Below are 246,479 nucleotides of genomic sequence, written 5' to 3' on the forward strand. Positions count from 1 at the left end.
GGACATAGGTGTTGCTTTTTTTTTTTTAAACCATTGATTTATGGGTATGTTTTCTGCTGGCAGCCAATCTTTCCTCTCCTCTTGTTTTTTGAATCCACTTTCCTTTCTGTGACAGTTAGCCCACTAGCAGTGAGCACCTCCCCTTATGTGGTTGCTATAGAAGCAGATCCTAATCTTCTTGTCTCCTAAATGGGCTCAACTTCTCCCCTAGGAAGGGGAAGACAATGAAATTTTGGGGTGACAGTGAGATTTTGGTGGATTCAATCCCAATTAAATTTTAGCCTAACCCATCCAGAAACTAAGGCCTTGTCTACACTGCTATACAGTGCTGAAACTTTCTCACTCAGGGGTGTGACCCCCTCCCAAGTGATGCAAGTTTCAGCACTGTAAAATGGCAGTGTAGACAGTGCCACAGCCCTGGAAGCCATACTCCCAGCCCTGGTGGGTACTCCCCTTGTGGGTGTGGGTTTTTTAACAGCACTGGAAGAGCTCTCTTCCCACTGCTGGAGCTGTGACTACACAGCCACATTACAGTGTGGCAGCGCTTTAACAGTGGTAGTGAAGACATACCCAGACAGTGAGAAACTGGCCTGCAAGGAGCTGACTATCTTCCTATTGCCAACACCTTCCCCTCAGGGCCCAGCACCTCCTTACAGACAACTTCTCAAAGCCTGTGCCAAAAGATGATTTATACAGGCATAACTACTATTCTGAGTTGTGCTTTGACAACCCCCCATTGCTTCTCCAGCTGTGACTAACCTGTGGGATGATACATTTGAACCACATTCAGGGGCAGGATCACATTTGACTTCATTAACAAAAGAAACATGAAATACTAAGTGCAAGTGGTAAATGTTTATTTTTCATAACTGAATAAACAAATAAATGTGGTTAGAAATTTTTCTCTATACTTAATCCTGAGCTTTTTAATAATAGAAACAACCACAAAGCATCCCAGCATAGAACAAAGAACACAATTTATGATCCAAGTAGGCATTTTTTAAATAATCTTATGAAACATTGATCTGTAATTCTTATATTCTGCCACCTTTGTTCCCTCATGACTTCTCCTATGCAGATTAAAGCTAATGCACTGTTACCACATGAAGGAATGCCCCTCACAGGCAATAATTTCAAATATGTTTACACTTTCTGACTCGAGCTACTTTTAGAAATTAACATTGACTCTCTAACATGTTGGTGGGTTTAGGTAATAGAACCTGTATGCTGAAAAACACCATTATGAACATATTTGTTACCGCAACAGCTGCAATGTACTACAGCGTTCTTTCTGCTGCTTTAGTGTGATCATGGCTTTAAACATCAAAGTAGCTGCTACGCAGAATATATCACCACATAACCTGGAGGTTTCTTCAAACTAACCAGAAACTGAAGCTTCCTGGATATATAACAATTTAAAAAGTTCAAATTAATATTCATAGCCAACGTTTTCCAAGCTGGGTGCCAAACATAGGCTCCCACCTCCATATCTAGGCATCTAAATGAAAGTGGCCTGATTTTCAGATGTGCTGAGCATCTGCAAATCCCCAAAAAAGCCAAAGGAAGTAGGAGGTACTCCGCACCTTTAACAAGTAGGTCACTTTTCTTTCCATGTGTAAATAGAGGTAGGCAACAAAAATGTGTGTATTTGTGCACTGGCATTCAGATTTCTTGACAAATGATTGATAAGGAAGTCTAAATGCTGTGTATTGCTGCATTCACCATTAATTTTTTCAGGAGTGGTATAAGGTGTGGTTAAAGGTGACTGTCTACAAGTAATACAATTTACAGAATTTGCTTTTTAACTAAATATAGGCCCAGTCCTGTAAACATTTATGCAGATAAGTAACTTTTACTCATGTGCCTAATCCCCTGAATTCAGTAGGTCCTACGTGAGTAAAATTACTAAAATGATTGTGTTTGCAGCATCAGGCCCATTAAGGTGTATCCCAAAGGAATGTTGTGAATAATCAAAATGGTCACAGAGGTTACATTTGATCCACCCAACCACATCACATGAGGTCAGTGACCAACACATCAGCGCAGTCTAAGCTAAGGGATCTCTTTGTTACATACATCACACTGTAAATCTAGCCCAGAAATAATGCAAGACTTCATGAAACTTTCTAAGCAAGAACAAAATAAAGTGAGCTGTCTCCTCTCTGAAGTCTCTTGGTTCTCCCAGGTGTAGGCCCTGTGAAAACACACATGCCAAGGTATTAAACAACATGCTGGGAATGCAAATGTGAGAATTATCAAACCTTCTGCCTGTAAACAGAAAACATCAGGGGCCTAATCCTGCAACCTCTTGGCTTCAGTAGGAGCCAATCCCAGGAGGGAGGACTGCCGAGCTGGGCCTCAAGAAACACCGGGTCAAGGTGTTTTTAAGGAAAATGGCAGATTCCTCTCCCTGCTGCTGCTGGGGTGTGTCCATGGAGGTGACGCTGTATCTATAGAGCGCTGTTCAATGAACATATGTGGTGCTTCACAAGCATGACCAAGAACAGACAGTCCTTGCTCAAAGGAGTTTGCCATTTAATTCAGACAATACTTGCATACAGAGCACAAAGGCCTGTCCCCTCATCTCTCTCTACCTGTTCAACATCCTCGTCTCGCTCAGCATGCTGCCTAAACTCTCTGACAATCCTGTGAGCAAGGGCATCCCCAATGCGAGCCAGCTGAAGGGCCAGCTTCTGGCACAGTTCCTCTTGGCTGCTGCTCCTGGAGAGAAGAGCTGGCTGAGGAAGAAGGGTAAGGTGACCTGGACGGGGGTGAGCACAGGTTAAACAATAGAATTGTGAACACAGTCGGCTCGCATTGCCTGCATGGAACGTAATCCTGCCAGAGGCACCTGCAAAGGTATAATTAACGGGCACCACACCTTCCCCTCAGGGCCAGGAACATTTCCTGGTCCCAAGGAATAAACCCTCCTCTGTTTAGACAAGGCCACTCCACCCCCTCCCCCAATCCGCTTGTGTGCCAGAGATATCACCCCTCCCCGCGGAGTTCCTTCTAGGGAAATTCTCCAATAATCACTCCCCATTCTTTGGGTATCAGGGGCATCCCCCCATCACTCCCCCCAGTGGAGTATCAGGGACAATCCTTCCTTGGGATACCAGGGATGTCCCTCCCCATACTTTGGGTATCAGGGACATCCCCCCATCACTCCCCTCTTGGGGCACCGGGGACCACCCCCGACCCCCGTCACTTTCCACGCCCCTCCGGAGAGCCAGGCTGCGGCCCTCTTCTTTCTTGGATCTGATTGGCTAGCGGTGTCAAGCCAATGGGCCAATCAGGTTGAGGAGGGGGCGCGGTTTGGGGCGGTGACCCCGCCCGCTGGACGCCGAACTGGAGCGGCCTGCGGCGGGGAGGAGGTAAGAGAGGGAGGGGGCGCTGGGGGCTGTCTGTCCCCCACCCACCCCCGAGTGACTAGGGGCTGGGGTTGCGCCACACACTTTGGGGGGTGTGTGTGTCTGGGGGTGCGAGGGGCTGGGGCTGCCCCCCCGCTCTGAGGGGGGTGTGAGGGGCTGGGGGTGCCCCCCACTCTGAGGGGGATCTCTGGGGGGAGCTAGGACTGCCCCCCACACACACTCTGAGGAGAGTCTCTGGGGGGGCTGGGGCTGCCCCCCCACACACACACTCTGAGGAGAGTCTCTGGGGGGGGCTGGGGCTGGCCCCCCCCACACACTCTGAGGGGGGGGCTGGGGCTGCCCCCACACACACACACTCTGAGGGGGGGGTCTCTGGGGGGGCTGGGGCTGCCCCCCACACACACTCCGAGGGGAGTCTCTTTAGGAGCTGGGGCTGCCTCCTCACACAATGTGACACCCCCTCGCTTTCATAGTATCATTTACTCTTTTGTAACGGGTGCAGACTGTTACCGAATCACAATTCTGTACTTGCACTGGTGGTGTTTTATGCTCACTTGGCACAGATGTAAATAACTACACAAGGTGCAAGGCGGTCAGTTATTTACTGTCTATGCACAGAGTTGCAATGGTTTAACTAGAGGTGTGATTTTTAAACCCACTGAGGCCAGGTTTACGGGCAGTTTCTGTATGGGTATAACTATTTTGGTTAGGGATGTTATCCTTTACAATAGGAATAATTATTCAGTGCAACCTAGTGTGGATGCAGTTTTATCAGTATAAAGGCACTTTAAACTAGTATAGCTTATTTTGTGTTAAATCACTCAGGTCTGTTTCAATATATCTTAAATCAGTTAGGAACGGGTTTAAACTAAACTGAAATAAAATGTGCTTAAACAAAAATAAGAATCCATGCAGGGGTGTGCACTAGCTTTGCTTATCTGGTGTAGATTTATGGACAGACAACCCCTTGTTTTGGGTATTAAAATTATCTTTGGAAAATATGTTTTAATTTTCTTCCAACCCTGCCCCATGCTAATAGTTCTGAAATATTTTTGCTTGGGTTGAGGTATAAAATACTGTTATATTTATATGTGGGAAATATAGCATAGATCAGGCCTGCACAACATGCGGTCCGCGTGGGCTCACTGTGTGGCCCATGGGCAAGCAGCGGGGTGGGGCTGCTGGGTTTGCCCCCTGCCCGGGTGGGCCCCACCTCACAGCCCCACGTGCGCTGCGCTCCAACTGCCCTAATGGCCAGAACCACACATGTCTCCATCTCCCGCTCCCCCTGCCTGGCGTAGAGCGGGTATGTCACTTCCGGGGCCCGCTGAGGCGGGAAGCACTGGGCACGAGGCAGAGCCGGTAAGTGCTGAGTGAGGGGAGGGGCGCCCGGCCTGGGCTCAAGCCGCAGCTCAGGGAAGGAGGACTGGGCCGAGACCACCCTCCTCCCCAAACCCCCCTTTGGTTGGGGGCAGGGCGGCTACTGCGCTGGTTGGTCCCAGGGCGGCCTCCGTAGTGATCGGGGGTGGGGTGGGGTTTGAACTGTCTGTGGGCAGCCAGGAAGTCCCCAGGGGAGATGCGTACATGTGTGTGTGTGTTTTACACTTGCCCTACCCTGACTGCTGCCCCCTTCCCTGGTCCAGGGACCTTCCCCCTCCCCAGCCCCTATCACACTGCTCTCCCCCCCGCCCCCGCTCCCTGGGGCCCCTGTGTTTGTGTGTTGGACAGTCACATCCAATCCCTTCACACTGCCTCCCTTTCCCCTCCCCTTAGTTCATAGCCTCAGAAACTCTCTTCAAACTGGCCCCCTTTTCCCCTCCCCTTATTTCAGTGGGGGGATGACAAGCCGGGCGTGCAGGCAGCGGTGGCGAGACTTTATACTTGGGAGGGGAGATGAGGAGGCAAATGGCGAGTCGGTGGCTGGAGGGGGTATCCATTTTCAGTATTTTAATTTTTGGTACTGCTGTGTGCAGTAATATAGTGACCCCTGGGGGGTTGAAGAGGGGTGTGATGGTGGGGCTGAGCGGGGAGGGGGAGGGTCCTATTTTACTGCTGTGACCTGGTCACCCTATGCACGCTGTTTTTCCTCCCGCCACCTAAAAAACCCTTCCTTTTCGGCCCACAGCTGTTTTGGTGGGGCGGCACTGGGGAAGGAGGGTTTGTTTCCCTGGGGCGGGCAGCATGGGGAGAGGGTGTTTCCGAGGGGCCGGGCAGCGCTGGGGGGGTTGTGCTTCGGGGGGGCTGGGTGGTGCTGGGGGGGGGGTGTTTTGGCAGGGCCGGGGGGGTTTCAGCCCTCAGCTGTTTTCTTTGGAGTAATATGGCCCTTGCCGCTTTACGAGTTGTGCAGGCCTGGCATAGATATTTCTAAGGCCTCTTATCTTGTGAGTGTTCTGTGCAGGCAGATGCCTGGCACCTGAGTGGAGCCCCATTGACTTCATTGGCTCCATGAGAGCACAGGGATTTGTCCACGTGGGACTCCAAAGGGCCCAACTCCCTGTCTGTGCTACAAGTTCAGCCATGTTCGGAAACTGATTTTAGCAAACACAGTTGTGTTGGACAGTGTGGTTGGTATATAATTGTGGATTTTTTTTTTAATCCGTTGAAACTGGTCTCTGAGGAGGGGAGCAAGGAATACTGGTCTCAAACTGTTTAAATGTATGCCTAATCCACCATGTTAGTGGGAACCACTTTCAAAATAATTCTCAAAATGGCTACATTTGTAGTGGTAGATGAAGCCGAAGAGAATGGAGATAACTGTTTACTTTGTTTCACACTCCAAAGACTGTGGTCCTAACTTCATACCCTTTTACTGATTTATGCATTGTGCTACCCCCTCCTACATGGCCTGCAAGTATATTTAGGGGAAAGGATTGAGAAGCAGTTTTATCTCATCTGATCTGTTTGTAAATAAATTCTTACCTGGGTTTCTTGCCATATCTGATGCCTCTTCTTTTTGGCGTGTTCAGTCTTGCCTGGCTGGTAGGCATCTGAGAAAAGGACTTCACTGCCATCAGCTTTTATTTCTGTTGCCACTTTATGATTGATACAACGTAACATTTTTGTTGGGTAGATGCAGTCTGCCATAGCTCATCAAAAGCAACAATTGTATGTTTCTTTTATTGGGGTGATGGTTTATAGTCTACTAGCATAGAGAGTTCGGGGGCATGCTAGGACTTGTTTATCATTTGACCTCTCCTTGAGCCACCCAGAAGTGTCTGTTACATTTTTATTAGTATTTCCCTACTACTACCCCTTTTTTCACACTGGCCTTATATCAGAGGGTGGGATTTTTCCAAAGGGTGCTAGGGATATAGATGCCCAATACCAATTTAAAGTCAGTGGGAGTTGAACACATTTAAAAATTCCTCCCAGTGAGCCTGAAGACCCTTGTGCAGAAAAAAATAACAAATAGAAGTTTAAATAATACTTTGCATTTCACAGTAAATTTGATGCCAGGATCTTACAGTGCTCTGTGAAAATTAACTAAGCCTCAACACCACTGTTGCACAAACTGTAAACATCGTAATGTAACTGCAGTGTCAAAGTCCAAGGAGGTAGCAGTATCTTATTATTTGCATTACACTGATGACTAGAGGCCTCAGCCAAGATTAGGGTCCCATTGTGCTAGGTGCTGCACGTACACATAAGATTATGATAGTTTGAGGGGTTATGTTAGTATGCCCAGGCTGATTTTGTGAAAAAGCATATTGTATGTCAATCTCCATTTTGAGTCACCTTGATCGCATGCTGCACTGTATATTGCTAATGTTAGATTGCATCATCCCTCTGGTGCTGGGGAGAGGCGCTGATATCTAGGTGTCTGATCGTGAATAACGGACATTAAGAACCACCAGAAATAGAATAGCTTTGGGCTACCGTCAAAGACTTATGACAAGGGCCCTACCAAAGTCATGGCCATGAAGAACGCATCACAGATTGTGAAATCTGGTCTTTTGTGTGCTTTTACCCTATACTATACAGATTTCATGGGGGAGACAAGTTTTTCTCAAATTGGGGGTCCTGACCCAAAAGGGAGTTGCAGGCAAGTCACAAGGTTATTTTAGGGGGGTCGCAGTATTGCCACCCTTTATTCTGCACTGCCTTCAGAGCTGGGCAGCCAGAGAGCAGCGGCTGCTTACTGAGGGCCCAGCTCTGCAGGCAGCAGCACAGAAGTAAGGGTGGCAATACTGTATCCCACCATCCTTACTTCTGTGCTGCTGCTGGCAGTGGCTCTGCCTTCATAGCTGGGCTTCCGGCCAGGAACTGCCACTCTCCAGCTGCCCAGCTCTGAAGGCACATCCTGAAAAGGGGTATTAGACAGGGGTTCAGTACCCTGGGATTATAGAGGCCCGATTTAGATGCAGTGTCTAGATGCTGATCAGACCCAGTAGGCTTGAAAATATGTGGGATCCAAAGATTGGGTGTATCTGACCACAATGATGGAACTCGGCCAGTGCCAAAACATGTAACATCCCCATCCTGAAGATCTAAATAGACCACACAGGTGGGTGATGCTCTGTGGCCTGCAGTGTGGAGGAAGTCCGACTAGATGATCATGATGGTCCCATCTGACCTTAAGCTCTATGAGATAAAGGGTAGGAGAAAGAGAGATTAAGTAACTCGCCCAAGCATGCGCAAATGGTCTGTGTTAGAGCCAGGAACAAGATCTAGATCTCATGTCCCATTCCAGTGCCTTATCCACGAGACCATCTTTCCTCAGTGTGTTGCACTGTTGAGTAATTCAAGCAATTGGATTAATATCTCTGGTGCTGAAGTTGAGGCTAGCTTAGCAATGGTATGAAACTATGAATTGTTTGGTCTCAAACCCATTGTTGGTAGGAGGTGACATGGACTTGGTATAAGTTATTCCCTCCTGCGATGGAGGGTCTGGGGACTTGTGCATATTTCTTGAAGAAAGCCAAATTGTTTGGAGGATTTTAAAAAGAGGCCTGACTAAAACTTGATACAACTAGACAACTCTCTCTCTGAAATGCAGTCTCGGAGATAGGTAGTTAAGCATTTTTAAGACCACTGTTAACATGTTTTTGTACCTGAGTGTGCAACCACTCTAGGGCTGTGTCTATACTACTGTGCTGACATAGCTACAGTGGCCTAGCTATGCTGGCTTAGCCTCCTAGTGTATACACAATGTGCACCAATAGAAGGAGGAGTTCTGCTGGGATAGAAACACCACCACTTCGAACTTCCGTATATCTGCGTCTACACTGGGGGTTTTATCAGCATAGCTGTGTTTCTAGGATGTGTGGGGTTTTTTACACCCTTGACTGATATTGATATACTGATAAAAATTTCAAGTGTAGACCAGGCCCAGGAATAAGGTGTTTTCCTTTTCTGTGTAAGCTATCACATGGTAAAATGTTAGTGAAGACACAGCAAAGAGTCCTGTGGCACCTTATAGACTAACAGACGTATTGGAGCATGAGCTTTCGTGGGTGAATACCCACTTAATTGGATGTATGTGAAGACACAGCTGTTTGTAGTTTTCATACATGTTAGCAAGGACACTGGGAACGTACATTGGCATGGCTATACCTATACCTCCAACATAGTTGCCGCTCGCAGGAGCTGGAGTAATTAAGTAGCTGAGAGAGAGAGCTCTCTCCCATCAGTTTAGAGCATCTCAATAGCAGCATACGCTCTGTGGTGTAGACATAGCTGTAGTCTCGGTCAAATGACTTGGACAGATGTGTCCCCTCTCAGTTGAATTGCCATGAAGCTGCTGTGGGAAAACACAAGGAGAGAAGCTGTAGGACCAACTAGGAGACAAGACTTGGACAAGAGACAAGGGGTCCAGGTCTACACCTCCCATAATGAAAAATGTTGCAAGGGAACTTTGTAGATATGTGAAATAGAATAGAGAGTCAACTTTGGACTGATTTAGACTCATTGAAATTAATGGTTTTACAGGGGTGTAAATCAGCACAGAATTAGGCACAGAGGGAATAAGTGGATTGAATGGGACCAAATTAATCTCTGGTATAAAGTGCCTGGGGTGTCTCTGCAGTTTACCCCATGTGAATATCACTTTTCAGTGTACATCTTAAAGTACCAGAGTGTTGTTTAGTTCTTGGCTGTGGGGATTAAGAGAGCTAAATTTATCCAAAATAAATCCAACTAACACTTTATACTACCCAGATTAATTTGACAGTGGAATAACCTGCCAAGGGACTATGTGGAAGTAATAGAAACAAGTGTAGACATGTTTCAATTGAATCCTTGTTAGTTCTCTGTGAATACTTTTCTACAGTGGCACATAAGGGGTTGGAATAAATGATCCAACAGCAGCTTTTTACTCTAGCTGGGAGTGCCAACATCATTCTCTTCATATCTTGGTGGGGAGTAGCATTATAATGTCTCATTTTAACAGAACTTTCTCAAAACAGACTTCTGTGATTTTTTTTTAAAGTAAATAGCTTATATATTGGACATGTTCTGGAACGTCCTCTTTCTGCATAATGCTTTATTTCGCAATTGCAAAACAGTTTATTGCAAAGCAAAACCTAATAAATAAAACTTAACTGTTCCTATAATGAACACAAGGTGGCAGATAAAACCAACTCCAGAACAGGCTGACTTGGATCTTGGTATTCCTCTGCTACCAATCATTTACTTCATTTGGAAATCTGTTCCCAATTTGTTGCTCTCTTCCAAATAAAACTTGTAAAAATATGCTTGTAAAATCGGCTGCCATCTGTCTAATCTGATCAAATTTGTAATGTGCCCGTTACTGTGGTCTCTGAGCTCCTTTTTGCCCGATTGGAGTGACATGCTTCAGTTTAAATGGACTATCCTAATTTACAAGTAAAAGCTCAAAATTAATGGATATTATGCCATTTTGACATTTAATGTCCAATTATACCTTCACACCTCTCTCTGTGTTTGTTTTGTTTTAGGACGGTTTGTGGCTTGGATGATTTAGTTGGGGTTGGTCCTGTTGTGAGCATGGGGTTGGACTAAATGACCTTCTGAGGTCTCTTTCAACCCTGATCTTCGATGACTTGGGAATGAATTGGGGCAAAACCAAGATCTGTAACTTGGGTCAAAGTGAGCTACCTTTTGTGTTGGTTTGAAAGAGATTGGACAAAGGAGAGGTAAAAAGGGAAAGATGGGTAGAGGAAGAGGCAAGATTAAAAAAAAGAGAGAAGAGTATACAACAGGAGATTAATGATTATTTATAAGTAGGCTTGGCAGAATTCAATTTTTTTATCATTTTGACATTTTAAAGCTTTTCTAACTGTTAAAACACAAAGTGTTAACAACACAAGTCAAAATGTTGTCCTTGCATCAAAATCTAATATGTTCTCAAGCAACAGGTTTTTATTTTACTTTGCTTATCAGTAAATTTAGATTATTATTGGTGAAAATATTTTTTCATTGGTTTGTGGATACAGTGAAATTGATGTTTATCGACATTTATGATAAATCGAATCCTTCCAAGCCTATTTATGTGTGTTAATTTTTCAGGAAAGCAAAGATAGAGTAAACATCAGAAGAGAAGGAAACAAAATCATGGAAAAGAAATAAAGGTGTGACAGAAACAGCAATTAGGTTAGTGAAATTTGTTTTATTTATACATCTTGCTTTTAACATTATTGTTGTGTTTTTTCTGGAAAGTGTCCCAAAGTTCTCTTCTTTAGGGGAGGGAGGTGAAGGCTAAATGTTTTTGGATGAGTCTGCAGTCATAGATCTAAGTAACATTTCCACACTTAATACTACACAGACTTAATAATTTGATATGTACATATCCCACTCTAACTGAGGGTGCTTTGTAAAGGTTTTTTGGCTGTTTGTTGCAAGAGAATAAAGTTAAATTGAACAAGGTACAAAGTCAGATACACTGATAAAGGAGAGTATCAGAGGGGTAGCCGTGTTAGTCTGGTTCTGTAGAAGCAGCAAAGAATCCTGTGGCACCTTATAGACTAACAGACGTTTTGCAGCATGAGCTTTCGTGGGTGAATACCCACTTCTTCAGATGCAAGACTTGCATCTGAAGAAGTGGGTATTCACCCACGAAAGCTCATGCTGCAAAACGTCTGTTAGTCTATAAGGTGCCACAGGATTCTTTGCTGATAAAGGAGACTGTCACAGAGCTAGTTGAGCGCCCCCTGCTGAATGCTCACCAGGTGGCTGCATTTGAGTCCCACCATACAGGACCCATGTGCCTGTGAGCTTTCTTTGGAGTGGGTAGGCTCCAGCATTGTCTCTTTCTTTGGCTTCTCTGGCATGCTCGCTGGGCGCACACTGTTACCCCCTCACAGAACTGGGACCTCATGGACCAGCTGCCCTGGTCCCCAGAACCAGTGTGATCACCACCCCTCCCAGACACCCGCGTTGCTTAAATACATCCTTTCCTGAGCTTCCAACCTTGTGGACATTCTGGATTACAGTGTACCACTTAAGGAACACACAATAGTTGAAACACACAACACAGAAACTTTGCAAAAGGTTCCAAAACGAATCACGCTTTAGTTTAGATGGCACAAGCAATATAGCTATCTAGATGAAATGATAAAACACCTCCGTTTCTCCCCTTGAGTTTTCTCACTGCTCTTGGGTGTTCTTTGGCATTTGGTCGTTGTTCTTGTGAATCCCTGTCCTGCACATGGTTTCTCTGAATCATGCAGCCAGCTTCCTTCTTCCTTGGCTGGTTTAGCCGTTAAAAAAGGTTGCCTCTGCTATGAAAGCATGCCCCTTTGTTCCTCTCTTGCCCCAAGTTTCCTTATAGTCTTTTTAAACCAATGCTCTGTCACCTCTGTCTCTTTGTTCTGTTGTTTGGGGATTTTTCCACTCTCCATTTCCCTGTCCCTGCCAATAAAGTTAATTAAAATTGTTTTCCAGCTGAGGCATGCTCCCTACAATTTCTTTTGTTTGTTCAGTAGCTCCTTCCAGACAGAGTACATAATACTGTGTCAGGGACCTCATCAACCCATGGCTGAGTCATTAGACAGTAAGGCATTCAATGACACAGCAATTACATAAAATTAACTAAAATTCCTAAGTCATACGTAGATTCCCCAAATCGTCACAAAGACTGGGGAGAGAAGCACCGTTTAAGGACAGGGAGAAGTGGAAAAGCAATTATGTGTCTTGCACCTGGATTGTAACTGTTCTGTAGCTAAACAATGGTATGGAGTCAGATTTATTCAGCATAACATGAATTTGCCATTAATAGTTTAACGGAACAATAATGCAGTTTCTAATTATCTTTCAGAAAATGAGAGACTACAATTTCAAGGCCAGATTCTGCCATTTTAATGTTGAGTGTGGTATCCTACTCCATGAATAGCCTCACTGAAAATCAGTGGGGCTACTTGCAGAGTCAAGTACTGCTCAGCATGTGTAAAAGTAGCAGAATGGGCCCTTATGCTTAATTCCCATGATAGATTAGGAAAGAGCATGAAATGGTACAGTGGAAATCTGTTCTTGTGGCCATTGTCATGGGAAATGGTATATGAGCAGTACGTTCTCACTGCAGTATTGTCATCTTTCTCGTATGCAGTGATCTGGCAACATTATGCGACTGACAGATTGGATGGATATATTTGCATTTCTCATTCATAGAACTCAAAGCCCTTTAGAAAAATAGGTAAGCAATATTAACCCCATTTTACAAACAAGATAACTGAGGCGTAAGAGTTAAATGATTTGCCCCAGCGCACACAGCAAATAAAACAGTGGCGTTAGAAGGAGAATCCAGATCTCTCAACTCCTGGCCCAATCCATCAGCTGCCATCATCAATTGCCCATCACATTTCCTAAACTTCAGCTACAGAAGAGCTGTGAGACCAGGACAAATTTCAAAATGGCCTATCAACACTGCCCATATTTGAAAAACTTGGTCTTTCTTGTGTTGGTGAAAGGCTCCCTTTAACTATTGCAAAAATTTTATAGTAATAATCATTGACAGTAGTCATCCATCTGGGATGGTTTAGACACAATGACTCCTGCGTCTTGGCAAAGGGTTAGACTAGATGACCCTTGTGGTTCCTTCTTACCCTGTGTTTCTGTGAATGTATTTTTAAAAGTGGTATTTGTAAGAAAATGTTTATTCCATATACAACATGTTTGACTGTGACTGCTATTCATGTGCTGTATATTTAGATACCATTGTGCAACTGGAGTAAGAGATCAAATAAAAGGGGAGAGGATAGTGACAGGAAGAGAGAGACCTTGTTTCAGCTGTGAATATAAAGGTTGCAGCTTTTTTGTAGAAGTGACTAGTAGAAGAGGAAGATACAGTTTATCTGAGCAAATTTTACAACCGTCTCCCAGGTTACGCATAAGTAATTCCATCCACGGGAACAGCTCAGCTTATGTAGGGTAAATGGGGGAAGGAAAATAGAGAATGAAGAACCTTAAACCTTTATAAAAGCAGGAGGATTTGTTCTTCCACGCTGTTCTGCCTGAGAGTGGATTAAAAGCATGTTGTTATATAACACCCTGTCACAGGAAAGGTTACTACAGTCTAGTGTTATCTACAGTAGTAGTTAATAATTATGAATGAGTCCCCCTAATCCACTGATATTAACAGTTTGGCACACATTTGAAAACTTTCTGTAGTCTAATGCTCACTGGGATGATTGGTCTTCATCAGGCGAGTGACTGTGATTGCAATAGAGACCCAGGAGACAGAAGCTCACAGTATCAAAGGCATTTTAGACAGACAAGGTAAAAACGCATCATATTTTGTTACATATGTTTTGAACCACACTTTACTTTTGAAAGAGCTTGTGTCGTTGATTTAATTCAGTGTATGCCTAGGTTTTATAATCCCATATGGTAGCTTTGTTTGTTTTGTAGTGGAAACTGGATAAACTGATCATGATTTAAATGATACTACATGTTCGTCTAATGTGCTGTTGTAGATGCAGAATGTTAATGTCTCAGTTCATCTGTAGTTTGTGTTATCAGTATATGTTTACAGTATTTGTCCCCCAAAGGGCATTTTCTAATTGCTATTCGTTGCATTTTTTTTTTGTCACTGCACTCTTCCCCTTCCCTTCAGACAGACCTAGTGACCAGTGTCGAGAATCATTAGCTGATTCAATGGTCTTCAGATCACAAATGGTTCAATATAAATTTGTTGAAAGTTTTTAGTTTTATAGTAGACGAACTGTTCAAAATTTCTCTGACAGTCAAGTGGAACAGTTTCCTTACACAAGGTCAGTTTCACTAATCCACCAAATTTCTAATAGATCCATTCGTACGGTCTGTTAATTAGTGCAGTGTTTTGGTGGATTTGAGCTAGACAGGTTTTAGTTTTTTTCCTCCTGGTACTGCATATCTGTGGTATAAGCAGGTAGTACAAAAGTGCTTAAAATCTTTGTATATTGTCAGTGTGATTCAAGGCCATTCATTCTCACACTTTACTAGTGGAGCAAAATATTGACCATACATGTATTTATGTAGGCTACCAGGCACTATATTGGGCAGGTGGGGAACATATTTAAATGGTATCCCAAACTGTCTCTCACTGCTATTATGAAATGTTGTTTGGAGAGATCAGACATGTTAAAAACCATTTTAAAAAGCTGTGTTTGAGCCTATCGCTACCCAATCTTGACCATGGTTTCTAAAACTTATTTTAATATGGCTTAGCATTTGTATAGTCTTTTAAAGCATTTTATCCCAGAATTGTTTTAAACCACTTCAGGAAGCACTGTATTAATTTATATATATATATATATATATATATAAAGGTCATCAAGTCCAGCCCCCTGCCTTCACTAGCAGTGACCAAGTACTGATTTTTGCCCCAAATCCCTAAGTGGCCCCCTCAAGGATTGAACTCACAACCCTTGGTTTAGCAGGCCAATGCTCAAACCACTGAGTTAACCCTCCCCCAAGGCATAGGGTGTGGTTTTTTTTTTCCTACTGAGGTTAAACCATTATTAACGCAGGATATATATTATTCCCCAGTCTTACAATGAGTTCCCGTGCCACTTGATGTTACTTTTCATTAGGATGTCTGCCACCTCTAGTAGGATGAGAAATAACTTTAAAAAAAAATGTTCTTGTGAATTTAGTGCTGCTGCAAAACACCAGATTGACAGCTGTTGGATTGAAATCCTCCATTTATCCACAGAACAAGTGGAGCTTTGACAATTACCATGCCAACTCCGTCATGCTTCTCTACCAATGCACCTCAACTCTAAACGGGAGGGACCATCCACCACTAACAGTGAGAGAGTGTTTAGGCTTCTTGCCAATTTAGGCCTCAGTCTCCCTGTCGAGGCTGCCAACAAGAAGGCCAGTTAGTGGTGGTGACAAATGTGGACGTTTGTCTAGTTAGTAACTGGCCTGAGAACATGAAACTGATTTCACACAAGCCACAAAACAGCCATTAGATGGCAACAATTTTTGGCATTACTAGCCTAGCCTGGATTAAAATCTGTAATTGAGGAGTAAAGAGAGATTATGTACATTACTAATCTCCTGAGCTGTCCAGGCCCCTCAGTAAAACCTATTTTAAATTAAATCTTTTACATAGGTGTCCCGGCTTATACACCAGATGTGCTTCTCAACATGTGAACCCATCAGACTGCTGCGCAGAATGGTGCAGCTTTCCTTATAAGGCAAGAGGTTTTAAAGATCCTTTCATCCTTCCTCTGTGAGGTAAGAACTCACAAAACAGGCCTTAATTTGGACCCAAAAATTGGCATAAAATGAACGTTGTTAGATCAGATATTTAAACTTAGCTTAAATGGATTGTGGTGTGTTCCGGAGTACACTAGAGTTTAGCAACTTTTAGTTTCAAGAGCAACAGTATTGAGAAACCACTGTGGGCACCCACTTTGTTGTCACTTTATATAGGCACCTATTTATACGTATTGGAGTAGGTCTCATCTTGGATTTCTCAGGTTTGGTTTTTGCACAATTCTCAGTCTTTGTGGATTTCCAACAACAGATTTCCCAACAGATTTTGCTAAAAACACTTATGCTAACTAAATATTTTTACGTGAGAGGATATTTATTAGTCCTATAAATAAGGATATTATGGAAATATTCCTGGAAAGTATATATTATTTATAAGTGCTCTATGTCAAATGTTCATTCAGTCACGTAAACAAAGCAAGAGGTCTGTTGCCAGTGCACTGTAGGAAAGCTTAGCTATTATGAAACAGGGAGCAAAAAACTTCCAGCTATTAAAAACAAAGGGCCAAATCCTTGGCTATTGCAAATGGGCTTAACACCATTGGTTGGAGCTCTGCAGATTTACCCCCGCGGAGGCTGTGGCCCCAGAAAAATAAATCAGCAAAACATGTGATGTTTCCCTGTGACAGCTGAAATTGTGCTAAATAAAACGGTTGTGGTCATCTTGTACCAGAATAAACAAAATATTACTTACATGGTTTGTCAACACTGCCCATACTTTTGTAAGTAGACTCTACGTTCTTTTTGCTTTTTATAACTGTCACTTTGCCATTCACTTGATTCAGCTGGTTATTCCTAGAGTGCCCACTCTAGTGACTGCTTTATCTTTTTACACTCAGTACTTTTCCTCTACTCATTCAGAAGCCCTTGTTTTTCAAGTTATGAAGCCTTTGATTTCAGAGACATTTCACTTACACAATATGGTATTTCCCTGGCTTGCTTTCAAGAAATCTAACTATGCTCCAGGGTCACAAGGGGTTTCTACAATTAATAGCCACATTAACTTTGACATAGCTTTCTAGAATCTGCCTTTTTATTTTTGTTTTTCTCACGTAGTTGGTTAAAAAACAGTGGCAGTTAGACAGTAGCAGATGAGACAGGAATGAGTTAGCAGTTACTTATTGGGATTCCTTCCAAGGAGAGAAGGTGAAGTTTTAAACCAATCACAATCGTTTTAAAATAAGAGTCTAGGCGAGTAACTGTTGTATGCTGAATCTGTGGGGGAACCATTGAAAGACACTTCATAGGAAACCAAAAATCTCAGTGAGTGATGAGAAGAAATTAGGATTTTTTTAAGGTTGTCTTTAGAGATTTTTCTCATATGACAGATACATAAAAATAATGTGGATATTAAAAATATGTTAATACATTGGTTCTGATCTGCCTTTATTTACACTGTTTCATACAGGGGTAACTCATTGACTTCAATGGAATTACTTCTGGTTATCCCTGGTGTGAGAGGAAGAGTCCTGTTTTAGTTGTACTGCGCAAATATGTGTGCATGTTACAGTTTGCGCTAAATATAGACATGTAAAAACTCTGAGAGCAGCTGTACATTAATAGTACTGTAATAGCAATGACCTGATATCAAATAGTCATAATTATAGTCCTTGTTTCTTCAAGGTGAATGTGATAATAGACATCATAAAACTTGAATTACCTAAAATAAAGTTATAGTCCTTGACTTGTACCTTTCACATTTTAAAAACTTCCCCCGATTGATTAGTCCTTTGTAGGGACAGCACAATTTGTTCCCAGAACAAAAATACTACTTAATATTTACAATGCAATTCAAAGCACATTACAAAAATGGGGTTAGTAAGTTAATGACAAGCAGCTAGATTTTACATCAGATATTTTGATTCTTTAGATAAGATTTGTTTTTTTAATTACATTGAATAATGTATCTAGTGTGTGTTTAATAGTGCATCAGATTTAAAATTTACCTGACGAATAGCCATGTGCTTTACCACTGATATGAGTCAGAGCAAAAATTTTAACTTCTTCACATCTTATAATATTGTATTGAAATACAAATAATTTACCATTAGTTTTAGCAGTAAAAGACCAGTCCTGTAGTTCTTGTCAATGATGCTTGCATTTGATTCTTTCTGAGAAATCCAGTAATGTGTCTTATATGAAAGTATCTAGGAACAACGGACGTTTTTGATTTAGGGCCTGATCTTCTAAAGGGTAGAATTTCAGAACCACGTGCAGTAATGCCTATGCAATTCTGTGTGCAGGTACCACTGGGGGGTGTGGGGGTGTGTGTGTGAGAATCGGGTATTTGTAGCTCTCTTGCTGATTGTCTAAATTGTCATTTGCACATGCAACTGTCTGATTTATCCAAAGTAATTGTGCATGCATATTGGAACCATGATCCAAATCCAGTGGAGTCAATGAAAAGGCCCAGGATGCATCATTGCATGTGTATTTATGTGTGCAACTGCATAATTCTGCCCTCTTCAAAATGTGACCCTTAATTCCTTAATATCTGGATTTAGCATTTGTAGTGGGAGTGGTCTAGGGTATGCTGTAAAGTGAAATTGAAAACCTAACCCTAGGGGATCAGGAGCTGTATCTTTCCTACCCGGCTACTAGTGGAAAACCAGCACAAAACAAGTGTCCAAAAGAATGTTTTAAAACATCAGGCTTGGAAGAATGTTATTTCTTAGCTATCTGGCCATATTTAAACTAAATGTACATATTCTTGTATATGCAAACATTCTCTCTCTCTCTCTCTCTCTCTCTCTGGGGAGTGTGTGTGTGTGTGTGTGTGTGTGTGTGTGTGTCTCTCTCTCTCTCATATATATGCTGGGCAAGGACTTTTAATTTGAAATAGTAACATGAATCAGACATCTGGGTTTTAGGGGAGGAGCATTTGTCGCTTCAGCATAAACAGTTTAAACTCTGGAGCTTCTTTATGACTTAGCTTTTTCCTTTTATTAAAGGTGGATTTCAGACTGCATAGCGCTACCAGGAACATATGAACTGACAGTAAGTAATTGGGTATATTTCATTTGTCTGTCATAATGAGTGTTTGTATGAGAGCTTTACTCCAAGGTTAGAATTAGAATCATGCATATTTCTTTCTGTTGTTTTACAATTTTAAATGTTGCAGTTAGAGGCTAGAATACACGACTTTTCAAAAATAGGCTGCTGCTGTTCTGGAGTTTTTCATAGAGATCATATAAAGAAGGGGTTTCCCAGAATGTTAATTTAAAATCTCAGTCTGAATACTTAGGATATTTTTATGAACTGAAACAAAGTGAGGTGCCAATGGTTACTAAGGAAGAGAATGTAAAAGAGGAAATACCATTTTAAAATATAAAGGGATTTTAAAAAATCCTGCTTTATGCTATGTTTAACTTGAGTTTTTCTGTAGGCCTTGTAAATAGTTCTGTTATAAAATAGGTGGATCACAGAACTCAGGATAAAACACCATGTTATTGATCCTCTCATGATCCTTTAGTAAAAAGCTTTTATGTTAGGGTTTTTAGGTTTATCCAGTAATATAAAGGTATAGGATTGTTAATTAAAGTCCCTGGTTGTAATTCTGACCTCACTTAGGTCCATGACTTTATATGTGAAAACAAAAATTGTTTTCTTGTAGCAAAATGTGGACAAAACTCTTATATTTGGAGCAGCTCCATTTTCACTGGTCCTTTCTCCTAATGTAGTAATAACCCAGGTACCTTTTCTGTCTGGTTGGGAAAGAGGCATCACTTTCTGAAGTGATGAGGCTAACTTTAAGTGCTAATTTATTTCAAAGATAATTCTTTCACGTAGTGATTGTTACAAGCATTTATGAAACTCCCATTCCTGTGGTATGTAGATGCTCTTTACAAGGGTTAGGTTTAAGAGCAAATATTTCTCAAAGGATTAATCCCCAAGTAATTTAAACAATGGAAACAGCATTCATATGGTGTTGCCCCTGCACCTGTCCATGCATCATTGGTAGCACTGTCAGTTCTTGGGCAGAGGTAAATGTGTGTAGCAGGATATTGACCAGGTGTGTTACCGAGGCATTTTGGCTTTTTGGGGGGCATCCGGTATAGATCACTGTCAGATGTCTAAGTAGATCTTAGTCTGTTCTAGTTTGGCAATATCTGTGATCCTGTGGTCTGCTTGTTTTGGAAAAGTTAATAGTAATCACAGAAATGCAGGGCTGGAAGGGATCTTGAGAGGTCATCTAGTCCATCCCCAGCACTGAGGCAGGACCAAGAAAACCTAGACCAGCCCTGACCAGTTTGTCCGTCCAACCTTTTTCTTAAAAACCTCCAGTGATGGAGATTCTACAGCCTCTGGTGGAAGCCTGTTCCAGAGCTTAACTATGTTCATAGTTAGAAAGTTTTTCCTAATATCTAAACTAAATCTCCCTTGCTGTAGATTAAGACACTACTCCTTGTCCCGCCTTCAGTGAACATGGAGAACAATTGATCAGTGTCCTCTTTCTAACAGCCCTTAACGTATTTGAAGACTGTGATCACCCCCACCTTCAGTCTTCTTTTCTTAAGACTAAACACGCCAATTTCTTTCATCCTTTCCTCCATAGGTCATGTTTGAGGATAATGAGAGAGCTTTGTGGTTGTTTACTGCTTCAGCAGCATTCTGAATAGATAGCGAGCAGGGCACTGCATTTGCCAAGGCCAGAGAAAACAAGATTGCAGTAATTGAGACAGGAGAGTTTAGCTGCATGGATGGCTAGGAAAGGCTGTTCTTTAGCCATATTATACAGAAAGAAAATGCAAGATGTAATCATAGCCTGGATGTGAGGACCTAGAGAGAAGTCGATGTTCAGGATGATGCTCAGTTTATGGGCCTGAGAAACAGGCAGGATTGTGGTGCTGTCCACAGTGATGGAAAAAGGAGGTAGGGGTGGAAGGCTTGGGGGAAATATCTACTAGGAAATGGCAGAGAGACAGGCTGAGATTTTAATCTGGACATTAGGAAACAAGTCTGGAGAGGCGTGGTAGAGCTGTGAGTCATCAGCATAGGGAGGTAGTCGAATTGGTTTGTGGATGACATTGTCCAGAGATAAGGGGCCAAGGAAACAGTCCTATGGAACCCCCATAGAAAGTTGGAGTGGGGGTTGAGGAGGATCCTCCTAGGGACATGCTGAAGGAGTAATTAGAGAGCTAGGAAGAGAACCAGGAGAGGACAAGGGAAGATGAGATTTCAAAAACAACACAGTCAGTGGCGTCAAGGAGGAAGAGGATGGAGTACTGGTTCTGAACTTTGGCTAGGGAGAGATCACTGGAGACTTTGGCAAAAGCAATCTCAGTGGTGTGCCCCAAATCTCTGCCTTCCTGAAACCTTCCCTTCCCATTCTTATTGGACCCTCCCTGCACTCTCCAGCCTTTTCCCTCTCAGTATCCCCACTCCCAGGTAACCTGGATCGCCTCCCCAACCTACAGCACCAATGCTGGGCCCTCCACCCACTTTTCCCCATTCCCAGTCTCCCACTCCCCCAGCCCACCCCACTACCAGTTCCCAGGCTCCCTCCCTCTTCTTCCTTCCACTGTACCGACCTTCCCTGATTCCCTCTAATACTAATCTTCCATGCACCTTCCCCTTCCTCCCACTGCTTTCAGCCCTCCCTGCTTTGTGACATGCCAGGAGTACCAGCTCCCCATCATTTTCTCCCTTCACACTGCTCTCTGCTCACTCTTTTCCCAAGCACTCCTGAAAGCATAATTAGTTATATACAATTAGATAAGTCCCAGTTAATTTTCATTGTGTGTTAAGTCCTCCTGCTGATCATGTGTTGCCAAGAAAATGCTGAAGAGTCTGTTCCCTCTGTTTCTATAGAGAATTGATATAACTGCCATTAATAATAATAATAGTTTTGTGTGTAAATTATCCAACCATCAGTGGGAGAACGGGGTATTTCAGTGTTAAAGGTAAAACTGGCAAAGCATGGCCCTTAAATCATGGTGTGGCTGTGCTGTGTTAAACCACTAAAGCCATATTCCAGACCATAGTTTCAGATTACATTTGTAGAAACAGTGAATTTCTATTAGGACTCAAATAAATTAGAAATGCAATCAACTTTGCTAACAGTAAAGTACTATACGCAGAATAGAGGGAAACAATCAGGCATTTCATCAGATTTTAAAATGTAAAGTCTGTTGCCGGAATTTTTGAGATTTACTGAATTGCATCAATCCTGGTGGACATTCTTTCCTTCTATAATTCGAACACTGTTGGCAAAATGAATCCACTGTGTATTAATAGAGCTCTTTCATAAAAAAGGAAAGTCATTTTGTATTATGTGTGCGTGCTGCTTCATACTGTAGAAGTGCCCTTTTATTACCTGGTTGTGATTGTGACTGTAGTAAAAGAGAAATTTCAATGTGCCATCTAGCATGTATCCGAAAAAATCTATAAAAAGAGCCATTGTAGTATCAAGATATATTTGAGATGTATCTTTTTTGGTTGCTTTGGATCTGATTGCATGAATTATGAGAGAAGAGGAGGATGTGCAATGTTTTGTATGTAAAAATGTGCTCCAGATAATTTTTGGCTGTCACGATCAGGGTCATAACTAATAATTTGCAGTTTGTACATATGTTGGATCTACTGTATATATGTAATCTCCTAAAGTTCACACCCAAGATGCTCATTACCCTACTGTACTTATTGAAACTAAGCAACCTGTCAGTCACCATAAAAGATTCCACAGAGAATTAGGCATACACTACAATGTGCAATGTTTATCTACACGACACCTGGGGTAACTTCTGTCTTTAGTTCAAAAGAGAAGGAATTAAGAAGCAAGGGCTATGTCACTGCTGTTCTGCTTGTTTGTAGAGATCTGCACATGATGGAGAGAGTCACTTAATGTGAAGTACTGTACCATCACAGCGTTCCACAAAAATGTGAAAAATCCTCTATTTAAAGAAAAAAATCCACCAGCCCCAACAATCCTGGCAGTATTCCTGAATCTGAATCCTTCTCATGCTGTCAGATATTGCTTATGGCACAAACAGGGCTCTGCCATCACTGTCTATCCTGGCTGCTCATTGCATGTTCTCTATTAAGTCACATAAGTTTTCCCTCTCTCTGTAGCATTTGACAGAGGGATTCTTTTCATAGAATCATAGAATATCAGAATTGGAAGGGACCTCAGGAGGTCATCTAGTCCAACCCCCTGCTCAAAGCAGGACTAATCCCCAGACAGATTTTTGCCCCAGATCCCTAAATGGCCCCCTCAAGGATTGAACTCACAAGCCTGGGTTTAGCAGACCAATGCTCAAACTTTTGACTGGCCCCTTTTGGGTGTTCCTCCAACTGCCCAATGGCACACCTGCAGATGCTTTGGCCTTATTCTTAACACATGTCCCAAATATTTCTATCATTTTTTTTGTTAATTTTAATTTTGAATCGTCATACTGTTAAAGTAGGTAGTATAAACAAAGCTTTTTGTCTGAGAATTTCCTAAACGTTTATAAACATTTTAACAATTGTTTAGTGACAGGAGACCCTGTGGATCTGAGAAACTGTTCAGACTGTGGAACTTAGCTGAAAATAAGGAATATGGTTTGAAAGCAGAAGTCAAAGGCGTTATAGGTCACAAAGCAAAATAAAATCCCTTCACATAGCTCACATGTGTAAGAATTTGTTGTCCAGAATTACGAAGCATCCTAGAGAGGGTATTGTGCAATTTATGATTGTGTAATGTTCATAACAAGGCTAAAAATGGAAAAGCGCAGCATTACAGGGTGGACATATTGAAGACAAAAGTTATGTAGTGGCTCTGCAATTTTTTGTAATTATTGAAAGAAGTTACTTGCTTTTAAATAATGAATATTTGAAGTAATTACATATTAAATATTGGGAATAACAGTTGGCAATAAAAATATGGGACTGAAAATATAAAAGATCAAATATCAATGTTGTGTGCACGAATTATGTAGAAATTTCAGTAGCAGTAGCTTCAGATTTGTAACAAGTCACTTTTTTGCTGTATGTATTTGAGAGGCAATTAGTTTTTTCTGTTTAATGATAGCTCCACTTACTGACTGCAGGCAGAGAATCAGTGTGATTTACACACTGCATAATATGGTATTACTGCAAGACAAAAACCTCCCTCCTCTATTTAAAAACCATATATTATTGGCACTGAACATGAAACCATGGACTCACTTTTACTCTTGAGTGGATAAAGAATGCTAGGTTCATGTTTATTCTGACTAGCCTTTATGTATAACAAATAGAAAAGCAGCCATTTCTCCCTCTTTATTAGTTTGATACAATTTACTGTGAAGATTTGTTTTGCTGATGTAGTTTTAATACCTATCATGTATATATTATTATTATTATTTTTAGAAAGGCCCTCCATCATGGAACACAGAAAGGAGCAAAGCAGACCAAAAAGAGGGAAGTTCAGAAAAGGCAAGGAGCAGAAACAATATAGCAGGTTTCGATTTCTCCCGAGCCCACTGAAACCCCTCTGCACCAACTCTGTTTTGTTTGTTATGACTCCAGGGGCACCCAAGGTGCAGCCTGAGAACCAGTGCAGTCTGGTGGTACCTCCAGTTTCCTATATTTTAGCTACTAGATATGATATGAGATATGATATGATTTGGGGAGCCTAATAACTTTAACCAGCCAAAACTCCAGAAGTTTGATTCTGATCTAATTTACATCAGTTGAACTCCATTGGTTTCAGTGGAGTTCTGTCTTTCTGACATTGGTGTGAAATCAGAACCGGGCCCCTGATCTGCTATTCCCCTCTAATGGAGCTGTGTGTGTGTGTAAATTTTTTTTTTTTTAAGATCATATTATGATTTTATTCTGTACAACGATCTGGAATTATTTCCCTATAACTGCAGGCTCAGAAGACAAAGTTAATGAACTCAGCTGACAAGCAATTTTTATCTCCCTCTCAAGGAAGATATGAGCATATATTATGGTTGTGATGTGCTCATTTTTTGACTAACAATTTTGTGAAAATGAGTGCAGAGATTGGGCTGCTGACAGGTTGCCAAGATGGCCTTTTAAATAGCAAAATTTAGGTCCCCCTGTTTTAATTCCACGTTCCTGGTTTTTCATCACACTTTTCTGAATCCTATCATTCTCCAAGAAAAATCTGTTTCTGCAGTACAGCCAAATAATCCGTATCAAAAAGGCATTGTCGGGCTAGCAGTTTATTGAAGCACAGATCAGCACAACTGGGGGCAGGGCTGATGTGGGTGGTGACCTATTCACCACTGTCAAATGGGGGAGGAACGTGAAACCTCAGGCTGCACCGCACCACACCTCTCTGTAACCCACTGAAATCAGAGGTAGGGCACTTACAATCAGCCAGCAGGGCTTGTTCCCCCATTCTTGGCCCTCTCTGGAGTGGTTCATAAACTTCACCATTCCTCACTGAGACTCCTCGCCATTCATGAGGTTCTGCTATACATAGTGGAATTGTCTACTTTGTCCTGCTGTCAGACCCTGGGTTTGGAGTTCCATTTTATCCTCTCCTTCCGAGCCAGGTCTTTCTCAGGCCTGTTGTTTTGTCGCTTGAGGATATATTCCTCCTTGTTCTCTTGCCTTTCTCTCTCATGAGTTACAGAAATCATTTATCTGCTACATCCCCTCACTCTTAAGTGATGCTAAATGTTATCACCCTCTTCTCTTTGGTCCCAATTGTGCTATATATAGGCATAGCCTTGTGCTGAAGCCACACTGACCCCTGGAGACCTCAGGGAAGAATTTCTTGCCATAGTTCTCCAACACACAGGGGGAGCACTGCTATACCCCTTCAGGGGGTGCACTATACACCAAATCTCCACCCACCTCTCACTGTGTAGTCAGTCAGCTGTGCTCACCACTGCTTCACGGACTGCAGTTGTGCCTGGCTGCTGAGCAGAGGCCCAAGGGGTACGGGCTTTCCCCAGTGTCACATCAGAAACCAATTCCGTCGTGTTTACTGTTTCCTCCCTAGGTATAGATACAAAATACACAAAAGTGGCCCCAGTACCAATTCTTGCAACATGCTATTCCTTCTATATTTTTTTCTCATTCATCTTAACCTCTTGTGCAATCTCCCTTTTACTCTCCAAACTAGGAATTGTAAAGGCATAGCCAAATGTGCAGCTTCCTTTCATTTTGGCATTTTCTCAGGATGTGTCTTAGAAAATTACAGCAAGGATAAACCTTTAGAAAGACATGCAATTAGAGTACACATATATTCCTGTTCTAAATTGTTATGTAGCATAGAATTAGGTCAGGCACACCCATTCTAAGTGTGTATTTCCTGCTTAACTCATGTTTCTCAGCCTACTTCCATATGGAAATTTCTTTGCGAATTTAAAGGGACATTGTCACCTTAAAACTAAGATTTTGTTTTATTCATCTTGGTTACACTTTAAATTATTAAGGTTAGAAGAATTTTAAATATAAGATTGTTTGTTTCTTTTTGCCTCTAGCATCTTGAATGGTGAATTAAACTAGTCACTTTTGCTGTTTTTAGTCAGGTTTACTTTTCCTGCTGTCATGCAAAAAGCACAGTGCCAGGGCGGGGTTGCCAACATCCGCAAACATGATGCAAATATCCATGGATATAAAGCAGATATCTTCAGAGTTGCCGGGCTCTAAATACAGATGAACTTTTGTTGCTGGATATTTATTTTTGTGAACATACTTTAACGATTTTCCATTGCCACATTCTGTTTACAATTATTTTTTATTTTGCTCTGTAATAGGTGGCCCAGTCAATCCCTCTAATATCTGTGTGAGGGGACTGTGTGCTGTGGGGGGTGATCCCTAATATCACACAGAGCAGGGAAGAATAGTGTAGTAGAGGCAGCTAGCCACCTTTTCTCCTCCCTCCCCCCCCTCCCAAATGCACAACAGGGAAGATCCAAATGGAGGGTGTGACGGGTTCGGCCACAGAGACCCCCTTAGGACTGTCAGCTTACGTGCTGGAATTACCTCTGAGCCCATTTTCCCTGCCAGCTTGGGACTCCAGAACCCTGTCTTGTTGAGCCAGACACGCTAGCCTGCTGCAACACAGACCCAGGTCTGGTCCACGCCCCCAAAGCTGCAGACTTTAACCAAAAACTGCTCAGCAGGTCACCTATCTCCAGCACCCAGACACCCAGCTTCCAATGGGATCCAAACCCCAAATAAATCTGTTTTACTCTGTATAAAGCTTATACAGGGTAAACTCATAAATTGTTTGCCCTCTATATCAGTGATAGAGAGATTTGCACAGCTGTTTGCTCCCCCAGGTATTAATCACTTACTCTGGGTTCAAAAATGATTTTATTAAGAACAAAAAGTAGGATTTAAGTGGTTTCAAGTAATAACAGAACAAAGTAAGTCATCAAGCAAAATAAAGCAAAAAAATTGCCTAATACGTTAAAAAACTGTTTACAGGTAAAATCTCACCCTCAGAGATGTTCCAATAAGCTTCTTTCACAGACTAGACTCCTTCCTAGTCTGGGCTCAATCCTTTCCCCTGGTACATTCCTTGTTAGTTCCAGCAGACATCTTAGGTGGAAACTAGGGCTGTTCTCATGACTGGCAGCCCCCTTTGTTCTGTTCCACCCCCTTTTATAGCTTTGGCACAAGGAGTGAATCTTTTGTCCCCACCCCTCCTTCTGAATGGAAAAGTACCAGATTTAAGATGGATTCCAGTATCATGTGACATGGTCACATGTCACTGTAAGACCTTATTCTTCATTACCCACGGCTGGCCCATACCTCCACAGGAAGGCTTGCAGGTAAATAAATTATCTACAACCAATTGTCCTAGTCAATGGGAGCCATCAAGATTCTAAACCATCATTAATGGCCCACACTTTACGTAGTTACACTAGGACCTCAGAGTTGTACTTCATACTTCTAGCTTCAGATACAAGAATGATACATGCATACAAATAGGCTGAACACACTCAGCAGATAATAAGTTTTGTAATGATACGAGAGACCTTTTGCATAAAGTATATTCCACTTTCATCATATTCACACACACAAGCATATTTCCATAAAACATTATGGAGTGCAGCGTCACAGAGGGTTCTATCTTATTGAGAATCATGTGGAACAAGCATCAGTCTGATTGTTATTTAATTCTGCAGAGTGTTTTGCAGGCTGTCTGAAAGACGCTGTACCAAATGAAGCTGTGTCAGTTTTCACTTTAAAATGTAAAAACTGTACTTCCTTATTGCCTGCCAGACTGCCTTTGTAGTTTCTTACAACCACATTCCTCAATGAATCACGACAGATAACCCTGCACCTTCCAGTTTTGTAACCAACGCAGTTTTTCTCTCAATCGCTTGACTATTGAGAAATGTTTTAATTTTCTAAGTTATTTTAAAATGGAGATTTCCTTTTCCAGGAAATGGGCAAATGTCCCAAGGCAAGTGTATCAGCCCTGTAAATCTCCCCTTGCAGGATACTCAGTAGGCTGCTGTGTGTGGGCCCCACTACACAGGACCCATGTGCTCTTAAACTTCCCTTGATCTGAGTAGGCTCCAGCACTGTCTTTGACTGCTGACACACTTCCTGGGCACAGACTCTGTTACCCCTTCCCAGAAGTAGAACCTCATGGTTCAGCAGCCCGAGGCCCCCAGGAGCAGTGCTGACCTGTTTTCTCCCTCTCCGTGAAGAAACCCCAGTGGTTTAAGCACACTCTTTCCCAGAGCTCCAGCCTTGCGGGCCCTCTGGTTTACAGTTTATCTCTTCAGTAACACATGATAATTGAAGCACATAATGCACAGGCTTTGTAAAGGTTTCTAACGTAATTACTGTTTACTTTGGATGGCACGAGATACACAGATCTAGACAAAATCATAAACCACTTATATGCCCTTCCCTGCCTCAGTTTCCTCACCACTCTTGAGCATTCTTTGGGATTTGGACAGAGTCCAGGACCCCACTCCTGTATATAGCTTCTAGAAATAATAGAGTGAGTTTGTCTACTGCAGCCAGCTTCTTTAATTCTCAGCTGATACCTCAATCAAAAATGGTCCCCTCTGCTCTGAAAACATGCCCCTCTGTACCTCTCTCTTGCCCCACATTTCCTTTAGTCTTTTTTAGCCCCTGCTCTATCATCTCTGTCCCTTTGTTCTCCTGTTTGGGGATTTTCCATTCTGCACTCCCTGCAGATAAACCTGATCAAAGTGGTTTTCCAGCCCTGACACCCTTCTTTGCATATTGTTTGGCCAGAACCTAATGGTTAAGTTTAACAAGTTTTCTTTTTTCTGAAGCTTCTTCCAAACAGAATGGCTGACACCAGGGACCTCACCAGCCCATGACTAACTCTCTGTGCATTGAGACATTCACTGATACAACAATTTAATATAACTAAACAGATTTCATAACATGCTCATAGGCAGGTTCCCCAAATTGTCACACCAAGTAAAATCAAATGCTAGGTACCAGACCTGAGTTTTAATTTTGGCTCTGGCATTAACTCCCTTGCAAGGTCACAGCCTAGATGTTAAAAAACTTGTTTTGGGTGCTGAGCTTGAGACATGGTGGGCCTGATTTTTAGAGGTGCTCAGTACTCAAAAGTCCAGTTGAAGGCAGTGGGAGCTGAGGCCCCTCAACACCTCTGAAAATCAGGCCCAAGCTGTTTCAGGTTGGGCACTCAGAATCCATGGCCACTTTTGGAAAAGTCCTTGTCTTCCCTGTGCCTCTGTTTTCTGTAATTAAAACACGTTCTGACAGTACCTCACATGCATGTTCAAAGGATTAATTAGTTAATGTTTGTAAAGAGCTTTGAAGATGAAAAGTGCTAATTATTATGTACAATATATATGCTTGTTCCTGCCATGGCAAGGATTAAGGTAATGTACCTTTACCCCAGTCATGACATTTAATGAACTGGGAGGACTTCAATATAGCCTTGTTATATGGGCTTAAGAACCATACACGTGTGGTCATGGTGTAAAATGCTGACTCGATAACACCCATTTTGTTAATCCACCAAAACTGGGGTTCAGTCACGTCTATAAGGCACAGACTCTTGTTGGGGGAGGAGCAGAGCCATGCTGCCGCAGTGGAAACACAACTGGCATTATTCACATTTTGCCAGATTTTCAGAAGGGCCAAGTACTCACAATTTCAGTTGAAATCAATGGGGAACACCAACCACGTTGCGCCTAAGAACTCGCGGGATTGATAGTGGTGTGCACCCGCTGCTACATCTTGAGGGCCGTTGGTCTGGTACCTTTCACCAGGACTAAATTCACTTACTTGTGTGGGAGGAAGAGGAGGAGAAATAAGGTGTCTGAAAGCCAACTTCTTATAAAAAGCACATTCGTCAGGATAACTAGAAAGTAAAAAAGCTATCAGAGTCATATTAAATTTATTGCAACTTATAGGTGTCGGGTACATCTAGCTTTCCATAACACTGGTTTATAAGAAATTATGAGAAAGGATTGGGTCATTTCAGTGCAGGCTCCTACAGAGTGATGGAGATCATGGAATCTCTGACGTATACGTGTATTTAATCTGGAGCAAAACTGACGGCAAGATTTGTTGGTTGACTGATGACAAAAATTCAGTTGAGATTTGATCACAGCAGCTATTTGATAGTTAAATAATTATGATCAATAAGTACCAGTATTTCCTTGTCACCTATCATTGCTTAAATGTAGCGTATTTGGAAGGCTTGATGTAGATTTATAGAGTGTGAGGTCTTGTCTACACTAGAAATGTTTTGCTGTGGTATAGCTATACCGGCAAACCCTCCTAGTGTAAACACATCTTATATCAGCAAAAAAGTGGTTCTGCTGTCACAGCTCACACCGATTCCCCAAGAGACGTACGCTATGCTGGCAAAGTCATTTTTATGCCAGTCTGTGTGTGTCTACAGTCGGGCTTATACTGCCATAGGTATGTTGGTGTAAATAAACAAACAAACTGCACTCCTAACCAGCTGCTATGCCAGTATAGGTTTTACATGTGGAACAGGCCTAAAAAATATCTGATAAAGCTTTGTAATCTTCATTGATTTATTTTTAAACATATGCTATAGATTTGTATCAAAACGAGTTACAAGAATTGCTGTGAATTTTTATGTAGATTGAAATTAAATGAAAGTCAGTTTTGCAATGGCGTTGGCAGGTTTATAGTGTGCTTTGCTGCACTTTGTGGAGGTACATATTCCGTCTTATTCCAGGCAGTAAGTTGCTAGAAACAGAGTTGTGTTCATTTAAATGTGTTCATTACTTGGAGATTAATTTTGTCGTGCAGCAGTATGAGTCTAGACAAATTCTAGTCATTGGTGATAGGAGTTCTGTATTGTGATCTGTTAAATTTCCTCAAACTAAAATGTCCTTGTGATGGGTTGGATCACAGAAACCGCTCTGGGAGCTGCCAACTGATGTGCCAAGACTACCTCTGCTCCTGTTTTCCCTGCCAGCTCAGGACTCCAGCACCCTGTCTTGCTGAGCCAGACGCTCCCGTCTGCTCCAACAAAGACCCAGGGTCTGAATTACTTGCCCCAAAGCTGCAGGTTTACCTGAAAACAGCTCACAGAAGTATGCTTGTCTTTAGCATTCAGATGCCCAACTCCCAATGGGGTCTAAACCCAAACAAATCCGTTTTACCCTGTATAAAGCTTATGCAGGGTAAACTCATAAATTGTTCGCCCTCTATAACACTGATAGAGAGAGATGCACAGTTCTTTGCTCCCCCAGGTATTAATACATACTCTGGGTTAATTAATAAGTAAAAAGTGATTTTATTAAATACAGAAAGTAGGGTATAAGTGGTTCCAAGTAGTAACAGACAGAACAAAGTAAGTCACCAAGCAAAATAAAATAAAATAAAATGCGCAAATCTATGTCTAATCAAACTTAATGCAGATAAGATCCTCACCAGTTCCAGAATGCTCCCTTTTACAGACTAATCTCCTTTTAGCCTGGGTCCAGCAAATCACTCACACCCCTTTGTTTCAGTTTCTTCCAAGTATCCTGGGGGGGTGGAAGCTGAAGACCACATGGAGGGGTCTTCCAAGGGTTTAAATAGACTTTCTCTTCTGCCTAGACACCCTTCCCTCCCCCTGTGTAGAATCCAGTCACAAAATGGAGATTCGGAATCACATGGGCAAGTCACATGCCCATGCATGACTCAGGACTTGCAGCTAGCAGCCATTACCCACATGCTACCTTGAACATCCTCAGGTAGACTTCTTATGTGGATTGGAGTTTTATAAGCTCTTTTGTCTGTAAGTGCTTCCTGACTGAGCACTTAACTTGCACATTCCTTTCCCAAGAAGTGACCAAATGTTCTAACTAAGGCTACTTAGGGTATGGCTACACTTACAAATCTGCAGCGCTGGTAGTTGCAGCGCTGGTCGTCCAGCTGTGCAGGGCCAGCGCTGGTGTGTGGCCACACTCACAGCTACCAGCGCTGGTGTGTGGCCACATTTGCAGCATTTGCAGCGCTGTTGGGAGTGATGCATTATGGGCTGCTATCCCAGCATTCAAGTGGCAGCAACGGTGCTTTTCAAAAGAGGGGGGTGGGGTGGGGCGTAGTGTGACAGGGAGCGGGGGGAGAGAGAGAAAGTGGATTTTTGGAGCCAACACTGTGTGTTAGCTTCCTGACTTGAAAAATCAGAACATGTTCCCGATCCCTTACCCTTAACTCTTAACTGCAAACAGCCTGCAGCCAACACGACTCCCTTTCTCCCCTCTGCCCCCGCTGTTTCTGTCAAGCAAACACTCACTCCCTGCCTGCCTCATTATCTCATTTGATTGTTCACAGATTGATCACAGCAAACAGGAGCTGTGTTTGGAGATAAACAGCTCCGGGATCAACGGAGCTACTACGGAGCTCGGAGTTCACAACAAAACAAAGAGAGGCTGCATAACAAAACAAAGAGAGTAATTTATAAAAGCATTCTGGGATACATCCTTATACCCTGGAGGCCAATCACAGCGCTGGTGTGTGGCCACACTTGATGACCAGCGCTGCAGCACCAGCGCTGGAATCCTTATTCCCCATGCTGAGTGAGGTGTACGGCCAGCGCTGCAGCCAGGGAGTTGCAGCGTTGGAAGTGCCCTGCAGGTGTGGCCACTTACTAATTGATGCGCTGGTGGAGGCTTTCCAGCGCTGCAACTCGCCAGTGTAGCCATACCCTTAGAAATCAAGCAAGTATACAGCCAATGTTCATAACAGTCATAACTTTGAATACAAAAATGATACATGCATACAAATAGGATTAATACATTCAGTAAATCATAACCTTTACGGAGATATGTTACATGGCATATGTAGCATAAAACACATTCTAAGCTTATTTCCATAAAACACATTCTAAGCATATTTCCATAAAGCCTTATGGGAGGTACCGTCACAGTCCTTACTGGGTCTCTCACGTTGCTGTGTATCCATTGGAGCCAGTCGTACCTATCTAAAATAGAATTGCTATTCAGAAGAAGGTGCTGTGGTTGCCAAAGAGCTATTTTTTCTCATGAATACTACATGAAGCACAAGCAGCGTCTTTTCTAAAAATATGCAGAAATAAATATGTTGCTAAATTAGTGTTTACATTTAGAAAAAATAATTAGTTCCTGCTTTTGTTAATTTCTAATTAGGAATGAAACACTTCCATTGAGCTGCGCTAATGACAGCCCTGAAACCCTTATTTCAGTTCCGCTGTACTGCTCATTAAGACCATCCCTCTTGGTGCATTATGACTGAAAAGCTCCCTTGCTGTTATTTATTAGTAGCTCGTTGTTTCATTATCTAATATATTTTATTCACTAATTCTGTAGCTTGGTACATGTTATATCCTGTTTTACAGAACACTCTTGAAAATATTAGATTCTGAGACAAAAGCAATACAACTAAATCATGGTTGAAGCTCAGGAAGTGGTAGACACCTCATTAGTGAAATCAGTGTAGGAAAGTTTTTGAAAAAATAAGAGGGATTTGAAGGATCAAAGGGAGGGGAAAGTTGTCTTGTATCAGGCATAGCATGAAAGAAAGTGTCAAATTGAGAGTGAGAGAAAGAGGCAAAGGGGAGCAGCTGGGAGAGAGAATACAGTGGGATTGGGTGAAATGCTCACAGATATATGGGTAGAGCTTTAAAGATCATGACAAACAAAGTGAACCTAATATGGAATGAGAAGAAACCAATGACTAGATACAAGGAGTAGGGGTGATGGGCTCAGAATGGTAAAAGTGGAAGAGGGTGGTTTTGCGTGTACACGGGAGGGGGGTTGCATTAGTTAAAGCAGGGGCTGATGAAGGCCCAGATGAGGGTTTGGCAAATGTGGGACCGCTCGGTAATAATGCAGGAACACTGTATGCGATACGATTATTGGGATAGTTACTGTCTGATTGTATTGGGTTAAATATTGGGAGGTTTAATATGCAGCAGCACTGGGTTAAATGAACAGGGTTGGGAAACCAATAGGAAGGCAACACAGTGGCTTGAGATAAGACCTCTCCTGGCAAACATTTCCGAGGGGTTAGGGGACAATGCCTAAGCTATTAACTGTGAAGATCGTACCTTCTGGGCTCCAGCCTTACAAAGCTTGTTTTGCCATTGCTGGGAACCAACAGATGAAAAAGACTATAAACAGTTAAAAGGACTCTGTCCAGCAGTCAGTCAGTTGTTTGAGGGCTCTTTGGGGGACAGACTGATACACTAGGGGGGCTGTCTGAGGAAGTTAGGCCTTTTAGGTTCCCTTCGGGGGGGTGGTAACCCTATAGATAAGATAGATATGTAGCGACCATTTGTTTTAAAAACCTATTTTTCTCTTGTTTTATGCTTTGTTTGTATAATTAAGATTAAACAATACGTTGGTTTAAGAAGACACTCTGATTACTATTTATCACTGGTCATAGACTCCCAAAGGGAAGAACTGCAGGTGTCAAACCCAGTTGGACCTGCTGGCTTAGCATGGTTGATAGCCTGGGCCACAGTACCCCGTGTAAAAGTGAGAATTGCATGACTCCACCCCAGGAGAAGAATGGCATGAGGCTGGTACCCGACGGGTGCACTCAGACCAGAGAGAGCACCAAAACACACTTAGCCCTGTGACTATGAGACGGGACTTTAGTAGGAAGGATGGAGAGGAAAGGCTGGATTACTAAGATGTTTTAGATGAAGAAGCGACAGGTTTAGGTATTGCGTCTGAGGGTTGGAAGACCTCATGTGCAAGAAGGTTCAAGGGGAAAGCAGGGATAAGATGGCGCTGCACAAATATTGAGAGGAAATTGTGTGACAGGGGGCGGGGAGAACCTATTCAACACTGAACAAAAATGTAATGGCACTAACTCTTTAGAGAGTCAAGCTACTGAAGGAACCTCTAGGGGATACTGTGCTCAGAGGAGGGAGGGTTTGTTTGAGACTTGCCATTAGTGAATCCCCAATGGTCCTCCCTTTTCTCTCCTTGGAACCCCATTGTTGTACCCGGTGGCTGCGGTCAGGTGCGCAGAAAGCTCTCTACCTTCTGGTGCTTGGCATGGATGGGATATGAAAAGACTGCGGAGGAGAGAGGGAGCAGGCGTGAGGTGGAAGTTGGAACCCTTGTTGAGGGTAAAAAAGGTTAATCTAAAAATGGCAAGTTTAGTTTAAATGTAGGACAAGCTTCCTGATAAGTGTAGTTCTACAACAGAACATCTGCTAGGGAAAGTCACTGAGACGTCGGTGAGACGTTCAAAATGAGATTAGATAAAACTCTCCACGGACTTGAGTAGGTCTGAAGTCAGTGGAAAGACACCCATTGACTTGAATGGGCTATGGATCCAGCCCTAGGTAGAGGGAGTTGAACTCGATGACCTGTGAGGTCTCTTCCAACCCTACTAGCCTGTGATCCTCTCTTATAGGACCTCTCTAAGGACCGGCAGTCAGTTTGCATTACAGAGGCCCAGCATGAATATTAACTGTGCCAGTGGGACTGACCAGTCAAGAAATCAAGAGTCCAATCACCCTGCAGAAAATATAACTCCTCCAATCCATGATCCAGAAGAAGATAGCCTGGCCCTAGACAGCCAAACCCCTAGCATTTCTGCAGTGCCCAGGAATGATGGTAAGGATGATGGACACATTTATTTTGTAAGAACATGTAACTAAGGGAGACATGGTTTCAAAGGTTCTTTGATTCCTGGGGAAGTGTTTCCCAGGATCCAGAAGGCAATTCAGGATACTGAAGGACACATTTTCAGCTGGGCCTTGAAATGGCCTGCACTTGTGAGTGTACAGAATTGAACGTGCACATACATGTGCCCTTACTTAGTTATTTGCACTTGCAAAATCTGTGTTAATCATGTCAGTATGAAGGTTCACAATGGGATCTGGGATAGTGTTTTCTTGGAAAGATGATCATGTCTCTTTCCCAAGCAGCTGGGAGGGAATCCACTGGACTCCACTGAAGCAGGCCCCAGTCTTTATCAGCCTATTCCTGGTCATATGTACTTGCCCACTACCTATATAATTCATATTAAAAGCTGTTTCTCAGTTAATATTTATCAAGTAATGGACATGATCCAGTGAGATGTTGTGTCCTCATCACCAAACTTGACTTCAGTGGGAAAGGAGGGCACTCAGCATCTCACAAAATCAGGCCCATTCTTTACGTTTGTACCCCAATTATTTGTTACTAATGGTACATGACAGTTAGGCCCTATATATTTATACCCAAATGTCTGAGCTCTAATGATTTATTGCTTCAGTAAAACCCTTATTAAATGACGGGTGTGTCTCAGAAAGGAAACAACATATGTGTATTTAATATCTCAGCTTAGAAGCAGCTCTCAGTTAAAACCAGATCTTTTCTATACCGTTCTTAAAGAAGCCACCCTCGTTTCAAACCTGCCCTTGCAGGACTGGGCCAGGGTCATGGAGGATTACTTGGAAGCAACAGTACGACGGCCCTTTTACATGCCACAAAATTATAACATTTATATCCAGTTTAAACCCCACATCCATTGAGAGGGCCCCTGGAATTGCAGAGTGGCAATTGTTTAGTTCACTGGACCTTTACCACACATACCACAGGGGAAGGTAATTAAATGAAACCAGCACAAGAGGCTGCCTTTATTATTGTGCATCCTATCTCAAGTGACATCTCCAAAGTATCCTCAAACATCCAGAAATAAGAGTGTGATTCTGCTCCATCTTCAGTCCTTTGAGCGGTTGCTTAAGACAGGTATCAGTGTATTTTCTCTCAGCCTCATTTTAATCTTCATGCTCCCATTTTATCCACTTAAACATCCACGTTAAGTGGAGTTCCCTAGAACTGTAGGGAAGTTTGCATCTGAATCTAGATCAGATGTCAGGCCCATGTGTAGCATGAAGATGTAGTATGGTGTTACATAATATAATGTCCTGTAAAATGCTATTCCATATATTGACAGCCCTTTTCAACTCCGAGTGTTGATGTCGGTCAGCAGCTCTTCCTTCTTGCATAACCCAAAGCTTTTCTATTTAATTGTTGGGTTTTAATATTAACTGTGCTTATCCAGCAAATAGTGTTTCATTCTCACACTATTTGTTTGTGTTGTGTTTAGATACCGAATTCAGATACGCTTCTCGGCCAGCAACTCCCCAATTCAGTAACATGCCACCCACCCCTGAAGATACAACTGGCACTAATCACAAAGCTGGGAGTAAAAGACATCTAGACCATTTTACTGCTCAAGAACGAAATGGAAGCAGCGCCATGGGCTCTACCAGTAGTTCACAATCCTCCCAGGCCCCAGAGAAAGTGACTCTTGTTGTAGATGGCACTCGATTTGTGGTAAATCCGCAGATTTTCACTGCTCATCCTGACACCATGCTGGGAAGGTAGGTGATTTCAATAACTTTAAAGATGTTTAAAATGGGACAAACGCTTTCCAAAAGCGACTAGAACGTGAGATCTCAGCTCTCATAAGCTAAGTGGGATCAGACTGGTTCAGCACTTGGCTGGGAGACCTTGTAGATTTGAGTCAGCAAGAGGGAAATTGATGATTCGGTAGGTAGTGCTCCCCCCTCTGAGTCAGTACTGAATCAGCAGTGAGTATGGCATTAGGAGACACTCCAGTGGCTCACTGCAACCCCTACCTTTCTGCTATTTGTCATGTCTTTCACTTCTCCCCAGTCCTGCTGTGAGTAATTCAGAGGCTTAGTCCCCCAACTGTCCCAGGAGCCTCCTGGAGATCCTTTCCAAACCCGTATAACATATTTTATTATGCAGATAAGTGACCTGATCGTAAACTCACTAGCTTGATTACTACTAGCCAAAGTATATATACTCATTGCCACTTCACCATCCTTTTTCCCCCCTCAAGCTGGACCTCAGTGGAAGGGCCTTGGTAGCCAAGAAGCATTTATCTGACCCAAGGTTGAATGCCAGCCTTCACAGAACCGTGACTGCTACTTCTTCCATACAGTGGAATGGTTCAGTTATGGACACAACTCTGCTACAGCAGGGCCTGTTTGAGATCAAATCTCTTAAAGTCACACTAAAATAAAGCATTGAATTTGGGCCTCCAACTGTAATAGAACTGTTTTGGATTGTTTTTGATGTCGGTGCACCATCTGGTCCACATTATGAATGTATTAAATATATTTGTATATGTGTTTTTATCTTTCAGAATGTTTGGAGCAGGTAGAGAATATAATTTCACTCGGCCAAATGAAAAGGGAGAATATGAAATTGCAGAAGGAATTAGCTCCACTGTATTTCACACAGTGCTGGTGAGGGCACATTTTTAGCTATGAAAACCGTTGTTCATCATGTCTGCAAAGCTGTGCTCCCTTCAAAGCAGCTGCATGCTCTTTCGAATTTATGTTCCAGAACTATTTTACGTTCGGATTATAAATCTTAATCTCTTCTTTCTTACGTGGCTCAATCTGCCATTGCGGAACTTGTGTTGCCACTTCTTTTCCCTCCCTTTGTACCATTTCAATTTCTGAGCTGTGCGCTCAGTCACCCCATTTCTGCATACATTAATTGCATGAATAATTCCTCTGTTGCACGGCAAAGCTGCTTTGTCTCTTTTTTTTGCTAGCTAACAAAGTTGTTCATGACTGTCTGCCAGCAGAACAATAAACTAATTAACAACAATATTTCCAGGTTAGCCTGAGATTTTTAAAAAAAAAAAACATCATTTTCCTCCTTAATTTATTTACAGGATTATTACAAAACTGGAATCATTAACTGCCCCGATGGAATTTCTATCCCTGATCTCAGAGATACGTGCGATTACCTCTGTATCAACTTTGATTTCAACACAATCAAATGTCAAGACCTAAGTAAGTACGGGGAGAAGAAATTAGCTAGAAGTTAGGGCTTGATCCTACAAGGTGCTGAGCACTTTGGCCCCAGTCCAGCAAAGCATTTAATCGTGTGATTTACTTCAAGCAGTTTTGTTCCATTGACTCCAGTGGCACTACTCATGTGCTTAAAACTAAGCATGTGCTTAAGTGCTTTGCTGGACCAGAGCCAGAGTGCTCCACATCTTGCAAGATCCAAATTTTTGCTCTTCGCTTTGTGTGTGATTGCAAATAATTGCAAGAATTTAAATACCGGGGGGCTTTGCTGGAAATGATGCTGTGATGAGGTAATATTTTTGTGACCCTGGTGTGGGCCTCAGTTTCCCTTATGTATTGCATCGTTAGTGGGAGGAGGACAGTTTGCTCTCAGAGCAGGCTGAGACATCGATATGAGTGACGCCGAGCTGTCTGACCCTGAATGAGTCATTCAAATGGACTGGCTGATACTGACCCCGTATCTATGGTGAATCTGAGAAGACAATAGCAAATCCAATCACCAGGACATTGACCCCTACGCCACGACTACACAAGCGAATTTACAGTGGCACAGCTGTGCCACTGTAAGGTCGCTCGCGTAGCCGCTTTAAGCCGATAGGAGAGAGCTCTATAAACTTTGAGCAACATAAATTTTGCTGGCATATGTAGCCATGACTCTAGCAACCAAGGGCTCAGGGGCAGATGGATTTCCCTACCTCCCAGCAGGGAAGCTGGGCAAACTTCCTCGGCTTGGGAACAAAGGACTGGGAAGATGGGAGGTGGGGGGTAAGAGTGGGCTGCTGGAAGGAGTCTGGGCTCTTGCCTGAGACATCACAAAGGCGGTCAAACTAAGGGCTTGTCTACAGCAGCGCTTTAGTGTAGACGCTACCTACGCCGAGGGGTGGGGTTTTCTTATGGGCGTTGGTAAGCCACCTTCCCAGGAGGTGGTAGTTAGGTCAATGGAAGAATCCTTGTGTCGACCTAGCATTGTCTACACCGGGCGTTAGATCGGCTTGTGCTGCTTCGGGGGGTGGATTTTTCACACCTCTCACCGATGTAGCTGGGTCAACCTAATGTTTAGTGTATACCAGGCCTCAGAGCTTGAATAATGGGGTTCACTACAGCGTGGCTGAGCTCTGGGCTAACCAGAATGGGCGATGCTTTAACCTTCAGCTCTCTGAGGTAACCTAAAGACTTCCTGTGCTGTGTTCCAATTAACTAACAAAGCCGACTGTTGAGTGTCACTGCAAATGCTTGGTGAGATGCATTAATCCCTGAAGAGAGTACAAGTCTCTGCCAGGCATCTGTCTCTGCTGGGCTTGCTGTGAAACAGGAGTGCTGGTGCCCCAGAGGTTCAGTCTAAGGAGGCAGTTGAGATAGCATGACCTATCCTGTGCAGGAAGAGTGAGACCCCTCGGGGTCTGGCAGGCACACCGAAGGGCTTCCTCCTACAGACGGTTTGAAACCTGGGGTGCCTACCACTGAGCCTGTGGCTCTGCCACAGATGCATACATTTAAATTCATGATAATCTATTATTCATTCTCTATTATGATTTTACTATATTGATTGGGTCTGGGCTCTTTTTTTTTTTTTAAATCATTCCTTGTAATGGCCCTAAAATTTAAATCAACTTTGTATTCTATTTTTGCTGTTGCCAGCATTGTGATCTGGGAAGTGGATTAGAGATACTGTTCGTATGAATGTATGTTTTTAAGGTGGTTGTCAAAGGTGTCCAGGGCCTTGGGATGGGTACTCGTTTATTGTAGATATAACTATCAATAAAGCATAGGGTTGGGATGTATGCTACGTAAAATGGTGAGATGGTGCCAGGGTTAAAGGGATTGAGATTTATGGGCTCTCCCAGTGACTGTGTGTGGACAAGCCATTGAGTCCACGCTTGGGTGCCTAAATCTATCTACAAGTACATAAATACGTGGCCTGAGTGTCAACAACTGCCATTGACGTTAAGAGATCTGTGCATGCTCAGCACCTCTGAAGATCAGGCCACCTTTATTTAGGGGCCTAATTATAAATTTACAGTAGGAGCCTTGTTTTTGAACCATTTGGCCTTGATTTTTTTTTCCTACCCTCCATTTCCCATCTGTAAAATGGGAACACCACTTTCCTTACTTGGAGGTTATGGGGCTTTATTCATTAATGTTTATAAAGTGCTTTGAGATCATCAGATTGAGTGCTACAGAGAGGCAAATGGTGTTGGTTTTAAAACCATCTTACAGAATCATACCCCCAGAAACGTGTGTCCTAGTTCAGTTTGGTATAAAACACAGTGGCAGATCAGTAATGCTTACTTATTTGTACTGGATTTGTCTCCTTTAGGTGCTTTGTTGCACGAACTCTCTAATGATGGAGCTCACAAGCAGTTTGATAACTACCTGGAAGAGCTTATTCTGCCTATAATGGTGGGCAGCGCCAGGAAAGGAGAACGCGAATGCCACATTGTAGTATTAACAGATGAAGACACAGTGGACTGGGACGAAGACCATCCACCTCCAATGGGAGAGGAATACTCACAAAGTAAGAAGTGGGAATTGTTTTTTTTAAAAACCATTTGTTAAATGAGGTGACAGCTTCCAGTGACTGGCTTTCTCAGGAGCTCTATTTGATCCTGGGCAAGGACATTTCCTTCTATTGAAAAGGCGATAATGGCTTGATTTTCAGAGGTCCTGAGCACCTGTATCTCCCACTGGCGTTGTGTGTCTGATCAACACTTGGGAAGATCAGACCCTAGCTGTTTACTTCAGAATGCTTGATTCACATCAACATCAGATTTAACACAATAAAATAACTGTGATTAAATTGTTAAATAACACATCAGATTTAACAAATTATTCTGTTGAGATTTCATTAGTGGGGGAACGGTTTACCATGGAGTGAGAGATTTCATCAAAAACTTGTAAAAATATTTATTTTAAAGCACAATTGTCTCATTAATATTGGCCTAGCTAAGTGTTTAGTGATGAGCCATATGGCAGATCTTGATTCCAACCTTTTGCTGTCAGCGTCTGTAGGAGTTCTGTGAACATATAGAAAGCAGTATACCCCAATGAAGATTGGTTGTTTGGCTCTGCCATTAGATTTCTGGCTTCAAACAGAGACTTTCATATTGGAGCAAACCTTAAATGTTCTCTTTTTTTTTATAGAAAATAGTATATTTCCTCTGCTTTTGTCAGTGGACCCAATCACATATCTCTCCTTCACTTAAGATTCGTATTGATATTAATGAGAGCTTTGACTGCAGGATTGCTCTCAAATATTGGCATGGGAATAAGTGTGTCCTTTCTTACTAGCTTGTCTTCTCCTTGTAGGTGCTAAGGGCCCTCCCACCTCCTAGGATCAGGCCTCTTCTGCTTAATCCCACAGAAAACAACCTTGTTTCTGTGACATTATAGCCTGATAGAAGGGAGCTGGCTGTGTGGTCTCAGCAGATGAGCTGTAATGTAGAAAAGGGAAATAATCTGCTTGATAATAACATTCTAGTCAGCAATACTAAGGAAGGGTAATTATAGGGTAAATGAATCTAAGTTTAAAGGAAGCTATTGTGTATCTGACCATTTTCCCTAGTGTGGGGACAAAATCCCTCTTTAGTAATGGAAGTTGCATCATCCTTGCTTGAGATAACATTTTAATCAAACAAAGGCACAAAACATGCATATTTCCCATTTGCAGTTTCCTGGATAGAGCAGACAGACAAGATTTGTTCTGTTTACCAACATTAAAAACTGGCAAATGATCAGTGATATCCAACACCCTATAGTTACAGAGAGAGAGCAGCCCCCAACCACCCATGTTTGAAGATGTGATGGATGGTTGTTATTGCTTGAGACGCACTGCTGCACCCTGATGCAAGAAGATGCTACTTACATAAAAGTCTTGGGGACAGATTCATTAGAGAAGATGCAATATTCACTGGGTTTGCAAAATGAATGTAACACAATAAGAGGGTAGAACTAGTGAAAAGATAAGAACACAAACCTCACACACATTAACTTGCATCCTTTTCTTAATTTGCATTTCCTGTAAAAACTCCTGTACCTTCCCCCCCAAAGAGTGAGTTGTATTCATTTTACCCAGCCACTGAATGGTAACTTGCACCAATTTACATGAATTTACCACTTAACTGTTTCCAGACCCATTTTTACCCATCTTGTATCACCACCCACGTCACAAAGGAATTTGGACCCTTCTGTTGCCTGATGATAGGTATTTAAAAGTAGTTCTGAAACCCCAAGGCTGACTTTTCCAGCACCCAGACTGTGAAGGGCTGCCCACAGGCATCACAAGATAACTATCCCAGCCCCTACCAATTACGCCAAATGCTAGATGGATGCATGTCTTGTAGTGACTAATGAATCACTTTGTTTCTCAAGTTCTTTACAGTTCCAAGCTGTACAGATTCTTCAAGTACATCGAGAATCGTGATGTTGCAAAAACTGTCTTAAAGGAGCGTGGGCTGAAAAATATTCGAATTGGCATTGAAGGTACATTTTATTTCCTAAACAACAGAAACCTTAAATAAAAAGGGAGAACAATTGGTTTGGACATCAATACCACTACTGCCAGTTTAAATACACCGTCTCTGGGGGAGCTGGCAGAATCTGAAGCTCTGTACTATAGTCCTAGTTCATTTTTACAGGGTCTAAATGTGGAATGAGAGCACTTTTCCACCTAGTGCTTGAGGTGTTGTCCCAGCTCTACCCAGTATTCTTGCTGGGCCATAACTTGTCCTTTAGGGTTCCTTTTGTTTGAGCAGTGCTGTGATGCATGCAAGGGGTGGATTGAGACTGACAGGCTGATTGTGCTTCAGGTTATCCCACATGTAAAGAGAAAGTCAAGAGGAGACCCGGAGGCCGATCAGAAGTTATATACAACTATGTGCAACGGCCGTTCATCCAGATGTCTTGGGAAAAGGAAGAAGGAAAGAGCCGTCACGTCGACTTCCAGTGTGTTAGAAGCAAATCTCTAACAAACCTGGTGGTAGTAGGCGAGGATGTTTCAGAAGACCAGGAACTTCTGATGCATCATCCACCCCAGGTAGATGAACTCGATAGGTTAAATGCACCATTCTCACAAATGGCTCCTAACGATCTGCCGGATTAGTACAGACTAAGGGGTCTGCGGCTTCCCAGTAGCTCTCCTGTGTTGGGAAATTTCTCAGCATCGTTTCATCCCAGGACATGGGACACACTCTCTTGCAAGGTGTGTTATCCTTGTAGTCTCTCTTATTATAGTGGAATATTTCAAGCATGTTAATAATGAGCTCTGGTCCCTACATCTAACGGTGCAATTGCAAGGACAATTGAGAAGGAAGGGATGGAAGCTCTTTGAAGTCAGAGGCTTTGAGATTTCCCCAGGTGCCTGTGCCCACGTGGATTGGTGGTGGTTGAGCTTTACCTAAACCTGTGAAAGAAGAGAAGTGTTTAAAAAAAAAACAAAAACAAAAAAACCTGTTCAGCATGAGAAGGGGAATGCTATGAATATTAGCATCAAAAGAATTCTACTGTAGACGCTTGCCTTTGTTTTAACGATAATCACTCAGTTACAAAGGGACCAACCAGCACTGCAAGACAGATTCCACTTTTCCATCCACGCACAGATGGGACACTGTTGTGTCAGTAAAACGCCAGGGGTGAAGGAATCTGTTTGCACCACCAGTAGGCTTTGCATCCAGCATGTATACTACTGTAGTCTAGAAAGGTGGAGATGCTTTGCCAATGCTCATTTTCAGTTCTGTGCAAGTCAGAATCACCTCTTTTTACTAAGGACACGGTTGTGCTGTTGAGCTTAACCAGAGTAGACGGTGGTGTTGAATGAAAACAAATCTAGATAATATTTTGCCAAATAAAGCAATCTGACTTAGCCTGTGAAATGTGTGAAGCTCCTTTAGTGATGGCTCTGTAGCTGAAGAACCACCATTTCTTGCTGCACATGCATGATAAGCCAGAGTCTCTCAGCACAGCCATGCAAACTGAATTTACCCTGGCAGAACCTGTAGGTAGTTTTGTCTTCCTCTTTTACAATTGCTGCAGCTATTTGTTGAAAATTCCCATTGGCTTCAATGGGGGCACCCCACACACATCCAATTGCAGAATTTGGGCTGCTGTGCAGATTAAGACAAACTCCTTCCTTCCAGTTTGTAACTGATTTGCCTGTTTGACAGAATAGAGTTACCCAAAAGACTGGGTTGGAATTTTAGCAGCATTTTGTATATACACAGTAAGAACAGCTTTGTAAGGAAGTAAATCTACAGCTGAGAAAAAATGTTTCCTGCTTTTCCTGACTTTTGGGAGGTGGCATGTGTGCTAAGGGCCCAGTTCAGACTGGATACAGGAACATACGAGCCATGACCATGTTCAAACATGGTTGCAGCCAGTCCAGTCTGAAGTCCTAATTTTTTTTTAAAGGGGTGCAAATGTTCAGTTCTCCCCCTCCAAATAACTACACCTGCAGTTAATTGTGGTTGAAACTCATACCTCTTACACATCTGCCTGCCTACAAAAACAGAGCCCAGTTTCTTAAAATCAGCCCCTAAAATACTAAACTAAGCAGCCACTTTCAGCATTGCTTCTTTCCTCTTCTCCCCCCACCCCCAAACCACTGTTTGGTGAAAGCATTTTTCCCCTCCGTCTGTTTGCAGATTGTAAACTAGGCTCTCTTGCTGCTAAAGGTACACAGTTGTGTATTTTTTTCCTCGCTATACTTAACTTGATAATATTAAGCACAAATTGTCTTACGCATTTACGAATGCTGCTTTAGTTTAAAAAGAGAAATACTTGCCGATGTGTATCTAGTTCCCATTTGTATCTGTGCTTGCCTATCTCGGAGCCCAGGTTCCCATATTTGCAGTGGCTCTTTCTTGGCCTCGAACAGCAAATAGATTTCCTCTCCTTGCAAGTGCCTAAGAGAAGGAGATTTTCAAAACTGCCTACTGAAAGTCACTAGGCTGTGTGCTCCTAAATCCCTTTAGGTGCTTTTGAAAAGCTCCTCCTAACTCTTTAGGGCAGGACAGAAAAAAAAGTGTCCTTAACCATTTGCTGGCAGGTCAATAGACATTTTATGCAATCGCTTTCTACTGTTAGTTTTAATTTTTTTCTGTTAAATGCTGGAAGACTTACATGGCATGTGAAAAAAATCTGCCTGCTGGAAGGCCCAATTGAGCCCTTTCCTCAGGTTGGAGGGAGGTGCTCACATAAGACGATTTCATTTGGAGTATCACCAGTGAGATTCCAGGGCTTGCAGTTTAGCCTTATGGGTTGTCTACTTCTGCACCACCTTCAGTTTTAAGTAAATTAGATATACGGGATAGTTGGTCTGGAATTTGAGTTCACATTTCTGTACACACACAGTGCCCTCAACTCCCCTTGTCCACATTGAAGTATCAGGGGCTGAGCACTGGGCACCTGAACACCTTTCACGGGGTCAGACCCTTTCAGATTCAGTGGGTGCTGAGGGCACTCAGCACTTCGTGTGTTAGGGGTATGGAATATAGCTAATTAAGAAAGTTTACATAAACTAGTCTGTTCACCCACAATTGTGTCATTTACCAGATCCGGTTTTGGAGCGTTCTAAAGCAAATTCCACTGGAACATAGTTTAAAACTAAGTAAATGGTGACATTGAATGTCATCGAGCATTCAGGTACAAGATCAACTTGTTTCTTATGTTTTATATTTGGTTCAATGTTACTCATGGTGTTTACAGGATCCTGCAGTTGTGAGGTTTCTTTTCTGTAATAAAATAAAGTGTTATAATTTACATGCAGTCTCTGTTTTCTCTAATAAGCAGAAAGGGAATGTTGAATGACCGAGATGGCCATCAAGCCTGCAGCTTTCCCGAGTCCCTGGAGCTGCTTTCTACTGACAGTTCTGTTCCTTTCGCTCCTCAAGATCCCACTCACCCTTTATACAACCCTGAAGAGACCCCTCATTTTCCTCTGCTTTACCCTCAGAGACCACTGTTGTCCTAGCCAAGGAAGATTGAATGCACTTCTGGAGCCTGTCAGTGGAAGGCCTTAGCCCAGGGATAGGCAACCAGTGGCACGTGAGCTGATTTTCAGTGGCACTCACACTTCCTGGGTCCTGGCCACCGGTCCAGGGGGCTCTGCATTTTAATTTAATTTTAAATGAAGCTTCTTTAAATAAGGTTTTTAAAATGTTTCTTTCTATAAGTCTATATTTATAACTATTGTATGTAAAGAGACCTTCAAAAAAATGTTAAAATGTATTACTGGCACATGAAACCTTAAATTAGAGTGAAGACTCGGCACACCACTTCTGAAAGGTTGCCAACCCCTGTCTTAGCCTGTGTGGGTAACAAGAGGGGACCTTCCTTTGCTCCAGGGGCTAAGCTGCCCTTGCACTTCTCAAGAGCTGGGACCCAGGAACTGAACTTTGTCTGCCATGCAGCACTTACCCTTAGCAGCCAACCATTACTGTTAGCTCACATCTGTTTAAAGAGTGTCGCAGAGTTGGAGAGTCTTTTCAAAGAAAGGCCAGGGCTGTCACTGACCAATGATGAAATCTCATCCTTCCCTGGCAGACTGAAGGGCTCGGACTGCTATTGAAATTCAACTTCTGATTTTGGGATTAATGCCGTTGGTTCATCTAGCCCAAACGTTTGTAGGTGTCAGGCCTGTTTAAATCCCTCATGCAATTGTAGGCTCAGTTGGCTATAACAAGTTACACAGTAAGATTCTAACGTGCCAGCTTTAAACATCAGCTCATTTAATGCTGGTATAAGCGATGGCCAAGATTTTCAGACAGGGCTAGTGATATTGGGGCTCTCAGTTCTTGGGGGCCTAACATGACAACTTAAAGGGACCTGATTTTCAGAGTGTAGGTCTTTGGGTGAGAATACCCCGAGTCTTGCCTAAATTTGAATGCCCACTCAAATTGCACAGCAGGCATGCTCGTTCCATAAAGAACTGTACCTAACACCCCACACGCTGCAGCTCAGTTCCCACTGTACATACAACAGGGAGTGAAATAAAGGAATGGCGCTCAGATAGTCTGACCCACTAAAAGAAAAAAACTGAACTCCTGCATGCTCTCTCTCTCCCATTTGAACGCTGTACACCCTTTTTTCTAGCCCTAAGTGCCTTCCTGGGGATGTGGCAAAGTCTAATAAACAAGAGCTGCAGTCCTGATTGCCCTTGACCCTCCAGCTCGGTGGGAATAGAACCGAAGACCCAGCCCTTGCATCCTACAACAGGGGCAGCTCCTTCCCTATGCATACAGCAAGGATTAAGTTCACATGCAAAAGGTCATCTCCACGCACATTTCAGGGGTTACTTAGGAAAGACCCTATAGGCTCCATACTGGGATCAACACCCCATTGTGCTGGACACTGGACACAAAGCGCTTGGAGAGTACGAGAGCAGGGAGTTGTCTAACCACTGTCAAGTGTTTTGTAGGTGTCGTGCCAGCCTGTGGTTACCACTAAAAAGTTTTAAAATACTACTAGATCTAGACAGGTAGCAACACTCGATATGGCTACAGCTGTTCTATTGCTGTAAGTGTAGCCTGGGGGAAAAAATAAGGTTACTGCAGAATCTAGAAAGGGAGTTATTACAATGGATTGACAGAGTTTACTCACCCTTCAGCAGTGTCATTCCTGGTTTTGGTCAGGCTGGTACTCTGGCTGGGTACGGTGGAGGCCAGCCCTAAAGGCTGTTGGCTGCCTGGGGAAGCTTGAACAATGCTTGGAAGGCTCGAGGTTCTTCATCTTCATGAGCAGTAACTTCTGTCAGTGTAAAACAAAAGCCCCATGAGTTTCATAAATACAGCCCGCACGAATCCGATTCATTGAACTTTCTTTTTAATTTGGGATGGGTGGGGGGAGGGAATGTATGTTCATTCATTCCTAAGAGTGCCTTAGAACTTAAGATGAAACCAGGACCACCTTCTGACTCAAACCTTGAGCTACAAATGGCTATCTGAACAGTCCTTGTTTCTATGGTATTTTCTAGCTGAGGATCTCAAAGTACATTGGGTGAGTTCTCAGCCCTGGATAGGGGAAGGTATCAGCCCACTGGAAGAGACACGGGATTGGGAGGCAGATGACTTGAATTCCATCCATGCTCTGATATGGTGGGTGATCTTAGGGAGGCAAAGACAGGCCCATTTATAGGTTCCTAGGCTGAACAACTAGCAACTGCTTATCAAGTTGATGGCAATTATGGAAGCTTCCACAAAGAAGCAAGAGTCACAGCAAGTCTGCCTCAAGGGAACTTTAAAAAAAAAAAAAGGGCTAGAGTTTAATTTTACCACTCGGTAATTTTAGTAAGTGGCAAAGTGGCCTGGGTAAGAGAGACACATTACTGCTACCCCCTGATAAATGCCACCAGATTTCTGGGACTAGGAGTGATTTGTACAATCAAACTGGCAAATGTGGCCCCGAAGTCATCTTTAATTAGATCCAGTAAGAGCAGAGAATACCTGTCATCATTTAGTAACCACTCTGCATCTAAGCTGGCCCTCATGGTCTAAGAAGGTATTTTAAGTCCTAGATCATTTGTAAAAAAAAAAAACAAAAAAAAAAAACGTCAAGCACAATTGTAAGTTAAATCCAGTAACCATTCACCCATCTACTGCATTCTAGCTTATTGCAACTTGAGCTGGGGTTACGGCATTTGTAAACAAACAGCGCTTTAGGAATCCCAAACCCTATTAAGTGGAATTATAGATGTAAGTGATGATCAGATATTGGCCCAGGGCTGTGTGCGCTGGCAAGTCTGAGCCTGTGCTCAAAAGCAGACTGGACAAAAACATTGTGTGTTGGGGTCTGAACTACCAGCTGGCTGTGGCATGCCACAGTGTCATAGGAAATGAGTCTAATCTTCACTCACACCACTAAAGCCTCCATCATGTCATCCCTCACCCCTTGTAAAATAGTAACCCGTTTATTCTCCTATTCTTGTCTCCACACAGCACTCCCGCCTCCCCAAATGTAACCCTCTTTTCACCAAACCACTTCTCTCCTTGAGCCCCAGCCCCACCCTACAGCAGCTATAAACCCTACACTTTCCCCTTATAGAAATAACGGGCCACATCCTCAGCTGGTGTGAACTGATGTAGCTCCATTGACATCAGCAGTAGTATTCTGATTTACCCCAGCTGAAGATCTGGCCCAGAACCTTAACAAATCAAGAACATCACATGTTCCTCACCAAAGCAGCTTGTAACAATTCTCACTCAGGGTCTGGTTGGGGAGCATGGCCTAGTGCTCAAGGCCACAACTCCTGACTGCCAAGGGGGTTGTGGGGAGAGCCCAAGCCTTCCCACTCCACTGGGCTCCGACCCAGGGCCCTTCGGGCTACCAGTGGTCTGGCAACCAAGGCTGCTTAAGGGGGTCCTCCCTGGGCTTCTTACTTTCATTCCCTCCTCACCCCCACATTATCTTAGTCCGAGACTTTCCCCTCAGGGAGAAACCCAAATCACAGTAAGAGGGGGTTACCAATGTCCAAGGTCCACAGGATACTTCCCTCGCTGGTTGTCTCTGGGGTGAGTCCTCTCTTCCCTCAGGGAGGGCCCCTTGGGCAGTTGTGTCAGAGCCTTAGGCTTCCTCTGCTCTGCACTGCTGGAGCTGTGGGCTGCAGCTCTGCTCACCTCCAGCTCTGCCACCAAATGAGCTAATTCCCTGTCTCAATTCCTCCAGCAGATGGAGTATTTGCTGCAGGTGGGGGGCAGGGAGGGAAGGGAGTGGCTAAAACCCAAATAATCCCTTAACCCCGTGTTGCCCAGTGTGGGGTTTGTACACCCCATCATACAGATACATGATCTCATAGTCATGACCTTTGTCTTCCCATCAGCCTAGTACCAGGTTTTATTATAATCTCTTGTGCTGTATGTCTCTTACATATGGCCAGCTGTTGCAAACGGCCAAGATGAAGTTAGTAAACTGAGCTCAGTGATGTATCACACGATTGCAGCCTTTAGCGACAGAGCAGATGCTGCCGTCTGTCTATCCAGGGCAATTCACATTTATGGCACTCTCTAAAGACACAGGGATGTTCTTTTTCAGAACATTTGACTATGAGAAGAGACCATATTTCTTTCACCTGCAACATCTTATTCATTTGGACAAAAGTAGAATGCACTTAAGGAACAATCCTCAGTCTATTTAAAAAAAAAAAAAAAAAAACCCAAGACACTTCCATCCAAAGTTGTTCTAGTCCACGGGGCAAAATGCCAAAGTCAATATCTAAGCCAATGTGCCTAGGTGAAGAACCCTACTCTCAAAAGTAATTGCTATTTTACATATAAAAAAGTGTAAATATCAGCAAGAGACGTTCCCCTTTGTAAAAAACAAAACACAGGAGCAAAACTACATTGATGGAAGAGGATTTATTTACACAGCTCAGCAGAAAATAAAGATCATTCCATAAAAATAAGTTGGGTTTCCCTGTGCTGAGACCCCAGCATCAGACAGAACAAGTCTGCCAAATTGGACAATGCAATTTAGTAATAGCATCATGTATTTACAGAACGCTTTTTCAACTGACAGTTTAAGGCAGAGTCAGGGCACAGTGATAGTAAGTGACACCTAAGTGCGGTTTTGTGCTAGGCATAAGAAGAAGAAGAGAGGAACTGGCAGCATAACTTACAGTCACATCCATTAGGAAGTTTAAGATTGGAATTAGTTTCTCCTGCAGGTCTAGCTGGAAAAGAACCAGACCCACTCCTTGCAACCTTCATCTGTTTGCAGCTTTACACAAAAAAGCACAAGGCATTCCTAATTACCTCCATTTATCAGCTAATGAGAACATACACAAGGCTGGTAACTTGTTAACTTAATAAAAATGTTTGGCTAGCATATCTAGAAAAAAAGTACAAAAAACTTATTCTGACAGCAGTGAAGTGTGGATCCTGGAAATATTACACAGTACTGTTTTTCTAGTGTTGATAAAAATACCTGTAGGAAAAGGCAGACTTATGACGCATCTGTTGTAAAGGAAAAATTGCCACTTAGAAGGGAGGACTGACAGGTTTCACATTTAGGGGGAGATTTTCAAAGGCACTTAATTCCCATTGAAAGTTGACAGAAGTTAGGTTCTTAAGAGCCACTTGCGCCTTTGAAGATCTTCACTTTTTAACTCAAGGACGATAATATACAACACCCAACTGGACAATCTGAGTGTGGGGTCAGAAGTCATTCAGAAATCACATGTGCACTAGAAATTTCCGTAACAAGGTATTGCTCATAGACTTTCACAGCGAACCCCTACAAGCTATAATTGTATAGTTCTCTCCCTTGTGCTTTGGTATTTGTAAAAACACCAGTCCCTTTTATTAAACGGTTAACAATGCAGCTGCTGTTTCAAAACCTTTTACTCCGAAACTGTAAAAGCTTCAAAAGGGTTTTGATCTTCACATTTTAAGAAAGCAAGAATTGCAAAACAATTTAATAGTTAAAAATGCCCAAGAGCTCTAAACTTTCCAATGACTTATAAAGCAACATTTTCAAATGTGGGTGACAGAGCAATTTTACCACATCTAAAATGTAGTAATCAGTCCTTGATTTAAAAAACTATAAGTAGTATAAAAGGATGCTTTGCTGGCTAGCAAATAAAGACCCTGATCTTCCATTTTACTTTGCTTAAGTAGTCCTATGAATAATCCCATGGGCCAAAAGATCACTATCATCAGAGTAAAAACTATCCTTGAATTTAGGATTGGCAGAATTTAGCATTTAAACTGTTATAGCAATGCACTGAACCAATTCCTACTCCGCGGAAATACACCACCACAGATTCAGGGTTTCTGGACAGTCTCATAGCTACGGCATTTAGGGAGAGGACATTAACAAGTTGTCACCCACAATGTTAATCAGCCTCGTGCTGATTAATTGCACTCAGATTAATCCTTCATTCAACATTTCTTCTGTGACACTTTAATCCAAAAGACATTTAGTGGAATATTCCCTAATGCAGCCATTAAAAAAATTATTACATTACAATCACAGATTCTTCCCTTTGTTAGTCTAGAAAGCTAGGGCTAAATACAAACCATAGCCACCAGGTCAACTTGACACACTGATCTAGCTTTAAAAAAAAACAGTCGTTTTTAGATGCTAGGTATTTTTAGTGTTCAGCACCAAAAATGTAATGTAGCAGGAATTTAAACTGTTCAAACTGATATGCACTTGTTAAAAATCTCGTTAATTTAAAATCTAGTGACACACTAAAGACCAGCACCACAAGGGGGAGTGGATCTGTTTGTTTCACATGCCACTAGGAATGCACTGATTGCACCTATTTTGTAGCTAAGGTGTTCCTGCACATGGAAAGGAATTATCAAGAGCTCAGCTGAGAAAGAATCCTCCAAATTAGTTTGATCCAGCTCTGAGAGGTGCTCAGGCAAGGGAAGGCACTTTGGGGCTCTCATGGAGAGCATCCTGATTATAAAGGAATACACTTTCATAAACTACATTAGGCAATAATTAGTCAAAGAGAGACATGGCAGGACCCATGTACCAGAATTTTCAGACCCCCTTGGAAGACTCTGGGTACAGATGTCTTAGCCATGGGACTGAGAGGAACTTTGAAATACTAAGTAGAGGATGAGAAGGCCACTGTGAATAAGGGTTTGTAGAGGAGCCCTAGGCAGAATTTCACACTTTTTGCCATATCTTCCTGCTTGACACTACCCCATGCCACTAGCAAGTTAGCATCATCATCTTGGAAACCGATCAAGGCTGGCAGATTTTACAAGCGGCCAAGAGATGGCAGCAACGAGAACAGAAAACCCCATGTCCTGTCGTCCTATTATACATAGGAGGCCCATCAGCAATCAGGATAAATGGATTTCCCTCCCTCCCCTTCCTATGCCCCCACCCCTACCCACTCCTTTTCTAGGTCAACTCCTGTTCTTAGCTAGTTTACTAATAATCTACAATAGCCATTTGTTTGCATGGAGGTTCTTCAATACAACAGTTGGAAACTGTTAGCTTCCATGGAGTAAGTTCTACCAGGATGAGTGGCCTGTTTTCGCCTGTCACTGTTCAGAAAAAGCAAAGTGTTACACAATTTTTTAATTTAGAAAAATATTTAATGGCTTAAGGGTCATTGTCTTAGTACCAAAAGTAAAGTGCACCACAACTTGAGGCTACTGATTGAGCTGAAAAATGCTATTAAAGAGGCTTCTGAGTTATAAAAAAATAGCACTACAAACTACAGTTAAGGCAATACAAGTTTTGTTCATCTACTAGATAATTTACTGGACAGTTTTGTCTATCTCAAGCTTTAATTATTGCTTTATTTCCTGTGCGCTACAGTTCTTAGCCATTAGGAAAACAGTGCTGGCAGAACTGGCAGACTGAGTAGATCACTCATTGCAGGACTGGTGAAATATTTTGTAAATACCATATGCTTTGTGATGTTAGAAAGTAAAGACGCTCTTCTCTCTCCTCCTCCTCTACTGGACTGAACAGTCTAGCAAGGAATTTAATGCGAAAACAGAGAGAGGCTTGCTCCTGAAGCAGCAAAAAATATCTGCCTGCATCAGAGGTGATAGAGTTTCGTGGAAGTTTTCAATGGAGCGGAAGAAACAAATCCAAGTGAATAACAATGGTGTGTAATATATTGTGTCCTGAAAAACTTTTCAAAGAGTTCATAGCCCTCAGGTAAGTTGTTTTAAGGGCATAAACCCAGTACAGAGAAACAAGATCCAAGGCTCAGAAATAGTCTTAGGTCACAGTTCACTACTTTCCTGCTTTCATATAGGATGGGATTGCCCCTCGGGCTGTCAGCCCCTCAAATCGTTTGTAGGTGTAATTGATGAAGACCCAGTCTTTGTTCTTGTAGTCAGTCTCTGGATGGTTACTTGTGGCTACTGGAAGACAAAGTGACACAAGTGTTAGCGTCTTCAGATATTAAACTGTACTCATTATACAGGACACTGGACACAGTCTTTTAGTTTTAAAGAAATTATACAACTTCTGGTTGGGAAAATTCTGTTTCCCAGTTTTATTCTTCAGTTCTAGAAAAAAGGGAGTCGTTACAGTCTATGGTGTGTTAAAAAATCCACATGCTATCGAATGCTCAAAACAGGCTTTGACATAAAAGCTGTCACTATAAAACACATGGTGGAATAGCCATTTGTTGATTAAAGCAGACCCATTTTTGCCATGATACTGGAGAACGTTATAAAATTACACATATTAAGTCTCACAAATGTGCCTTGAGAAGCACTGTCACATCCAACTATACATTTCCATGGCAGTCATGCGTAACACCGGAGGAACCATCGTGGTCTTATTTGTACAATAAAAGACGAACATTTTCTTTATAAACACATTTATATGAAAAACTCAGGTAAGGCTATCAATGGGACTTCCATGAGGGATTTTTGGCTTTAATGCTACCACCGAACGTATTACACTAGTCGAGTGAGGACGACAAGGAGGGAGCTTTAGTTTGTGGGTTTACATCTGAAACTGCCCTCAAATCTCCTTACATCTAGATATTGCAGCAAAATACAGAGTCCCTTGCTGCCCTGCGATGTCAACAGAAGTTCCGTGCATGAAGGACTTGCAGAATTGGAATCACAGTTTGTAAAATTTACCATTCAGAATTCCCCCTAAGTATTAGATGATTAAGGATTCTTATCCCGAACTTGCTATCCAGACAGACTTGTAGGATTCCTGGTAAAGTAAACTCTGCATTATCATTATATGTAAAATAGTGACAAGAAGGGGAGATATTTACCTGTTGGTTTAAGGATATCCGATTCTGGAAATTCGTCAAAGTTTGAGGTGTCATCAATGCTTTTAATTTCTATTGATATTGCAGCAGGTCTCTCTCTGCCAAGAGCAACATTCTCAATATTAGGTTTTAAGGCAAGCAATGAATACATTCCATTTCTATAGGGACTCAAAACAAAAGCCTTGACCTGGATATGCTTGAACCTCAGAGAAGTTCGAATCAGGATCTGCACTTCATCACAGCCATGCAGGCCTGGTTATAGCACAGGCCTGGTTCCCTGAATATTCAAGTCAGAGCTGCTCATTTTACCATCACAGGCAAGTTTTTAGTGTAGCAGCACTTCCGACAAACCTAACAGTCTAGTGTAATTAGACCACTGGACTGGAAAATTAAACAAGGACTAGCTTTCTGGAAGGATGCTGAAGTGTCTGGCAATGTCCTACCTGATATGCTCCCAGTCAACCCCTTCAAAGAAGGGGTTACCCTTGATTTCTTCGACACCAGGTGCACCAATTCTGTGCTCCCATTCACAGCAAAATCTGTGAAAGGAAGCATGAAAATAGTGAAGCGTTATATTTAGAGACAGTGAGTCATTTTAAACTGAAGCTAGTATTTACATATAAGAAATTGTAACTGAAGGATAATGATAAGAGCTCTTACTTTAAAAGTAAAGCCTGGTCTACACTAGGCGTTTAAACTGGTTTTAGGAGCGTAAAACCGATTTAACGCCACAACCGTCCACACTAGGAGCCACCTTATATCGATTTTAATGGCTCTTTAAACCGGCTTCTGTACTCCTCCCTAACGAGAGGAGTAACGCTAATATCGGTATTAACATATCGGATTAGGGTTAGTGTGGACGCTGATCGACGGTATTGGCCTCCGGGAGCTATCCCACAGTGCACCAGTGACCGCTCTGGACCGCAATCTGAACTCGGATGCAGTGGTCAGGTAGACAGGAAAAGCCCCGCGAACTTTTGAATATTTCCTGTTTGCCCAGCGTGGAGCTCCGATCAGCACGGGTGGCGATGCAGTCCGAAATCAAAATAAAAAAAGAGCTCCAGCACGGACCATGCGGATGTGATCGCTGTAAGGGCAGGCAAATCCGTTCTATCAGCGCTCCGTTACAGAAGATGAAATTCAGAATCCTTTTTTAAAAATCTCCAGACAGACGCCATAGCAGGGACTCGGCGCACTGCAGCGTGACAAGCGTAACGGAAAGCCAAAGAATCAAATGGACGCTCATGGACTGGAGGACTGAAGCTATCCCACAGTTCCTGCAGCCTCCGAAAAGTATTTGCATTCTTGGCTGAGCTCCAAATGCTTCTAGGGTCAAACACAGTGTCCGCGGTGGGTCAGGGCATAGCTTGGCAATCTACTCACCCCCCCACCCACCCCCAGAAGCGAAAGGGAAAACAATCCTCTGACTCTTTTACATGTCACCCTATCTTTACTGAATGCTGCAGATAGACACGATGCTGCAGCCGTCAACACCAACATCCTCACTCCCCCCCTGCCATGGGTGGCTGATGGTACAAAAGGACTGGTAACCGTCCTCGTCATCAGCCTATTGGCACATGGGGCAGTAACCATGCTGACTAGCATCCGTCAGGTCGATCAAGGGCGCCTGGCCCTAATTTTTTCTGGTGGATGGTGCAATATGGCTGGTAACCATCGTCATCATAGCAACAGGGGGCTGAGCTCCATCAGCCCCCACCCTTCATGTGTAAAGAAAAGATTCAGTTGCCCCTGGACTAGCAGAGGGATGCTGGGCTTCTCTCCTACACACTGCTTAATGTCCTGTCTGGACTATCATAGCAGCTGGAGGCTGCCTTCCACTCATTTCTCACTAACAAGTCACCATGTCTTATTCCTGCATTCTTTATTACTTCATCACACAAGTGGGGGGACAATGCTACGGTAGCCCAGAAAGGCTAGGGGAAGAACGGAATCAACAGGTGGGGTTGTTACAGGAGCACCCCTTGTGAATAGCATACAGATCATAATTTCTGCAGGATCTGACACAGAGCAGCTGTGCTCTCTGGTTCTATGATACAGTGGTTATCTAGTACACTTGCCTATATTCTAGGCAGGACTGATTCTATTTTTAGATACCAAAAAGGAGGGATTGACTCAGGGAGTCATTCCCAATTTTGGCTTTTGCGCCCCTGGCTAAGAGCAGCCAGGGGCACTTATGACAGCAGCAAATGGTACAAAAGGACTGGTAGTCATGATCATCTTAGTTCCAATTTATGGAAGGGTTGGATGGTGCAATATGGCTAGTAACCATCTCTGCTGTCATGCAAAAGCAAAAGCATGCTTCTGTGTAGCGCCGCTGAATCGCCTCTGTGAGCGGCATCTAGTACACATACGGTGAGAGTCACAAAAGGCAAAACAAGCTCCATGATTGCCATGCTATGGCATCTGCCAGGGCAATCCAGGGGGAAAAGGCGCGAAATGCTTGTCTGCCGTTGCTTTCCCAGAGGAAGGAGTGACTAACGACATTTACCCAGAACCACCCGCGACAATGATTTTTGCCCCATCAGGCACTGGGATCTCAACCCGGAAGTTCCAAGGGGCGGGGGAGGCTGCGGGAACTATGGGATAGCTAGGGAATAGCTACCCACAGTGCAACGCTCCAGAAGCCAACGCTAGCCTCGGACCGCGGACGCACACCACCGAATTAATGTGCTTAGTGTGGCCGCGCGCAATCGATTTTATAAAATCTGTTTTACAAAACCGGTTTATGCAAATTCGGAATAGTCCCGTAGTGTAGACGTACCCTAACACACACACTATGCTAAGGAATACTAAGGCTGTGATAGAATATAGGGAATTTACATTCAAGAATAATATGCCCTTTCATCTGCGACCAGCAGAGGGCAACAGTACACACAAAGCATGTATATTTCACTAGGAAATACATACTTCTGTATTGAGACCAGATTGTACATAATGTTTCTGATAGGTTTTTATAGTTAAGACTAAAGAGCAAAATGATTGCATATTCTCTTTCCCAAGCCCAGCACGGAATGTGTTTATAAATCAAACTCTACACACAAACGGTGTCAGACACACTTACTTGCCTGCTGTGTTACAACGGTGAGTCTGGAAAACATTTTGAGCCACTTCCAAGGAGGTTTGTAGGGAATTTATTCCCTGAACTCAGTCTGAGTTTTAGTGTGTATGTTTGCCTTGGTTGAGACAGATGAAATGTTTCTGGGTTGGTGATTGCTTCTTGTGGAAAGCATAAAGGCTGATGGGGAGTTAATACATATCTGCCTTAAGGCTGTTATGTGGAAGCGAAGTGGGTAAACCTTATTTCAGATAGGAGTTTGTTTGGATAAACTATTCAATTCCAAAAGGAATTTAGACCACTCATGAGATGCGTTTCAAATCCATCAGATGGAAAGCCAGCAATTCCAACCTGCTGTCCTGACAAGCGTAAGCCTATTTCAAGGACATCCTTTGCCAATATAAACAGAAAGGGTCCACACAGCCAGTTAACACAACTCAACATTCTCATTCTGTGTTTCCTTTAAGTGGAGATTCAATTTCTGAAGAATTCAGAGGCACAGGAAATGGGGGACAAAGACATGTAGGAGGCAAAAATGCTATGAAATGAGGTGTTCCCAAACATAAGATTTTACAAGAACCCCCATTAACGCAGCTCTTTAAGGGCTCCCAATTTAAATGACAGTGAACCACCATGAATTTGATGGGAAGATATTTGATTAGCGATCTTCCTAGTCAATACATAAGTGTGACAAATGTATCACCTTAAACTTTGAAGCACCACCTGTCTCATTAGGCAAGTTGTAAGAGAGGTGTTTCATACAGTTCGTAGGATGAGAAAATTCATGACATGAAACAAGTAGCCCCACACGACAAGCTTGGTCAGCTGCAGCAATTGACTGACTGGTACCTTAGAATAAGATCCTTTGCTTTCTCAGAGATTGGAACTTCCGGGGGGAAGGTCAGAGTCTCTTTCCAGTTCATCACTTTCTTATAGGTTTCTTGAGGGGTCTCAGAACAGAAAGGGGGATAACCTGAAAGAGTAAATACACGCCGGTAGTCACAAATTACTCTCTACTTCATTGCAGAAGCTTAAATTGAACTAATTTGAAGCCACTCGGGAACAAAACAGCAATAACTCCATTTGGGTTACAAGACAGAAGTTTAAAAAAAAAAATGCAGGTGAACAGCAAACTGGAGAAAATTGCTTAACGTGAAAATGGGCACTAAGTGTGAAGGTGCCAACAAAGGTAAACAAAGCCATGAAAAAGTGAACCTTGACTCTGCTATTATGTAATACGAATTTAACATACATTCTAGGTTTGTGCATTGCTCGTTTCTTACCAATTAACATCTCATACATGATGACCCCAAGTGACCACCAATCACAAAGCTTGTTGTAACCCGTCTGCATGAAGACTTCAGGAGCGATGTAATCTGGAGTTCCCACAGTGGAAAAGGCCTGAAATTGAATGGCTTCAGTTACACATTTTGAGAGAGATCCCGTCTGACTGACAAGTGACTGAGAAATCTTCGCAGGACCAGAGGGCTTGAACAGAACCCTCACAGACAACTTATTCAAACCAAAAGATAATTTTGTTTTCTTTAAAATAAGATCCCACATGCTATCAAGATACCATTAAAGTGACAGCAGTGAAAAAACACCATTGTAGGGGAAGGGAATAAAACCTATTTAAGCTGCAGCTCTATTTTTAGAGAAGATAGACTTTTAGAAACATTTGAAGTGAGATTAAGAAAGAGATAAATAATACTGTTTAGAAGTCTTTGTAGGAAGATGTTCCTCCATCCCCTAAGGACACAACAAGGCTAGACAGCGACCAACAACTGCAATACAAATTGTAGCATAGCCCTGATTCACACTGGAGACTTGGCTCACGTTCATCTCTAGCATTAACACTGCCAAGTAAAATGCGATCGATGCAAATCTAATCATTGAGTTTCTCTGCCAGATCCAGATAGACTTTGGCAGATGTTATTGTTTATGAAATCTGCCCAGTAAAATCACCACTATGCACCTGCATCTGCTTTGTCCATTTCTCTTAAGGCATCACAGTCTGGTTATGGGCTAGAAGTCTCCCCAGAGGCAATGTTACATTGGAAGTAGCTAAGAACTTGGCTAGTTTTAGCCATAATTGCACCAGAAAAAGCATCAAGCCATGCTGGTTCTCTAGCTTCAGCGTAAAAGTCACCAGAATTTTAGAGATGGACAAATGGGTTATTTCTCTTTTAAAGCTCAACTGCACAAATCTTTCACAGTACTTCAAAGAAGTATTCTAAGAGTTCTGAAAAGTGCCACAGCGTAAATGCTGGTCATTTTAAATATCAAACAGCCAACCCACTTGCATCTCAGAGCTCACCCATGAGCATCTACAGACACAGGGACTGCACTTACCAACTGACGTCTGTTTCTCTTCCACGTTTCTGCTTTCCTTTTGGAATTCATGTTCTGGAAAGCTAAAGAGGACCAGAACACACAGGCATCAGGATTGCTCATTTCTCTTTTCTTTTCCACTTTCTATCCAAGATAAATAGCCCCACTTGAAGTTATACGTAGAGGGGCAGAGTTACTCCTGGCTCATCAGCAGCTTCCAGACCCTGCCACCTGACAGTCTGCAAGCACTAGACACTGCAGCATTCTGAGCACTAGTTACAATTCTGTTAGCACTTCCATTAGACGTTCATGTTTTCAGAAGTTTATAACTCCAGGAACAAAATATTCACTTCAAGATGGCTACATTTAAAGGATTAGATTCTGATCTCAGTTACATCCATCTAAATCTGGAATGAATCCAATAGAATTAGCTCATCTTTAAAATGATGTAAAAGAGATCACAATCCAACCTCTACTCTCTGTAAAGTTCCAAACAAATCTATTCGCACATGGTATATGCTTTTGTTTGCTGAAGGTAAAATAAAAACATTGACATTTGAGAGTCTTTTAGTCAGTCAAATAGCATAGGCACAACTAGTAAAAAGCCTAGATTGGGAACTTGGGCCTTAAATGCTTAGTAAAACCTTATCTCCGATGACAGACATGTCAGGTATGGTCACGTTTATGGTATTTTACAGTGCAAGCGCTCAAGCTACAGTGCAATACAGGAACAGGAGGGATAATATAGATCAGCATTTATTTTGTATCCATCTCTTCTCTGCAAATTCAGTTCAGTGGAGAAGTTCTCAGATTTAGAGCCCTGGAAACTGATGTCCTCTCTATCCACGGAGCAGGTAAAGTAGAAGCAGCAGTAGTGCCAGCTTCCCCACACTGACCTCCTATCATGCCTCAAACTTGATTTGAAGAGACCATCTGTAAAGGCTAGAGGGGTGTTCTGTCTCTACAGCTCAGAGAGGCCAAAGACAGACTGCCAATAAAGGGTCAGTTAGCACTAACAGTGTTGGTGGTTTTTGTAATGTGTACTCCTTTTCACCAGGAACTGGACTCATGGTGGTGTCAATCATTTGAATGAAACTATTTGGAGATGGCCAAGACACTGACTACTAATCATAAAAGTTAGTTAATTGGGATCTCAAAGCCTCTGATCAGGAGGAACTGTTTCTTTTAAAAGCACTGGGGTGAATATATCAAAAGCCTCTTTACCAATCACACATCCTCACCACAGAGAAATAGCCAAGAGAAAGTGACTGGCCTCCTCTTTTTCAAGTAACATATGAACGAAGAGCACAGAGTCATACCAAGATCTAGCACAGAAGCATTTACACTGGTGTTGCTGCAGAGGGAAACTGACTAGAAACTGAAGAGTACAAAGTTTTCTGTTTCTTGCTAAGAACCTAGCTTCAGGAGAGTCTGCAATTTCCTATTGTTCTGGTGCCATATTCCCACTCGTCCTGTGAAAATTTTAAAGATTTAGATTCTGGGGATGTGCATTCCCAAGAGTTAAACTATATCCATGCCTCCACATGTGCTATGGCAGGGTTTGCCATGTTAGTCATGTGCGCTGCTAGCATGTGATCTGCAAGCAGTCCTTGCTAAAGTACAAGCAATGAGCCTATAGTGTAGTACAGCAAGGAAAGGATAATATGAGACTTGAAGAAAGGAGCAAGCTTATTGGAAAGGGAAACGCTTATATTTACATAAAGATCTTGGTAAGCAGCAAAAATAAGAAAGGAAGTGCACAGTGCAGAAAGTGCAGGAGGGAACCTGCAGTTTAATAGGGACTAATGTGCCACATATATCATTCATTAGATCCCTAACAGCAGCTTTCCACCATTGTGTTGAAATCAGTCACCTTTGGAATTTCTAACACAGTTCCCATAAGAGAGAATATACGCGCTAGTACTGATGACAGAGAACTTACTGAAATCACTCGGAAGACTGTGGTTCAAGTTTCTGTAGAACTCCGTTCGGTGAGCCTTCTTCAGCCCAGTGCAGAGACCGAAATCTGAGAGTTTCACATGGCCCTAGAGATGTAGAGACCCAAAACGCAGAAGAAATTCAAGAATCCACCAAAGAACAGTTATTTACCCATTTATTTCATATGACAAAACACTAAGCATATTTATTATCTTGCTCTAGCCTACAATTGGAATGAGATATTGAACAAACCTAGGGATAATTTTCTGCACTGCCACAAAGTGGATGTGATTCAATTTCCAGTAATGTTCCCAATACCTGTTTACTTCAATGGGGGCTGAAGACACTTCCCCTTGCAGGATCAGCCCCATAGTCCCTTGAGGGAGAATATTGAATGGGATGAGGCAATGACCACCCCAGGTAAGAACAAATAGCTTCCAGAAGGAGTGCTGTCTAATCCTCTGTCAGAAAGTGGATGGACACGATAAGATACAGGATATTCCACAAATTAAAAAGTGTTACTCTGCCCAGTGCTTGAATTTGTCTTATCCACAGTGCAAGGCAGCAACAACTTTCAATTTGAAGTTCTTTTTTGAGCCTAAAAATGGCATATTATATCCTAAACTTGCATGAATCTGTAGAGGTCTTCTCCAATCAGAGCACTTAATTATATTTTGGAATTAACAGAAGTAGGTAAATTCTTCTTGTCAGCAAATTTCTCCCACACAAGGCAAGTAGAAAATTTTACTTAGCAATAGTAAGGTATTGAAACACACCAACTTCCTGGATACTACCTACTATAAATACATACAAGTAAACTTGACCAGTCTGGAGAAAGATTTTGAGAAGAGATAAGAGCTAATGAGACTGTAAGCCTAATGGATCAGCTACATCTCCACATTTGGTGTAAACACACTACTCAGTATTTCGTGAGCACACGCAAAGCAGATGTCAGGCCCAAAGGAAACGTTTTAGACTAAGGAGGAAGAAATGAAACCAAAAGATGGTTTTAAACAGCACTGAAAACCACCAAAAACAGCTCAAACAACTGCCACAAGAGAGCACTCTGTAAATAAGGTACAGTCAGCTGAAGGTTAGATTGATGTAGCTTTACTTCTATCAGGCCCATGGAAAATAACCTTCAATTTCTTACCCTTACAGAGGATAACTAAATGATAGTGCCATCTATCATAGAATTCAGAATGCTAAGTTACCCAATGAATTTGCTGCTAACCCAAATGTCACCCAGTTGTTATGGTAGTATCTTTTGTTGGACCAATTTCTGTTGGTGAGAGATGTTTCTCTCATATCCTGGGACCGTCATGGCTACAACAACACTGCATACAGCGGTTAATATATTTGTACCTTACTATCCAAGAGGAGGTTATCTGGCTTGATATCCCGATGGATAAAACCAAGCTGATGAATGGAGTCAATGGCTAACACAGTCTCCGCAATATAAAACTGAGTCTCTTCTTCTGTTAGAGTGTCTTTTTTCATCAACAGTGTCATCATATCACCTAGAAAAAGTCAGCCACCACAAACAGCAGAAGTAAATATAAACTGATAATTAAGCCCTAGCCTCTTAGTAACATGTCACCAAAGCTATTAAATAAGACATCCATTTTACATATCAGTGAATTTAGACACCGTTTTAATGAAACAATTACATTTTATACATTGTGGATTCACAAACATCTAAGAAATGCATACAGAAGTGTAATTAGTTCTTCACTCAGCTACAGTCAAGCCTGCTGGTGCTCATTAGTTTGTTCAGTTGAAAGAATTTAGCAATTAGATTATGAAAATAAAGCTTCAATAGAATGCCAGTTCTTTGGGGCCGGGACCATGGCTACCGGTTTGTTTGTACCCTGATTGAGGCCTCAGGTTACTAGCACAATACAGATATGTAAATTTAAGATATATGCTATCTTAGATTTTTAAATTAACCTAGATTCCAGACAATATCTTCTCTCGGTGACATCACAAATAGAATGATCACAGGCCATCGGTTGGCGCTAACAGAATGTCAGCTTAACGTTGTTTAGTGATGTAAAGCCACATTCAGTACCTGCCACCAACAAATTCCTGTGACATCCAATTTTATAGAAATCCAGTAGACCCAAACTAGTTTGTACTAATCACCAAGAGACCCACTGAAATACCATATTCTGTGAACTAGTGAGTAGATGAAATTTAAAAGGATATGCCAAATGCGCTTTGGTTCATTATAATTGTAGTTTAATTTTCATTAAAGACTTGATAACATACCAAATAATGTTATAAAGTAATGGATATAAAAAAGCCTCACTACAACAGTCAGTTATATAGTTGTCACTGAGAAGTGAAGAGAGATTGTCTTGTGAGCGTGTAAACTATTGTGTGTTATTTAGCAAGCCTCTACTACATTTGATTTTGTGCCAGTCTATCTGAGCGTTTCTGTCTCAGTTATAAAACATCTAATTAGCAAAAAAAAAAAAAAAGGGTGAATTGTCTGCTAGAAGTGTCTCTCAAACCAAAGTTAGTTATGGACAACCACACAAGATCTGGACCTCAGATAACAATTCTGCAGCCAGAAACACATTTAACAAGAACAGACTGCATTATTGCACATCAGGTCTGAAGTCAATCATTTGGTTTCAATAGTCACATCATGTTTTCAGTATAACCCAGCAAGATTTCAGTATAATATTCTTCTTGTTAGTATACTATAGTAGTTTCAGCACTAAAGAGTTAATCTTTAAAGCTCTTCTTTGCAGACAATAAAGAGGTTATTTCTGGTGCAAACCAACTACAAGAAAAGAGTTAGAAAACTGAAAGCTGGTTATGGTTCTAAGAAGACAGGTGTCAGACTGTGAAGATAAGGCTTGACAGAACATCTAGGTCAAGTTTGCAAACATTTGTACCTAAGCATGATGACACAGACAGGTAACTATGGGCCTGACCCTGCAAGGTGCCAAGCACCCTCATTCCCCAATGAAGTCACCAGGCATTAAGAATGGCTCAGTTCCCTGCAGGATCAGACCCAACACGACACTGTAAAGCAATTACACATGTACAAATACCAGTAACAAAGACAGACAAGATTTGTTATGAAGCCAGAAGACGGCCACAGAACAAAATGAAAGTGACCTTTTTATCTCAGGTAATTACCTCCAGGCAGGAACTCCATGATAAGGTACAGATTTAACTTATCTTGAAAACTATAGAACATTTTCACAACCCACAAACTGTCTGCCTCCACTAGAATGTCCCGCTCTGCACGAATATGGCCAACCTAGGGTATATATATGCATATGATTAATTATTAAGCTTATGATGTTTTATTAGATGCATTTATCTTCACACACAATTCAAACACTGTTTTGAGGGGATTCAAAGACTGAATATGCAACTGTCAAGTCTCTACATTAGGAATGGAAATGCCATCACGTTTCAATACTTTCATCACTGGATATTTTCACGTATTAAAATAGTGCGACAGGTTTTTAGGCAATTATAACCTTTGAAGACTGCAACAGCTTTATAACATATGCTTCTGAGAATGAACAGGCAGAAAACTTTACTAAAGATCACTGCCATTCTTTCATATGTTTTGTTTGGAATGTACCCACTGAATAAATTCCTTGGGATTCTGACTCCATCTGACCCTTCAGTGCATAGATCTGAAGATCCTTTCTGTTCAAAGGTTTCAACTGTAAACCGTATGACACGTTTTTGTTTTGAGGATCTTTGAAAAAATTACAGTTACATCAGTAGATCTACTAACTGCAAAGGGAATGTTTGCGTAGGTAACTGTTCACCAATGTAAGCAAAGGGTTCACAATATGACCTTAGTTTTAATGGCAATTGAAGGGCTTGAACCTAGAAACACCACCATAAGTAGTGTTTGCTACAACGATTAGTCCAATTAAATGCACTCAGCAGGACTATTGACAGTAGTGAGCACTATGGCTGGTAGTGAATGGTTGCAAGATCAGGTCCTAGAGATGTCTTTGTCCTCATCCATTTGAGCAAAAGACCAGTCTAACACCGTAGCATGTAACTCAACCCACTGCATAAAACTATTCAGCAAGTTTTCATGGAGAAAAATAATCCCATTTTAGCCTAGATGACCGTTTATATATACACCTACTATACCTATAAAAAATGGATCCCTTCCAAGTCAGAAGTGCAGCTGTGGCTAGGGTAGTATGGAGAAGCTTGTCTTACAGCTACCTGCTTTATATCTGGACTGTAGACAAACAGAGCACTTCAACGTCTAATATTGTTACTTCCTTAACCTTCACATGGAAAAGAGAACATTGATTGAATTATAGATATGATGAAAATACACATTTGATTTGAGGCGCTTATCATACAAAGATAAACTACTTACTATTTGGGTTATAATATCTACTATATTACAGCACTAACTAAAACATGCAAAGGGTACAAACTACAGTTCAGAACAGTTAACATCTAGCAGATGAGATATGGATATTTCATGACCGAGATTGGGAGTCAAACCCAGGTCTCAAAACACATCAGTGCAGGCCCACACACCAAGCACTGACTTTCAAAATTGCTATGTAAAGACAGAAAGGTCAAGAGTGCAATGCTATTTTTTAAACTAATACCTTTAAAAGACAATTCAGGAATTACTGCCTACAAAAACATTGCTTCCTAGATGAACTCCAGTGCCAAAGAAGGATTGGTTGGTTCAGACTGTAATATTCCCAGGAGGGCTATCAAAGATGTAATACAGTGATTCAGAGATTGGCATTAATATGAAAAGTGCCACTACTTTGGAGGTCCTGCGAATGTGTCTGAAGGATTCATGCAGCTCCAGCAACTGATATTTACAATTAAATCCATTAGACATGCTAAATCAGGATGAAATCAGACTTGCAGGAAGCCAGCGCTCTGAAGATTGTATTGAAAGTTTACATACCTATCTTTGGTATCAAGTGGTAACATAGTATCACAAAATGCAGAAAGAGGAACATAATCAGTTGTAATACAAGTGTTCCTCTATTGCCATTTAGAGGAAAACTGCCGTTTTCCTACACCTCGCTTCTCCATGTTTTCAGATGGAAACAGAATGTTCAGTCACACTCTGTATCTGACCATACTGCAAAAAGCCATTGCAACTGAAACCTTCATCAAGAAATTGACCAAGGTTGCAGAGACAATTACATTTTTTAAAATGTGGTTTTGAACATGTGAATTAATACGTTATTACATATTTACAACTAGTCACTGATAAAAATAGATAAAGAAATATAGCAAGTGAAAGCTATATTTTTCCTCATGACCACATAAAAGTTAGACTCAAAAGAAACCACATTTCTTCCAGAAAGAGTTACAATAAGGCGGAAATGTTCAAAGTGGTTTAGGGAAAACTGAGTATCCAAATCCAAAGCAGGTTGGAAAGTCTCAATAAATAAATATATAAATCCATCTATCCACCCACCCCTAGCAGTTTTTAGCTAGCAAAATCTAAACCATATGTTGCAGTGTTTTGCTTTTTTAAATATAGACCCACTTTTGTCCCCCAGGAATCTGAGTTTGCAATGGAGCAGAAAAAACTATTTTAAAAAGAGGCAGAGCTACTAGAATTGCTATTTGAAATTACTATTAATCACCTGCTCTTTTTCAAGCATGTCAGCTTTGCGTAGTATTTTCATCGCATATACATGCCCTGTGTCCTTCTTCTGGACAAGCCGCACCTTCAAGTTTTGCAAAAATATGGAGTCAGAAATACATCCTTATCACCCCAACTTTTCCAGTTTTCTTTTACAGTATTCTGGGTATCATACCCTAAAACCAAACATTTCACTTCTATTTTGCAAAACAGAATTGGATTATAAGGACAAAGAGCACTAGCTGGCTTATGATATGGTAATAGGATACAGAGCCTGCTTCCTCTAGGACACCAAACACCAGAACAAAGATACCATTTGATAGCATTTGGCAATCCATGACATGAAATGAGTTGGATGGACGAAACTCAGTTTAGTGGACAAGTTTCTATGTCATGAAAACCCATTATAAGAGGCCCTTTGGTGTGCAGTTTCTGCTATCACTGCATCCCAAAAACCATTACTACAGGGTCAGGATGGAGGCCCACTGGCATAGCACCATCACACCTACACCACTGCTGTTATATCTGTTCTACGAATAGAGGGGCTTTCCAAGGTTGCCAACCAAGACCATTTCACCAGCATTTTGGTCCTTTTAAAGATGTGGGGTTTTGTTTGTTTAATACAAACTAGCACTGACTAGACAAAGTCAGATGCATTTGAATGTCAAACTTTAAACAAACATTCAGCAGTGATTATTGTATCATTTGTCTTCAAATTGTACTCTTCTGATCTTTTAAAGTCTTTTCAAAGCATTCCAGTCCCTATAATGCTACTACAGTTTTATTCAGTAATCAGTTGTTCTGTTCTTACCTCTCCAAATGCTCCTCTGCCTATTACTTTTAAGGACTCAAAATCTTCCAAACCAAGTCTTGTTCTCTTTAACCGAAGAAACTCTGTTTCCTTTCGGGCATGTGCGGACCTCCTGAGTCTCTTCTAGCATTTGTTTTAAAAAGAAAGCCATATAGTTTATGAGATTCCATAATGAAGTTCCCATCTGGATCATACTGAACCAATTAGAGAGGTCACTAAAGGTATGACTATGGGTTACTTATATTATCTAACCAAAAGGACTTGTTTTGTGTTCATTACCTCTTCATCTTTTAAACCTTCCTCTTCCATCACTTTTTCTAGCTTCTTCTGTCTGGAGGGCAGAAAAAGCAATGAAAACACATTCATGTTTAGTTCTCCAGAAAATCCTATAAAAAGCATACATACTTTCAACACCTGGGGGAATGTTGTCTAGAACTAGGAGTCAGAGGACTAGGAATTTGGATTCAATATGGAAGTGTGAAGAATTAGAGTTATGGAAAGATGCTGGTCTCTCCAGAGTTAAGCTCAAGCCTACCTTTCCAATAGAAGTCCAACTTTACCACTTTGCCTCTATAACTCGGCTCATCTAAACCAGTCTGCCTGAAGTTTCAAATGCCTTATTTTATGCAAGGATAGTCTGGGGGCTACACCTGGACTGGGACTCAGGAAATCTGAGTTCAATTCCTGGCTCTGCCACTAGCTTCCTGTGTGACACCAGACAAGTCACTGTAAGTTCCCCTTCTGTAAAATGGGTAACACAATTCCCCACCTACCTAGAGGTGTTGAAAGGATAAATTCATTAATGTCTGTGAGATGCTCAGCTACCCTGGAGATGGGGGGCCATATTTGTACCTACACTGATATTAATGGTTTTCTCGCTTAAAATATTTATACATTTACAACCTTAATTCCACTTTTTTTCCCTTTTTGGTCAAGGAATGTAATCTATTTTTGTTGTTAAGATTTAGCTTTGGCCACTGCAGGAAAAATTCCTACTTTAATGATGTCAAGTATCAGAGGGGTAGCCGTGTTAGTCTGGATCTGTAAAAGCAGCAAAGAATCCTGTGGCACCTTATAGACTAACAGACGTTTTGCAGCATGAGCTTTCATGGGTGAATACCCACGAAAGCTCATGGTGCAAAACATCTATTAGTCTATAAGGTGCCACAGGATTCTTTGCTGCTTTTACATTCATGATGTTCTGAGCTTCCCGATGACCTTTTCGGCATCATATTATACAAATGCACTGAAGAATTCCTGTTCAATATGCAAGTCATTCTTTGCAAGATCCTTTTCCAGCCTCCAGTTGCCACTAAGCAACTGCTGGGGTATGATAACATTGTAGCCCAACATCTCTGTATCATTTATACTGAAATTGCTGTCCCCTTATTTAGGCACCTAGGAAGTACAATTTGCTCACCATCTCTCTCTAACACCCCACTCAAATACCAAATGTGAATTGCCGCAGCAGTAGCACAGCAGGACCAAGCAATGTTGAACTTTTCTCCAAACATTAAGCGTTTACAGATAAGGGAAGGAAGCCTTTCTGAAAATTCTGGTTATAAGGCCTATTCTTGTGACATGTTCACCACACTGAATTCGATGGGAGTTTAGGGTGCTCAGCACCTCAGAGAATCTGGTCCAAAAAGAGAAAATAAAGGTTTCCAAGGATATTTAAGGAATTTATTATATCATCCATCGAAGCCTATTAGACCTCCTCCTACGTATGAGTTAGTCAAGTTAATGTTAAATTACAGTCTTTACAGCAGTTGCTTGGCGCCTTTGAACAAGTGAATTTCCCCTTATCAGATGGCTGCACCATAAACTGTAACACAAAATGAAGCTGAAACCACATGACTTCATAAAACTACAAGAAATGTTAAAAGGGAATAAAAATCAAAAGGAGCAACAGTTGAAAGAGTAAATATTTGTAGAGACTGGCCTCTTGCTTTACTCCTTAAATGAATCTAAGCTAACTATACAATTGGTTTCCACTTAGATATATTAAATCTTGCCAATGTGTCTATTGGACTCTATTTTTAAGTTTGAAAAGAAAATGTTTCAACTGATTTAATCAAAGCAGGCTCAACAACATGGCTTTTTTTTAAATTGCTCAGCAAGGAATAATGGATTTAAGAACAGATATTCTGAATCAGAAAAATATTTTCTTTTAATTTATAATAATGTCCTCTAGCTAAACATTTTTACTCGTCAGCATATTTGAGAAGCTCAGATAAGTAAGGTTGTTACTAGCAAGGCCTAAGGTAACGTTAAAGTAAGTTAAATCTGGGTTATAATTTGCTAGATAGCACCTGCTCAAATGGGACCTTGAGTTAAACAATCATGCCACTAGTTTCCTTTCACTTCTACACAGACACTTTCCATCTCCCAACAGGGATTTTTACCTCATTTCCCGTTCTTCATGTTGTGCTATGAGATTGCTATAGAAGTTTTCTAGTGTCACTTTTGTCATTGTAACTCGCTCCTTGGTGTGGTTACTCATGGATGAACAGGGTGTTGGACCCGTCATTGCCATGGCTACTAGAAAAGGGGGGGGGGGAAAAGGGGAAAAAATACATTTGACATTACCAATGACAATACAACATGGAAGCAATAATTCTGACCAGTTAACTGATGCTCAACTACATCAGATGCTGGAATTAAGAATCAAGACTGAAGTTTATTTTTATATTTTATTTTATTTTGTAATATTTATAATATTTTAATATAGTTTTAATAGCTAAGTTATCAGACAGAAAAAAATGATAGACTAGTTGTCTAAACTGGGCACCATCAGTTAATGAGAGAGTCTGTAGGGAAGAGGGTTACAAAATAAAAGGTACAAGTCAGGCTTCCTGTTTTTGAACAGCATTCAAAAAGAGGGAAGGAAACTTGACAAATATTATGCCTCAAAAACCACATTTTAGGCAGTATTGAAAATGTTTTGTATTTCACCCAATCTATCCTCCTCATCTTCTAAAAATGTTAGGAATTAAAAAACCCACCCTGAGACACCCCATCAGGGGTTCCTTTTTCTTTTATACTTTGAGAAAGAGGGTACTTCTACATTTGTCAGTCACATGCAGAGCCCCTTATTATAAAACTTACCAGGAGCCAAAATATTAAATGGATGTGTGGAGTAGTTGAAGACAGACACACACATTTGCTATTTTTAACTACTTTTACAATTAGGGTCTCTCACTGTAGCAGAAGTTTCCACAAAAGAAGCCTGCCAAAATCCAGATAGATAATTACCTCTCTTAAATTAAATTAAAAGTAAAGTTTAAGACAGACACAAAAGCGCCATGTTATGGCTCAAATTCAGTCAAGATCCATGCACCCTGGCTTGTTTATTGTAAGAAACAACAAGTAAAATATAATGTATATAAAATGTACAAGCTCTTTGAACAATTTAAGACAGTGTTTCCACTGAGGTTTTCTAGTGGCAATATAACCCAAAAAAGCAAAATTCCTGTGGCTGGAACATATCCCTAGAAGTCAGAGATAAAGACAGAGGTATCATTTAGAGACACTCTCTCATTTATAGGGCTGCAGGTTTGGCAGGATGCAGAAAAAGTCATGCAAACTGTGACTTCTCTGTTTAATATATAGAGAGAGAGATATACACCTATCTCATAAAACTGGAAGGGCCCCCAGAAAGGTCATTGAGTCCAGCCCCCGCCCTTCACTAGCAGGACCAAGTACTGATTTTGCCAGGTAGACCAGATCTACACTTAGATCCCTAAGTGGCCCCCTCAAGGACTGAATTTACAACCCTGAGTTTAGCAGGCCAATGCTCAAACCACTGAGCTATCCCTCCCGCATCTGCCCATGAGGCTCGATGGGGGTGGGTTCTGGGGGGTGGTGCAGAGGGAAGGCCCAGGGGGAGGAGTTGGATATGGAGCCCATCTCACACACACACCCACAGCAGCAGGGCCGCCCAGGGGGGGGGCAAGTGGGGCAATTTGCCCCAGGCCCCGAGCCCCACAGGGGCCCCCACCAGAGTTTTTCGGGGCCCCTGGAGCGGGGTCCCTCACTCGCTCCGGGGGGCCCGGAAAACTCTTGCGGGGCCGGGCGCAGGAGCTTCTTCGCTCCCAGTCTTCGCTGGCGGGGGGTCCTTCCGCTCCGGGGCGGAAGGACCCCCCCGCTGGCGAATTACCGGCGAAGACGGAGTGGGACCCGCCGCTGAGTTCAGCTCGGTCTTCGGCGGTAATTCGGCGGCGGGGGGCCCTTCCCTTCCGGGACCCGCCGCCGAAGTGCCCCGAAGACCCGCGGCGGGGGCCCCCCTCCGCCGAATTACCGCCTTAGACCGGGCTGCACTTCAGCGGCGGGTCCCGCTTCGGCGGTAATTCGGCGGCGGGGGGCGGCCCTGCCGCGGGTCTTCAGGGCACTTCGGCGGCGGGTCCCGGAACGGAAGGGCCCCCCCGCCGCCGAAGACCCCGGGCCCCCGGAATCCTCTGGGCGGCCCTGCACAGCAGCAGCTCCTGTGGAGCTGAGCCCAGCTCCCCGCAACTCTGGGCATGTTGCAGCACTACTTACTCAAATCTGGCCCTGCTGCCTCTCCCCAGATCACAAGGAAGGGGAGGCAGGACCAAACCAGAGCAAGTGGCGCTGTGACCCCATGCACCAAGTCACAAGGCCTGGAACAGGGACCTTGGCCCAACCCCGGGGGACACAGGAGCCACCGCTGTATCCCTGGTAAGTGCAGGGCAGGCGCTCTCTCTCCAGCCTCCTCCTCTCTCCTCACTGGGCTAGGATTAGGGCTTCCATGCCAGGGCCAAGGGTGCTGCAATAGGTGGTTGGTGCTCCCTCATTTATCAGGGCATTTTTAATTTAAAAAACAAAATCACAGACCAGTCACTAAACCTTGACTTTTATTAAATTTACAGTGACGGCTCCATACATTTTAATTTTAAAAAATGAAGTGACAAATCTGAAACCTTAGGTTTCAGATTTGTCACTTGAGGTGTGCATGGCCCTTTAGATAACTAAAAATGGCAGGCCCCAAAGAACTTAGAATATAAGCTATTTTTATTTGACCTATTAGATATCTTCTCTTTCTTCAAAGAACACAGGCAATCTAGGGACTCTTGAGGAACTTTTGCTGTATTTTTTATGAAGTTGTTTCTTTAAAAAAAAAACCGCTCAAAGTGACTATCTGAATTAGAAAGGGCAGATTATCTCTTTACACAGCACTTCAAGAGCCTGCAGATCAGGTATCTGTGTACTGTAAGCACATTTGCATCATTCACATTGATTATGCTACTAGTTCCTATTTCCCAGAGAGCAGAAAACCATCAAGTGACAAGCTGGTGTTGGGTGGCAGATAAAGGGAGGGGGACAAAGAAAGACAACTGTACCTCACTCCAATGCAATTATGCTTGTGTGAAGTTTGATAAAAGGGAGAGAGAGCACGCCTGCCTCTATTTATCTATATAACACGGACAGAGCCAGTGCAGGCTCCCGCCACCAACATGGCTCAACCTGCACTTGCAAGGACCACCTCGGGGAGCCAGAGGAGAATGAAGTCTTTGGGGCCTATTTGGTCCTCTGCTGGCAGTGCCAACCAAAGCGTGAATCGATGGCAGCAGGAGCCAAGAGGAACTCGATGGAGTGACAGTAAAAGGAGCCAGCCCAACTTTTAGCAAATAAAGCAGCAGAGCAACCGCCCCTCGCCGCGATGCGCTTTACCCCTGCCCTGGGAGCTCAGCCCGGGCCAGTTTAGGCAGCTGCCCCCCGAGATGCCCTGTTCGCATGGAGGCCAGCAGGCCCCTCTCCCCCCGGCTGCTGGGGCAGCTGCAGGCTTGTCTGCCACGGGAACGAGGGGCTGAGCCCGCACGGGCGCGTGGGCCAGGTGCAGCCAACGCTGCCTCCAGCTGCCCGCGAGCCCGGGCGCTGGGGGGACGGGAACCCCGGGGGGGGGCAGGAGCTGAAGGGGAGACGGGGGGCACAGGCCGGGAGAGAGGGTGCAGCAGCAGCCTGAGGAGAAGGGGGCAGACTGGGTGGGGGGCAGGAGGCAGCTCCCCCCGAGGGGAGGGGGCAAAACCAGGGGTTGCGGTTCCCTGAGGGGGGGGGTCCGGGGGAGTCACTTACCAGAGCCCCCTGCGGGGCGGGTGGGAGGAGATGGGGGCGCGGTCCCAGCCCCTCCTCAGAGCCGGAGACTCGCTCCTCACTGGGGGAGGGGGGGAAGGGATCGGGGTGCGTCGCTATCACGGCCCCCCCCAGCGCTCTTCGCACCGCCACTCACGGAACGGACGGCGCCTCGGACGGGACAAGACAAGCAAGCTCCCCTCTGAGACCTCGACGACGTTGCGCACGCGCCGCCGCCCCTCAGCGCCTAGTCCTCACCCCGAGAGAGGCGGGGCTGCTGAGGGGAAGGGCGCATGCGCAAATTCCTTTTTCCTCCAGAGGCGCGTTTGCAGCCGGGGAAGGGTGACTACGCTGTGCGCATGCGCATGCCTTTCCTGCCTTTGCGCTTATTGCTCAGGCGTCTGACTCCGCCCCGCACAGCTGCAGAGATTACAGGTGGCTGCAGCTGGCGGGGTCGGTCGGTGCATGGATAAAAAGTCTGTAATGGTGTTAGTGCCAGCTACTTGATGACGTTTGACAGGGCAAGATGACAGCACTGATCATGCCAAGTGGGCAAAAAGTCCTGAGTCAGCCCCTCCCCCAAAATCATGAGACTGGCCTAAAATTCATGAGATTTTGTTACAAAATAAAGAGTCAAGACTTGGTGTGTTCCTTGCTCAACCATTGATGTACTGCATGGGCAACTTAACCAGTGTGAGCCTCATTTTCCCCATCTGTAAAATGGATCTAAAAACCTCTGCTTCATAGGTGTCTTGGGAAGTTTACTGTATTTCATTAATGTTTCTAAAGTGTTTTAAGATCCTCTGACAGAAGGTGCCATAAATGGCAAAAGAATATTATTGTCAGAATGGAGCTGGACTGAGACAACCAATTCATTTCACATAGGTTGTTGAACATGACGTGACTTTTGATTGTTGCCAACTGGGGCTGATCTTGAAACGGGCTTTAGATGCTCGTATTCCAATCTCAATTGAGCCATCCAGTCCTCCCTCTATCTCAGTATATATAAGAAAAAGAGCAATTGTGATTCCATGTTAATTACAAATATACAGAGATATTAGCGAAAGATAATCTTGCTTTATTTTATTTATATTTCTACAATAAATCAAGTACAATATTATATATATATATAATAAGTTAAAGCCTTTTAACTTTAATGACACTGAGGACTTTTGTTTACATTCTGTCACTGTGTAAAATGAGAAACACACTCCTGATCTCTGCACATACACCAACAGTGGATTTTCAACTAATTCAGGCGGCACACATAATCCCCAGTCAATGGATATGTTGATACATTTGTTACAAGCATGACAAAAATATAGTGTCTGAAATATTTGTTTTGCAACTCAACTGGATGTTGCTTTGCCTAGACACAACTGGAAAATTTTTCATTAAAGGTGACTGGCAAAATAAAAACGTGTTTGTGTCCTTTATTGCTCCTTTTGGATATGTGGAGATGCCCTCATAACATTTATTTTTCCCCAAGAAAATATTTATGTTGCTCAGACATTCCTCTACTTTTTCCTTGGGGGACTTTGGAAATCTTTAGGAGGACCTGAACCATGATATCAAATATGGAGCTTGGAAGCTAAGCTGCATCTCTTCCATTTCTTCAAAGGTGCAGGATGGTGATGCTGAGTCTTAGCACTTGTCTATCTGGGGGAAATGACCAGCATAGCGATAGCAGAATAACTATATCACTGTAATTATGCTGATATAATTTCCCCTGTGGACAGTCTATTCCTGAATAAGTGACTTTATTCTGGTATAATTACTATGGTATAATTATTCTGCTTTAGCTATGCTGGTCAATTTCCCCACGTACACAAACTCTTAGGCTGGGAGAAATGCTGAGCAACTCCCAACCTCCAGCTAGCATGCCCTCCAAAGATTTTCCAATATCCTCCAGGAAAAAGTGAGAGGTAGGGAGCTTCTATTTCTGATGTAAAAACAACCAGAAAAATAAATCCTATGGTCTGGCTAATGGTTGCAGAAGCCCATGAACACAGTGGAGCAGGTGCACGGCATCTGCACAAAGGGGGATTAGGATGTGGCAAATTGATGCTCCAAAATGCCCCAACCTAGCTGCACCCAAACTTGCAAATGGGGCATTCAGAATCATGGGGCCATGGGGCTCTACCATGCAGATCTACAGATAAGTGACTTGGAAAACAGGGCGGTGGGGAGCGGGGCGAGAGCGGTGTGTGTGCCAGGAGACAGCAGTAGCATTTCGGCAAGGGAAAATTCAAACCCCTGCAGACCTCCCTGACACACAAGCTTGTGGGCTGAGGAGAGGCGACCTTTAAGAGGCTGTCCATGCAATATCAAGGAGTAGTAAATGGTACAAACGTTTTTCTTTTGTAGTTCACCTTTACATTAGAGCTACCCTCGAGATAACATCATATATCTCAAGCAATGGTCAAACCGAGATGGAGTCAGTCTAGAGGGAAGAGCTCTGTGTCTCAGCGGCAGGATTTCTCTTGCTACCATGGTCTTTGACTTGAAATAGATCAAAAAGATCTTGCAGGCTCCAGCTACCTTTTGGATTTTTTAGATATTGCCTCAAATCAGTTTTCTTTAGCACAGGGAAAGCTTGCTCCTTTTCTGTCAGTTCCAGCAGCAGCTGTTTAACCAGGTTTGGCGTCTCATCCTTGCTGGTACTGTCATAGAGGTCAGGGAGGTCTTGGCTCTTCTGTGAGTCCCACAAGGAATTTGAGTGTGAGGCATCTCTGGCCCTGGCTGTGTGCACACTACCCATGGCATTGTGGAGCCACATCAGCCGCTTCAGCCCTTGAAGTGCTCTTCCTTTATCCTGCATGAACTGGTGCTCTGCTACTGCTCTTTTACTGCAATGTGAAAGGAGAGTAGTTAGGAAGCCAAAGAATGTTCAGGGCTGAGCTCACTTTTCCAGTGGGGCTGGTTTTCATACATAGATTCCAGAGTGTTTTACCAAGAGAGGTATGTATTGACATTTTCTGCCTTTTAGAAATGGAGAAACTGAGGCACAAGGAGGGGATGCGACTCTCTCAAGGTCACAGAGTGAGTCAGGGGCAGAACTGCAAACAGAACCCAGCTCTCCAACTCCCCAATCCTGTGCTCTCTCCAGCGGTCCAAATATAGGCCCTCAAATTCCCAGATCCAGATCTAGATCTCATCTTTATGAGCCTAAATTTTCTTTTGCTTATACAGGTGTAAATCAGAAATAATTCACTTGAAGCCAATGGTGTAAGTGAAAGGAGAATCACCCCCTACAACCCTATAATGAGCCTGACCAAAACTATTGATCCAAAACACTCCTGAATGCAGGGATTGAAAATCTGGATACACACCCAAATGCTCTCAGATTTCAGTGAGTTTAGATTTGGTCAAGTATACCAACAGGCTCAAGCTATGAATTTGGCTCTGAAACAGGATTCGGATCTGGAATGTTGCTTAGGACCATTTTCTAATATAGATATATCTGGTAGTTGCAGTTTTCTTCTCTGTGACACAATTTATTGTTTGAGTTGATCCATCTTTCCCTGGATTACAAGGTGTCTCCTAAACTGCATTTAGTATAGTATAAAAGTAACAACTAAACACAAATCACAACATTAATGTATCTAAAAATACAGAGGACCTGATTCTCTACTGTGCAAAGTGGATGTAAAATGCTACCAAATCAGATTGGTAGCATTTCTGTACAGGAGTAAAAGGCTACACAGGATGCGAGGCAGTGGAGAATGCAGCCCAATAGATTAAGTGCAAGCAGTTGATGAACAGCATTAGTTACAAAAGTGATTTTTCTTACTTTTCAGTTTCTTGAGAAGTTGCAAAACAAGCAAGAAAAAAGATGACCAGGAATATAACTATCTGCAGAGATCTTTGGGACAGGACCATCTTCTGACTTCTTTGTATCTGCTGAACAAAACAATAAAAGATTGACATTATTACCAATCCGCTCTTTCTTTCAGTTGCCTCTTTCATTCAGTCAGATGCATTTTCTACTTGTACACCTATTAGTAGCTGCTCTTGCGCATCTGCAAGCATGGTAGATCACACTAATTTAAACCAACAAGAGGTATTGCCTAGTAAGGACTGACTGGAGTAAAGAACTCAGGACTAATTCCTAGTATTTGCCATTGACTTCAGTGGGAGCAGGATTGGACCCTAAGGACTGAGTGGAAGACTGAGTAAGAACTCTGGGACTTGGACCTATTATAATGCATCATCTCAGAGCAGTAAATATATGGTGGGCCAGAATCTGCTCTCACATGCACTACTTTAAATCCAGCCTTGATTGGAGTTAACTGAGATCCACCTCTGACACACAGCATGTGCCAATGATATGAGACCAAACAACTCTGCTATTAAATCTTGGCTGAGAAGCAGAATGAAACTGTTGTGGATTTTTCTGAGATTTACTGGGTTTGTGGATTAGAGAAGTAAGAATTAGCTCAATTTAACTGTATGTGCAATAATTATTTTTAATTTAAATTATCACTACAATCAAGTTAACACCGATACCTGTCTTTGAGATCTATCTATCTATCTATCTATTGTATCACCACAGTATCTGGGTTGTCTACTTTAACTATAGTGCATGGTTTAAACATTGGATTAATCCTATCACTTTACTAACAGATCTCCAGATTAACTGTTATAAGGAAAACCTGGCATATATTAATTAAGGCAAACAAAACAAATGAAAAAGGGAGTATAAAAATATATGCATAAGAAAGATCATATTTTTTCTATATACATTAGATTTATATAGATTTTTTTTAGATGCAAAATATTTTGTTTGGAAACAAAAGCAAGTAGAGAAGCATTTTGGGATACTGCATTTCAAGCCCAGCTTCAACAGCGTCCAAAAATGGATTTGCTTTGTACTGATTTTGGGTAATAAACTGGCAGTATCTAGATAGAAGGGTGTTCCGTTTTTCTTACACCCGCAGAAACTATATCAAATAGGTGGACAGTGGAACTTAAACCTTACTCTTGACAAATATAGTCCACTTTTTTAGACTGATCTCCATGGAAGATGAGGTAAAAGGCATTGGAGGCAAATGGTTACCAATTCTGATTTTTTTCAAGTGTATCATATATCACCTATCATATGATATTGTGGACTATGCAAGATATAACTAGGCTGATTGTACGTAATAGACATGCTGTTTCTTTATATTGTGATCTACAATAACCTGTGAATCAATGAGAAGCATCTCTAAGACACTTAAGTACAATATTAACATATGGTATACTTACTGTTGATCCTAAAGAGTACAGTACACGGTCAAATCCAGATCAGCACAGCTCCGTCTCACGGCAAGTCCTGAAGTGAAGTTCCAGTTGCAATGACACTGTGTGTCTTCCAGCTTCTTTTATACCTCCTCAGAAACCACACAAACAATAGACATGAGCTGTACAGTACCTTCCGTGACTAAGACTTTCCCTCTCATATTGGTGAAATCAGTGGGCTTCATATTTCCAAGGACAATTCACCTTGGATGATAAAGTCTGCTGTCCCTTTGGTGATTAAAGAAAAGACTACAATATGTCAATGACATTTAATTGCTTTGCTATCCTCCCAGACCTATCAGTAGCGCTTTAAATTTGTGAAGTAGGTGTCTGGGTTAATAATAATGTAGAAGTATATACTGATGAGAATGACAAAGTTGGTAAAAGAGGACTGGTATTAATGGAAAATTTAGCTGAGACATTTGTAAATAGGGATGCCACTGGACTTTAACGTTCAACAAGAATTTTGCTTAAGCCCATTGGTTGTTCAGTGAAACACATCTGTTTATTTTGGATCCTGTAAAATAGGTAGATATGGAAAAGACCTAGCAGATCACTGAATTCATACTACCACAAGAAATGTTATAACTCCCCAGATAAAGCCTGTATTAGATATTAAACTGTTGCTGCACTAGATCTTACACAAGAGGCCACATTCTGATGTTTCTTCAGCCAATGGTCAAAGCTAAACAAGGGAATGTGGTATGAATTTTGGCATGCATCACAGGAACCGTACCCATGTGAAGTTTTGTCTGAAGCTGGACACCTATGAAAAAATTGAAGGATGGTAGATCTGCATGTATTGAGTCTGTGTGTGCATGGGAAAAGGTCAGAGTGATTTTCAGGGATACTGAGTACCCACCCCATCTGAAGTAAATATTCCTTTGGGACTTATGTGGCCCCAAGTACCATAGAGTCCAAGCACCTTGCAATCTTTACCATATTTATATTCACAACACCCCTCAAAACAGGGAAGTACTATATCCCTGTTTTTACACACAGGGAACTGAGGCACAGAGAGTAACCTATTCATGGTCCCACAAGAAGTCTGTGGGACTGAACCAAGTTGCCCCAAATCCTAGAGTAGTGCCCTAACGCCTGGACCATTCTTCTTTAATAGCAGTTACAGCTGCTCAACCCCTCTGAACATCAGGCTCAAGATGTCTCACGTGGGCAAGTCAGTAACAGAGGCACCCCAAATCAGTAGCCACCCTGAAAATGTGACTGTATATGTTTAGCTACCAGGAAAATGTGTGTTTTCACCAAACACTGGGAATCACATTCAGGCCATTGCTCCTTCCCTTTAGCACCACTCTGGTGAGGCAAACATACAGAAAAGATGGCTTGAACAGCCAGCTGGGGATTCCCATGGCATGGAGGAATCTTAGGTGGTTGGTTCTATGCACATACACGCCTCTGCCCCAGTTTACCAGATGTACACAAGGTGTGTTGGGGAAAAGGCAGCCTGTGGAGTCAGGGGAGCTAGCAGTTGGCTTAAAGCAGAGCTCTGGGGCAGCTGAAGATCTTGGAGGTCTTAGGCCATGATCCTTGACCTGCATGGAGTTTCTTTGACATTAATGGGCCCTGGATAGGCTTAAACCTGGGTGTACCTCACTGCAAGATCAGGGCCAGAGATGTTAAATGAATTGAATAAAGAGAATCCAAACGCTCACCCAGCACTAGTTTAGGATTGGAAAGGACTAGGGTTCTTCTAGGAATACATGAATCATGTCTGAAGTTCTGCTTTGCTTTGATTTCATTGTTTCCCAGCCTACATGCCCCAGCTAGAAAGCATTTTGAACTTTTGTTTTTCCCCACATAAAATTCAGAGTTTGGTTAACTATTGATTTGTTTACTTATGTTAATATCTTTAATGCTGGTGAATGGTGCTGAATTGATTGGACTGGACACTAAAAGCCTCTATTTCCCCTAAGAAGGGGGTATAATACCCTACAGTGCCTATTGCCAGTGTGTCCCATTCCTGACCTGACATCAATCTCCAGTTGAAGACAGTGTGTTTTGGATAAGATCCCTGTATCAACTACAGTGAGAGGAAAGAGAGGAGTTGGGGCCTTGATTTCTCTGCACAGACTGCCAACAAGATGGAGTAATAAGTCCCAGTTATGGTGGTGTCTTCTGCCATGTGGATTGTCCATCAGGTGATTAGAGGAACCACTGGTCTATTCTAGAGGGGTAAATCTTATTTTCTGAATTTAAAAGTATTTGTCCTCTTGGAGGACTAATTCCCTAGAAATCTTGAAGAAAAAGATCCCAGCTCAGTGGAAACAGAGACCAGAAATTAATTTTGCATAGGACCCCAACAAGCCATAAATTTCCAATACAATCAACCGTGGCTGGAATCAAACCCGTGACCTAACGACAAAAGCAGATGTAGCCCATTACCAGCCCCCACAGCCATCCAGTCTCTACCGATAGCTCCTATTGAAATCAAATTGTATTTATTATTGTCCTCGGGTCAATTTATTTTGAGCCATGATATTTCATAGCAATCAAATTAGGATTCCTGGTCTTTGTTACATGAGTTCCAACTGATGGTGCGAGGGTCATTAATTTAAGAGGACAAAGCCTGTCGCCAATTAAAAACTAGTTTTAAAAATGCTGCTAAAATAGAAGCCTGCTTCTCTCTTTTGTTTCCAAGGTAGCCTAAAGTTACACTGAATTATCTCTCCATGAAGGCAGAGCTTCCTAGTTACATCTTCAAAGACTAATAAGCATTAGCAAAAGTCAAGTCCAAAACATCTGGCCTCATTCATCCTTGAACTTTTATCATCTCCTTTATTTAATGGGCATTCACTGAGTGCAATTACTGGCATCTTCATCGTAAGAACTCCAATTGCATTTGTCTGAGCAATTGCAGGCAGGTCAGGGAAATTGAAACATGGCCACTGAATGAACACTTGAAGCATTCTGTCATGGCCAAAGTGCATTACCTTGACTACTATGCCTCACTGGATACTTCTTTCCACTTAAGAACCGGGAGGAAGGAGGCACAAAATGTCCTTTGAGGTTGTGGCTTCAAAAGTCTTGTATTAAACAAGATTTAGGGCCTGGACCAGTTTAAATCACAAGTGTTCAGCAGAATGTATATTATTGCAGTACTTTCGACAAAACCTTCAATTTTAAGCCGTCAGATCCAACTTTCTCCTTCTCCTTGGTGACATGCAATTTTCTAATCCCACTTAGATAGGTGTAAATCAGAAGTAACTCCACTGATACCAGTAGTGCGGCACTGAATACTGAATACTGTCTACAGTTCTGGTCACGCCAGCTCTAAAAATATATATTAGCATTGGAAAAGGTACAGAGAAGGGCAACAAAAATGATGAGGGGTATGGAACAGGTTCCGTATAAGAAGAGATTAAAAAGACTGGGACGTCTCAGCTTGGAAAAGAGATGACTAAGGGGGGATATTGCAGAGGTGTGACACAAGTGAATAAGGAAGTGTTATTTATTCCTTCACATAACACATGAACCAGGGGTCACCCAAAGAAATTAATAGCCAACAGGTTTAAAACAAACATAAGGAAGTAGTTCTTCACACTACGCACAGTCAACTCATGGAACTTGTCACCAGGGGATGCAGTGAAGGCTAAAACTATGACGGGGTTCAGAAAAGAACTAGATACGTTCATAGAGGATAGGTCCATCAATGGCTATTAGCCAAGATGGTCAGGGATGCAACACCATGGTCTGAATGTTCCTAGTCTCTGTTTGCCAGAAGTTGGGGGTGGACGACAGGGGATGGATCACTCAATGATTGCTTGTTCTGTTCATTCTCTCTAAAGAACCTGGCATTGGCCCCTATCAGAAGACAGGATACTGTGCTAGATGGACCTTTGGTCTGACCCAGTATGGCTGTTCTTATGTTCTTATGATATAAAACTACTATGAGCGGAACATCAGGTCCAATGACTCACTATTAGCACTACCAACATTAGACCTACGAAGTGTTAGCAGATTTTGATTGTAGCACTTCTAAAAATAATAACACAAAGCACTTTATATAGCACATTTATATCAGTGCTGCACAAGCATTAATTATTTAATCCCTATAATACTTGCTACCTACCATCATACAAGACTACACAATACTACCATCACCATCCGCCACCAGTAGGCAATATCCTTATCGCCATGTTAAAGATGGGGAAGCTGAGATGCACAGAAGTTAAGTGACTTGCTCATGGACACACAGCTAGTAAGCAGACATGCCAAACCCGCAAAAAAAAAAAGAGCAGAGATTGGGCTTGTTTTTGGCTTAACTGGCTTGTGAGTTGCTTGTTGGCTAGTTTTTGGCTTGCAGCTTGTTGCTTGTTTGGCTTGTAGCTTGTTACTTCTTTTTTTTTATTGGCTCCCGGCAAGCGGGGGCAAGGGGCAATGGGGAGAGAGAGTAAGGGGTGCACAGTAGGCCCACCACAGTCCTATACTGCACACCGGTGGGATCTAGTCACAAAAAGTGTTGGGGTTCTTAGGGATTGGCTTGTTTTGGCCTTGTTTTGAAATGGGATGAGCTTGATTTTTGGCTAATTGTGAAAGTCAGGGTGCCTATTTACCGCATGAAAGTTGGCAACTGCGCATAAGTGCAGGGCCGCCCAGAGGGGGCGGCAAGAGGGGCAATTTGCCCCAGGCCCCGAGCCCCACAGGGGCCCCCACGAGAGTTTTTCGGGGCCCCTGGAGCGGGGTCCCTCACTTACTCCGGGGGGCCCGGAAAACTCTTGCGGGGCCGGGCGCAGGAGCTTCTTTGCTCCCGGTCTTCGCCGGCAGGGGGTCCTTCCGCTCCGGGGCGGAACGACCCCCCGCTGGCGAATTACCGCCGAAGACGGAGTGGGACCCACCGCGCTTCGGCGCTTCGGCGGCGGGTCCCACTTCGGCGGTAATTCGGCGGAGGGGGGCCCCCGCCGCGGGTCTTCGGGGCACTTCGGCGGTGGGTCCCGGAACGGAAGGGCCCCCCGCCGCCGAAGACCCCGGGCCCCCGGAATCCTCTGGGCGGCCCTGCATAAGTGGCACAGCATGGGAGTCTGGATATAAGTTAATTTTACAGGTACTACTCTGTGGACTCATTTGGAGTTAGGATTCGGGCCTAGTCTACACTTAAAAGTTTCACAGGCATAGCTATGTCAGTGAGAAGTGTGAAAAAAAATCACCCCCTAACCAGTCTAGGTATGCCAGCAAAAGCTGTAGTGTAGACACAGTTATACCAGCAAAAAATAGTCCTTTTGCCAATAGAGCTTATTTTGTTTTGGAAACTGGTCTAAACGGTACCAGAAAAAGAGTTCTTTTGCTGATATAAGCAGCATCTTCACTAGGAGAGTTTGCCGGTATAAATACATCCATATAACTGTACCAGCAAATCCTTTCTAGTGTAGATCAGAAGATCTATTTCCAAGTGATATAATCATTTGCTTAGGAAGCAACTGGCTGGACTTCTGCTATGTTAGGGCCTTCTTTAAAGTGCACTGAAACCAAGAGGTTATGCCCAAATAAATGTAAAAGCAGCAAAGAATCCTGTGGTACCTTATAGACTAACAGACGGTTTGGAGCATGAGCTTTCGTGGGTGAATACCCACTTCGTCGGATGCAAGACGACGAAGTGGGCATTCACCCACGAAAGCTCATGCTGCAAAACGTCTGTTAGTCTATAAGGTGCCACAGGATTCTTTGCTGCTTTTACAGAACCAGACTAACAAGGCTACCTCTCTGATACCAAATAAATGTGTTAGTCTCTAAGGTGCCACAAGTACGCCTCGTTCTTCTTGCTGAAACGAACAGGAGGTTTTCCATTGATTTCAAGGGGCTTTGGACCAAGCCCTAAATTTGCCTGTGGTTTAGAGTCTGTTCTTGCTCCCACTGAAGGTAATTGCAAAACTTCAAATGACTTCAAATAGGATGAGGCCCTTAAAGCACAATAACCTGTTTTCAATGTAATGCATTTGAATGAGGAGGCCTGTGTGCATAGAAAACAGAATCAGGGTTTCCCGTGCCAGGGACTCTTTTGTTTTGCTTTGCAATCCACTCCCCAGGGAGCCAGGTGGTGTGAGGAAATGAATAGGGATCCACAGAACATAATAGAAAAGGCAAAGAAAAGGGATGGAGGCCCAGCAAAAGGGCGAGGTTGGTGGGGGAAGGGGCTGAAATGCAAAGGAGAGAAGAGGAAAATAGTCTACTTAGGGCAGTGGTGGAAGTCCTATTGTTTGGAACTATTAAAACTAGACTGGGCAAAACACTTGAATATGCTCTATAAGGGATGCTCCTTCATCTGCAGAGAGACAGACTGGCTAATCTAATGGGCCTTTTCCATTTATTATCATTAATTGTTAATTATTATTATGATTGGTAGCAGTAGCAGCAGCAGTTGTCATTTAAGATAGCACCTAGGGACCCCTGCTGAGATTGGGACCCCACTGTGCCAGGCAGTCTACTATAATACACTGATCATCATCATAATTAATAATCATAGTCACGGGGCTACTCATGGTAGCAAAGTGAAGCACATACAAAAGTGCTTGCTGGATCAGGGCCATAGAATAAGAAATAGTCCTTTCCCAGTGGGGCTTACCAATCTGAATAGACAAGACAGATGACGAGTTGTGAGCAAGGGAGAGCGCCCACCAGCAGAGCGAACAATTTGATGGTTTGCAAATGTCTTACTAGTTCCATGATTTTTGTTGAATTTTGTTTTGTTTTGATTTTTTCCTTCTCGGATTTACATGCTTCGGATTTTACCACTTCAAGCCAGGGGGTGCAGCAGCACCCCACACACCCCTAGTTCCAGCCAGGGCCGCCCAGAGGATTCAGGGGGCCTGGGGTCCTTGGCAGCGGGGGGGCCCCCGCTTCGGCGGCAATTTGGTGGTGGGGGGTCCTTCCACTCCGGGACCCGCCGCCAAAGTGCCCCAAAGACTGACTGCCGAATTGCTGCCGAAGACCCAGAGCGGAAGAAGCTCCGGGGGCCCGGGCCCCGTGAGACTTTGTCAGGGCCCCCGGAGCAAGTGAAGGACCCCGCTCCAGGGGCCCCGAAAAACTCTTGTGGGGGTCCCTGCAGGGCCTGGGGCAAATTGCCCCACTTGCCCCACCCTGTAGGCGGCCCTGGTTCCAGCACCTATGCAGGATGAGGACTCAGAGGTTGATGGGAATGCTATTCTCTCTAGGGGAAATGCAATGGAAATTTGCCTAGAGCAGCACTATACTGGGCGTTCAGTCAGATGAAAGTAGTCACAGGGTCAACTTCAAGTGGGGATAAATTGGCAGGGAACCCAGGAATCCTATCCATCTTAGTTATTCATATGACCCTTTTTGCCATACTACAAGAGCATACAACTCATGAGGTAGGGCAGAGCTAGCATCCTCATTTTACAGATGGGGAACTGAGGCACAGAAAAGCCATTTGCTCAAGCTTAGGAAGTTTCACATATGGAATTGAAGCAGGGTTTTCCGCCTCCCAGGCTAGTATCCTAACTGCTGAGAAGGCTTTTCTCTTGGGAAGTCTCCCTGAGGCTGTATCTACACGAGCACTTTTGTCAGTAAAACTTTTGTCAGTCAGGGATGTGAAATAAACACACTGTAAGGCTCATAGTATACACATAGCCTGAGGTGTCAGAGTCTGGATTTAACAACCTCGAGGGCAAGCCGCAAGGCTCACCCATTGTTCCAGGCTTTTCCTAGAGGGGTAGGGGGCATGCTCGTGGAAGAGGGTATGCTTTCAGATTTCAGTTTGGAAAGGATTTATCTTTTTCTTAGCATTTGGGCAGGTTCAGAATTGGTCTGGGGGAAAAAGAAAGAAAGAAAGAAAGAAAGAAAGAAAGAAAGAAAGAAAGAAAGAAAGAAAGAAAGAAAGAAAGAAAGAAAGAAAGAAAGAGGCACCACCCTGTTGAGAGGAAACTGTTTGACCATATGGATGGTAAATATAGTCCATCACCCTTTGTTGATGGTGAAGCAGATGCTAATGCAGGGGTCGGCAACCTTTCGGAAGTGGTGTGCCGAGCAGGGCCGGCTCCAGACCCCAGCGCGCCAAGCAGGCGCGTGGGGCGGCATTGTCGGGGCAGGGCGGCATTTGGCTCCGGCGGACCTTCCGCAGTCATGCCTGCGGGAGGTCCACCGGAGCCCGGGACGAGCGGACATGCCGCAGGCATGACTGCGGAGGGTCTCCTCTTCCCGTGGCTCCGCTTCAGCTCCCGCAGGCATGACTATGGTGGGCGCGCTGGTCCCGCGGCTCGGACGGAGCTCCCGCAGGCATGACTGCGGATGCTCCACCGGAGCCACGAACCAGCGCACCCGCCGCAGACACTTCTGCCCCGGCCGCGCGCCGCCCTGCTTGGGGCACCGTAATTTATAGCGCCGCCCCTGGTGCCGAGTTTTCATTTATTCACTCTAATTTAAGGTTCTGCGTGCCAGTAATACATTTTAATGTTTTTAGAAGGTCTCTTTCTATAAGTCTATAATATATAACTAAACTATTGTTGTATGTAAAGTAAATAAGGTTTTTAAAATGTTTAAGAAGCTTCATTTAAAATTAAATTAAAATGCAGAAACCCCTGGACTGGTGGTCAGGACCTGGGCAGTGTGAGTGCCACTGAAAATCAGCTCACGTGCCACCTTCGGCACCCGTGCCATAGGTTGCCTACCCCTGCACTAATGAATTGCTGCTTTCCTTACCCTATCCTAACCTATAGATCAGATCATCAGAGGAATCTACACCTCACAGTAAACACTAAGGTCACACACACACACACACACACACACACACACACACTAAAGAAGCCACAGAAGTTTGAGTTGTGAGGCCTTTATACTTTCACCCTCCTTCACCCCCTACATGCCCTCCCAGGGGAAGGAGGCAGAAGCAGCATTGTGTTGGCAATCATTTAACTGACAGCCAGATGCACTTCATAATTGCATAAATGAAGCTGCACTACATAATCAATCCTTGCCCAACTTATTCTAATTACAAGTGTGAGAGCTCTGATGTAGTGTGCAAAGGTCTGAGAATCAGGTTGTCTTTGTTCTCATCTTGACTCTGCCACTTATGTGCTGTGTGATCCTGGACAAGTCGTTTCACCTCTCTGTACCTCAGTTTCCATATCCATGAAATGGGGATGATCCTATTTATCCACCATTGCAAAGTGCTTTGAGATCAAGGGATGAAAAGCTCTTTAGAAGTGCATTAATGTGCATTAATGTGACATCTTTCTCTCCCACAGTAAGTAGTTTGTAGCCATAGCACTATAGCTTGGGCTTTTATTGGATCTTACAAACAAATCAGGCTCTGTGCTGTCTGCGAGATATCCTATATGCTGTGGGTAGTTTTGTTGGTGATTCAGGATACGGTGGAGCTGTGGTCCTTCTATTCACACTGCCAGCCCTAGAGCCATTGTTCTGTAGCATATTCTCTTGGGCTAAGGATCGGAAGTTGAAGGGGTTACTTTCTTTATCTCCCAGTCAGTCTCCAACAGGGGATCAGCCTGGAGGGGAAAAAAGTGGAGGTACTCTTCCAAACTCTGCTTACTAATTAAACTCTGCTTATATGAGCAGACAAAATGTGACAGTGCTCACAGTATGTTGTGCAGATGTTCAAAATATGATGCTTTCTAAGCTCCATGGGGGTCCTTGAGCTTGACTCCCACCTGGTGGAGCTTAAATATGCCCTTGGGTTCACAGTAAATTGGGCAGATGTATGATCCTCCCTCTCCTTGCTTATATGAATGAGGAATGAAATTGTTAACATGTAGACATTTAAATGATCAGCACTGGGCATCTGAGCTGACACTTCACTAAGATGAACGGGGCAGTTCACACAGCTCAGAGCTATTGTAGGTCTTCGAAAAACTCACTTAGGCTGGTAGCTTTTGCTGGTATAGTATTATTATTATTATATTATAATAATACTTAGCTCTTGGATAGCAGTTTTCATCAGTAGATCTCAATCATGTTGGTTAGGGGTGTGAATTTTTGCAACATTTTTATACTGACAAAAGCCCTAGTGTAGATGCAGCTATACCATTATAAAAGTGCTTCTGACAGTACAACTTATTCCATTCAAGGAACTGGTATAAACTATACTGGCAAAAGCATTTTTTTGCTGGTGTATGATATGTCTCCACTGGGGAGGGCTTGCTGGTCTAGCTATATATTTGCCCTTAGACATCTCTGCATCCTCGGTTACACGTGATTCAGATTTCTGACATTTTTTTCACAACCATAACAGCTAGAGGGCATAGATTCTGTAGAACAAGATAGCAGCTTGAAAGAGTTGCTGCTACTATGCCATAGAGCTGCATACTGGCCTAGTCCAAACCCGTGTCTCCCATACTCCTTGCAATGTTTTAAACAGATGGATCCTTTACACATCAGTGATGCCTCCTCAGGAGTGGCAGAATAAGCTTTACCCCTTTTTTTCAGTATGATCTTTACCAATCACTGCAAAATGGCCCTGAGCTCATTTTTTGTGTCAGTTTTGCCTGCCACATTCAGGAATATGTGAATGGAAAAAGTAAATCACCCCAAGGCATCATCAATATAACAGCCACGAGTGATATATTTGTCACTGTTCTACATGATATTATGATAGCAGAAAAAGGGAGAAAAGCAATATATTTCTTTCTCTTAACAACTCTAGTCAACAGGATTTTTCAAAAGCCATTTTAGTACTTTGCAAACTTTGGGGAAGGAAGAGAAATTGACGGCACACTTACAATACTCATATATTTATCCCAAATCTAATCTAATCTAATCATCTATCCATCTATCTATCTATCTTTGGGATGATTAGATTGTTAGGAGTAAATGTTGGTACACACAAACTGACAACTGACAACAATATTTCCAGACAAAATAACTGAAATTTACAAAGTGAGAAAAATTGCTTGACAACCAATTGGAGTTTGATTTAAGGATATTTACTTGGCATATTTTGACACGTGAGGTTGACTGTTTTTTTTTTAACAGTAAGAAAGCATGAAGTTGTTGAATTCCATGTCTACTATCGTTATTGCCTGACCCCTCATAATTTTCCACAAATGTGAAAATTTAAATTGATATTAATTGAAAAAAGTGCTTAAATATAAACATAAATATTATCCGTCAATGTTATTTAAAAAATGGAATTTTGCCAAGTGTCTTTATTGAGCCGACGTAGAGATGTCCCCTTTGTGAGTTTGTCCAGACGTTGTGACCTTGATGCTGCCAGATTGTGACACTGGAATTACAGTGCAGCACAACACTGATAATCCTCAATATGCATCAAATTGATCATTAATTCCTGTTGTTTCATGTCTCTTAGCCAGTTTCTGATCCTTGAAAGCATTCTGCTACTTAATTTCCTTAATAGCCTCTTGTGAGGGACTTTGTCAAAGGCTTTTTGAAAGTCCAAATAAATTATGTCATCCAGTCATCCTTTATCCAAAATTCTGTGGATGCACTGAAAGAATTCTACTAGATTGGAGCTGTACTATTTTCCTTTACAGAAGCCACACTAGGGCAGATAAATGATGGCTGGGTAGAGCTTGTCTACACTTAAAACACTACAGTGCTGCCACTGTAGTGCTTCAGTGTAGACATTACCTATGCGGACAGAAAGGATTCTCCTGTCCACATAGGTAATCCACCTCCCTGAGAAGCAGTAGCTAGGTCATGGAAGAATTCTTTCATCGACCTAATGCTGCCTACACTGGTGGTTAGATTTTTCCCACTCCTGAGAGATGTAGTTGCACGAACGTAAAATTATAGTGTAGACCAGGCTGTAGATAGATACATGGATGGACAGATAAATAAGTTTGCACTTACCAACCTTGCACAGGAAAAAATGTCACTGTGAGTCATAACATTGGGAAGGAATTTTCAAACTTGTAACAGCTGAATTTGCTATGCCTCAATAAACACAAAAAAGGCATGGTGAGCTGTTACAAGTTTGAACATGCTTTCCAATGTTATGACTCGTGAAAATTTTTCTAATTGCCCACTCTTGTGATGTTATCACAGCATTTCTCGTTTATCTTACAGCCCCGGCTCCTAGACATAACTGATTATGTGAGCATCTCAGCTTTTATTAAATAAAAGTAAGTGGTTGGGCAGAAAAGGTGAAAAATGTGACCTAAGAAAACCCTAAAAACTCAGAAAATAGAAGGCAAAGAAAAAGAACCTAGTATTTATTGGTTTTGTTTTTTTAAAGCTCATGTTTTTTAAGCCAGTCTCTTGAGTTGCTGTGGCCTGACCCATGAGATTTTTGAAGGTGTCACTAATGTTTGTAAAGTGCTATATAATTGTTAATAAGACAGTTGCCTTTTATGCCATGAAGGCACAATCATGCTCCTCTAGTCCGGGAGCTGGGGTGAACCCAGAAGTACCCAGATGAGAGGCAAATACGATGGGGGACTGGGTGGGATGGAAGGCCCCACGCAGACGTAAGACAGATATTATAAGGAATGGGCCTGCGCCACATCCCCATGTTCAGGGGGATTTGGACTCTGTGTGTGTGTGACCAGATAGCAAGTGTGAAAAATCGGAATGGGGTGGGAGGTTATAGGCACCTATAAAAGACAAAGCCCCGAATATCAGGATTGTCCCAATCAAATCACGCCATCTGGTCACCCTATGGGGTGGGGGTTGGATCAGCTCAGCCCATTATAGACACAGACCAATTGGGGTCTGGCGCTGAACCCCCTGGTGTTGGGGTGTCAGGGTGGGGGCAGCATCTTACCCTCATGACTTTGCACATTAACCACAGCCTCCGCCCTGGGTCCCCAATGGGCCCCAGGTCTGGGGTCTGGCGCTGGCCCTGCAGGACGTTGGGAGGGGGAAGGGCTGGCCCGGGCCCTATTCAGGAAGCAGGCGAAGGCGGGTTCCATGGAACTGTCACTCCTTTGAGAGGCGCTCTGTGATTTGACAGCCGGCTGGGCACGTGATGGCAGGGTGGGGCTATATAAGTCCGGGCAGGGAAGGCGGGGGCCGCCATTTTGTCCAGTGAGGAGAAGCAGAGCGGAGCCTGTTTGGGATCGAGTCGGCTGCAGCGTAGCGCGTGCTCCCTTCTCGCGCCCACCCCGGGATTCGGTGAGCGCCTCATCTGGGGGTCAGGGCCGGGCTGACCCGGGCCGGGCACCGCGGTGGGGCGGATGGAGGCGTCAGGCCCCGCCGGCGCCGAACAAAGAGCCGCCGCCATTTTGTGTGGCCGGCCCGGGCGGCGGCCGCTCCGTTGATGGGACCCGGGCGGGGGCGCAGCGGGGCGATAATCCTCGAGGAGCGAACGCGGGCCCCCCCGCGCGACGAGACGAGGCCTGGCTGGGCGAGAGGCGCCGCGGGGGGTCCGGGAGAGGATTATCGGGGGCGGACCTGGGTGGCGCCCCCTTCCCAGCTCGGTTTCCTGGGGTGGGCGCTGGCTTAGGGAGCGCGGGGCCTGCCGCCAGGCTGCGCGGGGAGGGGTGTCCCGGCTCTCCGTGCAGCCCGGGCGGGGAGGGACAGGCTGGTCGGATATGCCCGGCCTAGGCCGGATGGGTCCCCTCTGCGGCGGCCTGCCCCGATCCTGCCCCTGGATGCGCAGATCCGCTTCGCGCGCTGTTCCGAGAACAATGGAGCCCGCGGCACGCGAGGGCTGCGGCGCCCCCTGCAGGTTTTGCTGGTGCCAACTTTCCAGACCCGACATTTAAACGCGCGGGGGAGGCTCCTAATAACCTATAGCTAATAACACATCTAGAAGAAAAACTCGAGCCTCTAGAGTTCAGCATAGCTTGATTCCACCTGTAACTGGCATAGTCGCCAGGGGCTAAAGAACCACAGGTCCGGTGTTCTTTTCTTGAAGTTAGCTAACTTGAGTTAAAATCCTAGTGAAGACAAGTCTGTTTATAGTTTTAACACAAATTAACCTGCTGGGAGCCTAATCTTTACACTTCATTATGTATCTCTGCTGTGGTTTCTGGGTGCAGTACTTTTTAGGTACTTAGCTCCTATGGATTTCACTGGAAGTTAGCAGCCTAATGAGCTCTGAGGATCTAGGCCAAAACACTGTACTTATCTATAGGTTGAATGGAAGTAAAAAAAAATTTACTTTCACTATTTCTCTTCTAGTGATGCATCGTGACTCTTGTCCGCTGGACTGCAAGGTTTATGTAGGTAACCTTGGAAACAATGGCAACAAAACTGAATTGGAACGAGCTTTTGGCTACTATGGACCACTGCGCAGTGTGTGGGTTGCTAGAAATCCTCCTGGCTTTGCTTTTGTTGAATTTGAAGATCCCAGAGATGCAGCTGATGCAGTGAGAGAACTAGATGGAAGGTAAAACTTGCTTTTTAGGCTGTGCAGTTAATTTAACTACAACTAATTACTATAGACAGTATTAAGCAACTTGTATTCGCACTTAAAACTGACCACGATCGAGTAACACTGAAACATCGTGGTGTTGAGTTTCTTAATCATGCAGTTGTTGGTTAGTATTACTTACTGACTAGTTTAATTTATAATGCAGAATAACCATTTTAATTGAGGTGGTTAACTGTAAAAATAAGCTTTTTCACAGATAATGTGTTCATATTTTTGGTCATTGAAGCCAGATGTAGAATCATTTGCTTGTGTAATACTGTTGGTTAAGGGTGCGATTAATTATGTTTAACTGGAAACGCCCTAGTGTAGAGGCATTTATACCAGCAAAGAAGTCGTTTTGCTGCTATAGTTTTTCATTTTGGGAATTGGTATAGGAAATGTTTTGTTGATATAAGTTGATATATTTGCTGATATAATGACAAACCTTTTCTAGTATAGACTTGGCTTGAGATTGGAAATTTGAAATACCTGAACACATCTAGAAGAAATACTTGAGCCTCTAGAGTTCAGCCTAGTTTGATTCCACCTGTACCTGGCATATGGGGCACAAGAGATTGACACTAAGTCAATAACACTTCATTTTGAGTTGAAGGGAATTTTTAGTTTTTGTGAAATAACTTATGAATACTGTTAAATACATGTAACACTTCAGAAGTGTCTGGTGTTTGATCATTGCTTTTAAAGTGGAGCTAAGATTAAAATTTGAAATGCATGAGAACAAAAATATATTTGAATTTTGAGCTATTAAATATCTTTTAAAATATTGATATAAAAACATTTGCATTTTGACTGCCAATCAGATTTGAATGTATTATAAACAGCTGAGCAACCTTCCTTGATTTTAAATTCACAGGTCTCTATAGCAACAACAGAGTACACACTTCACACTAAACCATAGTGCAGTGGTTCTCAAACTTTTGTGCTGGTTACCCCCTTCACATAGCAAGTCTCTGTGTGACTCCTCCTGTTCATTTTTTATATATTTAACCATAGGGAAAGCACGGTTTGGGGTGGAAGACCCCCTGCCATAGTGCAGTTATGATTTCTGTAAATTGTACCTGAGTGTTAAATGCTGTCCCTTCATCTCAATCAAATTTAAAAATGAATTGGTTTAGTTTTCTTGTAAAATCCTCTTATAGGGAGAGAGGAGCTGCAGGATTTTTTGTTTTCTCAGAAATATTAGGGAAGCCATTTTTGTTCTAGAGTATACAGTAAAATCTACTTCAATTAAATCAGATTTTTATCTTGACAAGACAAATGCTGTGAAGATATAAAACTGCAGCGTTCACTAAAATCGATCCTCTTTGGTTTCCAGATGTATATAAACTACCATTTGAGTTAACGAAGTCAAATCTGTAAAATCCATGTCCAGAAGGTTCCATCTCCCTGTTTAAGTAGCTTTGGACATGATGCTCTGGTCACTTGTGAATTTTAAATCTTTTTATATTGGGTTCATTAAGATAGCTGAGTGCCTTATATATTTGACTAAATGTACACAAGAAATGTTTCCCTTCTCCAATGCTAGGTCAGTGTGTCTTCAGTGCAGACAGATTTGTTGTTTGGAGCATTAACAGTAAACTTTTTTCCAGAACGCTCTGCGGGTGCCGTGTCAGAGTGGAGCTGTCTAATGGTGAAAAACGGAGTCGTAATCGTGGTCCGCCTCCCTCATGGGGTAGGCGTCCTCGAGATGATTATCGCAGAAGAAGTCCTCCTCCTCGCCGCAGGTACCCTAGGTCAAAGATCATGCATAGAGCTGTTGAAATTACCACTTAGCATCATAGAAGCAGGCTTTCTTTAAAGCATGTTGATGGGTAACATCTTAAACATCCTGATCACAATTCGGAGATGCCAGACATTATATAAAAAATCAAGGTGAACATAAATTGTATTGAACGTTGGCTTTTGTCCTTAGGTCACTGTAAGTTGATAGTCAGCGCCCTCTGCCCCGGACTTACCCTTTTCCTTCCTAAAATCTGCACATCTTCTAGTCCCTTTCCCTTTCTTCCCATACATCTACTTAGGCTGTTCCCTTTCCTTTACTCCATAATGGCAAACATTACATACAGCAACGTAGCTTTTCCATGCAAGTGCATTTCTCCACTTCGTAACAATTCAAATATTTGTCATGCAGGCAGCCGTTTAATAATGGTAAAACAAGTAACAGCTGCGTTTTAAATGTACAAATCTAATTTGACCCTAGTAAAGAATTTAAAACATCTTGTGACAATCTGTCATTTGAGTTTTGCAAACTCAAATCTAAAATATAGCAAGGTTTTTAGTAAAGGCCTATATTCCTTGGACGCAGACTAAATTGTCTGGATGTTCTGTAATGGTGCACGTCTCACACCTACAACATGGTTCATACAGGACTGAATTTACCTATTGCAGGTGAGTGAAGTCCTCACAGGATAAGCTTGAAACCATGTCCCTTTTGCTGTTTTTTAAAAAAAAAACCACAATAGGAGTATGTTAGCTGATAGATGGTTGTACTGATGGCTTGTTTTTCATTTTTTATGCTTTTTGGTCCATCTATTAATAAAAATGAACCCGTTACAGAGTCACCATCATGTCTCTTCTCACCACCCTCTGAGTCTGCATTAGCCAGTCAACTAGCCCTTTCAGCGTCATGTGACCAGCGCGCCCCATTCAGCTTGGCTGGTGTCGTTTCACATGACCCAGGCATGGCCAGTCGTCAGGTTGCACCGCCCTTTGGTTCCCGAGCATGCTGTTTTCTCTCAGCCTTCTCTCCAACCTTAACCAAATCGGCAGCAGCCACCTCGACCGCCCACACATTCCCGGCCAATCAGCTCAGCTGTTTATTTACCAAATGTCTTCACAACAACTACAGCAGCAGCCTTCGGCTAACAAAAAAGCAGGAAAAATCCACAACACCCCCTTCGCCAACCAACTAAATACAACGCAACATCTGGCAAAACCTTTTCAGCAAATTCTTCTTGGCAGTCAGTCCGGCAGCCTCACCTCACCATTTCTAGCTTGTTGAAACCAAAAACTAGTAAGTTTTTCCTGCTTATACAGTTTACTGCTGGTTAAAATAAGGAGTAAGCGGCTTATAAGTAATTATTTTTCTCAATCAAAGGCTGGCTGTGCATAATTGAGTGGTAACGTACATATGTTGCTTGAATAAAACTTTTAAGGGTGATAAGGAAACTTTTTAATGTAAATGGAACCAAAAGTAAATGAGGTATATTTGCATGTGAGATGCCAAACTAAATTTTTAATAAAGCTCTAACAAATTTAGCTTTTCCTTGCAAATCTGCCAAGTCCTATCACCTTTAAATGGTTTTACTAACCGTTTTCAAAACTTAAAACAATTACTTTTTTGGGATGAACTGGGCCAAGCTAAGGTTTTTAAGTCTAAACACACTCTATGGCATTTCAGAGAATGCCCATCACAAATATGCAGTTCTAATGTAGCACTTAATGGCATATCAGTATTTACACAGAGCGCATTTTCACTTTTTCTCCACTTGGTATCTCTTATCTTGTCATGGACCTTTTTGGCTTGCATGGGTTCCAAAACATTGGTTTTTTGGAACCACTTGTGGGACTTTGGTGTGGTGTTCTGGGCAGTGGATTTAGTTGAAATGGAAGTGTTGCATTGGACAGGTCTGCTGTGAAGCATTAAGTTAAAGTGAATTCTTGGTTGCAAAAGTGCTTTTCACACTGAGCTTTGTTTTACTGTGTTAATCTTTCCATACATTTTTACTGGACGATGGGTGCCAGTTGTTTCTTGGCACGTTCACTGGGCCCAACAGTGAGTTTGACAAGTTGGGAAATACCTCATCCCATTAATGCTAAAGAAATTGATAAAAAGGCTCATTTTTCTATTTCTGGTTCTAGATCACCACGAAGGAGAAGCTTTTCTCGTAGCCGCAGCAGGTAAGCAACAGTTGGCTAAACATGGGCTCTACTGTTCTATCCAGAGTGCTTTCTAAGGAATCTTTTTTAGTAAAATCCTTGGTTGTATTCACTCAAGTGTCATATTTAAAATAGTTCTGATACAGAACATAAAAGTTTTAAGACTTGGTAAATGTTCCAAAAAACACTTAAAGACTTTTTTTTTAAAGGGTTCCAGGGTTGATGGGGGCAGGGGGAGGGAAAGCATTTCCATTACTTTGGATTTGCTCCATCATTGCTAGGTTTCTAGCATTACTGCATGTGTGGCAGTAATACACTGTTTCCTTGTTGCTACACTGCTTCCCTCTGCTGTGTTGACACTCTCAAACTGTTGGGGGAAATTGATGGTCCCCCAAGGCTGTCCCAGTCATGAAGTGGACTGCCTCTAGAGTTTTATTTTTCACTTCAGAGCACTCATAGGAAAAGTTGCATCCATCACTAAAATGCATTAGTTCAGGGGTAGGCAACCTATAGCATGCGTGCCGAAGGCAGCACTCGAGCTGATTTTCAGTGGCACTCACACTGCCCAGGTCCTGGCCACCCATCCAGGGGGCTCTGCATTTTAATTTAATTTTAAATGAAGTTTCTTAAACATTTTAAAAACCTTATTTACCATACATACAACAATAGCTTAGTTATATATTATAGACTTATAGAAAGAGACCTTATAAAAATGTTTAAATGTGTTACCAGCACGCAAAACCTTAGAGTGAATAAATGAAGACTCGGCACACCACTTCTGAAAGGTTGCTGACCCCTGCATTAGTTTCTTGGAATATAAAGCTGCTTTGATAGCATGTAGCTACATGATACAGCAGTTGGTTGGGCACAGGAAACTATCAGATGGAAACCAGTGGGCTCTAGTACTATAGTACTGTGCATGTAATTTTTAAAATTTGATTAAATATAAAAATGTAAGTATGCAGTAGGAGTTTTAAGCAATATCAGAATTCAAGCTGATTCCTCTAACTACATGAGGAAAGAGAGGCAACTGTCTTTATTAATGGATAAGTTTCCTGATTAAATAGTTCCAAACTTTACAGAGAATGTGATTCTTTTTAATGAGGTAATAGAATTGTACACTTAATGCAGTGCTGAACTAGCCATGCTAAACATAAGACAGTGATATTTGAAAAAGGCAATTTGATGTAAGAAACTAATGTGGTGCTCAAATAGTACATTGCAAAGATGGAAAGGCCTGCAATTTTCTTGTTGGCTTTAGCTGTAAGACACTTGACCTTACTTTACATGTTTCTTTGCACAGTAATGGTCCTTCATGCATATTCATTCTCTTGTAATATAATCCAGTTAATCCTCTCACTCGTGTGTGGATATTCATCTTTCATTGTAACCTCATAGGTCCCTCTCTAGAGACAGAAGAAGAGAGAGATCACTTTCGCGGGAGAGAAATCACAAGCCTTCCCGTTCCTTTTCCAGGTCTCGTAGGTAAGAATATGTTGCATCTTCAGATTTCACTTTCTATTTAATTTTGAAAGGCTTATGCCATATCATCGATTCAGTGACTGAAAGCTCTGCTACAGTGAACATTTTTCTTTAGTGCTTTAGGTAAGTTCTTTTCTCAAGGAACTTATAAACATATCAACTGATCTTAGGTTACAACTTCATCCACTCAAAGTTTTTTAAAGTACTTTCCAAATGTTTCAAGTACGTAATTTAGAGTTGTACTGGAAGTAACTTCCCCAAGTAAAATAGTTTTAGAGATGGAACTAAATTTTATTAATGTTCATTCTCTTATTTAGTCGTTCCAGGTCAAATGAGAGAAAATAGGACTTCAGGAGGAGCTGTGTACAGGAAGTCATTAGATCTGAGCACAGGAGGGAGGAGTATGTACAGAACATTGTGTTTTGTTGGAGACTTCATAAAGCTTGGTGCATTTTTAAAATGTTTTAGCTGTTGAACTTGCTTTGTTTCTTGTATCTTGTAACAGGTGACAAATGTAAAGATGTGAATCTGTATATGGTTCTGAACAGATCATATGATTTGTAATAAAACTTCTTGTTTTACAATGTACCCGTATGCTTAACTTTCATTTGCCTTGAGTGGTGTTCAACTTGTCTTGCATAGACAAATATATTTCTAGTTTCTCTATTCTGTCCTGGAATCTTTTCTGGGTATCAGATGTAGATAACTTTTGAAAGGAAGGTTGCAGTGAATATTCATTGTAATAAACATCTGTTACGACATCAGGCTATTAGTTTATCCAGAACACAAGAAGGTGATTCCTAGTAGTTTTTGGAAAGAAGGCAGAAATTGCAAACCAGTAGAAAGTCTAAATTGCAGATAGTTTTGTACAGAACTTCTGGGGGAGTTCTGTTTTCCTACATTGGAACTCTGAAGAGCTACATTATGTAAAATGTATATTTTTATCCCTTGGGCCTAGATAATTTTTGTACTTAATGTGATTAGAGCATTTTTTAAATACTTGATAGCCTAAAATGCAAGCTGTTTGGTTAACCATATGTTACAGAATTTCTGAGCAGACCAAATTACACAACTGGAGTGGATGGCTTGAGCGCATATGGGTACATTGTAGAAGTGAAAAACATTACTGTGCAAGAATTTTCATGTCACTTGTAAAATGTTTTGTGAAATCCTTGGGATTAAAGTTTTTGGTTACAAATTTGTTGTAAGCATTTAACTTTTGAGTCTCTTAACACATTTCTATGCAGAACATTTAAATCAGGATGGTTTAGGCACACCTTAGTTCTAATCTAATACTGTTTCAAGGTAAAGGGAGTCAAATTGCAGTTATTTAAATTTAATATTTGGAATAATTAGCTAGTGCTACATTTCAGTTGTAAAATGCAAGTCATTGAGAAGCCCCATGCTGCTTAGAAATAGTTAACTGTGCTCAATGACTTAACAAGGCTGGGTCTATGATCCTATGATGGCTGGGCAGTCTGTCGGGATTACTCTTAAATTCAGTGCTTAGTGTTGTGCTTCTCAGTAATGAGACAGTTGTTAAAAAACACTTCAGTATATCTAGGATGTTGACTTCCCATAATTGAGTTGGCAGCCTGTTTAATAACCAGAGATTCAGAATTTGTCAACCTAGCTTTATCATGTATGTCCATGAGACTTTGCTTGTCTGTAATCTGAAGTCTTGCATGGAGGTTTCACCTGGGGTGTAAAAATAATTCATGGCATGATTCAAGTGTAATTAGAGCTCCAAACTGCATAATGCTCCTTTTCTTCCTATGTCTGGGGGGGAAATGGTACATCATTCTTTGATTTTTGTGCATTTAGATTAAATCCATCATACTTCGAACAATCTTGTGGTTTAATTTCCTGAAATGTCTCTAAAAAGAGTGCTGCATCATTTACTTTAATCTTGAAGTTTTAATGCAAGGAATTGTTTATACTAGTACCATTCTACTCTGACCTTTTATTCACAAGGAAAATACAGCTGTTAGGTGTTAATATAATGGAATGAGTTATCACAATATACAATTAATCACTCATTAGTAGCAGCTTCAGTTCTCAGAGGTTGGCATCCATGTCTTACCCATCTGATGTAGCAGGGCTTATTCCTGACTGACATCAAGTAAAAAATTAGTCCTTGGTAATTTAGCAAAAAACACTGCTCATGGTTGCTTTTTAATCTTCCTGCATAAACTGATAGCACCCTCAAAAAAAGTAGGCAAACCAGTCAGTAGGCAAGTATTTTCAGTTTAAGATTGCTGCAGTCTGGCTAGAACAAAATCTTACACTCCCTTTTAAAACTCCTAAACTGTATACACAAATGGGATAGTCATGTCTACCTTTGTAGAATTTCAGTGGTTATTAAACTACAGTGCTTTTCTGGATATGATTGACTACTTTTTAAAGGTATTTTTAATTATAGGAAATGAATTGTTGCATTGTAATAAAAGCTGCATCTGTGCATGAACTTACTCTCTAATCTTGACATTTTAGCTAACATTCTAAAATGACCAAATGTTCAAAAGGTCGAGCTTGAGTATTGGTTTTTGCATGCCCAGCATGATACCTCGGTCTCTTCCAGAAGAGCAGAGAACATACAGGTCTTGTGGACTTGAGCTGGAGTTTGATTCTGGGGTTTCTCAAATTAGGCAGTCTCACATGACCATGTTGAAACACTGGGCAGCTAGTGGGTTTGGATTTAGCTATCTGGGAGGTTACCCTACTAGTATTGTATGTTGTTACTATTACTGACTAATTCATGGTATATCCTTTGTGTCAAACTCCTTACTACTCATTTGGTCTCTGTGCATGGGGAGACTTTTTTATACTACTAGAAAAGCACCCAGACACCTGTGTGGAAATGACCTGGATCTGTGGTTCTCAACCTTTTCCACCCTACTATACCCCTTTCAGGAGTTCAACTTATGTACCCCAAGTTTTACTTCACTTAAACTACTTGCATACAAAAATGTCATACACCAGTACTGACATTGCTTGCGTTAGTCTGTATGAAATTTTAGTTTGTACTGACTTCGCTAGTGCTTTTTATGTAGCTTGTTGTAAAACTAGGCAACTATCTAGATAATTGGGGCAGCCCCTGGAACCACTGACCTGGATGACTTAATGTACCAAATCAGAACTGTTCCTTTCCTCCCTCCTCTGCTCTCAGCAATTTGTACAGGTGTTGCCACGGGGATGTTTACATTCTTCACAGCTTCCTGGGAGTGAGCTTTCACTAAAACTGTTAAATTCAGCACTTCAGGTATCCTTTACCTGTCCACACTTGTAGAGTCAAAGCACCTGCATTGTGATTTATAGAAAGTAGTGTCTGTTAAGGCTACTCCTTCCCCTTCCAATCCTGGAGAGTTCCTAGGATATAAAATGAAGTGTTCCAACCAACCTTCAGTCTCACTGCCAAAGGTGCATCAAGCTTGGATTGCACACACTCCTCAATGTTTTCCTCCCCCCCCTGCTTTTTTCCAGCTCTGGGTGCAAATTTTGTTTAGTCAAGTGCTCAGTCAGGGTTTTTAAAGAAAAAGAGCTGGCCAGCTGGCATAGGCTTTGGGAGTGCCTCTCAAACCATCTGCTGATGGGAGACTGGTCTGCTAAGTCTGGCCATCTAAGTTCCACATCTACCTGAGGATCTGGTCTCCAGGTCTCAGATTGACCTAGAAGACCTAGTTATGTACCTAAACTGATTGGCTGTCAGATCAGTTTCAGCAAAGCATGGAGCCAAGGCTGTAAAACCAGGATCCTGATTTGGCAACCAAGCCTGGATCTGGAAAACTCAGCTCTCCATTTAACAGCCACCTGGTGCTAGAGCTGCAAAAGCCAGACCTGGATCCACAACAATGCACAGATCCTGAGCTGTATTTTTTTTTTTAAAGGAAAAGGATCCAGCTTTGACAGCTGAGTACAAGCCTATAGCAGACAGCTATGGATCCAGAGCCAGAAACCAAGCCTGTATCTAGATCTGATAACATCTAGGGCATGAGTCTGGATTCAGATTTGACAGCCAAATATGAAGGACCAAATGAAATTAATAGGCAGGTTTAAAACTAACAAAAGGAAGTAGTTATTTACACTACACACAGTCAACCCATAGAACTTGTCACCAGGGGATGCTGTGAAGGCTAAAACTATGACAGGATTCAGAAAAGAACTAGATACATTCATAGAGGATAGGTCCATCAGTGGTGGCTATTAGTCAAGATGGTCAGGGATGCAACACCATGGTCAATGTTCCTAGTCTCTGTTTGCCAGAAGTTGGGGGTGGATAATGGGATGGATCACTTGCTGATTGCTTGTTCTGTTCATTCTCTCTAAAGAACCTGGCATTGGCCCCTGTCAGAAGACAGGATACTGGGCTAGATGGACCTTTGGTCTGACCCAGTATGGCCATTCTTATGACTGCCAAGCACAATTGGCAAGAAGAGGTCCAGTTGCTTCAGATCCAGCCAGTATGAGAATGACACCTTTGAGTACTGAGAGTCAGTTGACTAGTGGTTATGTACCACTAAGGCCCCACATCTACTCACATCACTGGGGGGGTCTAGTACTGCAATTCCAACACAATCATTGCAGAACTGCTTACCTTATTGATTCCATGCCCAACCTAGTGGTCAGAACAAACCAATCCAGCATGGAAGGCCCAGATCCTCAAAGGTATTTAAATACTTAAGTCCTCAAAACACTGGACAGGGGAAATGCATTACAAACTTCTGATCCAATCCAGGATTTTGCTTTAGAGAGGAGAAAACATTTGCTTTATTTGGCCATTTTCAGATGCACATACTCAATGTCCTGCTTGTCTGGGAGACGGTTTTTCCCCTTCTGATGCTCCATCTATCAGACCCTTCTGCTTTGAAGGCGAGAAGAGGGAGCCATCCTTAGACTCTTACTATCAGAAGTTTTAGAAGCAAATTTAGTCAGTTCTGGAATTGTCCATTCCCTTGGCTCTGGGTAGGATCTGTTGACTTTCTCTTAGGCTCCTGCCCCATTCCTAACAGCTCAGCTGTGTAGCAGAAATTTAGCCACCCTTGGCCAGAATACCTTTTTAGCCAGTCACATCCTCAGCAGGTGTATGTTCAGAAACCTGGTTTTGGGTGGCTGAATTTCTGCTAGACAACATAGCCATTAAGATTTGGTGAGGCTCCTGGCCAGTCCCTAGGACATGAAGATACTGTACTCCAGTCCTCACTTCTTGATCTCACAGATCCCAAGATTTCCATACTATGGAATCTCTCTAGACTCAAGAAACAGATTCCAGCATTGGGTCCAATTGTCCAAAAAGGACTGCTTATTGGCTTCAGCATTTCTTTGTAGCCAAGGAATGCAAAGGCAGAGAGAGACAGAGCTGGAATGCTTTCTCTTCAGGGAATTAAAAGGCACATTGCCAAGGTTCTGCAGAGAAGATACAGAGTGCCGTAGGCCCAAGTTAGATTTCGAGCAGTATACGAGATATCAGAGTAGGTCTCTTGGTACATCCTAGAACTGACATAATAGATACACTGACAGATCTGTGTGTCTTATCTATTAGAGGAGGAAATTTTGTTAGGACACTAGTTGCTGGAAGCCTGTGCTGTCTCATGGGTGTAATTTGTAAAATCGTGTGAAAAAAGGCCAAAAATGGCTGAGAACTTAACAAAAGGATGTTAACAGACCACAAATCCCAGTCAGGAGTCTGTTTGCTGGTTGTATTGATTTGTGGGGGCGGGCTGTATTGTGCCGGGAGAGTTGTGTGGATGGCAAAGGAGGGGGGAGTACAGTGAAGGGGCTATGTGGTTTTGGGGTTACGTGTGCTGGTTGTGTTGTTTTGCTGGTTGTGTTGATTTGTGTCTGGGGGTATTGTGCTCGGAGATTTGCATTGATCTGTATGTGTGACAGTTGGGTGCATGGGTGTGACAGTTGGGCTGGGTAAACCACCATCTAGGCAATCTCCCTCATACAACCACTGAAATTGGTGCATGCAAATTAGCTGTAGAGCAGGATGGTGACTGGCTATCACAGTGGTGTCTATGCATGGCATGGGTACATGGCTTACATAGCACAGATGTAAATCAAAGTCAAAATGGCCAAGAACTTAAAAAAACTGGAACCGGGAAACCCAGCAATAACTGAACCCCTGGTGATATTTTGAACAAAAAGAGCTCTCAGCCATGCTGGTAGCTTCTGCCATTGCTTCTCCCTGGTAAACATTTTAGGCTTCAGAGTGACACACAGCGTGATATTCCTGGAATATTATAGAGATTATTGGAATCTGAGCTACCGACCTCCCAGTTCTAACCCAGGAAGGAGACTGTTCAAGTCTGGTTCTGGAGTGGTTTCACCCTGGAGGACAAAAGTGTCTAGGATTCAGTAGTGCCATTGGTAGCTTCCACCCCTCAGCATGGGTAATAGAAATACCTAAGGGTTCCCATCCTTAGCTGTTCCAAGCCTCCCTTGGATCCAGTGGAGTACATGACTCCAAGGGAGCAGCTGGCCCAGCATTTCAGAAGCTCCCAGTAAACCTAACTTATTGGAATCACCTCAGGGTTGAGACATCCACCACCTACACTTCATAGATTCATAGAGAATCTACCCCATCCCTTGGAAAGCTGTTCAATGGTCAGTTACCCTCAGTGTAATTAACGGAAGGAACTGATGGAAGGTTGGGGCCAGCTCCCCCTTTCATACCCTCTGAACCCTCCGGGGGCGCAGGAAGGGGCGAGGGGCCCCAACAGACACTACTTTCCAGAAGGTTCTGGAAGCTCATGGCACAGACGCTTTGATCCCACAACTGTGGATATGCAGCAGCTCATCACGAAGGACTCCAGTAACAGGTAAGTAACCTCCCTTTCCTAATTCTGCCGCTTGAATATAGGAATTATTTTCATTCCTATTGCTTGTTGGCCTACTGCTTTCCAGCCTGAAAGCATACTGGAAATGCAGGAGACATAGCTAACAGAGCAAGACAAAGATGCCATATTTATTGTGATAACACAGTTTGATTTATGACCAATACACACACACCTCTCTCTCTCTCATTCTGCAGCTGCTGTATAGTTACCAGTCCTGAACATAGCTTTAGTCTATGGCTTGATTTTGCAGCTTGGGTTCGTAGCTTGTGGCGGTTCACTGGCCAGGAAAGCCAGGCACAAGGAAGGGCTGGGTCTGCCCTCCCATGTTGGCAGCAGAACGTTACCCTTTCATGCTGTGCTCACTGAGGCAGCACAAATTTGTCCAAGTGTGCTTGTCTATTGCTCTGAAGCTGTCTTGCCATTAAATCATGCCCCTTTCAATCCAGAAATCATGAAATTCCTAATAGTGACCTTGATCTCTATGCGCTCCTGGAAAAGATGGAAAAAAAAAATCTCTTCCCCTCCTCCCCGCTCTAGAAATTGCAGTCCACTGTCTTCCTCTCTGGCCTTGTCAGTACCAGCCTTTTTTCTTAAAATTTCCTGGCTCTCCCCATTGCTACGTTGAAAGCTATGCACCCTGGTCATCCTCCATCCTGAGAGAAATGGCAGTGGAAAGCACTCAGTGCACCACCCGCTTGTTTTCCTTGCTAAGGGCCTTTTCAGGGACACAAAATCCTTTTAAATACATTTATCATTCCCCCTTCTCTTCCCTTTGCTGTGTCCCATCACCATAAATGATGCAAAGCCGCCTCACCAGGTGACATTGAGAACTGTGATGAGAACTGGTGACCACTCCACCTTCTATTTTGATTTCCTTTTACTCAAATCATAATGACTCAGGGGAAATGGACCATTGTGATGTCTCCTTTCCAAGTACTGACTTCCTACAACATTGCTTAGCGTATAACAGTTGATAAAATGACAGCCCTAGGTGGCTGCAATGGAAATAAAGGAAGTGACTATTGCAGGAAAAAATATACACTCAAACACGGTTTGCAGGAGTACGCTACTGCACCTATGTAAGATAAGATGATTTAGGAACTTAGAAAACAGGTAACGCATCAAGTCAAAACAGATTCCACTGTCCTGTGTTTAATGCTAACAGCCAAAGAGTTACCATTAAGAGAGCACGGGATAGATAACAAAATACTGTTACAATCATCCAGGCTCCTAAAAGAGTCCACCTGCAAACCTAGGGTGACCAGATGTCCCTTTTTAAAGGGACAGCCTCATTTTTGGGGAACTTTTTCTTATATAGGCGCCTATTACCCCCCACCCCCGTCCCATTTTTTCACAGTTGCTATCTGGTAACTCTATGCAAACCTCCAAATTAAGGCTTGTACGTTTAGCCCCTCCCCCCTCACGTGCAATTCTGAGTTTAGATGGCTCAGCACAATTGAACATATTTCCTGAAACCCCCATGGACTTGGATTTTCAAGGGCTCAACATCCACAGTTGGCAACAGATTTTCCAAAGAGTTTGGTAACCCACAGCTTCCAGTGTGACACTTCAATCTCAGGACACATCAAATGAAAATGTGGCTTTAGAAAAAAAATTATTTTGGTGTCTACATGGGAGCGAAGTGGAGTCCTTTGGAAAATCTAACCCCATTTATGAGCACTGAACTCTTCTGAAAATTCTGGCCCTCCCCTGTATCTCTGTAGTATAGGATCCCATTCCAAACTCCATGCACCTCAGCTGCTGGCCCAAGTGGTACCCAAAGCAGCTCAACAGCAGACATATTTTAAAGGCCAAATAAAGATGTCGTTCATCTACCATGCTCTCCCTCTTTAATTATCCTGGACCGCAGAGCCAATGCTCGAAAATGTGTGCCGAGTTCTGTCTAATGAGCTTTCTGTTACATGGTTTTTCTGGAGAGTGAGGACTGCATGAAACACCCTCACAAAATATGCTCTTGTTTTAGTGACCCAGTGAACGATCGCAGCACAAACTCCATCAGCCAATGCCAGCTCAAATCTGTTTTGACATCCTCCAAAAGGGTGGTGAGGTGGAGCTTCGACACTTCATGAAAACAAAGAAAAGTAAAAAAAAAATCCTACTGACACCAGCCTGACCCTACCATCCCTAAATAGACATCAGAGCAGGGCTGGACCTGCCCTAAAGATTTTCAGTGTGCTCATGCTAAATTAGATACAGGGATTGACTTCACCCATAAATGCAGCTAGCTCTGAGGTGAAACATACATACCCCGTTTAACATGGCACCGCATTGATACCTTTAACAGACACAAGTAGCCACTGCTTCAGTTTGCTGTCTCCTCTGAAAGACCGCACTTCGGGGGCAGCACAGAGCCCCCTCTTGCCATGCTAGGATATTGATGCAGTGCTTATTAATGCCATCCAAACAAGTATGCCTTTTAGAATCAATCTGATCTTGTGCCAGATCCAGGCAAATACAAACTAAAGAGACACTGGAACAGAACATACCTAAGTTACTCATATGCTACTTTATCATTTAGGAGTTGACAAAGCTGCTGCTATAGGATCTGATCCGAAGCCTATTGAAATTAATGGGAGTCTTTCTATCAGCATAAGTGGGCTTTGGATCAGGCTATCAGGCGAGTTTTAGCTGCCACCGTCTTTTGCATGAGATGATGTTATATCTGATTCCAGGACGGATGCCATACATAAAACCCAACCATAAGTGGCAAATGTATACTCTTGTAACTCTAGAATTCAGTGGAGTTACTCCTCATTTACAACAATGTAAACTGGATCAGAATCAGGTCTCTGAAATTCTGTTCTTATTTAGACCTAAGCTACCCCAGTAAAGACTATGAAGTTGCACATGTGTAAATAAAAACAGTTTGGCCCTGGTCAGTTGCAGTGTATTTATACATGACATGGGGCACTGTGCTGACTGTCAATGCCATCCAAAAAGCATGTGCTCAACACAATACATCCTTGTTCATTACGTAGTCAGAGAGAAATGCCTGGGGAGCACTTGGAGACATTTCGTCAGCAGCGGCGGTATCAGGGCGTGGCACCAGTATCAGGGTGGGGAGGCATGTCACCCGTGGGTGTCACTTTTCAGCTAGATGGAAATCATGATTGCCAGCTGTAATTAAAAACGTTGCTTTCACATGCATTCTCAGGCTCTACATGCCGCTTAGCGCAGGAACAATCGGAAAACTACCTTGAGCATACTGGCTGCACTGTACCCACAACGAAGCAGTAGCATTCTCAGCCTGAGCACCTTTATGGGAACCGAAATATTGCCAGTGCCACACAGTGGTGCAGTATTTGGCTCTAGCGTTTACTCAGATTTTCTCAGGCCCTACCAGTGGTTAAAAATACCATCCAGACGCTATTTGGTGTCACATTAACAATGCTGCCAGGAGGTTGTGATCTCGGAAGAAATGTTTATCTGGCGGATACAAGGTAGTTTTCATTTTCCAGCTAAATCAAATTTTAAGGCAGATTAAATGGATCAGCACTTTCCGTGAGATTATTATAAATCTGTTTGGGGCCTGATCCAAAAAAGGCCTCACTGCACTTTGGATCAGTCCCTGGGTGCTTTACGCTTACAAAACGTCAAGGGCCTGGTTCTGATCTCATGTATTTTACAAAGGCAGGACTGCAGACTTTAATGGGAACACTCCTGATTTACATTGTAGTAAGAAAGCAGAATCAAGCCCCTTGAGACAACTCTTCCCATAACAAACCCTGTGAGAGCCCCTAATCTATATAGCTAGGGCAAGGGCCTGCTTCCTTCAATTCCTATTGATTTTCTGATGCAGGATTGGACTCAGAGTTAGTGTGCATATGACAAACTATGGGCCAATGAGAGTTGCACAGCTGTAACTGGTATCCTAATTTACCTCATTATGTAAAACTAGGCTCTCTCTAGTCTCAGAGTCAGTTTCCTGTATGTCTTTTAATGTGGGTAAAGATTTGTACAAACAAGCAGATTGTTACCCTATATTACAGACAGAGGCATGGACCAGTGGCCTCAGTGCAGAACTGGGAGCCAGGCACTCCTGAGTGCTAATATCTATGCCCTCTGCAGTCACGGGCATGTCCCATGCTGAGAAATTTTCAGGAGTGACCTCTGATGTTGATTGTCGTACCCAAAAACTCAGCCACCCCAAATCCATGGCCACTCTTGTATAGGGCTGCCAACTCTGACTGAAGCTATTCTGGGAGATTCCCCCCCCCCCATCCGCAACATGACAATGTCATGTTCTTAAAAAATCCTATCTCCCGGGTTGCTTTCAATAGTCACCGGGAGACTGATACTAATTCCAGGAGACTCCAGGCCAATCCTGGAGGGTTGACAACCCTACTCTTGTACACTTTTAGCCTTATCCTCTCTGCCTCACTTTCTAGATCTGTAAAATGGGAGAAAGGACTTGACTGACTCGAAGGGATATTGTGAGAGTCAATGAATTAGCTGATTAATATTTGTACAGTGCCTTAAAACTGGCAGAGGTCCAGCGAAGTCCATGGGTCTATGTCAATTTGCATCCACTTAGGGTCTGGCCCAGTGTTGTTGGAGGTTTGCGCTCATGCACGCTTACGTACAGGGGCTACTTTGTTTATTGGCAGGTGAAAGCTTCGCCATTCTCAAGGACCAAATATTCAAGCTTTCTGTGGGTGGAGTGTGAAAGGGAAAGTGAAATTGATTCCCAGCCCAGGGCCGGTCACAGTCTAGCCCTCTCCTGCAGGTGCCTTTTCCGGCTATGAGCAACCCCTGATGCCAGTCATACCAAGTAAACACAGATCCCCTCCCCAGGCCTACCACTAACTTGCCCCCAGTGAGGCCTTCCGGGCACTTATGGCTACACACAGATGCCTGTGCACCCCCTTCAGCGAGCAGGGCCCCTTGTACAGACCCTGCACAGCCCTTAAAAGAGGCAGGGGGCCCCTCCCACCCAGGTTAATTTTATCCATGTAAGGTTTAGCATATGGACTTTGATTGCCTTCATGCAGTGCCTCTATCTCCTGTTGACTCACAAGAGGCACTCAGTTCCTGGTAGGATCAGGCCCTTTCTTACTGGGTGAAGGCAGCAGAGGACAATGAAATTCCCACCCACCATTATGGGCATTTATTTATTCAGGCACTGGCCACATCTTGGTTTTGCAGGGAGGTCTATAATGTGAAGGAGTCAGGCTTTGCAAACAGTACTGGAGTGGCTTGCAGTGGAGAGGCTCGGGCTTTTGTTAACATGGGCGGAGGGCAGGGCATCAGTGATTATTTTTAAACCACAAAGATCATGAGCAAGCTTGAGTCAACAGCTTACCATAGAAACATCCTTCTAGTGTGTAAACAAGGAAGGCCACATCTTGCCACTCTGGTACCATACACCTCCAGCAGCACTATTAGGCTAGACTGCAGTGTTGGGTATGCAGCCTGAGTGAGGGACAGGGCCTAAGATGCACCAACCAAGAGTGGCCCCAGGAGGTACAATTCCCTCCTCCCTGATATAGGAAGATACTAATCTACTGACCTATCCTGGCAGTGAATTATGACATTCCCTACACCAGCTCAGCTGTGCTAGCTGCTACATTGGGGACAGAACCAGGGCTCCGCCATTTCTCTGCCCACCTGTGCCAGAGGGAACAGACAGACATACTTGGTCCAGCATGCCCACGGTTGGGTGTGGCGAGGTTTTGAACCCCAACACTGCCTCCTCTCTCTGGTCTCATTTCCCTTTTGTGGGCACGTACTCCCAAGACCTAGTCTCGTCCATTGAGATCAATGGGACTATTGACCTAGGCAGGTGCTACTTGTAGCAAGTAAGGGTGGCAGCCTTGGGCCCAGAAGTTTCAAGCACATGCAGTCCCTTACCCTGCAGAGGTATGGGGTGGGAGGGCTTTATTTTTTAAATGTACACTATTTTATGGATGAGGAGATCACATTAAGTTAAAAAAGGTGTGCCAGTGTCTGGGTGGTCAGTTCAAATTCAGTCCAGGTGAGTTCAGGCCAGATTTACAAAGGTATTTAGGTGCCTAAAGATGCAGAAAAAAGTGTCTAGTGGGATTTACCAAGGGGCCTAGACAGATCAGGAGCTTAACTCCCATTGGCCTTCAATTTGAGGCACCTAACTCGTTTTCTAAAGACCTTTGTAAATCCGGACCTGTGACCAAAAAGTTCTCGCCCTCTAATGGCTGTTTGGTGGTGCTGCGTGAAATCACACAGGGGTCTAAACTCATTCTTAACAATCAGATCAACAAAGCCAAAACAAAAACCATTGGACACAGGCCCAGCACTGAAAGGGACATGGAAACGAAAGTACCTCACCCCCCGCCCCCAATGTGGTTAGGACACAGGAAAGTGGATGAGTAGAGCGGATTGGCATTTTTTTGACTGAAAACTTTCCCTGCCCAAAAAAAAGGGTTTTGATAAAAACAATTTTCATTTTAGACAAAGTATTTTTATCGGAAATTTTCATTTCAGTTCAGTTTTTGAACAGCAGAATTTTTTCGCCCACTGTGCTCCAAAGTCTGCCTCCTGTCAGTTACACTGGAGTAAATCCATCTAAACCGATGGATCAACACTGGTGTCAGAGACAGGCCCCAGAGCTGTATTTTGGGGCCCAATCCTATGAAGTGCTCAGCACTTCTAACTCCTCTTGATTCAGGTGGGAGCTGAGGGTGCTTAGCACCAGGCCAGAGTGACCCCTGTAACTGGGCACATGAGTGCCTCCTCCGAGCCTGGGTTGTCTCTTCATTGGCCTGCTTTCATTTCCCTTCTTGGGCTCCTTAAAAATGCCACACAGAACACGGGTTTATCATCATAAACTGTTCCAATCAAAATAAAGTCCAAATTTCATCCTTCCCCACCCTACCTTGCAGGAAACATCTTCTACTGCCCTGCAGTAGCTCAGTCTCTCCCACAACCTCCCAGTCTTCTCCCGCTTTGTCTCTAGGCTGAGAGGTCAGTGGCTCTCCTTCCCCTGCTGATGTCTCTCTCTTTATAAGGCCCAGATGCCTTCTCCCTTAAGCCCAATTGGGCAGTGGGTCATCAGTCACAGCGGTGCACTGGATCCCACTCTCTCTTGAAGGGGCCAGTCACCCTGTAGCAGGCCCATAACACTTTGGCAGTGATCTGGAAGCAAAGAGATTGAGCCTTTGAACAGTTGCAAAATGTCTTCAGACATCTGATCCCAGCTGCCACTCCCACAGCAGGTGCCTCAGGCAGGTGCAGTGCATTTTGCATAGGCATGGTTTTCTCTCCGACTGTGGCAAACGGTATGAATTAGTAAAATCAAAATAAAACATTAAAACCCTGCAGGTACTTCCTGAAATCAGGCTGCAGGACCTCGTAACAATGAAGTTCTTTTCTACCAGCCAAAGAGTCTCCGTAGCTCCCCCTGGACAGTTCCTGAAGCAATTATGTTAATGACTATGAATGAGCCTCAAAACCAATCTCAAGTGGAAATGAGTTAGGCGGCAAATGAAATGAACAATTCATACTCCAGACTCTCTGGATCCAGCAATATTTCCAGTAACCCAAAGGCCTTGCTTTAGAGAATGCCTCACACAACCATCTGTGCTTGGCAGGATTCTGTTTACACTCTACTGGGTTTGGTGTCTCATCAACATGCCTTCATAAATAGAGCAAACAATGGCTGAATATGGCAGGGAAAGAGTCAATTACCATGATCCAAGTTCTTTTAGGGGCAGAGTTAATCAAGCATTCAGCGTTTTGTCATTCGTGTCTTTCTTTCCTGGGAAAATCCTATTAGGATAAAATCACTTAATAGGGCACTTCAAAGAGCTGATGGGAAAACATTCTTTGCTCAGCTATAAATGCCATTCAGCCAAACACTGGATTCATTTAAGACTTTTGCTGGAGCATGAGAGTTTCATTAAGGGTGTTCGCATTTCCTACGTTAAAAAAACAAAAACAAAAGCTCATTAGCCACAAGAATGGAAAATGTTGGAGATTTTCAATCTTGCTGAATAGATTTTAAGAGCCAGAATATTCATGGTTTGGCCCCTTGTGCAGCCATTTATACCTGTGCAAAGTAGATGCCTGACACTGCCCATCTGATCTGGTCGTATTTTCCCCCTTTTTCGTACAGGCACGAGGGATGAAAAGACGCAGGGGAATGGGCAAACTGGACCAGAACTATATTCTGCCAAGTACAGTCTGTTTCAGCCAGCCTCCTGCTGTTACTAGAGAGAGGTATGAATCCTGTAAGCTGCTGAGCATGGAAACAGAGCTTTTTACAGGTTCAAGTCCTTAAGTAAATGAATGCAAAAAAAAAAAAAAGTGCCTTTTCTGCACTCTGCTTTGGAGATGAGGGCCCAATCCTGCAGTCCTCACTCAAGAGAGACTCCCACTGTGAAAAGCAGAAGAGGACGTGAGGATCCGTTAGTGTTCATATTCAGTGCAGGCAGGATTTAGCCTGGGGACACTCCAAGTTATCCAGTTGTTACATATTAATGACATCTTGTATTCAGGCAAAAATCAGCCTTAAAGTCCTTAAATGTACAGACACGTATGTACATAGCAAGCTTAAAAATAGTCATTGCTACAGTTCAGATGGGACCCAAGACAAAGGGTGTGATTCTTCTCTCTGCCTTCCATCCAATATCATCACCCCTAAAACACTAGGGACCAGATTATCTCTCTGCTTATCCTGGTGTCGGTCCATTGGCTTAAACGGAGTTACACTGATTTACACCAGCTGAGGATATGGCCTTCAATTCTGGCCCGGGAGAGTGTTACCCCCACTTTGCACAGAGGCAAATGACTCCACAAGGTACAAAGCAGTAGAGACTCCAGCCTGCATGGCCAGGTCTAAAATAGAGACCTCTGCCAGCATAACTAGGTCAGTCAGGGGTGTGATTAGTGACTGGCAGAGCTGTGCCAGCCAAAGCCCCCAATGTAGATGCAGTTATAGCTATCAGGTTTCCCTCAGGGGGGCTGGAATAAGCTAGGCTGGCAAAAGCACTAGTTTTGCTGGTATAGTTGCATCCAGAGTGGGCTCATTTTACCAGTATATTATAATGGTATAGCGAGATCTGCAAAGCAATTCTAGCATAGACCTGGCTTCTCTCTTTTCCAGAGAGGGGCTGAACCAAAAGCCCAGCCCCAAACCAACTGAATCTCAGGGTGTCTGGAACCTTCACGTGAATTTTACAGCCCTAAGCCTCTCTCCCCCTTTTAAAGCCCCTCTGCCTTATGTTTCAAATCTGGATCTAAGTCAATTTCGAATGGTAGTCCAGCATTCCTGGGACTCCTGTCCACGCTGCCCAGTGAGATGTTTGGGAGCCTGTCACATGTTTCTGGAAGGGAATGAAACTGGACTTTAGAGGAAATAAGTTCAGGCATGTTTTACAGCTAGACTCTGCTGTGAGTCCAACACCGTCTCACTGATGAGCAGCAGGTGACTCATGGACACCGTGGTGCAAGAGACACTGCCTTCAATGATCAAGAGACACTGCCTTCCATAACCTGATCAGCTTGAGACTAAATACTCGTTAGAGTAACGAACACAGAGTGTAAAGAAAAACATTTGTCAAAGAAGTAATATGATTGTTCTTTATATAACATTGGTGCCAACACCAAGCATCCAAAAAAATCATGGCTCAGTCCCCCCAGAATCATGAGTTAAGTTTAAAAATCATGAGCTCTTAAACAACACATTTACAGGTTTGGAGGTTTTTGGCCTTCTGAGCTTTCAGGGGTCATATTTTCAAATGTTTCTCCCAAGACAGGAAGGCTGGAAACTTTCTTTTTTAAAATGAAAAAAGAAAGAAATTCTCATATAACCATTGGACTCCCGGGGCACCAGTTAGTAAGAAGCTCATGATAAAAAAAAAAATCATAAGAGGTGGCTACACGCAGACAGCTACATCCCTGCCCCTCTGAGTAGACAGTCTGTATGTAACTCAGCAAAGTAACCACCAGTGACAGTGGGAAAGGGGGCTGTAAAGATATGGAGAACCTCAGGGAGAGCTCATGGGATAAGCAGCTCAGAGCTGTGTCTGTCGCTTCTGAGAGTCATTCAAATCCCATAGATGTGGGGGTCTGGCTAGGACCCCTTTAATTACAAGGGATGTGGTGGATTCTCCATCTCGGAGTCTTCAAACCAAAACAGGAAGATATGCTTAGATCAAGATATGGTAGTGGGATCAACAGAGGGGAATGTAGGTGAAATTTAATGGGGCCTGTGATATACAGGAAGTCAGACAAGATAATCTACTGGTCCCTTCTGGCCTTGAACTATGGAGCTCTTAAAAGATTAGTGCAGAAATCACTGGGGGGGAATTTCTGGCCTGTGTCATGCAGGAGATCAGACTAGATGATCATAAACTTTTCTGCTCTTAAAATTCATCTCTCTCTATAGACAGCATCCACAGAGAAAGCTGGGAGAGAGGTGACAGTAAGATCCTAGAAGACACCAAAACATTTTTACAAGCAGCAACTAATAACTACAGCTATAAACCCCTTCACCTCTCGGCCACCTCTGGTGGGGAGCACAGCAGTTGTTTAGCAGCACACAGTAATTCAATGAGCCAGAAAGAAGAGGACACTTCAGCCCATGGTTAAACGCAGCATTGAACTCAAGTTTGGGGAGCACTTTGATCCTGGGCACTTTGGAAAATCTGCCCTCAGTTGTGGGGGCTGAGGCCCAGAGCCTCAAAAGGTATTTAGGCAACAAATTCCCATTGATTTCAAGGGGAGCCTAAAATACCTTTGAGGATCTGGGCCCCAGTTCCATTAAAAATCTGACCCCGAGCCCTATGTAAGCAGCTAAGATCTGAAAAGCATTGTCAAAATCAGCACATTCTTCTCTTTGCCTCTCCTGTGTGCTAACAGTTCTGCTGGGTTACTGGGCCTCTTAAACAGGGCCGCCCAGAGGATTCCGGGGGCCTGGGGTCTTCGGCGGCGGGGGGCCCTTCCGTTCCTGGATCCGCCGCCGAAGTGCCCCGAAGACCCACAGCGGGAGCCCCCCGCCGCCGAATTACCGCCGAAGTGCAGCCCGGTCTCCGGCGGTAATTCGGCGGTGGGGGAGGGTCCCCACCGCGGGTCTTCGGGGCACTTCGGCGGCGGGTCCCGGAACGGAAGGGGCCCCCCGCCGAAGACCGGGCTGCGCTTCGGCGGCGGGTCCCGCTTCCCCCCCCGCCCCGGCCCCAGCCTCTTACCCCCGGCTCCCTCCTCACCCGGAGTCTCAGCGCCTCGCCCAACAGCTGCAGCGTGTGGCCGGCAGGGCCTGAGCTCCGTCCCGCTCAGAGCCGCGTGGTGAGGGGGCGGGGCTGCGAGCTCCACGCCGAGTGGAGGGAGCTGAACTCAGCCCGGAGCTTGCAGCCCCGCCCCTCACCACGCGGCTCGGAGCGGGGCGGGGCTCAGGGGCTCCGCCGGAGACACGGCGCTTGATGCGCTGAGGCTCCAGGAGAGGGGCGGAGGCGGGAGCCTCCGCTGTTCTCTTGGGGGCCCCTGCAGAGCCCGGGGTCCGGGGCAAATTGCCCCCTTTGTCCCCCCCTCTGGGCGGCCCTGCTCTTAAAGAAAAGTCCTTCCTGGGTTATTCTTCTATGATGGCAAGAAGGCTTTGGGACCTATGGTTGGGGATCCTTGCAGCCTGTTCTGTGGTTAGCCAGACAGCAGGTCTTCTCTCCTTATGAGCTGATCTGCGAAGATGCTGGGCAGCTCCACTGTCCACTGGAGTCAGCAGGAGCTGAGGGTGCTCCACACCTCTGACAATGAGGCCTGGCTAGATTTTCATTATATCAATAGGAAAACAAAGACCACAGCTGCTACTGTAATAGTCAGTTCCCTAAGGGTTTCTGAGTCTCAATGTTCCCCATGCATATGCCACTGCTGCTGAATCTTCTGCACCCAGAAGTATCCAGTGGTAGCATGTAGCATCCAGGGGTACCAAGGAGAGAATTAGCATCCCATAGAATGCATGCCCCTGCCTCTCCCCACCAGCACAATCTCCCTGCTCTGTTTGGCAGGGCGAGAGCTGGGCATAACAAGGGAACCGTTTTCCTTGGGGCCCCAGGCCAGGGGTAAATTCCACAGCTGCAAAATCAGAACGAGTGGTTCCCAAAATATGATTTGTGAGGTCATTAGCCACAATGTAGCTGTGTCATAGAGAGTAGAGACGCTCGCACAGATGAAGGGGAATCATTGCTCCAATACCTTCTAATGAAATAGCTGCCATTTGGTTTAATACAGAACCATAAGAAGTGCCAGACTGCATTAGACCCAGGGTCCATCCAGTAACCTGTCTCTGATAGCAGCCAGCATCATATTCTTCAGAACCAGGTATAATCTCCACAGCTGACAATTATGGAATAGCTTACCCAGAGGGAAAGCCTCTTTCTAGCTACATTAGTGACTGACGGGTTTATGTATGCCCTTAAGCAGGAAGTCTCATGCTTGTTTGAATCCTGCATTCTGGGCCTCAGTGCAATTTTTGTGGCAATGAGTTCCACAGATTAACTGTGCATTTTGTACAGAAGTCCTGTCTTTCATCTGCTACACTGATATACCCACTTTAAATTTCACCAAGGACAATTATTCCAGTCGCTTTATTTTTGTACCTTTTTAAAATTTATTTATTAATTAAAGAGAGATATTTAGTTAAATACTTTTTGGTAGCTGTTCTTTATCTACAGCAGGAGTAGGCAACCTATGGTACGGGTGCCAAAGGCAGCACACAAGCCGGTTTTCAGTGGCACTCACACTGCCTGGGTCCTGACCACGGGTCTGGGGGGCTCTGCATTTTAATTTAATTTTAAATGAAGCTTCTTAAACATTTAAAAAACCTTATTTACTTTATAATATATAACTAAACTATTGTTGTATGTAGACTTATAGAGAGAGACCTTCTAAAAATGTTAAAATGTATGACTGGCACATGAAATCTTAAATTAGAGTGAATAAATGAAGACTTGGCACAGCACTTTTGAAAGGTTGCCAACCCCTGATCTACAGTGATATAGCAGCATCAGCCACCTTCCAAGCACCCCTTTATGGACAGCAGTAACTCTGTAGTGCCTTACCTCAGTGTCCCTTCTTTTAGATCTCCTCAGCCTTCACACTGTACAAACACCCCTCCCTAGAGTTGGTGTTATTAATATAAACAGAACTCAATGTCCAAAATAAAGTCCATAGACTAACTCCATTTTCTGCTTTTAGCAGGCCACTTCCTGCCCTACCTGGCTAGAATCTTGTTTCTCCTGGTGTCTCAACCCCTTTTATAACCTTCTAACTCTCTAGTGCGGCCTCCTCCTTTATAAGGCCCAGTTGAGCAGCAGGTAATCAATCACAGGTGCATCTTCTTAAAGGAGCTAGCCACTGTGCTAAGTGTTAGTAATTGCAAATGGCATACAGATGATAAACTGTGCCACTCTTAGCTATGAAATGGTTATGCTCTTGCTCTCTGTGTAACAGACCTTGCAGTTTCTAAATCCACTCCTTGCATGCAGGGTTGGCAGCCATTTTGTTTTCACAGCTCAATATTGTCAGAGGAGACACACTGTGTTCTCTAAGTTATGGTGGAGACTTTAGTGTTGTTCTTTCTCTTGGTGGCTGCTGTTCTCCATCTAAAGTAAAGGCCATTCTGGCTGAAAAGCCTCTCTCTGAATTATGTGGCTGGTAAAATGCAAGGTACATTTATAGCCGTTGCTTTCAAAATTAATTAAAATACATTAATTGAAAAATCAGAGTCGGGTAGGTTAATAAGAGCTAGTGATGAGACAGCAAATGTGAAAAATCGGGACAGGGAGTGTGTGTGTGTGTGGGTGTAATAGGAGCCTATATAAGAAAAAAAAATTGGGACAGCCCCTATAAAATCAGGACATTTGGTCACCCTAATAAGAGCATGCCAGACAGCCAGGTTTGTTCACTAAACTGCCATGGGTAAGCTTTAGTCACTGCAACATTAAAGCTAGAATCAATCTAAAACCCTTCATTTAAATAGCCCCTGAACTTTGGAAAGTTCACCACCAGATCACAGCTTTTCAGGGCCTATCTCTGTGCCATAGATGATAACATCTTTCAGCTGATTTCATGCTCCCTGGATGCATTTGCATCCTGTGTAAGGGGACTTGTAGGAGAGAGATCTGCCCTGTGTCATGAGACAGTCTCCAGCCGAACATGCCCAAACATATTCTCTATTAAACCAGGCTAGCCTGAAATCTGCAGATCTAGGAACTTTGCATTGTGGCAGGGGTTAAATCCATCAACCAGCTGCACACCGAAGGCCTGATTTTCAGTAGGGCGGAACACCTACAGCTCCCCCTGATTTCAGCTGGCACAATGGGGGCCGAGCACCCTGAAAACAGAAGATTAGATGGATGCTTTAGCATGTACCTACATTTCTGATTCAAAAGAGACCACAAAATAGATGTTAAATGCTGCTGGCCTCAGTTGCAGCTGCACTGCTGCAAGCCACCAATGCAGACAGTGCGCGGGTGTAAAAACTAAATTGCACCAGTGAGTTTACCCTGCATTTACACAAGGGGTTTGCAGTGATGCAGCTACACCGTGGCTGATGACCCCAGTGTGGACAAGCCCTGAGATGAGGGGAAGCCAAAACTCATGATTCAGGATATAAACTGATCACTGCAGAGATCAGGAAGGAATCTTTCTCCTGCCGTCTTCCTTCCTCCCCAATATGCAACATTAGGCAACTGGTTAGGAGCATGGCCCCAGATATTCCAAAGGTATTTAAGAGCCTAATTTCCATTTATTGTAATGGGAGTTAGGTGCCTACATACCCTTGAGAATCTGGGTAGTTGCTTTCTGGCTTTGCTCTGAAGCAGCAGATATGGTAGCCACTGCTAAAAGTAGGGGACTGAACTAAATGGACCGGTGGTCTGCTCTTGTATGGAAATCCTATTACAGGAATCAATTTTCAACCCCCCCTCCCCCCAGCCAAACCAGTGAAGCCCCAGGGAGGTCAGTGGGCAGCACTACTGTTGTTAAGAGCAAAGTCTGGCCTGAAGTTCTTACCAGTGAACTATAAAGACGGTAGATCTGAAATCACAAATGAGAGGTAACCTGCCATCGGGGACAGGGTTAACAAACCCAATGGCCGGATTTGCCAAAGAGGTGACATCAGCGGAGCCAGGGTTTGTCGGGCAGCTCACCTGTAATCTTGTGGATTGGAACAGCCTGTGGTACAGATACACTGGCTGGCCTAGGGAGCTGGCAATGGGATCGGGACCCTCCCTTCTAGGGCAGCGGCTGGTCCGCTGCCCGATGGCACCTGACCCGACCGGTCCAGGTGCTTCTCCCGCGCCCATGGGTGCAGAACTCTGGGCGGGGCGGACCGCGGGGGTTAATTCCGCCCCCAGCGGAGCAGGTCGCCACATCGCCAGCGCGCGTGGCCGCCAGGCTCCCTCCAGCCCAGGGCTAAGGGGCTGAGCCCGGCCCAGGGCAGCGCGGAGGGTGAGCTCAGCTGTGCTGGGCAGGTGGGGAGGGCCGGGGGCGGAGCTCCGCCCGCTATATCAGGCGAGCAGACGGGCGCAGCGCCCAGAGCCGCTGCTGGAGGTTTGGAGAGACGCAGCAGCAGAGTCTGGGCTGTGCTAGGAGGCGGTAACTGGACGCGAGGTGAGAGGGGCTGCGGCTGGGGCATCGGGGGTGTCTTTGCCCACGTGCCCTTTGGGGCGGGTCTGTGCATCACCTCCCCTCCCCTCCCCCGCCGGGTATCTGTCCCCGAGTCTCTTCGCCCCCGATCAGTGCCGCCCCCCCTCGATGGGGAGCCCCATTCCGGGCCGATGAGAAAGGAGGCGACTTCACTGCTCCGTGGCCCCCAGGTACCGGGGGTCCCACCCCGCTTCTCGACACCTGCGCGGGTTCAGCCCCTTAGCTAAAGGGGCGTTGGAGGGGCCCCACTCCGGGTTGCCCTAGGCTAAGCCCAGCCAACCAGAGAGAGCCCAACCGGGAGCCGCCTGCTGCTGCTGCCCCGCACCTACCGGGGTCACCGGGGGGCTTCCTAAGAAGCGAGGCTGAGCAGAGACCCCGCTTCCCCCGTGGGCAGAGGCTCCCGGTCTCTCCCTCCCGGCTGCCGGTGAGGATTTCTTCCTCCTCCATCCCAAGCTGCTCTGGCTCTATCGGTTTCGCTTGCTGGGGAGCCGGCCCCTCCCGCGCCCCACTGATCTGTGGGCTGGTCCCTCTGCTAGTCGCTCACGGAGGATGCGAAGATCCCCGGAGCGGTGCCCTTAACGCGCCGTTGGGCTGGGAACTGGGGCAGTCTCTGTACTAGAAGGGCTGGGATTCCCAATGCCCCTACAGGGCTAGAATTGGGGGCGCCCCTTGCTGGGGACCCCCGGCCACTAGCCCGGCCAGGCCGATCTGGGAGCGAGCACACGCGAGCTGTCATTTGGGTTTACACGTCTCCTTCCGTAGCGCAGCGAGGCGAAGCCTAGGGGAAGGGGCGAGTGTGGCGCATGTTGGATTAGACCCTCGGGGCATATGGCCACTGATGACGGCGGCAGAGACAACCGATCTCCCCAGCCCCCAGAGCTCGCCCAGCCCAGCCTGGAGCCCGCCGGGGCTGCCCGGTGGGGAGCCGTTTCGCTTTCGGGGCGCGGGGGGCATCGCGGCCAGAGGGGGCTGTGGAAGCCGCGGGCCCGGGGGCAGGGCTGGCTGCCGCGGGTGTCAGGAGCGGGCGGGCGGGCGATTGGACGCGGTGCTGTGGCGTGTGACACTCAAATGCATGACGTCACGGGTAGGAACGCCCGGCCCGGCCGGGGGAGTGAGCGTTCGCCGGGCCCGGCAGCGGGGGGCGCTGCGGAGTCGGCTGCCCGGGCTGGCCAATGGAGCGGGGCGCTGCCTGGGCATGTCTGGGCGGCCGGCGGTTACTAATAGTCACACGCTCGCCGTGATGTAAGAGACCTGCTCTATTGCACGGGCTCGCGAGTCATTTCCAAGCGCACGTCGGGCTGGGACTTCCCTGAAGCTTTGGTCTAAACACGTCCAGGAAGAGCCATGTACCAACCCACCGGGCAGGGAGCGCGCTGGGCAAAGCCACTCCCAGCCCGGCTGGGTGGCTGCGTTAGCACCGCCCTGATCGGGGACTGTCGCGCTCCGCTGGAACTCCGTGTCCCCGGGCACTTCCTAGGAACAGAAGGATCAGGCTGATAAGAGCTGCGAGTCTCTGCTGGCCACTGGCTGCTGCAAACTGCACAGCCCGACGGGACAGCAGCGGAAGCGGCCCAGCTAGCTGTAGGGATGGCCAAGTTGTCCTCTGCGCAGCCATCCAGTTTGCATCTGCTTGAGTTGGTTTTGAACAGTTGGACAGCACTTTCATGGATGAAGTGCTCGTTCCTCTGTGCAGCTTGTGCCATCACTAGCAAGGATCCCCAGGGGTCTGACAGCAACTTAAAAAAACCCTTGCAGCAGGGTCCAGGCCCTGTAACAGGATGAAAGGTGCAAATGCTGTTTGTGGATTGAGGGCCTGTGTCTAACGGGATATTTCACAATATTATTCATCACCTGCTGTACTCATCGGCCGCTTGGCTGGTCCTAGATGATGTAATCCCAGCCGCCCCTAGACATGTCACTCTGCCTGTCCCAGGATGTGTCATTCTGGCGGGCTGGCTCCGGCTGCTCCTTAGGTTTCACTCTGATTGCAAATAATCCCTCAATCTACAAGAAATGGAAACCCCAGGAGGCTACTATAGCGAGGGGTGGGAAGATGTTTATTCCTGGGTGACAAACACCCCCTGGTGGACAAAGTGGTACACTGTTAATAAACTGAACAATTGCGTGTCTGGTGTAAAAAATCTGACTCTGGCATCCCAGTTATTGCTTAACGTGGCTATTCAGGTAAAGCTACTTTCATTTATTGTAATCTAGGTTAAGATGGTTGACAGGAGCCATAGAGCTCACAAGTAAGGAAAGTGAAGCCTGCAAATGACCCAAAATAGTTCCACTTCCTACCTCTCCAGACATGCTTTGCCTAGAAACTGCAATATTAATGAGACCGAGCCCCAGATTGTTCCAGAGATTGGCAATAAATGGGCTGCAGACAGATGGACTTTAAAACTTGTCCCCTTGCTGCTGCTCTTTTTGCCCCTAGAATTTCCTTTCCCAGCTTGGGTGTATGGGAAGAAAGGGGCTGCATTGAGCCCAAAAATCCTGCTGTCAAGTTCACTTGCTTCCAGGATCCCCTCTCTGCTGTCTGTCTTGAAGCAAAAATCCTGATGTGGCTGAAGATGTGGATGTTTAGCTTGAACATAGTATGATCTTCAAATGATCCCCAAAACCTGGCTGTAATTAAACCTCCCCCTATACTCCTTGTGGTAGGCCAGTCTCTCATGTCACTCTGGGACACGTAAGGCAGAGCAGGTGACTTGTGCAGGTCACACAGCAAGCTCCCTGCACTCTGAGTGCAATTGACTTGATCACTGCACTCAACTTAATTTCCTATTGAGATCCTGTCACCTGTAAGAAACTGGCTTAGGGAAACAATGACCCCTGTTTTTTAGAGGGTTCAGGATGAGCAGAGCCAGTGACAAGTTGCCTTTTGCTTACCTGAAGCGCTTGCCAAGAGCTGCATAGTTGGATCAGCACTGCCCTGGCACCCACTGGTGACCACAAACATTGCCCTGTATCAGCTGCTTGTTCAAGTCTGCAGGGTTCTGTAGCAGAATTTAATGTGACTTACAAGAAAGCTTTATTGTATGAAAGGAAATGAAAATGACTTCAATGGTTCTTCAGGTCATCAAACGGACTATTCTGGAAATTAAAAGTAAAGACCAGCCATGTGTCCTCACTCAGTGGCTTCCAACACACACAATCAGGAGCGGAGGATGAAGCATTAGTCTTAATGTGAGGTTCTGCAGTTTTGTGGCACGCTGATCCTGTGAGGTGCTGAATAGTTGCAGGCTTGTCTGCTGTAGCACTTCAGTGTAGACACTACCTATGCTGATGGGAGAGGCTCTTCCTGAGAGGCCATAGGTAGGTTGACAAAAGAATTCTCCTGTTGACCTAACACTGACTATATGGGGACTTAAGTCTGTTTAACTATGCTGCTCAGGGGTGTGGATTTTTCACATCCTTGACTGATGCAGTTAAACCAACCTCACTTTCTACTGTAGACCAGGCCTTAGGCTCCAGTTTAAGTCAGTGGTAGGTGTTGAGACTGCTCCTATCTCTCAGGAGTGGGCATTCTAATGGGTGTGGGTGTTTGCTTTCATATGCAGCAGCAAGTTGAAACTTGTTACCTGCCAGGGCTTGTTTGGACATGCTGGAACTTGACTGACTCATGATGATGTCATTCCATTGAACTGTTTACAAGGGTGTGAACTGTCAGGCGATATGAAGGTTGAGTTCTATTTTTAATCTCTCAGCCTCTTCCTCTCTGGGTGAAAAGGCAAGAACAGGACAAGCTGGATCAATAGAATATTATAGGCACTGAGGCTATTAAAGGTTAAGGTTCAAGACATACAAGCTAAATGTGGCCTTTAGCCGCCGTGGTGCCTAAATGTCTCCCAGACTAATAGCATAAAGGCTAAATTGTTGCTGCCAAAGGATTGTGTGCGGGCAGAGTTGAGCAAACAGTTCACTGCTAATTAAAGTGGTGAAAATAACTTTTTTTTTTCTCTTGCATTACCGGAATCAAATTCATTTTGGGTTGAATGAAACACTTTGTTCAACCCACAACATTGTTGCATTTTTGTTGGTTTATAACAGTAAAGTAAACTTCAAACTCAATGTTTAGATTTTCATAATCCCTTTTTTTCCAAACCATTTAGCAAAATTGTCAAATTCCTGAATTGTTTTGGTTGATGCAAATCTGCATTATTTTTTTTTTCTGGCACAAAGCTTTGTCTAAAATTTTGCCCAGTTCAACTGCTAATAGCTTATTTGGCTCTAGCTTTCTGCTCATGGGCCTGTCGTAACTGCCCTCTGTCCATTGTGGGCTGGATGTTTTGTGCTGAGCTGCCTCTGTTGCCACTGCAGTCGGTAGAAGCTGCAGGTGCTCTGCATATCTGACCATCAGGCTCTATGGGAATAAATTCATGGTCTCAAATTTAGATGAAATGCTTTTAAAATATCACCCTGCCCTTTTAAACAAGCTTCCTTACATAATTACAAGCTGCAAAGGGATTCCTTTATAACCTTGCATGCCCACATCAGGGGGAGGGTGGGAGGTTAGAACCCTTTTGGGGTTTTTGTTGGCAGTTGGCAACTTTCTTTACCACTTAAGTGCATCTCCTGTTTACAGACCAAGTGTGGCTCCTCTTTGCCTCCATCTATAAAGCAGGATCTTATTAGTGGCTACCCAACAGTTTTACCAATAAGGGATTACCAAAATGGACAAGCTTGGAATTTGTTCTTTCTATGCAGCTTGTTCAAAGCATAGTTCCTTGCACCTTGCCACTATGTTCTGGTACTTGGATTTAAGAAATTCACCTAATATTCCTTGTTGGCTTTGGCAGCTGCTTTCACATGAATCTGTCGCATGCAAACTTGAATTCAGATCCAATTCTGATTTTTAAATATCCTCCAAGTTGAGATCTAGTATTGTTGTAGCAATGTCCGTCCCAGGGTATTAGAGATAGAAGGTGAGTGAGGTAATATCTCTTATTGGACCATGGGGCTGACTGCAGGGTTTGAACCTAGAACTTTGAGTTCTAGATGGATCAGCCCTTACCACTTGAGCTCAAGGATTAAGTCCTATAGCTGGGAAGCCATAGCAGATTCAACCCACATGTAAACCAGACACAAGAGGGAGACAAGTGCATGCTCCTTTCATGGATTACATTGGCATGCACATAGCCAATGATTGCTCAGCGCTGCATGCCGGGGTGGTCCCAGGAGATGCCTGAACCCCATAGACCTCTGTGATCATTTACTAATTCACTCAGTAGCCTAACTATTGATCACTTGCACTGCAGCTCAGTAACCATATGTTGCTCACTTTCTTTCCAGCTGGAAACATGCCTCTTTCACAGAGTAACATGCGGCAGGCCCCCTGCAACAGGAAGCTCTGCCGAAACCTCTTTGGCCCGGTGGATCATGAGCAGCTCCAGAATGACTTGCAGGATTTGATGAGGAGACATCTGGAAGAAGCTCAGTGCAGGTGGAATTTTGACTTTGAGACGGAAACACCGCTGGAGGGCAAGTTCAAGTGGGAGAGAGTCCTCTATCCTGACGTGTCTCCTGCTTGCCTGCCTTCTCCAGACCCGAGCCACTCCAAAGGTAATGGTGGGGAGAAGAACCAGAGCTCTCCAGCACTTAATATTTCTACAAAGGATCTTAACATGGCCCTCTCAAGTGAAACAGTACAGGCGGGCTTGGAGTCCCGCAAGGCCAGCTCCCCACGGCACCTGAAACGAAAGCAGACCAGCATAAAAGGTAAGTACAAATGCTCGTCCTGCCCCTAGTTCACAAGTACCCCAATAGCTACCAGAGCAAGAGACAGAATGTCAGTGGCAGCTTGACCAGTCCAGTCATATCTCTGGGGTGGCATAGGGCACCTGTCACTGCAGGCATTGGTGCTTATTGTCAGTTCACCTGTTCACACTGCAGCATTGCCTGGAGGCTCCAGCTGAGCTCAGGATCTCACTGCAGTAGGCGTAAAGAAAGCAGCTAGTGTCGTAAGAGGCAATCTCTACCCTGGAGAGTTTACAGTGTGGGGGAGGCCAGTATTCTCTGCTTGCTGTACAGCTGGGGAAAGGAATCTCAAATGACATCACACAGGGTGGCTGGCAGAGCTGGGAATCCAAATCAGATTTCCCAGATCTCAGGTCAATAAATCACAAGACTGGAGCAGATAATAAAAATGAAACCAGCATCTCACTGCCATTCAACCAGATAGCCAAAGGGAACTTGATAAAACCCTGCACAGATGGGCCTTTTCTCACTATCAGCCAGGCAATCTGAAGCATGACTCTGGATTACTCTTGCCAAAACAGATGTTTATTGCTCAAAGCTCCTCCAGCCAGTTTATTGGAAGGGCTCATTCACACTCTCACTTGAGAGCAAGCTCAGTAGTCTCCTTTTTTTTTCTCCCTCCAGATTTCTACAGTTCGAAGCGGAGAATTGTCCCTTGCAAGCCAAATCCGTGATGCTACAGCACAAGTTGTTCTGCTTCTGTATGCTGCTTGGCTGGGGCACGGTCATCAGGATGTGTCTTCAACTACTAACCCTACTGGCCCTCTGCAGCCCTCTAGGAAGACCGTTTTTATTGAAGTCTGTGGAAGGGTTGTCTTAGGGGCTGAATAAAGTCAGTGTCGGGACTTAGCGGCAGGAAGAGTTACAAGCCTCCCTCTGCATTGTACTGTATAAGCTGCCTACTGGCTCTGTCTATTATGAAGTGATGTAGGGTTTAGTGTCATATTTATGAATAGGGCTAGGTGTCTAAGGACCCACTTGTGTGCAATGTGTATTGTAAAGGCTTTATTTAAAATAGATGTGGAATATTTGATTACCTCCTTTCATAGGCCTTGAAGAAGAGGGAATGATCAATGCTGAAAATTGAGCCTTCAGCATAGGCCAGTGTGCCCCTCAACAAAGAGGGGTAGGAATGAGAGGGCTAAGTCTCAACCCCCTAACCAGCTACACCCTTGCCCTCAGGACCACAGGGTAAAAGGGGTAGGTGGAGGAGAGGTGGGCCTAGACCCTAAGCTGCTGTAAAGTGTTGTACTTCCACTGAAGTCAAGTGTAAAAGAGCATAGCTCCCCAGCTGAGGCTCCAGCCCATGGCAACTCATCCTCATGGCCATGGGATGCTTATGTACATGGTCTTCTAAAGCCTTGCTCCTGGGCAGCATCAACACTCCATCTGCCTGGGCAGGAGTAAGCTGTGACTGCAGCGGGCCTGCATTGATAGAGTATCTGTCTCAAGCTGGGGCTCTGCTTCCTGAAAAGGAATGCTGAGGGTGGAGGTGGGAAAGGAGATGCGTATTGCCCATAAAACAAGCATCCCTGACTGCAGGGCCTACCTGAACAAGCAGGGAGTGGATGCTTAGCTGGGTAACCAGATGACACAGCCAGCTTTCTCCCTGGCTAGCTCAGATCAAGTTCTGCTTGGCATTTAAACTTTGCCCTCTGCTTGCTGACTTGAGGAAAGGAATAATTTGTAGCTCCATCTCTTGGGTGGTGGTTCTGCATTATAGGGAGGCTGGTAGTAGGAGTTGGGGAGGGGGGATTCTGACAGGTTAGACATCTCCTCTGCTAATACGAGCCAGTCCAATTCACTACTTGTAAAGCTGCTTGATACACCCTTGAGTGGAAACAGACTACTGATGCCACCTGGTTGTGCCCAGGCCCAATTGCTGTACTGGCTAACTTCAGCACTAGCCTCAGGGCAGAACTTGTCTTATAAGACTCACCTTTAGTTCACCCTGCTCTTGTCATAATACACCACTAGCTCCTGCCACTAGGCTATTCCAGGGCATACTCTGTGGGGGAATCCATCTACACAGCAAGTGGTAGATTTTGTGATTTTCTACAGTACAGTTGTAGTACCACTCTGTACAGCAGGGCTAATTCCCTTCCCACTTCCTCCTCCAGCAGGAGGGTTAGCTGCTTGTCTCCCTCATTATGTGGTGGTTCATGTCATGGCTTCAGCAGTTCTAGCTCTGCAGTTAGACTCACTGCATGTGGTCCTCATGTGTTAGAGGCCAAGTCCTCGTGGCTCCTGCTGCTGGTTTTCATGGCTGCATTGTCTGTACACAAAGGCTGCAGTCTCACTGTGCGAGATGGTCTCAAGAAACATCAGAAATTCTCAGGCACTTTCTCTGTGATGGGTTCATCCCCTCTGCTCATGGAGTTGGACTTCTAAACCTGGACAGAACAGATCCCTTCACACCCCCCTTCCTTGCTGCACTTTGCGTTCAGGGTAACGCTGGCAAACTTTCAGCACTAATACTTGTATCAATAAATAAGATGCTGCTGCATTTATTGGAAAAAAATCTAGTTTAAAAATGTAACTTTATTATGAATAAACACATTGTGTATAAATGAGGCTGGCTTGTCACCTGTCTTCTCTTTGCCTGCTCTGAAGAGCGGGAGTAACTTCAGAACCAAGTATGCTATTAATGCATCGTGTCACTATCTGCATGAAGGATGGTTCAGGTGTGAGCCTGGACTCAGGAGATCTGGGTTCAGTTCCTGGCTTTGCTATGTATGTGTGATTTGGGCAGGCCACTTGGTCTCTGTGGGCCCCAGGCCCCCATCTGAACAATGGGGATAATAGCACCGCTCTGCCTCATGGGCATTGAGGATAAACACATTAAGCCACTCAGATACCAAGGCCTGGTCTGCACTAGAGGGTTAGATCAATGCAAGGCAGCTTATGTTGACCTAACTATGGAAGTATGTGTGATGGGATCCCTGGGGTGCAGCCTGGGACTATGGGACCACTGTTCCCCCTGAACTCTCTCCAGATTGGACTGTCTCTCTTAGTGCCTTGCTAGTGACAAGCAACAAAACCCCTCCAGGCACTGTGATCACTCAGCACAACCACATGTGGAGACCCAACACTCAGCTAGATTGCATGGATGCTCCGAGTCACTCATGAATCACACAGGGAAAGGCACCAGCCAAATCCCCCTTGCACAGTATCTCAGGAATATACCATCTTGTATTGCTCAAGATGAGCAGTGCAAATTTATTAACTGGTTCACCACTTCATCAGTGGAAAGCGGACATACACCAGCCTTTGTAAAACCTGAGCATATTTACCATTCACTTCAGGCAAACTCAAAGATAGTAAAAAAAAAAAAATGAATAAAAAAGATTGATTTTAAGTGATAGGTAAAAAGTCAGAGTTAATTACCAAAATAAAATGTAAGCATGTCATCTAAACTCTCAACCCTATTAGACTGGGCACCATATAGATTAAGCCGTTTTTTCTCACCCCACTGGATATTGCAGTTTATAGTACACAGATTTCACTCTTGAAATCTGGGTCAGTCCCCTCAGTTGGAGTCTTCAGAGTGTCCTTGTTGCTTGCAGCATAGGTAGGTGAAGGAGATAAGGCCAAGCCTGGGCCCCCTGTATTCAGTTTATCTCCTCAGTCCATGTGCTTGTAGAACACAAGTCCAGGCATGTCTGGTGGGCATTGCTGAGTCTCCAGGCAAGGTTGAGCAATTCCTCTGGTGTAGCCTCATGCAGGTGAGTCACTGAATTGTAGCTCCCTTGCTGGACAACGGCTGTTGATGGGTTGTTTGACAGTCTGCCTGGTCATTGGTTACTTTCCTTGCTGATGCCTCGGGGGAGCTAATATCTGGCTGAATCTCCAACTTACAGTATGTTTCAGTGACAACCATACAAAATTCTCATAACTTCATATGCATTAATGTTATACATATATGGATAGAGAAATGACTTTCAGCAGATTATAAGCTTTCCCCTGATACCTTACAAGGCATGCTTTAAATGCAAGATCACAATCCTACATAAATTAGGAATATGGGGGTTACAGGGTGCTCCCCCAAGGTACAGAATGTCACAGAGTCTACACTTAAATGTCACTCCTGCTGATGTAACTGCTCCACTACACTGATAACTCCAGCTCCGTGAGAGGTGTAGAGTCAAGGCCAGTGCAGTTATGTTGATGTAATGTTACTGCGTTGCCTATGTTGACTTTTACTGGATTTCAAGAGCCATCCCACAATCCCCCACTCAAGACAGTACAATAAATACAAGCGCTCCGGGGGAGGATGTGCACAGCCAACACACACAAATGATGTCATTCTTATGGTGGTTGTTTACCGATGTAAGTTGGTTCAACTTAATTTTGTGGTGTAGACATGGGCTGAGGTAGTGTAGGGCCACATAAGTATGAGATATGCTTTGCAGCATGGTCTTGGCTGCCTAGCAAATGCTGCAGTCAGGCTGAGGTCACTGAAGGCTCTGAGACTGGACTCCCTCAATCACAAACAATTTACAGACCTTATTCAGTGCTCCTTAGCATGACTGAGTCTGAAAACAACACTCCTCCTTCCTTTAGAACTAATCTACCAAACCCTGGTATCCTACTCTACAACACCACTCCTTTCCATCAGAGCGCCAGTGAAGAGCATGCGTCACAAACTTGGCTGCTATAAATCAGCCTGACTCATTCACAGCGCTGGAGCTGTGTGGACTTACACCAGCAGAGGATCTGGGCCCATCAATCATTTCTGTCACCCACTCAGCTCCTGTCCTTGCTGCTACAAAACAATGGAGCTTTATCACTTCCTTGCGGGAGGGATAGTTTAGTGGATTGAGCATTAGCCTGCTAAACCCAGGATTGTGAGTTCAATGCTTGAGGGGGCCATTTAGGGATGAGGGGCAAAAATCTTTCTGGGGATTGGTCCTGCTTCAAGCAGGGGGTTGGATTAGATGACCTCCTGCAGTCCCTTCCATCTCTGATATTCTATGATTAAGACACCTCATTAGCTAGCTTTGCCTTTCTTAATTCACACCCCTGTACACCAGGCTAAATCATTCTTCCCTCGCCTGTGTTAACACCCTTCAAATAGTTGCAGAGCATTGTCATGCTGTTCCTCAGCCAAACTCTACAAATTTAGCCCCTTTAATCTTTCCTCCTACATCAATCTGTCCAACCCTTCCAGTGATTGTCACTGCTTCCCTGCAGGTTGTCAGCAGGAAAAGATACTGAGCACATAAACAGATCAGTAGATAAATATCCCCTGAGATCTAAACCCCTCTCAGAATGAGCCAGGCCCATTTCCTCAGCTGCTCTTCCCCATCACACAGGATCCGCATGGAGGTTAGACCACTTTCAGCGAGGTGGAGCAGGAGATAGATTTAAGCAGGATCTTCATCATGCTCTTGAGGCACTTGGCTACAACGTATGCTTGGAAACCACTCATCTGTTGCAGAAGAGCCACAGCAAGTACTATGTGACTGTTGTCACAATTCACTTCCTCTCATACAGGTGTCCCATTTCCTGATAACCACAAGTGCCACGCGGCCTGCCCAACTTAATTGATAGGATTCTCTCACAAATCCTGCAGCCTTCTGTAAATCCTGCTGAAGGAAGCAGCTGCACTCTCTAGCATTTATAACACTGCAAATCAGACAGCAAGGAGCAGGACTACATCACAATCCTCCTATTGTGTGCTGCCATCACACTAACATTCCACCCCCAACACTTCCGTGACCTCTCTCCAAATGGCCCAAAGAGCCCCATAGCTGCAACAGCTGTCCAGATTTTGAACTATCTGCAACTTATTAAGAACAATGCACAAGCAAACAAAGCTGCTTGCCAAGTAGGTTCTACAGCTGGAGGTAGGCCCTGGGAGGTGGAGAACATGGCACTCGCTCTATCTCTAACATTAAACCACTTCACCGGTAAGTGCACAAATTTGGCTTTGATCTCCTAAGCGGGGAGGAATATAGGATCTGTTGGATGTTTCCATTTATGTGCAAAGGTCCTAGGGACATTTACGCTCAGCATCCCCATAAAGCACCCATAGGCAGGACAGTGCAAAGCTCACGTTCCAGTTAGCTCAACTTTGGAGAGCAAGAATCAGTGCTCAGTATGAATATCTCTGATCTAAGAGTCATAACATGCACTCGACATTTCACTTCAGTTCTGGGCCATGAATAAAAGAGAAAGTTACTCACCTTGCAGTAACTGAGGTTCTTCGAGATGTGTCCCCCTGTGGGTGCTCCACTCTAGGTGGCGGTGCGTCCTGGTGCTGTTGATTGGAGATTTTCGGTAGCAGTGTCTGGTTGGGGCGCACGCACTCAGTTGGTATCTCCCGCCTTGTTGGAATCTTCCTGAGTGCGTGCGCCCCACACCCTCCTCAGTTCCTTCTCTACTGTTGAGAATCCTACTAGTACTCCAAAGTAGAGGGGAGGAGGGTGGGGAGTGGAGCACCCACAGGGACACACATCTCGAAGAACCTCAGTTACTGCAAGGTGAGTAACTTTCTCTTCTTCTTTCGAGTGCTGTCCCTGTGGGTGCTCCACTCTAGGTGATTGTATAGGAGTACCCACTATGGTTGGTGGCACTTTGAAGATGCGGCAGTGAGTACCGTAGATAGTACTGTACGGCCTACTATGGTGTCAGCCGTGGTGTCTTGCGTGAGAGCATAGTGTTTTGCAAATGTGTGTTCAGATGACCATGTAGCCACTTTGCAGATGTCAGGAATGGGAACGTTGTGTAGGAAGGAAACGGATGTTGGCATGGCTCGAGTGGAATGAGTTCTAATGCTTTCGGGCAGTTGAAGATTTTTCGCACGGTAACAGGATCTGATACAGTCAGAGATCCACTTGGATAGGTGTTGTTTAGAGATAGCCATGCCTTTCGATCTTTCGGCAATGGAAACAAAGAGTCATGGAGACTTGTGAAATGGTTCAGTCCTCTCTAAATAAAAGGCGATTGCTCGCCTGATGTTGAGAGTATGCAGGGTTGCCTCTTGTGGAGTCTTGTGAGGTTTGGAATAGAAAGTAGGTAAATATATAGGTTAGTTGAGGTGGAAGGTTGATACCACCTTAGGAAGAAATTTAGGATGTGGTCTCAAAGTGACTTTGTCTTTGGAGAAGATTGTGTAGGGAGGATGGGCCATCAGGGCGCTCATTTCACCAACTCTCCTTGCCGATGTTATGGCAACTAAGAAAGCCACTTTCATGGACCTATGGAGATGAGAGGAGGTAGCCAAGGGCTCAAATGGAGGTTTCATGAGAGCATGAAGAACGAGGTTAAGATTCCATGCAGCCGCTGTAGGGTGAATTTCAGGGTAGAGATTTTGCAGGCCTGTGAGAAAGTGTTTTATGGTGGGGTGGGTAAAGAGTGAGTGCCCATCTAATAGGTCATGGAAGGTGGTAAGCGCCGCCAGGTGCACTTTGATGGAGCTGAGCGAAAGTCCGTCCAGTTTTAGTTTCAGGAGGTAGTTTAGAATGTTAGGGAGGGTCACGTTATTGGGTGCTAAGTGATTATGTGAGCACCAGAGAGCAACACACTTCCACTTCTGCAGGTAGGTTTACGAGTGGAGTCTTTCCTACTGTGCAGGAGGACATATTGGACTTGCTCGGAACAGGCTAGTTCATGGGTTTGGAACCATGAAGGAACCAAGCTGTGAGGTGGAGCTTTTGGAGCTGGGGGTGAAGAACTCATCCGTTGTCCTGGTAAAGGAGGTCTAGCCTGTTGGGGAGAGTCCGTGGGTGACGGGAGGACATGTGGAGTAGGTAGGGATACCACGTCTGTCTTGGCCAAGCCGGGGCAATAAGGATGACCTGGGCCTTGTCATCCGCAATCTTCCGAAGAACCCTGTGTAACAGAGGGATTGGTGGGAAGGTGTACAGGAGGTAGTTGTTCCATGGGCTGAGGAATGCATCTCCTAGGGATGCATTCCCGAGTCCCGCTCTGGAGCAAAACCAGGGGCATTTTCGGTTTTGGGTCGTAGCAAAGAGATCTATTGACGGGGTGCCCCAGAGGGAGAAGAGTTGTTGGAGTATTGCGGGATGCAGTTCCCATTCATGTTCTGTCGAGAAGTGCCTGCTGAGTGTGTCAGCAGTAGTGTTGTGGCAGCCTGGTAGGTAGGAAGCGTAGATTTGTATTCGATATCGTGTGCACCAATTCCATAGTTGAATGGCTTCCATGCAAAGGGAATGTGATCGGGCTCCCCCTTGTCTGTTTATGTAGTACATACATGCTATGTTGTCTGTTAAGACCCGCAGATATTTGTTCTTTATGAGGGGAAGAAAGTGAAGGCTTGCTCTCCTCACTGCTCTGAGCTCTAAGAGATTTATGTGTAGATGCGTCTCTGATGCAGACCACCGGCCTTGTGCCCTGTGTCCCCCTAGATGTGCTCCTCAACCGATTAGGGAAGCATCCGTGGTGAGCATGAGCGTTGGGGATCATTGCCAGAAGGAAACCCCTGTGCAGAGGTTTTCTGGACTTGTCCACCACTGTAGGGAAGCTATAACATTGGGAGGAGGAATTAGCAGCATCCCTAAGGTGTGTCTGTTGGGTTTGAAACTGGGTTTGAACCACGAAGGTGGTGGCTGCCATGTGGCCGAGGAGCTGTAGACAGATTCTTGCTTGTGTCCTGGGATGAATAGAGAGCGTGCGTATGAGCTGCATGATAGCGAGGAATCTGTTGTATGGGAGCGAGGCCCTGCTCTGGGTTGAGTTGAGATGAGCTCCGATGAACTCGATCTGTTCCGTGGGTATCAGGGTGGATTTTTGGAAGTTTATTTGGAGGCCTAGGCTGTGAAAGAGGGAAATGGCGAAACGCGTAGCTTGAAGTGTCTCGCCATAGGAGTTGCCCTTGATGAGGCAATCGTCCAGGTAGGGGAACAGTGTGACCCCGTGTTTGTGGAGGTGAGCCACAACCATGGCTAGAGTCTTGGAAAAAACTCTTGGTGCTGTGGAGAGTCCAAAAGGAAGAACTCTGTATTGAAAATGGTCGTGACCGATTATGAATCGTAGGAAGCATCTGTGAGCTGGATGAATTGATATATGAAACTAAGCATCCTGTAGGTCGAGGGCTGTGAACCAGTCCCCTTGATCCAATGCAGGTATTATTGTGCCCAGTGTGACCATCTTGAATCTTTGTAGTCTCACGAATTTGTTCAGTCGGCGTAGGTCTAGTATAGGCCTCCATCCTCCGGTCTTTTTCTGCGTTAGAAAGTAATGGGAGTAGAAACCTGTCCCTTGATGTTGCGTCGGCACAGGTTCCACTGCGCCTAGTTGCAGAAGATGTGCCACTTCTGTGCGAAGTAATTGCTTGTGAGAAGGGTCCCTGAAGAGGGACAGGGAAGGGGGAAGGGTAGGATATAAAAGGGATCGAGTAACCGGCCTGAACTATTTTGAGGACCCAGCAGTCCTGTGTAATCCGCTGCCAAGCATGTTGGAAATTCTGGAGGCGGTGGCCAAATGGGCAAGTAAGCGGTGGAATCAAGGGGTGGTCGTGCAGGCCCTTGACCAACGTTTCAAAACTGTTGTTTATTGCCCGATGGATGGAAGGTGGTGGCTTGATTTTGATTTTGTCTGCGCTTGGAGGGTCTAGTATGATTCCTAGTTGTGGTCTGGGTTGAGGACGATAGTACTGATGTGTGCGTGGTCTTTGGTAGGGTTGGTATCGTTGTCTCCAGGGAAGGGATGGGTGAATGCCCAGGGTGCGCAGTGTCGCTCTAGAATCTTTCATGGTGTGGAGGAGTTCATCAGTTTTTCTGGAGAAAAGTTTGTCCTTATCAAAGGGGAGATCCTCCACTTTGGTCTGGAGTTCTTTAGGAATGCCGGATGCGGAGAGCCATGAGGATCTACGCATAACCACAGCAGTTGCAGTGGTACAGGCTGCTGTGTCCGTCGTGTCTAAAGATGCCTGTAGGGCCGTTCTGGAAATCAGTTGGCCCTCAGTCAGGATTGATTTGAAGTCTGCTCTTCTATCCTCTGGAATGTAGGAGGCAAATTCAAAAAGTTTATTGTAATTATCAAAATCATAACTGGCGAGGACAGCAGAATAGTTTGCAATTCTGAATTGTAGTGTAGAGGACGTATAAACCTTGCGGCCCAGGACGTCAAAGCGTCTAAGGTCCTTGTCTTGCGGGGTGGGTCAATATTGTGACTGTTTCATCCTCTGTGCAACTGCATCCATGACAAGAGAGTTCGGTGGTGGATGAGAAAATAGGAAGTCTGCGTCCCTTGCAGGGACATAGTATTTACGTTCAGCCTTCTTGCAAGTTGGCACTAAGGAGGCTGGGGTTTACCAGAGAGTGTCAGCTGGCTCCACGAGTGCTTCGTTTACAGGGAGCGCAATTTTTGAGGGCGCAGACGGTTGAAGGATTCTGAGGAGTTTGTGTTGCGTCTCCTGAACCTCTTCTAAGGGGATATCTTGACTGAGTGCCACCCTCCTAAAAAGTTCTTGAAATTGTTTGCAGTCGTCCACGGCCTGTGGAGGTGAAGGAAGGAGGGCTTCATCCAAGGCTAGTAGAGAGTTAGGGGTCGGTGAGTCAGGATATGGTATGTAGCTCCCAGTCTCAGGAGGGGGTTCAGGCACCCTAGAAGTGGACGGAGCAGGAGATTGAGGCACGGAAGGAGGATGATTGGTAGGAGGATGTTGCCACGGGTACCACTGAGGCCAAGGCATAGGGTAGGAGAACCCAGGTGCCGCCCACTGGGGGCAAAGTACGGAAACTGAGGTTGTTGACCTTGAGCCATCACCTGAGGTGGTAGAGGCGCCTGTGGAGGAGAAGCAGGAGGGGAGAACTCCGCTTGCTGCTGTAAATCAAGTTCCCCGTCAGTGAAAGCCAGTTCAGGTGGAGAGAGTGGCGGTTCAAGAAATGAGTCCTGTGTGTCTAGGAGCGGAGAGTGAGGCTCAGGTGGCACTGAAAGGTCACTTTGGGTGAGAAACTGTTGCTCCTGCTCCCTGGGCTGAGCTGAGCCTGCTCTCTGCTCTAGCTCATTAGTAGGATAAAGTGAGAATGAGAGTGTTGCTGCAGACTGCTTAGAGGTGCCCTGCAGGGGGTCTGCTGCTGGTATGCGGGTAGAAGACAGGCTCGGTGCTGACGTTCTTCTCGGTGCCGAGGAGGAGCGCGCTGTCGGCACCGCGGCCGTTGTCGGTGCTGAGGAGGAGGGCGGTGCCGGCGCTGTGGCCGTTTGCGGTGCCGAGGAGCAGTGAGGTGTCCGCGCTGCGGCCATTTGCGGTGCCGAGGGGACTGGATCCACAAGGACCTTCCCGGGGCGGGAGGTCGAGTCCCTGCCTCTGTGCTCTGTCAGAGCCATGGCTGAGGCATTAGAGCAGGCTGAGGCACCTGTCTTTGGTGCTGTCAGCACAGAGGGTAGGGATCTCGCGGAAGACCCCCTACCCTTGTTAGAGTCTCTTCTGTGAGACTGTTGTGCTTCTTGCCTCTGCTCCAGGGAGGGTGAAGCAACGCTCCCCACCGGTTCCGATCTGGCTGGGGAGCGTGAGGGAGCGGGTTTAGCCTTTCCCGTCTCCGACAGCGGCTGTAAGGATTTTTCCATCATAATGATCTTGAGGCGCAGATCCCTGTCACGACGAGCTCTTGATTTGAGGCTCGCGCAATGGAGGCACTTCGCGGGGATGTGGGTGTCCCCGAGGCACTTCACACAATGTGAGTGCCCATCTGACCGTGGCATGGAGTCCTGACAGGAGATGCATCTTTTGAATCCTGAAGCTCCTGGCATTATGAATTAGAGATGGCTGAGGAGAGTGTCTCAACGGGAGACAAGCCTGAGGGGCATTTTTTTTTTAAACTAAGTAACTAACTATGTAACTATACTAAAGGAAGGGAAACAACTGGGAAGTAATTAATAATTATTTCTATGTTCTTTGTTACTGTTTCCTATAGAGACCAGGGAAGAGAAGGCAGCACTGCCCCGAGTCCCGTCTTCAGCCGAGGACGGTAGTGAAGGAACTGAGGAGGGTGTGGGGCGCACGCACTCAGGAAGATTCCAACGAGGCGGGAGATACCAACTGAGTGCGTGCTACCGAAAATCAGGCACTGCTACCGAAAATCTCCGATCAACAGCGCCGGGACGCACCGTCACCTAGAGTGGAGCACCCACAGGGACAGCACTCGAAGAAGAAGAATATTTAGCTCTTATCTTTTCATCTCCAACGTACTTTACACACATAATCTAAGTCAGTGGCTCTCAGCCTTTCCAGACAACTGTACTCCTTTCAGGAGGCTGATTTGACTTGTGTACCCCAAGTTTCACCTCACTTAACTACACCTCTACCCCACTATAACGCGGTCGTGGGGAGCCAAAAATCTCTACCGCGTTATAGCTGATACCCCGTTATATCGGGGTAGGGGCAGCAGGGCGGTGATTTAAAGAGCTCTGGGCTCCAGCTGCTGCAGGGAGCCCAAGGCCCTTTAAATCGCCACAGCCCCAGGGTAGGGGCGGCAGGGCTCCAGCAGTGATTTAAAGGGCCCGGGGCTCCCCGCAGCAGCCAGAGCCCCAGGCCCTTTAAATCGCCGGCAAGCCCCACTGCTGCAGCCCCGGGGTAGGGGCGGCAGGGCTCCAGCAGTGATTTGAAGGGCCCGGGGTTCCCCGCAGCAGCCGGAGCCCCGGACCCTTTAAAGCACTGCCGGAGCCCCGCTGCTACCGCGCTATACGCCGGAGCCCCGCTGCTACCGCGCTATACGCGAACTCTAGTGGGGTAGAGGTGTACTTGCTTATAAAATCAGACATAAAAATACAAAAGTGTCACAGCCACCAGTACTAAAAAATTGCTGACTTTCTCATTTTTACCATATAATTATAAAATAAATCAACTGGAATATAAATAATGTATTTACATTTCAGCGTATAGTATATTGAGCAGTTTAAACAAGTCGTATGAAATCTTAGTTTGTACTGACTTCACTAGCGCTTGTAGCCTGTTGTAAAACTAGGCAAATATCTAGATGAGTTGATGTACCCCCTGGAAAACCTCTGCGCACCCTCAGGAGTATACATACCCTGTGTTGAGAACCACTGATCTAAGTCTTGAAACTTCTCTGCACTAGATCAGGGAAACTGAAGCAAAAGACACACTGACCGGTCGAATTCCACTGTCCCAAAGAACAGCCCAAAAGGTGAAAACTAAATTAGATTTTTTAAAATTCAGGTTAATAATGGCAGGTGAGGAATTTCAAAAGAACCTAAGGCAGTTAGTCGCTCCAGACTCAAAGGGTGCCTACCTCCCTTGTCAAGTATCAGAGGGGTAGCTATGTCAGTCTGGATCTGTAAAAAGCAGCAAAGAGTCCTGTGGCATCATAGACTAACAGACGTATTGGAGCATAAGCTTTTGTGGGTGAATACCCACTTCGTCAGATGCATGTGGTGGAAATTTCCAGAGGCAGGTATAAATATGCAGGCCAGAATCAGTTTGGAGATAATGAGGTCAGTTCAATCAGGGAGGATGAGGCCCTCTTCTAGCAGTTGAGGTGTGAAAACCAAGAGAGGAGAAACTGCTTTTGTAGTTGGCTAGCCATTCACAGTCTTTGTTTAATCCTGAGCTGATGGTGTCAAATTTGCAAATTAACTGAAGTTCAGCAGTTTCTCTTTGGAGTCTAGTCCTGAAGTTTTTTTGCTGCAGGATGGCTACATTTAAATCTGCTATTGTGTGTCCAGGGAGATTGAAGTGTTCTCCTACAGGTTTTTGTATATTGCCATTCCTAATATCTGACTTGTGTCCATTTATCCTTTTATGTAGGGATTATTCAGTTTGGCCAATGTACATAGCAGAGGGGCATTGCTGGCACATGATGGCGTATATTACATTGGTGGAGGTGAATGAACCGGTGATATGGCTGATCTGGTTAGTTCCTGTGATGGTGTCGCTGGTGTAGATATGTGGGCAGAGTTGGCATCAAGGTTTGTTGCATGGATTGGTTCCTGAGTTAGAGTTACTATGGTGCAGTGTGTGGTTGTTGGTGAGAATATGCTTAAGGTTGACGAGTTGTCTGTGAGCGAGGACTGGCCTGCCTCCCAAGGCCTGTGAAAGCGAGGGGTCGTTGTCCAGGATGGGTTATAGATCACTGATGATGCATTGGAGAGGTTTTAGCTGAGGACTGTAGGTGATGGACAGAGGAATTCTATTGGTTTCTTTCTTGGGCGTGTCTTGCAGCAGGAGGCTTCTGGGTATACGTCTGGCTCTGTTGATTTGTTTCCTTATTTCCTCGTGCGGGTATTGTAGTTTTGAGACTGCTCGGTGAAGATCTTGTACGTGTTGGGCTCTGTATGAGGGGTTGGAGCAAATGCGGTTATACCTCAGCGCTTGGCTGTGGTCGATGGATTGTGTGGTGTGTCCAGGATGGAAGATGGAGGCATGAAGGTAGGCATAGTGGGTGGTGCGTTTTCGGTATAGGGTGGTGTTAATGTGACCGTCACTTATTCATACCGTGGTGTCTAGGAAGTGGATCTCCCATGTAGATTGGTCCAGGCTGAGGTTGATGGTGTTGAAATCGTGGTGGAATTCTTCCAGAGTCTCCTTCCCATGGGACCAGATGATGAAAATGTCATCAATGTAGTGTAGGTAGAGAAGGGGTGTGAGTGGACGAGAGCTGAGGAAGCATTATTCCAGGTCAGCCATAAAAATGTTGGCATATTATGGGGCCATGTGGGTGCCCATAGTGGTGCCACTGGTCTGAAGGTATATATTGTCATCAAATTTGAAATAGTTGTGTGTGAGGATAAAGTTACAGAGCTCAGAAACCAGTTGTGCTGTGGCATCATCAGGGATACTGTTCCTGACAGCTTGTATTCCATCTGTGTGTGGGATGTTTATGTAGAGAGCCTCTACATCCATGGTGGCTAGGATGGTGTTTTCTGGAAGATCACCAATGCATTGTAGTTTTCTCAGGAAATCAGTGGTGTCACGGAGTGTTGGTGGCGTAGGGTCTGAGTAGAGAGTCCACATATCTGGACAGTCCTTCAGTGAGAGTGCCAATTCCAGAGATGATGGAGCGTCCAGTGTTTCCAGGTTTGTGGATCTTGGGTAGTAGATAGAATAACCCCGGTTGGGGCTCTAAGGGTATGTTGATTTGTTCCTGTGTTAGTGTAGGGAGTGTCCTGAGTAGATGGTGCAGTTTCTTAGTATATTCCTCAGTGGGATCTGAGGAAAGTGGCCTGTAAAATTTGGTATTGAAGAGTTGTCTGGCAACCTCCTTTTGGTAGTCAGACCTGTTCATGATGACAACAGTATCTCCTTTATCAGCCTCTTTGATTATAATGTCAGGGTTGTTTCTGACCTCCCTTGTGTGCCCTTGAAATTCCCAGCCAGAGAGTGTAGAACGGCACTGAACCAAAACCCCAGAGCCCAAAACATCTGGACTTTGTGGGGGTTTGAAAATATAGGCAAAGGCCATTTAAATTAGAATGATTGACATAGCACCCAAAAGTGTGCTTGGAGCTTTACAGGCATATTAAAAAGACACATCACTGTGCCAAAGCACTTACAATCTACGGGACAGATTTTTTAGAAGTTCAGCAGCAGCTGCCTTTGTTATAAGTGAGGGATTCTCAATTGTTCCCTGTAGGAGCTGAGAACTTTGGAAAATCTGGAACCTATCTCTATGTTTTATATCAGCGGTGTCCCTTTAAATATTGTCTTCTTATGTTAAGGTCACAAAGCAATGTTTCGTGAACAGGAAACGCAGGGAACTCTAACTGTTATATTTAACCCAACAGCGGAAAAGTGAGTTGAGCAAGAGAAAGAAAATGTCAGATCATGCCCGAGCCAGGTTGATGAAACATAACAACAGAAGCAGCACCCCTCCTCTGCACTTACTGTGCCAACTTACCGCAAGAAATAAAGGAACCAACTCACTTCAGAGAAGGTGCCCTGCACTTTGCAACGTCTGAAACCCTCTCTCAGAGGCACTGCTGAAAGGTAAGTGCAGTTTACACCTTGGTTGCTATTTTATTCCTGAGGCGGATTTAGCCCCAAATCTGCTGCAAAATCCTGAACTGATCTACTTTTCTGCACAAAGAAATAGTTTCCATGTTGCTTAAAAAAAAGTTTGTCTAACTTGGCTCCCAATTTGATTTAATCAGGGCTGGATTTTTCAGGGGTGCCAAACATTTCCAAAATCAGGCCCCTAGTAGAAATGTTTTGATCTTGATATTAACGGGCTCATGCAAGCATCTCAAATGCAATCAGTCGTCTAACTGCTGCGGCTGAGTTAGTGCACGTCTTGCTACTTGAAAAACCCAAGTAACAACCAGAGAGATCCCAAACCCACTCTGCTCTTTAGCTGAATAGGATGCCTCACAAGTGCTCTTTGTTGTCAGGGTAGCTTGCCTTTTTGCTTGTCACCCCTCTCTCCCGTGGATAGATATTGGTGCAGGACAGCTCAGTAAGACCAGACCGAGGAGGCAGCATGCTCTGGAGAAACAAACAAGAGCTTGGGAGGGTCTCCAGTTCTAATCCTGGCTCTGTCACTCACCTGATGTGTGACCTTAGGCCCACTCAATTTAGGTGGGATTTTATAAAGCTTCTAAGGGAACTAGGCACCTAATTCACTCTCCTTCACTCAGGCATCTAAACCCCTTAGGCATTTTTAAATGCAAACTCTTCCCCAGTCTGTGCCTCAGTTTCTCCATCTATAAAGCAGGGATAACACTAACCTTTCCCATCTACCTCACTGTGGTGGTGTGAAGATGAGTTGCCCATAAAGCATGCCTATTTGCTAAGTGTCATTAAAGCCACATGACCCGATCTGCTGTAGAAGTATCTGTTTCATTTCATTATGGGCAAAAGACAGATTCACATCACAAACCACCAAGAGTTAGGAGCCAAACTCTGTGGACTGGGCCAGTCCTTAAATAGAAGTGTCGGTTTGCAGATCGGAACCCTTTTATGTTGATATATTTTTAGGGGAAAGCCTGTAAAAATTGGACTAAAAGCGCCTGTTTGAGCGATCTTTATTTTAGTTTATAGACAGTCTTCTGGCCTGGTAACTCGTTTCTTATGAAGTCTGGATGCTTATCAGCATCTTTGCCTAACCATTACAAAACACACAACATGCTGAAGTTAATGTGCTCTCTCACTCAGACCCGCCTAACCTCCCCCTCTTAGTGTGAAACGGTTAACTCCTTTAGTTCCCATGCAAATATAATTTGTTTAGAACGAACAGAGAAGAACAGCCTCTGGGGACAGCTTCAGGCAACGTATAATGAGAGGAAGGGCGGCCTGGGGGGTAGGGTGCTAACTTGTATTCAGGAGCTCAATTCCCTTCCCTGCCACACACATCCTATGCGACCTTGGGCAAGTCACTTATGCTGAGATTGTCAGAGGTATTTAGGTGCCAAACTCCCATTGAAACCATAGTCTCTGTGTGACTCAGGGTACACCTACACTGCAAGAAAAACCCTGCACCAGCAAGTCTTAGAGCTCAGTTCAACTGAGTTGAGCTTGTGCGATGAGGCTAAAAATAGCAGCCCAGACATTCCCACTCAGCCCGGAGCCCGGGCTTTGAGACCCACCTCGCTTGCCAGCTTTCAGAGCCCAGGCTCCAGTCTGAGTGGGAATGTCTATGCTGCTATTTTTTTAGCCTGTAGCACAAGCTCAACTCAGTTGAACTGAGCTCTAAGACTTGCTCAGTTGACCCAGGCTCTGAGACTCGCTGCTATGGGGTATTTTGCTGCAATGTGGACGCACCATCAGTTCCCCATCTGTAAAGTGGGGATAATTATTATATCGAGCTCTTATCTAGAGCTTTTCAACAGTAGATCTCCAAGCACTTTACAATGGAGGTCAGTATCTTTATCCCTGTTTTACAGCTAGAGAACAGCACTTCCCTACCATACATGGACATTGTGAGGATCAGTATATCAAAGATTGTGAGGTGCTCAGATAATTAAGGTCATGGGGCTACAGCAGGCCCTAAGACAGAGGGGCTCTGAGCAGAGGGCTCTGGAGACTCAGAGCCACAGTTCTGCCAACACCGATGCACACACTCAAAGTTCAGCATGTAAGTCTTTGTAGGATGGGGGCCAAAAAGATGCTCCCTCAGAATTTAGGGGGAAGCCGTATCTTTTGTAGAACTTCTCTTATATTTCAGAGCAGTAGCTTCTGTTTTGGGATGGCTCAGAACCGTGAAGCCCGTAGGAGGGATTACAGAAGAAGAAGGATATGCACAAAATGAGCAAAGATTAACAGCACCATCAAACTGGGCAGAGGCTTAATCTTATTTGCTTTCTCTATACCACTCATGATTTTATAGACCTCTATCATATGCCCCCTTAGTCGCCTCTTTTCCAAGCTGAAAAGTCCCAGTCTTATTAATCTCTAGTCATACAGAAGCCATTCCATACCCCTAATCATTTTTGTTGCCCTTCTCTGAACCTTTTCCAATTCCAATACATCTTTTTTGAGATGGGGTGACCACATCTGCACACAGTATTCAAGGTGTGAGCGTACCATGGATTTATATAGAGGCAATATGATATTTTCTGTCTTATTATCTATCCCTTTCTATCTTATTATCTATCCCATTATGTTTGCTTTTTTGACTGCCACTGCACACTGAGTGGATGATTTCAGAGAACTATCCACAATGACTCCAAGATCTCTTTCTTGAGTGGTAACAGCTAATTTAGACCCCATCATTGTATATAGGATTATGTTTTCCAATGTGTGTTACTTTGCATTTATCAACATTACATTTCATCTGCCATTTTGTTGCCCAGTGACCCAGTTTTGTGAGATCCTTTTGTAGCTCTTCGCAGTCTGCCTGGGACTTAACTATCTTGAGTAGTTTTGTATCGTCTGCAAATTTTGCCACCTCACTGTTTACCCCTTTTTCCAGATTGTTTATGACTATGTTAAATAGGCTCAGGACAGACCCGTAGGGGACACCATTATTTACCTTTCTCCATTCTGAAAACTTGGAAGGCCCCTGCATGGCCAAAGCTTACAAGGAGCACAAACAGGATTTGAAGCCACCTTTGCCCCATCCTCATCATCCCTTCCCCAAGGGTGGGAATGGACCAATTGAGAATCAGGCCCTCAGAATCCACATGATGCTGTAACCCTCATCTTTGCTATCCCCTCTCGTTAAGTCAGTCTAAAGCTAACCTGTCAGCTCTTTAGAAAGAAACCTTCCATTGTAACTTTCCTGCTGTATCTAGCACATATTCGGGGGCGGTAACAGTGAGCATAGTTAATAACGACACCATGAGATCAGCCTCTTGGTTTTGCTTTAACTTTCAGTTTCAAATCAACCTAACAAACTCAAGATAAAACTCCGCCCAAACTGCCCGCTTTTGACTCGGTTGGGGAGCTGAAGCCACCAAAATTCCATGTGGACTCTCCCAGCGTTGCCTACTCTTGTGAATCTATCACAAGTCTAGTGATATTTGGTGTTTTTCTGACTGCCCAGCTCCAGGACTCTGTGATTATTATGTGAGAATCATAGAACTGGAAGGGGCCTCAAGAGGTCATCTAGTCCAGACTCTGCACTCAAGGCAGGGCTAAGTATTATCTAGACCATCTCTGACAGGTGTTTGTCCAACCGGCTCTTAAAAATCCCCAATGATGGAGATTCCACAACCTCCCTAGGCAATTTATTCCAGTGCTTAACCACTCTGACAGTTAGGAAGTTTTTCCTAATGTCCCACCTAAACTGCCCTTGCTGCAATTTAAGCCCATTGCTTCTTGTCCTATCCTCAGAGGTTAAGAAGAACAATTTTTCTCCCTCTTCCTTGTAACAACCTTTTATGTACTTGAAAACTGTTATCATGTCCCCTCTCAGTCTTCTCTTCTCCAGACTAAACAAACCCAATTTTTTCAATCTTCAATAGATCATGTTTTCTAGACCTTTAATCATTTTTGTTGTTCTTCTCTGGACTTTCTCCAATTTGTCCACATCTTTCCTGAAATGTGGCACACAGAACTGGACACAATACTCCAGCTGAGGGCTAATCAGCATGGAGTAGAGTGGAAGAATTACTTCTTGTGTTTTGCTTATAATATTCCTGCTAATACATCCCAAAATGATGTTTGCTTTTTTAGCAACAGCGTTACACCATTGACTCATATTTAGCTTATTATCCACTATGACCCCAGATCCCTTTCTGCAGTACCCCTTCCTAGGCAGTCATTTCCCATTTTGTATGTGTCCAACTGATTGTTCCTTCCTAAGTGGAGTACTTTGCATTTGTCCATATTGAATTTCATCCTATTTAATTGAGACCACTTCTCCAGTTTGTCCCGATCATTTTGAATTTTAATCCCATCCTCCAAAGCACTTGGAACGCCTCCCAGCTTGGTATTGTCCACAAACTTTACAAGCGTGCTCTCTATGCCATTATCGAAATAATTGATGAAGATATTGAAGAGAACCGGACCTGGAACTGATCCCTGCTGGACCCCACTCGTTATGCCCTTCCAGCATGACTGTGAACCACTGATAACTACTCTCAGGAACGATTTCCCAACCAGTTATGCACCCAGTTTATAGTAGCTCCGTCTAGGTTGTATTTCCCTAGTTTGTTCATGAGAAGGTCTTACTAAAGTCAAGACAGACCACATCTACCACTCCCCCCTATCCACAAGGCTTGTTACCCTGTCAAAGAAAGCTATCAGGTTGCAGCAAAGAGTCCTGTGGCACCTTATAGACTAACAGACGTATTGGAGCATGAGCTTTCGTCATATTCACCCACGAAAGCTCATGCTCCAATATGTCTGTTAGTCTATAAGGTGCCACAGGACTCTTTGCTGCTTTTACAGATCCAGACTAACACGGCTACCCCTCTGATACTATCAGGTTAGTTTGACATGATTTGTTCTTGACAAATCCATGCTGACTATTATTTATCACCTTATTATCTTCTAGGTGTTTGCAAATTGATTGCTTAATTATTTGCTCCATTATATTTCCGGGTACAGAAGTTAAGCTGACTGGTCTGTAATTCCCCAGGTTGTCCTAATTTCACTTTTTAAAGATGGGCAGTATATTTGCCCTTTTCCAGTCTTCTGGAATGTCTCCCGTCTTCCATGACTTTTCAAAGATAATTGTTAATGGCTCAGATATCTCTTCAGTCAGCTCCTTGAGTATTCTAGGATGCATTTCATCAGGCCCTGGTGATTTGAAGACATCTAACTTGTCTAAGTAATTTTTGACTTGTTCTTTCCCTATTTTAGACTCTGATCCAACCTCATTTTCATTGACATTCATCATGTTAGACATCCAATCGCCACCAACCTTCTTGGTGAAAACCAAAACAAAGAAGTAATTAAGCACTTCTGTCATTTCCACATTTTCTGTTATTGTCTTCCCCCCTCATTGAGTAATAGGCCTACTCTGTCCTTGGTCTTCCTCTTGCTTCTAATGTATCTGTAGAATGTTTTCTTGTTTCCTTTTATGTCCCTAGCTAGTTTGATCTCATTTTGTGCCTTGGCTTTTCTAATTTTGTCCCCACATACTTGTGTTATTTGTTTATATTCATCCTTTGTAATTTGACCAAGTTTCCACTTTTTGTAGGACTCTTGGCTGTCATTTTTTTAAAGTAAATTTTTAGCCCTGACGGCAGACGTGACAAGCTTGGAAACATGACCTGAGTGCACCTTAAACCTCTCCCAAGATTATCAAATTTATATATTTAAAATCTCGTTATTTTTAAGCCAATTTCCTGATTTTTGGTGGCCTGACTCGGGGGTTTTGAACTCCCGTGAGAGGCAATGCTACATTCGTTTCATTCTGAAGCCCTCAGGAGAGCCAGTTTCACTCAGAATTCAGACCAAACTCACCTAACAGTTCAGGAACCTCAGCAAAGCTAGCCAGTCCTAAGCTGTTAATTTGTACGCCACTAAGGCCTTGTCTACACTACAGGGAAAAGTCGATTTAAGCTACACAATTTGAGTTACGTGAATAGCGTAACTCAAGTCGACGTAGCTTAGATCTACTTAGTGCAGGAGCTCTCCCATCGACTCCCCTTACTCTTCTCGATCCGGTAGAGTACAGGAGTTGATGGGAGAGCAATCTGTGGTCAATTTAGTGGGTCTTCATCGAACGCCGTGTGTCAATCCTCTGGTAAATGTAGATAAGCCCTAAGATTCACAGTGTTCAAAGAGAGAGGCTTAAGCAGGGCCTTGGGCAATGGGACCAAATCAGGGACACTCTGGATACATCTACACTGCAAAAAAAAAAAAAAAAGCCATGCCACAGCAGCAAGTTTCAGAGCCCAGGTCAGCTGACTGGGGCTTGCGCTACTGGTCTAAAAACAGCAGTGTAGTTATTCTGGCTTGGGCTTGAACCCAGGCTCTGAGACTTTTCCCTTCACTGGGTTTCAGAGCCCAGGCTCCAGCCCCAGTGGGAACATCTACACTGTCCAAGTCACTTGACCTAGGCTCAGAGACTTGCTGCCGAGGGTTCTTTCCTGCTGTGTAGATGAACTTGCAGTCCTCTGTCTGTGTTGGCAGAGTGGTAGGATGGTCTTGGGAGTAAATCATTGAGCCTGGGAGTCAGGAGATCTGTGTCTAATTCCTGGCTCTGCCTTGAATGTCCTGTGTGACTGAGCAAATCCCTTAGGCCTAGGTTTGCCAGGTGCAGGGAAGAAGCCACTGGGTTGAGACCTAGACTCTCAACAGGGACCACAATCATACGGTGGCATGTTCTACTCCAAACTGATGAGGACCAGGTCTGCACTGGACAATCAGAGACTGTCCCACTGCCAACTCTCAGCCATTCAGTCCCCATTAGGCTATTCTAATTCAGACATAGTCCATTCCCCTTTTCTTCCCATCAATAGCAGAACAGGCTTGTCCCCCCTCTCAGTGTAAGAGTTCTATGACCCTCTGAGCTAATCTAATTAAAAGCCTGTTGCTAAGAGATCTGAGAAGATGAAGGGGAGCACGGTGCCCTCTGATTTCTCTCTTACACATTGAAAGAGCCATGGAGGAGCAGAAGAGGCCCAGGAAGCTGGGCTCAAGCCGACGAAAGCAGCTGCGAGATGTGTTTGGTGGTGCAAAGACATCCTCGATCCCGGAGGAGGAGCCGTTCCCACCTGAAATAATGGAAAAGGTTCAAGAATTCTTCCAGGAATGCGACAAGGACCAGAAAGGTTTCATCACACGTGCTGACATGCAGGTAAATTGCAGGTTTATGCAATGACCTCACTGGGCCAAATTCGGGCATTAGTGAAAAGCCCATAGAAGCCAAGGAGGTATAACTGAGAGCAGGACTGCCCTGATGGACAGCATGTGGGAATGGAACTCAGTCCTGTTTCTGGGTCTGCCACTGAGCTGCAGTGGGAAAGTCACGTTGCTCTGTGTCTCAGTTTCTCCATCTGTAAAATGGGGAGAATGCAACTTTCCTGCCTTCATAAAGCACTTTGAAATCTAAGGTTGACACGTGCTATGTAATTATTAATCATTATTATTGTGTTGCAGATATAGATATATGAATCTATTAATCATATAATGTCTGGTTCTCTAAGGTATTCTGCTCCCCTCAGTACAAGCTGAGGACAACTAACACCTCTCAGTGTCAGGCCATGTTCAGCAAATTACCCAAGTAAAGGCTGAGCCCAAAAACATTGAGCAAGGGAGGCCATGTTGGCTTGTGGTTAGACCAGGGGGCTGCCACGGACTCATGGTTTTGGCAAGTCACATCACTTCATGCCTCAGTTTCCCCCACTGTAAAACAGGTCTAAAACAGGTCACTAGGAGAGCTAATTAATACGGGAGGCGCTTGGATGGGCAGTGCTAGGGAAGGGCAAAATGTAACCACTGGTTATTGTTCAGTTTTGGTCTCGATACTTCACACTTACAGTGTCTATTTAGACTGGAAGCCCAAGGAGCTTCCAGTCTCAATAGAGAAGGGGGGAACGGAGGTACAGCGAGGTGAAATGACTCAGCATATCAGTGGTGGAGCCAGGAATTGAAGTCAGGCCTCCTGAGACCCAGGCCAGTGCCCTCTGCACTGGATTAAGCTGCCTCTCTTGAAATTAATGGTGTAAAACAGGTGAGGAAGTGAAATCAGGCCCAAGCAATACAACAGACCAGATTTCTAAAGCCGCAATCACACCTTGTTGCTTTAAGCACAGTGCCTTCACAATGAGCAAGCAGGTCCCTACACCTGAGCTTCTTCACGAGGTCAATCACATCTCTATCTAATCAGACGTTTGCACTGATCTTAGAAACTGAAGAAGGAGGATTTCCCATGCAGCGCAGCGGAGCTGGAGCTGGTCTTTGATGGTCTCGATACCGACAGGAATGGATATTTAACTACAGAGGAATTCACCACAGGGCTCAGTAAGTGCCACTTTACTGATGGGACATGAGAACTCATCAAAGAGTTAATACTACAGCAGTACAAACAACAGTGATCATGGTAGAAGGCTTGGTGCTACTCCCAGTTTAAGGGGCATGGATGGACGCTATGGTAGTGATTTCAGAACACGTGCAAAGATGCAGCCCTCGGTTCTGCTCTTCAAAGCCTTAAAAGGCTAGTGAAGATTTAAAGTTCACTTACCACAGCAGGGCAACGCTTTGCTGCAATGATTTTATTAGTGCCTAGAGAATATTTGCCAAACACTTCAGACTGGCTAGCTGTCTCTTTCATAAGAGCAATGGGCTTTTTCCCTCACTTAGCCCATTATCCACGCCAAGTGCCTGACATGCCCACAGGCTGCCCCAGGTACACAACACAGTACTCCTTCTGCTCCAGATGCCTGGACTCCCTCACATTGCCCATGGGCGTCGAATGCCCAGCATGACACACCTACCCAAACCTTGGGCGTTGGCCACCTGCTGCCCAAGTACCGGAACTGCCCAGCATGGCTCACCGGCCCAGACTTGCCTGTGGCCCTAGGCCCCTGTTCAGAATGTCTTCCCATAATGCACCATTTTCTTCCATTCTAAATCCATCAATCAATCCAACCCAAGTGTGACTGTGCCGGGAGGCTGGCAAAAGTTCACTCAGCTGCTTCCTTCTTTTACATGGGGAAGGCAAGACTGATGTCCTAGTCTGACAGTTTCCTTCTCCACCAGCTTTCTGAAATGACGCCCTGAGCTTCTGAATCAGGAGGGCTGATTTTCAGAGGTGCTGCGCATGCAGAAACCAAAAGGAACTGCGTGTGCCCAGAGCCCCTGAAAACCACCTTACGTAGGCATCTAAAGGTAGATTTAGGTGTCTAGCTTTGAGCACCCATGTGGGAAGACATTGGCCTTGGTGCTTCACAGTTGTATTGCATCTGGCCATTGATGTAGTTTTGGTTGTCTATTGGCAGAGCAGTTCCTGAGCTTGCAGACGGCGACAAGGCAGCACAGGAGGAGGAAGACAGCTTCCAGGAGGGTGTACATGTCCCGCACGGACTACTCCCTGGAGGAAGCAGACAGCGAGGAAAGAAAATGCTTCAGAGCGTTCATGGACCAACTGGGAGCAGAAAATATCTTTGAAGAGTAAAAGTGCCCCAGCCACACCTTCATTTAGCACCTAGCAGGGGGTTCAGGGCTGGGATGGGGCTACATGATATTATGGTTAAAGCTTGTGAGAAGGGTGGAATCCACGTGTAACACACTGGCCAAGCTCAATTCTCCGTACAGGCTACCATGTGTGTGAATCTAGGGAGTTCAGGAATGGCTTAAGGCCACCTTTGCCTGTCCTCTCCATCCCTGCTCCAAAGATAGGAACAGAGGAACTGAGAATCAGGCCTTGAGCATAAACACAATCTTACCACTTGTCTCTATGGGAGGGTCATCATCAAGGGTTGAACTTGGGATCACCAGCTTCATGAGCTCCTAGTGCTTGCGCCGAAGGACCAATTCCATTAGCTCAGAGGCAGTAGCAGACTCAAATCTCTTACATGGCTTGGCACCAGAGGGGGACAGAGACACACTTGGCCTGTGTACTACATGTGTTGTGATTGAATCTTTGGGGAAGGGCATGTATCCCCCCCTTAGCAGGTTCTGCAGAGTACCCCAATTCATAGGTGCCAACTCCATTGGTGCTCCGGGGCTGGAGCACCCTTGGGGAAAAATTAGTGGGTCCTCTGCACCCACCGGCAGCCAAGCTCCCCTCACCCTCCGCCCCACCTCACCTCACCTCCTCCTCCCCCTGAGCGCACTGTGTCCCCTCCTCTGCCTAGCTCCCAGTGCTTAGGACTTTCCAGGAGATAGGGGGGAGGAGCAGGGACACGGTGCTCTCAGGGGAAGAGGTGGAGAAGAGACAGGGTAGGGGCAGGGATTTGGGGGAAAAGGGGTGGAATGGGGGCAGGGTGAGGGCAGTGCAGGGGCGGGGCCACAGACAGGGGTGGGGTCGAGCACCCACCGGGAACAGTGGAAGTCGGCGCCTATGCCCCAATTCCATTCCAGGTCCATGCTGCCGATGGACTGTCACTATGGCTGTGGACAAACTTTTCACTGAGACATTTTGTCCAATGAAAATTGCCTTTTTAAAGAACACAAACATTTTTGTATAGCTGACAATCACCCAACTTTTCAACAGCAAGAACAATTTCATCCAAAAAGCTGGAAAATGGCAGGAAAAATTTTGAATGAGCAAACAAACATTTTATGTTGAAAACTCTGGTGGAAAAGAAATCCCATTTTTGACAAGTCCAAATTCTCACCCTTGCCCATGTTCCCTATCCACAACCCCTAAATTCTTTAAAAACCCTTTCCTCTAGCCTTCAGCAAAGTCCTTTAATAGACCTTTTCCAGTCTTTACAACCCATCTGTCCACCTACTACTATGGCAGTGATACAGTGGTTCAAGGGACAAATTAGCGATCAATATGACCCAAAAGAACCACAGTCATGTGAATTCATTGTTTCGTTTACTTTTTTTATATAGCTCTATGTTACTCTTGAGTGCCCCAAGGGTCGGTGCTGGGGCCGGTTTTATTCAATATCTTCATTAACGATCTGGAGGATGGTGTGGACTGCACCCTTAGCAAGTTTGCAGATGACACTAAACTGGGAGGAGTGGTTGATACGCTGGAGGGTAGGGCTAGGATACAGAGGGACCTAGACAAATTAGAGGATTGGGCCAAAAGAAATATGATGAGGTTCAACAAGGACAAGTGCAGAGTCCTGCACTTAGGACGGAAGAATCCCATGCACTGCTACAGACTAGGGACCGAATGGCTGGGCAGCAGTTCTGCAGAAAAGGACCTAGGGGTTACGGTGGACGAAAAGCTGAATATGAGTCAACAGTGTGCCCTTGTTGCCAAGAAGGCTAATGGCATTTTGGGTTGTATAAGTAGGGGCATTTCCAGCAGATCAAGGGATGTGATCATTCCCCTCTACTCAGCACTGGTGAGGCCTCATTTGGAGTACTGTGTCCAGTTTTGGGCCCCACACTACAAGAAGGATGTGGATAAATTGGAAAGAGTCCAGCGGAGGGCAACAAAAATGATTAGGGGGCTGGAGCACATGACTTATGAGAAGCGGCTGAGGGAACTGGGATTGTTTAGTCTGCAGAAGAGAAGAATGAGGGGGGATTTGATAGCTGCTTTCAACTACCTGAAAGGGGGTTCCAAAGAGGATGGATCTAGACTGTTCTCAGTGGTAGAAGATGATAGAACAAGGAGTAATGGTCTCAAGTTGCGGAGGGGGAGGTTTAGGTTGGATATTAGGAAAAACTTTTTCACTGGTAGGGTGGTGAAGAACTGGAATGGGTTACCTAGGGAGGTGGTGGAATCTCCTTCCTTAGAGGTTTTTAAGGTCAGGCTTGACAAAGCCCTGGCTGGGATGACTTAGTTGGGTTTGGTCCTGCTTTGAGCAGGGGGTTGGACTAGATGACCTCCTGAGGTCCCTTCCAACCCTGAGATTCTATGATTCTCACAGCAAAATGACTGACCAAGTATTCTACAACTGCTTAACAACACAGTAAGAGCATCCCGGCTGGTTAATTACTTAGATTAGGTTAACATTTAAATCACACAGGGTTTTAATATCATGTGCTGCGAAGAGCTGCAGGGGAGACATTAAAGATCCCCTTGTGGCTCCCAAGCCTCAGTCTGAGTCTAACTGCGCTATGAGTAGGAGCCCGAGTCTCTGCATGGCAGCTGTGCAATTCTGTAGCTCTCTCTTATGGGATTACAGGTATTGTCAGGGGATCTTTCCCCACATCTAACCAGCAACTAGACCCCAAGGCAAAGATTCTCCCAGCTATCGCCAACAGATCAAATCAGGCTCCAACTTTGCTTAGCTTGCAAGACCCAATGGGATCTGAATGCTATTAAGCATGAAACATCCTAGTGCTTCAAGCCTGAATGGACAATTCTTATCATCTAGCCTGACCTCCAAACGAGGGGAGATCAACGTCTCTTTCTCTCCCTCCTCAGCCAGTCAGAGATTTGGAGGCTGTGGGTGAAGCTCCGTCAAGACGAGCCTCACCTGGTGGGGAACTTGGAGGAGTTCTTGGCCACGATGACGCACCGGATCAAGGAAGCTCGGAGGGAAAAGGTGACGCTGGAGCTGACCTTGAACAAGTGAGTGGCACGGTGGGGCTGGCGTGGGGGGATCCGCTTACAGAAGGGGAGATGAGTGGAGAATGGGGCTGCGAGAAAGAGAAACCAAAGGAAGGAGGAGCTGCTTTCAGCATTCGCAGCTCTGGGAGAATGGATGGCTGCAGGGGTTAATAATCAGCTATGGCGCCTTTGGCCTCCATGTTACCACTTCCAGTGTAGCCCAGATCAGATGTTGCCAAGGCCTATTTGTTGGCCTATGTGAAATGGCCTTAGTGGACAGATTTCCACATTTCAAAACTACCTCTGCAGCGGGTCCTCTTACTGCAGTAGTGAGACAAAGGATTCAGGGCCCGATCCACCCCCATTGGAATCGATGGAGTTAGATGTGTGTCAGATCAGGCTCTCGAATGGAGACTGAACGCCCCTCTTACTTCTGAGAGTGGCCCTGGCCCCTGCCAGGTTGGGGTTGAAGCTGGGTTGAGACAAGGGCAGTGTGGAGGAGGAGGAGCTTGGCCAGCTGCTGCCCAGGTTGCGCTGGTTCTGTAGGGAAAGAGAGGTCTCCAGGGCTAACGATCGGTCCCCTTTCACCAGCGCTACATTCCCATTCAAATACTAGACCTGGTGTAAACAGACCCATATTAAAGGTGCCTGCTCATTCCCTTGTGCCAGACGGGTCACTGATCACAACCGGGAGGTGCAGAAGCTGTACGAGGAAATGGAGCAGCAAATAAACCGGGAAAAGCAGCGCCTGCAGCATGAGGTGGGTTCACAACCCGGACAGGCCTGGTCACGACCAGCTCCCGTGCGTGGCAATGGACGGAGGGAGGTATAGTTCCCTCCTAACAATGGTGGTATTCCCTCTTCGGGGATCCTGCTGAGAGGAGGCCTCTCAACCCAAACTATGGGGTTGGGCTCGAGTGTTCCCCGTCTGGGGCACAGCTCCATCAGCAGAGCAGTGCTCTCACAGCCTCTCTGGCCTCACGTTTGGCAGGTGGACTGGGAAGAACTTTGCAGAGAAGCTGGGGATTTGCTCAGGGCCGCCCAGAGGATTCAGGGGGCCTGGGGCAAAGCAATTTCAGGGGCCCCTTCCATAAAAAAAAGTTGCAATACTATAGAAAACTATATTCTTGTGGGGGCCCCTGTAGGACCCGGGGCCTGGGGCAAATTGCCCCACTTGCCCCCCTCTGGGCAGCCCTGGATTCGCTGCTGGGATGTGGTCAGCTTTGGGATTTGGCCTTTTCCATGGTATTTGACCAGAGGGTCGGACACAGTCAGACCTTCCCTGAAAAAGGAAAGAACAAAAACAGGAGCCAGCCAGGTGCAGGGGAGGGTCATCAGCTTCCCCGCTGGTTGAATAGCCACACCCACGTTTCCTGAACATTCGCAAGGATGAGCTGGGGCTCAAAAATACATCAAACCTCAAACCAGAGGCTCAGCAGGATCAAATCCATCCACCACCATGAGTAACTGGGCTCAGGACTACATGGTTCCCTCCTGGGCAGTCATCCCTGCCAGGTCTTGGCAGGGCAGGCAAGCTGCTCCATGTCCCCCACTGCAACCCCCTCCAACCTGTTTAACAGAAAACTTCCCCCAAGAATATACCTGCCAGTCTGGACAGATTCAGAATAGGGGCCCAATTAAATGACTCTGCAGAGACTCACCAACCACTCCACTCTGATGGGTTTGATCTAACCCCACATTCACCTTTTCTTCTTCATCTGTCCTTTGGTTTTTACCCTCTTGCCTTTCACTGCAAACATACCTGTTTCCTTCCACTCTCTGACCCCAGACTGTATCTGAATTCAAAATGCAGGGCAGCCTACTTATAAAAGGAGGCCCTCCCATGGGTGTGGTTATAGTAATTAGGGGGTGGAGCTAGGGATTATATATACTGCTCTGACGCTGCCCACAGGCAATCTCAGGTTAGAGCTAAAGAAAGAGGGAAGACTCTGTTTATTGGCACTCAAAAAAAATCTCTCTGTGTGTTCACACATTCCTACCCTGTGTGTAATTTTTACAACTGTTCTTGGGTCTCCTGGATTTTGGGAGCTGGAATGTGACTTTGGGATTTCTAGAGTGAATGGATTCCTTCTGGGAGGAGAATTTAGGACATAAAGTTGAGGCTATTCTTCCCTCACCTCTTCTTGTCATAATATGGAACCTATTTGCCCTTAACAAAGATGGTACATGCACCAGCAAAGCTTCCAGTGATTATTATTTATATCCCAACAGCACCTAGTGTCCCCAGGTGAGATCTGGGCCCCACTGTGGTAGGTGCTGTACAAACACATAATAAAGCAGTTCCGGTCCTGTAGTGCTTTCAGTCTAAATAGACTAGTGGGAGAAAGGAAGTGACATCACATCCTTTTTACTGGAGGGGAACTGAGGCCCAGGGAGATCAAGTGGCTTGCCCAAACTCAGACCTCAGATCTCCTGCACCTCAGTCATGTGGCATCATCACAAGAGCACCCTTCCTCTTCCCTCCTCCGCGACAATTTGTTTTCAGGGACCCAGCTCCACAGCACCAGTCTCTCAGCCCCCTTTGAGCTGGCTCTGAAGCATGCACCATTCCCATTTCTGCTGTATGATCTGACGTCTCTCTCCCCCCCCGCTCGCCCGCCCCCGACGCACATGTTAGTCATTCTTGGTGTTAAACTTATTGTTCAAAATCCCTCTGCAGCCACGTGGATAGATGGCCAACTAGACCCACTCTGTCCAGGTCTCCAGGCTGCCAGGGGTTTGCCATGACGGAGTGTTGCCACCAACCTGCCTATGGAGTCTAAGGAAGTGTAACCCCTGCTTGCTTGGAATGGCACTCTGTCCCCCTCTAATGGTGGCTGGAGCCTGGACCCCCTAGAGCTTGATGAGCATGCTACAGCCTTGGCTAAGAGAATGATGTCTTTTGGCTCATGTAGCAGAAGCTCATGCATTTAGCTCCAGAGATCCAAGGTTTGATCCTCGCTGCCGACGCCCCTTTGTGGGTCGGCGTTACAGTAATAATATTTAACTTTCAGCTTAATATTGTGGCTCAGATCCTCTGAGCTATGCCTGTGGCCCCTGAACATAAAGGGTGAAATTCCCCCCTTAGAGCTGTGCAGCAGCCCTGCTGAAATGAGCAAAGCCATCAGGATTGCTCGGTGTACTGAGTTCCTAGTGTGGAGAGGATTTGTTACTCCGGGTAGCATCAGGGAATTGTCCTTGAGTCAGGGGCAGCTCCAGGCCCCAGCAAGCCAAGCGTGTGCTTGGGGCGGCATGCCGCGGGAGGCGCTCTGCAGGTTGCCAGGAGGGCGTCAGGCAGCTCCGGTGGACCTCCCGCAGGTGTGCCTGCGGAGGGTCCGCTGGTCCCGCGGCTTCGGTGGAGCATCCGCAGGCACGCCTGCGGGAGGTCCACTGGAGCCACGGGACTGGCGACCAGCAGAACGCCCCCCGCGGCATGCCGCTGTGCTTGGGGCGGCGAAATGGCTAGAGCTGCCCCTGCCTTGAGTGGCCGGTCATTTAAAGAGACTGGCATTAACATTTCCTCTGTGATTCCAGAGTAAAGCAAGAAGTCACCTGCACACCACGGAGGTGCAGAGAGCACTAGACGTTGTGGATGGGGAAGTGCAGCGCTTGCTGGTGGTTCAAAGTGAGGTGAGATGTTCTGTGGCCTGCAGAGGACTCAATTGAGTTCCTAGAGGGGCGAATGTCCACATCACCGCAGTTTTGGGTGGCAGACAGAGCAGAGAGGGCAAGGACTGCATGGGCTGCCCCTCAAGCAGCACAGCTCCTCTTGGCACCATGCTGAGCACTACTTCTGTACTAAGATGAAAGAGCAGCTCCTATTGAGTCACTCCACAGAAAGCATCTCCTGTGCCCGCCTCCATTAGCCCAGGCTACAAGTGTCACAACCGGATCCCTGGCCTGTTAGCTCAGCCAATCAAGTCCTGTTCCTCAGGCCCCTTTTATTGGAGCTGGTCTCTGACAGAAGCATATGAGTACCAAAATACCACATATTGACCCTTTGCTTGCTGCTCGAGTGTCCCAGCTATATCCAGATGCAATGCACTTGCTGTGCTGAAGACCATACCAGGTAGACTGTGTTGTGCTTCTGGGTATGCTAAGCACATCCAAGCAAAAGGCACCTGCTGTGATGCTGAATATTCCAGGCATGCCTGGGCAAAGACACAGAGTTGTGCTTCTAAATGTACCAGACATGCCTGGGCAGAAGGTACTGGGTGTGATGCTGAACGCACCGGGCCTTGCAGTGCAGATCTCTGTTGCACAGTCTTGGTCCACGGATGCCTGTGGAAATGCCACCCACAGAACCAATGCAGAATACACTGCAAAGGTCTGCAGTGCAAATCGCCAGGGACATTTTCCCATCTGTTGCACCGTTACCCTCCTGCTGAGTTGGGGTACAATACCGAGAGGCTAGGACATTCCAAACTAGTGAATAAAACCCAGGCCTTAACAATCAGCCTCACCAACTCTAACCAAGCAGAGCACTAGCTCCTGGGAGAAGGTAGACTGTGGAGCTGCTTCTCCATTGTGTCATTAGTTTGGGACCCAGCCTTCAAGTCCTGTTTGAAACAGGAGTTGGTGCATTTTTTGCAATGGAGACAGGTGCCTTGAGCTGCGCCAGTTTACGCCAGTGGGGAACTTGGCCCCAGGGATTGCTCAGTTCATTATTAACAGGTTTCCACATATGCAGCTGGCAAATCTAACACCCTCCTGCTGGCTCCTCTATGAGTGTCTGAATCTGCCACCTCCTCTCTCCTCCAAGCTCGAGACCCAGTTCCACAGCCTCAGCACCAAGCAGCACGCTGCCACCAGTGAGAACCAGAGGCTGAAAGAAAACAACCAGGATCTGGAGAACCAGCTGCAGCAAATTCACATTCAGCTCCAGGAGACACAAGGGCATCTGGGTGCTATGAGGGGCAGGGTATCTCAGCCTCATGACAAGGAAGAGAGGCAAGTACTCCTCTGTTCATTGGTGGTATCATTCCCTATGGGACACATGCCAAGAGAAAAGTAGTTTACTTATCCTGTGGCTAAGCTGAGGTCCATCCTCTCCTCAGAAGGTCCTCCCAGTGCTGGAGTAACATGAATCCCCTTCTCATATAAGAGTCATTTCCACCTGAATACTGCTTGGGGGCTCACAAGAAAAGAAGTTTGTGGGTCTGAGTCCATATCCTAGGGGACAGGTCTCTACAGCATCAAGGGAGGCAGTGTTTCCTAGTGGATAGAGCCCTGGACTGGGACTCAGGAGACCTGGGTTCTATTCCTGGCTCTGCCACTGGTTTGCTAGGTGGCCTTGGGCAAGTCACTTAACTTCCCCGTGCCTCAGTTTCCCCATCTATAAAAGGGGGATAATGATAATGACCTCCTCTGTGAAACTCTTTGAGATCTGTGGGTGAAAAGTGCTATATAAGAGCTAGGTGTTACCATCGTCATCATCACAAAACAAATTAGCTGCTTTTGGGGCAGTGTCAGCAGAGAGGCTAAGGGCTGAATAGACTTTCAGATCACATCTGAGGCAAGACCCAGTGTGTGGGGAAGACGCTTGCCTAGCTGCTGCCCAGGCTGTACCTGCCCCATGGAGAGAGCATTTTACCCATTAGGGCTGTCCCCTCTCATCAGCTTGAATTCATATCATACGTTCTACATAACAGCCACTCTTCAAATACATCCCTCTTCCTTTCTGCACCCTCTTCTCAGCCATGCGCTGTAAGCCTCCTGTCTCCGATCTCACCAGCTGTCCCGTCACAGGATCAGAACTGCCGCCAATGCGGACAGCAGCACCCTGTGGCAGAGGGCTCATAGTGCAAAAACAGCAGGGGTGTGAAAAGGCTCAGGCGTAGGAGCGGTACATTGTAATTCTTGCCACCACCTCTTTCTATTTGCAGGGACAAACCATTGGCTGAGGCGACCTGTGAGATCCCTCCACCTTCCCAGGTATTTCATCTGTGCAGGAGAAAACTGATCCTGTTTTCATGCTACAGGTTACGGGAGGGGCAGGGGGGATCAGTTAGCTTCTCCCTTCTCCCATGTAGCACTGCCTTTGCCTTCCATCTCAACATGGCTGCCTCCTCTCACACTGGCACTAACCCTGCCCTCCCACCATGCAGGGGGCTGACCAGTTGCAGTGGCCCCACTACCACCAAAGACACTGTTCCAGCAAAGCCTTCTGGGGCACGGCCATGCTCGTGGTGGAACCTTACCTCTTTTTAATCTTTCTGCATTTCTGAAACTAAGGAGTGTGAGGGCTGAGTGAGGCCATATAGGAGATGTACATTGCTCTGACGTTGCAATTCCGGCTCTCAGGCCCACCCCCTCATCCCAGGCTCTAGGGCCTGAGTTGCAAGGTCAAAGCAATGTCTACACAGCTATTTTTAGCATGCTAGCCCCATCCCTGCTTGCACAAGGCTCTCTCCCAGATGCAGTGTAGACAGACCCATAAAGGGAGTCGGTGCGGCCGACTGGATAGGATCCTGAACCAGGGGAGGAAAGAGTTGGGTTCAATTCTCAGCTCTACCCCTGATGGGCTGCAAGTTGTTTCCCCTCACTGGGCCTCAGTTTCTCCATCAGTGAAATGTGGATGATGATACCGGCCACTGTAAAACACTTGGAGATCGATGGGTGAAAAGTGTTATGTAAAAGTATTTTTAGAAGGTCCATTCATCACGATCTGCCTACCAGAGGGAGGGGACAAGAGAGTTTATGCTGCAGAGAAAGGGCTGTAGCCAGCACAAGCACAAAGCGATTTTTCCTTTTAAGTTCTCTCACCGATGATGTTTTTTCTCTCCCTTTTCCCTGGCTTGTTTAAGGAAACTTTGAACAAGGATAAAATGTTCTGCTCTGAAATGTATATTAGACTTGGATCCCAGCAGAGCGATGATACACCAGACAGCTCCGGTCAGCTGTAAGTGGCACAAATGTAGGCGATTTGTTTAGACAAGGCAGGATCAAAGGAGTGATGATTACCCCCCTGGTGATACCTCAGTCCTGCTCCATGGCAGCTATCAGTGTTTCTCCCATGTGCTGAGGTTCTACTGAAACCCCAGTGGGACACTGTGTTGTACCTAGCACATGATGTGAGGGAACGTTTTGCCCAATGTATCTCATACGCTGAGCAGCACTGGAGGGGCATTTTTCCCTGATGTTCCTTGTATTTGGAGCAAATCTGGAGGGGCATTTTGTGCATTGTATTCCAAGAGACAGAAGAGTGATCTGTCCATTAGTTTTTGGGTTATATTTTTTTTTTGGTAGTTTCTGCATTAATTTATGTAAGATGCTGACTAAGTGGACAAAGCACCCTTCCAGTAGCTAGTCCACAGAGAGGGTAATAGCCTTCTGCTGCCACTGGACAATGGGGTTACTCTTTAGCCCAAGTGGTAGAGGCCTGAGAGGTGGTGCTGAAGAGGTTCTATCCCCACTAACCCCCCAGCACAGGGCATTGTTAATTTACCTCCTTACCTACCTAGCAATCTCTCTGCCAACCTTTATCCTTTACAAAGCTCGGTTATTTTAATCGGATGCCCATGATCATCCCTTTCTGCTGTTTTACCTTTGCATCAAGCCCTCATCATGTTTTACCGATAGGCCTCTTTATCAGTGGTTTGGGCCATTTGCTTTTCTTTTAATCTCACCCAGTGCACAAGGGACTAAACAATAATCTCTCAAGCCAGGTGCAATTGTTTTTCTTGCTGCATTAACATACATGAGAAGCGAGTAAAATGCCTCTTACCCCCCTGCTTTGCCCGCCATGCAGGGTGGGAGGTGAACTCTGCAGATGCACCTCTGAACACTGGGTCTGCACTGACCAGGGGCAGCAACCAGGGATACATAGAAGGGTTGGGCATGTGAAGGGGACTTTTGGGTTGCTGGACTTAAGAACCTGAGGGGAAAAGGACACCGCCCAACCTACTTGAGGGGGGTCTTTACTCATGGTTTATGTTTATGAACCCTGTTTGTGGTGTTTTCACAAATTAACACTGAGTTACTTCCTTCCTTTTATTAAAAGTTTCTTTTCTACATTCAGACACTATGCTTGCAAGTGGGGAAGTATTGCCTCTCAGAGGCGCCCAGGGGTGATAGGTAAATTTCCCAGGTTACAGGGTGAGGGCTCGAGCTGGTTATGTGTTGGATCGATGGAAAGGAACCCCTAGATATTGAACCCAGCCCTGGCTGCTGCTGGTTCCACTCGGCAGAAAGTTAACATACAAGCACGGCATCCCTGCTCTCTGATGTATTTCACAGCACTGGCAGGGCCGGCTTTAGGCCAATTCCACCAATTCCCCCGAATCGGGCCCCACGCCCAATGAGAATCTCTTCCCTGGCTAGAGGCGCCTTTTTAATTTTTACTCACCTGGCAGCGCTCCGGGTCTTCAGCGGCACTTCGGCGGCGGGTCCTTCCGTGCCACCAAAGACCTGGAGCGAGGAAGGACCCCCCCGCCGCCGAAGTGCCGCCGAAGACTCGGAGCACCGCCCAGTGAGTACAAGCCCCATGTGTTTTTTTACATAGTTTTTTTTTTAAATATATATATATATAGTCATCCCTGCCAGGGCCCCGTCGAAACTGTTCAAACTGGGCCCTGCACTTCCTAAAGCCGGCCCTGCCTGGTATAGTCCGTAATGCTCAGTGCAATGATGTAGTGTGTTTGAGTGTCCCATTATGGCCTTATTTTCTCTCTCCTGTACATAGCATATGCCATTGTGTATTATTTTGCAGGGTGCCGTACGGTATTTCATTTGCTCCTGAAGCTGATTCGGGACAGAGGACAAGAGTGATCTCCATAGAAGAAGACCCCTTCACAGAGTTTATGAAAAAGGGAGAGGCATTCTTCCAGCAGGAACTTTCAGGCCAAAGCTCTTTGCTCAGCGAACTGAATGATGCAATAGCAGCTCTGAACAAGGTGTCTGAACCACAAGTACCAGAGACAGATGACCTACTGCATGGGGATGCTTCTTTACAGCCAGCCAGACAAGGTGGGGATTCTGAGCAAAGAATCAAGCAGGTCAGAGATTCAGAGCATCAGGTGCTCTCAAGAAATGACAATGAACCTAAGGCCCTGCCTGAGGCACTTTCAGTCCTTTCCACCAATCAGGCTACATCCCAAAGAGAGGCTCTTAAACAGGGACCAACTCAAGCAGAACCTCATGCACAGGAGTTGAAGCAGGCTTGGGCTTCTGAGCCAGCAACGCATGATCAGGCTCAAAAACTCACAAAGAAAGAGGTTGTTTATGCAGAGGTACTGCCCCCTACTGTTTCAGAACCTGCAACACAAGCCACCATTCACAAGCAGAACCCGCCAGAGGGAGGTGTTCTCCTGCCAGGTGTATTGCAGCCGGGCATTACAGAGCAGGCGGATGAAATTCAGAAGTGGGTATCAATGAAGAGAGATGTGGTCCTTGCAGATGTGTGGCCACCTGCTGTTTCTGAGCAGGCACTGCTGAAGGAAAAGCCTCCAGAAATGAAAGCGCCGGAGAAGATATTTGAGCAGAGAGAGACACCAAAACAGGAGACACCACCAACTTATTTCCCTCATGTGGGAGCCCTGCACAAGGAAGGTGTAGAAAATGAACAAGGAGAAGCCCTTCTCAGAGCCAGCCAGCTGGGGGATACACTCCAGGCCAAGACGCAGCCCCAAAGCACTGGGAAACCAGAAGCAACACGGGCAGAAGAAACAAGAGGAGACCTGGATATTTTTCAACAAGAGGAGAAGCAAATGAGCAGTGTGAAAGTGAACGAGGATGCAATCCCCAAACTGGGAGGCCAGGGATACCAAGCTAATGTGACACCAGAGCAGCCAGGCAGAGCTGCTAAAGGCATCACGGAGACCTGCCCTGATCCAGACCATCTTTATAACGTGTTGTTTGTGGGGGACTCAAATGTTGGCAAAACATCGTTTCTGTACCGGTTACACGAGGATTCCTTCAACCCAAGCCTAACTGCTACTGTAGGTAAGAATCCCACAGCTTCCATTAAGCATAAATACAGTCCTATAGGGACATAGGACTTGCCCTGCCAAATCAAACCAATGATGGATTAAGTCAGGGACTCTAGGAGTGGCCAATTGTTGATGCATGAGAGGAAGTGAGAGACACACCTCCACATATTTAAGATGGATTTGTACAGATATACCTTGAGCTTGGGTACGTTACCAATCTCAGGCCCCAATCCCGCAGTCTGATCTGTGCATGGGCTCCCACTGACCTCACTGGGACTCTGCAGCAGCAAGGGGCTGGCTGTGTGGATCGGACTGCAGGATCGGCGATAAACATTAAATAAAGCACCCGACCCATTGTACAGGGGGGCAAAGGAGCAGAAATTCTCCCTGGTCCATGCACCGGTTAGCAGAACATGCCCAACTGTTACTCTTATTAGTCATCATAAAACTAACCAGACCTTTTTAAAACCCAGCCACTATTCTGGGATTTTAATCTGAGAAGAGACTATTGTGATCATCTAGGCTGGCCATAGAATATTACCCTATCTTTCCTGCCCCATGTCCATATCTCATGGCTGAATTCTACTGCATTACAAATGCGCTGTATGCCCTAGGAATGGATTATCGGGTCAAAAACCTTTTTGTGGACAACAAGTGCTTTGCTCTACGCCTATGGGACACGGCTGGCCAAGAAAGGTAAGGCACAGTGCTGTATATACAAAAAAGAATGCGTACAGGGAAATACAGCTTTGGATAAGGAAATCCACATAAATATATGCTCACACAAGACGTTTGAAAGGATAAAGTCCAGATGAAGAATAAACATCCAAGCTCATTAGGGCAGGACTGAAGACCTTTAGTCCCCAGGGCTGTCAGTAGGGCCCCTCTCATAAGTACTGAAGGCCAAACCTTGGTACCACTCAACTCAAGGCAAACTCCTGATGATGTCAGAGAGGCCAGGATTTGACACTAAATTCACAAATATGTGTGTGTATATCTACTTAGCATATCAGGGTTGGAAGGAACCTCAGGAGGTCATCTAGTCCAACCCCCTACTCAAAGTAGGACCAATCGCTACACAGATTTTTGCCCCAAATAGCTCTCTCAAGGATTGAGCTCACAACCCTGGGTTTAGCAGGCCAATACTCAAACTACTGAGCTATCTCAACATATACACATAATATGGAGTGTGTGTATTTACTCTATTTATATATGTATATACATAGACACACAAATATTTGTATGTATTTTGTGTGTTTATAAGTATATGGTATACACACAATATAATGTGTGTGTATTTACTCCATGTGTATGCATATACACATACACACATAACTATAATTACCTGTTATCTATCTATAAACACATGCACACACAGTTAAGGCTCTGCAAAACTGTAATAAATTTTGAAATTTATTTCTGCCAAAGCTTTGCAAACCCCTGCCCATATTCTCCCCCAGTTTCACTTATCTGTCAAACTTTGCAAAATGGTGTCTTTGCTTCACACCCTTGCAGGAGGGAATATTTGCATATTTTTGCACATTTGCATTTTCAGTTTTGTTACCATGGTTTTGCACAGCTGAAACACACTTTGTATGTATTTGTGGGTTTTTTTAAACCTCTGGATTGCTGTTAAAAATGGTGCAAAAAGAGTAAGTACCTAAGTGTAAAAAGCAAAAGTGCTTTCTGACAGGTACCATAGCATCACCAAGCAGTTCTTCCGAAAAGCTGATGGAGTGGTGTTGATGTATGATGTCACTTCAGAATACTCCTTCGCGGACGTGCGGTACTGGCTGAATTGTATCCAGGTAGGTATAATGGGTGAAATCCTGGCTCCATTGAAGGTAATGCCAAGACTCCCAGTGACTTCAGTGGGACCAGGCTTCCACCCTATAATTCTTTATGCTTTATTAGTTCTTTCTATCTGAGGATTTCCAAGCACTTCACAAACATTAATGAACTGAGACTCATTTCTCTCCTGAGAGGTAGGCAAGTATTATTATCCCCATTTTACAGCTCAGAAACTGAGGCACAGAGAGGCAAGGTAATATGCCCGATGCTGCACAGTGAGTCAATGGAGCACTGGGGCTAGAACTCATGTCTCTGCTTTAGCTACAAAACCATCTGGCCCATGTGAACACTGTAACGGAATCATGATGGGCACAGGGCCAGATCTGTAGCTGGTTTAAATCAGGATAGCTTCATTGAAGTGACACCAATTTACACTATCAGAGAATCCGGCCCAAAGAGTCTACATGTTTCTTCACTCTGGCTTTCCCTTCCTTTCATGAGGGTGGGTGTTACAGACCATATTCTGCTCTCTGTGACAGCAGTGCAAACTCAGTGATGCTGTTCTCTTCAACTGAGTTACTCCAGATCAGTGGCTCTCAAACTGTAACAACCCGTGAACCCCTTTCACTAAAATGTCAAGTCTCGCGAACCCTCTCCTAAAAATGAATATTTCCAGGGATTTTCTCCTTTACCTGAGTATAAATTATGAAAAGCCGTGATTTTGGAAATATTAAAAAAATTATGACATGCTTACTACACACTATTTATTATTAATTATTATTTATCATTACAGTATTTTATTACATTATGAAAACTCCTCCAAGATCTCACTTTCATAGCTTGTAACACTTTGAATAAGCCTGTTATAAGACAAGGCTCCTATGTTTCATCAAGGAGTATCAGATGTGAAACAGCATAAAGGTATTTAAGAAGCCAACTCAAAGAGTTCCTCCTACACAAGCATTCAGGTCTTGAGCAGTCCAGGCAAATAACGCACGTTACAACAAAGCTTAAACTTGTTCTTCATAATAATTTTAAAAACAATACTAGCTGCCTATTTAATTTTCAAAACAGCAAAATATATCCACCTCCCTTTCCATTTCATATAAGGAGTCTTGAAGTTTAAATTTCCTCAGTGTGATAGATACGCTTGCTCTGATCTGCTTCTCTCTTGGAAGTCCAGGGGCTCTGGGCTGCTGGCCCCGTGTTGCCTGGGGTCCCTAGGGACAGCTCTGTCTGCCATTAGGGATTTTTTTTCCCCCGAGAGCCCCCTGTAACATTTCGTGAATCCCCATGGGTTCACGAACCCCAGTTTGGGAACCACTGCTCCAGATTAACCCCCGTGTGATTGGAATTTGAATTTGGCTGGGTAATAACTCTCCCCTCCTTCCTGGTTTTAAATGCACTAAGTTCAAGATAGGTTCTTCTGGGATGGCTACCCTGGATGATACAGCTGCTGTCAGAGGGAGTCCAATGGCAGGGTCATTGGATGCTCATTATTGCACTGGCTTGCTCTGTCTCGTACATGTGTCTACACAGCAGGCGGGAGGTGTAATAGCCTAGCTCGAGCTAGCACCTAAAAATACCAGCATGGCCGCCGCAGAATGGGTAGGGGCTCGGGCTAGCCACCAGAGTACAATCAATCCTGCCTGACTCCTTGGGTACACAGCCCGAGCCGCCATGGCCACACTGTTTTTAGGCACTGGTTTGAGCAGAGCTAGTGTGTACATGTCTACTCACGCTAGGGATTACATCTCCCAGTTGCTGTGTAGACATACCCAGAGACATCATGCCGTAGCCTAAGGAACTATTTAAATATCTCTACGAGGCATAACCAGGAAATATGTCTGTCTGCTCAACTAGGAGAGGTGGTGAGCTTTAAGGTACGTCTCTACTGCAAAAAAGGAGTGTTCTTAACTTGGGTTAGACCGGCAGTGAAGCCATGGCAACTCGACTTTGAACTCTGGTCTTGAATTCATGCTGCTAACCCAAATTAAAGCCAAGTTGTCATGTCTTCATTGCTATTTTAATCTGAGTTAGCTAATGTGGTTTAGTTAACCTGAGTCAAGAACACACCTTTTTTTGCAATGTAGACATACCCTTAGCTGTTGAGTGGGGGACTGGAAACAAGGACCCCCTAGATTCTATTCCCAGCTTGGTCTCGAATTTGCTGTTTGACTCTCAGTGAGGCATAGCACCTTTCTGTGCCTCAGTTTCCCAACTGTTCAATGGGAGAGGGAGGGTTGTGAGGCTAAATTAATTAGTGCAAGAGGCTCTGAGATCTTTAAATGCTGTATTCTTAAAAAGAAACACGTAGTCATTTTAGAAGACAGGACCTAATTCTGCCCTGACCTAAATGTCATCAAACCCAACTATACTCAGCCAGGCTGATTGGGGGCAGAAATCAGAGCAGAATTGGGCCACCTATATTTTATGAATCATGTTTAGGATGACTATATTGGTCCAAGAAAATAGTCAAGAGAGGAACAAGGGCATTGGTACTGGGACTATTCGTTTTTTGAAAAAGACAAACAACCCACGTACTTGATGCCATGAAATTTTATCAGCCCTCAGTATCATTATCTAGAAAGAGTCACCCATGATGTAATCCCCATCAAACATACTGGAATGACATAAGGAATGAATTTGACCCATGTCTTATGCTAAGCTAGGAATGCAGATGGAAGAAATATTTGTGAATTTCAACGTATGCAGCTGTATCTGGCCAGATCCTCAGATGGTTTTAATTGGTGTAACTCCATTATGTCAATGGAACTACACTGATTTACATTATTCTGCATCTGGCCACATGAGGGTTGGGATTTGCAGTAGCAAGTAACTGAAGAGTGGCAGGGTCTTTCTTTGGTGTCATAATAATACTAGCTCTTATATAGCACTTTTCATCCACAGATCACAAAGTGCTTTACAAAGGAAGTCAGTATTATTATCCCCATTTTACAGATGAGGAAACTGAGGCATAGTGAGGGAAAAGGTTACCCAGCAGGCCAGACCTTGGAATAGAACCTAGGTCTCTTGAGTCTCAGTCCAGCGCTCTAGCCACTAAGCAAAACTGTTATATCAATATGGGCCAAATTTTGCCCTTGACCACACACCCACAGTTCCCACTGAAGTCAGCTGTAGGCACCTACATGAATATGAGGGCTAAATTGGCCTTATCTCTTATGGAGACAATGCAGTGGTTGCCAAGATGGGTGCTTTAAGAATTCCCTGTAGAACTATACCACTGACAGCCTTATTCTTGTTTAGGGAAAAGTCTCATGGTTTCTTTAATAACCATGAAAGGTCACAGCCTTGATTTTGCATCTCATCCATGAGCTGGCTATAACTGAAGCAGGTGGAAATTTTTCAGATTTTTTTTGTCAACTGGCCACTGGCATTGGCCACTGTTTAAGAAAGGATACTGGGCTAGATGGAGCTTTGGTCTGACCCAGTATGGCCATTCTTATGTTAATGAATAGCCTTTATTCTATCATTCATTTATTTATTTTGTAATAAAGGTTCATTTTTTCTATATTTTGCACAATATTTTCCTGATGTTGTTTACTGAAAACATTGTCCAAATGGCTATCAACTCTTTTTTGTTTTGATTTGGGGGAAATGAAGGATTTTGAAAATGATTTCCGTAGTGTTTTTTTTTATTTAAAAAATTGCAAAAAAAGAAGAAGTTTTTTTGGGGTTTTTTTTTTTAAAGAAAATGGATCAGCTTTGAACCCTGAGGAATGGAAACAAAGTCAGTTTTTTCATTAAATGTTTACATTAATTTTTCAATCTACTCTGGGGTCGGTTGGAACTATTTCAACAAACTTCCAAGGGAAGTGGCAGATTCTCCATCTCTTCATGGCTTCAAATCAAGACCAGATGCCTTTCTGGAAGAGATGCTCTATCACAGGGGTTGGCAACCTTTCAGAAGTGGTGTGCCGAGTCGTCATTTATTCACTCGAATGTATGGTTTTGCGTGCCAGTAATGCATTTTAACCTTTTTAGAAAGTCTCTTTCTATAAGTCAATAATATATAACTAAACAATTGTTATATGTAAAGTAAATAAGGTTTCAAAATGTTTCAGAAGCTTCATTTAAAATTAAATTAAATTAAAATGCAGAGCCCCCCTCGGACCGGTGGCCAGGACCCAGGCAGTCTGAGTGCCACTGAAAATCAGCTTGTGTGCCACCTTTGGCACGCATGCCATAGGTTGCCTACCCCTGCTCTATCATGTAAACCCAAGCCCCAATGGACCAAATCCATGCAGGTCAGTGGGGTTACTCTAGGCTTTACCCTGATGTGTTCAGAAGCTGTGTAGGGTTATGATTTGAAGAAACTGGAGATCCCATTATAGTCAATGGCAAAACTTCCACTGACTTCACTGGGGCCAAGATTTCACCATACCTGGCCTGCTTCACAGGAAGGAGCAGGAGATGGAGTTGTCATCCTTCTACTTGGTAACAAAACAGACTGTGCTGCAGAAAGACAGGTATCTACTGAAGAGGGTGGACGCTTGGCTAAGGTATGTGAACAGATCTATTGGAGTTTGCCATCCATTTAAATTCTTTCACCATCCTTAGTTGGGGGTCGGGGGTTAAAAGAATAAAGCAAAACCAAAGCTATAATTAAGCCATGATGACTGACAGGATAGGCATTTCCTCCCATTAACGATTAGCGAGGGAATTGAGGACCTGAGGCAAAACAGAGAGCCCTTAACTAATCGGCTGGTCATTAATTGCCAGGAAATGACCACAGAACCATATCTTGCACCCTCCTGCGCCTTGTGTTTTTGTCTCCTCCTGCTGGCCTTGTTTCAACTCAGACCGCGATCTGGCAAGCTATTCCCTGGCCCTCCTCCACTGAACTGAACCCCAGCAGAGCAGCTTACAGGATCAGGGCCTCAGACGGTAACGTTTTTGAGGCAGGGAATCTGGCCCAGATCCTCAAAGGTATTTAGGTGCGTAATTCCCTTGATTTCAGTGGGAATTAGGCTCCTACATGTCTTTGAGGATCTGGGCCTATCTGTACCATAACATGCCAGGCACCTCTCCAGCACTATGTAAATAATAAAACATAAAGCAATTACTGACTCATCCCTTTTGAAAGATGCTTTATGTGTCCAAGCACTGATTCTTGTAACAGTCCGTGAGATGGACAAGTATCGCTCTCCCCATTTTACAGAACCTGGGACAGATAGATGAGGTTACTTACCCAAGGACACACAGCAAGTCACTGGCAGAGCCAGAAAGAGAACATTCTAGCTGCCAACTCTGTGTTCAATCCACTAGGCAGTGCTGCCTCTGTGTATGTCTATAGCATGCCAGGCTTTCCCTTGCCGTTAAAGATTAGCATTGAAGCTGCTGGGGAAGCTGGATTTCATTCTCAACATTCCTATAATTTAGTAATTACAATGCACAATTTTATTCACATATGAATTCTGTGCCACAGCAGCAAGGAGACCCTCTGGGCCGTGCATTTCCAACAGATCACCACCTTTCCTCGCGTAATTAGTCCCTCGTGCTTTTTTTTTAATCCTACACAAACCATGATATCATTGCTCCAAATGCACCGACTCCCCCGTCTTTAGTTGTTTGATGATTATCTGGGAAAAATCACAACACTTGTGCTCGACCTGTTTTAAATCTATGCAATCTATGGCTTGAACCTACCAAACAGTTCTGGAAGGGAAGGGAATTTGTGTGTGCCTTCTTGTGTCTTCCAGGAGTGTGAGCTCTTGTTTTATGAATGCAGTGCTGCGTCAGGCGACAAAGTCTCTGAATCCATGATTGACTTCGCCAGGTGAGAGTGTGCCATGGGGTTGTTGACTGTCCTGAATTAATGGGTTGGGTCCTGATTTCCACTGCTCTTCTTCAGCTTTGCATGCTGACGTGACCCCTGCAGCTGAAAGCTGTATATCCCCATGCTCCATAGATAATGTACGCAGCTCCTATGTGCCCACCCAGGGCGTGTCAAAACTGGAGCTACACCAGTTTACCACAGCTGAGGATCCGGCCACAGGTGCAAAGATAAGAATCTGTTCTAGCTGAGACAGGTTTTTACACTGCACACTATCAGAGTACTTTCCAGTCATGTATTAAGCAACATGACTAAAATCAGCCACTTGTTTGTTCTCTCATCCTCTCCCTAAGCAGATAAGCACGTGCAGTGGCATGGCTTGTTTTGGCAGGGGGGGGGGGTGTTGTTTTTTCCTTAAGTGTATATGTTGGTCTGTGTTTATGTTGGAGAAGACAAGCTCAGAGAAGTGCATCTTGCACTTGGTATGGAAGTTGGTGAGGTTTGTGATGGTCTTTAGTTCATGGGGGCAGGGCTGGCTCCAGGGTTTTTGCCGCCCCAAGCAGCAAAAAGGAAAAAAAAAAAAACCACGATCGCGATCTGCAGCTCTACCGCCGCTTCAGTCTTCGGCGGCAATTTGGCGGCTGGTCCTTCGCTCCGAGAGGGAGTAAGGGACCCGCCGCCAAATTGCTGCCAAAGACCCGGACGTGCCACCCCTCACTGTTGGCTGTCCCAAGCAGCTGCTTGCTGGGCTGGTGCCTGGAGCCGGCCCTGCATGGGGGAGTTCATTCCACTGTCCTGGCCCACAAAAATGGGCCCTAAATGGATTCTTCACTAGAATGTCAGGATGCACTTCAAACATTCAGCCCTGTAAAGGCAGATTAACAAAACCATCAATAGTATGTTTTTGTGCCTAGAACAGATTGTTGGAAGGAAGAACGGAATAGGGCATACCAGGCCCAGATTCACTTATGCTCCTCCACTAATAACGTCCAGTGTGACTTCTAGATGCTGCCAACCCAATCCCCTTCTCCCCATCACAGAATAACACAACCTGAGGGCACAAAGGACCTTAGCTATTTCTCCTTATCCTGGGGTGTTGTACAGAGAGTAGGTGGCTAGCTGGAAGCAACAAGCCAGGCATCATTCTACCTGCTGTTGTTAGGTTTACTGCTTTGCCTGGAGACAGCTCGCAATCTGGGCTCCAATCCTCAGGATGTTGCTTAACTCCCCGATGGGTTGATTGATGTGAGCAGGTTTGTTTTGACTGTGGCTTGATTGAGGTTGAAATTTTCAATGGAGCCTAAAGGAATAGGTGCCCAAATTGAATTGCTGTGGGAACCGGGCACGCAACTCTTTTCAGACCCTTTGAACACCCCAGCCCTACCCTTTACTAGAGCTTTCCACGACAGATGATGATGTAGATTCCAAACAGCAGGGCAATTAACTGGCTAATTTGTTTCATGTTTATCATGCCAGATCACTGAAAGCTCATGAAGACAGATTAAAAACTGAGGTGGTGGAGGTACCAGCGCCACCAAAGAAGAAAAGAGGTTGCTGCAGATGACCGAGAAACTCTGTGCTTTGATCACAAAATACAGCCTGAAAGCATAAGAATGGCCCTCTCTTAACCTTCATCTCTGCTCCTCATGTCTGACTTTACTGATTCCCCTTAAGCGTTGCAGAACAAATGCAGTTATGAGGGAGTGAGTTGTATTCTGTCTCATTCATAGCTAATCTATTTCTCTGATTGCCTACCCCCACAGAATGTTAGGGCCTAACCCATTAGTGGGCAAACATTATTTCTTTCATTAAGAGATCAAAACTGTGCTCCTCCATTGCTGCTCCTGATGCAAGAAGCAGAAAGAGCCCAGCTGGATTTTCAGATCTCAGAATGAGTTTTGCAGCCAGCGGACAGAAAAATCCTCTTTGAGGGTGGAATTCACTCTTATGCAGAGGGCCTGTGCAACGCCTATAATGTATCGCAGGAGATCTCACAATTGGGTTTAAGTGGTGCAGGCACCTCTGCACAGTGGTGAATTTCACTCAGAATGTGTAAACTCAGAAAATCTGATCCAGATTCAATTGAGAGAGAATACACAATATGCCTCAATCTCATTTTTACAGTCATTTTTCCAATTGCACTTTATAAAGTATGTCATCAGTTTGAAGTGTCTTCACCTTTATAATATCTAGCTTTGCCCTCGCCCACGTCCCATATTGTACTACACCAGCGGTCAATAGAGGATCCCTACAAAAAAGGCTGCTAAAACTGTGATTAAAAAAACAACACATAGAAAGATGGGTAGAAGGTACAGGATAATAAAATCACTTTGGAGCGATGAGGCAATCGGATAGTTTGATCAGCGGAACATTTGTGAGTCTATCATTTTCAATGAAGGGTACTTTGAGCAATGGAACAGCCTCCAGGGCAATGGATTGTTGCATTAGAATAGAGGTTCTCAAACTGTGGTCCGTGAGCTCCATTCAGGTGGTCCATGGATAGTTTCCTCTAAGGTACATGCCTGGGGGGCCGTACACAAGAGAATGAAGGGCCAACCACCTAATAAATGGAGCCTTGCAGGTGTGGCTCCACTAATTAGGTGCCTGGATCCTGGAGAAGATGCACATGTAAGGTGAGGGGGTGGCCTTGGGAGGAATAGGGGGTAGGTGGGAGGGGGCAGTGGGGTGATAAGAGGGGGTGGGAGGAATTTGGGATGTACAGGGCTGCAGTGGCCAGAGAAAGAGGCGACCTTCCTCAGCTCCAGGACTGTGGCTGCCAGGGAGACACCCCAGTCCTTCCCAGCCCCAGCTTGGGGGCTTCCACAGCGGGGGAGAGAGGGAGAGACCCTCTCTCCTTCCCAGCCTAGCTTGGTGGCTGCTGCAGCAGGGGAGACCCCCGCTCCTTCCCTGCCCCAGCTCGGGGACTGCTGCAGCAGGGGAGAGTGGGCACATCCATCGCATTAGAAAGGCAAGACTATATTAAAATATGAGTTGTGTGCTTTTATCTGTAGAACAAAAAATGTTTATTATTAAGTTTTTTAAAAATATAATGCTTTTATCCAAAGCGCTTTACAATAGTTAGCTAACAGTACAAACAACATTTGGAAAGATCATTAAGTGGTTCGCCGAGACCCTCAGCAATTTTCAAGTGGTCCGTGAAAAAAAAAGTTGGAGAACCACTGCATTAGAACAATTCTGTGTAGGGGGAAAGCAAGGTTTTGTAAGCTTTTTACAAATGCAATTGCATTTTTTTTTAAAGTGCATTTTGTATTTATTAACCTGAGAGTGACACAAACACCAGAAATATTAGTATTACTATTTACCTGTCATTACTTCAGCTGCTTCATTTATACAAACAACTGTGCTGCAAAGCAATGCAGATAATTGTGCTTTTGAGAGAGAAGGATACAAACAGTTGAGGCCCAGATCCTAACTCAGAGTCACGTGCCTAAATACCTTTGCAGATCTGGGTCTAAGTTTATAAGAGCGAAGTGTTATTGTAGAGCAGCATTAAATATTGTTGGGGGATTTGTGTAACCTCTAGTACTTCAATGGACTTATTTAAATTTTTTTTTTTAAATTCAGTATATCAGACTTGGAAACAATAGCTTGGATGAGTTTGTAGCTGATTGTTATCATCATCAGTGTTATTTAACATTTATATCCCAGAGGCTTCAGCCAGGTCAGGGGCCCCATTGTGCCAGGCCCTGTACAAACGTAGAAACATGATGAGTAATTTTTCAACACTATAAATAAAAGCGTATTTTAAATTATTTCTGGTTCTGCTTCTCTTTTGATTTGTGTGTGTTATTCATAATGCTATCACACAAATCGGTGATGTCAGTTCTGCTCAAAGCTACTGAAATTTAGTGAAGGGAGCTGGGACACTTTCACAGAAAGGCAGAGGATGTTTAGGGACCTAACAGAATGGAATTGTCCATTTGTTGGTTACAGTTGGGGAAAATGACCAATATAGTTACATTACAGGACAACTGTGAATATTCCAAGAATAGACCAAGACCAAAAAGATCTCAAATAAAGCAAAGCTGATTAGCAAATGGAGAGATCCACTGGTCACACATTAACAAATAGTATCAGATTGTAACCAGTGCTAGTTTGGGTAACAAGGTTAGCCAGGTACCGCAGGATCTTGTAATTAAGACAAAGGATCACATCTTACAATGTCAGAGCTCAGGTGTTTCAGTGTCTCACTGACGGGCTGTCTCCCTCTGTTAGCATTGTAACGTTTCAGAACTCCATCTCCCCTGAATCACCAAAACATTCTGTGTATGTCAGGTTTACCTGCCTCCTGACACTTATTACAGCAGAGGGGTGAACCTCCTGCATTAGCGTCTTAGCTGCAAAGTCATTGGCTGAATAATCTGTTTTCTCAACATTATGGAGACTTTAACAATCTCTCTTCTAATCAGAAGTTACAGCCCCTCCCTATTCCAGTGTATGCACCAATTTAATTTCACACTGAATGGAGTTGCCAGTTTCACTTCCTACCACATAACAAATTCCTTCAAAGGCTGCCTTTGAGCCCTCTGCCTGCCATTCATTCTAACAACCTTTTATTTACATAGCTTGTCTCATCTCTGCCCAAAGTGGTATATTCCTATTCCTGATTAGGTGGCAGTAAACTCTACTTGCATTTGTGCTGTATCTGGGCAATTCACACTCTTTAATGGATTAACCTCACAACCTCTCCTGTGAGGCAGGGCACTGCTAGGCTGACCAGACGTCCCGATTTTATCAGGACTGTCCTGATATTTGCTTGAACATCGGTCGGGACACGGGACAAACAAACAATTTGCCCTCCGCTCCGGCGCACAGGTGGAGCCCGGAGGGGCTCTCACCCCCCCCCCGCCCCGACCCCTCCTTCCCCCATTAGATCCCTCCCCAAATCCCTGCCCCCAGCCTCACCCCCTCACTGCCCCATTGGATCCTGAGCTGGGCCTGGGGAGGAGATGCCCCCGTGCAGCAGCCTGGGCACACGGGCCATGGCCGGATGGGGCCGGGAGCGCTGCAGTGCTCCAGCCCTGCAGCCCATGGGGCAGCGCGGTGGGTCCGGGGGCAGCGCGGCCCGGGGGCGTGGGCCGCCGGAGACACGCGGCAGAGAGGGGCTTGCAGGGGCGAGACTTGTCCCAGGCGGGGCAGCCGGCGGACAGGGGCGAGGAGCCGGTCAGGGTCCCTCGAACCCATAAACTTCCCCGTCACTGCCAGGAAGGAGCCGCTGGAGCACAGCCGAGCAGGAGAGGTGTGGGGCTCCCCACCGGCAGCGGGACGTTCCACATGTGCCCAGGGCAGGCCGCGGGGTGGGAGGCTCTGTAGGGAGGGCAGCGCGCGCTGCCTGGGTGCTGTGTGCGATCCAGTGGCACGGCCCCTGTGAAACTGTTCCCCCCCCCCGCCTTTTTTTTTTTTTTTGCTCTGCTCCCTCCTCCCCCGCATCCCGATATTTCATCCCTCTGATCTGGTCACCCTAGGCACTGCTATTAGCCCCATTGTACAGATGTGCAATTGAGGAATAGAGATACTATAGCCCAGACCTTCAAAGGTATTTAGGTGCCTAATTCCTGTTGATTTCAATGGGAGCTAGATGCCTATACAACTTTGAGGATCTGAGCCCAAGGGACTTGCCCAAGGTCAGACAGGAAACCTGTGGCAGAGGGGGGAAATGAGCTCAGGTACCTCAAATCCCAGGATAATGCCCTAACTCCTTTCCTTACAGAGGCATTCTGTTGCCTTCACTGTTAATGCCAGCTAGAAGACAACTGTCCCTTAGCCCTAATAATAAAAGGACTATATTTTCTTAATCCAATTTACATAATTCCTCTTGTAGGCTATCCTCTCTTATCACACTTCACTATAAAATAATATTATTGTATCTAGTACTAGGATCAGCCTTTGGAACAGATTCACTAAAGAGGGACTCTAACAGCACAGTTCAGTTCTAGCTCTGGGGTCTTCAGATCCAGGTTTAATTTGGGCCAATCCGTACTATTTCTATTTTAAAAGTCCCTGTATATTGCCTTGAACAGAATAAACCCAAACACATTGGAAATTCCGATCAACAATGAAAGTAACAAAATATCAGTGTCCATCAACCAAAACAGACCATCTGTTCACTTCATGCAGCTGTGCAGCTGCATGTAGACAAAAGCTGCCCACAAGAGGTTTGTCTTACCCTAAATCTTGTTTGGATTATGTACGGAAGATGGCGCTTTCCCTGCTTCAATCGGTCAGCAAACAGCTTTATTTGCCTACAAAAGAAGATTAAATTAGTTAAGGTTGCTTTTCCTCAGTTCTTCCATTAGATGGTAGTAAATACAACGATGCATTCCAACTGCATAATATTTGAGCTGTATAAGAGATGCTGATAACCTGAATTTGGCTCAAAATGTAGATCTGTAAAGCCAAACTTTTATAAAACATCATACACAGAGAAATGGTACTATTTTATTTCCAATGATTCCAATGGCATTAATTCTGATAAAAAGATATTTTTAACCAAAATCACTCCCCCTGATGTGTTGGCAAACTAAACATTGCAGCACTAAACTGGAAAGCAAAACTGAATACAATATAAACAAAAGTCAAATTGATTTTTCATTCTCCAAGCTGAGAGAAATGCAAGAAAGTTAACAAAAAGCATAAGTAATGACAAGAATTTTGCATTTTAACAATTCTTTCACTTTTAAATAAGGCCTGGGTCATGCAAACACGTACATATGAGTCACTGAAGTCAAAGGGACTACTCAAATAAAGTGCATCTGTGTGTTTGGAGGATCAGGGCACAGAGTCATAGTAATATCACAGGAAAACACATTTTATTTGCTTGCACCATATGATTTTTTAAAGCTGTGTCTCTTTAAACCTTTCAGAATTACTATAAGCACTTCACCAGTAACAGAAAATTTTTCAAAATTAAATTCCATTTCAGAGCACTGCAGAAAATCATGGTAAACAACAATAAACCAGCTGAGTGCCTGCAGCCATACCACTTTGCCAGCTGCTACTTAAAAGCAGAGCACAACTGGACTGAACAAGCACTTAGATCATGACACATTTTAACAAAAGTTCAAATACACAAGCTATTTGGTCTCAAAAAGCCACTTCTCAAATTCTCTCTGTTTTCATCGTTTAAGGTATTATTTACTCTTATTGACATATAAAATATGCACCAAATGAAGCACAATAACTAGCACTTTTCATCTGCAAATCTCACAGTGCTTTACAAAGGAGGTCAGTATCATTACTCCCACTTCACAGATGGGGAAACTGAGGCACACAGCCATGAAATAACTTGCCCAAGGACACCCCGCAGGCCAGCAGTGCAGCTGAGAATTAGAATCAAGCTTTTCTGAATGCCAGTCCAGTACCCTATCCATTGGATGCAGAGAGTCCTTTGCTTGCTCCATAAGCTACAGTTTAAAAGATGAAAAATTAAAAACTGATAAAAGGAAATACTTTCTCATTGCCACCAGAAGGCATGGAGACCAGTCTCTGTACAGAAACTCAGAGTCTGTACTGATCAGATGCCCCCACATGGTATTAATGGACACTGCCCTGCTTGGCTTTCACATGTGTTTGAATGATGTCAACGTTTTAGATTTGTTCACTGTTAAACTCTTGAAACATTATCAGCTGTGAAATGGGTAGACTGCAGGTTATGAAGGTTTTCCACAAACATTGTTAACTATTTAGGACGATGTTTACTATCGACTGTAAGCACATCTCAACAGGCAGGGGCGGCTCCAGGCCCCAGCACGCCAAGCACGTGCTTGGGGCGGCATGCTGCGGGGGGCACTCTGCCAGTCGCCGGGAGGGCGGCAGGCGGCTCCGGTGGACCTCCCGGAGACGTGCCTGCGGAGGGTCCGCTGGTCCCGCGGCTTCAGTGGAGCATCCGCAGGCATGCCTGCGGGAGGTCCACCGGAGCCGCGGGATCAGCGGACCCTCCGCAGGCACGTCTCCAGGAGGTCCACCGGAGCCCGGGACCGGCGACCAGCAGAGCATCCCCCGCGGCGTGCCGCCGTGCTTGGGACAGCGAAATCGCTAGAACCGCCCCTGGCAACAGGGACTGTTCTTGTATAATCTGTACAGTGCCTAGTACATTTTGGACACTACTGAAAATAAAAATGAGGCGGCGGCTTACTTTTAAATGGCACTCCCAGCAGAGTTTTGCAAAAGTTGACAACGAACCAAGTGACTGCAGTTTTACTCAGCGTAATGTACTGACACAGGCCAGAAGCAACAGACACTGGCCACACTCTTAACTGTATGTAGCTAACTAGGTAATAGATTAAGCGGCAGAAGACAGAAGCTATAGTGGGAGATGGTGCACGGACAAAGCAAAGGCATAGGAGGAAAATGGGTGAGGCTGAACAGTGACTAGGGAAGGTAAAAATATATTCACGGTAAGGGTACTTAGAGCAAAATATGGAGTGCTCTGGGTGGTCAAGGCAGCTGGGCAGAACTTGGGTGGGGGGCGCTGTCGGGGGGCTGGAACAATTTCTGTAGTGGGCATGCTAAGAGCCATTGAACCAAACTGTCAACCCTGTATATCATGGAAACCACTTCAAACCAGGGGGTGCAGCAGCCCCCCTCGCTCCAGTAGTTCCAGCACCCATGCAGAGCAGTCAGGTAGGAGATGTGTGGGTGACAGGGCAATTGGCGAGGGGGTGGGCAGTCTGGTAGAGGGTGGGTCGCTCGGAGTGGCAGGGCAGGGGGAGGCCGTGGGGTGGGTGAGAGGGGCACAGTGGGATGGGGCGCAGTGGAGGTGGGACTGTGGGGCAGCACATATGGGCAGAAGGCATGGTGGGACTGGAGCAGTGGGGTGAGAGGCAGGGCCGGCTCCAGGCCCCAGCACGCCAAGCGCGTGCTTGGGGTGGCATGCCACGGCGGGCGCTCTGCCGGTCGCCGGGAGGGCGGCAGGCGGCTCTGGTGGACCGCCAGCAGGCGTGTCTGCGGAGGGTCCGCTGATCCCGCGGCTCCGGTGGAGCATCCACAGGCTCCACCGGAGCCGCAGGACCAGCGGACCCTCCGCAGGCACGTCTGCAGGAGGTCCACTGGAACCGCAGGACCGGCGACCGCCAGAGTGCCCCCCGCGGCGTGCCGCCGTGCTTGGGGCGGCAAAATTGCTAGAGCCGCCCCTGCTCAGTGAGAGGGCACAGGGGGGCAAGGGGCATGATGGGGCAGGGCAGAGGCTGGGGGACACGGTGGGGCAGAGGGGGGGCAGAGGCTGGGAGTCGCGGTGGGGCAAAGGGTGCGATGGGGGCGGTGCAGAGGCCAGGAGGCGTGGTAGGGCAGAGGGGGCGGGGCAGAGGCCGGCGGGGGGCGGTGGGGCAGGGCAGTGGGGCAAAGGGGGCAGGGCAGAGGCCGGGAGTTACGGTAGGGCAGAGGGGGCGGTGGGGTGGGGCAGAGGGGGCAGAGACCGGGGGTGTGTGGTGGGGCGAGGCAGTGGGGCAGAGGGGGCAGGGCAGAGGCGGGGGGGCGGGGCAGTGGGGTAGAGGGGGCGGGGCAGAGGCCGGGAGGTGCGCGGGGGGCGGGGAAGTAGGGCGGGGGGGGCGGGGCAGAGGCCGCGGCGGTGCGAGGCAGTGGGGACGGGGCAGAGGCCGGGGGGGGGGGCCCGGTGGGGCGGGGCAGTGGGGCAAAGGGGGCGGGGCAGAGGCCGGGGGGGCGCGGCGGGGCGAGGCAGTGGGGACGGGGCAGAGGCTGGGGGGGGGCACGGTGGGGCAAAGGGGGCGGGGCAGAGGCCGGGGGGGCGCGGCGGGGCGAGGCAGTGGGGACGGGGCAGAGGCCGGGGGGGGGGGCACGGTGGGGCGGGGCAGTGGGCCAAAAGGGGCGGGGCAGAGGCGGGGGGCGCGGCCGCGGCGGGCAGGCCCGGGGCAGCCTTGGCGGCGCTGCGCAGCTCCTCGCGCCCGAGTCCCGGCCAATCTGTGGCCTCGGCAGCAGGAAGCAGGAAGCGCCGGGCGGAGGCAGGAGCAGCCGGGCCTGAGCGTGGATGGGGTGAGGGGCACAGGAGGGGAGGGGAGGGGTCACGGGGTAATGGGGGGGCCGAAAGGGAGCGGCCCGGGAGGGGTCAGGAGGCAGAGGGGAACTGGGGCAGGAGGGGGGCAGAGGGGACAGTACTGAGGCAGAGGGGAAGGTCCTGGGGCAGGAGGGGTGGGTAATGGGCAGGGGGATGGGGACGGTGGGTAATGGGACATGGAGAGAGGCAGGAAGGAAGGGGGGCCTCAGAGGGGTGGGGTTACTGGAGGGAAGGAGAGGGCAGGGGGGCAATGGGGATAATGAAGGGGAAGCCTGGGTCAGGGGTGGTGAAGGTGCTGGGGGCAGGGCAGAGGGGTGAGCCTGATGGCCCAGGTGCACCTGGCAAGTGGAGGTACAGACAGGTTCCCAGGGCACCTTGCCCATTTGCTGCAAATCCCAGTTAGGGAGCCCATGTGCCCTTGCACCAGCTTCTGGGTGTCATAGTTCCCTTTTTACCCCTGCTGCTCTCCAACTGTGGAAAAATGAGAAGTGTGGAGCAGAGAAAAGGCCTTGGCCTTAGTTCAATAACAAACCAACTTGCAAGTGTTTGCGCTTTAGCTCTGGATGAGGGGAAGTGATCCCTTAAAGGGGGTACCCTCAGGCAACGAAGGTCCAAAATTTAAGTATTGTACCAAAATACAAAATTTCAAGCTAACCTGGTGTCAGCAGAAGTAATCTAATTAAGGAACAAAATTTCAAGGCAAATATTTAGGGTTTTTTTTGTTTGTTTGTTTTTGGCCTTTCACCTTATTGCTGTCGTGTTTTGCAATCCAGCATGCTATTGCATGAGAGCCAAATGCTGACAAGGGCTCTCATGCTGCAATTGGAGCCCTGCCCCCATGCAAATCCCCATGGTCTTAAACGGGGCTCTGTGCGGACTCGGGTGCAGGATGGGATCTAGCTTTTTTTTCCCTATTGCTCATGCAGAGAGGCACAGATGCGAAACCAACAGCATAAATGGTGAAATGTAAATTTTGATTTTTAAAATTTGTTCAGATTTAACAACCTGGGGTCTTATTAGTAATGTAGGTGAGGAAACTTGTCTTTTAAAAAAACAGCCAGGAGTCCGGTGGCACTTTAAAGACTAACAGATTTATTTGGGCATAAGCTTTCGTGGGTAAAAACCCCACTTCTTACCCATGAAAACTTACGCCTAAATAAATCTGTTAGTCTTTAAGGTGCCACTGGACTCCTCATTGTTTTTGTGGATACAGACTAACATGGCTACCCCTTGATACTTGTCTTTTAAAAATTATTTTTAATCCAATAACATCTCTTAAAATAGATTGCCACTTAAGCCCAGATTCTGCAAACAGTTATGCACACGCTTAACTTTCAGCACGAGCATTCGCATTGAGGTCAATGGGACTGCTCACATGCATGAAGTTGAGCAGATGTTTAAATGTTTGCAGGATTGGAACTTAAGGGCATGATCCTGAATAGAGCCTTGCACCCCAACCCGAACCTGACGAGACCTGACTACAGGTGTCTGGCCCAGGTCTGATAATTTCTGATCACCTCTTCCTGCCTGTGGGCTCGGCGCGTTGTTTTACTGTGTGCCTCACTCCTGCTGGCTGCCACATCAGTGTGCTATGTATGCTGCAGCTCCTGTGTGCTGACAAGTCACACTCCCTCTCCTGCTGCAGGAGGTGGCCAGATTGCCAGCACCAAGCATAGGGAGTGGGAAGCCCCCACCAGGCCGAGCCCCAAGGATGATGCAGCACTGACACAGGCTCAGGGTGAAATGTCAAGTTTGAGTCTACTTAACAATCTCAGGTTGGGTTTAGGTCAGTCATCCTTCCCTTGGGTTGGGTTCTGGTCCAGCTTTAAAATTAGGCTTGAGCAGACCTCTAATCCTGAAAATACCTGCCTGTGAATCACTTTAATCTCATATATATAAATATTTGCAGGATTGGGGCTTTAAACTAAATTCTTTAGTTCAGGAACCTTCCCTGCTGCTGTGTTTGTACATCACCTAGCACAATGGGTCCCTGATTCTTCCTGGTTCACTACCATAAAGAAGTACTAAATTATAGTAATAATAACAGTAAACCTGATGGCTTTCCAATAAAAAAAAGGGCCAAAACAAAACTTAAAGACTGTTATTTCTCTAGTAGGCTTAGCCGAATAAGATATAGATGATTTATTTCCTACATGTATATAGCAACTAAGTAGAAGAGTTAGTCTGTCATTCTTATTTAATAAATCATGTTGCATTGATCTGAAAGTAAATGATGGATATTTTTTAAGACATCGTTTATTTTTAAAACAATGTTAGAAAAGGATTTTATTTTCCAGCAGAGAACACAGATTACTCTTGACTTTTGTTAAGGAAATGTGAAAGGTTTTCAATGGTAGTATGATTTGTAGGTGTCACCTTCAATTATGCTCCCTAATAGTGGATACTCATATAGAGTGGGCTATTCTTATGACATATCTCAGCTTTTTTGACACTGATGAGCTTCTGCTACTAGAGAGAAGAGAAAAATTGCACGATGTGACACTTTCTGTAAGGATATCTGTCGTGAGCTGCTGCATGGAATTGCTGTCAGCAGTTACAAAACAAGTGCTCGATTTTGCAAGCTCTTTGTGTACAGCTCTCATTGAATTCACTGGAATTCTTTATGTGGAGGGCTCGCAGGATTGAGCTCTGGCATTTCAGCAAATGATACAAAGAGCTATACAGGAGCTACAGCGAGGCCCAATGACCTTTCAATCCATTTAGTACATCACTTGCGGTTCCAGTGCCAAGGCAACTAGAACAATCATAAAAGTTGAGCAAAGACAGTTTAATTTTCTGCAGATGCTTTGGCTCTTGCTTAGTTCGTGAATCAGTGTATTATATAAATGAAAGAGTCAGTAAAATAATATTTTTATGGAGCCAGCTGTTTGTAAAGCAGCTAGCACACAAGTAGAAAAGGTACTTTTCCTGGAGAGCTTGCACTCTACAATCCAATCTTCCCCATGCTAGCTCCTGGATGTAGGGTGGGATTCACAAAGGTGCTTAGGCTCCTAACTCCCATGAAATCAGTGAGAGTTAGGCACCTAAATATCTATGGGAATCCCACCCAGAATGCTTACTACTCAATGGTGCTACTCATAAAAGTAAGAACTAATTACATCTTGTAGTAAACATTTGCCTGATCAGGTCATAAATAAGCATGAGGAATGGAGAATGGTGTATGACAAGAAGCACAGCAAGCTGGCAGTGTGGTGTAGCATATATCCCATTCCATCTTTTTTAAGATTGCTTGTTAGTGTTTCTGATAGGGCAGGAATGGAGGCTAGAAATGTCATCACTTGGTTCTAGTTAATTGCTAAAGCTGGCAGGCTAGGAAATATTTTCAGATGACTACTTAAAGTACAACCAGATTTCAGATTTGGTTGCCTAACAAGGAAATGTGATTTCTTGAATCTTTTTTTCTTGTGGGGGGAGGATTAGCAAAAATGAGTTGCTATTTAAAATATTTGCTTCACTGTGTTGTGCTGCCCTTTGCGCCCTCAAGGACAAGCTGCCGAATTGATCTGTGGTTTTTAAAATGCCGGATGAGTTGAGCGATTGGTCAGCGAATACATGTGTAATTAGCCATGTACACTGGTCTCATAATAATGCTGTAGGGGGTGTATCAGACTGAGCGGAGCCAGAGGAGGAATTTCATGACATCGTGGACAAGCTATCCACTCCTGCTGTTGGGTGGTGTTGAGAACAAAAGTGAGGCAGGAGCCCTGTTTCTGTTCTCAGCCTGGGGTGAGCCTTAAACAGTCTGCACAGCTAGGATTTTCACATGCAGGAAAGTACCCTCCGTGCTGGGCTGTATGTGATTAAACTTCCTCTCTCCAAATAGATTTTTGGTTGCCCATGTCTAGTGGATAATAGAATTTTCCAAGCTCAGAATTAAGAGCTAGGGGAAGGCCCTATATCCAGTCCCCTCCCCTCCAGTGCAGGATATTCACAAGTTTTTATGTGACTCTGTAATGATGGAACAATCCGAAAAGGCTTATTTCCTTATGTATTTCTACAGCCCATTCCCATTGTACAGTGCCCAGTACAGTGGAGTCCTGATCTATGCATCTGACAAAGTGGGTTTTTTACCCATGAAAGCTTATGTCCAAATACATCTGTTCATCTTTAAGGTGCCACCAGACTCCTCGTTGTTTTTGCCCTCAAAAGCCATGTTGTCTCTTTCTTGTATTTGTGATGAGTCTCTCACTGTAGTACTTGGTTGTATAGAGATGCTATACACGAATCAGTTTCAAGGAAACGTAAAGGAAGAGCTTACTACTGGGAACTCTTTTTGCTTGCAGCTAGCAGATGTCGTATTTCCAATACCCAACAATGAGCTGGCCTTGGAATTAAATTGTAAGAATTTGAATAATAAAATCGTGACCCTCCACTCACCCACACGACTTATTTTTAACAAGGAACAGGACAGTGGGACAAGGGATTTAATGAACAAAAGAGGTGTCTCGTTAAAATAAGTGACTCACTAAAGCTATAACAGAAGACAGCTTGGCCAATGCACATGCTTATTGTCTTCCATAGTGTTGCCAGTGACCTTCAATAAGCAGTACGCTTTATGGGCCAGATCTTCAGTTTGGGTAAATGGATGTAGCTCTGTGGATTTCAGTGAAGCTGTGCCTGTTTACACCAGCTGAGGATCTGGCCTTTTATCTCCATTGTCTGCCTAGTATCCTTATTAAATTCCATGACCCATAAGGCTATAGCTTCTTCTTTTTTATGACCCCTAGGAGGCACAGATGCAACAAAGGAGGTTAAGGCTACAGCTAACTGCTCTCAGACGAACTCCCTTGATGTTTGAATGAACTATTGCTTTCTTTTGCGACAACCAGCTTTGTAGCTGTGCTGCCTTCCTTTCTCATTGAACCTTGAGGAAGTGCACCTTTCTCTGGTGGGTGGCCTTGGGCTCTGTGTGGCGGGGGGGGGGGGGGGGGGGGGCGGGGTGTGATGGGGCACTTCTGGAGGTTTCTTGTTGCTTGACTGTGTTCAATCCCCTCACAGGGATTTTTCACTGGTGGCCATGGAGCTTTCTGCCAGCGAACTCAGCATTTATGACAAGCTATCAGAGACCATTGACCTGGTGAGGCAGACTGGACACCAGTGTGGAATGTCAGAAAAAGCCATTGAGAAGTTTGTCAAGCAGCTCTTGGAAAAGAATGAGCCCCAAAGGGGACCCCCCAGGTACCCTCTCTTGATGGCTCTCTACAAGGTAAGCCATCTTTCTGACCTGCAGGGATGGGAGATGTTGATGCTTATTTATACATGCCTTTTGAGGGTTTGACGTTCTTGCTCTACATAATGGCAACTGAAGCTTGTATTTCCCCATGATTAAATAATAAAGGCACAACAGAAAACTATCCCAATAGGAGGGAGGGAAGGAAGGAAGGAATTAATTGTCCTGTTCTATGTGACACTACTGATTATGGGTTCTACCCTTTAAAAAAGATGTGGGCAATTGGAGAGAATCTACAGGAGAGCAACCAACGTGCTAAAAAGTTTAGAAAACCTGACTTGTAAGGAAAGAGTTAAAAAAACCCAAAAAACCTGGGCACGTTTACTCTTGAGAAAAGAAGAGTGAAGGAGCGGACCTGATAACAGTCCTCAAATATGTTAAGGGCTGTTATTAAGAGGACAGTGATCAATTGTTCTCCATATCTGCAGAAGGTAGGACAAGGAGTAATGGGCTTCATCAGTAGGGATGAAAGGGAGATTTAGGTTAGATATTAGAAAATACTTTCTAACTATAAGAATAGTTAAGCATAAATAGTACTCCTGGGGGAATTCTGCACCCAAAAATTAAAAATTCTGCAAAATTCTGCATATTTTATTTGTTAAAACAACACAATATAATCACTCCGGTTTCAATTATTTTGGTAATTTATTTCAAAATACCTGTCAACAAGTATGTCAACAATACAGACAACAGCAAGAAAGATTCCCCCAGGAGTAGAGAGTTAAAGAAACCCTTACAACAACCCAGTTCCAGTTGGTGGGGGAGGAGGGGTCTGGAGAGGACTGTATGGGGCGCACAGACACCAGCATCCCCCTCCCCGAAGAGCCCAGCCGCGGGGCACCCTCTGCCTTGACACTATCACCCCCTTCCCCCACAGATTCCAGCCACAGGGCACCCCTCAGCCCAGAGACCAGCACCCTCCTCCCCCTAGAGCCTGGGCACCAGCACTCCCAGAGCCTTTATTACCCCCAACTTCTTAACTGTCCTGCCAGGGGACATGGTGTGGTACAGCCCAGCCCTTTCTCACCCTTTGCCAGAGCTGGGTCTTCGGGGCCCTCTCCCATCCCTGGGAGAATGAGGATCAAGCAGAGCAAGCAGCCACCAGCCCAGCCAGGCTGGGTGCTCCACTTACTGCGAGCTGGACTCTGCAGAATCCAGCAGCTCTGCAGGTCCAATTCTGCGGGGGAAACAGGGAATCCTGCAAAATTCTGCATTGTGCAGTGGCGCAGAATTCCCCCAGGAGTAGAATAGGCTTCCAAGGGAGGTTGTGGAATCCCCTTCTTTGGTGGTTTTAAAGAACAGATGTCGCAGTGCTTGAGGTTATTTGGTCCTGCCTCAGTGTAGGGGGCTGGACTAGATGACCTTGTGAGGTCTCTTCCAGCCCTACATTTCCGTGATTCTATGATTTTCTTGGAGTCTCTCAGACTTCGCTATAACTAGCCACGTTCATATCCCTGCACCCATTCTCCAGTGAGATTGCTTGAAGAAGATATGTTGACTGAGCTTTGGAACTGCCCCCAGTGTGTTGAAAAATGAGTATCTAGGCATCCCCCTCTTAAAGAATGTGGCTGCGCCTCTGAGCTAATGAAGACTCATCACATCAGCACTTTTAGTGGAAACTTTAGTTTCCTAGCGTGATTAATATAGAGAAAGGATGGGACTTGTGGTTAAAGCTCAGGGTAGGGACTCGAGATCTGTGTTGTACTCCTGGCTCTGCCACAGACTCCCCATTGACCTTGCACCTGTCCGCATCTGTTTTCTCATCTGTAAAATGGAGATGCACCCCTCAAGAGGTTTAATGGTGGGAAAGTGCTTTGAGATTCTTGGCGGGAAAGTGCTACATAATTTCAAAGTAGGGTATTTATTGGGTAGGGGTGGTGGGTAAGGAGACAATTTCCAGTAGGGAGTGGTCAGATATTTGCTACAATGATGAGAAATTTCCCATTAAAAATACTATTGGATATAATTTTATTGTCCTCTTCTACAACGGATTCTAAAGATTTTTTGTCATCAAAAGTCGTCCTGTTTTGTCTTTCCCAAGAATACACAAATGCTACGTAGTGAGACGGGGGTGTCTTCTGGTTTGTATTCCTAGTTCTGTCGACTCACTGTGATTTCTTTGGGGCTTATTTTGGCTGATTGTACCAATGAAGTAACTTCACCGGAGTGTTTTGAGGCTTGGTTAATGCTTGCAAAGTGCTTTGAAATCCTTGCATAAAAGATGCTGTGGAAGTGCAAAATATCTTATTAGAGACTAGGAGTCTAGAACTGTTCATGGAGATCCCTGGCTTTTCTGATGGAGAATGTTAGTACTTAACCCCCCATGTCTGCAGATGTTTGTTTAAATACCAATTATCTTCATTCTTGTACAGCTCCAGTGAACGGAACAGAATGAGAAGTCTATACCTGTATGTGACTAGCATTGCTGTTTAAACGAGGTGTCTCAGTGGAAATTAAAACACACGCAGCTCAGACACTAGAACCCTTCTTCATACCTGGATGGAGAAAGTTTCCATTCTGAAGACATCTCCTTCTTTCAGTGTAATTAATCACTTGCCTGTTTTCTCTCACAGGGCCTGCTTACCCTGGGCTTAATCTTGCTAACTGTGTACTTCGTGATGCAGCCATATAGCCCTTCGCCACCTGAAACCACGCTCTCCAGGGCCCATACCTGGGGCTTCCTCGTCGGTCACATCCGGCTGCTGTCTTTGCCTATTGCCAAGAAGTACATGCTGGAGAGTAAGGAAATAATTTCTTTGCTGTTGCTTAACAGATGTAGTGAGGCCGGAAAGACAGTTGACTCCGAGTTGAATAGTAACTACACACGCCTGCTGAATGTTTCACTTTCCACCAAACTAATAACACTTTACTGTGATTGCACCAGTCTTGTTTCTAGCACCGTATTTACATGCAATTTGTTTTATCAGTAGCCAGAGCATGAAGTTAGCCTGAATAAGATTCCCACAAGCAGTTTCCAGTGTGTAGATCTGGGCTGGGGTGTATCTTCTGTATTAACTTTTTATATCAAATCCTTTTCTTCTAGTACCAAAGGTCTTGGTGAAGAAGTTCACTTTCTGTCTACCAGCATATAAAAACAGTGTCCTTGCTTGAAGTGGCTCAGTAAGGTACTCAGATGTTGCAGTGATAGATGGATTTTCCTGTAAATGCTGCCTCTTCATTCTCAGTTAAGCAAGTGGGAGGTAGCTTTGTAAATCGAAGACCCTGTTTGTGAATAGAGGTTTGAAATGCCAGCCTGCAGGTCTGATTGGTTTAGGGACAGGCAAGCTTTGCCCATTAGTGTGTTGGGAGGAGACTCTGGGATTAATAACTGCAGCTTTTGTACATCTAGAACTATCGGGGAAGTCAATGGCAGTTCCATGCATGGGATAGCTAGAGCATTGAATCCCTGAGTAGGTTTGTCAGTGTCACAGTGATGAACACAGTGTAAATGCCTGGATAGACATAATAGGAACAGAAAAGTTTGCGCTAAGTTCTCGTTTCCATTCTAAGTCAATTTCCACCAACCCAGCGGGACTGTGGTTGGGCAGTACGTAGGGTCCTGGGGTAGTTTTGATAAATCCCTCCTCCAGACCCAGTAATAGCAATAAAGTTTTCAGTTATTCTAACTGAGAAGGTGGCGCGATAGTGATCGTCTTGCTGCCCATTGTAAAGCAAAGGCTCAAGTTCTTGCCCTGAGTTGGTTTATGTTTAGCGTCAGCGGTTCATTGTGTTAGAGTTCCATTATCTGGCTTTGAACTTCCTGTATCCGCTAAAAAGGACCCTCTGAAATGCCAGCTTCATTTTGCCTTTTTGCTGAGTGTCTCTCTCTGTTCCGTAGACATAAACACTAGACGGGCTGTTGATTGAATCCCAAGTGGGTGGGTCATGGTATCCCTCGTTCATTTCCTAGCTTGCAAATTGGGATTTCATGGGCAAAAAAAACAGAGGTGAAGGAGAGGCCTCTGATTCCACGCTGGCATTGGTAGCCTGCTTATCTAACTCTCCCTACGTGTACTTGCAAAAATGTCCTCCTTGCCAGTAAAATGTGTCTCAGCTTCTCTGTTGGAAAGAGAAACACAGCAGATAGTTCTAGGCTTTGAGTTTTTTTTAACTTGATCTAGTTAATAAAATGCCAAAATACTTTTTAAACACTTTCAGATGCTGCAGTTTGTATGTACGCGGTTGTCTTGAGCGGGGAAAGGACAGTAAGGTTTCCTGACACTGTGGGAAATATCTATGAAGGAGGCGAAGTCCCAATTCAACTTCTGTTGAAGTCAATGAGCATCTTCCTATTGAATTCAGTGGGAGCCAGATCAGCCTTTTTATGTTGGGGTGAATGGTATGAGATGGAAAGGCATCCTGTGGGAACAGGGAAAGTCAGGGACTCTGGGAAGTTGGGAGAAGTTGTTAAAAAATTTTAAATACCGTAACTTTGCATGGATTTTAAGGCTATTCTAGATGGAAAACCCACCAACCTAACTGGCACCATTGCGGGCTGCGTCAGTATAGAGGCAAGGGGCTGCCAGGCGCCTGGGAGTGCTGCGAGGATGTACGATAAGGATTGTGAGCCCCTCATACTATGGTAATAGGGGGGCCATACAAGCACCTAGTCAAAATAGATAGGTACTTTTCCCAGGGGCATGTGGAACTGATACATGGTAATGGACGGGATATAAATAGCTTGACAGACTGACCAGCTGGTTCTCATAAGGTTCCTTCCCCACTCCCACCACTCGCCCCTGCCCGCCACTGCATACTTCTGATATTTTTATTCCCATTTCAGTGGGAATTTAGATGCCAGATTGACAGCTATGGATGGCTGCACCTGTTCTGTTGAGAAGGGTTTAGCTTGGGCTGCGTCAGCTCAAGCCTCCTTCATGCAGCCTGCTTGCCTGCCACACACCTGCCCTGGAAGGAGCCGCTCTAGGGGCAAGTGGATAATCCACTGTCAGTGACCCACTAGTGGTGTTCTTTGTGATGTGGATTCCTGAGAAATGGCCCGAGACCCAGTTCGCCAAACTCATTTCACACAAGTCCTCAAACAACCTTCAGATTGTTGTTGTATTACTGCGGTCCCAGGAGTCCGAGTCATGGGCCAGGACCCCGTTGTGCTAGGTGCTGTCCAAACACAGAACACAAAGCTAGTCTCTGCCCCAGGAAGCCCACCCGGGGATGTTAATAACTTTCAGTCACAACTCAGGCTGGATTTGAGCCAGCGAACTTGAGGGAGAAGGTTCCATTGCCCGTTTGCGATCTCCTGTGCTGCCCAGCTCACCGCAACAACTTTTTCTTTGGACGCTTATTTTCTGCTTCACATTTTGGTCACATACTAAAATGAAAAGAATAGTAAATATGTTCCACCCTCTCCATTTCCCATAGGAGCCCTCAAGTTGTCCCTGAATCACTTGGACACAACAAAGGGTTGGTTTTTTTGTGTGTGTGTGTATTTAAATTTTCAGTGGGTTGGAACTTTATTCTCAAACCTTTCTGCCCCCTAAATTGTTAATGAAAACCTCAAGGATTATATCCTTTTCTGAATGGTGTTTATGCTAATATTACCTGCTATTACCTCCCCTCAACATGCTTTGCAACTGCATTTTATTTGGTGTGAAGGCAGCCACCCCGAGGTGAAACAAACAAGTCCTGCATCATTGCTCCTGTGGTAAAATAATCTTCCTTGGTGTTTCTGCCATGAAATTGAAAGAAATGCCCATGTTGGCAGGAGGAGCTACCCTTATCTAGGGCCTGATCCTGACTGAGCATCCTCTACCCTGATTGAAATCAATGGGATCTGCAGGTGCTCAGCACTTCTGAAAATCAGGCCCAAGACGTCTCATGCTGGGCACACAAAAACTGCAGCATATAAGGGTATGGCTACACTGGCGAGTTGCAGCGCTGGAAAGCCTCCACCAGCGCTGCAATTAGTAAGTGGCCACACCTGCAGGGCACTTCCAGCGCTGCAACTCCCTGACTGCAGCGCTGGCCATACACCTCACTCAGCATGGGGAATAAGGATTCCAGCGCTGGTGCTGCAGCGCTGGTCATCAATTGTGGCCCCACACCAGCGCTGTGATTGGCCTCCAGGGTATAAGGATGTATCCCAGAATGCTTTTATAAATTACTCTTTGTTTTGTTATGCAGCCTCTCTTTGTTTTGTTGTGAACTCCGAGCTCCGGTAGCTCCCTCGGAGCTGTTTATCTACAAACACAGCTCCTGTTTGCTGTGATCAATCTGTGAACAATCAAATGAGATAATGAGGCAGGCAGGGAGTGAGTGTAGGCTTGACAGAAACAGCGGGGGCAGAGGGGAGAAAGGGAGTCGTGTTGGCTGCAGGCTGTTTGCAGTTAAGAGTTAAGGGTAAGGGATCGGGAACATGTTCTGATTTTTCAAGTCAGGAAGCTAACACACAGTGTTGGCTCCAAAAATCCACTCTCTCTCTCTCCCCCCGCTCCCCGTCACACTACGCCCCACCCCACCCCCCTCTTTTGAAAAGCACCGTTGCTGCCACTTAAATGCTGGGATAGCTGCCCATAATGCATCACTCCCAACAGCGCTGCAAATGTGGCCACACACCAGCGCTGGTAGCTGTGAGTGTGGCCACACACCAGCGCTGGCCCTGCACAGCTGGACGACCAGCGCCGCAACTACCAGCGCTGCAGATTTGTAAGTGTAGCCATACCCTAAGATCAGACACTGCTTGTGAAAACGTTAGCCCATGTGACTGCCCAGACCACAGAGGGGAGTAGGTGTTGGAGGTGAGATTAGAATTTGGAAGTTCCTGGTTCCCAGGCCTATGCTCCGACTACCAGGCCACCTAGATCGGAGGAGCCTAAAAATGTGTTCAAATAGAGTATGCATGAAACTGATCAGAAATGAGCCTTGCCACAGTTGTCATGTTTAAGCAACAAAATGTAACTGAAGTGTGGTTCTAATGTTGCAGAGCTCCTCTCCCGTGCTGTTGAGTGCTAAGTGTGGGACAGATCACAGAGGGAGTGGTTAGCTGGCCCTGAACAGCTGGGAGAAATACAACAGCAATGTTTGTCTTTTGGCTGGCCACCTCCAGTTTTGCTTGAGGCTTATTTGGCTCCCAACCATGTTCCAGCTTCCCTGCGAGCTTAACCCTTTCCAGAGCAGCCTTTGCTGGGCCAGCCACCCACAGATGTCTGTGTCTATGGGATTTATATGGCCCTGATTACTGTAACATCAGAGCACCTCACAATCTTTAACATATTTGTCATAGAATCATAGAATCTCAGGGTTGGAAGGGACCTCAGGAGGTCATCTAGTCCAACCCCCTGTTCAAAGCAGGACCAAACCCAACTAAATCATCCCAGCCAGGGCTTTGTCAAGCCTGACCTTAAAAACCTCTAAGGAAGGAGATTCCACTACCTCCCTAGGTAACCCATTCCAGTTCTTCACCACCCTACTAGTGAAAAAGTTTTTCCTAATATCCAGCCTAAACCTCCCCCTCTGCAACTTGAGACCATTACTCCTTGTTCTGTCATCTTCTACCACTGAGAACAGTCTAGATCCATCCTCTTTGGAACCCCCTTTCAGGTAGTTGAAAGCAGCTATCAAATCCCCCCTCATTCTTCTCTTCTGCAGACTAAACAATCCCAGTTCCCTCAGCCTCTCCTCATAAGTCATGTGCTCCAGCCCCCTAATCATTTTTGTTGCCCTCCGCTGGACTCTCTCCAATTTATCCACATCCTTCTTGTAGTGTGGGGCCCAAAACTGGACCCAGTACTCCAAATGAGGCCTCACCAGTGCTGAGTAGAGGGGAATGATCACATCCCTTGATCTGCTGGAAATGCCCCTACTTATACAACCCAAAATGCCATTAGCCTTCTTGGCAACAAGGGGGCACACCTGTGAGATAGGGCAGTGCTATCATTATCCCATTTTACAGACGGAGGACTGAGGCGTTGAGGGTATATCAATACTACAAGGGCTACAGCATTGTAGCAGTGACTAGCATAGACACTTGATACAGTGCTGAAAGGGGATTTTTCGTAAATCCATCCCCTTCGAGAGGCAGTAACTAGGTTGACGGTGCCATGTGATAAAACGACCTAGCAGCATTTACACCGAGACTTAGGTCAGCTTAACTATGTCTCTCAGGCATGAATTTTTCTGGTGGAGCAGGAACCGAACCTGGGTCTCCCATGCCAGCGCCCTGACCACTGGACCAGCCTTCCTTTCTACCATCAACCACAAACCTTGGTGAGAGACAGATGATGATTTTTGTTCACTTCCCAGCAAAAAGCACTTCTGCCTAATGGGGCACTCGGCTTTTGCACCGACTTCACTATGCCCCAGGGCTCCCTCTGAATCCTGTTGCTGCTGCAAGCTCATGAGACATAATAGCAGACACATGTGTTGGCTCATGTTTTTAAAAATAAAAAAGGAAAAGAAAAAGTCAGGCTGGCTTTGCAGTAAAGGGTGGTGTAGAGACTTCATATTTTTCAGCTTTACTTTGGCCCTCATTCAAGCAGTGGGGTTGTTTATTTGAAATAGCTGACGGTAAACTAACTCCTCATTATTTCGGTATTGTGCAATGCAGAAAACTTGCTATATTTTTGCATTTGGAAGACTCCAGTATCTCTCCTGTTCCCTGGCTCCCTCTGTCCTTGTAAGTTTGTTAGCAGAGGTTTCTGGAGGAAGCACTGATGTGCTACACCTGTGAATGATACCTGCCTCTCAGGGCTATTGTGAAGCTTCATGTGTGTGTTGTGATCCTTGGATGGAAGCAGCTATAGAATTGCAAAGTGGTGATGCAATTTTCCTGTCCGAGTTGTGCTGGGAGTTGGCGTTGTGTATGCTGCCTTACAGGGCATCTGCTCATAGCTGGAGGTGCAGGGTGGAGTGGATTTCTTAAAGCATTTTTCAGCCAACCAGAACTTTTATCTTTCAACGAACAGATTAGTTGCTGCAGAATTGCCCTGCTTATTCTGATCACTTGTTTACATGAATTGTGAATCCGACCATTCACATGAACTTGGAGATTTTATTTCCCCATTTTCAGCTGGATCAGAAGGATTATTCAATCCCTGTAGCTATGAGTGAAAGATGTTCTTTGGCCAGCCACTTGCCCATTGGTGACATAGACCCACTTGACCCATGAGACATAGACCCATTTGACCCAGAACAAACCGTAGACTATTTTGTTAGCAGATTTCCCTTGGTAGATGCTTCCCACCAGCTTTGAAGGGAGTTAAGCTATATCCAAATTACCCAGAGGTAGGGATGAGGATTGTGAGCGCTAGGCAGCAGCCATCTCTTTGTTCTGTTTGTACAGTGCCTAGCAGATGGGGTCTGGGTCCATGCCTGGGTCCCTTAGGTGCTACCGCAATATAAAACAGAACCTGGCACACATGGGGAGGGGTTCCCTTAGGTGGACGCATTTTCCCCCCCCCCCCCGCCCCAATAAAAAATCCTGGCACATGCCCAGGGGAATGGGAACAGGGCTCAGACACCCCCTGGCAGGCTAGCTCCTCCCATACCCCTGCTCACATGAGGGGTGCAGTGAGAGGGGCTCAGACGCCCCTAGAGAAGTAGGGGACCCCCAGGTCCCGGCACACACAGAAGGGGAGAATGTGGGGCTGACAGGCAACTCTGCCCCCATTCTCCCTTAGTTCCTCTGACACTCACCCTCTTGTCCCCTTCCCAGTGTCCCTCCTTTGACCCCTCCAACCTCCCCAGAATCCTCCCTCCCCTGCCAGCAAGCTTTACGAGTCTCATTTCTTTACTTTGATTACATTCCCCCGAAATGAACCCCCTGTCCCCGACACAGCCAGGTTTTAGCAATGTGCTTTCCCACCCTTCCCAGATTTCTGGCTGAGATGAGACTTGACCTGATGCTGGCTGGGTAAGTTCTTCGGCATCAAAGGCTTACTACTTAGCCCCTCAAGCTATCCAGCTGCCGTGAAAGTTTTCCATCTACAAATCCTGTTAGCCTCGCTGTCTGCACATGCTCAGTGATCTGTTTGGTGCTTGACCCTTACTCCAGAGCCCAATGGGAGAGCCAAATTCTTGCTAATAACATTCTGAATTTTGTTCCCCCACCAAGGGCATGTGCTCTGGGGGTAGCCCTCAAGCGAGTGAGACCCTTGTGTTAGGATCAGATCCAAGGTTTGATCCCTAGGTCTAGGCAAAAACACATTGGCAGAATATACCTTTTCAGAAGCTGTTTATTTGGGGTGAGGGAGCTGTATCTTTGGAACCCTTTGGTCAAGTGACCTCAAATTTGGATCACTACCCATACCCCGCATCCCCACGAAGCATCTGGATTTTAGAGCACTAAGAAGAGTCTTTCATAGAATCATAGACTATCAGGGTTGGAAGGGACCTCAGGTCGTCATCTAGTCCAACCCCCTGCTCAAAGTAGGACCAAACCCCAGATGGATTTTTGCCCCAAATCCCTAAATGGCCCCCTCAAGGATTGAGCTCACAACCCTGGGTTTAGCAGGCCAATGCTCAAACCACTGAGCTATCCCTTCCTCCCTCCCCTTTGTTTAAACAAAAATGACCTCTCATTCTTAACTGTAGTGCAGCTAGTGCTGCATTGTAATAATAAACACTGCTGTGAAAATAGGCCTTTCTGAACTCATCTGATGTCTACCGCAGCAACGTGGTCTCATTCTGACTTTATATTATAAATGACTGAGTTAATTTTTAGCCTAGTTTAAAAATCATTTTATTTATGGAGGAAGGATGGTCCTTGTAGCAAAGATGTGATTTCCTGCCCTGGCTTGGCCACTGTCTTGCTGTGTGATTTTGAGCAAATCGCTTCATCTCCATGCTCTGAGTTTCCACAGCTGTAAAATAGGGATGATCATTGCTTCCTTCCTCAGACTAAATTGCATTAATTAATTAATATTTGTAAAGTGCTTTGAGATTCTTAGGGTAGCAGACTTTTCAGAGAGTCGTATTAGAGGATCTTATGTAGTGCTTGTCATCCCGATGGATCCCAAAGCACTTTGCAAGCTGAATCATTGGGTATAGGATGTAGAAACCGCAGTAGAGATAGCAGAAAAAAAATATACACAATACAAATGGGCGAGTGAGCCACACAAGGGGGCGTAGAGGTTAGAAGTTGGCAGTGGTACTAATGTGGCCGTTGGCTGGTCGTGTCTCAGAGGCAAGCACAGATGGGAGATGAGACGACGATGACTCTGGAATGGAGGCTAAAGGCAGTTAAGTGCTGTCAGGGCTGGCTAGAGGAACTGAGAGCCTTTGTTTAGCCGTGCTCAATCTTGGCCCAGAAATGGGGTGCCTAGCAACACCAAGATGAGGCCTGCATCCTTCCGCAGATTTAATGAAGCTGTTGTTTAACTCTGTAGTTTGTCCAGATAAAGGATTCTGGTCATAAGCATGAAGACAGGTTTCTGTGACTTTGGCCACATATTCTTTTGCTGTCATGGCAATAGTTCATTTAGAACAGAGACCTCACTTTTAGGTTAAGGGCTCCGTTCTGCAAATCCCTACTTCCAGAAGGGCTTGTTAAACTAGCAGAAAATGTCATCATAAGCTCCCGTGGCTGAAAGTTGAAGCAACTGGAAACATGGAGTGCATTTGTAACAGTTAGAGCAATTGACCATTGGAATAATTAGGGATGCAGTTGGAGTCTTCATCCCTTGCAGTCTTTAAATCAAGATCAGATGTCTTCCCAAAGGATCTGTTCTAGCTCAGTGGCAAGTTATTGGGCTCAGTGCAGGAATTAAAAATCCTCTGCAGGAGGACACACTAGATGACCATAATGGCTCTTTTGACCTTAAAATCTGGGGAAATAGCCCCTTTTTCTTGTGATATCTCCCATTGACGTCCATAAAAGTACTTGTGAAAAAGGCCTGCAAATGTGAGTAAGGAGTTCTTGGGTCTCAAGCAATCATCAGAAATTGGAGACCCTTTCAGAAATTTGTTGGACTGTTCAAAATGTTCCCCGTTGTGCATGGGTCTCATTAAAGCCATTTTGAAAGGCCTGTGGTTTAAGCAGCTGTGTAGCAGTACGCAGATGTTGTTATGGAAGGATCAGCAGATGTCCATCTCAATCGCATCTAGTGCACCTAAAATCTGAATAGATAAATCACCCACTGGCTCTCAAAGCAACAGGATAGATGAGTCATTTTGCCATGCTTGTAGGGGTCCACCTGAAGCCTGAATTTGCCTTTGAATAGTCTTGGGTTAAAAGTAGTCACGCTTATTCCACAGCTGATTGGAACCCAGATCTCTGAGGCTTATTTGTCGTCCCACCCAGATTTCCACTGCTCTGGTACTTTCTGACAATGCAGCTCACATCCTGTGAGGAGGCTGCAGCGTTGGGTGGTGGTTATTGAAAACTGACCAGCACAATAGACTTAGAAGGAAAAAAACAAAAATTGAGGACACAGACCCAGCATATAGACCAGCACTCTTTAAGGGCCTGATCCAAAGCACATTGAAATCAATGAAGAGACTCCTGTGGAACCAGGATCAGGTGGGTTTAGTGCTGTTACTGGTTAAAACTTCCTAGGACTTGTTCAAAGAGAGGAGGCAGGAAACCCAGAAGAAAATGTCTGAAATAGGTTGGGAGGCTTCTTTGCTTGACTGTCTCACTGCTGTGTCTGCTTGGTGCAGGGAGCTCTTTTCCATTCAGCATGAATGGTGGTGGCCGTCCCTTTCTCTAAATGCAGCATCTAGAACAGTATCAGAGGGGTAGCCGTGTTAGCTAGAACAGCATCTAGAACAGTGACTGCAAAAAAGCTGGGACCTGATCTAAAGCCCATTGAAGTCACTGGGCGTCTTCCCATTGCCTTTGGAGCAGGTTTTCCGATGCAGAGAACTCATCTTCGGTCCACCTAATAAACTGCCACTAATTTGCCTAAAGGAGCTTTTCTGAGTCTTGGGTGCTTTGTGGCCCTTGTGGAAGCTTGTAGAGGCCAATCGGCTCTGAGGTTAGCCAGTGAACTGTCAGCTCTTAAAGTTTTGATACACGTAAAACTTAAGTGCTTCAAAATGCAACGTATCTGAGCTCTAAGCTGCCTTTGCTTCCACAAGCATAACGTTTTCAGCAGAGTCAGGGGCTGCCCCTAGCTCTCAGCATCATGGCGCTACAGAACTTTACAGGGTCCCTGAACTAGATTTCTGGCCTTGTCTCTCAGCCTGCTGCTGTTGACTGATGTTAAACCACAACACGGCACCTTGACCAAGGAGAACAAGTTGGTACTGGGGCCTCGCTCTTTTGGGCCGCTGTTGACTTCACTGGGGTTCTACACAGGCACAAGGGTGGACCCGGGCAGATCCAATTGCAGGAGCAGTGCCCAAGCTTGTTAAGAACCTTTTAGTTTCCAGTCCAGCTGTGCAGCACACAAGCCCTTATTGGCTTCGGCATTCATGTGCATCTGCAGGTTTAAAGACCGTTGCATTCCTCGGTGAGGAGAGGGCCAAATACTGAGACATTTTGTGGAAATGTAAAAGGGTGGGGCAGTCATTTTAAACCGATTATAATTTGAACTACTTGTTCTGTCATGGAAATGTTGACTCAAAATCCCTTTTACAGTAATAATTACAGTAACATTCAAAAAGAAGTTGTTACTGCATCTGTGTGTTTGCATTAGCAGTAGTGTATAAGAGCCCCATTGCGCTAGGTGCTGTACAACTACAGAACGAAAAGACGGTCGGTGCCCTGGAGACCTAAGTTTAAGACGAGACAGATGGTGGATACCACATGCAGGCAGGGGAGAGTGATGTGAGAATGAGGCAATATTGGTCAGAATGATAGGCTGTGGTCACCGCACAGCAGTTGCCTTCCTGTGAAAAGCGAGAGGGCTGTATAAAATATAGCAGAGGAGGGAAGGGTAGTTGCAGCTGGACCGTTGCCTCTGCAATGTACATGTGTAGTAGGACATATCCCACTCGTCCCAGGAATAATTACGCACGCATGCAGCTTTGAGTTTGCAATGGAGCTTGATATAATCGCAGCCTGACAGTAACAGTCTGTCCTTTTTGTACGAAGGTGCATTCTCCTGTTAAATCTACAAACAGATCACACACCCAGTGCGCTTCACTCAAAACCCCAATGATCCCCCAGGGGGCTGGACAGAGTGATAATCTGAAAGGAATGTAGGAGTCTAATCGAAATGGAGAACAAATACTTTGTGAAGTGCCTGTTCTAATCCCTTGTGTGCTCTTACAGGCGTGTTGTCCTCCCATCTACATGCAGTCTACGAGCCTTTCATCACTCCCTCTCTTCTAAGCAAGGCCTGGCCCTCCTCTCCGGTCACAATTCTCATGCAGGTCACATGCATTCTGATGCGCAGACTAACACCCTCAACAATAAATCTAAAAGATTAATTAAAAACAAACCAGCCCAGCCCCGCTGGCAGCACTGGGAATACATCTCAGATGCTCTCTAGATGGCTTATTTGTGGCAAAAATAAATAACCTCTTCCATCGGGCATTTGAGAATGCAAATATCCCGTGCTAATTCAAAAGAGAAATTGGGCTCTGGACTGGAGAGCTGATTAACATACAATCATGCAGGCTACTGCACTCTCGTCTCGTATAGAATTTCAGCAGACCGATTGGCTACAACACCCTAGGACAATGTTTAGAGGCTTTCACAATAAATAGATTATTTTAATGTTCCTTGCTTTATTGTGAATTGCCATTGTCTAGTCCCAAGATATGTTTTATTGTTCTCTGCCCATGCTAATGGCGACCGCAGTTACTCCAATGAGATCGTTCAAGTCTTTGTTTCCCATCAGCGACCAGATGGGTTTTTAAATTCACACTCCCTACTGCTGACAAAACAAAGATTTTCCTTTTTTCTTTTGTAAGCCGGGAGGATGGGAACAGCACATTGAAGTGGCTGCTTCTGTCTGTTAAAACATCATGCATGCGGAGGGGTGGAATTGACCTTTTGCTGGGAATAAAAATGTTACACTTCATATCTTTTTACCCAATAACTGTGTTTTCCGGTGAGAAACAGGAATTCTATCCTGATCCTTCTTAGTCCATATATCAGCAGTCCATATATCAGCAGTAATATGTAAGGCACTGTTCAAGCCTTACAGATTCACACATAATAAAGAATTGTAGCCTGGGACCTGCATAAATTAAAAAAGAAAAAAAATCGTTCCAAATAACCCTCTCATATTGTTATCCCTCAATGAACCTTAAACCTCCTTGACTGTTGGAAAGGAGGGGAGCTAAGGTAGGGGAAATAAATCTAATACTTTCCCATCGTATGATGCCCACCAGATATAACCTGTTACATGTAATAACTCCAATGTTCATTCACATTTGGGAGCTGCTTATTTTTATAGATTTTAGTATTAAAAAAGTCTCCAATCGTTTGGGTGCATGTTCTGTAGAAACACTTAAGCTATGAGCTTCAAAGCCATCTGAAGGATTTGGGCACCCAGTTCCTGGCCATCCAAACCCTCCAGGTGACTTGGAAAATCACAGCTTAAAGGCCCTTATGGGATGTCCGGATTAAAGCGTAGGCACTATAAGCCCATACCTGGGACCCCAGCTGCTGGAGTTACATGAGATGAGAATCTCAGCGTTCATTACAAATGTCTCCAGCCCTCTTGGATGCAAAGAAAAACTTGAAAAGGTGATCTGAGTGTCGCTAATGTCTGTCTATCAGTCTGCAGGTGGCATGAAACAGTAGCTCCAAGAGACTTGCTCCATTTGGCTTCTCTCTGAAATGTGCTAGCACCCTAAGGAGGGGGCAGGGCCACAGGCTGGGAGCAGGTCAATGGGGGTATCATGAGCTGTGTGTAGGGCTCTGTTTTGCTTTAACTCAGTCCTGCCTACTCTTGCAATCTGAGGTGTTTGGGCCATCCCCTGCACCCACGTGGAGCGCTGTTGACTTCACTGGGACTCCATGAAGGTATAAATAAGATCAGATCAGATTGTATAATCAGATTGTACAGATCAGATTGTATAATCAGGACCGTAGCTTTTACCAGGAGAGACCCTGATCCTACAATTTACATATGTGGACCCCTGAACATTGAGGTCAATGGGGCATTAATCATTACCTCTTCTGTGCCCATTTATCCATCCAAAGTAACTCGGATCATCCCTGTAACTCAGACTCCTTTCTGGCAGGGATCGGCGAAGAGTTCAGCACCCAAACTGATCTTTTAAAAAAAAATTACATAACCAGATGGAAATAAAAATGTTGACGATTTAAAAGAATACATTTCAGCAGAGTGTCTATCTTGTTTAAATCCAAACCATTCCCTTGCCAGCCCTGCAACCAAGGCCTAGCGGCACTGTGCTACTGTATAATTGAAACTGGCCTAGGAACACAAGCAGAGCCTGCCCAAGCTGAGTGCCAAGTAAAAAGCAAATAGGCAGCTGAGGTTGTGAAAAGCGAATGATTTTGACAGTCTAAGGTGCTGGTAATGACACCAGTAAGGACATTTTTAACCTGACTTAGTTTTGTCTTCTGGATGTCTTTTAAATGGAAGAGCAATCCAAATATTTTCTTTGTGGATTTGTTTCAGTTTAGTCACACAATAATAAAAGCCCATCAGATTTCCCCAGACTTCTGTAGTAATGGCATAATCTAGCCCGCATGCCTCACAGATTTACAGACAAATGGAATTTCCATAAAGCTCTTCCATGCACAGCCCCAGGACCCTGTCTCCAAAAACATCAATTCACTGCCTTCTCTAATCCCAAAGGAAAAAGAGCCTATTAAAAGCAACACTGATTACTCCAACAAAGCTTGCCTGATTAATTATTCTTAATAGCTAATAAACCTTAGACGCCATCAGTAACCTGACAATATTTTGTGTTGGGTTTAGAGATAACGAGTTTATAATCTGGACTCCGTTACCTTTCCATTTGACTCATCCTGATATAAAGCTTGGTGTTTCTTTTTCCTCCAGAGTGCCATGACTGGTGGGAACTAGATTGCAGGCAGAATGGTTCTGAGATTCCTGCCAACTGCTCTTGCTGCGCTGCCATTCAAAGCCTCCAAGTAGTGACTGACCTAGGACAATTATCAGAAAACCTTCAGAGGCCTCAGCCCCTCTTAATCAAGGTAATGCATATGTTTTTAACGCCAGAAGGGAGGGTTGTGATCATATAGTCTAACCACCTGCATAACACAGATCAGAGGACCTCTCCCCATGTTATCTGCATTAAGTCCATCATTTCTGTTTGAGCTACAGCAACTCTTATAGAAAGACATCCAGTCTTGGAGACTTAAAGTGACTGATATCCCACCACATCCCTAGGTGAATTGTTCCAATGGTTAATTGCTCTCCCTGTTAAAATGCAAAGCCCAGATGGCCGCCCCTGTTTGATGTGATGCCAGGAAGTGGAAATGGGAGAGAAAATAGGCCAGGTTAACGCTGCTGATCTTTCTCTTTTGCTGTTATTAAGACAGGGCAGCATCTGTCTTACGATGAACTGAAGCATTTTCAGTCCCAGTACCCGGAATTGACAGAGATCACAATAGAAGAGAATTCAGCTGAACTCTGGCGCTGCCTTCCAAGACAGATGTTTCCATTTGCCTTCCCCTGGTGAGTTGAGACAAAACACATGGAAATTGCACACCACCCTTTTCCAGGGGTGTCCAAGCTTTGCCCAGTTCAGAAACGTATTGACGACTTCTCAGGAGCCTGAGGGTTACACCTGATTGGCAAAGACAAGATAGGAGCAGAATTTAGCCCACCTTTGCTCCTAATGGAAATGCAGTCCATGGAGACTGCTGGCCTCTATGCGGAATGCTCCATCCTGAGCCACGTGGAAGGCTGCTCTGATCAAGTTGCAGCATTGCATCCTGGGACTTTGTGCGCTGTTCCTCACAGTAAAGATCAGGCTGAACTTGGGTCACATGGTACAGTTTCTTGGGCATAATCTGATCTCAGTCTGAAGGAAACCATCTGTGTTCCAGATATAACTGTGTGGAGTCTTGAAGTGTGATGGGGGCCTCAGATTGTGTTAACCATGTCTGTGAGCTGTGCTAAAGCGCTACACTTGTCCAAGGCTTTGACACAGTACAGGATCATGATATGGTCCCATCTAGGGGCAACACCATATTTTTACAAACACCTTTCCACTCTGCTTATCCAGACTTCATAGAATCAGAGAATATCCGGGTTGGAAGGGACCTCAGGTCATCTAGCCCAACCTCCTGCTCAAAGCAGGACTAATCCTCAGACAGATTTTTGCCCCAGATCCCTAAATGGCCCCCTTAAGGATTGAACTTACAACACTGGGTTTAGCAGGCCAATGCTCAAACCATTGAGCTATCCCTCCCCCCAAGGTCATGGGACCTTTCTCAGAGAGGGGCAGAGGAAGGGAGTGTGAGCAAGCTCAGGGAAGGGCGTGATGCGTCTATGCTTTGGTTAATGCTTAGTGGGGTTCTTTTTGCAGAAAACACAGTGCTCTTTATCGGTCAAGAGTGATGTTATAATGAGTGATTTGGCTGCAGGCTACAGAAGGATTAATCATGTTAGTCCACCAGGCAGAGATTTAAAAATAACACCCCCACTCTGCCAAACTATCTTGTCCTCGCTGGCCTAGTGAATAGACTTGGATGCCCTAAACCTTACATGTGTGGTTTCAGTAGGTCTGAACTCATGGACTGTCTTTTTGTTCTGTGTTTGTACAGCACCTAGTGCAATGGCCCAGGACTGCGGCTCCTAGGCACTACCACTACACAGATAGATAGTTAATAATAATGCAAGGTGGCATCTCCTTATTTTGATGATGATTTTATTTGATTAACGATTTAGAACAGCTTTTTCTAAGGGAAGGTAGGGAAGGGGATTCCTTAGACATCTCCGATGAAGAATGAAGCCTTTTTCCCCCGACTCATCATATCCTATCTCCTGTTCAAAGATGCATCACTGTGTAAGGGAATGGTGTGACCAGGGCACAGGCCGAGGAGCTGGGGAATCATAAAATCTAATCCCAACTCGGACAGTGACTCTGTGGGAGCAAGAGCCTACACCTGGCTGTGCCTCAGTTTCCCCATCTATAAAATGGGACTAATAATAATATGTAGCTGCCAACCTCACGAGTGTCAGGGATAAATGTTTGTGAAGACCTTTGTCATTGGACAGAGGCTATATAAGTGCTAAGTATTATCATAAAGTGATTTTTAAAAAATGTTTTATAGGTACAAAGCCCTGAATAAAACTCAGATTCTCCAGGAACTTTTCCCTGCCTTTTCTTTGCTGGCGTTCCCAAAGGCAATCTCCCTGGAAAGCTGCTTTCTCATTCGCAACCCAGAGTTAGGGAATAAGGTGAGAAATCCATCACGGGGATGCTGTCCTCTTTTGTGTAAGTACGTGACTGGCTTCGACACAGGGAAGTCACCCATGGGCAGAGAGTCAGTTTAAGGCCTGTGCACCACATATACCAGGACTTGTTCACATGTGGCTTGGGCTGTACGCTGGTGCTCTGCACAGGAATAAATTTCACCCACTAGTGCCATCAATTGCTTTTCCTAAGCGCACTGGGAAATGGAGATTCTTGTCTGATGATTAAAGCATGGGGAAAGCAAATTGGGATGGCTGGGTTTTGTTCCTGCTTCTGTCCTGCCTCACTGTGACTTTGGGGGCCAGTCATTTGACTGCTCCATGCCTCAGTTTCCCTATCTGTAAGATAAGGATCTGACTTGGGGTCTGTCTACCCTATAGTTAAAAACCTGCGGCTGGCCTGTGCCAGCTGGTTCAATTGCAGTGTAGGCGTTCAGGCTCCCCCTGGAGCCCAGGCTCTAGGATCCTAAAGGGGAGAGGGTCCCAGAGCTTGGCCTGCAGCCCAAGCCCAAATGTCTACACCACAGTGAAACAGCCGCAAGCCTGAGTCAGCCGGCACGGGCCAGCTGGAAGTGTCTAATTGCAGTGTAGACACACCCATAGCTACTTAGGAGGAGGATTGTGAAGTTGGGTTAATGCAGTAGCTCCCAACCATTTTTTTGTTGGCACAGATCAGGGATGGATGCTCCTGGGCACATCCCCTCACTCTAGGCCTCTGCCCCATTCTCTCTCCCACCTCTGGGCCCATTTTTCCTCCTTTTCGTCTTGTTTGTTTTTCTTTGAGTGCGGAGGAGTGGTGGGGCTGTGCTGCTTTGTATAGCTGAACAGGGGGCATCAGCAGCCTTCAGGGTCTTGGGCTTGGTATGCTTTCATATTGATAACCCCGTAATAAATAGTTCTCTAACATCAGCCACTGGCCTGGTTGAGCCATGCCCTGAAAGGACAGGGAGAGTTTTTGAAGCTCCTTTGTCTATATCTTTCCTCCTTCCTATCTGTTACAGTCCCACAGACTGCACAGCATGTTTGCTGTTGGAAGTGGCCAGCTAACCCTGAATATTGCACCTTCCACTGAGTGCAGAGGACACTGCAGGACTCTGTCGGTGGAGTTGGAAGCTGGGGATTTTGGTGAGTTCCAGTGTTGCAGTGAGTAGACCTAGGAGATCCCCTCCCGAAGCAGGGCCAGGCACCTGCTCCCGGTTGTGTCTTGTACCAAGTGCCTCCGACAGAGATGAGCATCTACTTCCAGCATCAAAAAATTGCACCCAACCAACTGTGCCAAGCCTTCTCATGTAGTGGGAGAGAAAAACTACTCCCCAGGCCCCTTTGAGGGCTCAGTTTATGACCTGGAGCAGAAGCAGCAAAATGCCTTGAGATACTCTGTGTAACTTCATGTCTAAGTCCTCATCCCCCACTGATTTCCAAGGATCATTTGAGTCTCCTTTCCCTTGAGGTCCTGCAGGCAGAGGAGTTTCATAGCCTTGTCCATGATCATTTTCTCTGCATTTATCAAGTCCCTTCTAAAGCCTTGTCATGTCACGTTGCCGAAGACGAGCAGGGGCAGGATAGGTGAGTGCTTAGAGAGGAAACCACTCAGGAGTAGCCAGGATGCTGCAGGAAGTGGTGTGGATGACTTACTCGCCCCTTTCCCTCTGAGTCTGTTCTGAATGATGCCCTGATGTGGTGCTGAGGGACGCGGTGCTGCTGGAGGTGCTGCCTTGTGATAGAGATGTAAAACAGAGGCCCTGATCAGCGTCTCTTCTATCTACATATTTATCACAGTGGGGTCTGAGCTTGTCCGGTGCAATAACCAATCCTGGGCCCGTCTCATGCTGCTTCCTGTTGTGTTTCCCAAAGGCTATGCCAGCGCGGATTACTGGAAGATGAGCTTTAACTCCAGAGGAGCAGAGCCCATAGTTATTTGCGATGGATCCGCTAGCTAGGAACTGTGGGAGAGCTGGAGTCCACTCCACTGCGAGAAGAATGTGCAAGGGGCACAAGGAGATGGGCGTATAGAAGCGACGAAGCTGGTGCAGCTGAAACATCCGGGGAAGCAGCTTTGCCCACCCTGCCCACAGTGTGGGAGGCCTTGTGTTTCAAGCAACCGTTTCCCTGCCCTCCGAGGTAATACATCCCCTCCTCAGACGTACCTAAGGAGAGAGGCAGTTGAACTGATCACCCCCCTCAGGTAAGCCCTGGGGGTGCACATGTTTGTTTTCCTGAGTCCAGGCGGCTGCATTTCTGAGGACAAGCTTTTCCTTGTGTCCTTTGTTACTATTGCACTGTTAGAATTTCACAGGGAGCCCCAGAGCGGGCAAAATCGTGACAGCAACCCTCCTGTGCGTTCATCCCGGAGAGGTAACATTGGGCCTGCCAGTTGGGGCAGCTCTGTCAAGGGGACACATGGTTCCTCCCCCCACATCACAACCCAGTTCCATGCCCCACGAGGAGGAGAATGAGCCCCACAGCCCCCATTCACAGACTCAGGCCTGGCTCTGTGCCACAGGAAAAGAATGGGCCTTACAGCCCGGCCACCACACACAGCAGCGTTCTTATACCAAATGAATCTGTTTAACCCTTTCCCCCCCACCACCACCCCCTTGTCTCGTTGTGATCGCTCTTCTGCATTATGGCAGCCTCGGAGTGTTGCTGGTTCCAATAAATAGTCCCTATGCTTTTTTCCTCCTGGCTGTCCAGGTTCTGAGAGTGCAGAGAGCTTTGGCGAGAGCACTGCCTAAGCTTACCCTTTCAGATCGATGAGTGAACTGCACTACCCCTGCTCCCCCACATCTCCACCTGGCTCTGACTTGGAAACCCCTGGTGAAGATTTTCAAAAGTGACTAGTGATCTTGAGCCCCCTGATTCTCAGACAATGCTGAGTTCCCACCCTGTGAAAATCATGCTCCCTTGAGGTGTCCCAAGTTGGCCACCCAAAATCACTGATCTTCCTTGAAATCTCGGCACCTGGCTACATTGGCGAGGCAAACGGCATCAGCACCTTACTCACAAATCTTGCATGCATATACTATGCAGTTCTTGTTTGAAATGTGCTGGCCTGCTTTCCTTGGCCAGTATGGGAAGGACCTAAATGAGGGCAGCTTTTAGGATCTGGTTTACCTGGAAGTTCCTTCTTCCCCCTTAGTCATTTGTGTGTTAACTCCTTCCAGCCCCCAAAGCTCCATCTCTCTCCAGAATGAATGTTGGTTTGTTTTTGTCCTGATTCCCTTCTGAGATTCCTCTGCATGTTTTCTGTTGCTTTTGTGCTCTCTTGTCCGGTGCCTTTAGAGAGGATCAGTTTCGTCATGTGCCGGCTGCAGTTACAGCCATTCCTCCCAAGTCTGATCCTAAGGGTCTTTGTTCCTGCTGTGGAAGATGGCTTACAGATGTGTCAGACTGAAGTCATAGCCCCGGGCTGCAGTTCAGGACATACTCTCTCACTTGTTCGTATGGTATTGTGAGAGTCTCTTTTGTTTTGAAGCAAGTTAATCATGTTCTGAGACACAAGAATCTTTTCATTTGTAAACATCTTTAGGTCAATTAAAATAACGGAGTGGAACGATTTCATTCCACCCTCTTGCAGTTTTTTAACAACAGCTGGAAAATGGGTGTGAAGCTGCTGCTGGTATTTATTAATTGTGTTACAGTAATGCTTAGAGGTTCCAGTTCAGATCAGAGCCTTATCTTGCTGGGTGCTCTACAAAACTAAAATAGAAGACAGTTACTGTCCCAAAAGAGTTTATAATCCAAGGGCACGATCCTGCATGCCTAATGCTAATGAGGTACTCTGGGGAGGTGTTTGCAGAATCATCCCTAAAGAGGGAAAAGACAAAACAGGTAGAGGAGAACACGAGAGGGTGGGTGTTATTTTAATTGGCTTTGAACAATAAAGGTCTAATTTAATTAGCAGGAAAATATCACAGGGAATTAGGTTAACACAACTCCCAGTATTATTGTTTGCTAATTTTTGTTGGTGGGTTTTATACTAGTAATTGTACACACACCTTACACTCTCACGCACATGTATCCCTCTGAAGGGCTGGATCCTGTGCAAGTTACCCTTGATTTCAATGACAGAAGGATCATGCCCTAAACACACAAATTAGTGACGGATGCTATTTACATTTTGGCAGCTTCTCAATTTAAATTTGGAGGCTAACAAGGTTACCTCATCAGCTCCCAGGTTTTTCTGTGCCTAGCTCCGTTTTTATTAAGCATTCAGTGAGATACACACACACACAGGGAATATATTGGACTCAGTGTTGTTAAGATCATGAGTGAGTTAGTGCTGCTGTTGCTTCTAAGTGTCCTTGAATGTGACGTGTAAAAAGTTGCAGAGAAAATTGTCAGCAGTCTGTGAAATGCCTGTGTTTAGTGACCCACGTCAGTGCCAACACGGTTCCCTGGCTTTATGGAAGGAGAAGAAATCAGCCAATAGGACAATCAGCTGTCAGGCTCTCTAACAAGCAGTGGGTTCTCAAGCTGGTTTATACTCTGCAGACGATCTCCCATAAAAGCGGCTTCGCCCCAGCTCAAACACAACTAGCAGAGTGTTACGCCAGTTGGAGAGAAGATGGTGAATCTGTCCTGATTGCAGATCTGCTTTCCAAGTGCACTTTTGGTCTCTGCCTAAGTTTCCAGAGCTGTGTCTGGGAGAGACAGTGCTCACGTGTCCAAACCTCACTGCCTTTGGAATTTACATCATTTGTTTTTACACTTCCAGTATGCTTTCTCCTCTGCTTCCAAGAGCCATAAGGAATTAAAGGCAGACTTAGCTGCTAAACCAAAACAGGAGGAGGCTGATTTTACTCTGCTTGTTAAGATACTGAAGAATCAAATGTGGCCTCATCAGCACTAGAGTACAAAGCCCTGGTGGTTTCTAGCTCAAGTCCATCCCTGTCTCCGGCAGCCAGGGAAACAGCATTCGCACCTTGCTGTGATTCAGTACAGGCAGGGCTGTCAGGGTTTGAACTCTTGTGTAGATAAGGCCAAAGGAAAATGAGGCTGGTGAGTCTGAGATGCAGCGTGCTCCTAGTCAACAATTCAGCTCCTAGTCAGTGCTTTCCAGGCTAGATAGTCTGATGACTGCCGGCAAGAACTGGTCCCATCCCATCCCCCACCCCGAAAAGAAGCAGCATTTCCAAAGGCAGTGACAGGCTTGAGAGGTGGGGAAGGGCGATTCTATTCTTGTGATCTGCCAAAACCGAGGACTTGGTAGAGAAAGGGTTAAATGTTGCCCCAAACGGGCAGCCGGCTCCTGTGGCTCTGGAGTTTGTAACAGAGTGGAGTGACCTGGCCATTTTCTCAGTTACTGAGGCATCTTAGCAAGTGGATCAGGTCGTTGAAGCTGTATATTACATCACGGATGTCCATGGCCTCCAGCATTGCCTGACATTTGTGGGCCTTTCTGTGTACAACATGTCTTAAACAGTCCCTGTGTGTGGCTAGTTTGACACCTTGCCCTGCTCTCTACTGGCATCTGCCAGGGACCCAACCTCATTCGCCCAGTTCATCCCTCTTTTGAAATTCACTGTGTGCCTAAATGCTTCGTGTATGAGCCTCCCGGAATGCCATGGCCTTGCAAAGCTGCTGTGAAAATTCACCAGTCAAGGCACAAAACTTGCTCACTTGCCCGTGCCCATAATAACTGGAGACAATGAAACTGTCATGTCTTACTCACCTGTAAGGAAAGACTCCCTGCTCCAGGGAAGGGGACAGGTAGAACTTCGTAGAGGCTGGTTTAAGGCCTGTCTCCAATAATCGAAGACATTGTCTATCCCGATCTCTCTGGTTTCTGAACTCAGGGTAATTGAATGCAGGAGAAAGGAGTCTGACTACTTTGCTAATTTCAACACTGGGAAACTGGACACCCACTTCCCACTGATTTTTAATGAGAATTGTGCAGTGCTGCAAATCTGAACCTCTGACTCCCATTGCAAAACCCCTGGAGAGTTTTCTAGGGTAAGATCCTACTGGAGTCAGATGGCTTTTGGTGCATTTACCAGCCCTTCTCTCAACAGCTGTTGCAAAGTGCGCACTCTCCAGATGGGAGGAGAGGGAGGTACTGGCTGTGCTGGATGGTGCACTTTGTCTTGGCATATGTCTACAGTAATTGCAGCTTGGGTACACATCCCCACGCTTGCTTTAATCTAGCTAGCACCGGTAACTATAGTGGTGAAGACATGGCGGCATGGACCTCAGCATGGGCTAGCAATGCAAGTACATACCCAGGGTATCAGGCGGGCTTGTACAGCCCACGTTGAAGTCCGTGCCACCAGGCCTTCGCTGCTCTTTTTAGCTGTGCCAGGCAGGTTAAAGCTGGCATGGATATGGCTACCCAAGCTGCAGTCACATCTCTGATTGCAGCGTTAGATACAGCCTTAGAGGAACAGGGAAGGAAAAGTGATTTGAATGGTAACCGCACTACACGGTATGAGGAAGACGAGCCTACCACCCTTTCTCATGCAAGTAGACCTGCCTCACTGCAGTCGGACTGCTGCCATGAGGATGGGTTGCAGGATCGGCCCCGATCCTGCAGTGTGCTGAGGCGCCCTTGGCTCCCTGTTAATTCAATGGGAAATAAGGGAACTCAGCACTTTCCAGGATCAGAGCACAAGTAATGAGCAATTCCAGCAGCCATGCTACCAACGGACAGAAACCTTTCACCTCTCAGAGAATTCAACTTTCTTTTTGTGTATTTCTGTCAAGAGCTATCTCTTCTCTTCTGGAATGCCTGAAAATAGGTATCTTAAAGGATTGAGGGACTGTTGTGTTGAGTTAAACATGGGAGGTGCTGGCCTTTCCTTTTGCAGTGCAGATTCCAACAAATGAGCATTGATTTATTTTGAATGTTCTCTCTTTGTGTAGTGGGAAATGGGGAGTAGTATGGTTAATTGTGACATATTACAAAGACTCAGGGGTATGCTGGGAAAACTATTCTATAGATATATGCATAAAGACTGTTGAATTATGTACACTATACATTCGAGTGGCTGTTAAAGAATGTAAATATGCAGTGAATTTTATGGATGATTTTAATTTAATATATTGCAAAGTTTGTAAATACTTGGAAAAAGCCTGTAAAGAGTGTAAAGAAATCAGCTTTGTATGTAAGAAGAATTTTAAAATTGTTTTTACTTTTTTGCATTTAAATACAAATATTGATGCACCTTTTTCCCCAATGTGGATTTTTCTTTTTTTTAATTAAAGAAACAGTGTCATGAGCAAGAGCCGTGGTTTTGTGACTATACTTGAGCATATAGGCACTGACCTTTTGGTTCCTGGGGGATCCTTGACCCCTGCTCTGCCCAGGGACCTGCCCCCTCTCCACCCCTTCCTCCAAGCCCCTGCCTCTTCCCGCCCCACTCCACCTCACCTCTTCCTGCCCCTGGTCTGCCCTTGCCCCACCTCTTCCCGCTCCTCCCCTTCCCCTCCAGAACCTCCTGCGTGCTGCGGAACAGCTGATCACGGTGGGTGGGAGGTGCTGGGAGGGAGGGGAAGGCGCTGAGCCGCGAGGCTGCTGGCGGGTGGGAGGCGCTGATCTGAGCAGCTGCTGGTGGGTGCTCATCGCCCACCATTTTTTTTCATGGAGTCGGTGCCTGTGCTATGGTGGCAGAAGTGGTGGAGGAGGGTATAATAGAGATCTGCATATGCTGGGTAGGTTGATGACAGTCAGCATACGGCATTAAATATCTGACAGTGATAGTATTATGTCTTTACACATAGGTAACATTTTAAAAAATGTGTTAGTGATTTGAGCCTAAATCTCAATTGGAAAAGTGATTTAGTCTCCTAAAGTCTTGTCTGCACTTAAAGCTTTGCTACTTTACCTGTACTACTATAGTTAAAGTGGCAAACCCCACGCCTAGTGTAGGTGTGGTTATGGGTAGAAAAGTGATTATACTAGTGTAGCTTATTCCTGTTTGAGAACTCAAGTAAGCTATGCCAGTATAAGGCACATGACACTAGTATAACTGTATCCACACTAGGGCTGTTACTGGTATATTGGTGTCAGCAATAAGTCAGCCGACATAGCTATATCAGTAAAAGCAAAGTAGCTTTTGAAAATTGGATTTAGGCTCCTAAGTCACTTATGCACTTTTGAAAATGTTACCCAGAGGCTGGTATTTTCAAAGGAGCCCAAGGAGTTAGATGCCCAACTCCTGTTGATTTTCAGGGTACCTAACACCCTTATTTTCTTTTGGAAACAGTAGCCGTTTGACCTGATCCAGAACCCACTGAAGTCAGATCAGACCCACAAACCCCATTGTGTGTTTTATATCTCATACGTTATGTAACAAAACTATTTGTTCCTAGTGATCCATGGGTTTATTGGCGCTGCACGATACATTTCTATATTGAAGCATTAGAATACAAGAAAGCCGCATTCCTCACACACTTACCTAATGGGGCCTGCGGGACACAAGCTTGTCAGCAGAGGGGTGGAAGCTTGGTGCTTGTTTTGCAGCATCTCAGTGCTACCAACGTTGGTTCCAAAAAGAACAACTGTGGGTGGGATCCTGGAGTTGAGAAGCTGTCCTTGATCAGTTTAAAATTTGCCAACAGCTGCAGCTGACCCTGCCAAAAAAAATATTGTTACTAGTAGACAAGCCATGGTGATTCTGAATGGGTTGAGGTGCTGCTGGATACCCCGCCCAAACCACAAGCTTCAGCACCTAGAGCGCACCAGGAGAGGCCACATGGGGCAGTCAGAGCATAACACACAGCCTGTGGCTTGGGTGGTGGATTCAGGCCTCACCCCTTGGCCATAGACAGGGACAGGAGGGGATGGAAGGGAGAGAGGTCCAAGTAACTTCCCTAATGCCTTCCTACTTTTTTTTCCCATAAACATCCCAGAGCAAGGTTGGCATTTCTGTGTTCAGGGTAGGAGAAAAAGAGGGGTGGGAGGTACCGTGTGTTTGTGTGTAAATGGATATATATTAACAATTCTCCTTTAACTCTGTTATTAAAACTCTGCAATTGTTCTGTCAACTGTATTTAGAATAGCAATCACTGTGTAAAAGGCAAAATTCCCTCTTAAAATGAGGAAAGGACATACATTATTTATTTATACTGCTTCCAGTAAGAAAAAATTAAATACATGTTTCAAAAAACACCCTATTATTTTCAAAATGGCTGACAATATGTCTCCAAAAATGATACCCAGGGCCCTGGAAAGGACGGAAAGAGTAGGAGGGACTTCCAAAACCATAGGGCCAAAAAGGGGGTGGGACAAAAGGTGGGGCCATGAAGTGTAATACAGAGTTCTGATTGGCATAATGCCACGATGTGGGACAAGGAAACCTGTCAAAATTATGTAGTGATGAAAGACATAGAGCTATTACTACTCTCCCTTAACACCCCTCCTTATGCAGTTTCAGAAGGTTTTTCTCACTGCCTATCCAACCCAAAACATTGGGAAGGGCTATAAGCTCTCCTCCTTAAGGGTATAAGTTTATCTGCTGAGGGTCAGGAAGAAACTTTCTGTGGGGAAGGTTATTCCATAACTGCCCACTGCACCTTCCTCAGGTGCTGGCAGCCCTAAGACATGATGATGGACAAGAGGGCCGGGACCCCAATCTGAACTAGAATTACAATTCCTGCATGTCTAATGTTGCTGCTTGTTGTTAAACAGCTGCCATGTTCTGCCCCAGAGTTGGCTGCATTTCAGTGGCAGGTGAAATGATTCCTGTGTCTAGTCTGTGTTTCAGTTTGGAAAACATTTGGGGATCCTCTGGAAGGAAAGGGGAGGGAGTAATTACATAAGTAATTATAGGACATCACAAAGGGTTATATTAATGTTTACATCTGAAATTACAGCAGTAGCAGGGCCCCAAAACGGAGCTCCTTCGATTGTGGAAAAAATTAATACCAGGATTTCACACACACGATAGCTCTCAGGGAGTGGGCATTGCTCACTCATTGGCCCCTTAAGCAACATGCCTTTTTCATCAATGACATGACATGGGTGTGTTCCCTGTGGCTCTGAAATATATTGTAATAAAGAGATACATTTCCTCCCCTAATCTCAGGCTTTGGGTGTTCCTTGTTTTGGGAAGTGCTTTAAATCTATCTGCCAGAGGCGCGGGCTGCTAAAGCCAGAGACCGACTGCCACAATGCTGAGCTCTGGGCTTCCTCCCCTTCTCTTATTGCTCACAGCTGTGGAACTGAGCTGGCCCCTTACAGATGATGACAAGAGGTTGATCGTGGAGATGCACAACCACTACCGCTCCCAGGTCTCCCCTCGTGCTGCAGACATGCTGAAAATGGTAAGTGTCCCATTGGAAACCCAGGGTCTGATTCCAGGGGGATATCTGGGGTCTTCTATATCAGTGTTTCTCAGTGACCAGTCTGTGAACTCGTGCCAGTCCCTGAGATTTCCCTCACATAGTTCATTAAGGCAGCAAGCTGGTCTCTGGTATCAAAAAGGTTGAGAAAAACTGTTCTATGTGATAGAAAGGTGTGGGATATCTGGAGGTCTCCTGTATGATAGGAATCCTGTATCTTATTGCATCTTATTGAATAGCTGAGGCTCTCCTACATTTCTTCTTAAAATAAGAGCATCTTTTGTTGTTAAATGTACTTTGAAAGTTTAAGTTCATAAATGTGATTGACTCTAGCTGGAGATCCAGTGAAAAAAATTGTTTCTTTTTTCCTCATGTAGCAATGACCAAGCTACACACCATGTGCAATAAATGTCATGGCTGTAGTAAACAAATTTGCAATGAACAAATAACCAAAACTTAAATTCACCAGCCAGAGTGGTGAAATCCCAGCTGAGCTCAGAGAACTCTTCTTAGTGTTACACTTGTGATTACTGATACACTTTTTTGTCTATAGAATGGAATATATAATTGAACCTTATCCATTGATTTTGGCTGTATAGGTATCTTAATGCTAGCCATTTTTCATCCAAGGTGCTCATGTATGTTCCTTCTCACAACACCCCTACAGAGTAGGTCTGGCAAATCAGTACTATCCCCATTTTATAGATGGGAAAATCTAACGCATGAAGAAGCAATGTGCCCAAGGTCATATAGTGTGTCTAAGCTATAAATAGAGCCTCATTCTTTCGATCCCTGCTCTAATCATAAGAGGATGCTGCTTCTTGTATTAGACCCCTTGATTTGAGTAAGATGTCTCTCCACATCTGATTAATTACTTAATATTTGTAAAGTGTTTTGTAGAGGGAAAGTGCTACTTAAAGTGCAAGGTGTTAATATTTGGACAGCATTACCCCTTTGGATAAAGACAAATTTGCAGCTGGTTCTTTATCATGACTACAGTTGGTTGCGGATTTTTTGATGAGCACTGGAAAATGTCAATTTGTCAAAACCAGAACCATTTCACAAAACAGGGTCAATTTTGATGACTCTCATGATGCCAAAATATTTTTTGGGGAAAAAGTTTTCATTTTTTCAATTTGAAACAATTTTTCATTTTGAAATTTTAGTAAATTTCAAGTTAAAAGAAGATTAAAAAAAGGTCAAAATTGAAACAAAATGTTTCAAAATTATAAAAACGAAATGGTTCGATTGACCCAAACCAATTTTTTGGGGAAGATTTTTGGTATGTGAAAATTGTTGAGATTTTGATTTTTCATCCTGTTTTCGAGATGGGAAAATTTTTCAGTATCTCAAAAATGTTCATAGGACAAGAAAACCACCCCCTCTGCCCCCAGCTCTAATCATGACCTGATTATTTTAGGCCTTGCGAGCACACACAATTTGCACTGATTTAACTAAACTCGGCACGGACTTCAACGTAGGCTGTACAAGCCCGCCTGATACCCTGGGTATGTACTTGCATTGCTAGCCCATGCTGAGGACAAAACCCAAGTTAATTTGACACTATTTTAGTTCAGGGGTGAAATTTTTAAAAAACACCTAAGTCCCATTTTCAAAAGGGACTAGGAGTCTAAATCTCACTGAAAGTCAAAGGGACGTAGCCGCCTAAGTGCTTAATTCATTTTTTTTAAATGAGGCTTGAGCATGTCTACACCCTGAGGTAACGTGCTCTACTGAGGTGTGATTTCTAAAAAACACTAGCGTGTTGCACATGAATTGACCCTGGTGGTGCACTTTAATATATTACTGTTTGGATAATGATAGAATCCCCCAAACAGTTTTCTAGGGTGAGCTGAAACTTGGAAAGCACAAGAGGGATGGTCAATGAAAATGCTTCAAAGACATTATTAAGTAGAATCTGACCTTAATTGACATAAATATTGATAATTTCAAAGACGAAGCCAAGGCCAGACCTGAATAGAGAGCAACTACCAATAAAGGTAGTAAACACTTGGAGGAAGACATACATGAAAAATGGATCCAAAAAAGGGGCAAGTGTCTTGCCAAGTCCTCAATGGGACCCTGCACATTCTTATGTAACATCTGTTAGCAATCTTGCTCCTCATGGATTGGACTGTACAGCCACATGAAAACGTGTGGTGCTGTGATGTCATCGTCGGACACACCAGCCAGCCATACAGTGCTGTCTGAAACACTAAAGTGCACGAGGGAACCTTTAGTGCGCACCAGCAGGGCCTATATACAGACCAATTAATACTCAACTCATTAGTGTGCTTTAGAAATCAGACCCACCGTGTGGACAAGCCCTTAGGCTCTTAACTCATTGAAGCAATTTTGAAAATGGCTTAATGAAGTATGCTGCTGCTTATTGTAAAAATGGGATGATGACTTAGGCATAAGACACATGCGACCATTCAATCCTATTTGTTTGAAATAAAAGCTTGAAGCCAGACTCGACTGCTTTGTAGCACTTTCCGCCTTGACTCAGATCCTGTCCTGAAAAACGTATTGATCTTGATTGTGGTTTACTCTGAGTCTTGCCTTTGTCCTGAATTTACCATGAATAGATGTGAAATGCATACACCCATGCTACATTTACTATTATAGAACTTAAAAGACCGGATGGCCAGCAGCAGCAGTTTTTCCACAGCCTGGTAAACTTTGATAAACAGTTCAGCTTAGAAACAATCCCTTGAGTCTCTGATTAAACTCCCAGTGTCTGCATTGCTCATCTGGATTTCCAAGGACATTTTTCTTTCAGAAGAACTAGATCTCAGCTTCTGAGTTCACCTACTCCCATGGCTAACTGCCCATCTGCAGTCACCCTGTTCTTGTGTTTGAGACAGCAGAGCTGGTTACCGTGGAAATGGTTATACAATGGGCATACGCAGGCCAAAGCCTTATTTTTTTAATGAAGCAAATAACACCGAGGTTAGTTCTCTGCTTATGGTACCCGGCTCTCTGCCACAAGGAGGGGATAATGAGCCCCCACACCAAGACCTGCAATCAACCCTCTTTCCAAAGCACCATCAGACCCCCACGTCCCTCCCCCGGCCTCTGCCCCTCTTATAAGTAAGCAGAGAGCAACTTGATAGAGCAGTGACTGCATCTTCTCTGATCCTTGCTACCTACCCTTGGGCTCTGACACGTAGGAATCGGTGAACCAGGAATCCTTCTCACCCCAACTAAGATAATCACCTTCCCTGCAAAATACTGAGGGTTTCCCCATTGGATCACACTCCACTCCTGCCCCCATCAGCTGCTAAACCCACCTTCCTCACCCGCTGCTCCGTCCCGTGATCTTTCAGTGGGCTTGTATGTCTGGGCTCTCCTCCCACCTGCCCTGCTATCTCTGCTGGTTGGATTTCAGAGAAGCTGCCGCTCCTTTAAATAATGTAATGAAATACCAAGCAGTTGTGTCATAGTGTTCCCCTTAATGCTTCTCTTGTGCAAAAACGTCTCCCTCTCTTACCTAGCAACCGCCGCTAGGTAAGATATGGAGCCCAGGGGAGTTCAGCTGGACAAAAATCTGTTGTCAGTCCGGGCACTGGAGGGATCACTTGGGAGGCAGCTGTCACACTGAGTCTCCAGTCGAGTTTAAATGATGAGGTTACCAGATGTGCGCGCTGGCTCCTGCGCTCCGGCCTTACACAGCTGTTGAACTGGGCAGGTCCCTCTCTCCAGGCATTCCCACAGTTTGTCCTGTTCATTGTGGTCAGTGGTTCCAACAAGGGACCCAGGTCTTCTGGGTTCCATTCCCAGCTTTTTGCCAGGTGACACTGAATGAGTCACCGTGCTGCTCATTGCCTCAGTTTCCCCATTGGGAAAACAGGGATAATGATCCAGGGATGGAAGCTGCTGTAGAACTGCTGCTATTTTATTACTGCCCATTGACAACCAGCATTTTATATTCACGTTTGCCTTAGGCTGGTATGTTCAAAGGAACCTAAAGGGGTTAGATACTGAGCTCCAATGAATTCCACTGGAATTTGAGCAGCTAATGCCCTTGAGTTCCTTTTAAAACCCCATCGTAAAACATTTTAAGGCTCCAATCCAGCAGTTGCACCCCTAAGGGGGACTCCATCATCATCATGGCAAATCCCAGTAACATGGCCTCCTTGCAGATCAAGCGCCACCTGGATCAATCTCTGGCTAGATCCTCAAGGTGGTCTGGCTGGATATTCAGTCTGTGCCTATTTCTGGCAATCTTATGGCACCATCAAAGCTTTTGATGCCCTTGTGGCGGCGTTCCTTGGTAAACACACTTCGGAATTCTCTGGTCTTCCATTATAATAATACATACCCACCAAGAAAGCTGCTGAAACCGAGCCAGTGCTGGTGGGTGCAGGGTTCAGTTTTGAATATCCTCATTTCTGATCTTGTCCTGCTATGTAATATGGACCTGCTGACAAACATGATAAGAATCGGAAATGTCACTTTGGGGAGAGCCATAGTCTTTGCCAGTGCTTGGGAACAGAACAGGATTCTAGGTTCTAACCTCTGGCCCCGCTGGATAGGGGATAGGCTGTGTGTGTCTCAGCATGTCAGAGCATTTGATCCATGTGACTGATGGACAATCCTCATCCCGGCCTCATGCTTTATGATGGTGGCAGCTTTGTGTTTGTTTCAGAGCTGGGCCCCCGACCTGGAAGCGTTTGCCAAAGCCTATGCAGCGAAGTGCATCTGGGGCCACAACAAGGAGCGGGGCCGGCGGGGTGAGAACCTCTTTGCCATTACCGACGAGATGGACGTGGAGGTGGCCTTGGAGCAGTGGTACAACGAGCACGAGCACTACAACCTGACCACGTCCAAGTGCACCGTAGGACAGATGTGTGGCCACTACACCCAGGTATCTGGCTTCAGGGCATGAGGGGCTGGATTCCTGGGAGGGAGTTGTGCTTGGGATGTGACCCACCATAGAAATATTGTTTAGGGGCTGCGATACCATGGTGATGGGCCCAGTATAAGAATCTCAGTTGGATAGGATAGAACTGATTCTTATTCAGCATGGATGGCTCAATTTTGTGGGTATCATGAGCTGCTGTGATCATTTCAGGCCTGCTGAACAGTTTCCCTTTAGGGGAAAAAAAAAGTCTTTAAAGTCATCTGTGTATTTTAATGCTGCACCGTTTGGTCACTCAGCAAGCCTGGTGTGGCTTTCAAGTCCCTGTAGCAGATGGGTTCTGGCCTCAGAACGAGGATCCAGGTCAAGCTCCATGTTTTGAACTCTCCACTACTCCAGGGTATTTGGATCTGGACTTTTCATTTGGCTTAGTATAAAGACAGGAGCCTCTTCCAAAATTCAGACCTGGATTATGAACAGCACCATAATTCAAGAGCATGTGGGTTGTGTCCAGATGGACAGAGAAGAATTGTTGATGGGGGTCTCTCATCCAAGCACTAACAAGGCCCGACTGCTTAGATGTAACTCTGAAATGGTGTGCTCTTCATGCACAGAGTCCATGAGTCTGCTACAGCTCCTAGTTTGGGGAGTTGGTCCCTTAGCCCAAGCTGTAGTGACTCATGCTTTAGCTTTGGAAGTCTGGGAAGAAAGTCTTGGTGACGACTGAGCTGATGCTGGTTGCAGATGACATCACGCTTACTCGTCTAAACCTCTTCTCGCAGGCAAGGTGTCTCATGATTGCCCATCTGTGCTCTTCCTGCCTTGTGCTGACAGACATAACCCTTCTCTCTTCCTCCCTTGTTTTAGGTGGTCTGGGCAAACAGCGAACGCGTTGGCTGTGGGATGCAATTCTGTAAAACCCTGCATGGTGTCGAGGAACCTGATCTCTACCTGCTGGTCTGCAACTACGATCCCCCGTGAGTGTGCGCTTCCCAAGGGCTGCTTTGATTTCATCTTGGCCCTGTCACATCTACTTACAGTAACTTTCATCCCCAGGCTGAAAAGGAAAATCCTCCCCCAGGCTCTGCTTATCTTGCTTTCCGGTAGTGAGTGGAAGCCAATCCTAAGAAAGCCCTTTGTTGTCATTTTCCTGTGGCAACAAAGAGAGGCAGGTCTTGTAAATCCAGCCCAGGTCTGGGACAGAGTCGTCCTCAGTTCTATCTGTGGTGCTGCTATGGACCGTGTGTCCTTGCTTGGGTGTGTCGTGAAAAGCCACATAGTTACAGGGCTGTAAATCTAGACTTGCTCCACATAGGTCAATGGAAGCACCCTGGGTTTACACCAGTGTCACTAGGAGGAGAATTTGGCTGTTATTTTCTCTGTATCTCATTTTCCCCAGCTGTGATATGGAGAAAATTAGCTTGATTCTGCTCTCAGTCTGGTGTCATGCCACTGACTCCATGGAGTTCCTCGTGATGATTTACATCAGTGTACTTCACGGATGTGTATAGGGAGCTCTGAGGTCCTCTGTCAATGGGGCTGTATAAATGCAAGGGCTTACTGTCAGAGCTGGTCAGAGTGTTCCCAGCTTGGTAACCTCTATGGAAATATGCATGAACATTTTAACGGAAAAAGGCAAAATAAAACGAACGTTCAGGAAACTGAGGGGTCATTTTTTGAGCAGCTGTAATATTAAGGGCCTGATCCAAACCACTGCTGAAGTGAATGGAAAGGCTCCCAAACTTAGGCTCAGGCCTCTAGACAGTGTTCATAAGCCCAGGTGCCATTAGTAGCACAGTCAAAGCTCCCCCCACTTTTTAAGTGACCTTTGATTTATATCTTAGCAAGATCTGATTTGAATTAAAAATCTCCCTCCTTTTTGAGATGGGGAGGGGATTCGTCCCCTCTGTTGCAGGGGCGGCTCTAGGAATCCTGCCGCCCCAAGCAGGGCGGCGCGCCGCAGGGCGCGCTCTGGCGGTTGCTGGTCCCGCGGCTCCGGTGGAGCATCCGCAGTCATGCATGCAGGAGGTCCGCGGGACCAGCGAACCCTCCGCAGTTATGCCTGCGGGAGGTCCACTGGTTCCGCGGCTCCGGTGGACCTCCCGCAGGCATGACTGCGGAAGGTCCGCCGGAGCCGCCTGCCGCCCTGCCGGCAAAAGGCCACCCCAAGCGCGCGCTTGGCGCACTGGGGTCTGGAGCCGGCCCTGCACTGTTGTCATGAGCTGTTCTCTTTTCATCTGCATATTCTGCTTCCAGCGGCAACGTGAGGGGTCGCAAGCCGTACAAGGAAGGACCTCCGTGCTCCAAGTGCCCCGAGGGCTATACATGTAGGAATTCAATCTGTGGTACGTGAAGGGATCTGAAGGAGCCAGTGTCTCCACTGGACAGGCCAGAGAACTGCGGGGGAGGCAGGTTCTACCCATGGGACAATCCCCCTAAAAGCAGTGGGGTTGGCTTCTGAATGAGGTGCTAGTCCAGGAGTAAAGGGGCAGAATCTGGCTGTATGTGGGGATCCCAGCACTTCCTCAGCCCTGCCGGTAAAGTTCTCCCAGGTCTCAGGGTCGGGATTCTAGGGCTTTCCCCGGAGGTGAATCACCTTTTTGCAAGTATATATTAGTACTGTCAAAAAGGAGCTGGATTGGCAGACTTGGGATTGGAGTCCTGTGTTTATCTACAGACAGGGCTGGCTCCAGGGTTTTTGCCGCCCCAAGCAGCCAAAAAAAAAAAAAAAAAGCCGCAATCGCGATCTGCAGCACTTCCGCCGTGACTCTACCGCCGCCGCTTCTTCGGCAGCAATTCGGCAGCCGGTCCTTCCCGCCGAGAGGGACCCGCCGCCAAATTGCCGCCGAAGAGCCAGACGTGCCGCCCCTTCCCCTTGGCCGCCCCAAGCACCAGCTTGCTACGCTGGTGCCTGGAGCCAGCCCTGTCTACAGAGTAGGCATAACCTAGGCAGCAGCAGAGCAAGCTTCCCTCACACATGCTGCCTTGCCAATGTGCCTCGTCCTGATCTGACGGGACCCTCACTACCCTCTCCTAGGGGTAGGTCATTTTCACATTCTGCAGCCCATGCAGTCCTTGGCATCTCTGCTGCAGACACCAGTGTGTGGTGGTAGTTCTGTTCACTGGGAGCTCCCCCAGCTCATTTCACTGTTCAGCCACCAGAAGACAGGAAAGACTCACTGTCCTCCAATCTGGGCCATGTTCATGCTGGTGACAGATGGGAAAGGCTTCCTATTCCATTAGCAACCACCTGGGCCCCAGCTGCCAGGAAAGACCATTCCAGAGGGGTGGCGTTTTCCCACATCAGGTCTGAAAACAAATGAAATCTTGGGACCTGCCCGGAAAAAATGATTTCCCTGCATCTGGAGGGTTACCTGCTAAGCTCAATTTCCACCAAGGGGCAGAGAGAGGGGGGTGTTTCCCCAAGAGCCTAGTGAAAGTGCCTGCCCCTGCTTTCTCCAGCTCTCCTTTGCTGGTTTTCATTGGGCTCCGAATGAAGCTGGTGGTAACCCACAGCCCTCTTTGTCTCTCATCAGAACCCAGTGTAGACTCAGAAGAGGCCTCTACATCCTCTAGGACAACAAGGCCAAACTTCATCACTAGGCCAGCTCTCGCCACAGCTACCACGAGTCCGACCACTACCGCTATCATAACGCCACCACCCACCACCGTGAAAAAAAGGCTGGCACCCACCACCACCACGAGGCCTGCACCCACTACCACAAGCCCCACCACCACCATTACTCTAGGGCCAGCACCCACCACCACCACCGCCACAACAAGGCCGAACCCCACCACGACCACAAGGCTGCCACCCACCTCCACCCCCACCCCCACCACAAGCCCGCCATCTACCCGAACAGCAAGGCCCAACCCCACCACGGCCACTGGGCCAACATCCTCCTTAGAGCCCACCTCAGACCTGGACCGTAAAACATCTCCAGAAATGCAAGTGGACTCTGAGGAGACTGGTGCCCCATTGGTGACCTTGGAGGCTGTGACCTTTCTAGACCTGGAGTCGACCCTCAGCCCGACTGCCTCTCCAGAAATGGAGGGAGACTTGAAGGAGTCTGATGCAACCTCCGTGAGAGCTGAGCCAGCCCTCTCCTCAGAGCCACCTCCATCCTTCAGCCTTACGACTCTAGAAACCAATCTAAGCTTGGAAGATACCAAGCAGCCCCCACCTGCCCTAAAGCCAGCACCTGCCACTGCTAAGGAGATCTCCCTCCTGCACTTATTACCACCTTCCAAGGCTGCAGCGGGGCACAGCCTCACTGTCCAGTCCTCCCTGTCAGGTAAGGCAGCTGTGGAGGGAGTCTTGGATGTAAAGGACATAGGCAACCCCTAAGAAACATAAATGCACTTGGCAGGAAACAATAGCAGACTGGCCCTCAAACTCTTCCCCCACACAGCACCGACTCCCTTCCCCACACCTTCCCCTGCACTGTGTCCCCTAACATTATCAGGGACTGTCTGAGCTGCCTGGTTCGTGAAGCATGAGCATGGATTTGGCTGGTTCCCCACTAACCCACGAGCAGAGTCATGAGCTGTGTCTTGCCTTCTGAGGGGCTCTGTGCTGGTGTCCTGCGCTATGCATCATCCTTGCCCATGTGGCAGCATGTCGCAGAGGGAGCAGTGTGAACTGGGCCGGTCCTTTGCCTGTGGCTTCAGCTTTGATTCCAGGTTTCCTTCCTTTCTGCACACAGGTGCCAGAGAGACCGAAGAGCTGATGACGGGCCCCACAAAGAAAGACTTGGACCAGCAAAATGTTTCAGCCACCAGCAACCTTCTGGAGTTCTCTCTCTTCCTAGTGGCCGCTCCCCTGCTGACAGGCCTTCTGCTCTGAAGGGTCTGCCTCGACCCTCTGTGCTCCTATCCTCAAACTCTCCTCCAGTACTGATTGTCCCGCTGCCCTGCTGGGCGTGGGGCATATCAGTCAGGTGAAGACCCCCTACTGGGCCTTCTTGTCACTGGCTAAGTCCACTCCAATCCAGATATACTCAGCAGTGCCTGGCAAACCACACCAGTCATTCTGTTATGCTAGCACTGCTGAGATCCTGCTATCTCTGGATACCAATAAAAGGGGGTTAGCTAAGTTTTAAGTGCCCAGCTCATCTGCTAAAGGGGCAGGAGTAGCTGGGTGAAGAGAGGGGAATTTCCTTGGTGCCTCTTCCTCCCCAAGCTCTAACTCTAACCTGAAGTTCCATAATTCCTACTCCAGTCAACTCCTTAATACTGAAGATCCTGGATCCCCACCGGTCTGGAGGCATGGTGCTTCATGGCCCTCCCCCCTAACCGGAAACAATGAATGTTCTACTATCTTTGTGGGACTGTAAGGTCCTTCCCCACAAACCCTATATGAAAGGCAGTGCAGACATGGATGGTACAACCCTATCTAAACTCCTCTTGCTTCCTCCACCAAATGTGTCTACAGTGCACATGCCCCTTCAGGAGAGCCAGGAATTGAACCCTGCTCATCAGTTTTGCTTTGTCCGTTGCATGCATCCCATTCCAGAGTTACTCCATGTGGCATGGTTCTTATTTTTTTGTGCATGGGAAAAAATATTTCTGCACTGGAGAGGAGGTGGTGGCTCATTATAAAACTCCTGTTGGCATCCTCTATATCTTGTGGCATGACTTTAGACTAGCTTCTCTTGAGTACCTGAAATGTACGATGTATTTCAAGTTAGATACAGATCCTGGCCACCTATGGTGTATGTATCTTATACACACAGTGGAACCTGACCCAGCAAAAATCAGGTGGTGTGGTGGAGTTCAAAGCAAATTCTGCTTGGGGTTATCCACTGGAAGCACGACTTACCATAGAGCAGCTTTCACTGTATGTGGCATTCATGTTTGTTTCCCCTCTGCGTGTCTGCTCCATGTATCTTACATTTCCAAAAAAGGTGTGTTAACTACACGACAAGCCTCAGGTGGTCCAGTGGAAGGTGCCAATTGATATGAACCTTTTAGCAACCATAGTGTCCCTTGGTTTTGCTACCTGATGAGGTGGGGACTGACGTGAATCCCATAGCCCCTTGGCTATGAGGGACACTGTTTCCAATACCCCATGAGGTCCTGCTCTCAATAAATGCTGTTCTGAAACCATCATGCTGGAGCGTACCATGTTTCACTGAGTGGCGGATGGAGTCCTGTGGCTGGGAACTTGGTAACTTGCATGTGAAAGACTCTTGGCTGTTTTCTTAGTGGAGAGAGAAATGGCTTCTGTGGTCCCTCCCTTCTTTGCGGTAGTGCTAGGAATGAGGCAAAGTCCCTTGTTCATTTCCTTCAGGATCCCCGAGCATTATGAGAGTGGGGGTGTGCACAACATGTAACTCAGTAGCTCTCAGCCTTTCCAGATGACTGTCCCCCTTTCAGGAGGCTGATTTGTCTTGTGTATCCCCCAAGTTTCACCTCACTTAAAAACTACTTGCTTACAAAATCAAACATAAACATACAACAGTGTCACAGCCTGTTATTACTGAAAAATTGCTGACTTTCTCATTTTTACCATATAATTATAAATCAATTGGAATATAGATATTGTACTTACATTTCAGTGTATAGTGTACGGAGCCATATAAACAAATAATTGTCTATGAAATTAGTTTGTACTGACTTTGCTAGAGCTTTTTATGTAACCTGTTGTAAAACTAGACAAATATCTAGACGAGCTGATGTACCCCCCAGAAGACTTCTACGTACCCCCAGGGGTTGAGACCCACTCATGTAACTGACCTTCTGTCTATCCCTTTCTATGGCCTCTATTCCCACCATTTCTGAGCACCTCACAATCTTTAATGTATTTCTCCTCAAGGCCCCTCACCCCCGTGAAGTAGGGCAGTGCTATTATCCCTCGTCCCTGGAGGGGAACTGAGGTACAGAGAGACAAAGGCCTGGATCCTCAAAGATATTTAGGTGCCTCACTCTCCTAGATATCACTCATTGAAATCAATGGGACTTAGGTCCTTAAATTCCTTTGAGGACCTAAGTGACATGCCCAAGGTCACTCAGGGAGTCTATGGCAGAGCAGGGAATTGACTCCACGTCTCCCCAACATCCTAGCCTAGCGACCGAATCTTTAGCCCATCCTTCCTCTCAGTATAGTCACAACTGTGTGTACATCTGTTGTGTCTTATGGCCGTGCTGCTCACTGGTCCATAGTTACAGGTGAGCTGAGTTTTGCACCACAAGCAGGGAAGCAGCCACTTTGCTATGTACAAAGAACATTCTGTACCCTACTCAGCATCACAGAGCACTCACTCTTGGAGTACAGAATGGATTTTCTGAGAATTTACAAGTAAAACGGTTCATTGGTTTAGAAGTTCAAATTAATTTTAAAATGGGGCTTTAAAAAACAGTAGCACTTTGGATCAGCCCTTTGTCCTGAATTGCAGAATCAGGGCCTCCATTACATTATTGCCCATGGTGCTACGGAGCTCTAGACTCCCACAGTGGAGGACTTTGTATTGCTCCCAAGATCTGTTTATGGCAGCACTTTAAGACCTAGGGAGTGGCCCAGCAGCAACGGAATTACACAACTCCAGAGTGCAACAGCCAAAGTTTTCTCCAGGGTGTGTGTGTGTGTGTCTGTTTGTCTGTCTTTAAAATAAAGACATTACATGCAAATTCCACCCTCCCCCGGCAGCAGTTTGACTGCAGATTTAAACCGGAGCAGCTTTGCAAACAGGAATAGTGGCTCAGCTTCATTGCACTTTATAGTGTGAAGCTTAAAGCTGTTAAATGTATAATATCATATATGATATGCGTAATATGGGTAAGTAAATGTTGTTATTTAGACCGTGGCTTTTGCTTTTCCTGATCCTTCTGAGCCCTGCTTTGCTCTCTTCATGCTGCACTGAGCTAGATATTAAAGAAAGAGAAAACTAGCCTATATCAAAAACTCCAGTTACATAACAGGAAGAAGCCAGGGGGCGGGGGGGTTTCAGGTCACTCATGGGCACCAGCTGTTCTACCTTGTGGCCAGCAGATGGCAGTGGTTCAGATACAAGTGAAAACTGGGCCACTTTGAAGTAAATTGCTGAACAAACCTCCAGAGACTTGAGTGCTTTATTTAATCAGAAATATCAGAGGTATTTAAGTATCAGCTAAAAATAAACTGGTGCCCAAGTGACCTGGTTTGTATGTGGCCTCAGTGCAGGCTAAGTGCTCATAAAGCAGCTGCTGAGGCATGTTCAATACAAAATCTAGCCTTGGCCTATCTGCAGTGAGTCCTCCCTCAAAATGCAGATTTAGCTACTGCCATTTGCTTATCGTAAAAGTACCCGGGTGTTGCCCAGATGCTACTAGAGAGGAGTAAGCCAGGAAGAGCCTTTCAGGCCTATAACCTTTAATCTGTGCATGGGCCAAGGCTAAAGACATGGTATAAAACCCCTGCAAATCAGCAAAAGAACCGCATAAAACAACCCAGACCAAGGCATCAGATCACAGGGCTATCCACTGAGCAGAGAGCCACAGTATTGCTAACTCTTCCAAGGGTATCCCGAGCCTCTCTATATCATTCTAGGATCTTAATTTTTTTTTTAACATGATTCAGCATTGCTAACACTTGTGAGAGTTGGTTTTTCCTTAAAGCACCAGCGCCCTGAGGTATGTGATTACATGAGAATCTGGGCTTTCATATCTATTTAATCTAGTCTAATCTATCTATCTATAAAGCTTCTAGCCCTCCGGGCTGTTGGACAAGCTTGGAAAAGTGAACCTCAACGGCTCAGAAACTAGAAAACAACCCCCCCCCACACACACACTGTTTACTTTTAATCTCATGATTTAAAAGGTAATCTGATGGTTTTTGCAGGGATAAGAAGGGACTAGCTCAATTTTTGAATGTTTGGCAATACTGAAGATAAAATGGTTTTTGTTTGTTTGTTTCTTTAATTCCAAATTTATCTGGAATCCTAGGTGAGACTTTGAAGATGGCCACTTGGCAAAGGCAATGTTCCACCACTGAGCTTTATTCATAAGGATTTAGTGGATAGATTGAAACAAACCCATCCCAGCCTATGGGTCCGTTCACAGGGATTATTCACAGTGAGTGAGTGGTCACTGAAGTCACACGGTATTGTTTCTGCTCTATGATTGGAGGACTGATAGGTTAATAAGTAAAATCATTGCATGGGGAGCAGGCTGCAACTCCATGCAGCTCTTATGCCACCAACTGCCCCAAACACTGGCTTGCACAGATTAATTTCTAGGGGCTGGACTAGGTTGAGGTGCTCAGAATGACAAGCAATTCTTAAGGGTAGCCAGATAGTTACAGGGATGCACACTACTGGGATGTCATATCACAGGTCAATTCCCTGGGGAACAAACTGAGAGCAAGGCAGAAAGCAGCTAGGCTGTAAAGCCCCAGGTAATTCCATGGGGTAGTGGATGGGTGGGTGGTATGTGTGTTGTTTAAAGGCCCCAGGTCAGTCCCAAAGGCAGTGGGATAGTGTGAGGCACAGGTTTGCTGGTCACAATTCTCAGGGGAGGGAGGTTACAGGAGGGTGATGAGGGACATTGCAGGGGAAGCTCATAGCTCCATCCCTGAGGCAGGGAAATGGCATAGGGGTGCAGAGGAAGGATGCTGAAGAATACTGCACTCAGGTCCCAGCCTGCTGAGATGGGGTGAGGCAGAGATAGTCAGTCAGGAGCAGGGTCCCACACCAGGCTGGAAGAAGCCAACGTACCGACTGTCCTAGTCCGACGCCCCAGTACAGCCAGGCCTTGCGGGCAGCAGGGAGCCTGCTGGCCAGGCTGCCTCATGCTCCCCTGCTCCTGGAGACTAACCGCTTCTCGTTGCCTGCGTTTGGCTCCCCAAGTTGCGCTGCAGGCTGCAGAATGGGGCAGCTTGGCCTCTTTCTCCTCAGCCATGTTGCTATGGCAGCTGGAGCCTTCGAACACAACCCCTTTTGTTAACGGCCAGCAGCTTCGCTCTCCCTCCCGCTCCCCCTCCCGCGCTCTGGGGCTCAGCGAGTCCTGCCTAACATTCCAGGCTCTTCGCACAGGGCAGGGCACGCTGGGTTTATGGGGAGACATTGCTTGCTATGGTGACCCCCAGGCGGAGAGAGGCTGCCTGCAGCAAGGCGCTGGTGAAGTGGCCTTCGGGGCATTCATCAGGCAGGACCCCTGTGTGCCAGAGAGGCCGAGGTGGTAGTGCCCTGCCACTGCAAGCTGGCCCAAAGGCCTGGCAGGTGGCACCCGCAGGGAGCCTAAGGCAGGAGACGGGCACGTCCCCACGCGCACCCAGCATGGCGAGCAGGGTCAGCGCCGGCAGCCAAGTACAACTCATGTAGGAGCCTAGGAAATGTTGGATTCATGGAGGCCCATTTTTGGCTCCCCTTGAGGCTCATGCTTTTTTTCATCCCTTCCTTTAGACACAAGACTCCAATCAGCCTCAACTGCAGCCATCAGGGGCTAGTTGTAGCACAGGTGAATGCTATCAGTGCACATAGCCTGTAGCCTAGGGGTTTGCCCGACAGCCCTTTTTTGCACTCAGAGCAAATCCCCTCGTGGGGATATGGCCTAGATGCTGCTTCAACTCCTTTGTGCTTCATTCTCCTCAGCCATTTATCTCCTGGTAGAGCTGAGCAATTGCAAATAAACACGGTGACCAACTGTGTCCTGTTCCTGTTTTCCACCACTGAGCTTTATTCATAAGGATTTGGTGGATAGATTGAAACAAACCCATCCCAGTCTATGGGTCTGTTCACGGGGATTATTCACAGTGAGTGAGTGGTCACTGAAGTCACACGGTATTGTTTCTGCTCTATGATTGGAGGACTGATTTGTAAACAGACAAATAATAAAGACCAAATAACTAGAGCAAGTTGAAAAATACAGAAAGGGGGAAAGACAGGAGGGAAAAATCTGCATCCCTATTTTTCATATTTTATTAGAATTCAAAATTTCAGTGAAATTCTCCAACTAAGTCAAAACCAAATGTCGAACATCACTACAAATAACGAACAGCAAGTTTTCTTGTGAGCTAGTGAATATCCTTGTGAGCAGCTGTTCCCCAACCAAGAACCTAGGTGTGTGGAGCAGGGATTCAAACCAAACAGCTGGAGCTCCCTTCATAGATCTTAGCCTGGGTTTTATATGATGGTTCCTTCTATTTACATTCTGATTCCCTCATTATAACCTTTGTTTCCTAGTCAGCTTTTATGACACCACCTGAAAATACAGCAGGTGCCCAGCTTATCATCGGTGTTGTCATTTATCTCCCAAACTACTGTCCGCTAGCTATCCACCTGAGCTGGAGCTGGGTGAAAGGTTTCAGTCAAACAGTTTATTCACTGAAAAATTCAGTTTTGGGGCGACCAAAGCTATCAATGAATTCGGGTTGAGTTCAGCAAACAGTTTTAGCTGATTAAAAAACGATGACAAACATTTTTCTGAAAAGTCAAAGTGGTTCATTTTGATTCTTTTTTAACTGAAATGTTTCAACTTTTCATTTGGAAAGGTTTCATTTTGAAATTTAGCTAGATTGGTTTAAAAAAATTAACACCTGAAAACGTAACAAAATCAGAAATCAGGAGGAAATAGTTCTGTGTTGAACGTAACATTTCATATGACCCAGAACAATTTTTCTTTGTTTTGGCCAACAAACCAAAAAATCAGTTATTTGCTCAACTCTACTACATGTTATTAGAGTCTATTTAGCTCTGAACACCAGCCTAATGTCACTGAAGCCAAGAACTTACCAAGATTCAAAATGGGATTGGACAATTATGTGGATATCGAGAATCATCATAATTAATTACGTTTTTTTGGAAGGAATACTAAACCTCGTGTTTCAGATCTTAATTCAGTCTCTAACTATTAGAGACCAGGATGAGACCTTCATCGGGAGCAGATTATTCCACATTTACTACTCTGCATTCTTACACATTTGTCTTAAGCATCTGGTGTTGGCCGGTGTTGGAGGTGGGATACTGGGCTGGATGGCCCTTGGGTCTGATCCAGTCTGGCAATTCCTATGCTGCTAAGATCATGAATAGGTTGAAACATGTTGCTTTATGTGTACAAGGTCCTACTTCTCCTACCACCTCTGTTTCAGGGCAATAAAAAGAAACTACAAAAAACAAATACCGGACAAGGGGCAGTTCCCGTCACAGCATTATATTCATGGCACAAAATCATACAGTCTCAGTGTATAGGATTTTCTTGCATTAATAGTGCTGAAATACAGGACAAAAATGCATCCTATATTCACTTGAGATGGGACAGCAAATTAAACCTAAGTCAAGGCACACCCTTGGATCCAAATCCAGCTCTGAACTCTGCGAGTGCAGACCAAAACCAGAACAGTCCCCAGTGCCCTCAAACCACTAGCTAAGTTTGGAACTGGATCCAGATCCAGACCCAACATTCACAGCTGGGCCCAGTTGTATAAAAGGCTTAAATTAGATGCCCAGATCCAAACCCTAACTTTGGGTCCAGTCCTGAACTTTCTATAGCAGACCCGGAGCAGAACAGTGTATCCAAACACCCCAGAATTCTGGGGAAGAGTGAGCTGGAGTTGGGGTCCAAATCCTTCTGAGCTTGGTCTCATCTCCTGGAAAAGAGTGAGCTCTAAACACAGGCATCTGATGACTCCATCGAATAGTAACGCACCACCTAACCTATGCTTTCGCTGCCCTGGCACCTTACGCTTTTAAAATGGATGAATGGGCATTAATTGAAGCAGATGGCTTTCTATTCCTGTGCCTGAGATCAGTGATAGGCCCAGAATGACAGGACTCTGGACACTGCAGGAGAAGAACGTTGAGAGGTTGTGCACATCCTGGTCTGAAGCCCCCATTGGAAAGAGGGGATGTCCCTGGAGCTCTGTGGCTGGGCCATTCCTCAAGCTGTTTTGCTGCTCTTTAAGGAAGGCAATAGACTGTATAGTTATCACCTGAAATGGGATGAAATCCCTCCCACCAAACTATACAACCTACTACCTCACCTCCACAGAGCAGTACAGAGGCCTGCTGAGCGCCACAGCCCCAATCTGGCACAGGGGTGTGCCCGAGCTCGGCTGTGACTCCACCGGCAGCACTGGGGTGGTTGTGTGATGACCTGACTGTCTCCTTAGGAAAGACAGTAGATTGTATAGTTAGCTCAAAGGGAGGGTAGGACTCCACAACTATTCAATCTACTACCTCAGCCTCAAGGACAGCACAGGGCCGCGATGGCCCATTCTGGCAGCGACAGCTCCGGGAGGAGGTGGGCCATGTGGATTCTGCAAAGAGAAAGAACAAGCAGGGTCAGCCTTCATGGTGACTGAGGCAACAGCAAGTGTAAAGCATTAGTCCTACCCCCATCGCCCCTCACTTGAGCTCCCTCTCCTTCCTTAAATGCCCTTTGATTTGCACAGGCCAAATGAACCCCAGACAGCAATTAAGTTGCCTGCAAACTTTAGCCACTTGAACTATCTGAGTGCTTCTGAATGTACCATCGGTACCCAGGGACCCACGGTAAACTGTATCAGCGCGAATAGGGAGATCCATGCAGGTAGAATGTCCCTGCTGCAGTACCAAGTCTACCAGGTACCATCTGTCCAGTTAGAATGCAACGTCTGAATGTACCAGGTGAGTTTAAAACACACCTGCAGGGCCACAGAAATGGAGCAGGTCAGACAAGGCAGAACACACCTGCTGAGGCACTGAGCGTACCAGTTAGATGAACAGACTAGATATAAGCAGGTACAATGCAGCTTCCTAATGTACCTGGTGCCAGATACATCTAGGTAGAGCTCATTTGCAGAGCTAGTGAATGCACCAATGTGAGCTACAATGTTCCTTCAATGTTATAACAGAGGGCGGCAGCACAGGAGGGCAAAGTTTAACAAGGGATGAAAACATGCTGGCTTTCATCCAATCCCAAGTGCTTGATGTATTTCTCCTCCACTTAGCACACAATCAGCACCATTTTTATTCCCCAGCTGCCCAAATACTGATGCAAACCGGCTGGGGGGGGTGCATTTGATTTAAAGAAAATTAATGAGTCTGGGTGTAGTAACAGCCAGCTGCAAACAAACTAAAATTCTCTGGAAGGGCAAAGAACATCTGGGGCATAAGCAAAAGACTACTCATTTTAGCACAACAGATGAGGTGAGCATGTAGGCCATTTTTGCTAAAGAAATCAGGTCCAAATCCTCCAAGGTATTTCAGCACCTAATTCCCATTGATTTCAATAGGAATTAGGTGCCTAAATATATCTGAGGATTGGGGCCTCACCTCTTATTTAGGCACTTAAAAAAAAGTGGCCAGATTTTCAGAATTGCTCAGTATGTTGGATGCACATCGGGTGCTGAGCTCTTCTGAAAGTATGCCCATAATGTGGGTCCAATGAGAGCTGAGCCCTTGAAAATCTGGCCCTCGGTGTAGGTTATAGTGCTGGGTAAAAAATGCCAGTTATTTTGGTGGAAAACTTTCAAAATAATGTGGAGGGTTGTGGGTTTTTTTAATTTCCTGTGAACGTTTCATTTTTTCAATGAAAAAATAAAACCTGAAAAAACTCACTTTTCGAAAACTGTTTCCAGTATAAAATTCTTTTAAAAAAATAAATAAAACCCAAAGCCAAACATTTTTACCAAAGCCCTCTCCCCCAAAATTTTCAGCGTTTGATTACAAAAAGAAAAGAAAAAAAAAAGAAAAAAATCCAACCAAATCAGAGAAAAAAATTGCTTTGATCAAAAAGCTATTTTTCACCCTCCCCCCGAAAGGTTTGATGAAAATTTTTCAACCAACTCTAGTAAGTTATTGTAGTAGTTAAGTTAATTCAAAGCAATAGTGGGGAAGGTGCACAGGAAGAGAGAAAGTATACTGTGGAAAAGTGGGCAAGCACCAAGATGCCCAGATACCTTCAGCATATTCTGTCCAACTCATCTATTCCAGCAGCCGCTTGTTCTGGGGAAATTGGGTTGAAATTTCCCAGTTTCCTCGCATCTCCCAGCTAACAGTTGGACTGATCAGAGCTCTGATAAACATTTTCCGTCTCTGCATCCTCAATGCAAGCATCTCCGTAGCTTAGACCCATCCATCGCTATCATTTTAGGAAATACCAAGTCTAGATTCCAAATGCTGAATGGCTGCAAACTGGATGGTCCCCCAGGGCATCTCAGGACAGTAAAGTCCAGATCCTCAAAGGTATTTTGACACCTACCTCCCATTGATTTCAGTAGGAGTTAGGCACCTAAATACCTTTTAAAATCTGGTCCCACTGACTGTTTTGAAAACATTACCCTCTGAACAGAGAGTTCAGAGGAAGTGACACCGGCTTCTTCCCTTCCAGATGCACATACAAATGCACCAGAATCAGCCCAAACTGAAAACCAACATGAATTTTTAAAAGTTTGGTTCTCCGTCTTTGTGTCTAACAGTTTCTGAGAGGAACAATCCCAAGATTTCAATACTCACACTATTACCTAGCCAGGAATCTGTAGCATTATATATGGGAATCTAAATTCATTTGGGGATGAGGGCTTGGGCAGAAATACTAATAGGTTCCCCCAAAGCCTATAGTAACAGACAGTTCCTCAGGGTAGCAAAGAATTTGGTGCATACTTATTTCTGGGGGAAATGACTGCTCTTCCTTTGTTTGGGATCAATAAACCACTGACCATGATCAGCACTTCAGATTCCCTAGGAGAAGCCCCATAATGGTGTCCTCAGAGTTTTTAAACATCAGCGTATGAGGCAAGTTTGAGAACGAGTCAACGGTCTGATCTGAAAACATTGGAGGCACGGCGAGATACTGAGGTCACCTCAAAGGCTCTGAAAATATCAGGAAAGGCTCTGAAGGTTTGAGGTGCTGATCTGGTTTATTAAAGAGTCCTGAGTGAAGGGGAGAGGGTGGAAGGGAGAGCCACAAAACAACAAATTAGCTGCTTTAAAAGCGACACTGCTTTCAGCTTTTGTTTAGTCACAGGCCTTGCGAGACAGTGCCAAAATGATCTGGGGACAGGTGGAGTTTCCCAGCAAGAAATCAGGGCCTTGCTTCTCTTACAACTTTTTCAATCTCCTCAAGCAACAGCTGAACTGGGACAGAACCAGTCCCAGCTTTTAAAAAAAATTCGGCATTAAGTCAGCTGTCTGCATTGACACAAAATGGCTGCCCGTCAGCCATTTTGTTTCCTTACACTTACCTATATGGAAGCATGCAGCCCCTTAACCTTGCATTCGCCTCACTGTTTTGCTAAGGTGGAAAAAAAAAATGTCAGTCCCAAACTTTTCAACGACCCAAGAAGTTCTTGTTGTTGCAGGAACATCATTTGTCTGTATAAGCCCCTTCTGCTGTGTGTAGTTCCTATCAGAGTTCATTTCCTCAACTCACAGCAGCTGTTTACATGTTTTGATTTGCCATGCCTCCTGTGACAATACAGTATTGGTTTTGTGCATCTGGGCATGGCACCATTTAGATCTGGCTCAGTTGCACATGCCAGCAGAGTGAGAAACCTGACTATAGAAAGCAACCCGTGGTCTAGCATTCACCTGGAGTTGTCCCCACTTGCAGACAAAAAGATCATTTCCAAACTAGCTAAAGAGAGCAACAGGTCTCCCTTTAGTATTTTAGTTTAACTTTGAGCAGAAAAGCAACAGAACCTAACTTCATTTCACACTCCGCACTTAAGAGTGTGACTTAAACTAATACACTTACAAGAGTTAATCAGACGTGCGGTATACAGGCAAAAAGAGAAGAGAAATGCAAGCAGAGATTCTTAAAATTCATTCTTATAACCGTCTTGGTGCATCTGTGGTAATTTTTCTCCTCCGTGTTTTATTAATGAAACAGGTCACACTTTATAATAAGGATACATTTATAAAGGGCTAATACATGATTAACAGATGTTTCTATAAACGGCTAATCAATTGTTAGAAATTGCTCTGGACTTCAATAGGTTGTTAATAAGCATCTATACCATCTTCTATGGATGTACTATTCATATCTGTAACATGCTTATTACATCTACTCATCCTTTATTAACCTTTTAGAAACCCTTTGCAAATGTGCCCTAAATATAAAGAGTGACCACCAAGATAACACATTGGCTAGACTTCCAATCAGTATCTTTACCATATATTCATATATTCTGCCCTCCCTTGCAAAAAAGTTCTATAGAATTTATTAGAATGAAACCAGCAAAGTTCTGTTGACATTTTAGGAGAAGTCTAGAGACATTTATTCTAAAATAGAGTAATTTTAATAGAGAACGGGACCCTATGGATTGTTCTATTTTAACAGTTCTATAGATTTTGATAGGAGGGATAGAATTCTCTATTAAAAGTCCATAGGCTGGTTTGAAAATCCTACAAAAATAGGGTGACCAGACAGCAAATGTGAAAAACCAGGACAGGGGGTCAGAGGTAATAGGTGACTGTCTATATAAGAAAAAGACCCAAAAATCGGGACTGTCCCTATAAAATCAGGACCTCTGGTCACCCTATACAGAAAGAAGATTCCTTTCTGTTAAATTCTATAGAGCTTTTCCATAGGGGTTTCATTCAGGTATTGTTAGAATTCAGACATTACTCACACACGGTGTCAAATAATGCAAGTGCCAGTTGTATACAGTCCAAAAGTATTTTCATTTAAAATCAGAACTAAACATCCCAAGCCTGCAGATACAGTACCAGCTGCGTGATCGCCATTTCTGTTGCAATCGTCCACCTCGTCCTTTTATGACAAAGCTATTTACATATGGAGGCAAATCCCTTTTCAAAAAATAAGTCTCTTCGTGCTGCCCTCGATCCGGGCTGCTTTTTCAAAGTATCTGGGGCTGTAACGTACTCCCCCAAAGAAAGGTGATACTATCACCAAAAACCAATGAACCGCCTGTCTTATCGAAATCTGATTGCTGCTGGACTGAGATATGTTCTGAACGTCCACGGACCAACTGAGCAATGTGATTGTTAGCTGATAAACACAATCATGCTACTGGGGGGGGGGGGTATGCAGACATACTTAAAATAAACCTACTCTTTTTTTGGGTGCACATCCTGGTACCTTTGCCATGATTCTGCACAGAAACATATGGGAACAGCACCAAGTTCCCCTCAACTTTCACAGCATACCACTTTTCATGGAGCCTCCACCATATATCACACCTTAAAGGTCACATCTTGGTACAGGAAATATCTTGTTATTATAGTACCGCACCAGCAGCATGATAAATAACTAAACTATTAGCACTCAAAAAGCAAGAAAGACATATTTTTAAAATAAATTCACCTATTATAATGCTGAGCTGAAAATTTTTAAGGGGATGCATTTAAAACAAACCAAACCAAACCAGAGAGATCACTTTAGCTAAATCCATGTGTTGTGGGATCCGAGGAAAGGTCAAATCCTATTTTCATCTACAGCAAGAGGACACACAACAGGTTAAAGGCATTGATCGGTTCTAATCATACCGAGCCCATGTGTAATTCTGCCTGCCCGTCCAAAAACAAATTAGACAATAGCACTCGCTGCTATTTTATAAACACACAAGAAAGGAGGGTTGCTTTATTGAATATACCGAACAAACCTTTCCATCCGGCTATACTGTGCAGCCACACATTTCTGCATGCCCCAAGTAGCGCTATATTGATAACACAATAGCTCAGTTTGGCAAACCTAGGCATTTTCAATGCTCAGCATATGCCAAAACTACCCACTCTCTGTCTCCGACTTTGGTCTCCTTCCAAACAGGTCCCTTTTTTTTTTCCGTTACAGCCGGTGCCACGTAGAGACAGAAGCGTTAGGCTCGAACATGGCGACCATCTCCGACAAGAGCCAAGTCCCAGCATCCTCGCTTCCCCCTTCCAGACAGCAAACAAAATGGCCCAGCAGCAGCCATTTTGTTTGCTCCGGAATGGGAGGGAGAAGGGAAGGGAGGGGAGGTGCACACCGGGCCACAGGGAGGGGGGAGGCGAGTATAAATTAGACAGGAATCAAAGCGCCGCAGAGATGTACTGCTGCATGCTTGCTTCCTGACGCTGGGGAGCGAACGGCCCATCCAGCCTAGCAGCAGCAGAGAAACGGATCAGGTCCTGAGCTTTCTAACTGGCTATAGGCAACTGAGCTTGAATCTGCTGAACTTAAAGAGATAACACAGCATTCCCAAGGCCAGCTGGGTGCCCTCACCCCGGCTGTCGGCAGAGGTAGGGGTACTACTCAGTCCATCCACCTGGGCGGAGGGGACGCCTGGCTTGCTCTGTGTAAAAGCTCCTGATGAGAGCACAGCAGGAGAACGGAAACCAACCCGGGAATGTCAAACTCCTGAACTTCCCTGGACAGGAAACTGTGCAAATAACACCCACGTAAGGGCATGGGGTGGGGAGCCCAGAGCAAGCAAAGGGGCCCTCGGGAGAGAGATTCATTGGCATTAGGGACAGTACAACCTATAGACTGGCTCCTTATGCCAGCTGCATAGCAGTTGCGGGGGAAAACGTTTTTCTGGCATTTATTAGCTAGGCTAAGCTTTCCCCAATAAACCAATTTGTTTCTGATACAGCAGCAATACAGAATGGTTTGGCATAGTACCTGCCACTGTTCTGTGGTCCCAGAGCCATGTATTTAGTAACACCCCAGCTACTGGGAGCTTCTTGAACTAGGGCTGGATCCTAAGCCCAGTGAAAGCAATGGGATCAGGCCCTCGATGCTTGATATTAAAATACCTAACAGTGCTAGTGAACACATCCACTCGGTAGTGCCCTATACTGCCCAAAGTAAAGACCCCACATTCCCACTCAGGCACAGGCAAAGGGCCCAAACCTGGGCCAGATTCTTTTGGGGCTGGTGGTCTGTTCTGGTGGAATCGAGAGAAGGATCTTTCCCAGGACCTTGCAAGTAATCCAATTCTGTTGGCTTTCGTTAGCCGCCCTGCACTCTCTGGGGCTAGAGGGAGCCTGGTCTGACTTAATGCTGGGACTGTGATGAAGGAAAGGCACTTGTTGCATGCATCATCCACGCCTCCTCTTCTATTCCAGCCTGGCGAGGAGGCAGCAGCCCGGCCTTCCACAGAAGTGAACTCCTGGTGAGATAGCTATCAGGGCATCAGCCCGGGCATGTGACAGTCTCATTGACAGTCTTAGCAGAGAGGCCCAGGACTGAACTCACCCTTGAGATTGACCTCACCCTAGTTGTGGATCCTTCCAGATTTCAAGCCAAGGGCGATTCTGAGACCAACTGGACGAAGAGGACAGCAGGTGGTAGCAAATGTCGGACCTCCATAGCTTAGAGGTCTTCCATAAACAGAAGAAACACAGTGCTTGCCTGACACACCATGACAATGACAATGGCCGTGAGTTTTAGGATTCTGGCAAAACCCTCTCTGCCCTCACCTCCTGCTCTTGCATTGTAACGGCCCAGCGCATCGTGTCGTTGTAAGGACACAATGAGATCCGGTGGCATCTCGTGTGTAGTCCGGTATAAATTCACTCTCAGTCTTTTGGTTTGCAAGATGCAGGACAAACCTATGGGAATCAAGACTGTCCCTCAGGATTTGGAATGGGTGAGAGCTCTGTTCCAATTATCAGCTCCAGCACCCAGGCTGAAGCGACTGTAAATGCCAAAACCTGGCGGAGAGATTGAAAACCTCAAAGATGCCATAGCAAAATCCCCAAAGGAAGGGTGTTAATTGGGCATGTCACTTAGTCGCCCAGTGCCTCAGTCTCCCCATCTGTACAATGGGGGTAAAGAAACTGATCCACCTTTGCAATGTCCCCCAAGATCTTCAGATGAAAAGTGCTATGCAGGACGTGGGACAAGTTCTATTATCTTTTTTTAAAAGCACTCCTCTTTCTGTCCTGGTGGGGTTGCAGCCTGGCTGTTAAACATACCTTCCCTGCACCCATTCACCCACTCCTTGCTCATGCAAACACACCTTCCAGCCCCGTCACTGGCTTAGGCACACACACACTCCCTCCCTTGTGCAGACACGCACCCACTAGGGTGGCCAGATGTCCTGATTTTATAGGGACAGTCCCGATATTTAGGGCTTTGACTTATATAGGTGCCTATTACCCCCCACCCCATCCCAATTTTTCACACTTGCTGTCTGATCACCCTAGCACACACACACCCATGCATTCAATGTCCCTCACACATGCATGGACGCTCCTTCTTGCTGGCATCCTTCCTTGTACAATCGCCCCTTTCTTTGTGTATACACGCACACGCCTATAGTGTACATGCACACAGTACCTGGACTAAATTGTACTGACGACACAGCAAGCACTCTGGGGCAGAGTGTGACTTAAGCATTGTTAATTGTCTCTGCCGTTCATGCACCATCTCCCTTATGACCCTCATCCCCATCCTCACTGTAATGTTGCCTGGGAGGCTGCCTCGGTGGCCCATAGCCCATGTTCTCACAGAAGGTTGCCTTGCAGACAAAGTGTCCTCAGTGTGAACTCTTCTGGGCCCGGCTGCAGCTGTTAAGCTTTTATTTAAAATGAGGCTAAAAATAAAACCTGGTGCAAGTTCCTCATTCATCAGAGATCCATTGGGGTTGTTTCCCTCTAACTGAGAGCGTGGCAACACGGCCAGATGGGAGTGTCTCCGAGCTGCTCCTGTTTGCTAGCTGAGCTCTGTGCACCATGCACGTAATAGCACCAGGATCACTTGGCTCAAGAGACCAGAGCCTTCTGTCTAGGCTCAATGCTCTTTGTTCTGCAGGCTGCCTTGGCACTTCCCCTGGGGGACTTTTGCACAGTCAGTGAAATATACTTTGCCCACAATGGCTGGGATTTCAAATGAGCTTCAGTTAGGCATCCAAATCCCACTGCAAATGACTAGGATCTG

At 45.3% G+C, this 246,479-nt stretch overlaps 6 protein-coding genes and 3 long non-coding RNA genes across 36 annotated transcripts; 5 read left to right on the forward strand and 4 right to left on the reverse strand.

The window, feature by feature from the left end:
- Positions 1-3,245: 3,245 nt before the first annotated feature.
- On the forward strand, positions 3,246-47,022 carry KCTD20 (potassium channel tetramerization domain containing 20). Of its 20 annotated transcripts, XM_045014939.1 has the most exons (14): positions 3,249-3,374; positions 10,857-10,940; positions 12,892-12,978; positions 13,953-14,060; positions 15,883-16,007; positions 18,998-19,043; positions 24,378-24,443; positions 35,841-36,043; positions 37,524-37,800; positions 38,592-38,694; positions 39,132-39,252; positions 41,588-41,785; positions 43,639-43,749; positions 44,076-47,022. In XM_045014939.1, exons 8-14 carry the CDS (start codon positions 35,887-35,889, stop codon positions 44,366-44,368), a joined length of 1,260 nt encoding a protein of 419 aa, XP_044870874.1. In that variant the 5' UTR covers positions 3,249-3,374; positions 10,857-10,940; positions 12,892-12,978; positions 13,953-14,060; positions 15,883-16,007; positions 18,998-19,043; positions 24,378-24,443; positions 35,841-35,886; the 3' UTR covers positions 44,369-47,022. The 20 variants fall into 20 exon arrangements, with proteins under 20 accessions (XP_044870883.1, XP_044870884.1, XP_044870885.1 ...); XM_045014948.1 differs by lacking the exon at positions 35,841-36,043 and having other exon boundaries at positions 3,246-3,374; XM_045014949.1 differs by lacking the exon at positions 35,841-36,043 and having other exon boundaries at positions 3,246-3,374; positions 15,883-15,967.
- LOC123369393 lies at positions 44,532-50,891 on the reverse strand. Of its 2 annotated transcripts, XR_006579023.1 has the most exons (4): positions 50,722-50,891; positions 49,704-49,770; positions 48,862-49,008; positions 44,532-44,668 (listed from the first exon to the last, which is right to left on the reverse strand). It is a non-coding gene; the product is annotated as an uncharacterized LOC123369393 (long non-coding RNA). The 2 variants fall into 2 exon arrangements; XR_006579022.1 differs by lacking the exon at positions 49,704-49,770.
- A 612-nt stretch (positions 50,892-51,503) lies between these two features.
- On the reverse strand, positions 51,504-76,113 carry STK38 (serine/threonine kinase 38). Of its 3 annotated transcripts, none has more exons than XM_045012723.1 (14): positions 75,845-76,113; positions 72,157-72,289; positions 70,031-70,082; positions 69,752-69,874; positions 68,942-69,025; positions 66,468-66,591; positions 64,680-64,834; positions 63,319-63,421; positions 61,398-61,459; positions 60,329-60,446; positions 59,895-60,018; positions 56,413-56,508; positions 55,973-56,067; positions 51,504-55,097 (listed from the first exon to the last, which is right to left on the reverse strand). In XM_045012723.1, the coding sequence occupies exons 2-14, from the start codon at positions 72,285-72,287 to the stop codon at positions 54,967-54,969; spliced, it is 1,398 nt and encodes a 465-aa protein (XP_044868658.1). In that variant the 5' UTR covers positions 72,288-72,289; positions 75,845-76,113; the 3' UTR covers positions 51,504-54,966. The 3 variants fall into 3 exon arrangements, with proteins under 3 accessions (XP_044868658.1, XP_044868657.1, XP_044868656.1); XM_045012722.1 differs by having other exon boundaries at positions 72,157-72,292; XM_045012721.1 differs by lacking the exon at positions 75,845-76,113 and adding an exon at positions 72,860-72,944 and having other exon boundaries at positions 72,157-72,292.
- A 3,607-nt stretch (positions 76,114-79,720) lies between these two features.
- LOC123368169 lies at positions 79,721-94,357 on the reverse strand. The gene is made up of 3 exons (XR_006578707.1): positions 93,834-94,357; positions 81,092-81,216; positions 79,721-79,744 (listed from the first exon to the last, which is right to left on the reverse strand). It is a non-coding gene; the product is annotated as an uncharacterized LOC123368169 (long non-coding RNA).
- On the forward strand, positions 94,047-102,006 carry SRSF3 (serine and arginine rich splicing factor 3). Its single transcript, XM_045012724.1, has 6 exons — positions 94,047-94,183; positions 95,195-95,402; positions 97,037-97,171; positions 99,309-99,347; positions 100,725-100,811; positions 101,126-102,006. The coding sequence occupies exons 2-6, from the start codon at positions 95,197-95,199 to the stop codon at positions 101,151-101,153; spliced, it is 495 nt and encodes a 164-aa protein (XP_044868659.1). The 5' UTR covers positions 94,047-94,183; positions 95,195-95,196; the 3' UTR covers positions 101,154-102,006.
- A 21,094-nt stretch (positions 102,007-123,100) lies between these two features.
- CDKN1A (cyclin dependent kinase inhibitor 1A) lies at positions 123,101-131,617 on the forward strand. 2 transcript variants are annotated; one of them, XM_045015255.1, is made up of 3 exons: positions 123,101-123,247; positions 128,579-129,004; positions 129,668-131,617. In XM_045015255.1, exons 2-3 carry the CDS (start codon positions 128,587-128,589, stop codon positions 129,715-129,717), a joined length of 468 nt encoding a protein of 155 aa, XP_044871190.1. In that variant the 5' UTR covers positions 123,101-123,247; positions 128,579-128,586; the 3' UTR covers positions 129,718-131,617. The 2 variants fall into 2 exon arrangements, with proteins under 2 accessions (XP_044871190.1, XP_044871189.1); XM_045015254.1 differs by lacking the exon at positions 123,101-123,247 and having other exon boundaries at positions 128,542-129,004.
- Positions 131,618-134,783: 3,166 nt separating this feature from the next.
- RAB44 (RAB44, member RAS oncogene family) lies at positions 134,784-177,635 on the forward strand. 3 transcript variants are annotated; one of them, XM_045012731.1, is made up of 18 exons: positions 134,784-134,892; positions 142,090-142,158; positions 144,755-144,956; positions 151,959-152,157; positions 153,209-153,323; positions 154,301-154,472; positions 157,360-157,506; positions 158,155-158,245; positions 161,020-161,115; positions 162,248-162,435; positions 163,371-163,419; positions 164,292-164,386; positions 166,196-167,427; positions 168,029-168,110; positions 169,108-169,222; positions 173,627-173,728; positions 174,929-175,005; positions 176,479-177,635. In XM_045012731.1, the coding sequence occupies exons 4-18, from the start codon at positions 151,963-151,965 to the stop codon at positions 176,564-176,566; spliced, it is 2,844 nt and encodes a 947-aa protein (XP_044868666.1). In that variant the 5' UTR covers positions 134,784-134,892; positions 142,090-142,158; positions 144,755-144,956; positions 151,959-151,962; the 3' UTR covers positions 176,567-177,635. The 3 variants fall into 3 exon arrangements, 2 of the variants coding, with proteins under 2 accessions (XP_044868666.1, XP_044868665.1); XM_045012730.1 differs by lacking the exons at positions 134,784-134,892; positions 142,090-142,158 and adding an exon at positions 141,122-141,218; XR_006578709.1 differs by lacking the exons at positions 134,784-134,892; positions 142,090-142,158; positions 168,029-168,110; positions 174,929-175,005; positions 176,479-177,635 and adding an exon at positions 141,122-141,218 and having other exon boundaries at positions 173,627-173,717.
- Positions 177,636-184,859: 7,224 nt separating this feature from the next.
- On the forward strand, positions 184,860-231,217 carry C4H6orf89 (chromosome 4 C6orf89 homolog). Of its 3 annotated transcripts, XM_045014169.1 has the most exons (14): positions 184,862-185,010; positions 189,781-189,941; positions 190,052-190,259; positions 192,857-193,022; positions 207,170-207,324; positions 207,669-207,808; positions 209,413-209,539; positions 210,556-210,679; positions 219,708-219,817; positions 224,487-224,705; positions 225,567-225,676; positions 226,956-227,044; positions 228,236-228,994; positions 229,406-231,216. In XM_045014169.1, exons 3-14 carry the CDS (start codon positions 190,071-190,073, stop codon positions 229,543-229,545), a joined length of 2,328 nt encoding a protein of 775 aa, XP_044870104.1. In that variant the 5' UTR covers positions 184,862-185,010; positions 189,781-189,941; positions 190,052-190,070; the 3' UTR covers positions 229,546-231,216. The 3 variants fall into 3 exon arrangements, with proteins under 3 accessions (XP_044870103.1, XP_044870105.1, XP_044870104.1); XM_045014168.1 differs by lacking the exon at positions 189,781-189,941 and having other exon boundaries at positions 184,860-185,010; XM_045014170.1 differs by lacking the exons at positions 189,781-189,941; positions 228,236-228,994 and having other exon boundaries at positions 184,860-185,010; positions 229,406-231,217.
- Positions 207,149-223,557, reverse strand: LOC123368925. Its single transcript, XR_006578931.1, has 3 exons — positions 223,129-223,557; positions 217,951-218,125; positions 207,149-207,273 (listed from the first exon to the last, which is right to left on the reverse strand). It is a non-coding gene; the product is annotated as an uncharacterized LOC123368925 (long non-coding RNA).
- Positions 231,218-246,479: the final 15,262 nt, after the last annotated feature.

Source organism: Mauremys mutica, chromosome 4, assembly GCF_020497125.1.
Source record: "Mauremys mutica isolate MM-2020 ecotype Southern chromosome 4, ASM2049712v1, whole genome shotgun sequence".
Lineage (NCBI taxonomy): Eukaryota > Metazoa > Chordata > Testudines > Geoemydidae > Mauremys > Mauremys mutica.

Coding starts and splice junctions, on each gene's coding strand:
- SRSF3 (XM_045012724.1), top strand. CDS start 95,197: ATGCATCGTGACTCTTGTCCGCTGGACTGCAAGGTTTATGTAGGTAAC. Junction 97,172..99,308: donor AGTCCTCCTCCTCGCCGCAG/GTACCCTAGGTC, acceptor TTCTGGTTCTAG/ATCACCACGAAGGAGAAGCT. Junction 99,348..100,724: donor TTTTCTCGTAGCCGCAGCAG/GTAAGCAACAGT, acceptor GTAACCTCATAG/GTCCCTCTCTAGAGACAGAA.
- CDKN1A (XM_045015254.1), top strand. CDS start 128,557: ATGTTGCTCACTTTCTTTCCAGCTGGAAACATGCCTCTTTCACAGAGT. Junction 129,005..129,667: donor AAAGCAGACCAGCATAAAAG/GTAAGTACAAAT, acceptor TTCTCCCTCCAG/ATTTCTACAGTTCGAAGCGG.
- C4H6orf89 (XM_045014168.1), top strand. Junction 207,325..207,668: donor CTCAGCCCCTCTTAATCAAG/GTAATGCATATG, acceptor GCTGTTATTAAG/ACAGGGCAGCATCTGTCTTA. Junction 225,677..226,955: donor GTCTGCAACTACGATCCCCC/GTGAGTGTGCGC, acceptor TTCTGCTTCCAG/CGGCAACGTGAGGGGTCGCA.
- STK38 (XM_045012721.1), bottom strand. CDS start 72,914: ATGTGTGTGTCTGTCTTCAACTACTCCACACATCCATTTAATATTTTG. Junction 63,422..64,679: donor ACCTCCTCTTGGATAGTAAG/GTACAAATATAT, acceptor CTACATCTCTAG/GGCCATGTGAAACTCTCAGA. Junction 60,019..60,328: donor CATGTATGAGATGTTAATTG/GTAAGAAACGAG, acceptor TTACTCTTTCAG/GTTATCCCCCTTTCTGTTCT.
- KCTD20 (XM_045014939.1), top strand. CDS start 35,887: ATGAATATTAACTGTGCCAGTGGGACTGACCAGTCAAGAAATCAAGAG. Junction 38,695..39,131: donor CTGTATTTCACACAGTGCTG/GTGAGGGCACAT, acceptor ATTTATTTACAG/GATTATTACAAAACTGGAAT. Junction 43,750..44,075: donor TATTCGAATTGGCATTGAAG/GTACATTTTATT, acceptor ATTGTGCTTCAG/GTTATCCCACATGTAAAGAG.
- RAB44 (XM_045012731.1), top strand. CDS start 151,963: ATGGAGGAGCAGAAGAGGCCCAGGAAGCTGGGCTCAAGCCGACGAAAG. Junction 153,324..154,300: donor GGAATTCACCACAGGGCTCA/GTAAGTGCCACT, acceptor GTCTATTGGCAG/AGCAGTTCCTGAGCTTGCAG. Junction 175,006..176,478: donor TCCATGATTGACTTCGCCAG/GTGAGAGTGTGC, acceptor TTATCATGCCAG/ATCACTGAAAGCTCATGAAG.